The sequence below is a fragment of the Geotrypetes seraphini genome, chromosome 10 (genome assembly GCF_902459505.1).
Source record: "Geotrypetes seraphini chromosome 10, aGeoSer1.1, whole genome shotgun sequence".
Classification (NCBI taxonomy): Eukaryota; Metazoa; Chordata; class Amphibia; order Gymnophiona; family Dermophiidae; genus Geotrypetes; species Geotrypetes seraphini.
In genome coordinates this window covers 34964742-35253099 of record NC_047093.1, presented here as the reverse complement: position 1 = coordinate 35253099, position 288358 = coordinate 34964742, and the positions used below count along the sequence as shown (strand labels likewise).

Genomic DNA, 288358 nt, shown 5'->3' with positions numbered 1-288358 from the left:
TTCCTCCCTGATTGTCTCTCCGTGGCCTCCTATTCTGTCTCCCCCCCCAAGCAAAGCTATCTACCTCCCAGAACACCCCTCCCCCAAAGCAGGCCGCTTTCCCTCTCCCCCTCCAGTTCCTCCCTGACTATCTCTCCGTGGCCCCCCTTCTGTGTTCTTCCCCTAAGCAAAACGATCTGCCTCCCAGCACACCCCTCCCCCCGAAGCAGCCCCCTTTCCCTCTACCCCTCCAATTCCTCCCTGATTGTCTCTCCGTGGCCTCCTATTCTGTCTCCCCCCCCAAGCAAAGCTATCTACCTCCCAGAACACCCCTCCCCCAAAGCAGGCCGCTTTCTCTCTCCCCCTCCAGTTCCTCCCTGACTATCTCTCCGTGGCCCCCCTTTTGTGTTCTTCCCCTAAGCAAAACGATCTGCCTCCCAGCACACCCCTCCCCCCGAAGCAGCCCCCTTTCCCCTCCTGTGAGAATTATGACCTGCATGGGCCACCTGCAGCACCCTCCAGCCGTTCCTCTGAGCTGAAACTCTTTCACGCGCCTCCCACCTACAAACTGTTGAAGATGCGCGCCATCCCCGCGGTCTGGCCAGCTCCCCTAGTCCCTTGCCGCTGCCACCACCCCCTTCCCTTCCTGCGGTCGACAAACCTCCTGGCTCCAGCAGCGGGCGCAGCACTGTAAACACGCTGCTTCGTGGCCTCTACTGCCCTGATTTGCTCTTCCGTGTCCCTGATGACATCATCAGAGACACGGCAGAGCAAATCAGGGCAGTAGAGGCCGCGAAGCAGCATGTTTACAGTGCTGCGGCTGCTGCTGGAGCCAGGAGGTTTGTCGACCGCGGGAAGGGAAGGGGGTGGCGGTGGCGGCAAGGGACTAAGGGAGCCGGCCAGACAGTGAGAAGCGAAAGTCGGATGGGAGGGTCAGACCGTGGTGGGAGGCTCAACGGGGGTTCGGGTGGGGGGGGGTGAAGTTTAATTTTGAATGTGCCTTGGCGGCTCCCCTCACCGGCCAACCCTAGCGGAAACGAAGTAGTGAGAGAGGGCAGCCCGCAGTGGACAGAAGATGGCAAAGCAAGAAGGAGGCTTTGGCGGTGGTGGTTTTGGCGGTGAGTGAGGGTGGGAGGGAGGAGTCGCTGGCTGTGCTGTGCTTTCGCGATTTGTCTGGCCGCTGCATACGCACTCTGACCACGGACCTACGGATCACAGATCACGCAGGTCTGAGTGCGCATGCACGGCTAGCTTTTTATTATATAGGATGCAAAGAGAAGAAATTGTTTAATTATGTAGATGTTATAACATGGTTTGTTTTTATCTTATGTATGTTTTAATTGATTTAAGCCATTTAGATTTTTTTGTAAACAGTATTAAACAAAAGTTTTAAATAAATAAATATACACATTTTAGAAGAACCTCAGGTATTCACTGGAAGGACTTTGATTTTTCTACTTGTTATGCTAACAAGGACTGAGAACAGCTGTAAAAATGTCAGGTGTTCACAAGTGATTGTGTACAGGACGTGCATCTGTTGCAGCCATAAGAATAAGGCCTTCTGTGATGCTAATAAGAGCAACAAAAATAATGAACAAATCCACATTAAAACTGGAGAATCTGAAGACGAGAATAGCATGTTAGGCTATAATAGAAAACAGATGTTCCCCATTACATTTATTGTGCTAGTGAAGGTAGAACAGATGTGAGACCACGTTAAAATGTTAGCGAGGCTGTAAGGATTACTCGTAACTACTATACGGTGTAATTTATTTTACAGGCGTGGTTTCACGTAAAGATGTCACTTACGGAGCAATGATGCATGGGAGAGTTTTATAGACAATATCTTTGCAAAATGTTAACTTCGTACCTACATTAGTGCAAATGATTGTACAGTCCTTTGGTGCTCCAGGCTAGCCTTACTCTGCTTACACTTTCTATAACCACAAAACAGTCCAGACCAGGGGTGTCCAACCTTGTGGCTTCCCTGGGCCGCATTGGCCAAAAGAAATTTTATGGGGCCGCGCAAACGCTGCAGCAAGACGGAGGAGGGAGCAGGCAAGACGGTAAACACCCGGGGGCAGGAGAGGAAAACTCTGCATCGCCCTCGAACAGGGCCGCACAAAATACTTCACGGGGCCGCAGGCTGGACACCCCTGGTCCAGACCATGGAATACATCAGTGTCCAGCACCCTGCACTCAAGAGCCTCAACTCTTCCTTAATTAACCAATCTCAGACCCTGTGTTTCATCTGGCAAAACAGGTGTCTTTTGAGTCATTTCTTAAAATTCTGTATATTCTGCTGTTGACGAATATACTCAGGAAGGCTATTCCATTCTCTGGGACCGATACAATGGAAAACACTATCCCTGGATGACGATAGCCTCAGATCCCGCACAGATGGAATCAGCCCTTCTCCTTCTGCAGAGCACTACTACTACTATTACTACTACTAATTATTTCTATAGCGCTACCAGATGCACGCAGCACTGTACAGAGTCATAAAAAGTAAGAAAAACAGTCCCTGCTCGAAAGAGCTTACAATCTAAACAGGCAAGACAGACAAACAGGGTGTCATGGATACAGTTAAGGGAACAGTTAATCTGCTAGTTGGGTTGGAGGGAAGAGGAGAGTACAGGACAATCAAGCCATTGTGACATCACTGATGAGGTTGGCTTTTATTGGTGGAATAAGGCATTATAAGAACATAAGAACATAAGCAGTGCCTCCGCCGGGTCAGACCATAGGTCCATCCCGCCTAGCAGTCCGCTCCCGCGGTGGCCCGAACAGGTCACGGCCTGTCTGAGTCACCAGAAGGGGCCCCCTTGCCACCTTGGTTTCCCATTGAGTCCTATCTTCCCATCGAAGTCCTAACCCTCCGGTCTTGCACATGCACGACCTGGTTGGATTTCTATACTTATTACCTGGTTAGCTTTCTATACCTGTGTTACATCTCAGCACCTCTCTCAGTATCCCACGATCCCCCTATCCCTCAGGAATCTGTCCAATCCCTGTTTGAATCCTTGTACCGTACTCTGCCTGATCACTTCCTCCGGTAGCGCATTCCAAGTGTCCACGACCCTTTGGGTGAAAAAAAACTTCCTTGCATTTGTTCTGAACCTATCTCCCTTCAGTTTCTCCGAATGCCCCCTCGTGCCTGTTGACCCCTTCAGCCTGAAGAATCTGTCCCTATCCACCCTCTCTATGCCCCTCATGATCTTGAAGGTCTCTATCATATCTCCCCTGAGCCTCCTTTTTTCCAGAGAGAAGAGCCCCAGCCTATCCAACCTCTCGGCGTATGGGCAGTGTTCCAGCCCTCTTACCAGCTTCGTTGCTCTCCTTTGGACTCTCTCAAGTACCGCCATGTCCTTCTTGAGGTACGGCGACCAATATTGAACGCAGTATTCCAGATGTGGACGCACCATCGCTCGATACAATGGCATGATGACTTCCCGCGTCCTGGTTGTTATGCCCCTCTTTATGATGCCCAGCATTCTGTTGGCTTTTTTCGAGGCTGCTGCGCACTGTGCAGATGGCTTCAGTGATGCATCCACCAGCACACCCAAGTCTCTCTCAAGACTGCTGTCTCCCAACATTGCAATCTCTGCTCTGCTTCCCAAAGACAGAAACTCTTCACAGTACTACTACTATGAATTATTTCTATAGTGCAGGGGTAGGGAACTCTGGTCCTCGAGAGCCGTATTCCAGTCGGGTTTTCAGGATTTCCCCAACGAATATGCATGAGATCTATTTGCATGCACTGCTTTCAATGCATAGTCATTGGGGAAATCCTGAAAACCCGACTGGAATACAGCTCTCGAGGACCGAAGTTTCCTACCCCTGCTATAGTGCTACCAGATGCATGCAGCGCTGTACAGAGTCACAAAGAGTAAGAAAAACAGTCCCTGCTCTAAAGAGCTTACAATCTAAACAGGCAAGACAGACAAACAGGATGTCATGGATACACTTAAGGAGAACAAGTCAATAATATTGATGAGGAAGACTACTCTGAATGATTTCCTCCAGGCCACACAAAGCTTTAAGGCCAGACCTCTGTGGTGCCCCTTATTTCCCCTTTTCTCCTACACTGACCAGGAAGGGGTGTTATTTGAATGGGACCATTGCCAACCCAGTCCTCGGGGTCAGTGACATAGTAAGGGTGGGAGGCCCCCGGGGTGGTCACGCCCCCCATGCCCTCCCTGCTCCTTCCGGCCACCTACTCCATACTCACGCTCTCCCCTCCCCCCCACCTCAGCACCTCTAAATCTTTGCCAGCATGAGTGGCTTCTCCAGCATGCTCTTCACGCCAGCGTTGGATTTCCCTCTGATATCTCTCTGGTCCCATGACCTGGAAGTGATTCAGAAGGGACTCAGGCTGGCGTGAGCAACAGATAAGAGAAGTTGCTCACGCTAGTGAAGATCTACTGAGGAATGGGGTGGGGGAGGGATGGCACAAGTGTGGTGCGACAGGGCGGAGAGGTGCCGGCGCACCAACGACCCTGTGCCCAGGGTGGTCAACCCTTCCCCCACCCTCCTTTTACTACACCACTGCCTGGGGCATACCTAGTCCCATTGAGTTTCCAGGATGTCCACAATGAATATTCATGAGTTAGATTTACATGAAACGCAGGCAATGCATGCACATCTACCTCATGCATATGCATTGCGGATATCCTGGAAACCTAGGGTTACCATACGTCCGAGAAAACCCGGACGTAGCCTCTGTTTTAGAGGACTGTCCAGGCACCAGGAGGGATTTCCAAAACCCAGTTCTTCCGGGTTTTGGAAATCCTGAGCTCGGAGGCTGCGTCTGGAAGCCTTTGGGCATGCCTGGCCATCACCTTGACAATGTCGTACGCACACGCACATGGCATTGATGTCCACGCATGCGCGAAGGCTTTCACATGTGGCCTTTGAGCTCGGGGAGGTTCATGTGGGGATAGGGGCGGAGCTGGAGGTAGAACAGGGCAGGGCCAGGCGTCCTATTTTTTTCAAAGAGGAAATCTGGCAACCCTATGAAAATGGGACTAAGTGTTCCCTGAGGATTAGGATGGGAATGGCTGCCGTGTGTAAACTCCTAAGGGATGGACAGCCTGAAAATTTCATTGTGGATATCCTAAAAACCTGATTGGCAAGGGGGTAACTCCAGGACTGACTTGGGAAAACACTGTTCTGGAACAAATGTTATGAGTTTTCAGTTTTCATAAAGAGTGTGTGCTAGAAGGATGCTTGGGTACATAGGAAGAGGATTGTCCAGTAGGAAAAAGGAGGTATTGATGCCCCTGTATAAGACTTTGGTGAGACCTTATTTAGAATATTGTGTACAATTCTGGAGGCTGCACCTCCAAAAAGATATAAAAAGGATGGAGTGAGTCCAGGGGAAGGCTACTAAAATAGTGCATGGTCTTCATCATAAAGCATATGGGGACAAACTTAAATATCTCAATATGTATATTTTGGAGGAATTGTAGGAAAGGGGAGATTTCAGAATAGCAAGATTCTGGAACCCTAATGAAAGCAAACAGAATGTTAGGTATGATAAAGAAGGGGATCACGAGTAGATCGGCGGCCGTTATAATGCCGCTTTACAGAGCAATGGTCAGACCACACTTGGAATACTGTGTCCAACACTGGTCTCCATACCTAAAATAGGATATAACCCTGCTGGAAAGGGTGCAGAGGCGAGCCATGAAGCTAGTAAAAGGTATGGAAAATTTGAGCTACAAAGAACGCCTCGAAGGACTGGGACTGTTCACCCTCGGGAGGAGGAGACTGCGAGGAGATATGATTGAGACTTTTAAAATACTGAATGGATTCGATAAAATTGAGCAAGAAACATCGTTGTTCACATTGTCAAAAGTGACACAGACAAGAGGTCATGGACTGAGGCTGAGGGGCAGCAGGCTCAGGACAAATGTCAGGAAGTTCTATTTCACACAGCGAGTGGTGGACGCTTGGAATGCTTTCCCAGAGGAGGTGATGACGGAGACTACCATTCTGGGTTTCAAGCGAAAGTTGGATGCACACCTCCTTGCAAATCACATTGAGGTATATGGGTAATCAGGGTCTCCATCTGGGAGCACCTGGCTTGGCCTCTGCGTGTGCGGGGTCGCCGGAATAGATGGACCTAAAGTCTGATCCGGTGAAGGCGTTTCTAGTACAGTATTGGGGTTCAAGAAGGGATTGGGCAACTTTCTGAAGGAAAGGGGATAGAAGAGTACGGATAGAGGACTACTACACAGGTCCTGGACCTGATGGGCCTCCGCGTGTGCGGACTGCTGGGCATGATGGACCTCTGGTCTGACCCAGCGGAGGCACTGCTTATGTGCTTATTAACATTCCAGAGCTGAGATTGTGATGTCATAATGTATCATTCCACAGTGCCTCAGAGCCAACCTAATCAGTGATGTTACAATGGCTTAACTGTCCTATACTTGGCTCTCCTAAGAACATAAGAATAGCCATACTGAGTCAGATTAATTGCCATCCAGCCCAGTAGCCCGTCCTCACAGTGGCCAGTCCAGGTCACTAGTTCCTGGCAATAACCCAAAGAGTAGCAACAGTCCAGTATCTCAAAGAATAGCAAGATTCTGGAACCCCAATGAAAGCAACATTCCAGAGCTGAGATTGTGATGTCATAATGTCCCTATAGAAATGTTTAAATACTTATGTGGCATAAATATGCATGAGACGAGTCTCTTTCAATTGAAAGGAAGCTCCAGAATGAGAAGGCAAAGAATGAGGTTAAGAAGTGATTGGCTCAGAATTCCTATGCTGCCGGTCAACTTTAAACAACTTTTGTCTCCCTCCTGCCCCCTCCGTCTACCTGTTAAATCCCTGATGGTCCAGCAGCAAACTGCAGCAGGAATGCCCTTCCTTTGCTCCTGCCCGTGCAGAGCCACTAGCGCGATAACTTGCGGCAGCCAATCAGCGGCTCTACATGGGCAGAAAGCAACCTTCCTTGGCTCCTGCTCGCGCAGAGCCACTAGCTAATTGGCTGCCGGGAGTTCTCGAGGTCCCGCGAGAACTCACAGCAGCCAATTAGCTGGTGGCTCTGCACAGGTAGGAGCAAAGGAAGGTTGCTCCTGCTGTGATTCACCGCTGGACCACCAGGGACTTAACAGGTATGTGGAGGGAGGGAGCTAAAAGTTGTTTAAAGTTGACCGGCAGCATAGGAATTCAATGAGCGTCGGAGCTTTTACCGCCGCGGCCTGCGATAAAAAAAAAAAGCCTAACACGGCTTCTTAAAAGTATGTGTGTGTGGGGGAGGTAAATTTAAAAAAAAATGATTAAAAAAAATTCCCGTTGTGATCATAAAAATCAGTACAGCCAGTTTAGTGGCTTTTCCCACAGTGTGGTGCAGGTCATCCCTGCTCTGGAGGAATCTCTTCTAGGGAGCAGGAGGAGAATTGACATGCTATGGTCAAAGTAAGAGGCTGTCGGCGTGAATGTTTGCACAAAAACAACAGTGCTGCTTTGTGTACAATGCCACATAAGCAAATTGTCTCCACCTTATCTTTGACTCCAGTAGCTACTCCCTCGACAGCGGGTAGATCTCATGCATGCCGCCCTGCTAGCTGCAGTCAGACAATTAGCACACGGAGACGTTTCCCAGCGCCAAGCCCATTTCCCTTGGTAATGTGACGCTTGGCACAAGGCAATAAACCGACAAACAAACGACCTGACAAAATAAGAATAAAATTGATTTAGGGTAAAAAAGTACTGATTTGCATTGGAGGTGCATCTTGCGGTTTGACAAGGGGGGGGCGGGGGAGACTCTCTTGTATGAAGAACAGCTTGAAGTGAGCTTTGCAAATAAATAGAGCCTGGCAGCTAGTTGTTGGGGTTTTTTTTTTAAGAGCAAGAATAAGAAACCGAGAACAGTTGTGATGAGGATGAAGAAGGAGAAGCAGTCTTGAACGGTGATCCTGTTTGAGGTTCAAAATCTCAGCTCCACCAGAAAGAAAAGCTGGGTAGAGAAAAAGAACAATATCAAATTACAAGTAGCTCCTCATTCTTTAATATTAGGGGGTATTATTCAGTCCACAGCGGTGAACTATGAGCTGAACTAACCCGGAATATTTAGGGGCTTGCGGTATTGAATATATGGGTACGAGTGTGGAAACCTGGAAATTAACCAGGCACTGGGCACTATTCAGACCAGTGTCCAGTTATTTATTTATTTATTTAAAATGATTTATAACCCGTCTAGCCACAAATCTAGGCGAGGAACAAAATACGCTAAAAACAAACACATCAGCATTACAAACAGAAGAAAAAACAGAAGAATTCAAACATTCTCAAAGCTCGAACCCCAAAAACACTCACACAGCAGAGTCTTCACCCCTTTTCAAAAATGCAAAAGCAGATTAGTTTGGCGCAAAGATAAAGGAAGGGCATATTCCAAAGCATTGGGCCCTGGATTGAAAGCATTGATCTGCGATTACTCAAAAGTTGCACCAAGTGCTAATGACGGAACTTCCAAACAAATTTTGTCAGAGGATCGTAACTCACGTGAAGGACGATACCACTGAAACAAAGAGCAAACACTCAGTGGACAGTTAAACTGAAGCACTTTGAAGATCAAGCAGAGATCTTTTAAACTCAACCCGCATGCCGATTGGCAATCAATGAAGCTCACACCGTATTGGTGTGATGTGATCGTATTTGGAGGCATGAGCAATAAGACGTTGATTCTGCCGATAAAGGTGGGGCAGCCTTTCAGCTGACATAACTTTTTCCATGTGGAACAGAAGACAAGAAACGGACCATACGAAGAAAAGTGGTTTTTAAGGCTCCCAGGAGATTGTGCCTGACGTGGCTGCGTTTCGTCAACAAGGCTGTGTCAGGGGCATACAACCATAAGAACATAAGAATAGCCACGGTGGCCAATCCAGGTCACTAGTACCTGGCAAAAACCCAAAGAGTAGCAACATTCCAGCATTTCAAAGAATAGCAAGATTCTGGAACCCTAATGAAAGCAACATTCCAGAGCTGAGATTGTGATGTCATAACGTATCATTCAACAGTGCCTCAGAGCCAAGCTAATCAGTGATGTTACAATGGCTTAACTGTCCTATACTTGGCTCTCCTAAGAAGATAAGAATAGCCGTACTGAGTCAGATTAATTGTCCATCCGGCCCAGTAGCCCGTCCTCACGGTGGCCAGTCCAGGTCACTAGTTCCTGGCAATAACCCAAAGAGTAGCAACAGTCCAGCATCTCAAAGAATAGCAAGATTCTGGAACCCCAATGAAAGCAACATTCCAGAGCTGAGATTGTGATGTCATAATGTCTCATTCCCCATTAACTGGCTAAGTTTGCCCTGAGACCATTTCATATCTAACTAGTTAGGGAATAGCCAGTTAATGGGAATACTCAGTGCTACCCAGTTAAGTACCGCTGAATACAGATGGCCGGCCAGCTCAGTGGCCCTTTGAGTATTGACCCTCTTAATGCCTATACATAGGCACCATTTCCATGCTACGGTTAGAATAGTAACCATTGCATGTGTGAGTGCAGCATTCATGAAAACCAAAGAAAAGACTGCAGAGATGATGTTCAGGATGCAGGAACTTTTATTTAACGTCAATAAAACGTTGCTTTCTGATGGATGGTTCTCATTGGTTAGAAACCGGGATCTGACACGGTCCGTGTTTCGAAAAACACTTCTTCCTCAGTGGTCCTATAGTAAAACATAATGAAATGGACTGTAGGGGTGACTGAAAGAGAGTGTTCACCAGCTGCGGAATGTGTGTTGTGTATACTGATAATACTAGTGACTGGGAAGGTGTGTATGTGAGCTGGTGAAAGCGACCGATGGTGAATGTGCCAATAATGTGATATTCAGGAAGATCCATGAAGAATATGACGACAAACATTCATGTGCATTATAACAACATAAAAGCCAACTTATAGACCGCATAACTGTGAGGGTCTATGCAGTTTACAAAAGATTAACTTATAATTACATATAGCAAAATAAAGAAATTTAATTACCCAAAAATCTGTAAAATAGATGGGTCTTCAAATATGAAACAGGTACAAAGGATAGTTGCCTAAAAATCTGTGGGCTAGATTCACAAAGCAAACCGATCGGTTTGCGACCCCTTAGCAACCCCGGCCCGATTCATTTACCTGTCTTCCGACCATCCTCCGATCCGCGCATGCAAATGAGGGCAAGGCCATGCAAATGTAGGCAGGGACGTGATTCACTAAACTTTTTTCCTATCCGACTGTGCTCGCAAAAAGCGACTGCTCAGGACCAGTCGCTGAAGCCCTTTGCGACTGCCCTGCCTTCTGCAGCCCTGCTCTCTGCCCTGTCAGCCCCGATCTCTTGCTGCCACGAATGCCTCCTGCGGCCCTGAACGTGCCTGCCTGCCTGCTCCGAACACGCCTGCCTGCCTGCCCCAACTCTCTCACCCTTCCCCGCACTGCAAGCCTGTGGTTTTAACCTGCGGGCTTAAGCGGGTTAAAACCATGGGCTCCCAAAAGTTCCTCGATTGCCAAAAAAAAAAAAAAAATCTATTGCCGGCCCTGAGGTCCAGCAATAGCATTTTTGTAGGCTTTCTTGCGGCCCTGGCTGCGCTAAGAAGAAGATGAAAAAACTCAGATGGCACGCGCATGCGTGGGGATCGCTATAGCACGATCCGTGCCTGCAGATGGGGGCGTTCCTCCGACCACCTTCATCTGCATGTTAAAGTTTACTGAATTAGTCGGGCCTGCCCGGATCGGGCCCGAATCAGGATGCCGGAGAGTCATTGGATGTGGTATATCTAGACTTCAGTAAAGCTTTTGATAGCGTCCCACACAGAAGGTTATTGAACAAGCTGAAGTCGATAGGATTAGGGGACACTCTAACTACATGGATTGAGGATTGGCTGAGTGGTAGACTTCAGAGGGTGGTGGTAAACGGTACCCCGTCCAAAATGTCAGGCGTGATCAGTGGAGTGCCGCAGGGCCCGATTCTATTCAACCTATTCATAAGAGATATGACCCAAGGACTTAGAGGAAGGGTATCACTGTTCGCCGACGACGCCAAACTTTGCAACATAGTAGGTAAAAACACCATGCCTGATAATATGACACAGGATCTACTGCTGCTGGAACGGTGGTCAGCAACATGGCAGCTAGGCTTCAATGCTAAAAAGTGTAAGGTAATGCACCTGGGAAAGAAAAACCCGCACAGAACTTACATACTAAATGGTGAGACCTTGGCCAGGACCACGACGGAACGAGATCTAGGGGTGATCATTAGTGATAACATGAAGGTTGCAAATCAAGTGGAGAAAGCTACCTCCAAGGCAAGGCAAATGATGGGTTGTATTCGTAGAGGTTTTGTCAGCAGGAGACCTGAAGTTATGATGCCGCTGTACAGGACCATGGTGAGGCCTCACTTGGAGTACTGCGTTCAATTCTGGAGACCTCACTACCGGAAGGATGTGCAGAGAATCGAGTCGGTTCAGCGAATGGCCACAAAGATGGTCTGGGGGCTCAAAGATATCACGTATGAAGAAAGACTGAATAAACTGAGGCTGTACTCACTTGAGGAACGAAGAGAGAGGGGTGATATGATTGAAACGTTTAAGTACATCACGGGCCGTATCGAATCGGAAGAAGATATCTTCTACCTCATGGGACCCTCGAACACCAGGGGGCATCCGCTAAAAATCAGGGGAGGGAAGTTCCATAGCGACTCCAGAAAATACTTCTTCACTGAAAGAGTGGTGGATCATTGGAACAAACTCCCACTGCAGGTGATTGAGGCCAACAGCGTGTCGGACTTTAAGAGAAGGTGGGATATTCACAGGGGATCCCTAGGGGAGTGAAATCAGAGGGCGGGTATTTGGAGTGGGCAGACTTGGTGGGCTATAGCCCTTTTCTGCCGTCTTTTTCTATGTTTCTATGTTTCTATGTTTCTATGATCTGGCAGGTTAGTGAATCCTGCCCTTTGTCCCAAAGAGCAGCCTGATATGATTATGGGCTTATTTGTGCGCTAAGCGTTATTCTGTAAGTTAAGCATGTGGTATGCATAGGGTTTGATAAAGCAGGTATTAGGAAGATTTCATACTCTGCAGTTCTATAAAGGGTGCTCCAGGCTGAGTGCTCTTTATAAATTAGTGCTTAGCACAGCGATTCTGGGTGCGCCGCGTCGACGTCCGCACATGCTCGGAGGCACTTCAGACACAGACCCGAGCTCAGGGAAATGAACGAGATGAGGTTCATGCAATTCCTTTTGATTTTTCACTCCGGAATTGTGCATTTATTGTCTCCTGAAGAAGGATTTTTTTTTTTTCCCCCAAAACTTGGATCCTCGTTGGGTCCTGGACTGCTCTGCTCTTTTTTTGGATTGACTTTTGAATATGCAGAAGCTGACATTCCCTATTCCGTAGTGGATTTTATAAATGGCGCCTAACTGAAGATTGACAGGTGCTATGTGCTGAGTTAGGCTCCTATCAGCTAATTAATTTTTTAAAAAGTTGTTTTTATTTGGTTTTCAGTGGTGCTTTTTTTTTTATTTTTTTTTTTTAAACATTATTATTTGTACATAATAATAAAGAAAGGAATTTACAACAAAAAAAAAATTAAAGAGAATTATTTTAAAAACCAATGGTTATCATAAGATTCCTCAAGTCCACATAACTGAGAGATAGCAAACAAATATTACTTAAGTAACAAACTCAAAAATAAACATGATCTAAAGATCAACCATATTAGTGTTAATTATTTCAAAACTCCAAATATTAATTATATAGGGACAGATGAAATAATTTCATGATGTTGCAAAAATTGCTCCAATTGCATCAGTGGTGCTTTTGATTAGCAGCGCCAATGAAGACAATTGAAAAAATGAACCCTCCCCCTTTTATAAAACCACGCAAGAGGTTTTTCAGCGCCAGCTGGCACGCTGAATGCTCTGCGCTACTCTGACACTCATAGGAACTCTATGAGCGTCGGAGCAGCGCAGAACATTCAGCATGCTGGCCAGCGTTTAAAACCTCTTGTGCGGTTTTATAAAAGGGGGGAGGGTTAATTTTTTTAATTGTCTTCATTGGATGCCGCTAATCGAAAGCACCACTGAAAACCAAATAAAAACAAATATGGCGGGGGGGGGGGGGAGGTAAGTTTGGCATGCTGATTTAGGTGCCTAACTGTAGATGTCTTTTATAGAATCAGGGTCTTACTGCCTACAAAATAGGTAGCTATAGGGGCTCACAGGCTAATGACCATGCGTTAAATGGGAAAATTAGCATATGGCCATTAATTCAAAAAATAGAAAAAGAAACCATTTTACCCATGCAGTAAATATTTTATTTAAAAATCTGTGTCCCGCCACACCCAACAATTCTGAGCGGGAAACAACAAAACGTACATAATAAAATAAATAAATAAAAGAACTGACAAACATGGCTTTAGCTAGGGTTAACAGACGTCCGGATTTCCCCGGACATGTCTGGGGTTCTGGATGGCTTTTCAAATCCTGGCACTTTGTCCGGGTTTTGAAAAGCTTCCCGACATAATCATATCGGAGAGGGGCATCCCCGTGTGCGCAGATGCAACACAGTGATGTCACTGTGTGAGATCTGCGCATGTGCGGCCATCTGGGGGAGCGGGGCTGGGGGGGGCAGAACTTGGCGGGACAGAGGCGGAACTGGACGGTCCTGGGGGGGCGTGGTCATGGGTCTGGATTTTCCTGAAGGAAAATCTGGTAACCCTAGCCTTAGCGTACTGGGTTGGCTCAAGTAAGGGCATGCTACGGCCACTTTTTATTGCAGTTTGGTAAAAGTTCCTTTAAACTTCCTACTAGCTGAACTGGTGAACCCAGCGGAACCTATAGGACTGTAACATCCATTCATGCTGATAGATCGTGCACAATTTTTGTTGAATCCTCCTCTTTGTCTCCCTTCCTCACTATCTCCTCGCTGCCCACTGAGCCAGCATCCCATAATTTTATGAGGCAATAGAGATTTTCTACTTAGAAAATGTATTAGGGGGGAAAAAAAAAAAAAAAAAGCTCCACGGATAAAATCATTGCAGTCTTCAATTTTATTCTACTTTTTGTATTGCATGCCTGAGATTTACTACTCCCCCCCCCACCAAAGCAAGTAGAAAGGAGCTGTCAGTGACATAAAGGGGGCAATAGGTTGGGAGAGTCTGACAGCGCTCTGAAGTGATCCAACCAGCATGCAAACACAGGTCACCTCACAGCCTCGGCTGCTCTATTAATTCAGATCTGAAGGAGATGGTTGACTGGATTGTTTCTCTAGAACAGATGGCAGAATGTTTGTGCGGGAGGAGGGGTGGACAGGGAAGACTGAGACCAGTATTTGCTTTTTTTTTTTAGATGTTAAAAATAATAAAATTTATATATATAAAAAAAAATCCTTTCTATTGCTCTCTCAGCTGAATGTAGAGAGGCTGGTAGAAGGATGAACTGATTGGCAGGACTCCAACCGGGATCGCTGGGTGACTGATTAGATATCTCTCCAGCGCGCTGCAGGCAGGGTACAGCCATAGCAGCACCACTGCGCCTTTGGCGGTTACCATGGAAACAGAATCACTCAGCAAGGGCACTGCTGTCTTACTTTTTTTTTGTGGCATGACAAATGCACCTCCTTAAAAAAAAAAAAAAAATTGTATAAATAATATTTTTAAAAAAAATTGTTTTGTGTCCCTCTGTGTTTGAAAATGTGAATGCACTGGCTGGACATGTCCAGCTTTTAAAAATGGACAATCTTGTCTAAGTTTAAGAGGTTCTTTCTAAAATTCTTCAAAGCTCTTAACCTGGATAAAGAGGAGAGATGGTGATGCTGTTATACTAACCTGTGGTATGTTCCACGGGTTGGTGGCTTTTCTGCATGCTATTTTTTTCCGTGGATGCCATACGAAATTTGTAGAAAAAAAAAATGCATGTGAAAATTAGCTTGAGTGTCTGGCTCAAAAATTATAACCTACAGCTCTTGAGTTCTAGTTATGGGGTTTTTTTTTGGTGAAAAACAGGCCCATGATCGCATTTCTGCTGCTGGTTCTCAAAATAATTGTGTTGCAACCCACTCATTATCTAGAAATTGAAATTAAGTTCTACATACGGCAGACTCTCTGGGAACATTTTACTGGCATAGGGGACTGAACATTTGCACATATACCCCCTCCCCCTTTCACGAAGCCACGTTAAGCTTTTTTTATCATCGGCCGTATTAGCTCCGACGCTCATAGGAATTCTTTGAGCGTCGGAGCTAATACCGTTGAAGCCAGCAATAAAAAAAAGCCCAACACAACTGTGTAAAAAAAAGGGGGAGTGTTATTTTGTTAGTGGGGCTTAGACAATTTTGATAGGCAGTATATAAATACTTAAAATAAATACATAAAAATATGTAAAACCCCTAAGTTACTATTATCGCAAAATTAATTTCACAAATTAGTATATCGTGTCAAAAAAACAACATGGCAAATGGCTTATTTTCTTCAATGCTATCCTTGGAATGATCATCAATGATGTTAATATATTCATTTTCTGAGTAATAATTATACTGTTATTGATATGCACAGCAACTGCCTATGTAATGGATTTATCTTTTGAAAAACCCATTTCAAAATCTCTAAGGGCTCCTTTTACAAAGGTGCACTAAGCATTGGGCGCGTAACCGCGCGCTCAACGCTAATGTGTGCATGTTAGTCTATGGACACGTTAGGATGCGTGTATATTTAGCGTGCGCTAAAACGCATAGCGTGCCTTAGTGAAACAGGGGGGTAAGTCTCTTCACATGGATGCTTGTGGAACGGGTTGGCAACCTGCGGCTTAAGAGCCACATGTGACTCTTCAGGCCTCGACCCTTTAATCTTTCTCCCAATGTCATGATTCTCCCCTCCGCCCCCCCCCCACTGGCCTACCAAGGTACCTGGTGGTCCAGCGGTGGTCTTCAAGGCAGGAACACGGCTCTCTCGTTCCTGTCTCTACACGGCTGTCTTCTAAAATGGCTGCCATGACCTTTTGCAGCTGCTCGTGGCATTTCCCGTAGTTCCGCATACTGCTGCGACGAACTGACGTCACTTCCTCCCAGAAGTGACGTTGGAGAGAGCGCCAAAGCCCAGGTGGGCAGCAAATTCGTCGCTGCTTGTGTCAAAGTTAAAAAGGTACAGGGAAGGGGCGCAGGCCCGCATATATGCGCGCCAGCGGGAGGAGTGGGAAGGGGGTGGAGAAGAAGGGTACCAGTGCCCCACAGAATACTGCGCCAGGGCAGACCGCCCCCCTCGCACCCCCTTACTATGCCACTGATCACGCCCTTTCCCAAAAATATTTTTGAAAAATCAGTAATGCGTGGTATAGCGCAAGTAAATAGGACTAATACCGTATAATCCAGTAGAGTAGTGCATGCTATTACGTGGATGACATATTTGTATTTTATATTACATCTCACAATCTTATTTAGATATTGTTAGCACGTGGATTACTTCTCATCAATTAATATTGTGTTCAGAAAAAAAACCTAATTGCTTGAACCCATCTTATTCAATCATCCTATTAAAATGATAGTCATTCAAATATCTAGGTGTAGTCATTGAATATCAGCTATCCTTTTCTCTTCAGCTTCAGTCAATACATGTCCATTTTGATAATACTACAATTTATACTATGCTTCATGCATTCTTGATTTCTTATTTAAACTATTAAGAAACAGAAAAACATGATGGCAGGTAAAGGCCAAACAACCCATCCAGTCTGCCCATCTGCCGCATCCCTATTTCCTACTTTCCCTAAGAGATCCCATGAGCCAGTCCCATACTTTCTTGAACTCAAAGTCTTTGTCTCTACCACCTTTACTGAGAGACTATTCCATGTGTCTACCACCATTTCTGTAAAAAAAGTATTTTCTTAGATTACTCCTGAGCCTATCACCACTTAACTTCATTCTATGCCCTCTCATTCTGGAGCTTCCTTTCAAATGAATGAGACTTGCCTCATACACATTTATGACACCTAGGTATTTAAACGTCTCTATCATATCTCCCCTCTCCCGTCTTCCCTTCAATGTATACAAATTGAGATCTTTATGTCTGTCCCCATATGTTTTATGTTGAAGACCACTGACCATTTTAGTAGCCTTCCTCCGGACCCACTCCATCCTGTTTATATCTTTTTGAAGGTGCAGTCTCCAGAATTGCCCAAAATATTCTAAATGAGGTCTCACCACAGTCTTAAACAGAGGCATTAGCACCTCCTTTTTCCTACTGGCCGTACTGTGCACCCTAGCATCCTCCTAGCTTTCGCCATCTCCTTTTCAAACTTGCCACTTAAGATCATCACATACTATCACACCCAAGTCTCGCTCCTCTTTCGTGCACAAAAATTCTTCACCCCATAAACTATACCATCTCCTTGGGTTTTTGCAGCCCAAAGGCATGACCTTGCATTTCTTAGAATTAAATCTTAGCTGCCAAAATTCAGACTATTCTTTTCATGTTATTCACAATATCAGGGGTGTCTACTCTATTGAAGATTTTGGAATCATCCACAAAGAGACAAATCTTACCTGACAGCTCTTTAGCAATATTGCTTACAAAAATGTTAAAAAGAACTTGCCTAAGAACTAAACCTTGAGGTACACCACTGGTAACATCCCTTTCCTCAGAGCAATCTCCATTGACCACTACTGTCTTGTCACCTTCCAGTCAACTAGTTACTGACCCAGTCCGTCACTTTGGGGCCCATACTGATTGGGGCCCCTACCAATGGCACTCAGTTTATTTATTAGACACCTGTGTGGAACACTATCAAAGGCGTTGCTAAAATCTAAATACACCACATCTAGCGTACTCCCTATATCCAATTCTCTGGTCACCCAGTCAAAGATATTGATTGGATTTGTCTGATAAGACCTGTGTCCAGTACTGGTCGCCGTACCTCAAGAAGGACATGGTGGTACTTGAGAGAGTCCAGAGAAGAGCAACTAAGCTAATAAAGGGTATGGGGGACCTCTCATATACTGACAGACTGAAAAGGCTGGGGCTTTTCTCCCTGGAAAAGCGGAGACTTAGAGGGGACATGATAGAAACCTTCAAAATCATGAAGGGTGTAGAAAAAGTAGATAGGGACAGATTTTTCAAATTATGGGGAACTACAAGTACAAGGGGGCACTCGGAGAAATTGAAAGGGGATAGGTTTAGAACAAACGCCAGGAAGTTCTTTTTCACACAGAGGGTGGTGGATACATGGAATGCGCTACCAGAAGAAGTGATAAGCAGGAGCACGCTACAGGGCTTCAAAGAAGGTTTGGATAGGTACCTAGAGGACAAAGGGATTGAGGGGTACAGATAGGAGTAGAGGTAGGTTAAAAGGATAGGATTAGAGGATTAGAGGTAAGTTACAAAATTAGTCTGGGACCACTGTTCAGGTGATAGGCCTGATGGGACGCCGCGTGGGCGGACCGCTGGGCAGGATGGACCTCTGGTCTGTCCCAGCGGAGGCACCTTCTTATGTTCTTATGTATGGAGATGTAATGTTAATAATATTAATATAAGAGCTGGACTGCTTTATTTAGTGTAACACAATTTATGAAAGCATGTCTCAAGTAAATTTGAAAAGACTGCAGGCTTCAGAAAGCAGCAATTAATTTTTTTAATGTCAAGCAAACAATATGTCAAAATAGAGAAGGAATCAAAGTACAAAACACACAGAAGTCAAAAGAAAAACAGCACTTCAAGTCTCAGACAATCTTCCTTTCATTGATGGACCTGACACAGGCCTTGTTTCTGCATAACCGTCTGCATCAGGGGTCAATGAAGCTAATTTGCCGGATTGGTCGATAACCGGCTATGTTTCGTAACATAGCAGGACACTACCAATATTCATTGGCTGGCTAGCTAAGGTGCCCACACAAACGCTAAAGTGCTTCACCCACCGAACCATGTACCATCGCATTTTATATTGCCCATCATATAATGCTATAATGTATAGCCTCTACTGTGCAAGACCCCACTGTGCTATGCACTATATACCACGTCTGACAATGCCACATTTTGTCATACTTTCGCCTTTTCTCTCTCACTCTACTCTACTATTCGTCATATCTTTAACACTATATCTGCCATACTTTAGTCTACCATGCTACAAATTCTCATGCTATATCTACTAGGCGATGTTTGCCATCCCATGCCTACTGCACTAGGTGCTATCAATGTTACGTGTCATACTGTCATGTCATACTAGGGCAGCCATGCTTGTAAAACTAGGTTTACCATGCTATGTTTTGCCATACTATACCCATCATAAGATATGTTTTTGTCATAATAATAATAAATTTTTATTTATAACCCGCTATGCCTTGACAGTTCAGAGTGGTTTACATCAAGAGGATCTGCCAGACACAGATGAAGTACATACAGAAATATATTCATCAATTACCTAAAGTTTGTTAAACAAATTTATAATATAAATAAGTCTTCACAGATCTTCTAAACATTTGGCAGGAGATTGAATTCAGAAATGAACCACTTATAGTTATATTCCAAACACCAGTTTTGCCCAGAAATCTTTTTGAAATGCATCTTTTTAATGTTGGAAATGAGAATAAAGAGATTCCCTGTTTAGGACAAGAATATACAGGGAACACAAATGGCCTCTTTTACAAAGCCGTGCTAGCGGTTGTGCTGCGCTAACGGCCCCGAAGCCCATAGAGATTTAAAGGGCTTCGGGGCTGTTGCCACGCGGCTTTGTAAAAGAGGCCGAAAGTGATTCGACAGATAAATAGGAATAAGTCCAACCAACGTCATAACATAAACAGGCAAATTTAAATATAATTCTAGCCTCGACTGGCAACCAATGTAATTTCCTGTAATATGGAGCAACATGATCTGATTTTTTCAACCCAAATATCAAACATACAACGGTATTTTCAATGATTCTTGATCTCCTAATAGGTTTTTTTAAATACGGATCCTAAATAAATGATATTACGGTAATGTAATATGCTCAAAATGAGGGATTGAACCAGCAATCTGAAAGACCACAAATCAAAATATGATTTGAATAAGCGTAATTTCCAGAGAGCGTAATAACATTAGAAAGCTAATGCGTGCATGTTAGTCTATGGACACGTTAGCGTTTAACGTGCACCACTTTGATTAGCATGCGCTCATCCGTTAGCGCACCGTAGTAAAAGAGGGGGTAGTTAGGGGGGGGAGGTTTGGATTACTGAGGCTCTGTTAAGTCCCAGTTCTGCAGGTCCATGGGGCCCACTTAATACTGGAAAGTTCATTCTCTCAGGAGGTGCAGTTGCTGTTCCAGTGTTACATAAGCCACGTTAACATACACAATAATGAGATTGTTGCAATATTTTTTTTTATGATGATGCCCTCATTTGCATACATATCAATATTAATGTGTGGTCAATTAATAGTAACATACTGAGGGTGCTACTACCAGCACAATGCTTTAGTACAGTGTATCACAAACTGTGTGCCTCCTGAGATTTCAGGTGTGCCTCGGCACACCGGGGAGGAGGAGAGGCGCCAGCTTACTGCCTACAGAACGCAGATCTCATGGCGAGAGGCACATGCGGTTCAGCGGACGGCCACCAGGATGATCTCGGGGTTCAAGGGTCTCTCGTACGAAGAGAGACTGAACAAATTGCAGCTCTACACTCTCGAGGAACGTAGGGAGAGGGGAGACATGATCGAAACATTTAAGTACCTCACGGGACGTGTCGAAGTGGAAGATGATATTTTCTTTCTCAAGGGACCCTCGGCCACAAGAGGGCACCCGCTCAAACTCAGGGGCGGAAAATTTCATGGCGACACCAGAAAGTATTTCTTCATAGAGAGAGTGGTTGATCATTGGAACAAGCTTCCAGTGCAGGTGATCGAGGCAGACAGCGTGCCAGACTTTAAGAATAAATGGGATACCCATGTGAGATCCCTACGAGAGTCAAGATAAGGGAATTGAGTCATTAGGGCATAGACAGGGGGTGGGTAAGCAGAGTGGGCAGACTTGATGGGCTGTAGCCCTTTTCTGCCGTCATCTTCTCTGTTTCTATGTTTCTATGCTGTAGACATTGAGCCGACGCTGGTGCTTCTCCTTCTCTCCGGCCCTCTTCCCTGCCAGCACCTCCCCCCCCCACTGGCGTCTCAAGGGCCCGCCTGAAGGTCCTTTGTACACGTGCGGACATCGATGTGATGATGCCGCGCGTGCCCATGATGTCATCACGGCGACGCCCACGCATTTCCGGGCGCCTCGAGCTGCGGCCACTACCTTTCGTGTGCCGCAGCTTGAGAAAGTTTGTGGGGACACTGCTTTAGTAGACGGGCGTTCTAGCCTGGTTTTCAATGTGCATTAGCGGAAAAACCTGTTAGTATATATACCCTGAAATGGGCATTCACGCTAGCAATTTTGGTGGAGAGATATTTTAATATGCCCTTAGACACCCTGCAACAGCAGGATAAGCAGCCACATGAAAACCTTCTGAATTTCTATCACAGGTTGGGGAAAAGAAATGGTGACCTTTTATCTTTTAAACAAATTCCATTGTTAAGTCTATTAAAACAGTACATTAAAGGCACATCAAGTTATCAGTAATGAACACCTGTGGTATGCAGTTCTATTGCTACCTGTTCAGACAATCCAGTAGATTAAATACTGATGCGTGTATTGGCCTAGACGAAGCTCGAGCCCCCAAGTAATACAATCAAAGTAATAATGAGTTCATTTTCTACTTGATTACTCACTCGTTGAAAATGTTAGTACATTGGGAAAGCATGATAGCCTCAACTGTAAGCCAAGCTAATCAATTCATAGTGGAATATGCAGAAGGCTGCAGATGCCATAGAAAGAATACATCCATGTAGACTAACTATAGAAAAGCTGCGAGGCACTGCCAGAAAGGCATCACCTGGCCAGGCCTGGCCAGCTATGAAAATATATCTCATGCATATTTATTACCATTCCCACTAGAAGTAATAATAATAACTTTATTTTTATATACCGCCATACCACAAACAGTTCTAAGCGGTTTACAAGGGAAGAGACTGTATACAGACAGCGACATTATAGAGAACTTTCGAAATTACATTGGCATGTTAAGTTTAGTCAGGTTTATCTGTGAGTGTTTTGGAAGTAAATCAGGTTGAGGTACATCAGGTTGAAGTGTTCGTAAAATCTGGATCCCTAGACCCACCGCCCAGGCCTGCCCACGCCCACCCTGTTATGCTCCAGTTACATTACATTACATTACTGACTTCTATTCCGCCCGTACCTTGCAGTTCTGGGCAGATTACAAAAGAGACATCTGGACATTTCCAGGAGAATTACAAGAAGATTGGTGAATTACAGCTGAGGGAATTACAGTTGAGGGAATTACACAGAGGGGAATCCAGGGTTACAATTTGGACATCTGGATAAATTTTTTGAATAGTTGGGTTTTGATTTCTTTACGAAAAGATTTGAAGTCGTTTGGATCACTTTTTTGTGGTCAACGTTTATGGCTATACCACGATGTAACTAGAATAACCCAGGAAAGACGGAAAATGTTTTTGGGCATGAGAGAAGAGACAAGGAAGCTAGGTGCTACTTTTTTGTTAGCTTATCCATGCAAATGTGTTATTAAGTTTAGGGGTCTGAAATATGTGTTCTTTACACCAGATCATCTACGTTCATTTTTAGATCTCAAGGGTTTATCTAGTGGAGGGAGTGTAGCTTAAAGGAAATGCCGGGTTGTTAGCATTTAAATCTTTACCTTTTTTGTTGTATTATTGTAATATTACTCCCTATAATATCTTTGTTTTTCTTTTTTCCTCCTCCTAATTGAGGTCTAAGGAAGAGTTACGTTTCATATATATATTTATTTTAAATATTTTTCTTTTGGAACATGATTCTGTATTTCTAAACCAAGTAGTTATACTTGTAAAGTATGTTAAATTCAATAAAAATTAAAGTTTAAAAAAAAAAAAAGATTTGAAGTCGTTTGTTGTTATCAGCAGGTTGGAGATGGTATGGTCCAGTTTCGCTGCTTGCGTCGCTAGTAGACTGTCAAACATCTTCTTGCGCTGGGTGCCTTTGAGTGTGGGGTAGGTAAATGGAGTCTGCCCCTATTCCCGCCCTAGCCCTGCCCCGCTGCTTGCTCTGATCGGGCAGGAGGGCATCTGCGCATACGATGCAATGACGTCATGCCCGCGCATAACATCATTGCGTGGCATCCGTACCTGCGTGGATGCCCTCTTGCCCGACACAATTTGGGGGGAGGCTTTTCAAAACCCGGACGGACCCCCAGACATGTCCTCAAAAGGAGGACATGTCCGGAGAAATCCGGATGTCAGGTAACCCTAAGTACACTTGAAAATCACCGCTTGTGGGTAAAAACATGTCACCCAAAAAACACAAGTTCACGTTGAAATAAGTCAGCCCCATCATTCAAAAATAATATTTTGAAAAAATAATTTAAAAAAAAATTTAAAAATGATGTGCTCAGACCCATCACCAAAATGCCGCAGGATAAGCAAGGGTTACCGCGGTACCGTCATAGCCGCATCAATTTGAAGTAACACTTGGCTGATGAAAAGTGAAAGGCGGATTGAGTGTAAAGTCAGTGGGCGTTCCCTCCTGAAGAAGCCAAAATCAGTGAAACTCAAGTCTGGGTGTGGGGAGAAGTCCTTGAGTCTGTGTACTGAGAGTCGAGTCGGTTCAGTGTATGGCCACCAGGATGGTCTCGGGGCTCAAGGATCTCTCATACGATGAGAGGCTGAATAAATTGCGGCTGTACTCTCTCGAGGAACGTAGGGAGAGGGGAGACATGATTGAGACATTTAAGTATATCACCAGTCGTATCGAGGAGGAAGATGATATTTTCTTTCTTAAAGGACCCTCGGCCACAAAGGGGCATCCACTAAAAATCAGGGGCGGGAAATTTCATGGCGACTTCAGGAAGTATTTCTTCACCGAAAGAGTGGTTGATCATTGGAATAGACTTCCTGCGCAGGTTGTCAAGGCCAGCAGCGTGCCAGATTTTAAGAATAAATGGGATGCGCATGTGGGATCTCTAAGAGGGTAATAGTGGAGGGAGAGTCATCGGGATAGGCAGACTTGATGAGATATAGGATATCTGGAGAATAAATTTAGGGAAGGGGATCTTTAGTGTGGGCAGACTAGATGGGCTATGGCCCTTTTATGCCGTCATGTTTCTATGTTTCTATGTGTGTTGCATGTCAAATAGGTTGTTAATGACCAGGTGGCAAGGCATGCCATGAAATGGAAGAACCGCCAGTCACACTATAGTTTTATTCGACTTTGATAAATTGCTTATTTAGTTTTACTAAGCGAGATACAAAAATTAGTAAAATATAAACTAAACTAAACTAAACCTTAAGTTTATGTACCGCATCCTCTCCACGGAAGTGGAGCTCGGCATGGTTTACAAGAACTTAAAATAGAAGAGAAAGGAAAAGGTTTACATGAGCTTATATATAGAATGGAAGAGTAAGGGGGGAAAATAGAAAAATTGCATGTTAGAGAAGAGCCAAGATTTCAGTTGCTTGCGGAATAGTTGGAGAGAGCCCAGGTTTCGCAGCAGGATAGTAAGGTCGTTCCAGAGACCTGTGATTTTGAAGAGAAGAGATTTTCCCAGTTTATAAACATATATTTTTCACGCAATTTAAAATTTAAAATAATGGGGTAGACAATTGGACATACAGACCAACTAATACATAAGGGGAGAGGGGATAGATATATATAGATAAGTACACTGGCTATATATAAGAGATGATTATATAAATATTGTACAAGTGTGACAAGGCATGGGCGATTGAGATATTGATGTGGCTATGATGGTCCCGTGGCAACCTTTGCGTATCCTGTGACATTTTGGTTGAATGAGGATTTGATATTTCAAAATGAACTTTTGGGGTGGAATGCATATTTATTAGGGGCATTGCAACTTTCAAGTCTACAAAATCCTGAGTGGAGTAGAACGGGTACAAGTGGATCGATTTTTCACTCCGTCAGAAAAATTACAAAGGCTAGGGGACACTCGATGAAACTGCAGTGAAATACTTTTAAAACCAATAGAAGGAAATATTTTTCCACTCAGAGAATAGTTAAGCTCTGGAACGCATTGCTAGAGGTTGTGGTAAAAGTGGATAGTGTACCTGGTTTTATGAAAGGTTTTGACAAATTCCTGGAGGAAAAGTCCATGGTCTGTTATTAAGATATGGGGGGAAGCTTCTGCTTGCCCTGGATCGGTAGCATGTTGCTACTCTTTGGGTTTTAGCCAGTTACTAGTGACCTGGATTGGCCACCCTGAGAACGGGCTACTGGGCTTAATGGACCATTGGTCTGCCCAGTAAGGCTTTTCTTATGTTCACCCTGTCATAACAGTTTTTTCATTCACAGTGCAGAGTGCTTGCTTTTTAGGAACAGGCTGTAAACAAGAAAGACTAGGATTCAAATCAATACTGACTCTTCTTGTGGGTTCGTGCAAGTTACCTAGCCCTGCGTCACTTCAGGTGCAAACTTAGCCCCTTCCCCCCTTTATGAAACTGTGTTAGGCATTCTTTTTTTTTCTTGCTGGCCACAGTGGTATTGGCTCCAGTGCTCATAGGGGAAGGTGTGGCTCGCTGGTCTCTGCACTCAAATCCCAGTGCTGCTCCTTGTGATCTTGGGCAATCTCTTAAATCTCCAGTGTCCACCACTTTGAATGTAAGTTTTGACATGCCAAAGCCACAAAAAGGCAGTATACAAGTCCCTCTTCCCTTCCCGTTATTGTCTCTCTATTCTATAGGCTTTGTAGATCTACCCCTCTACCCTAGTGTCCCAGTATGTCATATTGTTCGTGTCCCCTAGATTTTACTTTTTCATGTAAATTTACTTGTACTCCGCTTAGAAAATCAATAAGCGGAATATCACATTTTTAATAAAACGTGAAAACTTAATAATTTTTAATTCCCCTTTTATTTATTGAGATATAGGGTGGAGGGAGGGGGGGTTCATTTTTTTTAAATTTTATGAAATTATTAAGTTATAATGAAGGGAGGGAGGATTTATATATTATATTTCAATATATGTGGGATAAAAAGTGATATTAAAGTTTGTATGATTGTATTGTATTATGAAACACTTGTTGAAAGCATAAAAATGAATAAAGATTTAAAAAAAACAAAAAACGTGAAAACTTGAAACTAGATTGTGAACCCTCCAGGGATAGGGAAATGCCTACTGTATTTTTATTGTAAACTACTCTGTTAGTCCCTAAGGAAGAGTGGTATATAAATAGAATTAAATCATAAACCATACTATACCTGAACGTAACTCACCTTGAACTACCACTGGCAAGGTGCTAATGCAAATAAAAGTCAAATCTCCGTATTTGCAAGTTCAAGGCTTTTTTATCTTTTTTTTTTTTTTCTGCCACAATAAAATTCTATTGGGCCAGCCCAATAGCTCAGTGGAAAACCCAACCTAGATTCCTGAAACTGGCTTGTGCATCTTGGACGGGCAGGGGCTCAGGATGCAGTTTTGATCCTTCCAGTGACAATATGTCCTAGTGATTGCTGAACGGTAAAATCTATTGGTTGATTTAAGAAGGCGGGGTTCTGAAGAGAGCCACGGATTGGGTCTCTGAGCCATCCAGTGGAGAGAGGGGGAGAGAAAATGAAAATACACAAAAGCACAGAGTCATATATCCCTGGCCTGAACTGGTTCTGGTTTAGCTGGAAATTACCTCAGATGAGCAGGAGGAAGTCCTAGAGCAGTGTATCGCAAACTGTGTGCCTCCTAAAATTTCAAGTGTGCCGCGGTACACTGGGGAAGAGGAGAGATGCCGGCGCCAGCTGACTGTCTACAGGACGCGCTTTTCACAAAGAGAGGCATGTCCTATAAGCAATCTCCCAACACCGGCACCTCTTCTCTCTGCCGGCCCTTCTCTCCTCTCGGAGCAAGGCCCGTGTGAAGGGCCTTTGCGCAGGCGCTGACGTCAGCGCACGCCGACGCCAGCGCACTTCCGGGTGTCTCGTGCCGGGGGACACTAGATTTAGTGCGCCCCGGTTTGAAAAAGTTTACGAGACGCTCTCCTAGAGCAGTGTTTTCAACCTTTTTACACCTATGGACCGGCAGAAATAAAAGAATTATTCTGTGGACCGGCATCGGTCCATGGACCGGTGGTTGAAGAACACTGGGCTAAGTCATGGGCCAGACCCCGCCCATCTCTACCCAATCTCCACCCCAGACCCCGCCCCCATAATAGTACTAATTGCACCTTGTATGTCCCGTGCCTCATCTGGAAGCCTTCCCTCTGATGTTGCAACGTCAGAGAGAAGGCTTCCGGTTCAGGCGCAGGATGCCCGTAGGAGCCGCTGCCCGTGGCTTTGTGCACTGAATCAGTTAGGAAGAGGGAGCTGACTCGAAGATAACGCCGCATTGATCGCACTGTGGACCGGCGGTTGAAGAACACTGTTTTGGGCCTGATGCACGTGCTGGCCCTGTGGACCGGCAGGAATTTTCTGTGGACTGGCACTGGTCCATGGACCGGTGGCTGAAGAACACTGTCCTAGAGGAACTGAAAGAAGTCACATAGAGAGATCTGTGTGACAGACTGCTTTGGAAGTTGTTTTGAAATAAATATGTCTGTATTGAAAACCATCTAAAAAACTGCTCTGTATTGTAACACCTTTACAGAAGCTCATGGAAACAGCTCTGAATTGACGCCCCAGTCATTAGTAGTGGTATAGAAGCTTTCAATAAACACTGTGTGCTACTGTTAAGATAGATTATTTTATCACAAGTTGTGCTATTTTAACACAATAATAATAATAATAACTTTATTTTTCTATACCGCCATAGTCAGGCGACTTCTAGGTGGTTTACATTATAAGAAGGCTGGACATTCAGCGAATAACAAAAGGTCTTAATACAATACAATAAGTCTACATACAATACAATACAATGAGTCTAAATACAATACAGTACAATACAATACAGTGAGTCTAAATACAATACAATACAATAAGACTAAATACAATACCATACAATGAGTCTAAATACAATATAATAGTCTAAATGGGAAACTTACGTACTAATTGGAGTTCTATGGGTAATGAATACCTGAATATTTTAGAACTTACATATGAATTGGAGTTCTATGGGTAGAGGATACCTGAATAGATGAGGAGTTTCTTGAGAGAAAGAAAAGGCACTTACGGGGAGGGGAGTCCTAGTGAGGGAGGGGACAGTTTTAGTCAATGAATTTTGCGAATAGAGCGGTTTTGATCGATTTGCGGAATGCACTGTAAGACAGATTGGGTTCGGTTATGTAGTTTTATCCAATTTATCCCATTTTATCCAATGAAATCTTGTGCTGAAATAACCCATCTTAAGAGTAGCATGCATTGATAAATTCCCCCCTAAATGTTGTTTCATGGACCATTTCCAGCAACAATCATTTTATCCAAGGGGTTTTAGTGCAAAAGAAAGAATATTTATGATGATATTCCCCCCTATAGATAGGCGAGTGCCAGCCTGATGTACATGTATTCATCCTCTGGCTATCCACTTATTCCAGCGCAACTTGCCTTGTTATCATTTCTCTTTTCACTGTATTTGTACGTTAAAACCAATAAAAAAAAATTTTTGAACTAAAAACAAACAAACAAGAATATCACCAACACGTGCCACAGAAAAACGGAAGCACCAAACAGCGAACAAAGCTGTGGAACCGATTCTCTTGATGTAAAAGTTTAATTTAAAAAAGGCTTCACAATAGAAACAATGCAATGCAATAAAAGCCTTCACAAGTACAAAAAAAGATGCAAATCAGTTTCTAATCCCGTATAACACACAGCAATGAGTGTGGCGTGAGCGTCGATTCCACAGCTTTGTTCGCTGGGTTTGGTTCGAGGGGTTTGGGCATTTTTAGGTTACAGGAGCAATGCCATTATGGGTTCATGCTCTTTTGGGAGGGAATGGGACAATTCAGCACAGTCCTTTCAGAGCAGTCCTTTCTGCACAATACAGTTCATCAGAGCCGTTTCATCATGGCCCTCTCAGTGCGGGCTGTTTCATCTTTTAAGATGCCCTCTCAAACTCAATCTTTGGACAACTTTCTGTTCCAATATAAAGAGAATCCTTAATGATGCATCTGATTGATCTGTGATGATGACTCCCACTCCTCTTTCATACTTTGAAGTCACCAAATGATGTGGAGGTAGGAGAAAAAGACCACAGGTGGGTGAAAGTACCAGTGTGTGTGGAGGGGGGATAGGGGGGCTATACCCCACCCTCTTTCAAACATTAAGAGCATAAGAACATAAGAATAGCCTAACTGGGTCAGACCAATGGTCCATCAAGCCCAGTAGCCCGTTCTCATGGTGGCCAATCCAGGTCACTAGTACCTGGCCAAAACCCAAGGAGTACCAATATCGAATGCTACCGATACAGGGCAAGCAGTGGTTTCCCCTGTGTCTTTCTCAATAACAGACTATGGACTTTTCTTCCAGGAACTTGTCCAAACCTTTTTTAAAACCAGCTAGACTATCCGCTCTTACCTCACCCTCTGGCAATGCGCTCCAGAGCTTAACTATTCTCTGAGTGAAAAAAAATTTCCTCCAATTGGTTTTAAAAATATTTCCCTGTAACTTCATCGAGTGTCCCCTAGTCTTTGTAATTTTTGACGGAGTGAAAAATCGATCCACTTGTACCCGTTCTATTCCACTCAGGATTTTCTAGACTTCAATCATATCTCCGCTCAGCTGCCTCTTTTCCAAGCTGAAGAGCCCTAACCGTTTTAGTCTTTCCTCATATGAGAGGAGTTCCATCCCCTTTACCATTTTGGTCGCTCTTCTTTGAACCTTTTCTAGCGCCACTATATCTTTCTTGAGATAAAGAGACCAGAATTGAACACAATACTCCAGATGAGGTCACACCATGGAGTCAACAGATGATGCGGAAGCAGGAGAAGAAGACCGTGGGTGGGTGAAGTGAAAGCAAAGAAGCACCAGCGTGTGTGTGTGTGGGGGGGAGCTATGCCCCCCTCTTTCAAACCATGAAGTTACCAGATGATGCGGAAGCAGGAGAAGACAACCAAGGGTGGATGAAGGGAAAGGAAGGCAGCACAGGTAGGATGAGGGGGCTATTTCCCTCCTCTCTTTCAAACTTTGCAGCTTCAGCATGATGAACCTTGTCATTACAACAGCCGTGATGGAATAGCCATGGTTAAACAGCCATGCTGAACTGGGCTGGCTGAAACAGCCGTGCTGAAGTGTCCATGTTGAGCTGGTCGCGCTGAATCATCCTAGGCCCCTTTCGGGAAGAGCATGCATTCTTCTGAAAAATTATGCAGTCTTTCAAAAGAGCATGAAATTTTCCTGATGTTTTATTTGGAAAACGATACGCAATAATGTGGGGAATGTCATTGGCTAAAGTTAGAACAGAAAAAAAGGCACTATAACTGTCCAAATAACAGTTTAAGCAAGGCAAAGAGAGCTTCTAAAATCACCAGACTGAGCCACATTTTTTCGACAAGTAACAAATAAATCAGAATTAATTGGAATAGACCAGAACTATCCAGAACATCTTTATATTTCATGCCCTAAGGGTCAGAGCCCCTCCAGATTTTCCTAGATCTGAATGAAATCTGCGGTTCACATTTTTTTTTGCCCTAGAGTTTGGGTTTTGATTTTTTTTTTCCCCCCATGGATAAATTTCATTTTGTTTTTGTGTTGTACCAGGACACCTACGGTGATTTTAGTAGACCTCATACTGTGATTTTTTTTCACCCATGGCTGATAGAGTGGTTGGCAGATGGATCTATCTTTTCATGTAGAAGGTCTCCAGAGAGAAATATCATGTGTGAAGGTTGTACGAAGGGAGAATAAAGGACTCTGGAATATCATTCTATGCACCATGTTCCAATACGGAATCTTTGCAGGAGCTTTCTCTGTTGGTTTGGTAGCGCAGTACAAATTAAGAATGTCCTGAGAGTCTGCTAAGGGGCCACTAATTAATAGAAATAGGAAGCAGATTGCTCAGCTATAAGGAAACTCCATTCCGTTCCTGAGAAGCAGTGAATTTCTAGTGTCAGGGTGCCATGAGGAATGCCTTGACAGGTATTTTGAGATGGTGTGAAAATTTGTTGCATTTTAGACAAGTATTAAAAACCTGTCTCTTTGCACAAGCTTTTTGTTTTTTTTAGCCGTACACTTCCTCCCCCCCCTCCCTCTGTATTCGCAGAGATAGGGGATTGGCATGGCCACGAATACAGAAAAACCGCAAAAAACTTTTCGTATGTTATTTGCCGTTTTTCTGTAAAAAGCCCCCCCCCTAAAAAGACACAAAACTGCGAATAACCTTACCTGTTCCTGTGAAGAAAGTGCCGCGATTGTCTCTGTACAACGCTGGGAAGATCGATTTTCTTGGTGGTTGCCGTAAATTTGGGGGCGGAACCTGCACACGATAAACCGCGAATAACCGAAACCGCAGACAATGAAACCGCAAATACGGAGGAGGAAGTGTACATTATACTGAGTTATAGAGATGTATCTTTTCTCTTTCATGGTTATGATGCGATGTGCCCTCGCTTTGATTTATGCTTTGATTTTAGTTTTGTTGTCTAGAATTTTGTAGACATGTCATGTCTTTTTAGCTATGCATGTTAATTGTGAGCCGCTTTGGCTGGGAAATGGGTGGGAGGGCAGGCACCAACCAGCAACTGCCAATTTTGGGGGAGACCATGGCTCCTGTGGCTTTGCCACACACTAATTGATTAGTGCAGGGTTAGCACGTGGACCCAGACTGCCTATAAAATAGGTGTCGGTAAGGGCTCACATGTTAACTCTTTTTAATGGCCACACATAGTGACGTAGTAAGGGGGGATGATGGGGCAGAACGCCCCGGGCACCCTCATGTTTAGGGCACCGGCACCATTCCTTTTCTCTGCCCAACTCCTAACCCTGCTGCACGCGCACCCTTAAGAACATAAGAATTTGCCTCCGCTGGGTCAGACCAGAGGTCCATCGCGCCCAGCGGTCCGCTCCCGTGGCGGCCCATCAGGTCCATGACCTGTAAAGTGATCTTTTGCCTAGAACCTGTTCTTCGCTGATCCTTTATATCCTTCAAACCCCTTTTCTTTTTATCTATACTCTTTCTTTCTCCTTTATCTGTAACCTTCAATCCCCTTATCCTTCAGGAATTTATCCAGTCCCTCTTTGAAACCCCATAATGTAGTCTGGCCTATTACACCCTCCGGAAGCGCATTCCAGGTATCCACCACCCTCTGTGTGAAGAAGAATTTCCTAGCATTGGTTCTAAACCTGTCCCCTCTCAGTTTCTCCAGATGTCCTCTTGTTCTTGTAGTTCCCAGTACGCTGAAGAACCTCCACCCTCTCTATGCCTTTCATAATCTTGTACGTCTCTATCATGTCTCCTCTGAGTCTCCATTTCTCTAGGGAAAAGAGCCCAAGCTTCTCTAACCTCTCAGCGTATGAAAGGTTTTCCATACCCTTTAACATTCGTGTGGCTCTTCTCTGGACCCTCTCAAGTATCGCCATGTCCTTCTTAAGGTACGGTGACCAATATTGGACACAGCACTCCAGATGCGGGCGCACCATCGCGCGATACAGCGGCAGGATAACTTCCTTCGTTCTGGATGTAATACCCTTCTTGATAATACCCAACATTCCTTTTACACTTTGGCGCGAGAAGCCACCAACTTGCTGCCCACGTCGCCTTCGGCGCTCTCTCTGACATCACTTCCGGGACCCGCATCTAGAAAGTGATGTCAGAGAGAGTGCAAAAGCCAATGCAGGCGGTAAGTTGGTGGCTGCTCGTGCCAAAGTTAAAATGGTACGGGCAAGGGGCATGAGAGTGCGGCGGGGGGGGGGGAAGGGGGTAGGGCGCCACCGCCCCAGACACCGCTCACCTTCGCTACGCCACTGGCCACACACCAATGGTAAAATTAGCGTGAGGCCATTAATTAGGAACGTGGGAAAGTTGGCCATTTTCCTGCACAGCACAAGGACCCCTTTATCTCTCAAGCATTTCCCGATGTGACATTTTTCCAGTCAATATTGGGATAATTGAAATCATTAAAAAAAAAAAAAAAAAAGACAACAGCACTTAAATCACAAGGTATTAAAAAATAATACTGCTAAACTCAATTTATATCATTATTGGGCACAATCTTGTATTAAAAAATTATACAGAAAAGAACATAAGGATTGCCGCTGCTGGGTCAGACCAGTGGTCCATTGTGCCCAGCAGTCCGCTCCCGCAGCGGCCCCTAGGTCAAAGACCAGTGCCCTAATTGAGACTAGCCTTACCTGCATACGTTCTGGTTCAGCAGGAACTCGTCTAACTTTGTCTTGAATCCCTGGAGGGTGTTTTCCCCTATAACAGCCTCCGGAAGAGCGTTCCAGTTTTCTACCACTCTCTGGGCGAAGAAGAACTTCCTTATGTTTGTACGGAATCTATCCCCTTTTAACTTTAGAGAGTGCCCTCTCGTTCTCCCTACCTTGGAGAGGGTGAACAATCTGTCTTTATCTGCTAAGTCGATTCCCTTCAGTATTTTGAATATTTCGATCATGTCCCCTCAGAAACACAGTGCTGCCATTGCAATAAACATAAAGCAAGTTGTGGCTAGGCATTATTCAATTGTAGGTTAAAAGGGGAAAAAAAATCTCCACAGTAATCACAAAAAAGAAAACCAATTGTACCTTAACATATAAATCTTCCAATAATGCAAAAATGAAGTACAGCGGAATCACAAATGACTAATCAGTCACAAAGGCACTTTGCTCAACCCCCCCCCCCCCCCATCCACTGCAAAAACAGGCAACTCATCTGTAGTCTCTATAGTGCGGAGAGGCATTTTCAAAAGCCGCCACACTCACATTACCCCTCTCCTCAAGTGACTTCACTGACTCCCCATCCATTTCCGAATACAATTCGAAGTCCTCTTACCGACCTATAAGTTCACTCACTCTGCAGCCCTTCAATATCTCTCCACACTTCTCTGCTCCTTTGCTCCCACCTGTGAACTCCATTCATTGGGCAAGTCCCTCTTATAGAATTGTTCACTCCAGTAGAATGTGGGCGGGGGTTTGGAGCGCACGCGTACAGCTGAAGCAGGAAGGTAATAGAATTGTTTACATCCCTGCTTCCGCCTTTATAGAAACATGATGGCAGATAAAGGCCCAATGGCCCATCTAGTCTGCCCATCTGCAATAACCATTATCTCCTCCTCTCCCTATTGGCTAAGACTCTTAACATTTGCATCTCCTCTTCCTATAGGCTAAGGCTCTGTGCACCTGCATTGTGAGGTCATAGAGCTGCCCATCCGCAGTAACCATTATCTCTTTCTCTCTCTGAGAGATCCCATGTGCCTATCTCAGGCTCTTTTAAATTCAGACACAGTCTCTATCTCCACCACCTCTTCCGGGAGCTTCATCGCATTCCCCCCAAGTTCTAGTACTTTTGGAAAGAGTAAACGATTCACATCTACCCTTTCCACTCCACGCAGTATTTTATAGACCTCTAAAATATCATACAAGAGAAACTGCCAGTTATTGGCACCACTCACATGAATAAGTGCTACTATTCCATAAACTAGGTAACACTAGAGGTGCCCAAGTTTAGGTGCTAGCTTATAATATTTAGGGTTACCAGACGTCCAGATTTACCTGGACGTGACCTCGTTTTAGAGGACCGTCCAGGCGTCTGGACAGCTTTTCAAAACCTGGCACTTTGTCTGGGTTTTGAGACGCGTTGAGATTGGGGCAGCGTCTGGAGGTCATCTGCGCATGCATGGATGCGACGTGGTGATGTCACACGCACGCACACATGCATGTGATGTCACCGTGTCACGTCTGCACATGCACAGATGCCCTTCAGATGCGGCCCCAAAGAGACAAAGTTTGTGTGGGGTTAGGGGGCAGAACAAGGCAGGGCTAAGGATGGAATGGGGTGGGGTCAAAATGGGGTGGGCCTGGGGGGTGGAATGGGGCAAAAATCTGGTAACCCCTAATAATATTGCTTTAAAAGATCCATGCAAGACTTCCATCCCCTACGGCTGCAGAACGAGACTTAGGAGTGATCATTAGTGAAGACATGAAAACTGCCAATCAAGTGGACAAAGCTTCATCCTAGGCTAGACAAATGATGGGTTGTATCCGTAGAAGTTTCGTCGGCCGGAAGCCTGAAGTCATAATGCCGTTGTACAGATCCATGGTGAGACCTCATCTGGAATATTGTGTACAATTCTGGAGGCCACCAAAAAGATGTGCTGAGAGCTGAATTGGTTCAGCGAATGGCCACCAGGATGGTCTCAGGACTCAAGGATCTCCCGTATGAGGAACGGCTGAGTAAATTGCAGCTATACTCACTCGAGGAACGCAGAGAGAGGGGAGACAGGATTGAGACGTTCAAATATATCACGGGTCGTATTGAGGTGGAAGATGATATCTTTTTTTCTTAAAGGACCCACGGCCACAAGAGGGCATCCGCTGAAAATCAGGGGCGGGAAATTTCATGGCGACACCAGGAAGTATTTCTTCACCGAAAGGGTGGTTGATCATTGGAATGATCTTCCACTGCAGGTAATTGAGGCCAGCAGCATGCCAGATTTTAAGAAAAAATGGGATGGGCATGTGGGATCTCTTAGTGGAATAAGTTAGGGGGGTGGGTCATTAGAGTGGGCAGACTTGATGGGCCGTGGCCCTTTTCTGCCGTCATTTTCTATGTTTCTATGTTTCTATAACCTTGGGTCAGGCAATCTGTCTTCCTGTGCTCCACTATCTACAATTGTGAAGGGGTAATAATGATAAACATCTTTATTGTAAATTGTTTGAGATAAAAATGGCGCACTTATATTGCATAGTTACTCAGCTCGTGCCTGATGTTCAATAAATAATTGTGATGTCCTCTATCCATTCAGTACTTCTGTAGACTTTAACATCTAAGTCTAGACCTTGACCAAACATAGCTGACCCTGGCTTTAATTAATTGCCCGCCTCCTATAAGAATACAGTGATCAAAGCCATAATAACCGCCATCAAAAAATGGCCATTGAGGCCTTTCAGGTTTTTACCCTCTGGAGTTGGAAGATAAATCAGAGTGCTCCTACAAGGGCAGCTGAGGGTGAAACCAAAAGGATCAGGGGAAGGGTCTTTTGTCAGCCTGTATTTACTGCGGCATGTAATACGCTTCATAGACTGCAGGAGAGAGGAATTCACATCTTCCACGCTTTCTGTGCAGTGAGGGCACGGCGAGGGGATTAATTTGCTGGATTCCAGATAGCCATCAAGCGCGTAGTAGCTCTGGTAATCAATGCACGCAGGCATTCATCACAAAGTGAGAAATAAGAAAGTAGGGAGCAGGTGTCTGACCTGAATTGAAAAACATACGGGGGAGGAAGGGGGGAGGAGGAGAGGGGGAAGAAGGTAAGATATATTTTTTTTACAGCACAATTTTTCTCTATTTAATGCTCCCATAAATTATTGGAAGCAGTCACTCAGTGTGCAGGCTTTGAAGCTTTACGGCATCATTGTGAGTTACTGTTAGTTAAAAAAAACAACAACAACCTAATATGTAAAGTTTTGACTCTCTGTAATATGCGATATTAAAATCTTCTGGGTGGGAGAAAAACATGGGACTCGGTTGCATATGTACTTTTCTGAGTTTTGGAATTAACAAAGCAGTGTCGTGTGTTTCCAACATAGCCTATTAAGGCGTCATTTGATAAAGGAATATTTGCTTTTGAAACACATAACGGCTTTTTTTCATTCACTGAAATGGGCTTTTATAAAAGTACCCCAACAGTTCAACACATGAAAGTATGCGTCGTGTTGAGTCAACGAGGTGCGCACTTTTCCATAGCCTATGGGTATGTAAGCTCAGGTGGAGTTTGGGCAGGGCACAGATGGAGTTGCAGTTTACATATGTTTGCACATTAAACATTTTGGGGCCGATATTCGTACTGGGGGAGGCAGCCTGGCTACCTACTTCAGTCTGTGGTAAACCTGGAAATTCGGTGCTCGGGCTGTATCCGGTCATTAGCGTTGAATTTCTGGTTTAAGTGCAGGCACCGTAGACATATTCATTTATTTATTTAAAATATTTATATCCCGCAAATCCAGCAATGCTAAGCGGGTTCCAAAGTTATATACATAATCAAATAAAATACAAAACATACATTAACAAACCATCACCAGACAGAAATCTGGCAAAAGCCAGAAAAAGAGAGAAACCCCCCCCCCCCAAAAAAAAACCCATGCTCACTAACACATAAATTTAAAACATCATAAAAACTACATAACAAGAAAAGCAGGTCATACAGTTTTCAAAGAAAGGTATTCAATAAGTCCCATCTCAAACCAATTTATAACCTCATAAATTGATGTGCAGATAAGACTGTTTTCAAACCTTTCTTAAACTGAATCAAAGGAGGGGCCTGCCTTAGCTCCAAAGGAAGAGCATTCCAGAAAACCGTACCCTGCACGGAAAACATAGGGGTCCTTTTATTAAGGATTAGCGCGGGCTAAATGCTAAGGTGCCCATAGAATATAACGGATGCCTTAGCATTTAGCGCATGCTAATCTTTAGTGCGCGCTAAATCGGTTTAGCGCGCCTTAATAAAAGGACCCCAGAGTTTTGTGCGTTGCAGATAGCGTCACAAAGGTCAAACTCACCCCGTCCAAGGAACGTGACGTGCGTGATGGTTGATAGGCTTGTAGAGCAAAGCACAACACTGTCAGGCAGCCTAAAAATTGTACATAAGACCTTAAATTCGATTCTAAGGATGATCGGCAACCAATGTAGTTCACGCAAAATCGGCAAGATATGATCGATTTTAGAGGCCCGTACAATTATGCGAACAGCGGCATTCTGTGCCATTTGCATGGCCTGCAACACATATTTGAGCAACCCCAAACAGACAGCGTTGCAGTAATCAAATAACGGGGTAATCATCAATACAGTGACCTTCGCAACAAATGCAATTTAAAGAATACACAAAAGATTACTGCTCTAACTTACGGTTTAAAACGATAATGAGAAGTTCATTAGCACCCCCATCAGCTGACTAGCTAAGTCATAGCACACCATAGTTACCTCCTAATGGCGGGACCTTAGGCACCTGGGCCAATCAGACCCTAGGCCTCTCCCCGGTGCATCCCACGATACACCGGGAAGGAGCAGGCCCGCCATTCAGAGGAAGGCGGGCCTGCTGGCCAGCTGAAATGAAGGAGGACCCTTCTGTCTGGCCATCATGAAAAGGTTAGAGAGGTGACCGGGGGTGGGGGTGGAGGGGGGTCCGGGGATGCACTAGGCGATCCAGCAGGGTTTCGGGGGGTTATCTGGCAGGAAGGATTGGGCATCCCTCCTGCCGGTAAAGAGAACGATCGATCACGTAGGGGTTCAGAGGGGGAGTTGTCCGGCAGGAGGGATTGGGCATTCCTCCTGCCGGTAAAGAGCACGATCGATCACTTAGGGGTTCAGAGGGGGAGTTGTCCGGCAGGAGGGATTGGGCATCCCTCCTACCGGTAAAGAGCACTATTGTGTGGGGGTTTCACGGGGGGTATCCAGCAGGAGGGATTGGACATCCCAACTGCCGGGAAACATTCGGGGAGGGTTCAGGGGATCGCAGCAGGAGAGATTGGGCATCTCTCCTGCCACGATCGTTACGGTTGCAGGCGGACGGGTTTGCCTGGGCTGGTGAGCTCACTGCAGCAGCCACGATCAACTCAGCGGCCCGATTCAGACCATATACCTGTTTTCACTTGGTCTAAGTCCAAGCGTATAAGTTCCGTCTGGCAACCTGTCAAACTTTTTTGATTATGGCTGCCAGACGACGAAGTCTAGGTCGGTCCACCTCCTGCCCTAGCCACACCTCCAAAAACGCCCCTTTTCGCTCTGGGCGTACAGAAGCAGTGAAAAGGCCTAAGCTGGTTTTAGATACATCTAAAACCAGTTTTGATTATTGGTACTTGGACGATCTGTCTTTTTGATCGTCGAAGTACCAACTTAGGCCGGTTTTTGGACGTTTTAAAAAATTTTATTATGAGCCTCTTAGCGTAGAATTCTGGTTTTTTTGTAGCCGGGTTAGAATTTTAAGTGTGGCTTTGTAAAGTCTGAAGAATGGAGTTTTGTGTAATGAATGTGAGCCGCTTAGTTTATTAAGCAGATTAGAAATATTTTAAATAAAAATAAATAAACTGAATTTTCTTCAGTTTTTAAAGGAAGAGCATGGTATAGAAAATTACAGTAATCAGTTCTAGAGGTAACTAATGCCAGCAATAGCATACAGATTAGGTTAGAAGGGAGGAATAGTTTGATAGCACAAATACAGTGCCTCATGACAAGAAAGATAAGCAGATGAGATTATCGATATGAGAGACAAAGGCAAGAAGAGTGTCAAGCTGTACTCCCAGAATACATATGATAAAAGATGAAGATGTCTTCAAGAACTAAAGGGGAGGGACGGACTTCCCCAGGGTTTGGAAAGCGAATGGCTTCTCACTTTGCAGAGTTTAAGAAAAGATAGTTAGGGAGATTGCATTCAAACATTGATTGAAGGAGGCGATACCATGCAATGGAGATAGGAGGCGAAAAGAATCTGGATGTCATCTGTAAATTGTAAATTTGTGTGGAAAGAAGGGGGGGGGGGGTCATATTGCTGGTTATCTATAATAATAAAACCCTAGAGCGCATATGCACTCTTGAAACTTCGTGATTCCTGGTGCCGTGAGGTGTGCTTCTGTGCCAGTCCTCATGGCGTCTACGCTAGCTGGAGGCGCATGACTGTGGAGCTCTTTCAACGGCGCCCGGCGACAAACACCTTACAGTCGAGCCTACGGGCTGCCGACCCTGCGGTACCGCACCTGGTCGCTGGCTGAGGTGGCGGCGCGGGGCAATGCCCGGCCTGCTGGACGCTTCACGCGTTCCGCAGGACAGGGGCGGGAATGTGGAGATCGGGTCCGGGGAAGAGGAAGGTTTGTTGTGCGCTGAAAGGGTAAGGGAGCCGGCCAGAAACAAACATGCTGCTGCACAGAGAAGTGGGGTGGGGGGGAGGGGAGGGAAATGCTGCTGCATGGGGATATGGAAGGGAGAGGGAAATGGAAGGAGGAGGGAAATGCTGTGGCTACACAGGGAAGGGTGGGAGGGAAATGCTGCTGCTGCACAGGGTAATGGGGTGGGGGGAGCGGAGGGAAATGCTGCTGCTGCACAGGGAAGGGAGCAATCTTGGTTTGCTTTGGGAGGGAGACAGAAGGGGACCACGGAGAAAGACAGACAGACAAAGGGGGCCAGGGAGAGAGACAGACAGACAAAGGGGGCCAGGGAGAGCCACAGACAGAACGAATGACAGACAGACAGACAGACAGCGTCCAAAGAGAGAGAGAGAGAGAGACAAAGAAAACAAAACAGACAGACAGACATCTGCTCTAGCACCTGTTAATGTAACGGGCTTAAAGACTAGTTTTATAATATTGACTTACTTCTTTATATCTCTTGAATTATATCCCTTGCACCCCATCAACCACCTTCTTACTCTCCATATAAGCGACATGTATAGATTCCTCCCTTTTCTGTCCTGTGTGTCTGTCATAATTAGTTTGTAAGCTCTTGTGAGCAGGGACCGTCACTTGTGTATTTAATGTACAGCACTATGTGCACTTGGTAGCACTATAGAAATAATAAAAAGTAGTAGTATGTAGTTCACAGTTTTTAGTTTTTATTTGTATAAAGTGGGTTCCAAAGACACATCACTAATAATAAAACCCTCAGTGGGCATGCGCACTCCTACATGCGTGATCCCTGCCTCCATGACGAGTAGCTCCTTGGCTGGCAGAGAAATGATAGTGCGGGTTTGGCGCGGGCACATTTGGCGGTTTACGAGTGCGCGATTGGCGGTTTACTATGTGCCGGTTGCCAGTGATAAAAAAGGTAGGTGGGAGATAAACAGACACACACACACTGAAAGACAGGTAGGTGGGAGTGAAAGACACACACAGAAGGGCTACTGCTGGACAGGGGGAGCAGGGAAGGGGTGCTGCTGGACAGTGAAGAGGTAAAAGGAAGGGAGAAGGGCTACTGCTGGACAGGGGGAGCAGGGAAGGGGTGCTGCTGGCCAGTGGAGAGGTAAAAGAAGGGAGAAGGGCTGCTGCTGGACAGGGTGAGCAGGGAAGGGATGCTGCTGGACAGTGGAGAAGTAAAAGGAAGGGAGAAGGGCTGCTGCTGGACAGGGGGAGCAGGGTGGTGGAGGGGTGCTGGTGTACAGCCGAGGAGAGAGAAAGAATGAAAGACAGACAGACAGCGGACAAGGAGAGAAAGAGACAGAAAGACAGACAGACAGACAGACAGACAGAAAGCAGCCAAGGAGAGAGAGAGAAAGAAAGAAAGACACACTTACACATCTATTCTAGCACCTGTTAATGTAATGGGCTTAAAGACTAGTACATAATAAAATACACAGAGACATACACAAAAATACATAACCATACAAATACAATACCATCTTAATAAATGCAAACACATATAAAATAAGCATCAAAAATTGAATCATCGCATCATCGTATAAATTGATAACTCCATTGCACTTTTTTCCACCACAACCTCTTTATACTAAACTATTACCAACACGGGTAAGCATCTCTCATTTTCATTCTTCTCAACACCTATCTTTCATTTGGCAAAACAAGTGGCGTTTTAGCAAACGTTTAAACACGCTCAAACTCCCTCGTTGCCGTATTTTACCCGGGAGTGTGTTCCATTCTGCTGGACCCGCACAGGAGAAGGCCACAGCCCTCACGGTTTGCATCCTCAGCTCTTTTCTGGATAAATCTCCGTTTCCAGTAGAACATAACTTTGGGAGCGAAACGTGGAATGAAATTGCCTCTGACGTGTATCGTGCTGAATAAGTCAATAACAGCAATTTGTACCCCACTCTATGTTCCGCTTTGAGCCAGTACAACTTGATGTAAAACTCTGATATATAATCACATCTCGGCAGTTTGAACAATATATGGATAATGGAGTTCTGTCTTTTTGAGTATGGTGGCGGTTATAAATGTTACATTAATTACACTCAATTTAAAATCTGCTCCTGCATATTCACAGGATATGGTGACTGCAAATCTAGGTGCTCTTGGCACCTTTAGTCTGAAAAAAGGAGAGTGTACCACCAGTGGCGTAGCGAGGGTAAGAGGTGCCCGGGGCACTGTTGCCCCTCCGCTGCTCTCATCTCCGCCCCTGATCCCGCCTGCTGCGTGTGCCTCCCTCTCTTCCCCCTTGCTAGTTGAAGTTGTTGCTCATGGCGGTCAATGACATGCTCCTTGTGACTCCACTGGCTCTCCCTCTGACGTCACTTCCTATGCATGGCACCTGGAACTGATGTCAGCAGGAAAGCCAACGGGGTCACGAAGAGCACGTTGATGACCGCCTTGAACAACAACTTCAACCAGACATATGGGGGAGGGGGCCGCGTGCGTGGAGGGGAGGAATGGAAAGAGACGGTTGGGGAGCGGAGAGGGGGAGGTGTGCCAGCACTCTCACCGACATGGTGCCTGGGGCGGACCGCCCCCCTCGCCCTCCCCCCTTATGACGCCACTGTTTGCCACCACAGAAAGCTCCCTTCCCACTCCTCAACTGAGAGGAAACTTTAGAGTCGTATGTATCCAACCTTCCCATGCTGAGTATATCGAGGTGCTAAATTATCCAAATGTTTCCGACAATGCTGCTTTCCATGCGAACATCTTTGATGAAAAAAAATAAAAATGTTTACAAAATAACAGGCATACATTAGTCAGACAAGTATCAAGATTTAGGCCCCCTTTTACAAAGGTGCACTAAGTATTTTAGTGCACGCTAAATCGACGCGTGCGCTAACCGCTAACGCAGTCATAGGGTAACATGTAACATGTTAGCATTTAGTGCGTGTTTAGCGCGCATTAAAAAGCAAAGCGCACCTTTGTAAAGGAGAAGGTTAATTCGCATCGTTTAAAATTTTTTTTTATTATTATTTATATTCTTTGACAGCCTTTTTTCACACTTCTATTTTTTTTTGTTTACTTTTTCCCCACCTGGTTGTTCTTACCCTATATGTTCCTTTCTTCACTATTACTTTTGTACCTGCCTATTTTCAAAAATGTAAATTTCCGCCTCCCCCTACCGCCAACTCCCACTGTACTTCCCTTTTAATTTTTGCAAACCGTGTCGAGCTCTAGGGGGTCCTTTTATCAAGCCGCGCTAGCGGGTTTAACGCGGCAGACATTTCAACATGCGCTAACCCCTGCGGCCGGCTAAAAAACTAATGTCTGCTCAATGCAGGTGTTAGCGGCTAGCGCGAGAGGCGGTTTAACGTGCGTGAAACCCCTACCGCAGCTTGATAAAAGGACCCCAATATTTATAGAGAAAATGCAGTATATAAGCTTAAGGTTTAGTTTCTTCTCCTCTCCCATTTCGTACCAGTCCAGTTTCATACATCTGTTTGAATTTGTCCATGTATGTTATTGTGCCTCCCCTCCCCCCCCCATTTTAGAATTGTAATCACTTAGAAATATTTGATAAGCGTGTAAATCAAATTTGAAATAAAACTTGAAACTTGAACATGTTTATTATGATAATACACAATTGTGACTAGGTCTGTGGTCCAGAGATGGCAGTGTTATTTAACATCTTTCTCTGTTTTGTTTTTTAAAGCTTTCGGTTATTAGTTTTCACAGTTCTGGGCTAGATGGACCATTGCTCTGACCCAGTAAGGCTTTTCTTGTGTTCTGTAGTTGTGTGTCTTTTGCAGTGAAAACCCACTGCTGAGCTTGGAGCCTTTTTAAAGCATTCACATTCTAAAATGGGAAAGCACTGCACTTAGTCATAAAAGCACTGCTATTTTCCACCAGAGAAGAGAGGGAATTAGCCCACCAGAGACGCATTTATCGGAGAACTTGGTTTGCATGTAATGCATTCACTGCAAACAACAGAAAAAAATATCTATAATTCTGCAAGCCTTTCAAACCAGCAGGCATATTTTATTTTGGCCTGTCAGTGTTTCGGTGATGCTTTGGGCTTCTAGCTCATTCTGACTTGTTCTGTACTAAGTGTGGCGCTTTGAGCCTTCACCCACAACTGCCCAAGGTCATCACCTACTGTTATGCTCATGCTTAGCCCAGTCATTCCAATAGCAGTCTTTGACCAGGGGCAGAAGGGTACGGTCTTTGGAAAATTTTCCAATGCAATTGCCTCTCAATTGACACAAACTTTTGAATAAAATTATCCCAGAAAAGCTTACTCCGTGCTAGTTTTATGTAATCTGGTATGCTATTCGATCCATGTAGTTTTTTTTAAAAATCCTCACTGTATTAATTTCTCACACTGAGGCTAATGCATAGGGTTACCATATTTTTCTAGGTGAAATCCTGGACGCCTGGCCCCGCCCCATTCTGCCCCAAGCCCCGCCCCCTAAAAGCCTCATCTCATTACTCTTGACTTCCGGGCCATGGTCCGGGGGCCTCGAGCATGCGACATCATCGGCGCATGCTCAAAGGCCCTCCACACACGGGTCAGAGCTTTCCCAAAACCCAGACAACTTCTGGGTTTTGGAAAGTCCGTCTGGGCACCCAGACAGTCCTCTAAAAGGAGGACATGTCTGGGTTTTCACGGACGTCTGTAATTCTACTAATGCAGCAACCTCACAATTGAGGTATTTGTTACAACTCAGTACAGAGCTTCTTAATGCAATCATAAAGGAAAATGTTGCTCCCTAATGCAGTAAGGCCCTAATTCTACTGTATATATGTTGCCTAAAAAATCTGTACGACTAGTGCAGTAGTAAGCTCAGTTCTATAAAAGTTAGATATACTGTATAGAATCTAACTTAGCACTACCTGTGGAGGAGTGGTCTAGTGGTTAGAGCAGCTGCCTCAGTACCCTGAGGTTGTGAGTTTGATTCCCACTGTAGCTCCTTGTGATTCTGGGCAAGTCACCTAACACTTTACTGCTTCATATAAGCCACTTTGATTGTGTAACGCACACAAAAAAAAGCAGTGACGTGTCAAAACCGCATGGGCCATTACCGTGCCGACAATCACGCGCAGGATTTCTGGCGCCGCCTAAAAAATGTTACTGTTAGCACTCAGAGGGGGTGGGGGGACCCCCCCCCCACACACACACACACTAAACTGGCAAGTATTCACGCTCACATTGGGGGGGGGGTGTGTGGGAGGGAACTCTCCTTCCCCCCTACACTGAAAACTGCTGATTATCCGAAAACAGCAGTTTACAATATAATGGGGGGTTCCCTCCCCCCCCCCAATGTGAGCACGAACACTTGTCAGTTACTGCCCCCCAACCCCCACTCACAGCGGTAACAGGAACAGTTTTTAGGCGGTGCACAGAAGTCCTGCGCAGGATTGTCAGTGCGCGATTGTCAGCGTGCCGATTTCCCATGCGCTTTCGTTACAGAACCGTAAAAGCAGTATATCAAGTCCTATCCCCTCTCTGCTTTACCCAATTGGCCATAGGCATCCTAACACTGGAGGACCTAACCAGACTAGCAGAAAACCAATTTCTTTTTAGATCTGTTATTCTTCAAGTCGCTAGGGCTCGAACACGAGTCGATCGCACCTAACTTTCAATGCTATATTGCTTTTGTAAAATTAAGGTGATTTTGTGACCAGTGATTATGTTATGAACTCCAGTTAGTAGAAACAATTTGCTTCAACATGGCGGTCTATAGAGCCTTTTATAAACTTTATTGTGTCTTTGGTTTCAAAACATCAAATCACACATATCTTGTTGCTTTCTACATGTGTGTATAGTATATATTCTCTAGGGGCTAGATACTAAGGACATCAATCGTGTCCTGACCACTTTGCGACCCCGACCCGGTTCACTAACCTTACTCCCGATCTGATCTGCGCCTGATCCAATCTGCACATGCAAATGAGGGGAAACGGCATGCAAATATAGGCAGGCAGCAATTCACTCAAAAATTTCAGGAACACCGACTGGGCTGGCCAAACAAAAAATAAGCGACTGCTGAGGACCAGTCGCTCACGTCCTGGCCAACTGCCCTGCTTTCTGCCCTGACTCTCCTCTTGCCACCCTGCTCTCTCTCCCGACTCGCTGCCCTGCTTTCTGCCCTGACTCTCCGCTTGCCACCCTGCTCTCTGCCCTGACTCTCCTGCCCTTCTCCACAGTGCGAGCTCGTGGTTTTAACTTGCGGGTTTAAAACGGGTTAAAATCACGGGCTCGTGAAGTACAAAAGTTTTATTTTTTAAAAAGTTTGAAGCTCTGTAAGCATGCGCAGACAATCTACAGCAAAGAAGATGGTCGGCGCTTGCGCTGGGATCGCTCTTCAGTGATCCGTGCGGTTGTTTGGGGGCGTGATTCCGATCGCCCCCATTTGCATGAGGACACGTTGTGAATCGGGCGGCTGGCAACTTCACGGATTGGATCACTAACGGAGCAGATCGGATCCGTGAGGTTAGTGAATCTAGCCCTAAGTACTTGGTTTGTTTTGGTCTACCCCCGAAAAGCCACTGATGGGATGAGAAAGGGATTAGAGGCATAGCGTCAACCCTAGAGAATGCCGCAAAGGATCTGGGAAATGATTAGAAGCTTAGAGAGAAACAAGCAGGTCCTTGCACAGGCACAGAGAGCATAAGGCCTTAAAGGTTTTTCCCACAGGCACAGAAAGGCAGGAATGCCTTTACAAGTCAGAAAAATATGTCAGAGATTAGAGAAACTGTTGAGCCACGATAACCTTTTGCTCCTAAAAAAAATAAAAAGGGAAACTGGTATCACCATCCATGCTAAGAGAAATTCAATTAGGTAAAAACAGAACGGGCTTAAATTATTGTTTAGTCTTGAAGACCTTAAGAGAGATTTTGAAAGATACAGTTCTGAAAAGGAAGATAACGGCAAGAATTAATGAATGTAGAAAAACGGTACGGCAAAATAATATCTGATTTATGTACTTCTAACACATAGATGTTACTCAGCTTGAGCTCAGGTTTGGCTCATATGCATGTAATTGAATCTAAGCTCCAGTTGGAGTGTAGTCACGTCATACAAGCACAACTAGCAACTCTCTGGGTTTGACTCAGGGGTGCTGGAAGGGTGAAGGCACAAGTGGCCATGGCTAAGAGATCTCATTTGTGCAATATCTGAAGTTTAGGTGAGAACATAAAACGGATCTCTCTCACACACGTGTACGGCTTCTCCCCAACTCACTGGTGAAAACAATTTAGAAGAAGGTCCAAAAATGGTATGGGGCTTGCACCCAAAGACTTATGTGAAAAGCCTTGAGGACCTGAATTTGTATCGCCTAGAGCAGCAGTTCCCAATCCTGTCCTGGAGGACCACCAGCCAGTCGGGTTTTCGGGATAGACCTCATGAATATGCATGAGAGAGGTTCTCTCAGGGTTTCCGCAGCTGGCATTGTGCTTGTTGCAGGTTTCCCGGTCTCACTGCGTCTTTGTCAGGTAGAAACCGACATTTCAGCCATCATGCTGTGGCTTTCTTCAAGGTATGCTCTGAAGTCTGCAAATAAAGCACTCTGAGGTTGTGGGTTCAAACCCCATGCTGCTCCCTGTGACCCTGAGCAAGGGAATTTTTTTATTGAGTATTTATATATTGCCTGTTAAGGTTGTCTCAGCGGGGGTTTTTTGGTCAGGTACTTAAGCATTTTTCCTATCCATCCCAGTGGGCTCACAATTATCTAATGTACCTGAGGCAATGAGGTAGAGGGGATGGATAGATGGTGCATGGAGAGAGAGAGAAATGGACATAAGGGTGGAGGGGAGAAGAAATGGTGCATGGGGAGAGAGGGAGAAATGTTAGACATGATGGTGGAAGGGAGGAAGGGAGAGATGCTGCAAAGAGGGGGGAGAAATGTTTGACCAAAGGCACAAGGGAGGGGGGCGGGGAATGGTGGACTGTAGGAGAGAGGCAAAAATGGTGGACATGGCAGTGAAAGGGAGAGAATGCTGCAGGGGGAAAGGGAAAGAGAGATGGACCTAGGATGCAAGGGAGGGAGAGTGAGAGAGAGGAAAAGAGAGAAGTTGGACATGGGGGTGTATGTGAGGGAGGGAGAAATAAACTGAAAGGTATGATGGGATATAAATAAAACTATTATTATTATTAAACAGCAGGTGGAGATGGGAGAAAGAGGGAGATGTATCCAGGAGCAGAAGGGAGTGATAGAGAAATGCCAGACAATGGGAATGATGGATGAGAGAGGGAGAAATGCTGGACCATGGGGGAGAAAGCAGGAAGGAAAGGACAGGGAGATGTCAGGCTTCAAGGGTGGGGAAGGGAAGAAGAGAGAGCAGATGCTGAGCTAGAAGGATGGAGCGAGGAAGATGCTGGGAATGGTGGCACCCTACTGTAAAGGCCAGAAGGGATGGCAAGAAAATGAATGAGAGGATAGTGATTACAGAGGGTAGAAATACGGTAATGGGGATGAAAGGGTTGAGGAAGGAGTGAGATGGGGAATGGGAGAGTTAGTGAGTGAAAGGTAGCTGAAAAATAAAAAGGAGGAGAAAGAGGCAGAAAAGAGCTAAAAAGGAATGGTCAGCATGCCATAAGCAATTGTAGTGAAGGAATAGACATTAGAGAGGAGAAAAGACAATTGGATTGCAGCCACATGAAGAAGAATTAGCAGACAACAGACAGGACAGCAGAAAAGAGAAACTGGAACCGACATGATGGAAATATAAAATGTCCAGACAACAAAGGTAGAAACTAAACATTTTATTTTGATTGTTGTACATTCCAGGGGATGTGGTAACAGAGGTTAGCGTAGCTGGATTCAAAACAAGATTTGGACAAGTTCCTGGAGGAAAAGTTTGCTATTGAGACAGACATGGAGAAAGTCATTGCTTGCCATGGGATTGGCAGCATGGAATGTTGCTACTCTTTGGGTTTCTGTCAGGTGGATTGACCACTATGGAAACAAGATACTTTACGTATACCAGTGTTTTCAAGACCTATATGTGTACATCTAAGTTAGGTGCCTACATGCAAAACATGCCCACAATCTGCCCCCTAGCCAGGCCTACTTTATGATAGGTGCCATGGACTAGGCACCTATCTCAAAGTGGTAGGCATCTACCAACTTAGGCACCTAACACTCAATTACATGCCATTATGTCAATTATGAGGTGCTAATTGTCAATTGGTGCCAATTAAGTGTATTAAACAATTAAATTAGGCACCTACAACGGCTAAATGCGCCATTGTAGGTGCCTAACTTTAGGCGGACTTTATAGAATTCCCCAGTTAGTGTGTACTAATTCTGTCATCATGTCCTAAGCTTTAGTAAAAGGGTCCTTAAGTTTGTAACTGAGGCAATTAAGGGTTAAATCCCTTATGCTATAATAAGTTTCCTAAATTTAAGCACCTTTTGCATGCTTAAATTTATATAATGTTGCATGTAGGTTAACGCACCCTTAATCATGTAAATGGCAGTTGAGTATGTCAGCATTGCATTAGTGTGCTGGCTGTCAGCATCAGTGTGCTGGCCTATCCAGAGTGGCAGCAAAGGCCTCTGGGATATTATATTAAAAGCCTGATTCCTGTGACTGCAAGCAGACTAGATGTCTCCTACCTCTCTGACCAGTACTTAAAACCAGCAAAATACCTTTTTGCTTAATACTTGAGACAGACAAAAGGAACCCAGACAGCCTGACTCTGAGAACCAGCTCTTCAAAGAGTCATCCCTCCTTGGTAATTAGGAGACATTAGATCAAAAGGAATGCCAATAGGTGATACAGCAAATACTGGAAAAGAGAGAAAAGATATAAATACTAGACTCAACCAGGACAATAATGCATATCCTCTGTTCTCACTCATACACGCGCGCACACACACACTCCCCTCTGCAGGCACCTGCATAATATACAGTGCATGTTCTCTATTTTCTGCTCTGCTGTCTCTCACATATAACCCTCCTTAGACATCCACAGAAGGACTAAAATTTTACACAAAACAAAGAAGCAACCTCTCTTCCAAGCTCTATACCAGGGATCTCAAAGTCCCTGCTCAAGGGCCGCCATCCAGTCGGATTTTCAGGATTTCCCCAATGAATATGCATTGAAAGCAGTACATGCACATAGATCTCATGCGTATTCATTGGGGAAATCCTGAAAACCCGACTGGATTCTGGCCCTCGCGGACCGGAGTTGCTCACATCCTGCGTCTAGTCCAGGAATCTCAAAGTCCCTCCTTGAGGGCCGCCATCCAGTCGGGTTTTCAGGATTTCCCCAATGAATATGCATTGAAAGCAGTACATGCACATAGATCTCATGCGTATTCATTGGGGAAATCCTGAAAACCCGACTGGATTCTGGCCCTCGCGGACCGGAGTTGCTCACCCCCTGCGTCTAGTCCAGGAATCTCAAAGTCCCTCCTTGAGGGCCGCAATCCAGTCGGGTTTTCAGGATTTCCCCAATGAATATGCATTGAAAGCAGTACATGCACATAGATCTCATGCGTATTCATTGGGGAAATCCTGAAAACCCGACTGGATTGCGGCCCTCGAGGATGGACTTTGAGACCCCTGCTCTATACCTTTGTAATAATAAGCTTATTTCTATATTATTTAACTTTTTCTGCACCATCTGGCCATTGTCTTATTATTCTGCAATCCCACTGCCTCTCTGAGGGCTGGACTCGGGACTCAAAAAGACTAGGGCCCTCTTTTACTAAGGTGCGCTAACCGATTAGCGCGCACTAATTGATTTAGTGTGCGCTAAACGCTAATGCATGCATGTTAGTCTACGGACGCATTAGCGTTTAGTGCGCGCTAATTTGATTAGCGTGTGCTAATCGGTTAGCGCACCTTAGTAAAAGAGGGGGTAGGTAAAGACAAAAGATTACAGAGCACTAAAGTGCACTTCTGTAATTATGTACTAAAATGGCTTAGCACATCATTTTTAGAGGGGCATTCACAGGAGAGGGGCATGGGTGGGTCCTTTATGCACACTACTTAAAGAATACTGTAATTCAAGAATGTAAATGGTGCATGTGGCATCATAGACCGGGTATAAATGTTCATGCCTAAATTTTTGCGCACTGACATGGATTTGTGCTAGTATTTTCTAAGAACATTAAAAATTTGCAAGTATTTCTATAGAACAGGCTCACTACCCCCAGGAACACGACACCTACCTATCGGTGCCTTGTTATAGAATTGCTTCCTAAGGTGCACTAACAGCGCACTCTAAGGGCCTAAGTCTAAAAACTGTGCTCTAAGTTAGGTGGTGGTAGGTGTCCTACTGCCGCCTAACTTAATTGGTTTAATTGGCACACTAATTGGCTATGCCAATTAAAAACCAATTAAAATATCTTGTAAAAAAATAGAGGTGCCTAAGGGTGCCATTATCATGTCTGTGGAAGCATCTTATGACGCCTAATGCCACTGTAGGCATGTTTAGGCCTCGTAAGGCACCTCCATGGATGCAATTCTCGTGAAAGTTAGGCACCGGAAATATAAGCCTTGAAAACCCTGGCCATTTCCGGAGCCTACCTTTCACGTAGCCGCGATTCTGGAAACGGCACCGTTGTGTGATTGACACTCGATCGGTGGCCATTTTTAAGTCAGCTGCCAATAAAGGTGCTGTGTGAAAAATCCAGGCCTAAATGCTAAGACCACCATAGGAATAAAATGGGCAGGGTTGCATTATTGTTACTGTACAACAATATTTGCTGATACTTTTTTCTTCTTTGCTTGTTTATGTTGATATTGTTGAACTGTGTACACTGTTCCTTGATATGACGTTCTCCTTCTGTTGTATTCTTTTATGAGATTTTATTGAAAATTTAAAAGTTCCAAAAATCAACATAAACAATCCACATAAAAGTAAAATAATCCACATAAAAACCTTAAGGACCTAGTCCGCTGAGAGCTTAGGACCCAACACGGTCCATGTTTCAACAAGATAGTCTTCTTCAGGGGTCCCTGATAGTCCTAAGGTAGTAGATATGTGGAATGAACAGTCCAAAAGAACAATTGCGTGGAAATTCGCAGAGAACGCACTGCATAAACCAAAAGCATTTTACTTTTATGTGGATTGTTTACGTTGATGTTTGGAACTTTTAAATTTTCAATAAAGTCCATTTCAGGAACATAGTCACTCCACAGTGTCTTTTGGTTTCTCTTGGATTTTCTTCTCTGTGGATCTCTCGGGGTCAGTTTCTTTGTTTTGGGTACTCTTTTATCATCAATAAAAATGTTTACACCTAAAATGGGCATCTTGGCATTTCGCACGCACTAATCATTAATGCACCTTAGTTAAAAAAAAAAAGCCCTCGTTAACTGATGCTAGGGTCCACCTTAGGAGACAGCACCCAAGAAAAAGATCTGTGTCATTGCAGAAACTGTACTGAAATCTTTTACCGAGTAAGCAGCTCTGGCAAAAAAAAAAAAAAAAAGCAAACAGGATGCTAGAAATTAATTAATTAGTTATTTAAATATTTATATACAGTGTTCCCCTGCGAATTCGCGGTTAACGAATCATGGACCCGGTCATTCGCGGAATGCTCCGACCGCCTCTTCCTATAGTAAAGTTGGGCTACACCAATCAGGAGCTGCGTGTCAAAGCACCCCTTGGCGCTCCAGCTGCCCTCTCCTGTCTCCCCTGCCTAAAAACTGCATTCGCGTTTTTTCAAAATTTGCGGGGGGGGGGGGGGGGGCCTGGAATGGAAACCCCGTGAATTATGGGGGAGTGCTGTACTGCATAAAAACTATGCGGTTTGATGCCCCTGTACAGGTCATTGGTAAGGCCCCACTTGGAGTATTGTGTTCAGTTTTGGTGACCGTATCTGCCGAAGGATGTAAGAAGACTTGAAACGGTCCAGAGGAGGGCGACGAAAATGATAGGAGGCTTGCGCCAGAAGACGTATGAGGAGAGACTGGAAGCTCTGAATATGTATACCCTAGAGGAAAGGAGGGACAGGGGAGATATGATTCAGACGTTCAAATACTTGAAGGGTATTAATGTAGAACAAAATCTTTTCTAGAGAAAGAAAAATGGTAAAACCAGAGGACATAATTTGAGGTTGAGGGGTGGTAGATTCAAGGGCAATGTTAGGAAATTCTATTTTACGGAGAGGGTGGTAGATGCCTGGAATGCGCTCCCGAAAGAGGTGGTGGAGAATAAAACTGTGACTGAGTTCAAAGAAGCGTGGGATGAACACAGAGGATTTAGAATCAGAAAATAATATTAAATATTGAACAAGGCCAGTACTGGGCAGACTTGCACGGTCTGTGTCTGTATATGGCCGTTTGGTGGAGGATGGGCTGGGGAGGGCTTCAATGGCTGGGAGAGTGTAGATGGGCTGGAGTAGGTTTTAACAGAGATTTCGGCAGTTGGAACCCAAGCACAGTACCGGGTAGAGCTTTGGATTCTTGCCCAGAAATAGCTAAGAAGAAAAAAAATAATAATAATAAATTTAAATTGAATCAGGTTGGGCAGACTGGATGGACCATTCGGGTCTTTATCTGCCATCATCTACTATGTTACTATGTATACATATTTAAGAAATGCTAAACATGTTTCAAATTATTAGGAAAGAGATAGTAAATAAGACTGAGAATATTATAATGCTTCTGCATTCTCATCTTGCACAGTTCTGGCTGCCGTATCTAAAAAAAAGATAGAGTGGAACTAGTAAAGGTTCAAAGAAGAGTGGCCAAAATTATAAAGGGGATGGAGCTCCTCTCGTATGAAGAAAGACTACAGAAGGTGGGTCTCTTCAGCTTGGAAAAGAGGCAGTTGACGATGGATGTAATTGAGGCCTACAAAATCCTGAGTGGTGAATTGATTTTTTACCCTTTCCAAAAAATACAAAAAACAGGGAGCATTCAATGAAATTACATGGGAATACTTTTAAAACAAATAGAAGGAAATTTTTTTTTTATATACTCAAAGAATAGTCAAGCTCTGAAACTTGTTGCCAGAGGAGGTGGTTACAACATTTAGCATAGCAAGGTTTAAGAAAGGTTTTGAATAAGTTCTTGGAAGAAAAGTCCTTAGTCTGCTATTAAGATAGACATGTAGAAGCCACTGCTTGCCTTGGAATCAGTTGCATGGAGTGTTGCTACTGTTTGAGTTCCTGCCAGGTACTGTGACCTGGATTGACCACTGTTGGAAGATGATTGGTCTTGTTCTTATGTTCTTAAGTGACTTTCTCAAGATCACAAAAAACCACAGTGGGATCTGAATCAGATATTTCTGGTGCTCTGACCATTAGATTACTCCTCCACTTGTAGGAAAACACAGTTAAACTAAGATCTTAAGAGTTGTACCATAGGAAAGAGTCTTGTTTGGGGCCAGAAATGTAGCAACAAATCAGAACTAAGATAAAAAGAACCAATTACAAATAAATGGTTAAATTAAGAACACAGTATAAAGATTGCAAATTGGACCAAGGAGTGCCCCCACCAAGCATCTTGGGAGGAAAAAACAAGACAAAGCATCAGAGACGCTGAGCCCACCCCTAAACTTCACCCAACAGAAATCCACTCTACAACCTTGCAACAAACTAACACTTTTGAATTAATGAATAACCTTGACTTGGCATCTATTTTCATGTATATACCTGTATGTATATATATATATATTTTATTTTATTTTTAATGAGCTGTAGTAGTTCAAAGAAGCCCCCTGAGTTATCTCAGCTCTCACTGTGCGTTTGCTACCCAGGGAAAGGGGAACTTTATCTCTAAATTTGGACAGGCTTAAAGAAGTGGCATCAAATTTGAAGGGCACCCAATCAATCTGTTGTCCCAGCTGCATGAAATTGTATTCCGTGTCACTTCCTATCTTATTTGCAGCAGCTGTGCTGGAAGCCGGCGGTGATAACATTCTTTATTATGCAGTCATGTTTATGAACTGTGCCTGTGAAGAGATGGTAGAAATTTAAAGCGATATGCAAAAAAGGGGGAAGGGAAGCTAGTTGCTAGGGCAACCATGGGGCTATTTTGGGTATCAAATTTTGCAGATGAAAATCATTTTCATGTTATGGTTACCTCTCCAGAAAGGGAAGAATAAATTGAGAAGATAATATTCCGGAAGACACTTTTTTTTAAGCTTCAGCTGCTCAGAATACATTAGAATCAAAGGAAGTTGATATACTTGTTAGTGGGGAGATTTTTCATCTTTTTATTTTTCCACATAATAGAAAAAGATGACATACTAGTAATTTATTATACCCTGAACTTATCATTTCACCTAACAGATTGGATCTAATAAGTCTAGCATATGCTAGATGCAGGATTGTGCAATCTGAGAGGGCTGTAGCACTGCAGCTTGGGCTTCACTGGTCTCACCTCCACTAATAGTGACCAGTTCTCATGGATCCTACAGATCTGGTTGCATTAATCATCTCTGTAATCACTATCTTCTCATTCATTTCTTTGCCATCCCTCCTGGCCTCTCCAATATGGTTCCACCATTCCTAGCATCTTCCTCCCTCCATCCATCTATCCCAGCATCTGCTCCCTCTTCCTCCCCTCTCTACCCTTATAGCCAGACATCTCCCTGTCCCTTCTCTCTTTCCTCCTGTCCATTTTGGTCTCTGAATCCTATGTCCTCCTGAATCCTTCACCAGCAAAGGTGTTAGGATATAATTCATGCAGTGATTTCAATAATGGGCTTTATTCTGCATGTCTGCTGAGTCTTTTAGGTGGGCTCCATTGCTATTACTATATCTGTCTGTCCATTTGTACATGTGTGTCAGGGGTTCTTATTACGGCTTCATTTAGATGACATTTTGTTGGAGAAGTGTTAACGTTGCTGTCCAATTTCTGTCCAGTCTGCCCAGACGAAGGACCCCCCCCCCCCCTCCACCAATAAGTGTACTAGGAAAATTGGCGTGGCGGAACCTTTGTCTAAAACACAGACGAGTTGATATTCAAAGTGTGCACTGATGATAGCATGAGCTGTATAAGTGTGTGCCTGTGTGTGTGTGTGGGGGGGGGGGGGGCGGCGGCGGGGGAGCTGTATAAGAAAGAAAGATTGATTCCAGGGGTTGAAGAAAACTCTGGACATATATAACCAAAATCATAGGTGGGTGGGAATTGAAGCATTCCGTGAGCGATAAGATGAGTTAGGTTGAGGGGGAAGGAGTGATGACTGTTGAGTGCTGGCCACAGAGGTGTTCGATGGCCTGCTCTGCTTTATCTGGCATAATGATGTCTGCCATTGAGGCATCTTGTATGCTCTATGTGATTTTATATTTTGATGTATGTTAGGTTTTCGCCAGTTTTTGCCTTAAATGATATTCCTCGTTGCGACATGTATGTCATATGCAATTTGATTTTATATGTAAGTATGTAATTTGTTATAGTGTGTTTTTGTATTGATTTGTACGACAAATATTAATGTTTTATTTTGTGTGTTCATATGTAACTCGCTCTGGATAAGGGCAGGAGAGAAATAAACAAACAAACATCTAACTTAAAAATCTAAGGAACAATATACAGCCACTAAGGAGTACCAACATTTAGGGGAGGAATTATCAAAATGCAGTAAAAGATGAGCTTTTACTGCGCCTTGATTTATTGCAGGGGTATAACAGTCCTGCAGGTTGCTGACTAGTGTAGTAAAGGAATTATGCTCCTTGCAAGCCACCCTGTAGTCAGAGCATCTGGCCGCCAAGCTGCGGGTCAGTGTTCCCACCTATGATTTCCAGGTCAGGACTCTCTCCCAATCTGCCACCCACCCCCATCACCTCTCTCCCACATGATCAATAGCCCCACCCTGATCTGGGACCCCATGAAAGGCTCTTCCCTAATCAGAAGTCCTCCCACCTGCACCTACCACTAGGGGTCATGTTTACTTAAATGACTTTTGACTGGAAGCCACAGATGGGAGCATAGGACTGCAGATTGGTGGCCTGATACTCCCAGGTGGTAAAATAATCCCAGTTGACATTTGCAGAGTATAAGAAACAATATGGTTATTGAAAAGTCCATACCAAGTTAGGTGCACCGAGGCCATATTCTATAACTAAGGTGACCATTTATTTTTTTCATCAAAAGGGGACATCTATTAATTCTCAGTCCCACTCCCAATCCCGCCCTAGCCCCGCCCCAATCCCGCCCCAACCCTGCCCTAGCCCCGCCCCCAATTTCACCCCCAACGGGACGGTCGGTCCGAAACGGGACTGTCCCATTGAAACGGGATGTATGGTTACCTTATCTATAACTAAGCGCCGTTATGATCGGCACAAATTTTTTTAGGCATTGTTTATAGAATCAGGCTCTTGGAGTGTCATTTGAAACCAATATAGCAGTTAAGCCTCCACATGCCAGAGTGACTTACTGAGGTTCTCATTTTGTTCCAGATCGTATGTTTGGAGTTTCCCTCTATGAGCTTATCCATGAAAGCAAACTGTGTCTGTCCGAAATCATTTTTAGGCTGTCTTATGGAGATCAGTTATTTTACAGCAACTTGCATTCATTAAATTCATTTGCAGTTGCTGGACAAAATAACACCCCGTTTAAGGGTTGCTTTGATGTCCCTCCCTCCCTCCCCCCCCCATTTTGAGGGGGAGGGGGTTTTCATGTGCTTGCAGAGTGACTCAAAATTGCTTCATGGCAATTCTATTGACTGATAAACACCAAAAAAAGGGCTGAGGTCCTTCTATCCTCTGAAAATGTGAGATACATTCAGTCAGCATATTTTTTTGACTATGGGCTCCTTTTACTAAGGTGTGCTACGCTTCTAGAACTAACGGCAGCTCAATGCTGGCGTTAAGGTCTAGCGCGCGGGGCAATGTAGCGCTCGCTATTCCACGCGTTAAAGCCCTAAAGCAGTTTAGTAAAAGGAGCCCTATGAGTATAAAGGTGATGAAATTATGAATTTTTGAGATTTTAAGGAAGGATGATATATCTGCTCCACTTTTTGGGTGTTTATCTTTTGATGACATTTGGGTGGAGTCAGGGCAGGATTAATTTGTCGAGGGCCCCTAGGCACACAAGTACACTGGGCCCCTGCCTCGCCCCACCCCACCATGCGCCCAGGCGGAAACAGGAAGCTGCGTCAGAGGGAAGCTTTGGGCCAGCAGCACCACTTGCAAAATTACAGTTCCCGTTGCCTTTCTTACCTGCGTTGCTTGCTTGTCTTACTTTCCGTCGATGGGGGGGCCGCGTTGCTGCTCAGGGGGGCCCGCATTGCCAATCGATGCTGGAGGGGCCCATCACCGTTTGGAAAAAACAATGCTGATGCCCTCCTTCATCGGGCCCCCCTGACCATTTCGGGCCCTAGGCACGTGCCTACTGGGCCTATTGGCTAATCCTGCCCTGGGTGGAGTATTTTAGCTGCTTTGCTTGCCCCCACCCCTTGTGACAGCCTAAGAATTTGGTTGTTAAATTCATGATATGTTTCAACTGGGGATTTTAAAACGAGATTTCTTGTATATTTCAGGAGATGGATGCAACTGCTTGTGACTTTAAAATCAAACAAAATCAAGATATTTTGGAGAAAATACAGGTATTAATTAAATACACATATATACAGTTCTTTCACAGTTTGCAGTCCAAATTTTAAAATTCATTTTTGGTCGGGTTACATACAGGGCTCCTTTTACTAAGGCGCGCTAGTGCGTCTTAGCGTGCGCTAACGTGTCCATTATATCCTATGGATTCGTTAGAATTTAGCGCACGCTAAGACATACTAGCGCTCCTTAGTAAAAGGACCGGTTCATAGACAGCAACGCGGAAGACAAAGGTGCGCGCTGACAACTGAGCGCAAGACGGAGGCGCGCGCCAAAGAAAATTACTGATTTTAGGGGCTCCGACGGGGGGTTTTGTTGGGGAGCACCCCCAGTTTACTTACTACAAATCGCGCCGGCGTTGTAGGGGGTTTGGGGGGTTGTAACCTCCCACATTTTACTGTAAACTTAACTTTTTCCCTAAAAACAGGGAAAAAGTGAAGTTTTTAGTAAAATTTGGGGGGTTACAACCCCCCAACGCCCCCACAACGCGGCGCAATTTGTATTAAGTAAAGTGGGGGTGCTCCCCAACAAAACCCCCCGTCGGAGCCCTAAAAACAGTAATTTTCTTCGGTGCGCGCCTCCGCGCTGCGCTCAATTGTCTGCTCGCGCCTTTGTCCCGGCGCGCTTTTGACCTGACACCAAAAGGACCACATAGTGCGTACTACAGATATTTCTTGTACTATGCAATTCCCTGTATGTTTCACATGTTGATTTTTTTTTCCTCTAACTAAGGAACAGGATGCGGTGCCATGTCCATTACATTACATTGTGCTTGTTAACCGCGTAACCACAAGTTCAACGCGGTTTACAAAAGACTTTTAACAATAAGCATAGTACAAAATGAGTTAATCAGATACTTGGAAGAAAGATAGTGCTTCAGCTGTGTTCTAAAATGTTTATAAGACTAGGCTGTGAGCAATAACACTCAGAATTCTTTATCATGAGAAGCTGCTTGGTACGCTAGCGTATGATCAAAACATTGTTTTACTTCTTACAGCCTTGGACAGAAGGAAAGTTATACAAGGGATGAGTTTTTCTACTGTGTTTGTTTGAAGCTAAGGAGGAGCTGATCCATAGAATGAAGCTTGGTTTTTCATAGGCCACCTAAGCAGGAAAAGGGACGCCCTCGCCAAGGACGTTCATACTCTCCTTCGTATTTTAGTAAACGCTGTGCTGAAAGCAAAGCCTTTTGTAGAATACATATATACGAGTGCATACTATTTTTCTATGGCTTTCTGCTCTTGACCTTTTTCCTTACCTTACTCATGCTTTGGATCAGCCTTTCTTCTTTGACTTCTTAGCTTATATCCTTAATTGTTTGGGCAGAATATCACGGTGACTTCCCTTCCCTTTTGTTCCTCTCCTTTCCTTCCCCACCCATTTTGTTTTTATTGTAACCTCCCCTTTCTTTTTCCCCCTTCTACCCGTTTTTGCTTGTATGTGAGTTGAACTTAGGTTTTTGCTTATTGCCTCCCTTGTTATGTCTTTTTAATTTTTGTTTTAATTTTCTTTTAATAATATATTATTATTGTAAACCACTTAGACTAACTGTGGTTGTATTTGCGGTATATCAGATTAATTGAAACTTGATAGAGGGGCATGCAGGAGTACACGTCAGTACTGGCACATCCAGTGGGAACAGCCATTTTAATAAGGCAGATATCCCCCCAAAATAGCGGAGCTTTTACTCATCTAATCCCCTCCTTTGCAAAGGTGCGCTAAGCTTTGGTCCTAAATGCTAACACGTGCATGTTATCCTATGGACGCGTTAGCGGTTAGCGCACACGTTGATTTAGCGCGCACGCTAAATCCGCACAAAAACGCAGGTCATAGCTCGATCATCGGTCAAAATCCCAGTGTATTAGTGGTAATAATTTTTTAGATTTCTTTTATATAAAAATTTTTTTTAAGTGTATAATCATTAAGATGCAAAAATCAATTAAATTCGCTCTCAATAGAAAAGATAACGTCACATTTAAAGAGCACTTATCTTTGATTATTGATGATATATTTTTTTTTTTATGGACAGGGTCATCTTCCCAACTTAAAAGTTTCTTGGTATGGGCCAATTCGTGTGACAATAATATCCAGTTCACACTTAAGGCTCCTTTTACTAAGGTGTGCTATGTTTTTAGCGCATACTAACCACGTGCTAAACGCTAACCCATGCATGTTAGTCTATAGACGCATTAGTGGTTAGCACATGCTAAATGCGACTAAAATGCTTAGCGCACCTTAGCAAAACAGGGGGTTAATTCTTCAGAAGACTAGATTCCATTTTTAGATGTTCTGGTGTCTTAGTCTAATGGGAGTTTTGTTGCTCCTCTTTCGAAAAACCCCACAGCAAAGAATACATTTTTGGAATTCACGAGCTGTCACCCGTACCATCTTAAAAGAAGCTTGCCATTTTCCCAAATGATACGAATTTGTCGCAACTGTTCCACAACTAAGGACTTTTAAACACCGATTGTAATTTCTTAATAATTTTCCCTCTTGTTTTGACATTGTTTGTATAAGTTATTATATTTAACAGACTTAAATTTTGTCCAGGAATGTTTGTATCTATCGATCTAACTTGTCTAGATTCATGTTTGTGAGATATGTTTCCCATAATTTTGTATCTTTATCTAGTGTTACATCGCCTAGAATTTGGAATAGGCGATTAATCAAATTTTATAATAAACTTGAAACTTGACTTTAAAATACAAGTGAATCAGTTAAAGCAGAAATTAAAAGAGACTATTGGGGTGGTAGACAGGTGGGTATAGTGAGTTTGGGGGATGTTTTGGGGGGCTTACCATAATCTATATGGGAGTTCTGGTGAGATTTCTATCTGGCACCCTTTATGTGACGTTCACAGCAGTGCCCTCTTAAGGTGCCCCAATGCTCTGTTGCCATGTGGCCAGAAATACCTAGACAATTGACCCGCTCTCCCTCTCCCTCCCCCCTCCCTATTCCACCTGAACTTACAGCACTGTTATAAATATAATCTGTTATCTTCATCTTATCGTAACTTTACGTTGCTATTTATCCCCAACAGGTCCTGTCGGACATTACCTACTAAAATGTACATATTACCGTATTTTCACGCAAATAACGCGCACCCGTATAAAACGCGCACACGGGTATAGCGCGCAGAAATCACGATGATATGTACAAAAACTTTGGTATACCGCGCTCACGGGTATACCGCGCATGCTGCCCGACGCTCCTTTCGCCCGCCCTGACTTTCCGTGCGCTGTCCCGACTCTCCGTTCACCCCCCCTGACTTCCGTGCACTGTCCCCCCTTGAAGGTCTGTCCCCATCCTGAAAGCCTGATCCCCCCCCCCCGACGTCCGATACATCCCTCCCCCCCCCCGAAGGACCGCCGATTCCCCAACAATATCGGGCCAGGAGGGAGCCCAAATCCTCCTGGCCACGGCGACCCCCTAACCCCACCCCGCACTACATTACGGGCAGGAGGGATCCCAGGCCCTCCTGCCCTCGACGCAAACCCCCCTCCCCCCAACGACCGCCACCCCCAAGAACCTCCGACCGCCCCCCCCAGCCGACCCGCGACCCCCCTGGCGACCCCCACGACCCCCCCACCCCCCTTCCCCGTACCTTTGGTAGTTGGGCCAGAAGGGAGCCCAAACCCTCCTGGCCACGGCGACCCCCTAACCCCACCCCGCACTACATTACGGGCAGGAGGGATCCCAGGCCCTCCTGCCCTCGACGCAAACCCCCCTCCCCCCCCAACGACCGCCCCCCCCAAGAACCTCCGACCGCCCCCCCAGCCGACCCGCGACCCCCCTGGCGATCCCCACGACCCCCCCACCCCCCTTCCCCGTACCTTTGGTAGTTGGCCGGACAGACGGGAGCCAAACCCGCCTGTCCGGCAGGCAGCCAACGAAGGAATGATGCCGGATTGGCCCATCCGTCCTAAAGCTCCGCCTACTGGTGGGGCCTAAGGCGCGTGGGCCAATCAGAATAGGCCCTGGAGCCTTAGGTCCCACCTGGGGGCGCGGCCTGAGGCACATGGTCGGGTTGGGCCCATGTGCCTCAGGCCGCGCCCCCAGGTGGGACCTAAGGCTCCAGGGCCTATTCTGATTGGCCCACGTGCCTTAGGCCCCACCAGTAGGCGGAGCTTTAGGATGGATGGGCCAATCCGGCCTCATTCCTTCGTTGGCTGCCTGCCGGACAGGCGGGTTTGGCTCCCGTCTGTCCGGCCAACTACCAAAGGTACGGGGAAGGGGGGTGGGGGGGTCGTGGGGGTCGCCAGGGGGGTCGCGGGTCGGCTGGGGGGGCGGTCGGAGGTTCTTGGGGGGGGCGGTCGTTGGGGGGAGGGGGGTTTGCGTCGAGGGCAGGAGGGCCTGGGATCCCTCCTGCCCGTAATGTAGTGCGGGGTGGGGTTAGGGGGTCGCCGTGGCCAGGAGGGTTTGGGCTCCCTTCTGGCCCGATATTGTCGGGAAGTCGGCGGTCCTTCGGGGTGGGGGTGCGAGTGGTCCTGCGGGGGGGGGGTTGTATCGGACGTCGGGGAGTCGGCCGGGCAAGAGGGCTTGGGCTCCCTCTTGCTCCGATCGTGGATGCGGGTGCGGGTGGGTGCGCGTGCGAGCGGTCGTTCGGGGTGGGGGTGCGAGTGGTCCTGCCGGGGGGGGGGGATGTATCGGACGTCGGGGAGTCGGCCGGGCAAGAGGGCTTGGGCTCCCTCTTGCTCCGATCGTGGATGCGGGTGCGGGTGGGAGCGCGTGCGAGCGGTCGTTCGGGGTGGGGGTGCGAGTGGTCCTGCCGGGGGGGGGGATGTATCGGACGTCGGGGAGTCGGCCGGGCAAGAGGGCTTGGGCTCCCTCTTGCTCCGATCGTGGATGCGGGTGCGGGTGGGAGCGCGTGCGAGTGGTCGTTCGGGGTGGGGGTGCGAGTGGTCCTGCTGGGGGGGTGAATCGGGCGTCGGGCGGGGTGGGAACTATGTTTTAAAACTTTTGTATACCGCGCTCACGCATATAACGCGCGAGGGGTATGCGCGGTAGGTAAAAACGCGTATAACGCGCGCGTTATATGCGTGAAAATACGGTACATTTTCGCTCAGCAAATTGTATTTCTATACTATTGCCTCCTGAGGTCTCTGATCTCTGTATTTCCTCTGAATATCTACTTATTGTATTTCGCTAAATGTCCAGCATTCTTGATTATAAACCGCCTAGAAGTCGCAAGATTGTGGCGGTATAGAAGAATAAAGTTATTATTATTATTATTACAGGACTGGCCCCTCCCATGTCCAAATGGTCTTGTTCTGGGCATATGGGACATGAACAAAAGTTTGGGTGAAAATGTGGTATAAAGATAGACGTCCTGGCGATCTGGGCGTCCCAATGGCCTGGATGTCCGGATAGAGGATTTTAAAAAAAATTTATTTGTAGACATATGGTGGTTTGCTTTTCGAAAATAGGCATTTTCTTACTGCCGACTTTAGATGTCTAGCGCCATACCTCCAAATCGGACTTAGACATATGTTTTGAAAATGCCCCTCAATGGCTATAGAGGCTGAATTGTCAGAAAAAGGTGGAAAACTATATAAAGTTTAGATTTAATGCTTTTATTATGCCAGCTTTGAATGTGTGATAAATCCCTTATACTGGTCACTAATAATTATGACTGGCTATTTAAATCTAAATGTTCACACTTTTCAACCAGATTTTAATTTTCAAATCTTATATAAATAAGACATTATTGCATCCTTTATAAATTATGTTTTAAAGTTAAAATTTTTTTTTTGAAGAGCCCTCAGAAGTGGTACTCAAACATAAAGATTTCTCCATTTGAGTATACACCGCTTGGCTTCTTCATCGGCTCAATTTTTTTGTGATTTTTGTTGAATTCTTTATATAATTTTGTTACTCATCTCATATTGATAACTTCGCCAAACTTCATAATATAAAACTTCATCAATTTATAAACAAATGCCGCTTATCTTATAGATGATCTTCTTTCCAGTATAACCGCCGCCGCCGCCATGCATGCTTTGTCTACAGCTTCAGGGTGTGGTATGAAGCATTTATTTCACTTGCTATTTTGTCTACAACATGGCTGCTCGGCATTCCACATAGTTCCCATGCAAGACGATGCATTTGTTGAATCATTCAACTAGCGTCTGCATTCCTGCGACACTGGAAGAGTGGGCCAAAAAGTGGCAAATGAGCTTTAACATAGGGAAATGCAAGGTCATGCATATAGGGAAAAAGAACCCAATGTTCAGCTACAAAATGGGGGGATCACTGCTAGGGGTAAGTAACCTTGAAAGAGACCTGGGAGTGATGGTAGACACAACATTGAAGGCATCGGCACAGTGCGCCACAGCCTCAAGGAAAGCAAACCAAATGTTGTGTATCATTAAGAAGGGTATCACGACCAGGACGAAGGAAGTCATCCTGCCACTGTATCGTGCAATGGTGCGCCCGCATCTGGAATACTGTGTCCAGTACTGGTCGCCGTACCTCAAGAGGGACATGGCAGTACTTGAGGGAGTCCAGAGAAGAGCAACTAAACTGATAAAGGGTATGGAAAACCTCTCATATACTGACAGACTGAAAAAGCTGGGGCTGTTCTCCCTGGAAAAGCAGAGACTTAGAGGAGACATGATAGAAACCTTCAAGATCCTGAAGGGTATAGAAAAGGTAGACAGGGGCAGATTTTTCAGATTATGGAGAACCACAAGTACAAGGGGGCACTCGGAGAAATTAAAAGGGGACAGGTTTAGAACCAACGCTAGGAAGTTCTTTTTCACCCAGAGGGTGGTGGATACATGTAACGCGCTTCCGGAGGCTGTGATAGGCCGGAGCACATTACAGGGCTTCAAAGAAGGTTTGGATAGGTTCCTAGAGGATAAAGGAATTGAGGGGTACAGATAGGAGTAGAGGTAGGTCATAGGGATAGTCAGGGACCACTGCTCAGGCAATAGGCCTGATGGGCCGCCGCGGGAGCGGACCACTGGGCGAGATGGACCTCTGGTCTGCCTCAGCGGAGGCAACTTCTTATGTTCTTAAGTTTTTTGGCTGCAAGATCATTTAATTTATTTCTGTCCTTGTATTGATGCCTTTTGGAAATCAATTTGGCCCCAAATTAATTTGCTATTAGAAAACTTTGTTGACTTGTCATATGACACAATTTTATTTGGTACTTCAATGAGGTTTAAAAGTCAAATTTCAATATCTAACAATAAATTATTATTAATATTGACAGGAGTTGCCATTCAACACATCACTAGAAATTGGAAAGACTATACAAGACTTAACTATACCTTTTGGTGGAATTCAGTATGTTATACATATAAAATGGAAAGAGTTCTTGCTTTACAGAATGGGAATTATGATAGGTTTAAAAAGATATGGGGGCCATTGATTGAATATTCGGTGACGGGACTAAATCGCGCGAAACAATGGCGCGCCGACAACTGAGGGCAGACAACTGAGCGCAAGGTTGACGGCGCGCCGAAGAAAAGCACTATTTTAAAGGGCTCCGACGGGGTGTGTGGGGGGGAACCCCCCCCACTTTACTTAACAGACATTGCACTGCCGTTGTGGGGGGCTTGGGGGTTGTAACCCCCCACATTATACTTAAAACTGAACTTTTTCCCTAAAAAACAGGCAAAAAGTTCAGTTTCAAGTATAATGAGGGGGGTTACAACCCCCCACAACGCCAGCGCGATGTCTGTTCAGTAAAATAGGGGGGTTCCCCACCAACACCCCCCGTCGGAACCCTTTAAAATAGTGCTTTTCTTCGGCGCGCCGTCAACCTTGCGCTCAGTTGTCTGTGCTCAGTTGTCGGCGCGCCGTTGTCTCGTGCGATTTTGTCTATGAATCGAATATTCAAATGATTAGACACCTTTAAATGTTTGAAATTTTATAATAAGAAGGGATATAATACATATATGAATGAATTTTATTGATATAGGAAGGGCTGGGAGGATGGGATGGGGGGGTAATTTAAAGTATTTAAGATTTATGGTTAAGAATGTACAAGTGATTTTGTATATTATAAGATATCATATTGTATACTTGTTAATTGAAGTGAAAATGAATAAAGAATTTAAAGAAGTTTTTCGGCTGCTCCTGAAGCCAGGTGAGCACCGCTTCCTTTCTTTCATCATCAGATGTGAATTTGTGACCTCGCAACATCTCCTTCAGTGGACCTAAGATGTGGAACCAGATCTGGGCTGTAAGGGAGACGTGGAAGGCCTTCGAACCGAAGCTTTTGCACTGTCTCTTCTGTCATTGCTGCTGCATGAGGACGTACATTGTCATGGTGCAGCAAGACTATTTTGGACATTTTTCTTCTTTTGCTGAAAATTACAGGTTTAATTGCAGCAATGCCCAGTAATTTTCACTGTTCACTATTTGCCCGTGCACTTGGAAATGTGCCAGAAAAGGCCCCTTCATGTCTCAAAAGAAGGTTAACATGATTTTCTTGGAGGAGGGCGCTAGAGCACGTTGTTTTTCGATGGTGCAATCTTGCAATGAAGCATCCATGTTTCTGACCTCGTGGTTGCCACACAACTAAAGACCGTGTGCGGATGCACTATCCAACAGGCAATGCACGAGTACATGTGTTGCTTTTCGCTAGCTCTGTTCTGGTTATCATATAATTTAACAATTGCCTTTAATTTTTCATTCACCTTTGTACAGTACTCCCCCGATATTCACGGGGGTTCCATTCCAGGAACCCCCGCGAATCTTGAAAAACCGCAGATACAGTTTTTCATGGGGGAGACTGGAAAGGGCAGCGGAAGAGGCAGGAGAGAGCAGCCGGAGCACCGGCAAGTGCAGGAAATCACTCGCTGTAGGCTCCGACCGCCTCTTCCTGCACTAAGTCGGGCCTTATCAATCAGGAGCTGCGTGTCAAAGCAGCTCCTGATTGGATAAGGCCCGACTTAGTGCAGGAAGAGGCGGTCGGAGCATACAGCGAGTGATTTCCTGCACACGCTGGCGCACCGGCTGCTCTCTCCTGCCTCTCCTGCTGCCCTCTCCTTGTCGGCGGTTCGTGGTCGGAAAATACCGCGAATGACTGGGACCGCGAACTGCCAACCACAAACGACCGGGGGAACACTGTATATTTATCTTTGGAATTGAACATTATATAAAGAGAAAGGAAAAAAAAAAAGACTTGTTCTGTCATATTTAGACGTTGTCTGCTTGTGGCCAAAGCTATTTAAAATGCCAGAGACTGCTGATTTAGTCAACTTCAAGCAGCTCAGTGGCCGGCACTCTTCACAGAACAACAGATAATTTACATCGTATGAGAGGTTTCGATAAGTGTGTACTGGAAGCTCATCAGAAACGGGTGTCAAAATGTTCTGCTTTATTATCTGCATGAATTTGTGGTAGCAACCGTGATTGGGCAGGTGACCAGTCAATAAATTCTGACATCTCTCCCTATTATTTACTTCCTGCTGCTTGCTGGGGTCAACAGCAGGTGGCCATTTGTCAGCTCTAAAGTCAATCACTAGGGTTTGCCTCATGAATATTAATTAGACTTCTTCTGGGAACAGAGTTGGGAAGCTTGCGATTTCTCTCTCGTTCCATTTCTCGCCTTAAGCTTGATAAAAGTAAAGGTGTATTGAAGGGGGGTGCACACTTGCAGTGCGGCTATCAAGGTAAACGGTTTGCTAGTACCACGGAAAGCGCAATTTAAGACATAAAGAAAACTATAGAAAACTTGGCAAAGTCATATAAACCAAAGGAAAAACAAGTGCAGGAGAGGCTTGAAAAATGGACTGAGACAGTATCCAAAGGGGTTTAACAGCAGCCCGGGCTGCCCGCCAACTTTGCCCTCTGCTCCCTCCATCCCCTACTCCAAAAGTCCTTCCTGGGTCTACCTTCTAAAAGCCCTAGTAATCTCTAGTGGCCTCTTTGGGACAGGAACATCCTGAGTCACTCTCTGCCCCCACTGGCTGTGTTGTCATAACCTCAGCAAGTCATGTCAAACCCTGCCCCGCCCCCTACTGTATTCCAGCTGGCGCTAAGGTAGATGCTCAAAACCCATCACTATAGTGCATAATGCAAAAGCCCATAATGCAGATGAATGCAGAAACATAGTGAAGCCATTAACTAGTGATAAATTGATGCCAACAATCAACTATTTGCAGTTAATTTGCACGCACACCTAAATCCCCTTATGTGCAGCTCAAAGGAGGCATGGCCAGGGGCATGATAAGGAGATTCCAAAAATTTACACATGGTGTTATAAATGCAGCCATTCCTGTACCCTTACAAAATATAGTGGGAGAAAAAGACCTCAGATGGGCTTCATAGGTCAAAAAAAAACCCCTCCCAATGTCCATTTCTTCTAATCCGCTGCCTTGTATCAATCTCAATGATTAGTTTATATATTGTCCATAGATGTTCTCTAATTGTGTCCATAAAGCGGATAGGTGTCAGCTCTCAAACCCACTGCACACATAGCAATTAAATTAATACTTAGCTTGCTATCCCAGATCTCTCTGGTCGCCACCTTGAATTTACTAACCGTTGTAATCCGCTCCTTGGTTTGTGCATTCAAAAGGATACTGCTCGCTGTAACACATCCCACCAACAATCACTCTCAACGGTGAACAGGTCCAACAGGGTTTCCCCATTTCGCCTCCCTCCAGCTGCATCAGAAATCTTCCACTGTAGTTAAAGGAATAACGGCTCATTGGCTTTTAGAATACTTCTATGAGTGACGCCAAATGCCGCTGATACTCCAAAAGACAAAAGAAATACTTCCTGCGTCGGAAGTGGAGATCCAAGATGGCGTCAGGCTAGACATGCTGAAAAACCGTTTGGAGGATTGTCTCTTCAATTACTCCTTTTCTTGAATATTCATCCACTTACCTGATGCCTAAACGGAGGGGTCGAAGTGCCGCTGGTGCCTCGCGGCACACCGCTACCCCCGCAGCCGGCAACATTGAGGAGCTTCTCAGACGGATGCAAGGAGCATTTTCAGCATCGTAAAAAAGCCAGCAGAGGACTAACGGAATGAGCGAGACCGCGGTAGTTCCTCAGGGACTGGAAACAACTTTGAGTCCCGATGTTAGGGCACCGCCCCCGCAGCCTCAGACAAGCAGTTCTCCAAGGGGCATGGAAACCCTGGAAGTCGGGGCTTTACCTTTCCCAGAGTTCATACTGATATGAGCCCCTTTAAAGAATCTGAGAGGAATTCAACTAAAGAGAGGCGAGTAAGTCTTCAGGGACAGCGACAAGAAATTCAACTGGATGGTGAGCACTATGACACTACTATTTCCTTGGAAAAGTACTACAATTTTTTTTGGAAAAGCCTTCAGAGGTAACTCTGGACTCATTATGGGATCTTATGGCCAGCCTAGTGAAGACCATAAGCCCAAAACTTCAGCTATATTGAGGGGAAATTGCTTCAACACACAACTGAACTTAAAGAATTGAAAAATGAAATGACTGCCTCTAATTCTTCTGTTCAGAAGCTTGAACAGGAAATAAAATCATCTAGACAACTACAGGAAATTTTAATGAAAGATAACATCAGTCTTAGGAGAAAGATGGAAAACCTGGAAAATATCTCCAGATACAATAACTTAAGGTTAATTAATTTTCCTAGGTTAACATTGGTATCACCTAGAGAAATGTTTAAGAGATATTTTCTTGAAGTTCTGGGGGCCTCAGAAGATTCGATACCCCCTTTATCACGAGTTTATTACCTACCTAACAAGAATCAATCATCAAAAAGGTCTTCGGACCAAGGATTATTGAATGTATTGGAGTTACTGGAGAAATCTGATAAAGAGGCAGCAGAACCAAGTACTTTGATTATATCAGTAGCTCTTTCTATTGATAAAGTTTGGCTGTTAAAATTATTCTTTAAAAATAGGCAGAAAGAATTCATGGGCTTTAAAATACAGATATTTCCTGATTTATCACGGGAGACCCAAAAGCGTCGCCGTGAATTTCTTATGTTGAAGCCAGGTGTTATATCTTTAGGTGCTACTTTTTACTTGTGATATCCTTGTAAGTGTATAGTCCATCACCGTACAGTTAAATATGTTTTCTTTGAGCCTAGTCAGTTGACTTCCTTTCTAGCGCTTTCCCGTTTGGAGGCAGAAAAATCATAAGCCCTAAGATTATAGATTAATCCCTGCAATCAGCCGTATAGCCATTTCTATGCATAAGAATGTACATTATGTTAAATTCTTTTCTTTTGTACTCGCTAAGAAAATCTTGGATTCTATAATTTGAGGACTTGAGCATATTAGTTATAATTATTTCAGTGCTACTGAATTATTCTCTTGCTTTATGTAGAATTACTAATTTTGCTTTCTGTACAAGTTATTCTTGGCTGAAAATCAATAAATATACTAAACATACTTCCTGCGTCGACAAGCCCCTCCCTTCCGCTTCGGTATCCAATCAATCTTTGTTCTTCACACCAATCACTAACCAAGTCTCCTCATTCAATCAAAAAAATGCTGCCCATTCAATGTGTGCATTCAGTCCTTTGGTATTTACAGAATCCATCTCAAAAATCCAACCCTGCTCTTTTTGTAGCAATTTCTGCCGCCAATCATCACACCGCTGAGATTTCACCACATGCTCCAGCACAACACAACGCAATGAACTGAAATCATGCCAGCATGCGTATGTTTAGGCATGAATGATGTTCTAACAATCACATTTTCAGCTTAAGGGAGGTCTGTCCCACATATAGAAAAGAACAAGGGCACCATATCAAATAAATGACCCCCCTCCATCAAACATGTGGTGTGATGTCTCAACTTATATACTTTTCCAGTTTTCGGATAATGCATGTATCTGTTTCTTCCATAGTCCCACATATTATGCATTGTCCACATGCAAAATGTCCTTGTATAATATCTAAATGTACATCACTCATTTGTACCACATTAGGTCTCAATATGTCATATAAACTTTGATTACATTGAAATGAGAAAATAATCTTAGTATCTCTCAAGCTTGGATGTATTTTTAATAAAGCCAAGTGTGGATGCATAGCCTGCTGGATTTGGGCTGAAAGTCTGGAGAATCATGAAACAAAAGGAATTATTTTTCTATTTGTCTCTGTGCTCATTATATTGCAATAAATTCTCCCTTGGGTTAAAAAAAAGCTTTTACATGCCTTTCTTACAATGGTTTCAGGGTATCCTCAATGAACAAGTTTATCAAATAATACCATTGATTTTTCTTTAAATTCTGAATCTGTACTACAGATTCTGCAGTAACGCAGAAATTATGCAAACGATATATTCGCTTTTAAACAAAAGGGTTGCATGCTAGAAAAAGATAGGATTGTATTTCTATTCATGGGTTTCAAGAACACTGAAGTCTTAAAACTTTCTTCCCCCTTAGTTATACATACATCCAAAAGTGAAATGGTTCTATTATTCCATTGTGTGAATTTGGAAGATGTACTAAGCCAAATTGACAAGTTAAAAAGTGATAAATCACCTGGACCGGATGGTATACATCCCCGGATACTATAAGAACTCAAACATGAAATTGCTGACCTGCTGTTAGTGATCAGTAACCTGTCTCTAAAATCATCTGTAGTACCTGAAGCTTGTAGGGTGGCCAATGATACACCAATTTTTTAAAAGGGTTCCAGGGGAGATTCAGGAAATTACAAACTGGTAAGCCTGACTTCAGTGCCAGGCAAAATGGTGGAAACAATAATAAAAAATAAAATTGTGGAACATGTAGACATGATTTAATGAGACAGAGTTAGCATGAGTTCAGCCGAGGGAGATCTTGCCTCACCAATTTGCTTGACTTCTTTGAAGGTGTGAATAAGCATGTGGATAAAGGTGAGCAGGTTGAAGTAGTGTATCTAGATTTTCAGAAAGCTTTTGATAAAGTTCCTCTTGAGAGGCTCCTGAGAAAATTAAAGAGTCATGGGATAGGTGGCAAAGTTCAGTTGTGGATTAGAAATTGGTTATCGAATAGAAAACAGAGGGTAGGGTTAAATGGTCATTTTTCTGAATGGATGAGAGTAAACAGTGGAGTGCCACAGGAGTCTGTACTAGGACCAGTGCTATTTAACTTATTTATAAATGATCTGGAAATTGGAATGATGAGTGAGATGATTAAATTTGCAGATGACACAAAACTGTTCAAAGTTGTTAAAACGCATGTGATTGTGAAAAATTGCAGGTAGACGTTAGGAAATTGGAAGACTGGGCGTCCAAGTGGCAGATGAAATTTAATGTGGACAAATGCAACGTGATGCACATTGGGAAGAATAACCCAAATCACAATTACTAGATACTAGGGTCTACCTTGGGGGTTAGCATCCATGAAAAGGATCTGGGTGTCATCGTAGACAATACAATGAAACCTTCCGCCCAATGTGCGGTGGTGGCCAAGAATACAAACAAGATGCTAGAAATTATTAAAAAAGGGATGGTTAACAAGACTAAGAATGTTGTAATGCCCCTGTATTGCTCCATGGTGCAACCTCACCTTGAGTATTGCGATCAATTCTGGTCTCCTGAACATTATTGGTAAAAAGTGTTCTCAAATAAAAATAATTTGGGGTCATTGCTATTCTACTTAGGGTCACCCAAAATTCCGAAGGAACTAAATGTGGTCGTTCCCGTCGATCTAATGATCCTTGTATACCTCCAATGCCTGTTCTTGTGGTATGGATGTGTATAATGGTATGGATTTATATAATGAAGAAACATCCAGGGTTCCAATGTACTTGTTCAAGCCTTTTTGAATTCAAATACAGTTTTTGCTTTCACCACTTCCACTGGTAGGCTATTGCAAGCATTCACCATACTTTCCGTGAAAAAGTATTTTCTGAAGTGACTTCTGAGTCTATCCCCTTTCACCTTTATCATATACCCCTTAATTCCAGAGTCTCCTTTCAATTTAAAGAGACTCGCTTCATGCATTTGTACTAAGTAGCTATTTAAATATTACTGCCATACTGTATCTCTCCTCTGTCATCTTTCTTCCAAAGAATATATATTGAGATCTTGCATTCTGTTCCCATATGCTTTATGGCGAAGACCACTGACCTGGACAATGGTATTTATTCAGAGAGCAGGTGCTCTATCCTACATCCATTTTCACAAACTTTTAAAGACCAGCTCGTTCAACAATGTTTTAATTACTATTTTTATAAATTTGAATATGCACTTTGTATTGACTGATTGTTTTTCCTGAAACCTGCTTTAACACCTGGTATAAAGCAGTATATTAAACCCAATCCAATCCAAGTGCTTTTAAATATTGACAATGGGGTCCTTTTACTAAGACGCGCTAGCCATTTTAACGGGCGCTAAATATTAGCACGCGATAAACGCTAACGCAACCATAGACTATAGTAAACGCGTTAGTGTTTAACGCACGCTAAAAAGGCTAGCATGCCTTAGTAAAAGGACCCCAATATTATTATCAATGATAAAACGTTTATCTGTTGCCTATCTTTAAACTTCTAGGCAAGTTCTAAGACTAAGTGCATTATTTGCAGATGACGCTAAACTGTGCAACGTAGTGGGCAAGGGCACCATACCCGACACTATGACGCAGGACCTACTTTTACTGGAACAATGGTCCACAATTTGGCAACTGAGTTTTAATGCCAAAACGTGTAAGGTTAGGCACCTTGGCAGTGGAAACCCATGCAGAACTTACACCCTGAATGGAGAGACCTTAACAAGAACTGTGGCAGAACGGGACCTAGGAGTAATCATTAGTGAAGATATGAAGACTGCCAATCAGGTGGAGAAAGCCTCATCCAAGGCTAGACAAATGCTGGGTTGCATCCGAAGAAGTTTTGTCACCCGAAAGCCCGAAGTTGTAATGCCGTTGTACAGGTCCATGGTGAGACCTCATCTGGAATATTATGTTCAATTTTGGAGGCCACATTATCAAAAGGATGTGCTGAGAATGGAGTCGGTTCAGCGAATGGCCACTAGGATGGTTTCGGGACTCAGGTATCTCCCATATGAAGAACGTCTAAGTAAGTTGCCGCTATACTCTCTCGAGGAACGCACAGAGAGGGGAGACATGATAGAGACGTTCAAATATGTTACTGGCCGTATTGAGGTGGAAGAAGATATCTTTTTCCTTACGGGACTTACAGCAACAAGAGGGCATCCGTTAAAAATCAAGGGTGGGAGATTTCACGGTGACATTAGGAAATATTTCTTCACCGAAAGGGTGGTTGATTGTTGGAATGATCTTCCACTTCAGGTAGTTGTGGCCAGCAACGTGCTCGATTTTAAGAAAAAATAGGATAAACATGTGGGTTCACTTCGAGGAAGTACTTAGGGGGGGAGGGTTCTTCGAGGGGGCAGACTTGTTGGGCCGATGGCCCTTTTCTGCCGTCATATTCTGTGTTTCTGTATCATAAAATAATGCAAAACCAAGCCGGCTTAGTATGAAAAAAGAATTCTCAGATGAGAGTTACACAACACAGTCTGAAAAACAGTGCCATAGCCAGAAATCTGTTGACATTTTTGTGTTTTAGTCTAAACCAAGATTGCATTGACCTCTTTATTCTTGTATTTAATAAGGGCCAATAAATCTTGATACTGATCTTAGTAGAAGTCAATATTTGCTTATAATAAATCAAAGGGAGAGATAAAAAGTGCATTTTGATTAGTGGAGGAGAGGGCAAAATAACCTCTAGGAATATACATATATTACAGTGCATTTATATGCAGTGCTGCATGTCTAAAATCACATTTTGCGATTATGCAGAAAATCTTCATTGGTTATAGCTAAAGGTAACAGGCTTTACTACTAGAATATAAATACATCCTTTAATTTTTGAAAATAGTTTGCATAAAACACTGTGCTCCTCGGAATTGAATAAAAAATTGTAATCATACCCAATCATCTGTCCTTTTGTTTCTGATGGTCATGTCACATCTTTTGTCTTGCATTTCTTTGATTATTTTTAAAGAAATTAATCCCGCCCCCTCAATTTTATTGTAAACTACTTAGACTAAACTTCTATTTATATTTTGCGGTATAGCATATAAAAAAATTGAACTTGAACTTCTTGGATAGGTGGAATAATGGTCAACACACCAAAAGGTTTCAACTTTTACCAACAATACCCCTAGATATTTCACCTCATTAGATAAAATTGATTTACTGGATACCAGTATCCAGTAAATCAATTTTATCGGCAAAATCATTTTCAACTGATCGAACAAAACATATTACCTTATTTTTCTTTACTCTTAATTTTAGTCTGTTACAATTCATCCAACCTATAATCTCTTTCATCATGCCCTGTAGCCACTCTATTGCCTTTCCAAAATCTCCATCAATAGGGAGAATAAACTGAACATCGTTCATGTAGAGCCAATATGAGACCTATGCGGACCGTAGCAGTCTACAGAGGGGGATGAGACAGAGATTAAATAAAGCCACTGACAGAGCAGACCCCTGCGGAGCACCTGTTGTGACTTTCTGTCGATGTGACGATGTGTTGTCTATTAAAACCTCCTGCTGCTTTTTACTTAAGAAAGAGGAAAACCATTTAAAAACTACTCCACCAATACCACAACTTTTCAATCTATCAAGCAAAATATCGTGCTCCAGTGAGTCAAAGGTAGCTGACACATCAAGAAACACTGTGACAAATTATTTTCTACTGTCTAGGCCTCCTCGGACTTCATCCAGCAGTAAGGCCAACAAGGTCTCAGTGCTATGATTCTTCCGAAAAGCAAACTGATAATCATCAATGATTCCATGGTCCTGGACATACCTGTCCAACTTTACATAGACAAGTCTCTCCAGCACCTTTGCCAAAAATGGTAACGAAGATACAGGATGGAAATTACTGATTTCTTTATTTCCTATTTTCTTGTCCATTACTAGTGGTTTTATTGCTGTGAATTTCAATACATCAGGTACTTCACCTTCTTGTAACATCAAATTCATCATTAATGTCATGCTCGGCACAATTCTATTTCCCAAATTTTTCAAAACTTTTTCAGGACAAATGTCTCCACTCTTGGCCAAAAAAGCCTACTTCCTGCTAGCAAAGCCCAACCCCTAGGCCTTTCAGCCCCCGTCATCATTTAGGCAACAGTGATCCTCCTTCACTGCCACCCAGGTTGACAATTCCTCCAAAATGGTGCCTGTACCATACGGGTTCTTCCATGGTATTCCTACTATAGGGGTCATCCAACTTTCTAAGGCACTATTTTGGAGGAGAGCACTGATGTGGGTGGAAGTGGAGAAGGATCACTACCACCAAACCACAGCTTAAACAGTGACCAGAGCCATCTCTTGAGTTCAATAGCACTATCATGAAAATACCAGTGAACATCATCTAGCACTATACAGATGGCACTGGGGAGGTACAGGCACAGAGCATAGGGTGGAAGGCAAAACTTATAGGGTTGGCAGCAATTTTCAAGCTGCGAACTGGATAACAGATTTGCATTTGTACCTTTATTTGATTCACTGATTATGCAGTTTGGTCGGCCTTCAGTTCCACTTTCTTGGGCTGCATTTGAAACGTGGACATTGACACAGTACCACCACTTTAGATTTTTAATTTGCAGATTGTGTTTCATAACATAAAGTGATTAATTCCCAGCGTGCTCTTAATTCATCTACCAATGCTTACAGTGGCAATGTTACTTTTGTCAGGGCCATTTTTTCCCAAGATGATAGATCATGTTTTGTTCTTTCAGCACTTGTTCTGGATAAAGTACACCCCTTTGCACTCAGATTTACTCAGTAAAGATGAAATAGCAAAGATATTCTATCAGTGCAAAGAAGGAATGACTTCTCTATGCGGCCATCTTGCGCAATGACTCTTTAGCGCCCCCGCCCCTGAACAGCAGTTTGAACATGCCAATACAGTCTATTCTATCTGAATATTCAGCACTTATCACTATCCAGACACCAGCTCTTTCATTTTACTTAAAAGCTGCCACTGGTGTTCTTTTTAATTACTAAACCTTGGTGTTCAAGTATTGACCTGTTAATTTCTAGACTGTTGCCTTCTAAATAAAGAAGAACCTGCCTTTAAGCCCAAGGGAATTATTCAACTTTTGAACAAAATCAGATGTAATTATTGGAGTGAGGCCTTTGTGAAAAATAAACTTTGTTTAATCCAGGATGCATGCAAAGATGGCAATAAAAAAAAAGGAAGATATGGTTTTGACAAAATGAAGTATGCTCACTACAAATTAGGGAAAGGTCTGCTGTTTGCAACAACACGGAAAACATCAACGATGTCCCATTTCGTTGCATGTTAACAAATGAAAATGAGCAAGAAAAGCAGAGCGTGCCTGGTCTTCAAACCCTCTTTATTAATAGCAAATAAAACAGTCTAAAACAGTCCCATCGAAGTGCAGCTAAAACATGGACGACACAGACCGTGTTTCGGCTATGGAGCCTGCATCAGGAGTCCTATAACATAGCATAGCATAAAATGCCACGTGGCATAAATAACATTAATAATAATAAAAGCATCAAAAATTGCTATGATTAATGGTATATACCCAAATGATAACCACAAACCAATAATGAATGATGAAATCCAATTGTTGGCAAAGCTATAAGAGAATGATGTATATTGTTCATAAGGACACTTTTATTATTATTTATGTTATTTATGTCATGTGGCATTTTATGTTATAGGACTCCTGATGCAGGCTCCATGGCCGAAACACGGTCCATGTTTTAGCTGCACTTCGATGGGACTGTTTTAGACTGTTTTATTTGCTATTAATAAAGAGGGTTTCCTTCTCTTGGAATTTGATTCTTTTTGTGCAGAGTTGACTGTCTCCTTTGTGGTTGTTAATGAGCAGAAAAATACATGTCCCCCTAAGTCTATATAGAGCACTCAACATTTGCCCATATTAAGTGTGTAATTTAATTGCTCAACAAACCATTTAGAACCAATAATTGGACTACAGCAATCAATTATTGGCGATAATTCAGAATACTGTATATACTCGAATATAAGTTGAGACCAAATTTTTCCCCCAAAAAGGAGGAAAAATCATGCGCCTGCTCATGCTACTCAGTGGCCAAGGACACTCATGGCAGCCAGTTAACAGCAGGACAGGAACTTGGAAAGCTTGCTCCTGCCCGCTGCACCTCCACCGATGATCCGCAGTAGAGGTATGAGACTAGGACAGGGAGGTCGGCAGGGTGCAGAGCCTGGCGGTGACGGCCTGCAATAATTTTGGAAGGGGGTGTATTGGTTCAAATATAAACCGGGACCCCCATTTTTGGGCCAATTTATTGGATCCAAAATCCCGTTTTATATTCAAGTATATATGGTAATTGGGAATTTACACATATATCTTTATAGTTGCTATTCTAGAAAGACGTCACACGAATGTTTCTGTGTGGATCCAAAAAGGGGTGTAGCCATGAGCAGGTCAGGGCATTTCTAGGATTTGCACACAATGTTCTAAAATTCGGGGATCCGGTGACGACGTAAGGGAGGCGGACTGCCCTGGGTGCCATCTTGGTGGGGGCACCGGCACATCTCCACCTCACCATGCTACACTCACACCCTCCCTTCCCCCTGTACCTCGTTAACTCTTCACCAGTGTGAGCAACTTCTCCGGCCTGCTGCTTGCACTGGCCTGGCTCCCCTCTGAAATCACTTTCTTGTCGCAGGGCCAGGAAGTGACATCAGAGGGAAAGCCAATGCTGGCGCGACCATCAGACCAAAAAAGCTGCTCGCACGAATGAAGTTTTAAAGAGGTTCAGGGGAATGGAGGGTGCGAGTGTGGTGTGGGAGTGGAGAAGGAGCAGGGGGCAGAGAGGAGAGCACGGGTTAGCACCCCCCCAGGGGGGTCTCCTAACCTCGCTACACTACTTATTTAGACAAAGGGATTTGCATCATGGTTCGTTGGTGTAAATACTTGCGTCCAAAATTAGGCATGGATCCTGGCGCTAAGTGCAGTTCTATAAATGGTGCCCATCTCAGAGCACTGTGTATAGAATAGTGTTTAGCATCCATTTTTTTGGCACTCGAAGTTGGGCGCCATTAAGAGAATCGAGTCCTTCATGATTTTTCATTTGCCAATAATAGTGCGCGACGTTTGGAAAGATATTTCAGAAAGAGCATGCGACATTAGCAGAGAGTTCGTACTTTTTTTTTCCAACAGTGACACGTGTGTGTATGTACAATGGTTCATGCATGTGTGATGTTTGTGCATGCATACTTCATCGGAAAAAAAAACCCTGCATTCTTTGATCCTTTTTTTTTAGGAAAAGTGCGTATTCTTGATGACATTCATTCTGGAATGAAAAAAAGAAAAATGAACAAAATTTCTATAAATGACAGAGGAAATAACATGCCTCCTGCTGCCTATCCCTACTATAACTACTATTACATCTCAGTTAGCGGTCAAGAGTCACACAGAGAACCCAGAGTGGCTCTCTGGGTAGGGCTTTCCTTGAGGTGGGGAAGAATCCAGGATGACTGCTGGGTATGGAGGGCCTTGTGATGCAGTGGCAGCCGTACCTCTATTAGCATGTGGTCAGAGCTGTTCATGTTAGTGGTACGGTTCCCTATTATGGCTAATTTGCTCTGGGCTTGCATCCCTAAAGTCTCAATCCTGCAAATTGCTTATAAATAGACATTTTTCTGCCTATAAATATTCATCCATTTGTCAATTGAAGTAAATAAGTATTCTATGGAGACTGTAATCCAGTGTGCAATGTGTCATTTGTAATAACATATGGAGTTAACATATGCATATGGTTTTTTTTTTCCCCATTGAAAGGCCTTGGAGATCCTTCTACAGACCAGAATCTCTGTATAAGCGGAGTCAGGATTATCACTAGATAAATTATTTTCTGTACTACTATAGCTCATGTTTTTTTCTTTAAATATTTTTTTAAGTTCTGCATGAAGTATTTGTATTTAAGAATACTGTGGTGAAAATGTATATCAAAACATACGGATCAAACAATTGGACATTCTAAAATGGTGCTCCGCAGCAATATGTCCACTCCTGAGAGGAAAAATGGCACATAACAAGGGAATGAGTGTATTCAACTTCAGAAGGAATGCTGTGCAAACAGCAAACATCTTATTACTTTTCCAAAAGTAATTTCTGATACTTTTTTTTAATAGGGAAGGGATGAGAGATTAGAGAAACTGGGCCTCTTCTCCTGAGAGGGGACATGATTGAAACATTAAAAATACTGAAGGGAATAGACTTAATAGATAAAGACAGGTTGTTCACCCTCTCCAAGGTAGAGAGAACGAGAGGGCACTCTCTAAAGTTAAAAGGGGATAGATTAGATTCCTTAACGGAAGTTCTTCTTCACCTAGAAATCTGGAACGCTCCTCTGGAGGCTGTTATAGGGGAAAACACCCTCCAGGGATTCAAGCCAAAGTTAGACAAGTTCCTGCTGAACCAGAATGTACGCAGGTAAGGCTAGTCTCAGTTAGGGCACTGGTCTTTGACCTAAGGGCTGCCGCCTGAGCGGACTGCTGGGCACGATGGACCACTGGTCTGACCCAGCAGCGGCAATTCTTATGTTCTTATAAGATTTTGCATTTATAGTAGATGAGGCCTTTCTCAGTAGTTCAAGATATTACGTGTGGGCACAATAGGTATTTTCCTGTCCCCAGCGTGCTTACAATTTACTGACCCCTCTACTAAATTGTGTTAGATGCTAAAGTGTACCTAACACAACTTAAAATGGTGTATGTTGAGATGCATTTAGTCCTGTGGTAACTACGCATATCCTTTTTTTTTTTTTTAATTTTTTTTTTTTTTTTTTTTCTTTCATTTCAATACATCCAAGTACATAGATATAAAAGGAAATACAAAAGTATAACATCACTTAGCTATACAAACTAAGCACCAAGAAATAGAACAATGTAATAGTTATCATATGCGGTCCACAATCTGATTGGAAGAGGCAAGATTAAGGAAAACCCCTCAGGAAAAGGGGGATTCATATAATATGAAATAAAGAAAAGAAAAAAAGGGAGCAGCACTAGTTGTTAACCTACTCTTTAAATAATCACCGCACTAACTACGCACATCCTAGTGGTAGGCGGTGGTAGGCATCCTACCACTACCTCTCAGCTAATTGGGATGCACATTTTTTAAAAATGGGGGGAAGGATGCCTAGGCGTGTGTAACGTTCTACAGAGATGCTTAGAGATGTCCCAAAGGGGCGCTAAAGCATACCCAAGTGGGGTGTGTGCGTGGTTTCACCCAGAAGTGGCCTTGGGCATGCTTAAGCACGCCTATGCGTTTCCATAGGCGTGAGACAGATGCCTTAAATGTAGGCCTGCAAAATGCTGGCCTACATTTAAGGCGTCTGTCCAGCGAAGCAAACGCGATTCTCTTCAGGACACCGATGCCTGATTGACACGCCATCAGTGGATGCCTTTTAGGCATCTGCCGAGACGGTGTCCTAAAGAGAATCAGGCCTTTAGGGCCTGAGCCTATAAATGGCGCCTAAGTTAGGTGTCTAGATTGGGGATGCCTAGCTGAGTTCCATGTGGAACTCAAAATTGTTTAATGAACTTAATTGATATGGTAATTGACCACAACATTATAAGCTCACTAAAAAAATGGTTAATTAAGAGTTCCATGCAGAACTCAGCAGGGCGACTACTGACGCCTAAGTCAAAGCACCTGGTGGCACCTACCTGCAAAGTAGGTGTGGTCCTGTTATCTATAAATTGTAGAATGTAAGCTGCATATGCCTATCAGAGCTATAGAAATGTTAAATAGTAGTAGTAGTAGTAGTTAGATGTGGAGAATAGGCATGGTATGACTTAGGCATCAGTAGGCGTCTGTGTTAGGTGCCGGTAAATTAGACCAGGCCTAATAGACCGGCATCTAACTTTAGGATGCCCCCTGGCGCCTAAGTCGAGTTTATAAATGATGCTTAATGTTTGATTGTCAACTGTGCCAAATGTCACCTAGGAGTTAGGGGTGGGCAACAAAGGCCGCAATCCAGTCGGGTTTTTAGGATTTCCCCAGTGAATGTGCAGGAGATCCATTTGCATACAATGGAGGCAGTGCATGCAAACAGATCTCATGGCTGGACACAGTCTGAATTGGAGTGAGAAGGCATTAGAACAGCTTTGTCTAAGAATCAATATATGCTGGTTGGAACATTGGAGAATACTGGAGAAATGAAATAATACACACAGACTATGATGTGGAACAGCTTGATTTTCATCAGAAAAGGCTTGGGAATGGACTGAGTACAAGCTCCAGGTTTTCTTCCACTGTACGTGGGATAATACAGATTTTAGTAACTGGAAGTGCAATATGGATTCATTTATGTTTAATGTATAATATAGTATTAAGATTTGTGTTATTTAATAAAAATACAGTATATTTAAATAAAAAAAACCACTCTAGTTATATTATATGTATTAAATGCATATTCATTGGTGATATCCTAAAAACCTGACTGGATTGCGGTCTTTGTTGCCCACCCCTGAGTTAGGCACTGCTAGGAGCCATTTATAGAATATGGTCCTTACTGCTTACAAAATGGGTGATGGTAAGTGCTCAAAAGGGAAATTTCTTTCATGGCTGTGCACTTATGGCAACATTAGCACATGGAAGGGGCAGACTGACGGTATTCTGGCTCTACTACTATTTAACATTTCTATAGCGCTGAAAGATGTACTCAGTGTTGTACATTTGACATGTAATTGACAGTGCCTGCTATGAAGAGCTTACAATCTAATTTGGATAGACAGACGGAACATATAGGGATAGGGGAGTTCCTTGCAGAGAATAATAAGAAGGACATGGGTAATTTTATGGTGAGTGGGAGTTAGGAGCTGAAAGCAGCCTCGAACAAGTGGGATTTGAATACTGCAAGAGATTTGGATTTTAATACTGCAAGAGATGGAGCCTGATGTAATGACTCAGGTAGTCTGTTCCATGCATATGCACAGCAAGATAGAAGGGACGGAGTCTGGAGATGGTAGTGGAGGAGAAGGGTTCGGATAGGAGGGACTTGCCCGATGAACTACAGATGAGAGCATAGGGGGAAATAAGTGAGGAGAGATATTGAGGGGCTGCGGAGTGAGTGCACTTGTAGGTCAGTAAGAGAAGTTTGAATTTTATTCGGTAATGGACGGGGAGTCAGCGAAGTGACTTGGGGAGAGGGGTAATGTGAGTGTAGTGGCTTTTGCGGAATATTGCACGGATTGGAGGAGAGAGAGATGATTGAGTGAAAGACCTGAGCGAAGCAAGCTGAAGTAATCTATGCAAGAGGTGATGAGAGTGTGGATAAGAGTTTTGGTAGTTTGCTCAGAAAGGCCCTCAGGCAATAAAAGCTATGGTCCCCTAACCACCTATCAAAAGTGATTAAATAAGATGGACGCCAGGGAGATTGGGACCCTTCTTCCTTTGGCCCTTGGAAACTGTCCTATTGTCCCAATGGTCAGTCTATCCCTGGAGCATGGCCATTGATGCAAGAAATACAAAAAGGCCATTTTTATGACTGCAATAAAAATAGACTTATTGTACAGGAAAAACCCATGTATGAACACACTAAAACCACTTTTTACCGCAAAGTGCCCTTTAATTTGTACTTGAGGTAATGTAGGACTGAGCAGCTTGCCCAAGATCACAGAAGCAATAGTGGGATTTGAACCTGACCTCCCTCCTTCTCAGCCTACTGTTCTGTTAGGCTACCCCTCCACTTCAAAAGCACAGAAATGGGTTTTATTTCATTTTTTTTTTTTTTTTTAAGATTCAGCTCATACCTTCTCGGTAGCAGCACAAGGACTAAAAAAGGACGATTCTCTAATATCACCGGAAAAATCCAACAGTCCACTGTCGCGGCCGTTATTATAACCCTTTCAAAAAGACGAGTCGTTTTAAAAAAATAAACAATGCGCATGCAAATGAGGGTCACTAAATTTACATGTGATGACTCACTGGTGACAGCGATCGGCACATATGCAGAAATACGCCAAGAGAAGAGATTTAAATGTGCGCATGCGCTGGGAAAAGCAAGGCCATCATCATTATCGGCTTCGCCCATAGCTGCACCCATGGATGGCATGGGTGGGTAGGAGGGGCGGTGTGTCAATCATAGGTGTGCCAGCGCTACGGGATTAAGGGGAAGGGAGATGCAACAAGCTTTCAATAAGTGTGCATAAGATACGATTTTAATACACAAGCTCAAGTGGTTATGACTCCCCCCCCCCAAAAAAAAAAAATACCAAAATTTATGTGAATCTTGTAATTTTTTTATTATTATTTTTTTAATTGTAATTCTTTATTTATATTTCAATCATATTCAGAAGACACCACATATTCAAAGACACCACAATTCAAGTGAAAGGATCTACTTTCCCCCTCGAACAAACCTTAAAAATACTGGGAGTCACACTAGATAAACATTTATCCCTGGAGAAACACACAGACATCACAGTTAGGAAATGAATCGCGGTGCTATGGAAACTCCGCACCATTAAAAAATACTTTGACGAGACCTCATTCCGCCTGCTAGTACAATCCTCCATCCTTAGCATACTAGATTACTGCAATATTATTTACTTGAGCTCCACGAAGAAAACCATTAGAAAACTCAAAATGATCCAGAACACTGCGGTCCGCCTCATATTCGGCCTGAAAAAATGGGAACATGTCACCCCTTTCTACCACAAACTTCACTGGCTACCCTTTGAATCCAGAGTCCTATTCAAATTTGCCTGCTTCTGCTATAAAACAGTATTTGGCCTATCCCCAAGCTACTTAAACCCTCACTTCTATCTGAATCACATAAACAAGCACTCCCGCAGAATTCAACTCTTCGCCTTCCCCTCCCTAAAACTATGTCACTACAAAAGATTCCTTGATAAAACTTTTGCCTTCCAGGCTGCCAAACTGAACCCATGGCTAGCCCAAATTGTCCTTGAGGCCCCCACCTACCTTGGGTTTAGAAAATCTCTCAAAACTCACCTATTCCATGGACAAGACACCTAACACCCCTCTCCAATGAACAACAATCTCCTCCTGCCCCCTTCCACCTCTCTTTTCCCAACCTACCCACCCCCCACCCCCCCCTAACCTACCCCCCTCTCTCTCCTAACTTCATTCTACCTCCTTGCTCCTAATATTGTTCAATTGTTTTTAAACCACTTGTAATTTTTTGTTAATCTAATGTAAACCGCCTAGAACTCCTTGGGTATGGCGGTATACAAAAATAAAGTTATTATTATTATTATTATTACTTCTTGCTACAGAAACATGGTAGGAATAGTGTTACCTCACATTACTTTAAACAAAACAGAAAATTTTTTTTATATCTTAAATTAGGCCACAATAAGAAGGGGGAGATAAGGCAGGTATAATATGAGAAGCAATAAACAATGAAGAAAACAAAATTAGTACAAAACAGGCTTAACACAATTTTTTCTGCCATTTCCTTCAAAGCCCTGAGTTTGGAGCAATTCTTTTCAGCTCAAGAAAAGCCTTCAAGTGTTCGGGGAGAAGAAAATACATGTTTTAGTTGCATATATTTTACCACACACTTGCAGGCGTAAGTAAGTTAAAAAGATGCCCCCTAGAGATTTATAGTCGCTTGTCTTAACTCCAGGAATTACTTTCTATGTTCTTGGGTATTCTTTGTGACATCCTGGTAGACCCATATCTGTTTACCATTAAAAAAAAACATTTTTTGAAACTCTGAAATACTGTTTCATAAATGCTTCTATATTTTGCTGGAAAACAAAAGATGCTGTGTTTTTCCTGTTATGGGTTATGAACATAAGAAGTTGCCTTCGCTGAGGCAGACCAGAGGTCCATCTTGCCCAGCGGTCCGCTCCCGCGGCGGACCATCAGGCCCAATTGCCTGAACAGTGTCCCTGACTAATTTTGTAACTGCCTCTAATCCTCTAATCTTATCCCTATAACCTACCTCTACTCCTGTCTGTACCCCTCAATCCCTTTGTCTTCCAGGTACCTATCCAAACCTTCTTTGAAGCCCTGTAGCGTGCTCCTGCTTATTACATCCAGGAAATCTGATAAGTTTTGCAAATCAAGTTGAGTAGTTTGAAATTCCTCTCCTTTCAAGGCCCCTCGAGGTTGTTTAACATTTGAAAGAAGATAATAAATTATATTTAATGGTAGAATACTTTAAGTGGTATATTTTAATATTTCCAAAAGATATTTCTTAAACATGTCATAAAGGGGTATCCCCGGGATCTTGTGGAAGTTTAGAATTCTCACGTTCAACCTTCTATTAAAATTTTTGATATTTTAAATTTTTTAATGTATTGTCAAAATGTCCTTAATCACGGTATTCTTAAATTCTTGTAGAGATTTTGGCCCTCTTTTACAAAGGTGTGCTAAGCGTTTTAGCGCACAATCAGCGCATGCTAAATCAACGCATACGCTAACCGCTAACACTTCCATAGGATAACATGCACGCATTAGCATTTAGCACGTGTTTAGCACGCGCTAATATTTACCATGTGCTAAAAAGCATAGCGCACCTTAGTAAAAGAGGAGGTTTATTTCAGAATCCATTTTTGTCAAGGCATTTTTTGTTTCAAGATTTGTTTGTTCCAAAGTTTTAGATATGTCGTCAAGTTCCCCCCCCCCCCCCCAAAAAAAAAAACAAAACCCTGTACCTCTTTAGATATTTTCTGGGTAACTATATCCAGCCTCTTGAGCATTCCCCAAATTGCTTCCAAAATCACCTCTACGGTGGGGGCCAATTCCAAAAGATATTCTCCTTCGGTAGAAGCTCAGCTACCGTTTCCACCTCCTCGGCAGGTTTACATGCTGCACTGTCGGCAGCTTTGCTTCCCACTTCCGCGGTAGCTGCTTCAGCCGGGCAGGGAGGCACAACTGGAGATAGGGGTGAGAGTCAGATCTCGTGCCCCTGTGTGATTGGACCTTCTCTGCCCTCTCGCACCACGGGGCTTCTGTCGCCCGTTTGTGGGCAGAGCACAGGTAGGAATTGCTCAATCTGGAGGTCCGCCATCTTGGCCACTCCTCCAATCTTGTAATTTTTTTATGTCAAATTTTATCATGAGCCACAGCTTAAAGCACATGAGACACGCCTATAATGCACGTGCTCAAGAAGCACGCTTTTGTTTACACCCCCCCAAAAAAACAATAAACCTACAGAGACAAAACATTAGGATTTTAGGATTAATATTTGACAATAAATTATCATACCACGATCATATAAGCCAAGTGGTTAAATCTACTTTTTACAGACTGCGCCAAATTCGTTCTGTCGCCAAATTTTAATATGCAAAATCCCTGAATATTCTAATACATTCTCTAGTCATCTCCAAAATCGATTATTGTAACGCCTTATTTAAAGGCTTGCCACAAAAAGAAATTAGACGTCTTCAAATTATTCAGAACGCCTCTATTAAAATAATTCACAAAGCTAAAAAATTTGATCATGTCTCACCATTACTCAAGGAGGCACACTGGCTACCTGTTGCACATCGCATTTTATTTAAGTTATGTTTACTTATTTTTAAAACATTAATATTTCAAACTCCCGCTTTTATTTTTAGACTTTTAATTCCTTATACCACTTCTAGAACACTGAGATCACAGGATCAACATTTATTGGCCATTCCCTCACTGAGAGTTGTTAATACGAGGCGTCATACTATTTTTTCAGTGACTGCTCCTCAGTCTTGGAATGATCTCCCACTCTATATAAGAGAGGAAAAGAATTTAGACAAATTCAAGACCAAACTTAAAAGTTTCCTTTTTAATGATGCTTTTAGTGAATAAATGATTCTTCAATATATCTTTATCTTATATTTCTTTTTTTCATGTTTGTCTTCCCTCCTAATGTTTTTACCTTTATATATTGAATTTAATACAGATTGTAACCATTAAATAATTTCCCTGTTATTTTGATATTGTATTTACATTTTCTTTTTATTTATTTATTTTTTTTGTTTCATAATTTAATATGATATACTGTATGTCTATGTAATATGTTACCCATGATTTTATATATTTTTAACCATCTTGTACATCGCTTAGAATGTAGAATAGGCGATTAATCAAACTATATAATAAACTTGGATACTTAGAGGACTTCAGATCCTAATGAGGAATAAGACACCTAACAGAAAATAGGTGTCTATTGTTGCTGGGAACACTGCAAAATGGCTGATGTTCTAGAAGCTGTTACTAGCAATGCTCCCCTACCACTCCCCCATCTCTGCCCTACTCTTTCCTCCTCCCTTCCCTTTCTCCCCCCCTCCCCTTCTCTCTCTATGTCCCCTCACCTGCCTCTTCTTCGAATGCCTATAATTTTTTTGTCCTGTAACTTTACTGTGAATTTCAATTGTAACCCATTCTGAGCTCCCGGGAGAACGGGATAGAAATCTAAATAAATAATTAAAATAAAATAGGCTGAGAGAAATGAGGAGCAGCTGAATTCGGTTCATAGACAACCCCGCGAAAGACAAAGGCGCGCGCCGACAACTGAGCGCAAGAAGGAGGCGCGCGCTGATGAAAATTACAGTTTTTAGGGGCTCTGACGGGGGTTTTTGTTGGGGAGCCCCCCAGTTTAATTAATAGAGATCGTGCCGGCGTTGTGGGGGGTTTGGGGGGTTGTAACTCTCCACATTTTACTGTAAACTTAACTTTTTCCCTAAAAACAGGGAAAAAGTGAAGTTTTCAGTAAAATGTGGGGGGTTACAACCCCCCACACCCCCCCCACTACGCCCCCACAACACGGCGCAATCTCTATTAAGTAAAGTGGGGGGTTCCCCCCACGCCCCCCCCCCCCCCGTCAGAGCCGTAAAAACTGTAATTTTCTGCAGCGCACGCCTCTGCGCTGCGCTCAATTGTCTGCGCGTGCCTTTGTCCCGGCGCGCTTTTGACCTGACACCGCTGAATTCAGCCCAAGAAATACCAAACTGTCAGGAGCTAAAGCTGAAGACTAGAAATGTAGACAATAACGAAGTTGAAATGTGGCAATAACGAAGTTGAATAAGAAGGAAATGTAAGGTCATTTGAGCTGCGTTCGGTCGTGAACCCTCCAAAGCTCCCACAGTGCAAGAGCGCTTCAGCAGCTGTCTGCACCGGGCCTCCGCGGACAACATCACCCACATGTGAGAACATGCTGCCTGCTTGTCCTGAGATAAGCATCGATGTGAACTCTAAGGCCCTCTTTTACTAAGGTGCGCTAAGCGTTTTAGCGTGTGCTAAATCAACACGTGCGCTAACCGCTAACATGTCCATAGGATAACATGCACGCATTAGCATTTAGCGTGTGATTAGCGCACGCTAATATTTATCGGGCGCTAGAAAGCATAGCGCTCCTTAGTAAAAGAAGGGGTAACTGAAGTGGATTGGAGACTTGAATTGGATAAATGTAGACGATAGTCCAACACTGAAGAGACAGAGGTGGATGGAGCCTCATAAGAACATAAGAAGTTGCCTCCGCTGGGTCAGACCAGAAGTCCATCGCGCCCAGCAGTCCGCTCCCGCGGTGGCCCATCAAGTCCATGACCTGTAAGGTGACTGGCGTCTAAGTCCTTTTAACCCCCTTAGCCTTATCTCTATCTCTATCTGTATTCCTCAACCCCCGTGTCCTTCAGGAAATTATCCAATCCTTCCTTCCCTTTTCTTTGGAATATTTACTTTCAAAAACCACCAAAATTGCTACTTTGGGAGGGGGGGGGTACATTTCCTTAATCTTTATCACAGTTGATAAGAACATAGGAATAGCTATACTGGGTCAGACCAATAGTCCTTCTAGCACAGTATCTTGCTCCAACATTGGAATTATAGAGTTGCATAGGGACAGAAATTTCACCCATCCCCACCTTTCCCTAATGGAATCGAACACATCCCTATCTGTATTCTCTAAGATCCAGTTGAATCCCACCCATCCCCACAATTAATCTCCATCCCCACCTATATCCGCAAACACTGGCACTAATATTTTCTTGTTCACAGCCCTCTGTTTCCTCCTAACTCTAACAGCCTCCTGTGGGGGGTTTTTTTTTTTTTAGCTGGTATTCACTATTCAACTAATGAATGTTCCAGGCCTCAGTCTAGCATTCTAGCTGCCTCTCTGGGTACTCCAACCCTCATTCTGTTGTTCCTACTAGAGAGTTGCATGGGGACAGAAATCTCACCCATCCCCGCCAGGATCCTCTCCGTCCCCACCCGTCCCCGCCAGGATCCTCTCCGTCCCCACCTGTCTCTGTCAGGATCCTCTCCGTCCCCACCCATCCCCGCAAGGAATTACCTCCATCCCCGCCTGTCCCCATAAAAAGCAGAAATTACTTCTGACAGGATCATTAATTCCACAGTTTCTTTTGTGTTTTCATGATGATGAAGAACACACCAGGCGGAAAACCGTGTCCATTTCTGCTGGTAACACTGCTGCGTGGACGGTTTTCTAGCCACACCTACCAGAAATCGAGCCGGTAGTCCTTTTAAACCCATATTCTCTTGCGGTGGCGGATTTTGACTTGGCTGAGGCAGTTTTCCCTCCCTGGTTCTGCTCCTTCGTGCGCATCCTGAAAGCGCATCCTAAAAGTTCATCTCTTGGATAAAATGTGATCACTTTGGATTCTCCTCTTGCTTTTCCCCACTGTTTCGTGTGAATCTTGTCGTGTCTTTTTAATGCCAAATTTTATCATGAGCCACAGCCAGAAACACGTGCCTGAGATGTCATTTTCACAGTACCGGCATCCCCGGAGTAGTCGGTGATTTTGGGTTGCCAACAGCTGGCACCGCGCTCGGGGAATCACATGGCGATGATAGAGACTTAAAATATTTGTGTCTGGTGTTGGGAAGGTGAATCTAATTTCCAAAAGCTAGTTCTCCCATGTATTAGTTTAATGCAGCAAGAACATCTAGCCTCTCACGTGTTGGCTGACCCTTATTGCAATACCTGAGAGATAGTGTCTTTGAGATTTTTTATTGTATTTCTAGTAACAGAGAAGGGGAAGTGGTGCCTTATCCCCTTCCTTTCTTCCAAGTGCCAGAGCTCGTGCCCATAGAGATTACTCGACTTCCTACTCTCTGTTTCCTGATGATTAGAATATTAAACAATGAAATTACTTTGATGCTAAGGGAATCCAGAAGATAAACTTCTGTTTTAATTCTTTCAAGCTTTTTGACCTCCTTGCGGGTCAGATGTGTTATCCCCTCACAAGCAACAAATTATGCAGAGGCATACAATCACTCGCTTCTTTTCTTCTATTCCAGCGCAGCTAGGGAGAAGCCCCCCTCTCTCAGCATCTCAAAGTGCACTCATAAGATGCATTCCCGATATTAAAAACAGTGAGGCGTCCATTTTTTTTTTTTTTTAATTCAATTAAGCCTTTCCCTACTGTGACTCTTTATTCATTGCAAATTGTCTCTGTAAATAATCTTCATCAGAAGTCAGAACCAATCCCCATTAGCTGTTTAGATTAATTAATGTATCCCTTTGGAGACACCCAAATGAATTCAATTTAAACATCAACAACTTGGCGATAGAGTTTCCCAGGTTGGCATTAAGATAATATTAGGTCTACAATAAGTCATATTTAAAATGTTAATTCAGAGAAGTTTCCCATTTAGATCATTTAATTAAATCCTTAAATAAACTGCATGGGCTTACTACCAGATGGTTATATATTTTCATTGTATCTCAGAGCCTTGTAGTCATCGAGCAAAGTAATATTGGAAGCGCAAGTGAAGATAACCAGGATATATAGAGAGTAATAAAATCTAATCTTGTTTCCAGCAGGGAAATTCAGTGTATGTACATAGCCCATCCTAAAATTGTAAGTTAATTACATTAACCCCAGTGTACTCTGATATCTCAGCTACTGGAGATAAAATTACTTTTGCTCTCGTCATCTCATGAAATTCTTATAAACTTCACTATATTAATTTTTATCCCAAATACTTACTTATAAGAAAGACAGGGAGTTAATGTAACCAAGGGGAAAGGGAATGAAGTCTTAATATTCTACAGGGATGATAAAACCCAGGTGAATATTCTCAGGAAATAGTTTGCATGGATTCCAATTAGGAGGGGGGTGGAGGGGGGGGGGAAGGTATTATGCTGAGGTGATATGTTCCAGCACTAAAAATGTGTGAAAAGGAACTTAAAACCGCTCAGTAAGGGGTCCTTTTACTAAGGCGCACTCAACACTAACGCGTCCATAGACTATAATGGACACGTTAGCGTTTAGCTTGCGCTAAAACGGCTCGTATGCCTTAGTAAAAGGACCTCTACGTGAGCTGGCATACCAAAACTGGTCTTTATGCTTGTGCCTCTCGACACAGCAGGATGGTAGGAGCCAGCATCAGTCTTTGCTGTTAGATTTTTACAAGCGAGTCCAGGGTCTTTGCTGAATTTCCAAAGCCAAAATATGTGCTTACACTCATGGGCATAGCCAGCAGGGTGTAGGGGAATGCAGTTACACCCCCCCCCCCCCCTTAACCGACTGAAAACGAATGCAATGATAAATGTTTATGGTCAGCCCCACCAAGGGCTTTCCTCTGCTGTGTCACTTCTGATGTGGCAGAAGAAAGGCCCTAGCGGAGCTGGCCGCAAGCTGCTACTTTGGGAGGGCCAATAGGTAAGAAATACAGGCTCTACATGGGGAGAGGGGTCGACTGGATGCCGGACCCACACAGGGGAGGGAGGGGTTGTTGGAACAAGAGCAGGAGAACAGGGAGGTGCCATGGGGGGGGAGGGTTGGAGAGTGAGCGAGGGCAAACCTTCAGAAGGAGGAAGGGAGGGGAAGGGGACAGATGGTGAAACGCAATTGGGGGAGAGGAGGGGTCAAGGAAGGTGGATCCACAGGGTGGAGGGGAGGGCACAGAGATGAATGCTGGACCCATAAGTGGGAGAGTAAGAAAGTGACCCAGACCAGAAAAGAAGGTGGAAAGAGAGGAAGAGATGTGAGCGAGAGAGGTGGTGGGGTTGGGCGGGGTAAGAGGACCTACAAGACAGGTTGTCCAACTGCCGATAATCAAAACGGGTTTTTAGATGTGTCCAGAGACCTGTTAGGCCTACTTGCTCCCATTGTTTATCAGATATTGCCATTTTTACTTCATGGGCCCACGTAGACTCAGTCCCCATAGGTCTGTGGAATTTGTTGTCATGCAAAACTTTATACCAAGTTGATGCAGCACCTTTCTTAAAAGATATTTTATTTATATAATCTAGTAAACTTGGTGTCTTACTAGTAAGCTGTGAAGTTTTGACAAAGGACCTCATACAGGGCAGGATTAATTCATCGAGGGCCCCTAGGCACACAAGTACACTGGGCCCCTGCCCCGCCCCGCCCCACCATGCGCCCAGGCGGAAACAGGAAGCTACGTCAGAGGAAAGCTTTGGGCAAGCAGCACTGCTTGCAAAATTACAGTTCCGCATTCTTGCTTGTCTTATTTTCTGTCAATGGGGGGGGGGGGGCCACGTTGCTGATCGGGGGAGGGCCTGCATTGCCGATCGGGGGGCCCGTGTTACCGATTGGGGGGGGGGCATGTTGCCGATCGATGCTGGAGGGGCCCATTGCCATTTGGAAAAAACAATGTTGATGTTCTCCTTCAATGGGCCCCCCTGACCATTTCGGGCCCTAGGCACGTGCCTACTGGGCCTATTGGTTAATTCTGCCCTGACCTCATACAGTGTTGGAGTTGTGCTGATTTAAAAAATTGATTATATGGTACTTGATATTTATCTTGCATTTCGGAAAAAGTCATCCCTTCGTTATCAGATTTTAATTGCTGAATAGTCCAGATATTAGCCTCTTGCCAAACTTTCCAATTGATTATTTTATCTTCAATTTTAAACCTGACATTGTTCCAAATAGACATATGTGTTGTAGTAGACCAAGCCACAGGAAATGCAGTCTATTGCTTTAACTGCAATTGAGACACTACTTAATACACCGCATGAGCATCTGCTGGGCAAGATGGACCTCTGGTCTGACCCAGCAGAGGCACTGCTTATGTTCTTATGTTCTTATCCGACTTCCAGTCGGGATCCAGGAATTTCCATAGTACTTAAACCATCCTCAACAACATCGACGATTGCTGGAAACTCAGGGACAAGGGTAATGATGTCCTTCTGGTGCTACTGGATCTCAGCGCGGCCTTCGACACTATTGACCATCCTCTACTCATTGAATGGCTCTCTGAAATCGGAATCCGAGATATTGCGCTATGATGGTTCTCCTCTTTTCTGAATAACAGATCCCAAAGTGTTTTGTGCAATGAAGTGCTATCGAAACCGAAACCGATCAAATGCAGTGTTCCGCAGAGGGCTCTGCTATTCCCCCTATTATTCATAGCCCGCAAACATTAAATACAGATTCACTCCTTTGCGGATGACATCCAACTGTCTCTAACGCTTGGAGAAGCCTGTGACACCCAAATTCTGAAACTCTTCACCTGTCTCTCAGAAATAAAAAAAAGTAGAGGTCCGTCAACAAATTACAACTAAATGCCTCCAGGACGGAACTCCTTTGGATCCACAAAGAATGCTGCAGCCTCAACCATCCCTCGCTGCACTGGGACTCGACTACTATAATTGTGAAGGACCAAGTGCGCAGCCTAGGAATACTCCTTGACTGCAACCTGTTGCTTTCTGACCATATCTCTCAGGTGGTATCCTCCTCATTTTACTACCTGCAACAACTACTTTTACTTACCTCAGTGTTCCAGTCCACGACAGCTTCCTCAACAGGCCTCTGAAGAGATTCTCTAGGTTGATTGCATCATTGATGTATACTATTTTATGTTGGGGTTGCTTCTTGGTTGGCGGTTGTTTTGTTGTGCAGCTGTGGTTGAATGTGATTAAATGCTGATCAGACCAGGGTACCGGTTTGGTGGTAAAGGCTGGGGTTTGGGTGGTGGGCGAAGTGTCTTTTTGAATAAAGATTAGGTGTAGGATGCGATCCACAGAGTGAGTCAGTGAGGGGACCATTTGTTGGAAGCCTAGGTCCAATAGTGAAGTGATAAAGTCTGCCGGGGCTCCGGTCTCATGTGGGTAGTTTGTGAATTTGAAGTCTCCAAGTATGACGATTTGGTTGTATGCGATGACCAGTTTGCTAAGGGCAGATAGTAGGTCATCTAAGATGGTCATTGGAGAGTGCGGTGCTCTTTATGTCAAGGCGAAGGTTAGGTCTCTGTTGTGACCCACTGAGAAGGTGAAGCACCCTAATGCGTCTAGTGTGAGTTGAGGTTGGACTTAATGATGGTGGCCACACTTCCCCTTCTTGTGTCGGTGCGTGAGCAAGCTATTGCTTGGTATCCTGGAGGGCAAAGCATACCCAGGGTAGTTCCATCATTGTCTTTAAGCCATGGTTTCAGTAATTAGGAAGATGTTCCAGTTATTGTCGGTGAGGAGGTCATTTAGTATAGTATCTTTGTTGTTTTTCAGACCTTGCATTTGCCAGTAAGGGCTCCCATGGACAATTTTTGTAACGCAACATAATTGTATAAACCTTATCTGCATTTCAATCTCTTAATTATTCATTTATTATCAACAGCTTGTTTCCCTACATCATTTATATTAATAAGCACTCATGTTTATGTATAACCGTTACCCCCTTCCTTTCTGCACTCTCTTCTCCATTCTTCTTAACTTGCACTTAAGTTGCTGTATAGTCTGAATGTATTCCACTGCGAGTGTTTGCTTGTAACCCATTCTGAGCTACTGGGAGGACTGAATAGAAATCAAAATACATAAATAAAGGCCCTCTTTTACTAAGGTGCGTTAACCGATTAGCACGCGCTAAACGCTAACGTGTGCATGTGCTATGGATGTGTTAGCGTTTAGCATGCACTAATTCGATTAGTGCACGCTAATCAGTTAGCGTACCTTAGTAAAAGAGGGGGAAAGTGTATATGTTATTACACTGCTTTTGTAATAATTTTAAAACCCAATAAAATATATTGGGAAAAAATTAAAAAAGGAAGAAGAATATCAACCAGGAGGGTTTATATTCAAGTGCCCTGCCTTGCACCCAGCCCTCCTTTCCTGTCTCCTTCCTTCTCAGCTTCGATCCCCACTACAGGCCCGCATGAAGCTCTGGTGGTCCAGCGGTGAGCCGGGACAGGAGCAATCCTTCCTGCGTTCTGTCCTGGGCCAACTCTAAAACACTTTGCCTTCCTCCCTCCTCCCTGACCCCGGTGAGGTTGCAACAGGAATTTGCGGCAGGCATTTTTGATCTCGGCTCTCACAGGGCAGGAGCGTAGGAAGATCGTTCCTGCCCCCCACTTCACTGCTAGACCACCAGAGCTTTAAAGGTAAGGTCTTCAGAGGTGAGGGAGGCGGCTTGGTTTAGAATCAGCTGGGACAGGACAGGACGCAGGAAAGATTGCTCCTGTCCCAGCTCACCACTGGACCCCCCAGGACTTCAGGCAGGCCCACAGGAGACCTACAACAGGTCTGGGCAGGGGCGTAGGGTGGGCACAGACCGGAGGGTGTGAATATAAACCGGGACTTCCAATTTTGGGTATTTTTGGGTTTGTATTCAAGTATATATGGTATATATCACATATCCTTGTGGTGAGTGCAAACGTGTATAGTGTCTGTATAATATTTTTTCTCCACCTGCCATCCTACATTTTACAGTTCTGCTCACAAGCTGTTTATTATATATACTGTGTCCCTATAGCTTCTCATCTCCTTCCACACCCATGAGTCCAAGCTTCCCAGCTCCTCTCTCCTCCCCTTCCCTCCCATCCTATCTCATTAGACTAACTAAGATTTACTAATCTTGATAATAGCATGCCAGGCCTTCACCCTGTCAGTCCAGTTTACAAATGCCAACCCTCTAGTTCCTGAACTCTCCCTGCCATTTTTAAAAGGCAACATTACACGCAAGGGTGGGCTGTTTAAATGGGAAATGAAAAGAGGTATTTTCTTGCATTTCAGGATTTTTTTTTTTCCATTGACTAATGTCTTAGCTGAGCCGAAAGCCTTGTTAGACGAGCCTTGTGTCACATAGAACATTTCCATTAATGTTCCTGTTTCTATCATATCTTTGATGTACTGTTACACTACCTTGGATATTTTTTCAGGGAGAATGAATTATAACGATAATCTGATTTGCATAAACAAACTCACAGTCTGTACAGGATTAATTAATGGGTATTACCATAATACTGCCTGGATAATAATATACACCTCGTGAGCAGGAATGTAATTATACCGCGGCTGCAACCACAGTTAATATTTTATAAAGCTGGTGCTACCACCCACTCCCAGGTTCCTAGAAACACTGGGCAAAACCATAGGAAAAATAATTTAACAATAGGCTCAAAAAGGGTCAAAAGTTCTTTTTAGATCTTGCATTTCTTTAAGAGTGAGGAATAAATAGTGTGTTTGTCTTAAAGCTCTTACTGGTTTCAGCAAAATCTCCACTGGCAGCACCACAATTTCATGGTTCTGTTGAGTCCCCTTAATTATTATTCCTACGTTCCCTTTTCTTTATACATTATGCGTATTGAATTTTTAGGCCTTTTTATTCTGGAATATTGTGGAGGTTTATTTTAGAAACATCTACATGTATAAACAGAGATTTCAGAAAGCTGCCTTTTACACTGTAAGGGCCTGATTCTAAAAACGGCATCCTGATTGTAGGTGGTGGTAGGCTTTCTATCGCCGTCTAATGGAACAATCGAGATGCATGTTTTTTAAAAAAATCAATGGGGTGAAGGTTGCCTATGATGTGGGCATTTCGTTTAGGCATGCCTACAGATGCCTGAGGCCTGCATAGGTATGGTTTATGCCGGAAGTGGCCTTAGGTGTCTGTAGGTGTGCCTGGGTGCTTCTCATAGGTGTGAGTCAGAAGCCTTAATTGTAGGCCTGAAAAATGTTAGCCTACATTTAAGGTGTCTGTAAAAGACAACAGACGCGATTCTGGGCTCGGTGCCTACCTGTGATTGACCCGCGGTAGGCACCCATTTCGCAGGTGCCAACCACAGCAGGCGCCGTTTTCAGAATCATGCCCTAAATGGTTAAGATGCCTGAAGGCACATTTTAGAATATTTAGATCAGAATTTACTAAAAGGTATTAAGCCTTAATGAACGTTTAGCACATGAAAAAAGGTTTCAAGTTTCAATTTTATTAGGTTTTGACAGACCGCCTAAAAAAAAATCTAGGCGGTGTAGAGTAAAATATTTTAAAAATAATTTAACAGTACAAATGAACATATTATATTCATAGAAAGACTTATTATGGAAACAAAAGGGGAAGAGGTAGGGTTACCAGACATCTGGACGGCTTTTCAAAACCCAGCACTTTGTCTGGATTTTGAAAAGCTTTCCTTCACGCACTAGAGCATCTGCGCAGATATGACGTGATGATGTCGCGTGCGTGTGACATCATCACGAGACATCCGCGCTTGCGCGGATGTCCTGCCTGACAAGAGCAGGCAGCAGGAGCAGGGCGGGGCTGGGGGGGTGGGACCAGAGTGGGATTGGGGGCGGGACCAGGGCGTGACAGGGCAGGGATGGGTGGAACTGGACAGCCCTGGGGGCAGGTCTTTGGGTTCGGATTTTCCAGACAGAAAATCTGGTAACCCTAGAAATACAATCTATGGAAAGGAAAGCTGGGGAGGAGAAAAGAACAGAAGGAGGGGGGGGAAAGAAAGAATACTGCAAATCAAAGTCCTAACTGTAAACGTCTTTAAATAGAAAAGTTTTTAATTCCAATCTAAATTTTGAAAGAGAATCTTGCTGTCTGAGGTGAATAGGCTGAGCATTCCATAGCGCTGGAGCAGCAACAGAGAGTACGGCGAACACTAATTTGGTGGTTTGCACACACTGACTGGCAGATTCTATAAAAGGCGCCTAAAGTTAGGCACCTAGATCGGCACACCTAGCCGATCAAAGCGCATAAATTACCCCCCTCTTTTAAGTACGCCTAGCATGGGTTTTAGCACCGGCAGCGGGGGGTAACTGCTCCGACGCTCTGATAACAAGCAATTAGCACCTCATAACTGGCTTAAATTAAAATTTATTGGGGAGGAGGTGCCTGCTGCTTTCAGGTAGGCTCCTAGTCCAAGGCGCCTACCAGGAAGTAGGCATGGTTATGGGCGGATCATGGTGGATTATGGGTAAATTTTGCGTGTAGGTGCCTGTTTTGGACGTAGGCGTCAATAGGTGCCTAACTTAGGCACTGGTATTTAGGCCAAGAAAACCCAATGTCATAGTAAGGGGGGGCAATCTGCTGGAACCCCCCTCCCCCACATAGATCGCAACAGGAGGGATGCCCAATCCCTCCTGCCCGGAACCCCCTGATAGATCACGCTGCTCTGGGGGGTCCGGAGGGGTGGGGGTGGAGGGCAGCGTGATCTATGGGGGGGGGGGGTTCTGGCAGGAGGGATTGGGCAATCCTCTTGTCACGATCTATGGGGGCTGGGGGTCTCCAGCAAGAGGGATTGGGCATCCCTCCTGCCGGCGGTCATTTGGGTGGGACGAGTGACCACTACTGCAGCCGCTAAACTTATTGCACCAGGAAGAACCCTTGCCACGATAAGCTCAGTGGCTGCGTCTACTACAATGTAGGCTAGCATTTGGCTGGCCCAGAACATCCTCTCCGACGTCAGACGGCTATAGTTTGGTCGGCCCGCGGGAAAAGAAGCAGGGCGAATTCGGAGGGAGGGAGAACTAGCGCCGGCTTCTTTCAGATGATTGCAATGGCAGCCTTTCCCCGGTGGCAGGCCAGCAGTGCACCCCCTTGGGCCCGTGCACCTGGGGTTGACTGCCCCCCCCTTCCCCCCCTAGGTACGCCACTGCTGGCTCCTCCCACCAAATTATATCAGCTTGCATAGAGAAATCGCTGATTCCCAGCACTTTCTTCACCATGTTTTGCCTCTCCTTCAGGAACAGGCCACGTCTCCCACCATGTTATTCGCAGTTTCACCATATTCACAATGGTTTTTAATAGAAAACAGCGAATAACATGAAAAAGTTATTCGCGGTTTTTCTGTATTTGCGGGTCTGTTAATCCCCTATCACAGCGAATATGGAGGGAGAAGTGTATGTTATGCTCCTCCCTCATACCTATATTTGGCCTCAGTGAGGGAGAGCAGTTTTCAGACAGGCGGGATGGGAAATGGCTGTGAAAACTAACTTCCCATTCCCCGCCTCCCCCCCCCCAGCATCTATAAGAAAAATATGTAAACCCTCCTTTTAGAAAACCGCAAAAGTGGTTTTTAGTGCTGAATGCTCTGCGCTGCTCCCGACACTCATAGGAACTCTATGAGTGACATTGGAGCGTGGAGCATTCAAGGGCAAATTCCACAAGAAGCGCACAAAAGTTAGGCGCCGTAATAGACACTGTTCAGCGCGATTCAAGTAAAATTGGGTGATGTTTAATGAATCACGCTGAGCGGCACCTGTTTGGGAGGCGTCCATGAAATAGGCCAGCTCTAGGCACAACTGTATACCCTAGAGGAAAGGAGAGACAGGGGAGATATGATTCAGACGTTCAAATACTTGAAGGGTATTAACGTAAAACAAAATCTTTTCCAGAGAAAGGAAAATGGTAAAACCAGAGGACATAATTTGAGGTTGAGGGGTGGTAGATTCAGGGGCAATGTTAGGAAATTCTACTTTACGGAGAGGGTGGTGGATGCCTGGAATGCGCTCCCGAGAGAGGTGGTAGAGAGGAAAACGGTGACTGAGTTCAAAGAAGCGTGGGATGAACACAGAAGATTTAGAATCAGAAAATAATATTAAATATTGAACTAAGGCCAGTTACTGGGCAGACTTGCACGGTCTGTGTCTGTGTATGGCCATTTGGTGGAGGATGGACTGGAGAGGGCTTCAATGGCTGGGAGGGTATAAATGGGCTGGAGTAGGTTTTAACGGAGATTTCGGCAGTTGGAACCCAAGTACAGTACCGGGTAAAGCTTTGGATTCTTGCCCAGAAATAGCTAAGAAGAAAAAAATAAAAAAATTTAAATTGAATCAGGTTGGGCAGACTGGATGGACCATTCGGGTCTTTATCTGCCGTCATCTACTATGTTACTATGTGAGCAGCGATTCTGCAACAAGGCGCCACATCCACGTGCATAGCGCCTATTTTTTTTAAGGCTGTCTAAATTTTTAGAGGCGCCTTATTGCAGAATCACTTTTTCTTGATAGGCGCCTACGTTTCAATTATGGCGGATTAAAAAGCTAACATTAGGCGCCGGTTGCAGAATTTGGGCCTCAGTGCGCCAACTGGTGCTAAAAACTGCTTTTGCGGTTTTGTAAAATGGAGGGGTGTGTGTGAGGGGGGGGGGGGTTAGTACGTGCAACCTCCTGTCTGAATTCTAGGTTCCAAACATAAAACTTATCACTGCATGTTTGCCAACATCTCATAGAAACATAGAAACATAGAAGATGACGGCAGAAAAGGGCTACAGCCCATCAAGTCTGCTCACTCTGCTTACCCACCCCCTGTCTATGCCCTAATGACCCAATTTCCTTATCTTGACCCTCGTAGGGATCCCACATGGGTATCCCATTTATTCTTAAAGTCTGGCACGCTGTCTGCCTCGATCACCTGCACTGGAAGCTTGTTCCAATGATCAACCACTCTCTCTGTGAAGAAATACTTTCTGGTGTCGCCATGAAATTTTCCGCCCCTGAGTTTGAGCGGGTACCCTCTTGTGGCCGAGGGTCCCTTGAGAAAGAAAATATCATCTTCCACTTCGACACGTCCCGTGAGGTACTTAAATGTTTCGATCATGTCTCCCCTCTCCCTACGTTCCTCGAGAGTGTAGAGCTGCAATTTGTTCAGTCTCTCTTCGTACGAGAGACCCTTGAGCCCCAAGATCATCCTGGTGGCCGTCCGCTGAACCGATTCAATTCTTCGCACATCTTTACTGTAATGTGGCCTCCAGAATTGCACACAGTACTCCAGATGAGGTCTCATCATGGCCCTGTACAACGGCAGGACTAGGGTAATATGAATGCAGGACTAGGGTAATATTTTCTGTGAATGTGCCTAGATGATCAATGATCTTTTTCTTCTCCCAGTTCTATTCTTCAGGGAATGGGAAAATAGTAGGGAGCGATTCCTTTTCCCGCATTGTGGTCTTAGGTCTTCGCTGTCGGATCTCTTCACCCCCCACCTTTGACTAATTGCTGACCTGGTATGTTTCTAATAGTGACCTTGTTTTAGCTACTGGTAATTCAAATATCTCTCAGTGTCAGAAATAATAAGTGCCACAGTGAGATGAACAAGAGGAGCTTAAGTTGAGCACAGATTAATGGGGTTTTAATATTCCTAATTTAATCACTCTTTTCTGTCGGAGTGTGTGCAACATGATGTAACGGCTAATTATTTTTTTTTTCTGCTGTGATGGGGATCTTTCCTAATCATTTTTATATTTAGCATGAATGAAGGGAGGGCAGTGATTAATGAGGGAATAAATCTTAAGAAATGGGATTGAGTGCATTTTCATTTAAAAATATGTCGGTCTGATTTTTTTTTTTTTTCCTCCAGAAAGTACTTTAACAGCTGTCTGTCTTCAAATGAAAAGCAGTTTTCTGACTATAGAGAGAGACATTAATGTAAAAAAAAACTTGAAATGCCAGTCCAAATTTTTTAAATTGTCTTTTGCCCTCTATTTTTGGTTCACTTTGCATATTTTATTATTTTTATGTTCATTATGGGTTTTTTTTTTTTTAAATTTATTTTGGTTTTCATTTAGGAAATTCTATCTTGTTACTAGACAAGCTTGTACTTAGTCAATCAGTGGTGTGCAGTCAAGGTCTTCAAGGGATTTGGTGAATCTTCTGCCCTGCTGTGGCATGGTAGATTTTTTTTTCCCCCCCTTCTATTTGTGTTTGTGGGTTTTTGTAAAAAAAAAAAAAAAAGGTTTGCAGCAGCATAGCTCTCTCTCTTATTTCTCCTGCCCTCTTTCCTCCAGTTCCCTCCCCCCCCCACACACACATACACAGATGCAACTTTTTCTTTCTGCCCCCTCCCTCACACTGGCACTGCATATAGCACACCACAGGGAGGAAATATATCTTTTTGTCTTTTTTGAGTATTGGGCAAAATGCAAGTTTCAGTCTAATTTCTGTCTACATATTTCTATTGTGTGGTCAGTTATTCTATATATGGTATCTGTGTTCTCTTTCTGTAACAGAGACCAGGTATTCTGTTTCTGTTAGCAAGAATTTCCTGTTAAGTGATATGCAGTAATTTGGTTTCTTCAGATTTCTTGATAGATATATTAATGTCCCATGGCGTTGGGGCTACTGAGCCGCTTTTGTTGTTTTTCTGAGAGTGAGAGGTGCTACGTTGATGTCGTTAAGCCCTCTTGTTGTCTGGCATACTTACAAGTCTCCTGTTGTAAATGTCACCGCACACCACACTCTATCACCCTATGACTGGTAGAGACGTGACCTTATACGCAGGGGGTGGGGGGAGGCGGTAGCAGGATCCCCGAGAGAATTCCAGGGGCTTCTCCATGACAAAGAGAGTACTTTCCTGGGAGGGAGAATACAGATGTGCCATACTGGATTGAAACAAAGGTTCATTGGACAGTAAGGAGATACTGTGGCGTGGCCATGCGTCCGGGATTTTACAACGATAAATATGGTAATCCTAGGCTTTGTATTCTCCATTCCTTTATGAATAGCTCCCCACAATCTATTTGCCTTTTTGCCCACTGCTGTGTAGTGAGCTGAGGATTTCAAAGCATTGTTTATAATGACCTTAAAATCTTTTCCCTAGCTGGTGACTCCTAATATGGGACCCAGCAATGCACACCTTTGGTTTGGATTATTTGCCCCTATACGCATCATTTTGTACTTGCCTCCATTAAATCTGATCTGACATTAAGATGCTCGGTTTCCCAGCCTTGCAAGGTCCTCCTGTAGCTCTTTACAATTTGTGTGGGAATAATTTTGTTATTATCTGAAAATGCAATCATCCTGCTCATTGCCCTCTTTCTCCAGATCAGTTATAAGTACAGACACACACATACATACACACACACACACACATACATACATATACACATACATACATACACACACACACAAACACATACATACATACACACATATACACATACATACACACACACACATACACATACATACATATACACATACATACATACATATACAGTACACACATACATACACACACACAAACCCTGGTCAGACACATACACTCATACACACACTCCGCTCCTAGGCCTCTGTTGATCAGACACAGGCACATTCCACTACCAGTCCTCTGCTGCACATACAAATAGGAACTGCATAAAACCCATTAAGTATTAATTCTGACACATTTTGGGCCTGCACTTTCTTCCAGCAGATTTGCCTCAGCAAGCACTCTGTCCTCTTAGGCTCTCGATTCTCACAGCATCTTAAATGGGGGAGGAATGGTAGTGGCATTTCTTATCTCATTTTCCAGTATTTCAGTGGGTGCCATAATCTATTTACCACACAATTTGTGTCCCTTTGATAAGCGGCTGCTTCAAGACTGCATTTATTAAAATCAAGTGCAAGGACAGCTTTTGAAGTCTCTCAAGTGCTGTAATAAATGTTTGAAATTAGTCATTACTGTGTTTGCCATGGTTCATATCATACACTGTATCTAAATGATAAATGATCATATCCTTTAAACCAGTTTTGGATGATGAGGGCGATTAAAGGTATTTTCGGCAGCCAGCAAAAAGAGAGAGAGAGAGAGAACGTTTATGCGAACAGTGGGCTGCAGCGTCTTCAGAGGGATCATTGCAGATCTTCACTTGGATCTTCAGAAACAGCTGTACAATTTAGTTTAAAATAGAATTTGTATTTGGCTTCCATCAGTGATCCCCCTCATTCCCCTCATCTTCCTCCCCCCCCCACCCAGTCATCCAGACTTACTTTTGGCGGTTTCTTCCTGAAAGTCTTGACAGACTTTTATTTGGGGGGGGGGGGGGGGGTTCTATATAGTTGCCCAAAGTTAGGCACCAGAAATGGAGAACAACAGTTGAGTGCCAAAACATGGGTAACATGGCAGTTCTGCACGGAAGTGCACTTAGGCCCCATTTTATAAATCTGCAAAGGAGACGTTCCCATGGGAGGAGCATGGGTCGGTCAGGGGCATGACCAGGCATTGAGCGTGAATATTATAGAACACTATAAAGTGTGCGACAAAATGCTTATATGTAGGCACAAGCTAGCTTTTGGCTGACATGAGCCTAGAATTGAATGCACTATTTAAGCTAGTATTTTATAACTGCCGTTATTGAATTGACACTTAGGCCCAGATTCTATTAAGGGCGACTAACTTACCTCTCCTTTTACTAAACCGTGATAGCGGCTATTGGCGCAGAGCCACACTGAATGCTCCGCGCTACTCCCGACACTCATAGGAACTCAATGAGCATCGGGAGCAGCGCGGCTCCCTGCGCTAATAACCGCTATTGCGGTTTAGTAAAAGAGGGGGGGGGTTAGTTATTTAAAAAGCTTAGTTGGTGCCAATAGCAAGCAATTAGCACTTCATAAGTGACTTAAATTAAAATGATTGTTTTTTGAAAGCTTCTATACCGCTACTAATGACTGGGGAATCATTTCAGAGAGCTTTACATGAGCTTCTGTAATGGTGCTACAATATTGAGTTAGCGTTTTCTGGGAAGGTTTTCAATACAGACAATTAAACCATAATCGATGCATGAGCTTCTGTACAGATGTTACAATACAGAGATAGCATTTTCTGAGATGATTTTCAATACAGACAATTAATTGGTTAGTAGGTGTGTACTACTTTCAGATAGGTACCTAGTCCAAGGTACCTACCAGAAAGTGTGCATGGTTAGGGGCAGATCCTGGGAGTGTTTTCAGTGTAGGCGCCTAAAGTGGACTTAGGTGCTGGTATTTAGGCCAAGAAAATCCTGGCATAAATAGGGAGCGCCAAAGGTTAGGGCACCTACCAGTGCCTAGGCCCATTATAGGTGCCACTAGGTGTGATTCTATAAAGAGCACGTAACTTATAATGCCCTTGTATCGCTCCATGGTGCAATCTCATCTGGAGTACTGCATTCAATTCTGGTCTCATCTCAAGAAAGATATAGTGGCGCTAGAAAAGGTACAACGAAAAGCGACCAAGATGGTAAAGGGGATGAACTCCTCTCATAGGAGGAAAGACTAAAACGGTTAGGGCTCTTCAGCTTGGAAAAGAGACGGCTGAGGGGAGATAGGATTGAAGTCTACAAAATCCTGAGTGGAGTAGAACGGGTACAAGTGGATCAATTTTTCGTTCCGTCAAAAAATGACAAAGACTAGGGGACACTCAATGAAGTTGTAGGGAAATACTTTTAAAACCAATAGGAGGAAATTTTTTTTCAGAGAATAGATACGCGTTGCCAGAGGATGTGGTAAGAGCAGATAGCGTAGCTGGTTTTAAGAAAGGTTTGGACAAGTTCCTGGAAGTAAAGTCCATAGTATGTTATTGAGAAAGACACGGGGGAAGCAACTGCTTGCCCTGTATTGGTTGCCTGGAATATTGCTACTCCTTGGGTTTAGGCTAGGTACTAGTGACCTGGATTGGCCACCATGAGAACGGGCTACTGGGCTTGATGGACCATTGGTCTGACCCAGTAAGGCTATTCTTATGTTCTTATGTGAAGTCAGTCAAGCAAGCCATTGTGACATCACTGATGAGGTTGGCTCTGAGGCACTGTAGAATGAGGCATTATGACATCACAGTCTCAGCTCTGGAATGTTGCTCTCATTGGGGGTTCCAGAATCTTGCTATTCTTTGAGATGCTGGAATGTTGCTACTCCTTGGGTTTTGGCCAGGTACTAGTGACCTGGACTGGCCACCGTGAGAACGGGCTACTGGGCTTGATGGACCATTAGTCTGACCCAGTAAGGCTATTCTTATGTTCATAAGATTAACATGCATTATGCACCAGTTTCCTTGGTGCCTATTTTTTAGGAACTGTTTATATAATCGGGGCCTTACTTCATACTATCCTGACACCTAGCTTTGGAAGCTCTATCTAGTATTCCCCTGTACATGATAGCTTCATTTCATGATCGCCCTTAAGAGAAATCCACAGTGAACACTCAGTCTCAAGTAAGATTCTTATGGCCATTTGACATTGTCCTCACTTAGAGCTATTGATAAGGGTTCTTGGAATGAATAATAACAGAATGCCGACTGTTCACAGCCTGACTTAAACATGAGGTAAGACTAGGCAGTTGCCTAGGGCAGTAAGATCTTGGAATACAGCAAAGAAACCCTTACAGCCAAAGCAAATATGGATGGGATGGGAAGGGGTGTGTGCATGCGGCGGGGGGGGGGGAGGTTGGGAAGGAGTTGGAGGGGCGGAGAAGAGAGTGGGGGAGGTGTGCCGCCGCCCCAGGTGCCAATCACTCTTGCTATGCCACTGAGTTCAGTTAGCAGATTTGGTTGAGGAGGGTGGGCTAGGGGGTCTGAAAGTTACTGAGGGGGGGGGGTTCTTGATGCTCAAGGTCCATCTAGGGCAGGGATGCTCAATATCAGTCCTCGAGGGCTGCAATCCAGTCAGGTTTTTAACCCACTCCTCAGGGCACCCCATCGATCTCATGCATATTCATTGTGAATATCTTGAAAACTGGCTGGATGGGGGTGCCCAAGACCTGGGTTAAGAAACCCTGCTCTGTTGTATGCAAATAGATCTCATATATATTCATTGGGAAAATCATGAAAACCTGACTGGGTTTCAGTCCTCAAGGACCAACATTTCCTCTGTTTAGCTAAGTATACTGAAGATGGGCTTTCAAGTGATCTGTCTGACAGATGATGCAACAGAAAATACTGTAGTCCAGGGCTGCTCAATTCCGGTCCTCGAGATATACTGGCAGGCCAGGTTTTCAGGATATCCACAATGAACATGCATGAGATAGATTTGCATACCAAAAAGGCAATGCGGGCAAATCATTCACATGCATATTCATTGTAGATATCCTGAAAACCTGATCTGCCAGTAGAGCTCGAGAACCAGAATTGGGCAGCCCTGTTGTAGTCTCTTGTCTATCAAATTCTCCTAAAAAATTGGAAATCGGCTTCTCTTCTGGACTTTACTTCCTGGTGGAACTCGTTGTGCCTCTTTCATAGACACGAACAATATGCCACTGAGAAACTTCATATCTCCTGGATTTCTTGCTCCTCTTCTCCTGACTCTCTCAAAAAACTCCCATGGACCTATTTTGATAGATTTATACATTCAGACTCTCCTACCTGACCACTCCATTCCTACCCATTCTTTCTTCCAGTCTTTATCCTCCCTCCCCCCCCCCTCTTTCTTTATCTTCTCCCTTCTCTTATCTGTGCTATGCTACCTAACTCTGCTGAGATATTGTTACTAGTGTTGTATTCAAGATTGGTGTTATATTTCATATTTGCCTATGTATTTTTCTCTGTATGTCTCTGTATTATTTTGCAAAAGATAATAAAAATTTTGAACTTAAAAAAAAAAAAAATTCTCACAGTCAATCCTGTCTATGGAAAAACTCGGATATTTCTCCATACAATCCTCAAGCAAGCCTCAAACTCTGACCCCCAACCTAATCCTGCTGGTGCTCTTTGCCCCGTGCCCTGATCATTTGAGGTCTTCGTGCCACCGTTGGTGCAGCTGTGCCCCATGCCAGGATCATAGATTCTCTTGTTCCTTTAAAAGTGCCTCAGGAAGAGAAACCTGGCTTTTTCTCAAGGACTGATGACTTTAGTGCCTTCAAGTGTTTCTGTTTTGCCCTGGTCCCAATTCTTTGGGGTGTTCTTACTAGGGATGTTTCATTTTTTAGGACTTTTTGTTTTGGTTTGTTTAAATGTTCATTGGTGAGTGGGGGGAGGGGGCCAATGTTGCTAACAGTGCACACATACTTTGCAGGGCACAGTAAACATCTGAAATTTTGTTTTATTCTGCTAAAAATAGAATGACAAAAGTTGCCTGACACTTTCCGTGCACATCTCTAGTTCTTATCACTGTTGGTGTTGCTTCTGCCCTCTCCTTGTACCTTACAGCCTTGGCTTTCAATCCCAGTCCTCAAGGGCCACCAACAGGTTATTCAGGATATCCCTAATGAATATGCATCACTCACATTCTTAAAACCAGCTATTAAATATTTAATACAAACAAGTATTATCTGAATCAAATCAATTTTAATCTTATTTTATGCATGAAAGAGATTTGCACACAATGGAGGTGGTAGCATGCAGACCTTTCTTGTACATATTCATTGGGGATAATCCAAAAACCTGATCCGTTGGCAGCCATCAAGGGAGAAGTCCAGAGATGCCAAATTACTCAGTTCCAGTTCCAGGCATTTTGGCCAGTGCAAGTTTTAAACTTACACCCCAAAGCAGTGCAGGATTTGTAATGCCTCATCCTGCCCATTGAAATCAGTGCTGCGAGTCCCTTAATGCAGCAAGATGGGGTGGTCAGAAATCCAGGACTATCACAAAATCTCCAGCCTGGAACTGGGTAACTTGACATCTCTACAAGTCTTTGGGGTCTTGGTATCACTGTTGAGGCTGCCTTGTTCCTCTCCAATGCTTTGAAGTCTTCACGTCTCTTGGCGCTACTTCACCCCATCCCTAGAACACGTTTACTATCAGGACTTTGGAATATCCTGTTTGTTCTTCAGTTAAAATATTGGGAGTTACTTTGGATAAGAATTTGACTATGCAGAAACAAGTCGACATGATAGTTCGCAAGGCTTTACACATTTTATGGAAATTGTGGACTGTCAGAGCTTATTTTGATATCACTGCATTGAAGCCACTGGTTCAATCACTTGAATTGGGACATCTAGACCAGGGGTCCCTAAAGTTCCTCCTTGAGGGCCGAATCCAGTCGGGTTTTCAGGATTTCCTCAATGAATATGCATGAGATCTAAGTGCATACACTGCTTTCAATGCATATTCATTGGGGAAATCCTGAAAACCCCACTGGATTCGACCCTCAAGGAGGGACTTTGGGGACCCCTGATCTAGACTATTGCAATATAGTCTATCTAGCAGGGGTAAAGAAGATTATTTCCATACTATGACTCATACAGAACGCAGCAGTGAGACTAATCTATGGTTTGAAAAAATATGATTGCATATCTCCCTTTTATCGCAAATTGCATTGGATACCCATGGAAGCCCGTATCATTTTCAGGTTTGGTTGTATTGATTATAGAATCATAACAGGTCAGGCACCCTCTTATCTGTTAGATGTATTTACAATCCCTAATCCAAAATATTCTCGTATAGCTCAACTCTTTTCATTTACCTGTCAGTGAAGGGTTACAAATTTAAAAGATATCACAAATATACATTGTCATATTAGGCCACTCTTTGGGATAAAGATTTTAGACAACTATTCTTTGTATTTATGTTATACTTGGAGTTCAGAAGGCATTTGAAGACATTTATTTTCTAGATTTTGGGGTAATTAATTTTCTATGTTGTTCTATTTGTGAACCACATAGATCTTCACGGTTATGCAGTCTATAAGTTGATTTTATGTTATGTTATGTTATGTTACTTGGTCCTCTCGTATCTCAGGAAGAGATACCTGACTTTTCTCAATGGCTTAAATCCTCAGTGCCTTGAGGTGGTCCTGTATTGCTACTCTCCCAATAAATACAAGCTACATGGATGTTGTACATATGAATGCCTAAGAAGGGCATGTTTGTTGAGTATAAGGTTATTACTATGTACATATCATGTGCCTTTGGTTTTGTATCATTAGTTCTACTTTGTTGTATCAATGACGGCAATACTAATGAATTGCTATAAAAAGTCAGTGGAAAACCGCTCATATTTCAGGTCTTCTGTGGCTCAACTAACAGTCTGAAAAACATTAATTCTGTTATAATACTGTAAAACTGGATAGTTTACATTATTGTAGTTCTTGCTTGGCGAATACTGACTTGCTATTCATAAAAATTATTAATATTCTGTTTGAGAAAGCATTAAGCAGTGCCCCTACATATAAACTGGGTGGAGGCAAGAAATCATTTTATTATTTACTCTCCGCTGGTACACCTTAGACTGTAAAATTATTTTCATGCAAATGAGTGCATTCTGTGAAATGCTGCTGCTCTAGAGACCCTCCCATTCTTTCCAGCTGTTTTACATTGAGGTGACCTCAAACATCGTCCCTAATTTCCTACAGCAGCCGAAGTATAGGCTGTGCTGTAAGAGTTAGAAAATTCTGCACCATACCCGTGCATTATTTTATTTTTTGCAAATTAAACAAATGTACATTTACAATATTTTGCATAATAAAAATGAAGGGTCTAATATTCTGTGGGATTTGTACAGGAGGTACAGCTGTATAAGTCCCGCTCACCAGGTCATATACCCAGATATTCAGTAGCAAAAATACAGTCTGACTTCATCCATCTTCAACAGAAAACAATTCCAGCTCTTGGTCCAGTCCCTAGTCCTAGGTCTCCTTTACTACTGCAACATCCTCTATCTCCCCTGTCCCGCAACAATCATAAAACAACTACAAACAATACAAAATACAGCCCTGAGACTAATCTATTCACTAAGAAAACATGACCACATCATCGAGGCATATCTTGACTCACACTGGCTTCCAATTCAAGCAAGAATACTATTTAAATTCTACTGTCTATTATTTAAATCCATAAATGGCGACAGCCCAGCCTACTTGAACAACCGCCTAATCCAAACTACCACAACCAGACACAGGAGAACCCAGACACCATTCACATACCCTCCAATCAGAGACATCAAATGGAAAAAACTGTACGATGGCCTTCTAGCCACATAGGCAGCAAAAGTAGACAACCAACTCTCCAATCTACTAATCGCGACCTCAGACTACAAAACTTTCAGAAAAGAAATAAAAACCCTGCTATTCAAGAAATCCATGAAGACTAACTTAACACTGTATGAAACATTTCAATCCTCTGAAGCAACCCGCTCTACTCTGTAACACCTCTGGACATGTCCAGAAATCCTCTTCTGTAATCCACCTTGAACCGCAGGGTAATGGCGGAATAAAAATCACTAATGTAATGTAGTTATCCACTAATGTGAATGTAGTGTACTGGTCTGAATATCATTGGTACCTGAATAAGTACTGTCACCCTCATTATAGCAGGTATTCATCACCGGGTACAGTATGGTGCTAAAAACCCCTGGTATAAAAGTAAATAGTAAAATACGAAGGCTGTTCAAAAAGTATCAGACCTTAGTTTTTCTTGCGTAAACAAATAAAGCTAGAGAGACATGGTGTGGCGCACGTATGTAGGCGACCCTAATGTGCATGCTTTAATTTTTCCTGCTTACAGAAGCTGTCAGTCACCGACAGACCACCAATAAGTGAGGAAGTGTAAGTGAGTGCCGTCCGATTTTCATTTTTGGCAAAATGACAGAAAAAGTTGAACAACGCTACTGCATTAAATTTTGTGTAAAGCTTGGCGATTCCCAAGTGGAAACGATCCGCAAGATTCAACAGGCCTTCGGGGATGACTCAGTGGGCACCACACAGATAAAGGAGTGGTCCAACTGCTTCAGAGATGGCCGCACATCAGTGGAGAGTGAAGCACGTTCTGGTAGGCCCTCAACATCCAGAAATGAGATCGTCACTGACCAAGTTAAGGACCCTGGTGATGCAGGATCGTCGAATCATGATCAGAGAACTTGCTGAGAAGGCGAGCATCAGCGTTGGATCCTTTCATTCCATTTTAACTGAGGATTTGGGCTTCAGGAGAATTTCTGTAAAGTTCTTGCCAAAGCTGCTAATGCTGCGTTAGATCACAAAGGACATGTTGGAGACTGTGAACAGTGATCCCAACTTCCTCAGCACAGTGATCACTGGCGATGAGTCCTGTGTTTATGGGTATGACCCAGAAACCAAGTTGATGTCATCACAATGGAACATAAGAACATAAGAATTGCTGCTGCTGGGTCAGACCAGCGGGCCATCATGCCCAGCAGTCTGCTCACACGTCGGCCCTCTGGTCAAAGACCAGTGCCCTAACTGAGACTAGCCCTACCAGCGCACGTTCTTGTTCAGCAGGAACTTGTCTAACTTTGTCTTGAATCCCTGGAGGGTGTATTCCCCTATGACAGACTCCAGAAGAGCGTTCCAGTTATTCACCACTCTCTGGGTGAAGAAGAACTTCCTTATGTTCGTACAGAATCTATCCCCTTTCAATTTTAGAGAGTGAACATAAGAACATAAGAACATAAGCAATGCCTCTGCTGGGTCAGACCTGAGGTCCATCTTGCCCAGCAGTCCGCTCACGCGACGGCCCAACAGGTCCAGGACCTGAGCAGTAATCCTCTATTTATATCCTTCTATTCCCTTTTCCAGCAGAAAAATGTCCAATCCTCTCTTAAATGCCCTCTCGTTCTCCCTACTTTGGAGAGGGTGAACAACCAGTCCTTATCTACTAAGTCTATCCCCTTCAGTACCTTGAATGTTTCGATCATGTCCCCCTCAATCTCCTCTGTACAAGGGAGAAGAGGCCCAGTTTCTCTAATCTTTCGCTGTACGGCAGCTCCTCCAACCCCTTAACCATCTTAGCTGCTCTTCTCTGGACCCTTTCAAGTAGTACCGTGTCCTTCTTCATGTGCGGCGACCAGTGCTGTACGCAGTACTCCAGGTGAGGGTGCACCATGGCCCGGTACAGCGGCATGATAACCTTCTCCAATCTGATCGTGATCCCCTTCTTTATCATTCCTAGCATTCTATTTGCCCTTTTCGCCGCCGCCACACATTGCATGGACGGCTTCATCAACTTGTCGATCAGAACTCCCAAGTCCCTTTCCTGGGAGGTCTCTCCAAGTACCACCCCGGACATCCTGTATTCATGCATGAGATTTTTTTTACTGACATGCATCACTTTACACATCATCCCCAAGGCCAAAAAAGGCAAGGCAGGTCCGCAGCAATGTCAAAGCCATGCAGTCATGTTTAGCAGTACTAATGAGTTTGATACCACAGAAGAATATAATTTATCTGATCTGATACAAAATTTGCACTGGAATCGAAATGCATAACCCTACTAGGACCTATGGATTTTGACTCCAAAACTCCAATGCATTTTAACCTCTGAAAATCCTAATTCCTGCTTACCTAGTTGGTACCTTATAGTTTATTTAAACACCCCGTTTGCTAAACCTTGCATTGTGTAATGAGAGATTCAAATGTTGAAAACAAGGACCAGACTATAATAATGCATTAGGAAAAAAAAACCAGAAGAAAAAAAAATGCCTTTATTGCTAGATTGTAAAAAAGAAAAGAAGAAAGAAAATGCCTTTATTGCTAGATTGTAGATAAAAGTTACCGGTATAAGATCATAAAATATTAATGTGACAATAGCTACATGAAACCCTAAAGTAGAAAAGGCTTTGGGTGTGGAATGCAGAGAATGATTCTGACTGATTATAATTAGATCTGCTTTTTGCAGAGAATTGATGGCATTCAGAGCTGAGGAATACCTGGGTCATCTGTAGGAAGAAAGACTTGTGGGGGAAAGGGGAGAGAGTAAAAATGCAGAGCGCGGTTGGAAAGAAATCTTCTCCAGGAAATTCAAGCAGATGCTATTTAAACATGCAGATATGCGCGGCTGTTTTGCATGAATGTTTGACCTTGGGCAGAGCTGTTCGATACACGATGGATGTGTTGTGCCTGCATTTAATCATTTGAAGCAGAGATGAATTCTCAGGGAGGGGAAAAAAAAACCCACCCACCTCATAGTCTTATTCCCAATTACCACACTGCAGAAGGCAATGAACTTCAGTGAAATAGCTAATCAATAAATTGAACAAAAGGCTCTGCCCGCTAAGCCCACTCTGTCAGGGGCTTAATTACAATTACAGAAATAAATTGGAGGTGGGAGCCTTGCTCAGAAATAATTAACCCTTTATTCTACTGATGAGAGAGAGCCACGGTACTGGAGGGGGGGTTTAGAAGATGGCACTACCTTTACCTACCTCTGTTGCATTGGTCAGAGGAGGGCGCACTTTTTACAGCTGCGTTAATGAAAGTTACGAGTTTAAAAAGAACCCTGCACACGCCGCCGCCATCTTACTTTAAAAATCTATATATATATAAGTCGGATGACAGCGGCAGTGGTGAGATACTAAATTTAGAATATTTAGTCCTTAAATTCCCATATAGAATGATGGGTTTTAATACTATTGTGAGATATATTGCTTTATGTTGTAGAGCGGATCCCTGACGAAGCTATTGTGAAACATCTCGGGTCCAGCCGCATGAACTGCTTAAATCTCTAAAAAAGATCTACAATCTACAATCATTCAGATAACTGAAATCTTAAAAAGCAAATACAAAAAGATTATTTAAATGCTCGAACCTATGAGGATTCAACACCGGAAATTCCCCGCCAACAAAAATAGATATTGGGTGGTGGAGTGGTGTATCTGAGGTTGTTGATGCATGACGCTGAAAAAATGAACCAAGTGATTGAATCGTTTTACAGTACTGGCACCCCCGGTCCAGGCACTGATCTTTGGCCACCAAAAGCTGATGCTGCGCTTGGAGAATCACTCAGTGATGTTGAAGAATCCACCGGAGTGCTTGTTTAAATATTAATAATCTCATTTGCATGCTAGGAAGCTCAGAAAAGACCGCGGCAAGCTATTTTGATAATCCACCGCTAAAATGCATGCACGCTAAACCGGCTGGAGCCAGTTTAGCGACCGCATTAAAGACAACCTTAAATTTTGAGAACCTTGCCTTAAGTCTCATTCCATTAAATAGGACGTGCTAAAATTGCACATCTTAATAGTAGCTCATGTTGATAACTCCCCCTCCGCCCCTTAATGTGAAGAATTTCATTCTTTGGTATCCAGAGCTGATATTGTGATGTCATAATGCCTCATTAGTGATGTCACAATTAGAGAATGACACAGGGACAAATTTTTCCCCGTCCCCGCCCCCCTCTGGAACTCATTTTCCCATCCCATCCCCGCGAGTTATTTTCCTGTCCCTGCCCCATTCCTGTAAACCCTGTTCTCATCTGCACAAGCCTCAAACACTTTAGAATCATAAGTAGCAACATTCTAGAGCTCAGGTTGTGATGTCATAATGCCTCATTCCACCAATGCCTAAGCTCCGTCCTCATCTGCACAAGTCTCAAACACTTTAAAATCATAAGTAGCAACATTCTAGAGCTCAGGTTGTGATGTCATAATGCCTCATTCCACCAATGCCTAAGCTCCGTCCTCATCTGCACAAGTCTCAAACACTTTAAAATCATAAGTAGCAACATTCTAGAGCTCAGACTGTGATGTCATAATACCTCATTCCACCAATCCCTAAACTCCGTCCTCATCTGCACAAGCCTCAGACACTTTAAAATCATAAGTGTTCGAGGCTTGTGTGGTTAAGGCTGAGCTGACAGGAATAGGGCACGGAAAGGGACAGTGACAAAACTCAGATGGAAAAATTGAGTTCCTATGGGGACAAATTTGGCCCCGTATCATTCTCTTGTCACAATGCCTTGATTGCCTTATCCTTGGCTCACTGTTACATATAGTAGAGATGTTGATTTCTAGAGACATTTCTTTTTTCATTAATTAAGGGTGCAGGTTATCAACATGGGCTGTGTTATTTTACTGTTAAACCCTCTCATTGCATAAAATAGGGCCTATGTTAAAAGATAACCAGTTAGTGGTAAAATAAAACATCTGAACTGTAGCTCATGTTCATAACTAACCCCAAAATGAAAGAACATGAACTAAAATGCTTTATTTCATCTTAGTGCACATTAAAGCAAAAATACAGATTGGATCTTTAAACGTGCTATTTGATTTTTTCCAAATCTGAGCTCAAGGTGAATTGCAAGCAGGTGCACAAGTTATTTCCCTGCCCAAACGGGCTCACAATATAAACTGTACCTGAGGTAATGAAGGGTGAAGTGATTTGCCCATGGTCACAAAGATTATATCAGTGCGAAGAGCACTTTAATCACTGAGCCATTTCTGCAAACTGAAATCAAACTGCATGAAATGGAGCAGAGGCATGGCCTCGCGCTTAGAACAGCAAGCTGAAAATCATGGAAGCCAGCGTTTAAATCCTGCAACTCCCACTGATGCTGCGTTGGATCTTCAGCAAATGACTTTCACCTTCCACTGCTCAGGAGCAAAAACTGCATTATTCACAACAGACGTCGTGTACCTGGACTTCGGTAAAGCTTTTGACCATGTCCCACACCGCAGGCTGCTAAGCAAGATGGAATCGATGGGGTTAGGAGAGACACTAACTGCATGGGTCAATGATTGGCTGAGTGGCAGACTTCAGAGGGTGGTGGTTAATGGTACCCTCTCTAAAACATCGGAGGTGACCAGTGGAGTGCCGCAGGGCTCGGTCCTGGGTCCACTTCTTTTCAACCTATTCATAGGGGATCTGACTCAAGGGTAGGATCGTGGGGGAGGGGGAGTTACGCGAGCGGGGGGGGGGGGGGGGATGCCGGTTCGCAGTGGGGATGCCGGATCGGATTGAAAAAAAAAAGTTGTAAAATGCGGGTAAGCGAGCGGGGAGGAGGATGCCGGTTCGGAGTAGGCGGGAGGAGGTTTTAGCATGCGCGGTATACGCGTGTGCACGCTATATTAAATTTTTTTTACATAAATTTGTGTTCCCCACGCACTATACCCGTGTGCGCGTTTTACACGGGTGCGCGGTATATGGGTGAAAATACGATAGATTTCTCCTTCAGAGTTTTGGGCATTATATTGGACTCCTCCCTTACTTTTAATGATCAGATAAATTCCATAGCAAAGAAATGTTTTTTCAGTTTTTTCCAGTTTGCGTATGTTGAGAAAAGTTAGGTTATTATTCTATCAGGAACTCTACACATTATTGGTACAGTCCACTGTGCTTGCTCAGCTGGATTATTGTAATTCAGTATATTTGGGTATTAAACAGGCCAGCCTAGATCGACTGCAGCTAATACAGAATAAAGCGGCCAAACTTATCTTTGGAAAGAGAAAGTACGATCATGTGTCCCCGTTGTTGAGAAAGCTTCATTGGCTCCCAGTTTGTTATAGGATACAGTTTAAGTGTGCATGTGTCGTTTTTAAATTCCTTTATGGAATATTTGATCCTTCAATCCCTCTATGCTGGAATGCTATCAGATCCTGTCATTCAAGGATTACAACAATTTATAAATTATCATATCCATCTTCTAGAGCAGGGGTAGGGAACTCTGGTCCTCGAGAGCCGTATTCCAGTCGGGTTTTCAGGATTTCTCCAATGAATATGCATTAAAAGCAGTGCATGCAAATAGATCTCATGCATATTCAGTATCATAGCAAACCCCCTCCCCCCTCTTCCCCGGATATGTATGTTTTCCTCAATTAGATAAATAAGTCATTCCTTACAATATTTAGTTAATGGTTCCCAAACTTTCATAAATTTTTTGTAACTTCCCTTCTGTATGGCCATGAATCTTTCCATTTTAAAGACATAACATAGGGATTCCCACCAGAATTAATAATTTAATCTGTCCCAATTTTTCCAATTTTTTAAGATAAGCTGCATGGCAACCCCTGTCATTCTAAACAAAAGTTTGTTATTTTTTACCGAAATTTGACTTTTTCCCTCATAGATGTACCAAATAAAATGGTATCATATGAGAGTGCCACTGGATTCTCTAATAGATTATTAACTTGATCCCAAATAGATCTCCAGAATTTCAGTATCAAGGACAATAGTATATTAAATGATCCAAAGTCCCAGCTTCAAGATGACAATGCCAGCATCTATTAGACTTGGTACTATCTACTTTATGTAAACGAACTGGGGTCCAAAAAACTCTATGCAGCAAAAAAAACCAAAACATGTTTCTTATTAATTATTTCTTGATTAAATTATTGGATGAGATGGGAGGGGAGGGATATTTTTTCTTTTGCATTGTTATTGATGGAATTTGAGTGCTTATGTTGATTATTCATGTCGGTACAATTCTTGGCACTATGTATTCGTTTTGAAAATTAATAAAGATTTAAAAAAAAAATAAAATTGTAAACCGAATCGAGTTCCATTAGGAAATGATGCGGTATATAAATTGAAGACTAGATTAGATTAGATATTGACATGCCAGCCCCAGAGAGTACACAATAAAATTGGAAAAATCATAAAAGGAGGTTCTGACTGTAAGATCACACTAGGAAAAACTTCACTTACTCCACACTTTAAAATCAAGTCCAGTCAGTGGCGTAGCAAGGGTGAGCAGCGCCAGGATGTCCCTACCATGCCCTTTTCCACACCCTTCCTGCTATGGGTGCACACCCCTTTCCCGTACCTATGAACATAAGAATTGCCGCTGCTGGGTCAGACCAGTGGTCCATCGTGCCCAGCAGTCCGCTCACGCGACGACCCTTAGGTCAAAGACCAGTGCCCTGAGACTAGCCTTACCTGTGTATGTTCCAGTTCAGCAGGAACTTATCTAACTTTGTCTTGAATCCCTGGAGGGTGTTTTCCCCTACAACAGACTCCGGAAGAGCGTTCCAGTTTTCTACCACTCTCTGGGTGAAGAACTTCCTTACGTTTGTACGGAATCTATCCCCTTTTAACTTTAGAGAGTGCCTTCTCATTCTCTCTACCTTGGAGAGGGTGAACAATCTGTCTTTATCTGCTAAGTCTATTTCCTTCATTATCTTGAACGTTTCGATCATGTCCCCTCTCAGTCTCCTCTTTTCAAGGGAGAAGAGGCCCAGTTTCTCTAGCCTCTCACTGTACGGCAACTCCTCCAGCCCCTTAACCATTTTAGTCACTCTTCTCTGGACCCTTTTATAACTTCGGCATTAGCAGCTACCACCTTTATGCCCCCGTTGACTTCGGCACTCTCTCTGACATCACTTCCCAGGCGCGGGTCCCAGAAGTGACGTCAGAGAGCGTCAAAGCCAACGCAGGCAGCAAATTGGTAGCTGCTCACGCTGAAGTTAAAAAGGTACGGGGGAATGGGCACACACGTAGCAGGGGGTGGAGTTGGGGGGGGGGCAGAGAGGAGGAGGGGTGCTGGCGCCCCGAGCACGAAGGCACTCGGGGAGGCCCTTCCCCCTCGCCCCACCATACTATGCCACTGAGTCAAGTCCAGGAATATATTCTTAAAAGCAGCTTTATGAGATGTATCTCCCAAAATCAGGTGTTTACAAAGTAGTACCATAAAGAAAAAATTAAATCAGGAAACTCATACAATTAAAAGTCAAATGAAGTTGTACCACAAAGAAAGAAAGTACTGTAAGCACATTGAGGCTGGTTTCTCTATGAATCCATTAGGTCTTCCTTCCGCTTTATATGTTTCCAGGAGGGCAGGCAGACCGCTTTGTCACACAGGCTTCTTTCTCCCTTCGGGTGACCACTCCTCTTTCAACTCTAGGAAACAAATCTCAAAATATCATAAATCCCAGTTAATGCTTGTGTTAAATACAGAACATAAGAAATGCCCTACTGGGACAGACCGAAGGTCCATCAAGCCCAGCATCCTGTTTCCAACAGTGTCTTAACCTAGGAGTAAGCAGTGGATTTTCCCAAGCCCTCTCAATAAAGGCCCTTGGACTTCTCTTTTAGAAAATTATCCAAACCAGAACAATGGTGTAAATCCTGGTATGGAGCCACACTGTTCTGTAATATTGCGTGCATTCAGTGGCATAGAAAGGAGGGCATGGGGGCGGTCTACCTCGGGTGCATATTGGTGGTTATGTCAGCACCCCCTTCACTTTCCCCGTACCTCTCGTTGTTCACCGCCGCGAGCAACAACTTTAACGTGCTCCTCGCAACCGTATCATCTCTCCCGCTGACGTTACTTCCGGATGCCGCACATAGGAAGTGATATCAGCGGGAAAGATGATGGGGGGTCGCAAGGAGCACATTGACGTTCATGTTGCTTGCGGCGGTGAACAACTAAAGGCACAGGGGGAAGGGAAGGGGGATGTGCAGGTGGCATGGGGGGGGTCAGGGAAGGAGCAGTAGGCAGAGATGAGGGTGGAGGAGGGGTGCCACCAGCCCTGGTGCCTCTCACCCTTGCTACGCCACTGTGCGCATGTTATGGGAATGCCCCTGACCTGACTGTGTCCCCTCCCCCCATCATTACGTACCCTTTGCAGATCCACACAGAAACATTTATGTGCTATTATATAAATGGGTGTATAAGTGTGTTTATGCGTGTATCTGGCGTTTCTGGCCTGTTTCGGTGCCTTGTGTCCATTAGATCACTTTTCCATGCTAAAAACTGAACGAAACTGCACCTTTCATCAAGCACTATATATGGAATCCAGGGGACAATGTACACTTCTCCCTCGGTATTCGCAGGGGATAGGGGCAGAGCCGGACCGCGAATGGAGAAAAAACGCGAATATCTGCTCGTCTGGCTTTGACCCACCCCCGCCTCCCTCTCGCCTCCCCCTGGCATCCCGGCCTTACTTGCTGATCTAGCAGGCTTTCGGGGCAGGAGCAATCTTCCTACGCTCCTGCCCCGTGCAGATAGCCAATAGGAAATGACTGCCGTGAGTTCCCGTAGTCTCTCGAGACTTAATAAAGAGACTTAATTTAAACATCAGGAAAAAAAACCAAAAAGGAAATGGCTTAACGGGAACAGCTCCTTAATTCATAATCACACCCTTTAAAGACTGGAGATCTTCTTCATGTCCAGAAAACTCCAGAGATGTTCTGGAACAAAAAAAAAATGTATATTTTGTCCCCAAATATTTAATGAGGCATTTGCAAGGATATGCCAGTTGAAATGTCGCTCCTAAATCTTTGGTCTCTTGCCTCATTGTCAAAAATATTTTTCTCCTTTCTTGGGTTGTTTTATTAACGTCGGGGTATAACCAAATACGTTGACCAAGAAACGGAGTTTGCAAATTACAAAAGTAGAATTTTAAAACAGCGTTGAGGTCTTGTTGAAACACAAATGAAACAAGTAAGGTAGCTCTGCATATCAGTACGCATTAATGAGGTAGGGTTTTTGTTTTTTTTTTTTTCAAATTGCTTCAAGAGGGGGCATGCTAGGGGTAGGGAATGACCGCATCCCAAAATGCATTAAGCCCGTCTGCTTCAGACCTGACATTTTTTTTCATCTTTTGTTTTCTTTGTGTTTGCTCTTTCTCCCTTTCTCTGTCTTTTACCAGATAACATGTCTACCTCGTCTCCTTCCCATATACAGACTGTTGCCTAGATGCTACCCTCCTCCCCTCCAATTCCCTGTGAAATGATGGGAAGGAGACCAAGCAGAGCACGCTCAAAATATCGCCTCAGTGTGCTACTTCCACAAATCTCCCTGATGCTCTTTGTGACCTTGGCCAAGTCATTTCACCCTTCATTGCCTCAGGTACAAACTTAGAAATATATTTACCAAATCATGCTGTTTCTCCATTAACTCATGTTAACGGCAATTTTTAAAGCAGATTAATAGAGAAATATACATGCTATGGCGTAAAATGAAATAGGAGTGTAGAAGGAATTGAGTATGACAATAACACACGTTAATACATGCTACCGCAGTGTGGGAGCAGTTGATGACAACTCTGAAGGTGTATTTAAATTTTCCTCAGTGAAATCAAATGATAGCAATAATGTCCATTATTGTCATAAGCGTTAATGCTAGGGGCCATTAGCATTTTTGGATGCTCCTTTTCTCACTGCTTTGTTGCATTTATATAAAATTCTACATTAGTAATTTATTGTGGTTTTTAATGCACATTGTTTATTTAAAATATTTCTAACCCGCTCAAACCTAAGCAGTTTACATAACACAAGCATAATTATTATATAAAACGTACAAAACAAATTCATCTAAAATGTGCATAATTAGCATCTGGCAATTGTAATGCATGTTGTCGAATTTTAGATTGCAAACAATTTTTATTGACTGAAAAAAAGGCGGGATCAAAAGAAAACAGCAAACCATAAAATACAACAAACAGTGGCGGGAAATCCGCAAGAACAAGGCAAAACAATACAAAGGCACGTGTCAGTTATATCCACCCATGTTTTCCCCCCAAAACCCCCATACCCCCCAGTACCCCCCCTTGTCCCCCGCCTAGTCTGGAGGGGGGGGTTAGCAAAGCTGTTACGAGGACACATGAGAGTCCAGGGACCCCCGAAGAAGGGAAAGCCCAAGACAGGACCAGTCAACCAGTCCTAATATAAAAGGAAAAGAAAAAGAATCAGGTTCCCCCTAGGGTCTGGGCTCAGATGACCCCAGGGCACACACCAAGTCTGGGCATCCCTGCCAAAAAACATGTTGTCAAATTTTAATACCAAAACATGAAAAGTACTAATTAATGAAACTGAAACCTTATCACACTTTATATAGAGCTATATGTTCACCGCTTAGCATATAGCGGCCACATATGTAATAAATTTTTTTATGGACCTTCAGAGTGCAGCCAGGAATTTCATACTACTGGCTGCAAGGGTTTTTGTCAGTCCAAACTTTTATTGAATCTTTTTCTTTAATAGCTTCCTAGATTCAATTTTTTCTTCTTTATTTTCTTATTTTTTAAAACTTATTTTCTTACTTTATTTATAATAGAATCAAAACAACCATTTTAATACCATGTTACTATCTTAGACTTAGTTAAGTACCATATCCCAACACCCTGGGAACCCTTTTTGCAGATGGTTCTTTAATTTAAAAAATGCACAAAGACATTCAAACCTTTCAGCTTACCTTTCTAAAGCTTAACACCGCTGTAACCGACCACTGAATAGTTAATTCAAAATGGCCGCGGCTTGTTCCTGTCTCACTTAAATACACTCACCTAGCCTGGACTGCTGCTGATGACGTCATCATAGGGGCGGCAATCATAGGCATGCCAGCGCTATTGGATGGAGGGGGATGCAATCATTGGCTTTCAGTAAGCGTGTATAAGAGACGCCTTTAATACATGCATTTGAGACACATGCTTTTGAGATTTTTTCCCATCACTATATTACTATAATTTATGTAAATAGTGTTTAAAAAAAATTTATCATGAGCTACAGCCAGGTACATGCCCCTGAGATGCGCTTTTCACAGTACTGGCTCTTCGTTTGGAGAATCACCCGGTGATGATAGAAAATCACCGAGTGGTCATTTAAATATTAATGAGCTTGTTATACTACCATTTTAATAGTAATGACTTCATTGTACTACATTTGCATGGCAGAGTCGTAGGCTGCTAGGAAGCTCGGAAAAGACCACAGTGAGCCGTTCTGAGAATTGGGCGGTAAAATACTGGCATGATAAATCGGCTGGAACTGGTTTAGCGGGCCATTATTAATGGCACGGTAAGTTTTGAGAATCCGGCCCTAAGTGCTATCCTGGAAAGGCACATGTATGTGGCACAGCAAATCAATGCAAGGGGGATGTTCATATGAGTGGAGCATGGGAGCAGCAAGGACAGGTCTGCAATTATGTTACTTATAGAATACTGTATGTTGCACACACCCTTTCTGCATTTAGGCTTTTGAGCCATTTAGGGCCTTCGGCCCCTCCCACTGCATCCCAAGATGCAGTGGGAGGATGAAGCCCCAGTCATTATAGCACGCAGCCCTGTACGCAGGAGGAAGTAAGCTTCCCTCTTGCCATGTGTTCTTCCAAAGGTATGGGGAGGGGGGTGTTCTGGGGATGTGGAAGGGGGGGCCCAGGAATATTGGTAAGGGATATCAGGGGGATGTCGGGATATCAGGGGGGATGGGGGGGATGTCAGGGGATGTAGGTCTCCGTGGCTCAGCTAATCCTGACAGGGGGATGGCTAAGTGCCAACTTAGGCTGGTTTTTGGACGTTTTAAACGTTTGATTATGAGCCCCATAACATCTACCACTAAAAATAGTATATGTCATTCAGAACTTGTAGATTTTAAGATGCTTGCTGCTTCCCTCTGCTCCCAGCTAATAAAAGGGCCAACTGTCCCTAGCAGTGTTCCCCCTAAGGTACAGCATGCACAACCACACACTGTTCTTAATGAGGCCATACATCATTCCTGAATCTGCTGCAGGAGAAGTGTAGGAGTTTATGCCACTGCCGCAACCACGTTCATAAGTACGAGTCGAGCTTAAGTCAGGCGTCTGTAACTCGGGGACTGCCTGTATTCCAAATGGAATCTGCAGTAGGTATCCACATGGTCTTTGTGGAAAAAGCTGTCACTGAGCAGCGTTGGGGCTCCCACTTGTAGAACTGATCCCAAACCATGCAGAAGAGTCAGAAAAAAGTACCAGGAGGAGCTCACAAGGGTAGGTGAATGTCAAATCTTTAATGTAGGACCCGACGTGAGCCTCTCATTTGCTTGTGTGATGACTCTTGATAGTATCTCACCCAAGATGTATTACTGAAGCTTAGCCCTGACACAGGCACTAGGCCGAAACACGGCCCGGGTTGGGTCCTACATTAAAGATTTGACGTTCGCCCATGCTTGGAGGCCCCTGGTGCTTTTTCTGGCTCTTTCGTTTTCTTGCTCTTTGGATTCCCTCTTTGGTTGTTGTCTTCCCATATCATGCACACATATGTTTACACTTTTGAAGCAGGTGTAAGTGTGTGTGTGTTGACATTTGTGTGCCTCCAAGGCCAGATCTGGGACCCTATTTGATAAATTAACATACCGCACTCTCTAACTTACCTCCCCTTTTACAAAACCACGTAAGAGGATTTTAAGTGTAAATCTTTTATTGAGCAATGACATCAGCAGGTATAACCATAGCTGAAAACAAGGTTTACAATAACAACCAACTACCGCGGAGGACTGGACTCTGATGTCCTCCACGATCCAGATCAATATCCCAACCCCCCCCCAGACAGAACCCCACCCTCCCCCCTTCCCCCCCACCCCTCCAAGAAAAATATACCCCAACACCCAAACAGGGGGAGGAGAAACGTCAAATAGAGATATGCCATTGCATCTGGAGTCTATTCAGGATAGAGCTACGACTTGCAGGGGACAAAATGTTCAAGTATGGAGTCCAAGTGTTGACAAAGTCTCTGCTCCGGCGACGAGAAGAACATGCCAAACGGGCCTCCCAGCCCATAAGTTCATGAAGTCGATTCCGCCAAAGCCAAAAGGAAGGATGCCGTCCGGCACGCTAAATGCTCTGCGCTGCTCTGACGGTCATAGAGTTCCTATGAGTGTCAGCGTACTGCCCGGCGCTAAAAACCTCTTGCGCGGTTTTGTATAAAGAGGGAGGGGCTTAATTTTTTTGCAGACTTTCAGAAGGTGGGTGCGTACGGACGCACACTTTTTTCCAATTCCTCTTCACCTAGTGGTTGTAGCTGCTGCCTCCGCACCCTGAGGTTGCGCGCTCAGTCCCAGCGCTGCTCCTGGTGACCCTGGGCAAGTCACTTAACCCTCGATTGCCCCAGATACATAGTTAGATTGTGAGCCCGCCAGGACAGATAGGGAAAATAGAGGACCTGAATAGAGAGAAATGTCAGCCACATTGATCCATACGTGGGAAGATTCGATATATCAAGCACTAATAAACCATAAACCAAATGGGCTTCTCCATATAGTCAACTAGTCAACCTGTTATAAGATTACCTACTTTATTTTTAAAGTGCATTCATCTCCAGTTATTTGATTTTCCTTGACATAAACGATGTCCAAAAGAGATGTACAATAGGGGTCCCAGTACCAGACCGGGCACTGATGCTGACATATATTGTCCAGCGGGAACCTTTGCTAATATAACATGAAATATTAACCATGCTAATGTGCTCCTGTCACTGATAATGGATCACAACATACATTCTGACTACGTGAGCAAGGAAAATCACTTTCTCTGCATTTAGACAGGTTCAAAGTGTCTCATAACAATTCTGTCTGAAATTCTACGATGGGGGTGGGGGAGGGGATCTGTTTTAATAGCATCGAAACATTCCTTAATAGCAAATTACCTTCAGTAATGAAAATGTAATATTGCCACCTGCCCAGAATAACCTCCTGCTAAAGTTTGGAAGATGGACAGGGATTTCCAGGGCTAGATTCAAGTCCCCTTTTGGTAATTCCCTTGGAGCCACACTAGACAAGTAGGCAGGCATGGTGCTGCTCTGCTCTCTCTAGCTGGAAAGGGTAGACAGTTTGCTAATAAAGTGGATATGTCTCCTGCCTCCTGCAGGGAGACTGCTGTGAGTGAGATGCTGCATCTCTGTGGGCTATTTGCTTTTGAATCAGGATTCTGAAGCAGATAAATCTCCTTCTCAATGAGGTAGTACCATTTGAGCGCAGCCCTGGGAATGTCAGACTCTGCCGGGTACACGGTGTTTACTGCACAGATAAAATATTTACAGCTCTGGCTCTGGTGTGAAATGCAACTCTTTCCAGCCGATCTGAAGGTCACTAGAAAGTCGCTGGGATTTATTGGTATCTTATCGCACTTTTGTGACAAGAAATCAAGGTTAAGGTAGAGGAAAATATCCCCACAGAAATACTGCACCTGCAGAGAGAGCTGGAAGGCGAGAGAAAAGAATCTATTACACTGCATTACATACAGGGAGTCTCTTAGAGTTAAGATCTATTTTTAGCAAAAAGCGTTCTCTGTAGTAAAGGAGGAAATCTGCCACTGGAGAAGGATGTTTCTTCTTCAGTTTTGTCCATAAACAATGACAAAAATGCCATGTCTGATTCATTATATCCAAAAGAAACACACCGCCGTCATGGTTAAACATATACCAGATTTTCAGCGCCAGTATATGGATACCGAGTGGCGCTGAATATCGGATAATCAGCACTGACCGGCCTTAGTATCTGATTAGTGGCAACATTTAAACCACTAACAGGCTAGGTTGGTGGTGATAGTCGTGGTGTCAGGTCAAAAGCACGCCGGGACAAAGGCACGCGCAGACAATTGAGCGCAGCGCGGAGGCGCGCGCCGCACAAAATTAATGTTTTTACGGCTCTGAAGGGGAGTGTGTGTGTGGGGGGATCCCCCCCACTTAATAGAGATCGCGCCGCGTTGTGGGGGCGTTATGGGGGGTGTGGGGGGTTGTAACCCCCACATTTTACTGAAAACTTCACTTTTTCCCTGTTTTTAGGGAAAAAGTTAAGTTTACAGTAAAATGTGGAGGGTTACAACCCCCCAAACCCCCCACAACGCCGGCGCGATCTCTATTAAGTAAACTGGGGGGGCTCCCCAACAAACCCCCCCGTCGGAGCCCCTAAAAACTGTAATTTTTTTCGGCGCACGCCTCCGTCTTGCGCTCAGTTGTCGGCGCGCGCCTTTGTCTTTCGCCGATTTGTCTATGAACCGATATTCGTTCATATCACTAACCAGATAGCTAACAGACATTTTTCTGTTCTAATTTTGGCTGGTGAGTTACCTGGTTAGGAGTTTGAATATTTTTGCTAATCTGCCCAAGCTCCACCTAAGAACTGCCCTGGAACTGTTGAGATAGCGCCAAGAGGGTCAAAGAGATTAATCAGCAGCACAATACAGTCGGTGCAGATGAATTTCCCACTCGCTGATACACATCTGGTTAGTGGCACTCGCCAAACGAAATTATTGTAAGGGCGACAGACTTTTTTGTAAGGCAAGGAAGTAAAAGTAAGAGGAAAAGAAGGCCGCTTTGGTTCTCAAAAGTAATCGCTGAGAAGGTAAGGAATAAGAGGTTAGCTTTCATAAACTGCAAAAGATCGAAGAAAGAGGAAGACAGGCAAAAATATCTGGAAAAGTTAAGAGAGGCTGGTCGAGTAGTCAGGAAAGCAAAGATACAATTGGAAGAAAAATAGCTGATACAGTAAAACGGGGAGACAAAACATTTTTTAAATATATCAGTGATAGGAAGAAGTGCAAAAGTGGCATTGTGAGACTCAAAAGTGAAGGGGAGAAATATGTAGAAGCTGATAAAGCAAAGGCTGAATTGTGTAACAAATATTTCTGTTTGGTTTTTTTTTTTTTAATTCTTTATAAGTTTTAACAATTGACAATGATTACCAGTCAATAAAGGAAAAAAAATACAATGTAAACTAAAAAATAAAATTAGCATTCCAAATTACTTAAAGGATATCACCTTATACAACGTATAGTTAGTCCACAATATTCGGAGACCTAGCTGAAGAAAAAAACTGAAATAAGGCATCAAAGAAAATTAGTATCAGGAAAACTAAAGAGGCAATCTGACTGCTCATGATCATTTCTTTTCAGAGCTAACGAGAACAGAGAATATCATGTAGACTCTCTATCTGAGATAAACTTAGATAACTGCTGTGGTTCATAGAACACATATCTATTACCTCTATATGTCATAACACACTTACAACATAGTAACATAGTAGATGACGGCAGAAAAAGACCCGAATGGTCCATCCAGTCTGCCCAACCTGATTCAATTTAAAATTTATTTATTTATTTTTTTTTCTTCTTAGCTATTTCTGGGCAAGAATCCAAAGCTTTACCCGGTACTATGCTTGGGTTCCACCTGCCGAAATCTCTGTTAAGACTTGCTCCAGCCCATCTACACCCTCCCAGCCATTGAAGCCCTCTCCTGCCCATCCTCCACCAAACGGCCATACACAGACACAGACCGTGCAAGTCTGTCCAGTAACTGGCCTAGTTCAATATTTAATATTATTTTCTGATTCTAAATCTTCTGTGTTCATCCCATGCTTCTTTGAACTCAGTCACAGCTTTACTCTCCACCACCTCTCTCGGGAGCGCATTCCAGGCATCCACTACCCTCTCCGTAAAGTAGAATTTCCTAACATTGCCCCTGAATCTACCACCCCTCAACCTCAAATTATGTCCTCTGGTTTTACCATTTTCCTTTCTTTGGAAAAGATTTTGTTCTACGTTAATACCCTTTAAGTATTTGAACGTCTGAATCATATCTCCTCTGTCTCTCCTTTCCTCTAGGGTATACATATTCAGGGCTTCCAGTCTCTCCTCATACGTCTTCTGGCGCAAGCCTCTTATCATTTTCGTCGCTCTCCTCTGGACCGCCTCAAGTCTTCTTACGTCTTTCGCCAGATACGGTCTCCAAAACTGAACACAATACTCCAAGTGGGGCCTCACCAATGACCTGTACAGGGGCATCAACACCTTCTTCCTTCTACTAACTACGCCTCTCTTTATACAGCCCAGCATCCTTCTGGCAGCAGCCACTGCCTTGTCACACTGTTTTTTCGCCTTTAGATCTTCGGACACTATCACCCCAAGGTCCCTCTCCCCGTCCGTGCATATCAGCTTCTCTCCTCCCAGCATATACGGTTCCTTCCTATTATTAATCCCCAAATGCATTACTCTGCATTTCTTTGCATTGAATTTTAGTTGCCAGGCATTAGACCATTCCTCTAACTTTTGCAGATCCTTTTTCATATTTTCCACTCCCTCTTCGGTGTCTACTCTGTTACAAATCTTGGTATCATCTGCAAAAAGGCACACTTTTCCTTCTAACCCTTCAGCAATGTCACTCACATACATATTGAACAGGATTGGCCCCAGCACCGAACCCTGAGGGACTCCACTAGTCACCTTTCCTTCCTTCGAGCGACTTCCATTAACCACCACCCTCTGGCGTCTGTCCGACAGCCAGTTTCTGACCCAGTTCACCCAGTCAAGAAGGGACCATCTTTATGCTTAAAAAACATCTTAAGCATCCAATCCCTATCCGAACCAATTGCAAACTGTACTGTTAATGTAGCAGGGACCTGAACCTCAATATCGGACCTTTCTAGAAACTGTCAAATCCAAACTATCTTATAAACCAAAACAGACTGACTTTGTAACAGTATCACAACCCCGGAGGAGGACCCGTTGTACAAAAATTTAGCTCAGAGATATAAAACTCTGAAGAGGGAGAGGTAACCCCCTCTTAAGGAAAGAGTTTATCTTCCAATCATTGCTTCATACTTTGTAACAAACGAGTCCAACTCAGAGGTATAAAAGTTTCAGCTGTATATATATCTCCATAAAGATGCAATATGCACTCCAAAAAGTTTCAAAAATCAGGTAAATTTTTTGCATTCAGGTAAGCACTGGAATATTCAGCATTCGTATGATTAAATCTCAAAAATACTTATCAGGGTCCCGACGCGGCCCCGTTTACTTCAGGAGACCCCGTCTGACTAATTGAATTCTGCCATAGGTTAATAACTATAAGAAATTCAAATACAGGTTCTGAAATGCAAAAACAAAAATTCAGAATGCAGTAGATATGGGCTAATACATTCAAATAGCCACAAACTCATGCAAAATGTAATAAGGTTTCCAGCTAGCTTAAAGGACAGGAGCATAAAGGTGTACATACCATTCTGCAAATGAAAAATCTCCGTGCTACACAAGGCGCCCACCCCCACTGCGGAATTTAAACCGGAGAAAGGCGGGAAACCGAACGTAGCAAGCGTGATGACGTCACTGTAGCGTTGAAAAGTCAATACAGAGCAATATATTCTGCTGATTAGGATTTTGAGATTTAACTCTCGCTGGAAGGTAATATATTTTTGAGAGAGGTGGATGCGAGGCTTCCAGTACTTTCAAAATTTCATTCAAATATCTTTTAATCATAGCTAAGGTAGTTTTAGGTTGGACTTTCGGAAAATTAATAATCCAGAGATTACATCTCCTAACAGAATTTTCCATCGTTTCCTGTTAAAAGTGCAAACTAGCACTGTCCTTGACCCAAGTCAGAGCTTGTACTTCCAACGTTTTTATTTTAGTCTCAAAGTCACACGTTTTATTCTCCAGACTTGATACTTTCTTTTTAAGTTCCAAATTTTCTGAAAGCACAAGGATACAGCGCAAGGATAGTTGTTGAATTTGATTCCCCAGTGAAGTATGCATATTTGATATGGCCTCCCATATGGATTCCATGGTAATTACCTTAGGCCTTTGTAAGGGAACAATCTCAGTTAAGAACATAAGAATTGCCGCTGCTGGGTCATACCAGTGGTCCATCGTGCCCAGCAGTCCAATCCCGCAGCGGCCCTGAGGTCAAAGATCAGTGCCCTAACTACGTTCCGGTTCAGCAGGATCTCTGGAGGGTGTTTTCCCTTATAACAGCCTCTGGAAGAGCGTTCCAGTTTTCCACCACTCTCTGGGTGAAGAAGAACTTCCTTACGTTTCTATGGAATCTATCCCCTTTTAACTTTAGATAGTGCCCTCTCGTTCTCCCTACCTTGGAGAGGGTGAACAGCCTGTCTTTATCTACTAAGTCTATTCCCTTCAGTATCTTGATTGTTTTGATCATGTCTCCTCTCAGTCTCCTCTTTTCAAGGGAAAAGAGGCCCAGTTTCTCTAATCTCTCGCTGTACAGCAACTTCTCCAGCCCCTTAACCATTTTAGTCGCTCTTCTCTGGACCCTTTCGAGTAGTACTGTGTCCTTCTTCATGTACGGCGACCAGTGCTGGATGCAGTATTCCAGGTGAGGACGTACCATGGCCCGGTCCAGTGGCATGATAACCTTCTCCAATCTGTTCGTGATCCCTTTCTTAATCATTCCTAGCATTCTGTTTGCCCTATTTGCTGCCACCGTGCATTGCGCAGACGGCTTCATCGACTTGTTGACCAGTACTCCCAAGTTTCTTTCCTGGGAGGTCTCTCCAAGTACCGTCCCGGACATCCTGTATTCGTGTATAATATTTTTGTTACCAACATGCATCACCTTACACTTATCCACATTGAACCTCATTTGCCATGTTGAGGCCCATTTCTCGAGCGTGTTTATGTCACATTGCAGATCTTCGCAATCCTCCTGCATCTTTACTACTCTGAATAACTTAGTATTGTCTACAAAATTCCCTGTAGCTCCCAAGATACCTGTAACCACCTCAGTAATCAAGGAAACTTCTTGGGCTCCCAAAATACCTGTAGCCTCCTTAGTACTTGAAGAAGCTGCTTGAGCTTACTGTGACCTCACCACCGACTGCTGCGTTCTTGAGAGCTCCTCCTTCCCCCTTCCAGGGTCAGCCCTCCCACACAGAGAGGCCAGCAAGAGGGCATCTCGAGCCGGCACGTCCTGAAACGACTCCTCTGTTACAACGGGGCAGCTAGGCGGACTCTGCTCATTTGGAGATAGGGTGGCAACCTCGAAGGAGAAGTCCCGTGCCTCAACTTGCGCGTTCTCTCCAGCCGTGGAAACCTCCGGTTGTGGGGTTCGTGAGCCATGATCCACGAAGACATCCAGCCGCTGCTTCAACAGGAAACACCCGTATTTTCGACTTTCTTTTACCATACCATAAAAGGAAACACTCCACCTCGAGCACGACAGCGTTCCCACAGATACATCAGACTGCCATCTTGGGTAAGCTCCGCCTCTCAATATTTCTGTGTTCTGTGTTCATTGCTGAAGTGGGACCACAGAAGACAAACACGAATAGGGATAGAGTAGTGATAGACCCTGATCAATTTTCAGAGGTTTGTGTTTGTGAGAAGCTAGCTAAATTAAAGGTAGACAAAGTGATGGGGCCGGATAGTGTACATCCAAGGGTGCTGAAGGAATATAGGGAAGTTCTGGTGGCTCCACTGACTGACCTTTTCAATGCTTCTCTAGAATCGGGAGTGGTACCGAAGGATTGGAGAAGGGCAGATGTGATCCCTCTACACAAAATTGGAAGTAAGGAAGAAGTAGGGAATTACAGGCCAGTATGTCTGACTTCTGTGGTAATCAAATTAATGGAAACACTTTTAAAACAGAGAATGGTGAAATTTCTGGAATCCGGTAGATTACAAGACCATAGGCAACATGGATTCATTAGAGGTAGGTCATGTCAGACAAATCTGATCAATTTCATTGACTGGGTGACCAGAGAATTGGATAGAGGATGTGCACTAGATGTGATGTATTTAGATTTTAGGAAAGCCTTTGACAGTGTTCCACATAGATGTCTAATAAATAAACTGAGTTCCCTCGGGATGGGCCCCAAAGTGATGAACTGGGTCAGAAACTGGTTTAGTGGAAGACAACAGAGGGTAGTGGTTAATGGAGATTGCTCTGAGGAAAGGGATGTTACCAGTGGTGTCCCTCAAGGTTCTGTTCTTGGGCCTGTTCTTTTTAACATTTTTATAAACAATATTGCTGAAGGGCTGTCAGGTAAGATTTGCCTCTTTGCAGATGATTCCAAAATCTGCAATAGAGTAGACATCCCAGATGGTGTGAATAACATGAAGAAAGACCTAACGAAGCTTGAAGAATGGTCTGAAATTTGGCAGCTAAAATTTAATGCTAAGAAATGCAAAGTCATGCATTCGGGCTGCAAAAACTCAAAGGAACAGTACAGTTTAGGGGGTGAAGAACTTATGTGCATGACCGAAGAGCGGGATTTGGGTGTGATTGTATGTGATAGTCTTAAGGTGGTCAAACAGGTTGAAAACGTGATGGCATAAGCTAGAAGGATGCTAGGATGCATGGGGAGAGGTATGGCCAGTAGGAAAAATGAACTATTGAAGCCGCTGTGTAAGACTTTGGTGAGACCTCATTTAGAATATTGTGTATAATTCTGGAGGCCGTACCTTCAAAAAGATATAAAAAGGAGGGAGTCGGTCCAGAGGAAAGCTACTAAAATGGTGTGTAGTCTTCGTCATAAGGCATATGGGGAGAGACTTAAAGATCTCAATCTATATACTTTGGAGAAAAGATGAGAGAGGGGAGATATGATAGAGACACTTAAATACCTACGTGGCATAAATGAGCATGAGTCAAGTCTCTTTCATTTGAAAGGAAGCTCTGGAATGAGAGGGCATAGGATGAAGTTAAGAGCTGATAGGCTCCGGAGTAATCCGAGGAAATACTTTTTTACAGAAAGGGTGGTAGAGATCAGTCTCCTGGAAAAGGTGGTAGAGACAAAGACTGTGTCTGAATTCAAGAAAGCATGGGATAGGCACGTGGGAACTCTTAGAGAGAGGAAGAGATAATGTTTATTGTGGATGGGCAAACTGCATGGGCCACTTGGCCTTTATCTGCCATCATGTTTCTATGTCTCTGTATAAAGTTCTATGACATCACAATGCAGGTGTAAAGGTCCCTAGCCAATAGGGATAGGAAGAGATAATGGTTACTGCAGATGGGCAGACTGCATGGGCTATTTGGCCTTTATCTGTCATCATGTTTCTATGTTTCTAATATTGGCTAGTAAATCTAGTTCTGCATTTGTGTATTACACAAGCACTTATCTAGATTGTTACATAAGAAAATAAGAGTTGCTATACTGAGATAGGCTGAAGGTCCATCAAGCCCAGCATCCTGTTTCCAACAGTAGTCAACCCAGGTCCCATGTACCTGGCAAGGTTCCAAGAAGAAAACCAGATTTGTATGCTGTTTATCCAAGGAATAAGCAGTGGATTTTCCCAAGCCATCTTAATAATGGTTTATGGATTTTTCTTTTAGGAAATTGCCCACACCTTTTTTAAACTCTGCTAAGCTAACTGCTTTCACCACATTCTCTGGCAACAAATTCCAAAGTGTAATTACACACTGAGTGGATAAATATTTTCTCCAGTTTGTTTTAAATCTATTACCTAGTAACTTCATCACATACACCTAATCCTAGTATTTTTTGAAAGAGTAAAGCGATTCACATCTACCTGTTCCACTCCACTCAGTATTATGTTGACTTCTATCATATCTACCCTGAGCCGTCTCTTCTCCAGCCGCTTTAGCCTTTCCTCATAGGAAAATCATCCCATTCCTTTTATCATTTTCATTGCCCTTCTTTTTAACTTTTCTAATTCCGCTATATCTTTTTTGAGATGGGGGTGACCAGAATTGTACACAGTATTCAAGGATCAGCTGCACCATAGAGCGATACAAAGGCATTACACCATTTTCATCTTTGTTTTCCATTCTTTTCCTGATAATTCCTAACATTCTATTTGCTTTCTTAGCCGCTGCCAAACACTAAGCTGAGGATTTCAGTGTATCCTCAATGATGACCCCTAGACCCTCAATGATGACCCCTAGACCCTATTCCGGGGCGGTGACCTCTAATGTGGAGCCCTGCATCACATTACTATAGATCGGGTTCCTCTTTCCCACATGCATCACTTTGCACTTGCTCACATTAAATGTCATCTGCCATTTTGATGCCTAATCTCCCAGCCTCACAAGGTCCTCCTGCAATTTTTCACATTCCTCTTGTGATTTAACTACTTTGAACAACTTTGTGTCATCCTGGTGTCACTGGTACTGATGTGCATTGAAACCAACTGTTTAGTAAAATAATCTGAGCTAGCCTAGACAGGTATATGGTCCATGGACATTGGGGAGGCCATTACTGTCTCACACTTTCAGGGCTGCTTCATGCAAGCTACTTGCAGCTCCAGGAATGCAATTTAGAATCCTACACAGGGCCTATTTGACTAGATGTCAGGGAGCCAGTTGCAAGAGGTCTTAAGCTGGGGGTGGGGGGTGGGGCATGCACTAGGCACTCTTCTATAAAGCAGCACCTCAAGTTCTATAATGTGTAAGACCAGAGTGGGCCTAAATATGGGAGGAGCATGGGTGAACCATGGATAAGATGCCAAATAATGTATATAACTTATAGAATACTGTCAGCAATGTGCATCACTTGACACATTGCGGCATAACCATTTTGTGACCAGACAGGCTCTGCGCCTGCCAGCGTCCCAGTTAAGCCAGAAAGTAAAATAAAGGGCAAACCCAGGAAGGGAGTTTACAAGATCCGTCCTGGCCCTGATGATGATAATTTCCCCGGCAACCACCAGGGGGAGCCTGATCTTACTGAGAATCCAGTAGGTAGGGAGTATTTGGGTCACCACCGGAGGAGCCCAAGAGCTACCTGGTTCCCTGCTGACTCAGCCAGGTTAGGGCGTGTCCCTAGGATAGAAAAGCCAGCAGTGGGGAACAAACAGGCAGGCAAGCTAGGGAGAAGGTTTAGGCCTTTTCTCCCTGAGGATCTCCCTGGGCCAAACAGGAGCGACCAAGCCACACCTGGAGGTACAGGAAGCTGGAGATGCCCTGAATGAATCTTTGGTTGACATAGAGCTTCCAATGGAGATACAAGAATTCTTGCCTGAACAATTGGAGCCTTCTGTTGAAGCCATGGAGGTTGGTTTATCCACCAGCCAAGAGTAGTAAACCTCAAACAGTGAGTTTTGTTTTGTAATTGTTTGGTTTTGGGATTGTTTTGTTGGAGCTTTACTGTTTTGGTTTTTCCTTTGTGAAGCAGGGAGTGTCTCTGGGGAGAGGTTTGCTGTCACCCAGGGCAGGAATTTCGAAAGCCTTTGAAAAAACTTTTTTAGCAAACCTAAGACATTCTCCTAATCCTAGCAGAGCTACAAATTGCTGCTAGAGGCTTTATTTTGAGAAACTGTGAACTGTTTGAGAATAACACTTATGACTGGAATTTGATTTTGCACCTGTTTTGGAATACAGGCTGTGCTGGCTCTAAGGCAGTGGTTCCCAACCCTGTCCTGGAGGACCACCAGGCCAATCGGGTTTTCAGGCTAGCCCTAATGAATATGCATGAGAGAAATTTGCATATACTGGAAGTGGCAGGCATGCAAATCTGCTCCATGCATATTCATTAGGGCTAGCCTGAAAACCCGATTGGCCTGGTGGTCCTCCAGGACAGGGTTGGGAACCACTGCTCTAAGGAGAGCCTTAGCTCAAACATTACGGGCTGAGTTTAAGAAGAGAAAAAAGTTGGAACTTTTTCTGCTTTGTTTATTTGCCTTCTTTTGAGTTTTTGCTTTGTGCATTATTAGTGACATCCTGACATATTTTTATTTACTAAGTAAAAGTGAAGTATTTTCCATTTATCCTTTCTTGGTGTTTGATTTTTGATTATTGTGAGTTCCATTGGTGTGTCAATCCATTCCTGCAGGGTGCCTCCAGGCCGGGTCACACGCTGCTGTACTTATTAGGTTTAGCCACTAGAGGTGCCGTTGAGTCCCGTTCCGGGACAGTGGCTTGGCTACAATTTGCACCTGAGTGCCATTATACAACTGGCGCTAAGCAGGCCCCTTTGAATCAGTGAAATCAAGTTGCCAAGTTACAAAATTGCCTTTATTTCTTTTCTTTTTTAACCTAAAGAACTTGTTTTGACAGTTGCCATCGCCATTTTTTATTAGTATAAACTGCTTAAGATATTTAGCCAGTAAAAAGAACATCTGGGAACGAAGGCAGTTTGGTAGAGACAGCAAATAGTCGATCTGCAAATAAGCTTTGTAATGTGTCTGCGAAATCTGCCTAATAATTCCACCTTTAATATCAGTAATGCACACTAATAGATGTATTTTTACAACTAATTTATGGCAATTGAAGTACTCAAGAATGTAAAGTAAAATAAATCGGAAATACATAGTCTAGGTTAATAGGAGCTCTCTGTCCATCACATCCCAAGATTTACTGTCACTAAGGCACTATAAGTTATCAGATTCAAGGATAGGTACATTTATGGTCTGATAAATTGATAGTGGCTCTGAGGTCCAACTGTCCCCAAGGACGTCCTGTTGCTGATAAATTGTGCGTTTCTTATTTATGTTATACAAGTCGGTCAGAAGCTTCATCACTGCTCTTCAGACCTACTTTGATTATGAATTAGGACGAGCCAAGCAGCCTGATTGGTTAGGAGAGGACCCATTCCAGTGTGAATTACAGAAATTTTTTAAGTGTTAGAAAGTTTGTTTAACGAAACACCGGAAACTCAACTTTGTTTCAAAAATATAAAACTATACCTTCCCAATAAACTCATGGGGACAATATCTGGGTCAGATCTCAGTGGTACTTTTACTCATGGTGTTTGTACCGAAGATCATAACTAACCTAATACTATTATTTACTGATTCCTTTTTTATTCAGAGTTTTTGAAATTAAAATTTTATAGTGATAGGAACATAAATAATAATTTAAAAAGAAATAAAAGCTTATTACAAATCTCTTTATTCCTTTAGTCCCCAAATCAAGGTGGACCGCAGAAAACTAGGAGGAAAACACAAAATAAAATTTACACCACTCCGTAAAAGAAAAGGATACTGAACAAATTTATTATTATAGCCCATAAGGGACTACTATGCCCATAAGTGACTATTACTACAGTACTACCCCATGACTAATATTCCAGTACTAGCCCTTGACTACTAAGAACATAGGAATAGCCTTACTGGGCAAGCAGTGGCTTCCCCCATGTCTTTTTCAATAACAGACTATGGACTTTTCCTCCAGGAATTTGTCCAAACCTTTCTTAAAACCAGCTACGCTATCCGCTCTTACCACATCCTCTGGCAACACGTTCCAGAGTTTAACTATTCTCAGAGTGAAAAAAAATTTCCTCCTATTGGTTTTAAAAGTATTTCCCTGTAACTTCATCGAGTGTCCCCCCTAGTCTTTGTAATTTTTAATGGAGTGAAAAATCGATCCACATGTACCCGTTCTACTCCACTCAGGATTTTGTAGACTTCAATCATATCTTCCCTCAGCCTTCTCTTTTCCAAGCTGAAGAGCCCTAACCATTTTAGTCTTTCCTCATATGAGAGGTGTTCCATCCCCTTTACCATCTTGGTCGCTCTTATTATTGCAAAAATTCTGTATAAATAAAAAGTTAAAAAAGAGAAATTGATAGGAAAGGCAAAACAGAAAGAATAATATTTTATCACATCATTCCAGCAAGCCCATATCAAGGGGAAAACTGGTGAATATAAAACCAAAGAAATATAATCATATAGAAATCTGGATCAGGAAACATCAACCCATATTACAGTGCTGAAACAAAAATATCTTCCTATATTAAGCAAACGGAACATTTAACCATTATCTTTTAAAACTTTCTGCAGCTGACAAAATTGAAATTCTGAAATGCAAATAAACATTTGCACAGAAATTTTTTTTAAAGAAAAAAAAAGGTGGAGCCAAGAGCCAGCATTCAGGGCTTCAGAGAAACACCATTTCTTCTAAACAGCATAGCCCTATGTCCAGACACACTAAGATTTTTGTGCCACAAAATAAAACCTTTTTTTTTTTTTTCGTATCATACTTATCTTTCCAAACTATCAATTTATCTTTTTCATGAAAAAGTTATCAGTAAACAGTTTGGTTTTCTAGATTTTCATGATGACTGCACAAGCTACATCTATAAACTCGTACATTGGAGATTCAATATATGAAAAGCAATTTGATACATATTCATAATGACTAATCAACAAAACCAGACTAGTTGGGAAACAATACAATGAAAGCATTCTCACAGGTCTCACTTGCAGAAGAAAAGAGTTTTATTTCTCATCCTTAGAACACTTTTCAAAGATAAAATTACCCACAGTGAAAGCAGGTACAAATCTCAGCAGGTACTTTTTGTTTTGGGGGGGGGGTGTCTCTCAGTACATGATTTCTTCAAGAGCTATCCTTCTGCAGGTGTGCCTCAAGGACTGAGGTGAGACACTTGGTTCAGTAGAGAATCTCAGTTTTGGTCCTTGAAGGCCACAACAGAACTGGCTCGTAAATGTTCATCAGAAGGGACTTATCAAATACCTTTCTTTGAAAGCTGTATGACCGTTTCACCAATTAAACTCCTTAGCATAACCAGAACAGCAATTTTCTCTGTTACAGCCCCTACATTGTGGAACGCAACGCCTACTGAACTAGGGAAGAAACAGTACTAGAACGTTTCAAAGGCAAATTTAAAACATTTTTATTTAAAGACACCTTTAACCTCTAAACTTTGTCTTTGATCTCCGCTTACAGAAAGGATCCCTTCCTCCCGTTCATTCCCTAAATGGCTTCCTATCCGAATTGTATTTCCCACCCTCCATACCTATCGTTACCGTATGTTAGTTTGTTGTATTGTCTGTCACCCAAATTTATAATTATAAATGTATACACCGCTCAGTAATCTCTTGAGTGGTATATCAAATTTTAATAACACTTGAAACTTGTTAGATGGGAAGCAAAGAGGATCATATATTTATTTCATTTGGTCACAGAGGAGAGGCGTATCAAAACTTTTGCCTAGCTTCAGCAGGAATATGATGTCCCTTCTACTAATAGATTTGCATATTTACAGATTCATCATTATCTTACTTCCTTAGGGAAATTGAATCTTGACTCTCGCCGTCAAGAGTTATTATCTACTGCTTACACATTTGGCTCCCAGCTGAATGTTCCTCTCAAATTTCATCACAGATACTTAAAAGATGAGTTCCCCCTTGTTTGACCATGGTAGACTGCAGGACTCTTGGTCTCGTGATCTGCAGCTAGAATTGCCGGACGACGTGGTGTTGCAGGCTATCAAAAAGCTGCCCGCATTCCGCAAATATATGTCCTTTTGGGAACAACATTATAAACTGGTACTGCAACTTTACATTTCACCTAAGAGAGCACACCTTTCTAGGTTTTGTGCAGAATAACATAGTAACATAGTAGATGACGGCAGATAAAGACCCGAATGATCCATCCAGTCTGCCCAACCTGATTCAATTTAAATTTTTTCTTCTTAGCTATTTCTGGGCAAGAATCCAAAGCTCTACCCGGTACGGTGCTTGGGTTTCAACTGCCGAAATCTCCGTCAAAACCTACTCCAGCACATCTACACCCTCCCAACCATTGAAGCCCTCCCCAGCCCATCCTTAACCAAAAGGCCATATACAGACACATACCGTGCAAGTCTGCCCAGTACTGACCTTAGTTCAATATTTACTCTTATTTTCTGATTCTAGATCCTCTGCGTTCATCCCATGCTTCTTTGAACTCAGTCACCTTTTTCCTCTCCACCACCTCTCGGGAGCGTATTCCAGGCATCCACCACCCTCTCCGTAAAGTGTTCAAGGTGTGGTAATCCAGAGGCGAGTTTAGGCCATATGGTCTGGTTGTGCCCTTGCGTTATGGCCTTTTGGGACAACATCTTCACTTTTGTAGTGACTATTTGGAAGATAACTATTCGAGGCTCTCCTCTGCTTCTCTTTGGTGGTATACCTAGTCATCATCCTCGCCAGTGGGGATGAGCACTTTTCTTAAATGGATGCTGGTTATTACACTGAAATGCATCTTGCTTAAGTGGATGGATGTTGATGCTCCTGACATCTCACTTTGGAGGACTCGGTGAATTACCCTTGTTATATGGGAGCGTAGAGACACTGCGGACTTTTCCTCTGTCTGAGGGATGCGCTTCCAGCTGGCGTGGGAGCCCTTTTGAGCCACCATGACTCCCCCGGCCCGGAGTCGTCTCCTAAATTGTTGATGCAGCTTTAGCACCTTCTCTTTCATGCCTATGGTTTCCCCTTTGGGTTTGTGTTGCTGCTTAATGGATTGAAGACTGGGATGGGGGATTAGAGGGGGGGGGTTTGACTGTTGGGGATTCTTTTTGAAATTGGAGCTTCACATTGTCAGTTTGTGTCTTCTGTACCTTTGCTGTGCTAAGTTCAATAAACATTATTTGATAATAAAACTTGATCTGCTTTTCTAATTATGTAGTTTTTATGATGTTTTAAATTTATGTGTTACTGTGTGTGTGTGGTTCTTTTTTTTTTTTTTCCTTTTTCTGGCTTTTGCCAGAAAGGTTCTGTTTGGGGATGGTTTGTTAATGTATGGTTTGTATTTTATTGTATTTTATTTGATTATGTATGCAACTTTGAAACCTGCTTAGCATTGTTGGATATGGGGGATATAAATATTTTAAATAAATAGATATGGTCTCTGTGCTGGGTTAATTTTCATATTTTGGTTACTTTGCAAAGCTTGACACTCCTCAAGTTATACTGGCCTCACTAGTCGAGCACATTTTTGAAATAAACATTTTTCTTCAGACTTTCGGGTTGAAGACAAAAATATTTCATGATTGACATGATATTTATAGGATTGTCAACTAGATCCATTTTTTTACAGGACAGTTGGATCCAGTTCCTAGCCCCATTAAATGCATGGACCAGTCATTCAGATTTGCCTCAAAAAAGTGAATTTACAGGTCTATGCAAGCAGTGGGCGTTAACCAAGCATGAGTCAGCATCTCCTGAAGTGAGACTGCAACCCTTTGGCAGATGTGAACCAAACTGAGATGAGAGTTTACACAATTAGTTGGTTTCTTTTAACACTGAGGTAATCAGCAATGAATTGGGAGTAATGTGTTCTCCCCATCTATATTGTTTCCTTAGGTGGAACAATAAAGATGGCTGTAATTTGAGAAATGATAGCAGTATCAAACAGAAATAAAACACTGGAGCATTCCAGACTAGGACGCATCCAATAAGTTCTCTTAATAGTTCCTCCAGGCAACTATTATCGGGTGGCCTTGAGCATGCTTTGCGTTATACCTAACTAGTCATTTGAACTATTAAATTTTACTGTGCCACCACTGCGAGGATTGAAACCGAGCCTGCAATGCAGAATCCCTACGTAGAGAGATGCAATCGGAGATGACAAATTTGTGGCAGAAAGATAAGGAAATTTTTCCAGCTGTTTTTTGTGCTCGGTCAAGCTTGTGGCCAGCAACAAGAAAAAGCCGGAAGCTGTTACTCATCTTGATGTTAGCTGCAAACTTCTGATAGGAGAAAATCTGTATATGGGAAGAGACAATAAGGCAGCATGGAAAACTATGTAAACATTACAACATTATCCCCCTACACAGAATGCTTACACACGTTGCAGTATCCTTAAGCAATTCTCTCGTGAGTGGGAAAAAGATTTCACGCGCTCACCGGTACTGCACATCAGATTGAGCTAGTGCCGTCCCTTTAAAAAACAACCACGTTATGTTTGAGTTATGGGTTTGAGAGAACGTTTTCTGATCAAAAGGGTAACAATAAATTATTTAAATTGACATGGGGTCCATTGACTAATTTTATTAATAATACTTCCCTAGACTTTTGTTCATTCCTTACACATCCAGAGAGGGGGGTGTGGGAAAGGGTAGAAGAAAGTGTATTGGGATTCTTGTAAAAGATGGATGTAATATTGTTTGATTACTTGATTATATTGAAATAAGGGGGGAGGGGGGTGAAAATAATTTTTATGGTATTTATTGAAAGTTGTAAGTGTGGTCTTTAAGACATTTTGTAATGTACTCCTGTATAACACTGTTTAAGTTTGAAAATTAATTTTTTAAAAATGAATTTAAAAAAACAACCCCAAATTGCTTACTTTTTACTCATTTAAATTTACTTTTTTTCTTTATCTATTTAATTGTTTACAATGTGGTATGTAACTCTTGCACTTATGTTAAAGTAATGCACTTAGCTTAAATTGAAGACTTTTTATTTTGTGTTTTTCTTCTAGTTTTCTGGGGTCCGCCTTGATTGGGGACTAAAGGAATAATGAGATTAGTGGAGGAATGTGTGGCACAGTGGTTGGATCTACAGCCTCAGCACCCTGGGGTTGTGGGTTCAAACCCCGCGCTGCTTCTTGTGACCCTGGGCAAGTCACTCAGTCCTCCATAGACCCAGGTGCGTTAGATCGATTGTGAGCCCCCCGGCACAGATAGGGAAAATGCTTGAGTACCTGATTGTAAAAACCGCTTAGATAACCTTGATAGGCGGTATATAAAATCCTAATAAACTTGGTTCTATTTTTGTAATAAGTTTTTATTTCTTTTCTTTTTTTAAAAATTTACCTTCCTATCAATTTGAAATTGTAATTTCAAAAATTCTGAATAAAAAATAATCAGTGAGTAATAGTATTAGGTTAGTTATGACTTTCAGTACACACCCCATGAGAAAAAGTAAGCAATTCGGGGTTTTGTTTTGTTTTTAAGACTAATGATAGCTCACATTTAAGGACGGCACTAGTTCAATCTGATGTGCAGTCCCGGTGAGCCCCTGAAGTCTTTTCCCCACCCACGAGAGAATTGCTTTAGGATACTGCAACGTGTGTAAGCAAACTGTGTAGGGGGGATAATCTTTTCGGACCATTGTTTATAGAGGAGTTTGAGCATTACAACATTGGCATTCCAGTAAAGCACTGGGAACATAACCCAACATAACTGTGGAGAACGAAGAGGTCTTTGTGATCACTTGGAACATTCTTTTCCTAATTGATAGAAAGCTTGATGCAAGAACCCGGCAGTGGTGGTGGAGAAAAACAGGAGAACAGCATTGATAAGTGTCAGTACAAAGTGATTATTCATTATCTGGAAAGACACAAGATTTTCAAATACACTTATCCCTCCGTATTCGCTGTGATAGGGGATTAACAGAACCGCAAATGCAGAAAAACCGTGAATAACTTTTTCATATGATGTTCGTTGTTTTCTATTAAAAACCATCGTGAATATAGTAAAATCGTAAATAACATAGTGGGAGACCTGGCCTGTTCCTGAAGGAGAGGCAAAACATGGTGAAAAAGTGCTGAGAATCAGCGATTTTCTCTGTAAATACTTGGAATCAGCGATTTCTCTATGCAAGCTGATGTAATTTGGTGGGAAGAGCCAGCAAGCTCAAAACCGTGAATAATCGAAACCGCGAATGCTGAAACCGCGAATACGGAAGGAGAAGTGTACCTAGAAAAGCAGTCAAGAGAATAAGGGGAGTGTGGTGTACTGGTTACAGCTGCAGCAGTGTCTCGCAATCTTTATGAGCCGGCAGCACACTAAATTGGGGGGGCCACGGCTCGAGGACATCTGGAAGTGAGCGGACGTCGGCACAATGACATCACGCACATGTGTGACATTGTAGCGTGAACATCCGCCTATGCGCAGAGGTCCTCCAGATGGGGCCCAGAGATGACGGGAGGGGGGGGGTTGCTGAAAAAGAAAAGAAGCGGAGAGGAGGAAAGACATCAGGGATGAGGAGAGGTGCTGGCTCCGGCTGACTGCCTACAGGATGTGCCTCTTGCATACAAGTCTTCTAATACTGAGTTCCAAGTTCTGTTATTCTAATCTTTTTTTCACCTTGTTTATCACCATGCATAGAAATAATTATTTCCTGCCGCAGACCTCGGAAAACATCCTCCTCTGTACCCTAATGGTGTATTCTCTTGACAGGGAGAATCATGTGTATGTCGGGTCCAACCGCTTAATCGCACAATAAGATAAGTACAACTTATAGAGTTCATAAGAGTAACGCAAATATAAAGTCTATAAAAAAGCATAAAGTTTATAAAATTAATTAGAAAATGAGCCTTGACCGATGAGGAGGATACACGTGATTCTCCCCGTCAAGAGAATACACCATTAGGGGACGGAGGAGGGTGTTTTCTGAGGTCTGCGGCAGGAAATAATTATTTCTATGCACGGTGATAAGCAAGGTGAAAGAAGATTAGAATAACAGAACTTGGAACTCGGTATATAGAAGATCGGTGAATTTATAGTTCCAAGACACTCATTTTTGCCTTCAAATTGTGTCTTGCATACAAGTGGCATGGACAGGACTAATTTGAGTGGCCTAGTGGTAGAGCTGTTGTCTCAGCACACTGAGGTTGTGGGATCAAATCCCGGTGCTGCTCCTTGTGATCTTGGGCATGTTACTTAATCCTTTGTTGCCCCGGGACAAAATAAGTACTGTGCCTGCGTGTATGTAAACCACTATGAATGTATAACCACAAAAATGTGGCACATGGTTCCCTTTTCCTAATTTTGGGGTGGGCCTGAAGGCAGTGCAGATGTTGGCAACCTTCAAGTTCTCTCATTGGCCTCTACTGCTGACGTTGACTGGATAGTCTTGACTCCAAAATGGAGGGACCACAGCCCACCCATGGCAAGAAGTTTGTATTCTCAACAGAAAAATGAACTCCGGGATCCAGTCATGCTAGAAAAGCACCTCAGAAAAATATCTCGAGGTATGAGAGGGGTAGTTGATGCCTTGAAATGCTTACCCTTGGATGAAGAAGGCTGAAAAAGACTCTAAGAAAATGGTCATTTTAATAATACTTCCGGTCAATCAGATATGAGTGAGGATGAACATACTGAATTACTTACCAGCCAAGGCAGCAATTAGTAACGCAGTGGCAGAATTTAAACAAGACTGGTACAGACGCAGAAGGCAATTGTTAGAACAAAGAAGGGATATGATATAGTCCAAGTAGATAGACAGGGTGGGTCTTATCTGTCGACAAATCATTCTTGTTGTTCACCCAGCTTTAGAATTTCCAAAAATGTCAAATGCCTCGTCCTTCCTAATTCACAAGCGTCCTTCTTTCCAACCTAAACAATGCTTGCTGTTCATAAAAGCACCTGGTGTAGGATGGCAAGAAGAACGCACAAAAACGTGCAAGTGATGCATGGCTATAATTATAACCTGGCATTCAGACGGTGAAATAAGAAGCCCAGATTCACACAATAGCTGCCTCCAGCATCAGATCCCCAGGGAGCCCAGGTTGCTGCCTGCCAACAAGCTTACCGCAGCCTCTTATTCATAGCACTGTACATAAGCTCAGATCAGCTGTTTGAAAGTTGTTTCCTGGGAATTGAGATTTTGAGTTAGCAATCTACTTGCGGGCAGTAACAGGATTAATTCAAAAGAGAATAACATAAGTTCTTTTTAAGTGCACAACACAACTTGCATAGGTACACCTCGCAAATCTGGATTGGTCTTAGTTTACATAACAGGGAAGCCATAATAACAGTACATACGTGTAATAGAAACATGATGACAGATAAAAGCCAAATGGCCCATCCAGTCTGCCCATCTGCAATGACCATTCTCTCTAAGAGATCCCACGTGACTACCCCACACTTTCTTGAATTCAGAAATAGTCTCTGTCTCCACCACCTCTTCTGGGAGACTGTTCCAGTATATTTGGCATAACTGGCTTACAAGATTTCTGACAGCTGGTCAACAACCACCTGTCTCCAGCACTACATGTGAATCTCCAATCTACCTATGTCTCTTGCTTCCTCCTACCTCCAGTCTTTCCTGCTGTGAATTTCAAAAGTACAATGGAACAACAGGAAGTAAGCACATGCCATGTAGATGTTGTGAGTGTTTGGCACTTTAGAAGCATGATGGTAGATAAAGGCCAAATGGCCCATCCACGGTAACCATTATCTCTTCCTCTCTCTAAGAGATCCCACATGCCTATCCCAGGCCCTCTTGAATTCAGACACAGTCTCTGTTTCCACCACCTCTTCCGGGAGACTGTAACACGCATCTACCACCCTTTCTGTAAAAAGTATTTCCTTAGATTACTCTGCAGTCTATCACCTCTTAACTTCATCCTGTGCCCTCTCATTCCAGAGCTTCCTTTCAATTGAAAGAGACTCGACTCATGCGCATTTACACCACGTAGTTATTTAAACATCTCTATCATATCTCCCCCTTTCCCACCTTTTCTCCAAAGTATACAGATTGATATCTTTAAGTCTGTCCCCATACACTTTATGACGAAGACCACACACCATTTTAGTAGCCTTCATCTGGACCAACTCCAGCCTTTTTATATCTTTTGAAGTGTAGTCTACAGAATTGTACACAATATTCTGAATGAGGTCTCACCAAGATATACAGAGGCATCAATACCTCCTTTTTCCTACTGGTCATACCTCTCCCTATACACTGTTACATAGCTGAGCAGGCTGGATTCAGGGAGAAGCCAGCAGTTATGTAGTAGACCAGTGCCCTGCAAACCTTTCGGTGCCACGGCACACTAAACCCGATGCCCCGGCCAGAAGGCATCCGGAAGTGCACAGATGTCAACGTGATGGCGTCATACGCATATATGATGTCATCACGTTGATGTCCACGCATGAACGGAGGCCAGTTTTTATGCCCAACCTTTCTGACCCTTTAACTGTCTCCTCCATGGATAGAGTAAAGGTTCCCTGGGTCCTGAGCGGTACCCTGGCCATGGATACCTTCTGTTCCCATTACCTTAATTATCTTGGGAGCCAGGTTACTGCCCTCTATACCTCTTGCACCTCATCGGTCGCTCAATCCTTATATTTGTCCCTGTGACTTTAGAGACATTTTCCTATTTGCTTCTGACATATGAAGGAATTTTAAAATTTGGGCTCAGCTTAGCTGATCATTGTTTAAAATGGCCCGAACAATAAGACCAAATTCAACTTCACATTGAACTCTCCGATGAAAGGCACTTCGGCAAACAGAAAATCCATTGTGGCTGTAATACTGTTGCACAGTCACTGTGTGCTTGCCTCTTCATTAATAATATACTGGATTTCAGCAGCAGATTAAATTCTATAAAGTAGTAAATTGCAGAGCAAAGTGAAGGAAATTCCAAGATGCGGAAGGCCTAAATACATTATTGTGAGTCTTTTATTAGATAGAAGCCCCTGGCATCAGGCAGAAAGCTTCTACCTTCTGAAATAGAAAGGCACACACGCACATATATGAGAATAAAAACGGTTCCATCAATCAACTTATCAAAATCATTTATATGGAATTGTTCTCAATCCAAGTGCGGAATGCAATAAGACTTAAATGTTACATTGGATGTATATTAACTGTTACAGAGAGACTGTGACATGGTTATTACAATTCCTAGCATTTCAGTTAGCGACGTGGATTTGTAAAGCTCTCTGTTGCGGCTTTGCTCTTTCTAATCATCACGGTGATTTCATCTCTGCACCTTTCATCTGATTAGATTTAATCTAAAATACTGTTTGGTTTTCACTCTTCGACAATGCCCATGCCACCGTATCTGGAGTGGACATCTGAGCTAACTAGTTTGATATCAGTTGTGACAGACAGCCACTATAGGGTGAGGGGAAAATATGGTAAGACAGCTACCATTACTGAGCATGAGTTAAGTCTACAAAATCCTGAGTGGAGTAGAACGGGTACAAGGGGATCGATTTTTCACTCGGAGAATAGCTAAGCTCTGGAATGCGTTGCCAGAGGTTGTGGTAAAAACAGATAGCGTCGCTGGTTTTAAGAAAGGTTTGGACAAATTCCTGGCGGAAAAGTCCATAGTCTTAAATTGAGAAAGACATGGGGGAAGCCTCTGCTTGCCCTGGGTCGGTAGCATGGAATGTTGCTACTCCTTGGGATTCTAGAATCTTGCTACTCTTTGTGGATTCTGCATGGAATGTTGCTACTATTTGGGGTTCCGGAATCTTGCTTACTCTGAGATAATGGAATGTTGCTACTCCTTGGGTTTTGGCCAGGTACTAGTGACCTGGATTGGCCACCGTGAGAACGGACTACTGGGCTTAATGGACCATTGGTCTGACCCAGTAAGGCTGTTCTTATGTTCTTATAAATGGCCTTCATGCTTTAAAACAGGGTATAGGGTTGCAACCTGTTTAGAGCGGCAGGTACAACTCTGGTCACGCTGTTTGGATGGATCATCAGGTCTTTCTCTGTCATCATTTACTATGACTATAAGGCTGATTTTTTTTTTTTTTTAAACTGCAATCATTTACATAGCATTAGTTTACTGAATCTGGGATAATGATTTCAGGCAACATGTGCATTAGAGCGGTGGTTCCCAACCCTGTCCTGGAGGACCACCAGGCCAATCGGGTTTTCAGGCTAGCCCTAATGAATATACGTGAGAGAGTTTTGCATATAATGGAAGTGACAGGCATGCAAATCTGCTCCATGCATATTCATTAGGGCTATCCTGAAAACCCGATTGGCCTGGTGGTCCTCCAGGACAGGGTTGGGAACCACTGCGTTAGAGTACTATGCGCCGAATTTCAGTACACGGTTCTGTCACACAATATATTACCCCAGTCTCTCAGTCAGTTCTTTCTCTCTTTGTTTATACCCCTACCGGAGAGCTACATCTTTCCTCAAACCCAGTCATCCAGTGCTAAGGGCTGTCATGTAAAGATATACAAGTGAATAAGCATTAAAAGAAGGAAATTTTGTAGTTAATTGGACCTCTGCATTAATCACAGCATAGCTGCTGAAGTGCGTTCCTCATTAGATTTAATTTTGTAATAATTACAGGCAGAATAAAGCTGTTTTAGCGTCCTGAGCCTTTTTCTCCTGTACTTGGCAATTAGAAGAATTCTCAATTAAGGTTATTGCCGAAAACTATAATCTCGTTGTGGATTATGCATTAACGTGCTTTCAGCCAGGTTACCAAATATAAATGAATCTGTTCAGACTGAATGCTGCTATTTTTTTCTTCATTAATAAGGGGTGGAACGGTCGCTGCTTGGTCATAAAGATACATTTGGTCATTCCTGGTTGGGCAAATCTTTTTTCCAAAGTGCTATAGCGATCTCCGAAAACAGGAGTTGTACGATGCAGTCTAAGATCATACAGGTCACTATTTGAACACTGTGGTCGGCGTTTCTTTTAGCTTGAAACAATTTTTATGGATGACAACAGCATAGCCCAAACAATCCAATATACAAGATATCAAAATGCAAAAATAATCCAGCAAAGTAAGCATATACTTCAAGTCACCAAAATATTTCCTGTGTAGTAACAGAGAAAATCGAAGCAAAACAGCAAGTCCCATTGACAGCTATAAGCTACAGCTCAGCCTCATGTATTCCTGTCCAGTACAGGAATGACATAGTAAGGAGGAACAGAAACAAGGGGAAGAGAAGTCCAACCTTGTCTGCAGTGAAAAAACCAATCAGGAACAAACAAACCAAAACTGCAGATATGTACAACGACGTAGGCTAATTTTATTGTGACAATCAAAATATATATTAAAACCTTTTTACCAAACAGGGGCCCCAACACGGTCCGTGTTTCGGACAACCTTCATCAGGGGTCCATGGTGAAAAAAGGAAAAAATGTATGTCACAAAAAAATGTAGGAAAATACAATAGAAACAAACACATGATATGTCACGCCGAGAGTCACTAGATGTAGTAAAAGTCACTCTCGGCGTGACATATCATTTGTTTGTTTCTATTGTATTTTCCTACATTTTTTTGTGACATACATTTTTTCCTTTTTTCACCATGGACCCCTGATGAAGGTTGTCCGAAACACGGACCGTGTTGGGGCCCCTGTTTGGTAAAAAGGTATTAATATATATTTTGATTGTCACAATAAAATTAGCCTACGTCGTTGTACATATCTGCAGTTTTGATAGTAAGGAGGAAGCAATATATGATAATCACAGAACACATCCCCTCCCCCCCCCAAAAAAAAGGAAAACAAACAGTACCAACCGCACACAACTAGCAGCATGAAGACCCTTCCCACCCATCTGAACACCTCTCCCCCCCAAAGTGTATTAAAAAAAAACAAAAGTAAAGAAGAGAATAAAAGAGAAAAAAAGAACGGGGGGGAAGGAATAAAGGCATGCCTGAGCTCCCAAAAGGGGGAAACCCCAAGGGTCTGCGCAAAATCAGAAGGAATTCAGAATCTCACTACGTGGATAAGGTGGCAAGACCTGTATATAGGAGTTCCAGATCTGGAGGAAGCGCTTCTTGCTCTTAGGGCTAGCCCTTGCCGAGTGACGCTCCAAGAGCATCAAAGATTGTAAGCGATTCCTCCAGTAGGAGGGTGCAACCCCTGTCGTCGAAACAGACAGAATCTCCTTCCGCCCTAACACACCCAACTGGCGCTTGAACTGTCGGGAACCCCGTGCAGGAAGACGAAACACCTCATATTTATGGTGTTTCTTTTAAGCACCGGCCACAGCATCTAACATATACCCAGATATTCACCACTGGACGCTATAGCCAAGCCCAGGTTCCCGGCATTGAATATTCAGGCTAATATTTATACAGTTTAAGAGCAAGCAGTACTTATCTGCATAAGGTGAACCGCATAAAGGGCTAGATTCACTGAGCGAACCGATTGTGTACCGATCGGTTTGCAACCCCTTTGCGACCTGATTCACTTACCTCTCCTCTGAACCGATTCCGATAAGTGCATGCAAATGAGGGAAACGGCATGCAAAGTAGGCAGGGACATGATTCACTACAGAAATCTTGCAAACTGACTGGGCTGGCCGATCAACACAAGAAGCGACTGCTGAGGTCCTTTCCGACTGCCCTGCCTTCTGCCGCCCTGCTCTCTGCCCTGCTTCTCTGCTCCAATCTGCTGTCCTGTCTCAGCCCCGATCTCCTGCCTGCCCCGATCTCGTGCTCTACCCCGAATCTCTCCTGCCTGCTGCCCCGACTCGCCGCCCTGCTCTTGCCCCGAATCTCTCCCGCCACCCCAACTCTCCTGTCCTTCCCTGCAGTGCAAGGCCATAGTTTTAACACGCGGGTTTAAAGCGGGATAAAACCACGGGCTCGCTGGACTAGTAAAAGTTTTTTTAAAAGTCGTGGCTCTAGACGGCTCTTAGACGCATGCGTCAGGATCGCACACTAGCAATCCGTGCGGTCATAGGGGGGGCGTTCCTCCGATCGCCCTCATTTAAATTTTTTTGTTTTGTAAATTCGTTGGGCCTGCACAGATTGGCCACAAATCGGGAACCCTAATGGAGCTTAGTGAATCTAGCCCAAAGATAGGATGGCATTCAGATGGTTGGGATACAGGTGGGTGAGGAGAAGGCTGGGTTGATTGGCGGGAGGGGGGAAATGTAAAAAATCGATGCCTATTTGTTTGGATTAGTTTATTGTGTTTTATACTGTAGTCTCTGCCTTGTTGATTTTAGAAAGGATTAATAAAACATGTTTGTTTTTTTTAAGTGGGATTGCGTTTTATGTGGGCCTGTTTATGCAGTTAAGCACTGAATATCGGCACTTAACCTCATAAGTGCTAACTCTGTCCCCTGGACTGCCCACAGATTAGTCAGTTTAGGCTTAAGTGCTAACCATGGGTATTCAGAGGCACTACCAGGGCAAGTGCCACTGACTATCCATGGTTAGCCCCAGACGAGTAACTTAAATCAGTTTGAACATTGACCCCCTAAGGGAATAATTTTCTACAGATCGAGTGCAGGAGTGACCTAGTGGTTAGAGCAGCTGCCTCGGCACACTGAGGTTGTAAGCTTAATTCCAAATGCAGCTCCTTCTGACTCTGGGCAAGTCGCTCAACAGTTCATTGCCTCAGGTACAAAATAAGTACCTGTCTAAAATATGTAAACTGCTTTGATTGTAGCCACACAGAAAAAGCAATATACAACCTTGACCCTCCCAGGTCCATGCCCTCTTGCAGTTGCGCATTATGCACTTTGCATGCTCAATTTCTAAAATACTGTCTGAGAGCAGTTAAGCATGTAACTGCAACTTAGCACCGATTATTGGTTGTTAATTAGCATCTATTTTTCCAATTCCAAGTTTAATTTACATTTGATATACTGCATTGGTAATAACGTAAGGAAGTTCTTCTTCACCCAGAGAGTGGTAGAAAACTGGAACGCTCTTCCGGAGTCTGTTATAGGAGAAAACACCCTTCAGAGATTCAAGACAAAGTTGGACAAGTTCCTGGAACGTACGCAGCTGAGACCGGTTCACGGGGGGGGGGGGGGGGGGGAGGGCACTCGCAAATCGAAGCACGCTCAGTTTCCGAGGCGCCGATTTTGCGAATGTTTTGCTCGTCTTGCAAAACACTCGCAAACCGGTGCACTCGTAAACCGAGGTACCACTGTATATGGTCCTAAATGCTGCAATCCTGCTCCAAAGCTCATAGAACTCCTATGAGCGTTGGAGCAGTGTCGGATCATTTAGCAGCCTGGGCCACAGGAGAAACTTCTATTGCGGTTTAGTAAAAGAGGGCCTGAATGAAGTTAGGTGAGTATAAAGACTGTCCTAACTCTCTCTGGTTAGCAATCCTGTTAGTGGTCTGTCTATCACTACTAACCAGATAAGCTCCATGGCTGTATGACCAATGGACATTTTAATTGTGTTTTGAAGAATCTGCGATGTCTTGCGTGATATATGTATCTTTGGATATTTTATGTGACTAGGACTTTTGTTAACAATTGTGGGATTTTGTAAGACACCTAGGACGGTGGACAGTGCGGGTTATAAATTGTGGAAATAAATAATAAGTAGCCTGGCATTATCCGGATACTATTGAAGTTACAGGGAAATACTTTTAAAACCAATAGGAGGAAATATTTTTTCACTCAGAGAATAGTTACGCTCTGGAATGCGTTGCCAGAGGATGTGGTACAAGCGGTAGCGTAGCTGGTTTTAAGAAAGGTTTGGACAAGTTCCTGGAGGAAAAGTCCATAGTCTGTTATTGAGAAAGACACGGGGGAAGCCACTTCTTGCCCAGTATCGGTAGCATGGAATGTTGCTACACCTTGGGTTTTGGCCAGGTACTAGGGACTTGGATTGGCCACTGTGAGAATGGGCTACTGGGCTTGATGGACCATTGGTCTGACCCAGTAAGGCTGTTCTTATGGTCAGCCAGCCTGAGTCTGAACATTCAGTGCCAGGCAACTGTTGGATACAGACAAGGGGTATCTGAGTTTATCTTTCATCATGTTGGCCAGCGTTTAAAAAAAAAAAAAAGTGGGGGAGATTTTAATAAGTTATTTTAATCTGTTTAATTTATATTGAATGTATGTTTTGTGTGCGTTCTTTAAATATGTTGTGAAAGGGGTTTTTTTTGTGATTAAATTTCACAAACAGAATGCCAATTTAATAACAATGAAACTCTAAAGATTAAGAACCAGGTTAATTTGTACATTCGAGTCACACTACAAACCGATGTTTAAAATTGATTTGCAACCTGTCCTGTTTTGACCCTGCTTGCTGAGCACAGTTTTGCCACTTCTCCACTTCCTGGGTTTGGGTCGGGGTCATAGCCAGTTCACGTTGATTTTACCACCTCCGCGTAGACTTTTAGTCATCTGCCAGTAGGCTCGTGTTGCCTCTGGTTACAAGTATTTCCATCACCTATATTCCCCCCCCCCCCCAGCCAGTGCAGACTGGATAGGCTGCATGGTCTTTATCTGCCGTCATGTTCTCTGTTTCCATTTTCAATTAGATAATTTTAATTATCTCATTTTGTCAGGCATCTGGAGTCTATGAAACTCTGTTATTGCAGTAATTTTCAGCACAATGTGCTGACAGTTCCTTGTTGTCGCAGGGAAAATATATAAGTTATGGTTTAAGTGCAGTTAACTGTGTAGACTAATTGCCAGCCTTAAATCTTGTTCAATCACAATTTTACTGCTCCTTTCACTCAGCCAACCTCTTACCACATAAATCAGGGGTATCCAATGTATGGCCCGTGGGCCAAGTGCACACCCTGTTTGACCTCAAGATGTGACCCAGTTGAGATTTTTTTGTAAAAAAATCAAAAATCATTCTTAACCTAATTAGCTAGCGCACGTGAAGTATTGCGAGGTTATTTAGTGGATATAAAATCACAATTTCAGAAGAGATTCATAGATAGTGAGTATTAATCATGCTATAGCAGGCTAAAATATTTATGTGTGTAAAATATTTAAATGTGTGATTCTGATCATGTACCCCGCTATACAAAATTCATGTGCCTGTGACACCCCCCCCCCCCCCGCCCTTCCACCCCCCTAGCGTAACCTGCATTATTGCTTACCACAGTTTAATAAAAGGGCTTCTATGTTTGGCCGATCAAATGAAAGCCAAAGAACATAAGAACATATGAATAGCCTTATTGGGTCAGAACAATGGTCCATCTAGCCCAGTTTCCCATCTTCGTGGAGGCAAATCCAAGTCACAAGTACCTGTCAAAACCCCAGGTACTTGCAGGTAAGCTAATGTAATAGCAGCATTCCATGCTACCATCCCATGTCTGTCTCTACAGCAGACTATGGACTTTTAAGGGAACATAAGAACATAATAATAATAATAATAATAACTTTATTCTTGTATACCGCATTACCATGGAAGTTCTATGCGGTTAACAGATGAAGAGACTGTACATTTACAGCAAAGTTACAATTTCGTTAATGTTACATTTACAATTTTAGACGATACATATTCGGTCAGGTTACTTTTGCATTCTAGACAATAAATATACGGTGAAGTTATTTTGGCAGCTAGGTTATATGTTCAGAGTAGTTACATTTGCTATAAGCTCGATACAGTGGCGTTATAGATGGCGGTGTTACATGAGGCGGTAAGGGTCTAGGGTAAGGGTATGGGGGGAGAGGTCAGAAGAGAAGGGAGGAGGGGGGAGGAGGGAGGTTAAATCAGAGGAATTTATCAAAAAGGTAGGTTTTAGTTAACTTCCTGAATGTTTGATAGTGTGGGGAATTGGAGATGAGAGTAGAGAGGCATTTGTTCCATTTGCCCGCTTGGAATGCTAGTGATCGGTCAAGGAATTTTTTGTAGAGGCAGCCTTTCAGGGAGGGGAAGGAGAACAGATAGGTATTTCGAGTACGAGAGGGGCCAGTAATTTCAAGGTGCTAAGATAGGTAGATTGGTGAAGAACCTGCTAAGGTTTTGAAGCAGAGGCAAGCGAATTTAAAGGTTATTCTTGCCTCCACCGGCAGCCAGTGGAGTTTGGCGTAATAGGGGCTAACGTGGTCGTATTTTTTGAGGCCGAAGATGAGGCGGACGGCGGCATTTTGTACTATTCTTAGACGTTTGATGGTGTTTTTATAGGCTCCTAGGTATATGATATTACAGTAGTCCAGTATGCTTAAGATTAATGATTGGACCAGTAAACGGAAGGAGAGGTGGTCAAAGTGGCGTTTGATGGTGCGAAGTTTCCAGAGGGTGCAGAAGATTTGTCGTTGCTGGGTCAGACCAGTGGTCCATCATGCACAGCAGCCCGCTCACACGGCGGCCCATAGGTCAAAGACCAGTGCCCTATTTGAATCTAGCCTTACTTGCGTATGTTCTGTTCCAGTAGGAACTCATCCAACCTTGTCTTGAATCCCTGGAGGGTGTTTTCCCTTATAACAACCTCCAGAAGAGTTTTTTCAGATTTCTACCATTCTCTGGGTGAAGAAGAACTTCCTTACGTTTTGTGACAGGGAAGCTCCTGTCACGGTGAAAACTACTACTGAAACTCCCCAGAATGCAGCACAAGGCTGGATAAAACCAGGCATGGAGTCAGGACAGCTGGGTCAGGCAAAAGAAGGCAAGCCCAGGCAGGTTCCAGCACAGCTGAAGAGCCAATTAAGAAAGGCTCTGCAGACCACTGATTTCCCCTATCACTCCTTTCCTGAAGTCAGGGAGAAACCTGAGGCTAATTTAGAAGGGGGTGGAGTCAGACCCCGGGGTTGGCCTTATAGGAAAGATCAATTTACTGGAGAGGGGAGAAGGGAGGAAACGAGAGAAGGAACGAGAGTGAGGAGAGAGGAGAACCAGAAGGAGTGGTTGAGAAGCCAAACTACTCACGTGGGTTCCAGGTCACAGAGGGTGCCTCAAGCCCAGCAGGAACGGAGGGCAAGAAGCCCACACCTAGGGAAAGGTGTTACTGCCCTGGAGAGGTATTGTGACTGGCAACTCAAGCCCCAAAGAGCAGGGCTGGGAAAGCCTCCCCAGAGAAAAGCTGCAGATAGCTTTGCAGACGTACAGAGAGGGGGAGGGGAAGCACAAACAGAAAGAAGTGAAGAAACTTCAAGCCAGAGTTCCCGGGAGTGTGAATGGGAAATGGACAGCGTGCTAAGTAATGAGATAAGTGAAGAGGGCATGGACCTGGGAGACTATGATGTTTGCATGTCCTAAGTTAAACTCCTGAAGAACGGTCTCCTATTGTTTGTATACCCGACAGCATGAGCAGTGCGGGCCAAGTTAACAAGGTGCTAATAAAGTGTTAAACAAATGCAGAGAGCTGAGAAGGAAAGGCTGGACGCAAGCCGTGCTCAGCTAGCTAGGCTCGTAAAAGGTGAAGTCCAGAGTGAGAGCAATCCAGCCCGGCAGGGGCTACGAGCCAAGGAAAGCATTAACTGACTTATACGTTTGCTGGGATTTTACTTGTGATAAGGAAGTACAATCTTGCTCCTTAATAGCACCTGGACTGTAAGAGTATAATGTGGGAGAAGCACTTGAAGCACTGTAACCAACTGAAGTGAATGTTTTATGTTTTTCCTTCTGCTGTTTTATTTTCTTTGAACTTTGGGTTAGTAATAAACCTGATACTATATTCTAAAGAATCCGGTATCCGGGTCTTCCTTCCACTGCCCTATAAAAGGCGTATCAAAAATCTTACTTGTGGTCCGGGCCGCCGTTTCCCACTTACTCAGGGACGGGCCCGGCCACAGTTTGTACGGAATCTTTGCCCTTCTAACACTTCCCAACCTGCCCATGTCCTTCCCATAAGCACACTCCCTTTGCATATCCCCACAGAAATACTTAGGCGCTATTCTATAAGCGGGCACATAAGTGTATTTTCCCGCAGAACTGATATTTCTGCCCTGTATAGGTGCCTTGCATCCGTCAGAAAACTTTTGTGTGCCGAAGTAGCACCTAATGTTCAGTGCCATATACAGAATTTCTCCAAATGTGTCTAGTGCTTTTTTTCTGTCCAAAATATTATCTTCAGGACATTAGGAACCTACAGGGACACTTCTTATGTTCTCAGACCATGTCCTCCTTCATTCATCTGCTACATTTACTGCTCTCACCACATTTTCTGGCAACGCGTTCCAGAACTTAGCTATTCTCTGAGTGAAAAAAATATTTCCTGATATTGGTTTAAAAAGTATTACTCTATAACTTCATTCGGTGTCTCCTAGTCTTTGTAAACCTTGATGCAGTAAAAACTCGATCCACTTGTATCCATTCCACACTACTCAGGATTTTGTACACTTTAATCACATCTTCCCTTAGCTGTCTCTTTTCCAAGCTAAAGAGCCCTAACCTTTTTAGTCTTTCCTCATATGAGAGGTGTTCCATCCCCTTTATCATCTTGGTCACTCTTCTTTGAATTTTTTCTAGTTTGAACTTTTTTGATGGGTGAACTAGGATTGAAGTAAATGAATCTTTAATTTGGTCGATTAAAGATGAAACAAACAAACTCCTAAGCCTTCCTCAACCCTGTGGAATTTCTTTCCAATAGTAGCAGTGCTTTTTGTATATGTATGGTCACTGATTGTTTGATGTAATCCGCCTTGAACCGCAAGGCATTGGCGGAATAGAAATCACTAATGTAATGTAATGATTGTGACATCATTGACTGCTGCATCACAGGGTCCCTGTGGAAGGCTTATGAGCCAAAACATGGCCCCTTGTCAAGTCTATCTAGGGTTGCCAGATTTTCCAATCGGAAAATCCAGACCCCTAGCTAGTGTAATAAACCTGAAATTGAACCCTCTTTCTTGTTGTATACTACCTTAGTTGAATTTTCTCAAACAGGATGTAAATAAATCTTCATTTATTTTATTATTTATTTATTTATTTCTAAAATTTCTTAACCACCTATAACTAAGCAGTTTACAGCGTAAAACATTCACAATGATTCAAAGAACAACATATAACGATACTTTCCTGAACGCACATTTAACCCACTAAAAATACCAGGGACCTATAGTAGGATTACATATCATCAATCGTTAATTACTCAAGAGCATTGTTCATAGTTCAGATTCCTCTGTAAACATCTCCCTTCCACATAGCATCATAGGAAGGCATCTACATACAATTGAGTTTTTAATGTTTGCTTAAACTGTAATCGATCCAAACAGGTCTTCAGGATGCCAGGGAGAAGATTCCATTGTTTTACTCCTGCCACGGACATCAGTGCTATTCTTGTTTTTTCATACCGGAAAGGATTCTCCTTCCTTGAAATTAATCTCGCTGTGTCTTCAGACCTTAAGCATCTCCCATAGAGTTGGTTGAGGATGGGCTGGGGAGGGTTTCAATGACTGGGAGGGTGTAGATGGGCTGGAGTGAGTTTTAATGGAGATTTCGGCAGTTGGAACCCAACCACAGTACCGGGTAGAGCTTTGGATTCTTGCATAGAAATAGCTAAGAAGAAAAAAATAATAAAAAAATTTCATTGAATCAGATTGAGCAGACTGGATGGACCATTCGGGCCTTTATCTGCCACCAACTATTATGTTGCTATGAGTTTGTAAATTCAGAGGAACAACATCATACAAACTCTGATGCACCACTGATAGAACCTTGAAGCAGATCCTTTGTGCTACTGGGAGCCAGTGCAGCTGCTTCAACGTAGGAGTAATATGCTCTCTACGTGGGATTCCCGAAATCAACCTTGCCACAGCGTTCATCAATTACCACAGAGTTCATCAATTGCTGACTGCTCCAGCACTTTCTGGATAGTACAGTACAGTCCATGGATGGAGTTCTGCCACAGTCAGAAGTTATGTAGTGCCAACATATTCAGCGTTAGTGCCCAGAAAACTTTCTGGACAAGTTAGGACACCTGTCAACCTGACATCAAGTTTTGCAAGTTTGCCTCAAGGATTCATGGTATTGAAATGGCTCCACTTTCTTACTGCTTTAAAAGACATAGAAACATAGAAGATGACGACAGAAAAGGGCTACAGCCCATCAAGTCTGCCCACTCTGCTTACCCACCCCCTGTCTATGCCCTAATGACCTGCTTGAAACCTGATGTTAAGTTGTCATAAAATTATTGTAGTTGTAGAGATTTGTTGAGAGGCTCCCAACCTGAGAGAATTTGTTGCACTGGGAGAAAGAATTGCCCAAGATAAATATTTTTTGCAGTGCCTACTTTTGATTTCGTAATTGCTAAGGACTTTTTGACTTGCACCGTCCATGAAAACTTAATATAAAACGTACAGATGGGCATGGTGGACTGATGAATGAAATAAGGAACATTTTTCTACAACTGGTAGATTTGGACATTATTGTTCCAGTTTCATATGGTCTCCTTCACTGTCCTTTTGGGGTTTTGATTAAGAGTTTATAAAAAAAAAAAAAAAGAATATACGAGGCCTAACAATTAAGTTCACAAACTTGCCTCCGTGCTCTTACATTGGCAGCACAAGTAAGGCTTCATAACCTTGGTATATCAGTGCCTCAAAGCTGTGTTCATGTTGATATGTGGCGGTGTCTTGCTGAGTGGTGTTCATTATTGTTGTTGCGTGCGTTTGTGTGCCATTGTGAGAATGTCGGAGCTTGAATTAGAGCAATGAACGAACATTAAATTTCTTGTTAAACTGGCAAGAGAGGAAGTGAAATCAGGGACATGTTAGTCCAAGTTTATCGGGATAATGCCATGAAGAAAACGGCAGTGTACAAATGGATTAAACATTTTTCTGAGGGGAGAGAAAGCGTTACTGATGAAGAAAGGTCAGGACAGCCAGTAACGAGAGAACTGACAAAAACATTGCAAATTTTCATCAAACTGTGTGTCATAACCATCGACTGATTGTGAGAAACTTAGCAAACCAAGTAAACATCGAAAGAGAATCTGAAAAATCTTAATTGAAAATCTTGGTATGAAAAAGTTGTGTGCAAAAATGGTCCCGAAAAAGCTCATTAATGAACAAAAGCAAAGGAGAATCAAAGTTTCTCAAGACCTTTTGGAGAGGCAAAATAATGTTTTGGGCCGTGTTATCACTGGTGATGAAACATACTATGTTTCTCCAAAACTAATACATTACATTAGTGATTTTTTTATTCCGCTTGTACCTTGCGGTTCAAAGCGGATTACATAAGAAGAGAACTGGACATTTCCAGGAGGGTACATGACAATAGAGATTACAGATTGAGGATATAGACTTAATAACAGAATGATGGTAAAGACTTAATAACATCGGAAGATGTTTTGAACAGCAGTGTTTTGGTTTCTTGGGGGATGGGGTGAGGGAGATTAAGTAGATTGTATATACTTTTTGAACAGCAGTGTTTTGATTTCTTTACGGAATGTCTTGAGGTCGGATGTTGTGGTTAACAATCTGGTGATGGAAGGTTCGAGTTTTGCTACATGTGTTGCCAGGAGGCTATCATAAAGCTTTTTGCGATGAGTACCCTTGAGTGGTGGGTATGAGAATGATGTCAGTGTTCTTCTTGTTCTGGTTGGAAGGTTACGGTTTAGGCGGTCATTTAGATAGGTAGGTGCAGTACCGTTAATTACTTTGAAGAGTAGACAGTATAGTTTGAATTGAATTCTGGCTCGAATCGGTAGCCAATGAGAGTCTAGGTAGGCATTTGTGATGTGGTCAAATTTTCCGAGTGAGTAAATTAGTCTAAGGGCTGTGTTCTGAACGGTTTGAAGTTTTTTGATCATGTTTGTGGGGCATGGTAGATATAGGATATTGCAGTAGTCCACGAGACCTAGTACCAGGGATTGTACAATGATCCTGTAGTGTTCTTTGTCAAAGAATTTCCTTATTTTTCTTAAGTTGCGCATTGTGAAGAATGCTTTTTGGGTAGTTTTGTTGATTTGGGTCTGCATAGTGCAGCATCTGTCTATCAGCACTCCCAAGATTCTGAGTGAGGTCTGAATTGGGTATTTGGTTGCTTTAATTTCTAGGTCTGTTATGGATGGGTTTTTGTCCGTTTCAAGCATTAGGAATTTGGTTTTGTCCGAGTTTAGTTTCAGTTTGTGGTTTGTCATCCATTTTTCTACTTCATCCAGAATTATTTCCAGGTGTCCTGTTGAGGTGTGGTCTTGGATTTCGAAGGGGAGGAGAATAGTTATGTGTCTCATATTAATATGTGTCTCATATTAATTTGGGGTCTAAAAAATGCACTAGGGCTTACTTTTGGGGATGTCTTATTTTTTTCAGGTACAACAATTATCTCTCCCATCCTCTCCTCCACCCCAATTCTTCCTCTTCCTCTTTCCTTTCTCTCCCCTCCCCCCATGTGCAGCATCTTTCTACCCCTCCTTCCCATCCCCCTGTGCAGCAGAACCCCACTGACCTTCCCACTGTGAGACTGATATACGTCCGCTCCGAGGCCTCCTATAGCAGCAGGGGTGGGGGTTGCTGAATCGACGAATCCAATTTTTTCAGCAAATCAGACAGTACTAGTGGCAGGGATGGAGCCAGGGAGTGTGGGGGACATTGGGGGGGAGGGGGGGCTTTGGCGGTCGATCTTAACTAGGGCTTATATTGGGGGTAGGGCTTATATTAGGAGCATCTTTAAAAATCATGCTAGGGCTTATTTTCGGGATAGGTTTTATTTTCAGGAAAACAGGGTAGGTGTACCAATATGACCCTGAAACAAAGTGTCAAATCGCGCAATAGAAGTCATCCAATTCTCCACAACCAAAAAAGTTCCTTCAGTTCAAATCAAGAGTCAAAAACAATGTTGCTAACTTTTTTTTTTTTTTTTAAATATCAGAGGGATTGTTCATTATGAATTTGTACCAATTGGACAAACAGTTAACCAAGTTTATTATTTGGAAGTGCTGAAAAGGCTGCGTAAAAAAGTTAGATGAAAACGACCTGAACTTTTCGCCAACAACTCATGGCTCTTGCATCACGACAATGCACCAGCTCACACGGTACTATCTGCGAGGGAGTTTTTAGCCAGAAAACAAATAACTGTATTGGAACACCTTCCCTACTCAACTGATTTGGACCCCAATGATTTTTTTCTTTACCTGAAGATAAAGGGAATATTGAAAGGAAGACATTTTGATAACATCCAGGACATCAAAGGTAATACAATGACAGCTTTAATGGACATTCCAGAAAAAGAATTCCAAAATTGCTTTGAAGGGTGGGCTAGGCACTGGTGCATAACTTCCCAATAATAATAATAAATAATAATAATAACTTTATTCTTATATACCGCCATACCCATCGAGTTCTAGGCGGTTTACAACAATTAACAAATGATCTGCATTGACAAGCTTGTTTACAACATGTTACAAACAGATTTACAAACAAATTACCAGCAGAATTACAGTAGATTACAACAATTTTCAATTTACAACAGTCAGCAATGAAGTTACCACAATTTACAGTAGTCTGCAATGAAAGGAAGATGTACAACAGTTTAACTGAAAATTGCGGCTTAGATCAAACTAGACAAGGGAAGTAGAGAGAGGGTCAAGGGGGAATCAGGTGTGGGAGGAAGGGGTTGGGGGTGGGGCCGGGGTTATGTGAGGTGAAGGGATTAAATAGGAGTTGTGTTTGTTGAATAGGTAAGTTTTTAGTAGTTTTCTGAAGGCAAGGTAAGTGGGGGCCTCGAGGATCATCTGGGCTAGCCATGGGTTCAACTTGGCTGCTTGGAAGGCGAAAGTTCTTTCGAGGGATCTTCTGAGAAGGCAGTGTTTTGGCGAGGGGAAGGCGAACAGTTGAATTCTGCGTGCTGTCCTGTTGTTGCAGTAAAGGTTGAAGTGGGTATTTATGTAACTTGGGGAAGAACCGTTAACCGATTTGTAACAAAAGCATGCAAATTTAAAGAGAACTCTAGATTCTAATGGCAGCCAGTGCAGTTGGTGGTAGAAAGGGGTGACATGTTCCCATTTCTTTAGGCCAAAAATGAGGCGCACTGCGGTATTTTGGACTATTTTTAATCTCCTGGTAGTTTTCTTTGTTGCGTTAAGGAAGATGATGTTGCAGTAGTCGAGAATGCTGAGGATGGAGGATTGTACGAGTAGGCGGAATGCAGTGTCATTGAAGTATTTTTTTATGGTGCGAAGTTTCCAGAGTGCCGAGAAGCTTTTTCTAGCGATGATGTCGGTATGGTTTTCTAGGGTTAGGTTTTTGTCCAGCGTGACTCCCAGAATTTTTATGGTCGGATCGAGGGGGAGGGTCTTTCCTTTTAGTTGAATTGTGGTTTCCTTGAGTACTTTGACCAAAAAATATGTTATACATGAAGACAATACATTTTTTCTGTCATGGCCTCCCCAATTGTGGAATTCCTTGCCAATCTACCTAAGGGAGGAAAGAAACATTGGTAGATTTAAGAGTCAATTAAAATGTTTTATTTTTAAAGATGCATTTGACTTCTAGACATCATAAAAATACCAAAACCAAAGCAAAATCCATCCTTTTTTTAAAAAAAACAAAACAAAACTCCTTCCTCTTGTAATTTTTCTTGATTGTCTCATCTGGCTTTAATTATTGTATTTCTATTCTATTTACCCTACTGGTCTCGTCTGTTTTGAAAGTCATGTATTTGTTATATGAACTTTTTGTTCCCCTGTGTATTGTTATAAAATATTTTTAGAATTGTACATCGCCCTGAATATATGATAGGGCGATTAAACAAATTTTAAATAAACTTGAAACTTGAACCATGACCACAGTGATATTCAGCAATGAGGTATGTAGCGCATTTTCTAGGATGAGTTTGCAAACTTAATTGTCAGACCTTGTATACTGTATGTGTGTAACTTTAAGAAGAGGTATTCTTGGATGGGCTTGTGGCATACTTTAAACACATGAACAAATTACAGATACATTCTCCCGAGGTGATTTTCAAAGGAAATAAAAAACCCTTTCCTTTCAAAGATCATTGTAACATCTACAGATAAAAACAATCCGCAGCCTAGCAATTGACCCTCTTATAGGGAGGCTCTTTCCAAGCTTCTTGTTGAAGTACTGCCTTCTAACATCTCCTATTGTTTACAGAAATAAATATGTTCCTCCCAACTCAGAATGATTTATGAGCTATAAAGTAGCTGCATACCACAGAGCAAATAAACCAAGTTGGAAAAATACATGCAGCTGTATCATCTTACCCTCTAGGGTAATTATCTACCCAGTATGCTGACTGTGAAGCCTTGTGATTTGGTTCTCATTGCATTCCCCTTGGGCCACCCCATTGTTCTTAGCTCAGAAAACAAGAGCATATATATAAAATAAGTCATTCCATGTACTCAAAAATTTGATCATATTTCTAGCCATAGCCAGACCTAGTAGGCAAACTAAGTATGGCTGCATAGGGTGTCAAGACAAAAAAAAAAAAAAAAAGCAACTTGAGAGAGGAGTCTGGCATTAAAACAACAGAGTACAGGAGAAATGGACATGTACATCCAAAGTGGTATGTTTGTGAGTAACAGGAGGACGGGACTCGGGAGACTCATCTTCTACCAATCTCGCTATGCTCGTGTCACCCCTCTCCTTAAGTCACTTCACTGGCTCCCTATCTGCCATCATATACAGTTCAAGGATCTTATTGCTGACCTACAAGGGTGTTCATTCTGCTGTCCCTCAATATCTCTACTCGCTTCTCTCTCCTTATACACCTCCCGGAGAACTCCGTTCCTCAGATAAGTCACTCTTAAAATTACCCTTCTCCTCTACTACCAATTCCAGACTTTGTTCCTTTCATCTAGCTGCCCCCTATACCTGGAATAAATCGCCCGAGTTTGTCCTTCCCTTCCCTTGTTTAAAAGCAGACTGAAAACCCATCTTTTTGATATAGCTTTCAATATTTAACCCTTCTCTGCCCTCCAACCCTGCCCGCTGATTAACCGTTCCCCTTAACTCCTGTTTGTCTGTCTTGGCTGTATAGATTGTAAGCTCTTTTGAGCAGGGACTGTTTCTTCTTCTTTGTGACTCTGTGCAGTGCTGCGTGCATCTGGTAGCGCTATAGAAATAATTAATAGTAGTAGTAGTAATAGTACTTTTAAAATCTGGCGCGCTGGTTGCCTGAATCACCTGCAGTGGAAGTTCATTCCAATGATCAACCACCCTTTTGGTGAAGAAATACTTCCTGGTGTAGCCATGAAATTTTCCTCCTCTGATTTTCAGCGGATGCCCTCTTGTAGCCGATGGTCCTTTAAGAAAGAATATATCATCTTCCACCTCGATACGGCCTGTGATATATTTAAACGTCTCAATCATGTCTCCTCTCTCTCTACGTTCCTCGAGCGAGTACAGCTGCAATTTATTCAGCCTTTCCTCATACAGGAGATCCCTAAGCCCCGAGACCATCCCGGTGGCCATTCTTTGAACCGACTCAACTCTCAGCACATCTTTTTGGTAATGCGGCCTCTAGAATTGAACACAATATTCCAGGTGAGGTCTCACCATGGATCTGTACAACGGCATGATGACTTCGGGCTTCCGGCTAACAAAGCTTCTGCGGATGCAACCCATCATTTGTCTAGTCTTGGATGAAGCCTTCTCTACCTGATTGGCAATTTTCATATCTTCACTGATTATCACTCCTAAATCCCATTCCGCTACAGTCTTGGCTAAGGCCTCGCCATTTAGTGTGTAAGTTCTGCACGGATTTCTGCTGCCAAGGTGCATGACCTTACATTTTTTTGCATTGAAGCCAAGCTGCCAAGTCGAGGACCAATGTTCCAGTAGAAGTAGGTCTTGCGTCATACTGTCGGGCAAAGTGCTTTTACCTACTATGTTGCAGAGTTTGGTGTCATCGGCGAACAATGTTATTCTACCTTTAAGCCCCTGAGTCAGATCACTTACAAATATGTTGAATAGGATCGCCAAAGTTTTGGAGAGGGTACTGTTTACTATCACCCTCTGAAGTCTACCGCTTAGCCAATCGTTGACCCATGCAGTTAGAGTTTCTCCCAGTCCCATTGATTTCATCTTGCTCAGTAACCTGCGGTGTGGGACGCTATCAAAAGCTTTACTGAAGTCCAAGTACACAACGTCTAGGGACTCCCCGGCATCCAGCTTCCTTGTTACCCAGTCAAAGAAGCTAATTAGATTAGATTGACAGGACCTACCCTTAGTGAATCCATGTTGGTGGGGATCCCGTAGATTCTCCTCGTCCAGGACTGTATCTAGTTTACGTTTAATTAGTGTTTCCATGAGTTTACTCACTATGGATGTGAGACTCACCGGTCTGTAATTAGCAGCCTCCGCCCTGCAGCCCTTTTTGTGAAGTGGGATGACGTTAGCTGTTTTCCAGTCCAAGGGGACTCTTCCTGTACTCAGGGAAAGATTTAAGAGTATGGATAACGGCTCTGCCATGACATCACATAACTCTCTAAGCACCCTGGGGTGTAGATTGTCCGGTCCCATGGCTTTGTTCACTTTGAGTCTTGATAGTTCGCAGTAGACGCTGCTGGGTATAAATTTGAAGTTCCAAAATGGGTCTTCCATGCATTGCCTTGCTTGCAACTGTGGACCGGACCCTGGTGCCTCGCAGGTAAAGACCGAGCAGAAGTATTCATTTAACAGTTCGGCTTTGTCGGAATCCGATTCTACATAATTCCCTTCTGGTGTCCTGAGGCGTACTATCCCATCCATGTTTCTTCTTCTATCACTAATATATCTGAAAAAGGATTTATCCCCCTTCTTAATGTTCTTTGCTAGATTCTCTTCTATTCGAAGCTTGGCCGCTCTGACTGCCATTTTGACAGCCTTGGACCTGGCCAGATAGTCTTTTCTAGCCTCCCCATTTCCTGATTGTTTGTAGGAAATAAATGCCTTTTTCTTTTTCTTAACGAGGTCCGAGATCTCCACAGTGAACCACTGGGGTCTATTGTTTCTCCGTTGTGTGCTTACTGTTTTTATATAGCGGTTTGTCGCTTCGTGCAAGGTAGATTTCAGGGTTGACCACATAGTTTCCACATTGTCGGTCTCAACTTGGTCTTGTAGTGCTCGATGGACGAATTCACCCATACGCTTGAAGTCAGTGCCCCGAAAGTTGAGGACCTTTGTTGTCGTGCTCGATCTAGTGAACCCTTACCTCAGGTAGAACCATACCATGTTGTGATCGCTGGAGGCTAGCGTTTCACCCACTGAAACTTTCGAGACGCTTTCCCCATTGGTGAGTACCAGGTCCAGTATAGCCTGGTCCCTAGTGGGCTCCGCTATCAATTGTTTGAGCCGTGCTCCCTTTATGGAGGTTAATAGTCTTCTGCTGCCGCTGGTTGATGCGGAAAGTGTGTTCCAATCTGCATCGGGCATACTGAAATCCCCTAACAGAACTGTGTCCCCACGCAAAGTGATGTTCTCTATGTCTTCGGTTAATTCTATATCCTTGTCTTCTTGTTGTCTTGGAGGTCTGTATACCACACCAAGATACAGGCATTTTTCGTTTCCTCTGGCCAGGTTCACTCAGAGGAATTCCCCGGTGTACCTGACGTCTGTGATTCTGGTAATTTTGATGTCTTCTTTAGTGTATAGTGCTACCCCTCCTCCTAATTTGCCCTCTCTTTAAGTTGTAACCTGGTATAACCATGTCCCACCCATGTGAGTCCGTGAACCAAGTTTCGGATATGGCCACCACGTCTAGATCAGCGTTCATTATCTCCGTCTCCAATTCCAATATCTTATTGCCCAAACTGTGTGCATTAACATACATAGCCCTCCATACCTTGTGTTTGCTAAGTCCCTCAGGGGGGTCCCCCATCTGAGTTAGTGGAACTCCTAGAGCAGTGATTCCCAACCCTGTCCTGGAGGAACACCAGGCCAATTGGGTTTTCAGGCTAGCCCTAATGAATATGCATGAGATAGATTTGCATATGATGGAAGTGATAGGCATGCAAATTTGCTTCATGCATATTCATTAGGGCTAGCCTGAAAACCCAATTGGCCTGGTGTTCCTCCAGGACAGGGTTGGGAACCACTGTCCTAGAGTATAGTTATCAGTATTGTAATTGTTATCAGCGTATGCACTTACCTCTGACTCAGAAGTGGAGTTGCGACTCTCCTCCAAAGGGTAGTTCCTTACTGTGCTGATATCTGAGTGGGTACCCTCCCCCAACTTACCTAGTTTAAAGCCCTACGAAGTAGGCGGGCTAGTCGGTGTCTGAAGACGTTCTTTCCTCTTTTGGTTAGGTGTAGTCCATCTGGTCCCTGAAGTCTCCATCCATTTCCTGTATCCCAATCGTCGGTTTTAAAGCTGAAGGTTTGGGTGTCTCAGGGATGGACCTCTCATGTGCCTGCTCGGTGATTTGGGACAGCTCATGGACGACTCCGTCGATGAAGTCCTCATCCTTTCTGATACTCCTCAAGCGCTTCACCTCCTCCCTTTAAGTTCCTCAGTTCTTGTAAGACGTCTCCGTCTAGCTGGTCCAAATCCTCCATCTGTGTAGAGACCGTAGTGTACTGCTGGGGGAAGGCCTCGGTCTGCACAGAGACCTCTGCCCACCGTCCTGGGTCATCCTCAGTCTGTGCGTAGGCCGTGGCCATCCCCAGGGTCTCTCCGGTGACTGGAATGCTGGTCTTGATTGTAATCTTGGTATTCCTTGTTCTCCCTGCCATTTGCAAGCTGTTAATTAAGTAATTAATTAAGTCTGCCTGCTTGTTAGCTAATTGGGTAGTTTGCTAGTTAGTTGGAAAGACTGCTAGTTTGAGAGTTGGAAAGAAAGAAAGAAAGAGTCTGGCTGTGTGAGAGTTTGAAAGAAAAGTCTGCCTGTTGGTTAGCTTGAGAGTTGGAAGGTCTGAAGGGCTAGGGTGCCTGTTAGTTAGTTTGAGAGAAGGTTTGAAAGATTAGGGTGTCTGGGAAGGTTTGAAAGGTTAGGGTGTCTGAGAAGGTTTGTCTGCTAAATAGTTTGAGAGGATTACCTGCTAGTTAGTGAGCTAGAAGGGTCTAACAGGTTACTGGAGCTCTCAAAGGCCCTCTAGGCCCTTTGCAAAGGTGTTCTCGCTAAGGTGAGCGCCTTTGCCGCTCGCCTTCGCCGTACGCCGAACGGCTGCGCGCCGTTGGCTCGTCCCCTTAAATGGCTAGTGCTGCTGGTGACGTCGGGGGGTAGGCAGAGTTATCTCTCGCCTCCTCTGATCTCACTGCTCACCGCTCCTGTGTCTCTTTCTCCCTCTGCCTCCTCCAATCTTGCTATTCTGCTCTCCGCTCCTCTGTCTCACTCTCTCTGCCTCCTCCGATTGTGCTGTTCTGCTCTCCGCTCCTCTGTCTCTCTCCCCTGTAGCTTCCTCCGCTCCTCTGAGCTACCACGTGCTTGGGATCGCTAGGCTCAGCTCTGCCTAACTTCTGCCACTGGCCCAAATGCTGTTTTCAGGATCAGTAACATACAAGCTACAGCAGGGGTGTCCAACCTTTTGGCTTCCCTGGGCCGCTTGGCTGAAAAAAATGTTTCTGGGGCTGTACAAACGTGCAAACGCTGCAGCAAGACACAGGAGGGAGCTGGCAAGACAGTAAACACCCAGGGGCAGCAGAGTAAAACACTGCATCGCCCTCGACCAGGGCCGCACAAAACACTTCAATGGGCAGCATGCAGCCCTTGGGCCGCAGGTTGGACACCCCTGAGCTACAGGATCAATAACGCGCTACAGGAATAGTACACACGTGTTACAGAAAATTGAGACAATTTTTTTTAATATGACACACATGCTATGGGGAGTTGAGAACACCTATGCTTTAGTTAAACTAAAAGAATACAAACTATAGAGAGTCTCAGAATGGATTCGGCTTGGCTGAATGGTATATGGAACATAACATTAGCATTTCACATTTCGTCATCTTCAGTCAACCCTTAAGACATTTACTCTAATAAATCACAGGCACTCTTTTACTGGAAAATGTTTGGCCGCAGCTTTTATTTAGAACCCCCAACTAACATTTCAACAATTAATTCTTATATTGGTAACATTTCACGACAGTAAACTCGGCTGTACCAGAAACTCCTCTTTCCCCCCCCTCCCCCATGAGCCATTCGGTGACGAAACTAGCTTATCCCCTCAGGCAACTCCTTGCCACTTTACCCCATAGCATGACCCACGGTTTCGTCAGGTCACACACACCCCAACTCATGGCGGTGACGCCCATGAGTAATTCTTTTATTTCCCCCATCACATGTATTCAATTCCCCTTTCAGCCACATCAAACAATATCCCCCATGTTTTATGCACATTTCCCTTTTTCCAGCTGCAACCACCCCACCCCCCACCACATCACTCCCTCCCCACCCCTTTACCCTATCCAAAATCAGCAGCTAACCCAGACCATCACAGGGAGAGAGGGCGGGAAACACTCCTTCCACCCCTCCTCCCTCACATCCACCCTCTCCTACCAAAACCCGAAAATGAATTAACCACCAAAACCCTTTTTCCTCAAGATTCCAATCTCTACCCCTGTTAACCAATCCCTATGCTTCATTCCACTATCTCCCTTTCCTAACAACTATTTCCACCAATCCCACACCTCGCCTCTTTCCTATTAGTTCACCATCCCCCCTCCTCCCCCCCCCCTAACCATACTCTTTCCTTCTCTTCCTCAGTTCCTCAGCTAATGTTATGACCCTGCCAGCTAAATCTGGCAGGGTACTCATAAACCTTGCTGAGGATTAACAAGAATGACTGAGGGCCAAATTCTTTAATATCACTGGTAAAATCCGACCGGTTGCTGTAGCGGCTGCAAATCTAATGATTCAAAAAAGACAAGTCATTTCCAAAGAACTGCACATGCAAACGAGGTTCGTGGAGGGTCAAATTTACATGAGATCAGTGGCTGGTGACAGTGATCGGCACATGTGCAGAACAGTCTACAGAAAGAGGCATGGGTGGATAGGAGGGACGGAGAACTACCAACAATTGTGACAGCGCTATTGGATGGAAAGGAAGGGAGGGGAGATGCAATATAGGGTTCCTTTTACAAAGGCACGCTAGATGCTACCACCTCCTCTTGAGCAGGCAGTAGTTTTTTGGGTGGCGCACGCTAATCTGGTGCGTGCACTAAAAACGCTAGCGCACCTTTGTAAAAGGAGCCCATAGTGATGGTAAAACAAATTTCAAAATTAAAAGTGAGTTTTATATGCGCTTGATAAAAGCTGCCTTTATACATGTTCTCGAGAATGTGTGCTTTTGAGATTTTTTTTCCCCATCGCTATATTATTATAATTTATGTGACTAGTGTATTTTCTTCAGAAAAGGAGAGTATGAAGCATATAGGACCCTGCTCCACATGGAAGTGGTAAATTACTGAAGTCTGCTAGCAGCAGCTGGAAATCTGCATATTCCACGATCTCCATAATCTGTCTCTGATGAAGCAATGAATGTGTGAAACGGTTGAGCCGCCGTTGGACTTCAATAAGGACTACATAGCAGACTCCCAAAGGATCTCTGTGGGCCTTTGGCCCTGAACTACTCTATGTTAAGTTCTTTTTTGGTTTTCCATGAATATGTGGATACAGTTTTAAATCTTGGTGATAAAATTCACTTGATCTTTGCAATTAATAAATGAATAAAATAATTAAAAATTAAAATTAACAAGGTTTTTTGGACTCTCATTTGGAGGGTGAGGTTTGGGTGTTTGAGGTCCTTTTCCTTGGTTTTTTTTGGTAAACGTAAAACACCATAAGTATATGAACTTTGTCTCACTTTTTTGGGTACATTTTTGTTTAATTGAGTAAGTCATTTTTTCTCTCCTCTTGGTGTTGTCTTTCTAATATATAGGTGTCTACCTCTAGGATGCCTAGCAATGCCTAAGCATGCCTAGGTGCACCTATGTGGGATTCTATAATCAGCGTCTCGTGGTTGATTGACAACTGTGCTGAGTGGCACCTACAATATATGCGTGCTTAGGTGATGTTTATAGAATCTGGTACCACAACAGGTTGATAATAATAGAATTCATGCCTAGATGGAGGAAAAGATCTCAGATTTACCACTTAGGGAACATGTCTATTTTCTCCCTATAGTAATGTGGCGTTGGGTTTCTTTCATCGATCAAAAAACCTCCATCCTATCTTAATAGCTTATCATTAATTATCCTTTTTTTTTTTTTGGAAAAATTTTTTAAAGCTTATTTTAAATTAATGATAGCATCCTATTAAATCTTTGAATGAATTTACTAACAATAGTCACTAAATTATAATCAATCACTTCATAACAATCTAAATGCAGAGAAGACAAGTAACTTATCTGCAGTTGAAGCAGATTAAAGTGCTTCAGTGCTCCGATATAAAGTGCTGAGTGCCCTGTCCTTATTCAGAGGTAAAGTGCTGAGTATAATATTGCACAAGATTCTTCTTACATCGAGATAAAGTGCTGTAGATTATATTGCACAATGCTCGTTCAACAGGTCCCGTTTCACCCTTAAAATGGGCTTCATCAGGATCTATCCCACATAAGTGCTCGTTTCCTGGTGCATGTTCCCTAAGTGGTGAATCTGAGATCTTTTCCTCCATCTAGGCATTAATTCTATTATTATCAACCTGTTGTGGTACTAGTTTTAGTTTTGTTGATATGCATCTTTCACGATTCAGTTTGGTTTATAGAATCTGGCCTTGAGTGACACTAAGGAGAAAGCTTAGGCCCAATTTTACTGAGGTGCGCTAATCGATTTAATGCACGCTAAACGCTAACACGTGCATGTTAGTCTATGGATGCGATAGCGTTTAACGCGTGCTAATCGGTTAGCGCACCTTAGTAAAAGAGGGGGGGTTAGTCTCCTGCTTTTCAACCGCTGAAGATCAAATGGAACCAACCAGCAACAAGTCACACCTTTGTTCGCAAAAAAAAGGGACAAAACGTGACTACATTTTTGTTATATGCCTGCGTATATTCTTAAAGGCACAGTCTGGCCCAGAGTGGCACTAAGGCGCGCTAACCGATTTAGCGCACACCAATCAATTTAGCACGTGCTAACGATTAGCGCACGCTAAATGCTAACGCGTCCATAGAATATAATGGGCGCATTAAGCGTTAAGCGCCCGCTAATCGTTAGCGTACGCTAAATTGTTTTGCGCGCCTTAGTAAAAGGACCCCTAAGGAGAAAGGTTAGGCTCCTGTTTTTCAACCGCTCAAGAACAAATGGAAACAACCAGCAATAAGTCACACCTTTATTCACAAAAAGGGACAAAAAAAAAAGTGACTACGATTTTGTCATATGCGTATATTCTTAAAGGCAAGGTCATAATGTTTGATATTATAAGGGTGAGTCTCAGTTAAGCCAATTTATACCTAATGTCACAATGCCCCAGAGATCTACTATTTACAATAAATAGGGTCAATGTTCAAGATCATTTGAGCAGGCTTTGGTTGTACCCCAGAAAGGCAGTATCTCAAATCCATGACTCTTTACCCTTTAGAAAAAAAATAGGTAAATTGCACCACAGGTATTATCTGAGAGTTCTGCAGGTGTCGCATCAGTGACGGACAGACTAGATGGCATTGGTGGTCCTACAACTCCTGCAATCTTTTATTTTCTATGATAGAACTGCTTTAATCTGTTCATTAGAATTTCATCAATTTGAAAGGCTGCCCCAAGGGATCTCAAGAGCACCAGCGCCAGCACCATTCCCTAGATTGATGGAGGAAACGGTAGGAGATATGAAGTTATAAGCGTTTTGGTATGTTAATAAATGAATACATTTACAGTAGTAATTTAATTTCAGTATATATACTACTGGAGTACTTGGGTTTTTCCTCATTATTAGTCCTGATTGAACCTAAAACTTGACCAACCTGCCATGAATACTTGAAATAATCTCCATTCAAACTGAAATGCCCTTTAAAAAAATTTTTTATAATAGCTTTTTTTTTTTTAGCACCTGTCACTGTTTGTATCATTAATGAAGCCAATCTACAGAGGCAAACGATGAGAGAATAGACTGACTAGCTTCATAACACGGGCCAACCCTGATGCAAAGTTGACCTATCAGTGTGTTCAGGTCTCTTTGTCACAGTTTTCTACACAAACTTTCAGGGTGAGCTCATCAGTTTAGGTTATAAGTTCAGGATAGTGTACATTAAGAACTGCTTGCACAATTCCTGTTAATGGTGACTGTGTTCCTGCACTGAGTTATTTGTGTCATGGCCATAGCTTGTTGCTATGGATACTTGTCCTCCAGTTTCTAACCTTAGTGATCTGATCTCGTTAAAAAAAACAGTTTCTTAACTTTTATTGTTGATGTCACACTCGCAAAAAGTTATTTTGATTTGACTGTGGGCCATGATCCTGTCTTTGAGTAACAGGGACAGGTAAGGAGCCAAATTTTTGTTTTCTTCATAAGGTCTCTATCTTTAGTCCTCCTGTGGTTCTCATGATGGATTTTCTGTTTTCTCTTATACAGCATATAGATAATTCAGCCTGTTTACACATGATATGGGTGCATAAGTGGGTGTATCTAAATGTACCGGTAACCATGTAGATATCAATTTGTGCTAGCTTTCTATAAAGTAATTTTGGTGCCAAGATGCTGTTGAATTGGTGCTTAATGCACCACATAGATGCACCTAATTTGTGGTACCCAATTATAAAATTGAGCCTAAGTGGGTTACAACTAGAGAATGACACGGGAACAAAGTTTATCCTCATCTGCACTGGCTCTGTCTCCATCCCTGCCCTGTCCCTACAGACTACCATCCCCGTCCTTGCAGACTCCACCCCCATCTCTGCCCTGTCCCTACGGACTCTGTTCTCATTTGCAGAAGCTTCAAACACTTATGATTTCATATTTAAATCTTTTAGAAAAGTACATATAAAAGGGATAATATTCTGTACAACTGTTTATACATCACAAATAGAGCCTTCCATTTCAACCTGGTTTTGGTACAATCTTCCCAAAGGTTCAGCTGCCTATGTTTTTACATCATCTGGGAAGGTAATTGGATTGTCTTTCAGACAATAGGTGTAGAAGAGAACCTAAACTATGTAGTGGATGAACAAGAAAATAAGTGTCTATTAAATGTTGGAAATGTTCCTTGATGCCAGCAACAATGGATGAATCAATTGCAGTAACAGTAAGATGCTTGAGCAGCTGGGCACATGATTGAAGGGCATTGCAGATGGTTGGATTCTGATCCAAAGACAAGACTCTTGTTGCCACATTAAAGGCAGACAAGATACAAATGATATCATTTAACAGAAGTCCATTTAAATCCAAAAGCAGCTTCTGCAGTTTTTTAATCATTGAATTCAGTTGTCAATTGTCTAAGATATGTTAAGTTTTTTGCATAGTCTCGAGTTTTTCCATAGTGTCGAGTTTTTTAAAGTGACTGACACGGGGACAAAGTTTGGCCTTGTCCCCATAGGCTCTGTCCCTTTCCTAGTCCCTACCCTTATTCCTGCAAGCTCTGTCCCCATCTCCACCCCACGGTTAACTGCAGGTACCGATCCCCATGTCAATCTCTTGTTAGATGCCATCAACTCGTGCTCAAGTCCTAGTGACTTGATGATGATATCAAGTTTTCGTAGCAAAATACAGTAGTAGATTGCCAGGCCTTTCTTCTGCATTCTTTAGTTACAACTAAACATTTTTTTCCTGTCATTTTAGAAAAAAAAAAAGAATACTACACAAAACAATATAGAAAATGTTTCAAATGTATGCTCATCCCTATAAAATAGGCTTAAAATAGGCACTTATTTGGTCTTCACACCTAAGCAACATGTTATAAAATTACTCTCAACATGTACCGTATGTAACCTCGATCTAACTCTGACTCCCAAAATACCCTTTCTCTCCAGAGGTAAATGTAACTCTTGGCAAAATAGCTTAAGGACCTACTGTAGACAAGATCTTCAAGAACAAAGATGTATCTTTGCATACAAAGATTCGATTGTCCAAACCAGGGCATTTTCTATAATATCATATGATTGTGAAAGTTAGAGAGTGAAGAAGCATGGCAGGAAGAAAGTCAGTGCCTTCAAATTGTGATGTTGATGAAGAGTACTGCTTATACTGTGGACTAAACAAAGAACAAATCAATTGGTATTGGAGGAGATCAAGCCTAAGCTTTCCTTAGAAACATAGAAACATAGAAGATGACGGCAGAAAAGGGCTACAGCCCATCAAGTCTGCCCACTCTGCTTACCCACCCCCTGTCTATGCCCTAATGACCCAATTTCCTTATCTTGACCCTCGTAGGGATCCCACATGGGTATCCCATTAATTCTTAAAGTCTGGCACGCTGTCTGCCTCGATCACCTGCACTGGAAGCTTGTTCCAATGATCAACCACTCTCTCTGTGAAGAAATACTTTCTGGTGTCGCCATGAAATTTTCCGACCCTGAGTTTGAGCGGGTGCCCTCTTGTGGCCGAGGGTCCCTTGAGAAAGAAAATATCATCTTCCACTTCGACACGTCCCGTGAGGTACTTAAATGTTTCGATCATGTCTCCCCTCTCCCTACGATCCTCGAGAGCTGCAATTTGTTCAGTCTCTCTTCGTACGAGAGACCCTTGAGCCCCGAGATCATCCTGGTGGCCGTCCGTTGAACCGATTCAATTCTGCGCACATCTTTACTGTAATGTGGCCTCCAGAATTGCACACAGTACTCCAGATGAGGTCTCACCATGGCCCTGTACAACGGCATTATGACTTCAGGCTTTCGGCTGACGAAACTTCTATTGATACAACCCAATATCTGCCTTGCCTTAGATGAAGCCTTCTCCACTTGATTGGCAGTTTTCATGTCTGCAATGATGATTACTCCTAAATCTCGTTCTGCTGAAGTCCTAGTTAAAGTTTCTCCGTTCAACAAGTACGTCCTGCATGGATTTCCACTTCCGAGGTGCATGACCTTACATTTCTTAGCATTGAAGCCTAGCTGCCAGGTTGAGGACCAACTTTCCAATGTAAGCAGGTCCTGCGCCATATAATTCTGTAAACTGCATTCACTTACTATATTACATAGTTTGGCGTCATCGGCGAATAGTGTTATTTTACCTTGAAGCCCTTGAGTCAGATCCCCTAGGAATATGTTGAAAAGGAGTGGACCCAGGACCGAGCCCTGCGGCACTCCACTGGTCACCTCCGATGTTTTAGAGAGGGTACCATTAACCACCACCCTCTGAAGTCTGCCACTCAGCCAATCATTGACCCATGCAGTTAGTGTCTCTCCTAACCCCATCGATTCCATCTTGCTTAGCAGCCTACGGTGTGGGACACTGTCAAAAGCTTTACTGAAGTCCAGGTACACGACGTCCAAAGACTCTCCCAAGTCCAACTTTCTTGTTACCCAGTCAAAGAAGCTAATGAGATTGGATTGGCAGGACCTACCCTTGGTGAATCCATGCTGACTGGAATCCGGAAGATTCCCTTCATTCAAGATCGTGTCCAATTTGCTTTTAATTAGTGTTTCCATGAGTTTGCACACTATTGATGTGAGACTCACCGGTCTATAATTCGCAGCCTCTGCCCTGCAACCCTTTTTATGCAGAGGAACGACATTAGCTAATTTCCAGTCCAGGGGAACTTTCCCCTTACTTAGGGAGAGATTGAATAGCTCAGCCAACGGTTTTGCCAGAACATTGCTCAATTCTCTGAGCACTCTTGGGTGCAAATTGTCTGGTCCCATGGCTTTGTTCACCTTGAGTCTTGCCAGTTCACTGTAAACTTCACCTGGTGTGAACTCAAAATTCTGAAACGGGTCTTCTGTGCTTTGTGTTGCCTTCAACTGCGGACCGTGTCCCGGTGCCTCACAGGTGAAGACTGAGCAGAAGTATTCATTCAGTAGTTCGGCTTTATCGGAATCTGCTTCCACGTAACTTCCGTCCGGTCTTCTAAGGCGTACTATCCCGCCTGTGTTCCTTTTTCTGTCACTAATATACCTGAAGAAGGATTTGTCCCCCTTTTTAATGTTTTTTGCCAGAATTTCTTCCACTCGAAGTTTTGCCTCTCTAACTGCCATTTTGACCGCTGTAGACCTGGTCCTATATTCTACTTTTGCCTCTCTTTTCTCCGTGCGCTTGTAGGAGAGAAACGCTTTTTTCTTCTCCTTAATGAGGTGTGAGATCTCCGCGGTGAACCATTGGGGTTTATTGTTTCTTTGTCGTTTATTTACTGATTTTATGAAGCGGCTAGTTGCTTCATGTATGGTTGATTTCAGTGTTAACCACTTAGCTTCTACATCATCGGTCTCCGCTTGGTCCTGCAGCGTCTGATGGACGAAATCTCCCATGCGTGCGAAGACTGTGTCCCGGAAATTGAGTACCTTTGTTTTCGTGTTTGATCTAGGGAAGCTTGGGTCCAGAGCATCGGGCTGACACCTGCACCCGCTGTGCTACGTTTAAAAAGCGCACTCTGAAAAATAGGCAGATCCAACAAAATATTTTGTTCGGTACCGGATCTGCCATGGAATCTGCTGCGATGTCGACGGCACCCCAAAAGTCGGCACCGACGACGTCGACACCACCGGACCCTTCCTCGGGATCGTTGGGCCCAGGTAAGCCGGCCAAGAAGCCTTCCACTTCCCTCGAGCGCCCTCCTGCCATGGTTGCGACACCGGCCCTTCCGGCACCGCACCGACCCCGCAAACGCTCCGCTCCGATCTCGGTGAGTGCCTCATCATCGGCTTCCTCATCGCCGGAGCGTGGAGCGGCACCTTTGGTACCGAAGAAGAAAAAAGCGGTACCGGTGCCTCCCCTGGATGACCGCATCACGGCCATACTGCAAACACAGTTACAGGAGCAGCTGCAGCAACAACTCCAACAACTGTTGCCGGCGTTGCTGGCGCCGCACCTTCCGGTACAGGACCGGTCCGAGCCTCGCACTGTTCCATCGGTGTCGACCCCCTCGGTACCGATTAATACCTCCATGCCGGTGCTCTTGGCTGAAACACCTACAGCGCATACCCGTGCTGCTGCCGACCCTGCCCGGTCCCGGGAACGACATCGGTCTTCCTCACCCGGTACCGCCTCGGTGCGCTCAGGCAAATCTCTCTCAAAGACCCGCCAGGCCGAGCCCTCTACACCAATGTCCAAAAGTGCACACCCCGACGTTAGAGACCCAGACTTGTGGGAAGATTCCCCGCACGGTACCGAAGAGGACGCTTCGTCCACCGACGAAGAACCCTCCATAACCGACACCGTCTCCAAACCAGATCAATCCTCTCTCTCTAAATTCCTTAAGGAGATGTCAGCAGCTCTTTCCATCACCTTAGAGTCTGACTCTAAAACGTCTCAGGCTTTTCTTGAGCAACCTCCCAAAGAATTTCTAAAGTTGCCCGTCCACGACATCTTATGGGAAACTTTCTATAAAAACTGGGAGACTCCCCTCACTGTTCCCGGGGCCCCTCGCAAATTGGATAGCTTGTTCCGGGTTATTCCAATCCCAGGGTTTGACAAACCTCAATTGCCCCACGAATCCCTACTGGTGGAATCTACTTTGAAAAAATCTCAGGGTTCCAGTATATATGCCTCCACCCCTCCTGGCAGAGAGGGAAAAACTATGGATAAATTTGGTAAGCGCCTTTTCCAAAATGCCATGCTAGCCAATAGAGCCAACAACTACACCTTCCACTTCTCCTTCTATATGAAGCATCTGGTGCAACAGCTCTCCTCCTTACAGAAATATCTTCCTGAACGTAAGGTCCCTCTCTTCCAGCAACAAATTTCCAGCCTCCTCCAACTCAGGAAATTCATGGTTCGCTCCATCTACAACTCGTTTGAGCTGACCTCTCGCGCATCTGCCATGGTGGTGGCTATGCGCCATTTGGCATGGCTGAGAGTCTCTGACCTAGACATTAACCACCAGGACCGCCTGGCTAATGCACCTTGTCTGGGTGATGAACTCTTCGGTGAATCCCTGGACTCCCAGAAGCTCTCAGCACACGAGACCAGGTGGGACACTCTGATCAAACCTAAAAAGAAGACTCCACCTGCTCGCCCCTACAGGCAACAGTCTTCTTACCAACGCAGGTTCTCGGCCAGACCTCTCAACCCGCCTCCACAACAGTCTCGCCGTCCTCGCCACCAGCATCAGCCTCAGGCTCGCCCACAGACTCAACCTGCCAAGCCTCTTCCTTCATCAAAACCGTCTCAACCCTTTTGACTCTTTTCTCCAGAGCATAGCCAGTCTCCCACCTTCATTGCCTCTTCCTCAGCCGATCGGAGGATGCCTTCAGCTCTTCCTCAGCCGTTGGGAGGTCATCACATCAGACCAATGGGTCCTCAACATCATTCGCCACGGCTACTCTCTCAATTTCCAGACTCTTCCACCAGACCATCCTCCCGTAGAGTCTGCTTCTCACTCCTCCCAAACCCCCCTCCTCCTGAGGGAGGCCCAATCCCTCCTTCTTCTCAATGCCATCGAAGAGGTGCCTCCGGACCAAAGGGGTCAGGGATTCTACTCCCGCTACTTCCTGGTTCCCAAGAAAACAGGAGACCTTCGTCCCATCCTCGATCTCCAGAACCTCAACAAGTGTCTGGTCAAAGAGAAGTTCAGAATGCTCTCCCTGGCCACGCTTTACCCTCTTCTCTCTCACCACGACTGGCTATGCTCCCTGGACCTCAAGGAGGCCTACACTCACCCAGAGTGTTCACCAAATGCCTTATTGTGGTGGCGGCCTTCCTCAGGTCTCACGACCTTCAGGTGTTCCCCTACTTTGACGATTGGCTGGTGAAAGCACCTACGTCTCCGCTTGTGCTACAAGCCACTCATCACACCATCTCGTTCCTCCATCTACTGGGTTTCGAGATCAACTACCCCAAGTCGCATCTGCTTCCCACACAGCGACTTCAGTTCATTGGAGCAGTCCTCGACACCAATCTAATGAGGGCATTTCTCCCCTCCGACCGCCATCGAACTCTGCTCCACCTCTGCCATCAGGTGCTCCTTCATCACTCCATTCCAGCTCGGCAGATGATGATCCTCCTGGGCCACATGGCCTCGACGGTCCATGTACTTCCTCTGGCGCGACTCCACCTCAGGACACCTCAGTGGACTCTAGCCAACCAATGGTCACAGACCACTGATCCTCTTTCTCATCCCATCTCTGTGACATCGTCTCTTCAGCACTCTCTTCAATGGTGGTTGAACTCCTCCAATCTTTCCAGGGGTCTACTCTTTCATCTACCCCCTCACTCCATGATCATAACCACAGATGCCTCCCCTTATGCGTGGGGAGCTCACCTGGGAGATCTTCGCACCCAGGGACTCTGGACCCCTCAGGAGCGTCAACATCACATCAATTTCCTGGAACTCAGAGCCATGTTCTATGCTCTCAAAGCCTTCCAGCACCTTCTCTACCCTCAGGTCCTTCTCCTGTGCACAGACAACCAAGTCGCCATGTACTACATAAACAAGCAAGGCGGCACCGGATCTCCCCTCCTCTGTCAGGAAGCCATCCGCATCTGGACCTGGGCCACGGCCCACGGTCTCTTCCTCAAGGCTGTCTATATCCAGGGCGAACAGAACTCCCTGGCCGACAATCTCAGCTGCATCCTTCAACCTCACGAGTGGACTCTGGATCCTCCCACGCTCCGCTCCATCTTTGCTCGCTGGGGCACTCCGCAGGTGGACCTCTTTGCAGCTCCTCACAACCATCAGCTGCCCCAGTTCTGTTCCAGACTCTTCTCTCCTCACCGTCTGGCCCCGGATGCATTTCTGCTCGACTGGACGGATTGGTTCCTCTATGCCTTTCCTCCACTACCTCTGATGTTGCGGACATTATCCAAACTCCGCAGGGACAGAGCCACCATGATTCTCATCGCTCCTCGGTGGCCTCACCAACACTGGCTCTCCCTCCTGCTCCAGCTCAGCTCCAGGGAGCCCATTCCTCTTCCTGTATTTCCTACTCTACTTACACAGCAGCATCAGTCTCTACTACATCCCAATCTGTCCTCGCTCCACCTGACAGCTTGGTTTCTCTCGGGCTGACCTCTCCAGAGAATCTGTCTCAGCCTGTCCGTCGTATTTTGAATGCCTCCAGGAAACCGGCCACCCTCCAATGTTACCATCAGAAGTGGACCCGGTTCTCCTCTTGGTGCCTACTTCATCATCACGATCCCACCTCATTGGCGGTGGAAACTGTACTGGACTATTTGCTTTCTCTCTCCGACGCTGGCCTCAAGTCGACCTCAATCAGAGTCCACCTCAGTGCCATCACTGCGTTTCATGAGCCTATCCTCGGAAAACCTCTTACGGCTCATCCCCTGGTTTCCCGGTTCATGAGAGGCCTCTTCAACGTCAATCCACCTCTGAGGCCTCCTCCAGTCGTCTGGGACCTGAATGTGGTTTTATCTGCCCTCATGAAACTTCCGTTTGAGCCTCTTGCCACAACTTCACTCAAATTTCTTACATGGAAGGTCCTTTTCCTCATTGCCATCACCTCTGCCAGGAGGGTTAGTGAGCTGCATGCACTGGTTGCCGACCCACCTTTCACTGTTTTTCACCATGACAAGGTGGTTCTGCGTACCCATCCTAAATTCCTTCCCAAGGTGGTCTCGGAATTTCACCTCAACCAGTCCATTGTGTTGCCTGTCTTTTTCCCTAAGCCCCATTCTCATCCTGGGGAACAGGCGTTGCACACGCTGGACTGTAAGCGTGCCCTTGCATACTACCTTGACCGTACCAGGGCTCACCGCTCGTCCTCTCAGCTCCTTTTGTCCTTCGACCCTAACCGTTTAGGTCGTCCTGTCTCTAAACGGACGCTTTCCAACTGGCTTGCTGCCTGCATTGCGTTCTGTTATGCTCGGGCCGGTCTTTCACTGGAAGGTGCTGTCACGGCCCATAGAGTCAGAGCTATGGCTGCTTCTGTGGCTTTCCAACGTTCCACGCCCATCGAGGAAATCTGCAAGGCTGCCACTTGGTCCTCAGTTCACACATTCACTACTCACTACTGTCTGGATACCTTCTCCAGACGGGATGGGCACTTTGGCCAATCTGTGTTACACAATCTATTTTCCTAACGGCCAACCATCCCTCCTCCCTCTCTGTTAGCTTGGAGGTCACCCATGCGTTAAGAATATGCTGCCTGCTTGTCCTGGGATAAAGCACAGTTACTTACCGTAACAGGTGTTATCCAGGGACAGCAGGCAGATATTCTAATCTAATCTAATCTAATCTAAATCTTGGGTTTATATACCGCATCATCTCCACAGGTGGAGCTCGACACGGTTTACATGGATAGGAAGCAACGGAACTCCAGTGGGTTTATAAAAGTAAGTAAGAGAGAGGTTAGGTGTGATAATAATAGGGAGGGGACGGGTTACGTTTTGGAGAAGAGCCAAGTCTTCAGAAGCTTACGGAATGGTAGAAGGGGGCTCAAGTTGCGGAGAGGGGAAGGGAGACTATTCCAGAGCTGAGCGATTCTGAAGTGGAGGGAGGACCCACCTCCCCGGGTTGGCTTCTTAGCTGGCTTATCTTAACTGGGGACCACGCACTCCTCCGTCGGGCGGGAAGGCACTCGCGCATGTGCGGTGCGGCCAACTAGAACTTTCTAGTAAAAAGTGTCTGTGCCGGGGCTCCGTCGGTGACGTCACCCATACGTTAAGAATATCTGCCTGCTGTCCCTGGATAACACCTGTTACGGTAAGTAACTGTGCTTTATAGGTATCTGACAGCAGTGAGGAGGAGTTAAGAGTTGAAAGCAGTTTTAAAAAAGTGGGCCTTTAGCTTGTATTTGAACACTGCCAGGGACGGAGCATGATATATTGATTCAGGCAGCCTGTTCCATGCATACGGCGCCGCAAGAAAGAAGGGACTGAGTCTGGAGTTGGCAGTGGAAGAGAAGGGTACAGATAAGAGGGGCTTGCCCAACGAGCAGAGATCATGGGTGGGAGCATAGGGGGAGATGAGCGAGGAAAGATATCGGGGGGCCTCAGAGCGAACGCACTTGTAGGTCAGCAAGAGGAGTTTAAACTGTATTCGGAAATGGACAGAGCCAATGAAGTGACTTGAGGAGAGGGGTAATGTGAGAATAGCGGCTCTCATAGAATACGAGTCACGCAGCAGCATTTTGAATGGATTGAAGAGGCGAAAGACAGGTAAGGTGTTTAGAGACAACTTCATACCACCTTGTTAGAAGCTTCAGCAAGTTTAGCCTTAATAACACAGTGGTTTTATTAGAATCTGTCTACAGTTTTCATATTATAGTATCAGGCTCATCACCGCAAATTTGCATAATATTATATAATCATAGGTGTCTGCTGTTTTGCAAGGGGGGTTTCATTTCTTTCTTCACACGGCGGTGATTAAGAAACGACGCAGGTCTTAAAGCTGAAACCCTTTTGCTCCTGAAAAATTATGTGTGACACTTTACATAAGGATTACATAATTAATGTGTGCCCTGATTTTCCTCACCGTAGCATTAAAAAGGGTGACAACGGCACTGTAATTCCAGATAATTAAAGAGTGATCGAGTTAGTTACCAGGGCTTAGGGAGTGAAGGAACCCATAGTCATTAATGTGCCGGAGCCTTCCTTTCCTTTCACACCTCGGTGCAAACTCATTCCCCCAGAGACCATATAGGCTGCTTGAGCGTGGTGTTGCTTTCACGTTGCTCTGACTTAACACTTGTGTAAGCTGTCCTCTCTTACTCAGAAAGACAAGACTTTATGTTGCCCTTCCTTTGATATGTTATCTGTAAGGCTCAATACCTGCAAATATCTGATCTGAATGTCACTGGCTAATGCACTATTTGGGATTTCCACATAACTACCTTTATCCATTTCATCAAAAATAGAAATTCTTATTGGTTTTACAAGTGCATAAAAAGCGAATGACATGGTGACAGAATTCATCCCCAACCCCGTCCCCACGGTTAACCACAGGAAACCATCCCTGTGTCATTCTTTAAGGAGAGAGGGAGGAATCAGAGCACGAATGTGCCCAGCCACTGGCTCTAAAGCCTTGCATTGAAGAATGCTGGTGTAGAAGGACTGAGGTTGAGATAGACACTAAAGAATGATAGTCTCTGGAATCCAGAGCAGATATTGTGATGTCATAATGCCTCATTCCACCAGTGCCTAAGAGCCAACCTCAGCAGTGATGTCACAATGGCTTCATTATCCTATACTTGGCTCACATAAGAATCAGTGTATGAATGGGCACAGCCACTGACCCTTAAGCCTTGCATTGAAGAATGCTGGTGTAGAAGAACTGAGGTTGAGATAGACATTAAAGAATGACACCGAATGGTTAGAACAAAAGACCATAAGCCAGGGGTGCCCATAGATCCCAAAGGCAACGCGAGTCAATCATGTTGCCTGTGCGATCTTTTTCTCCCTGCTGCTTCCCCAAGCCAAGCCTGGCGTGTACAAGCGCCGGACATACAAAACTTCACTTCTGACATCAATTCTGATGTCGGAGAGGAAGTTCTGGGCTAACCAATCGCTGCCTGGCTGGCCTGGAACTTCCTCCCCGACGTTAGAATTGACGTCGGAAGTGAAGTCTTGTGGGCCCGGTGCTTGTATGTGCCAGGCCTGGCTTGGGGAAGTAGCAAGGAGAAATCACGTTGGTGGCTGGGGTTGGGGGTAGGGAAAGAATCGAGGAAGTGGAGAAATCGGCACGATGGCTTGGGGGGGCAGGGGGAGAGAGAAAAAAAGGCATAAATAAAGGGAGGGGCAGGGGGAGAAAGAAAGAAAGAGGGGGGCCAGGGGGAGAGAGAAAGAAAGGCAGAAAGAAAGGGGGGGGGGGGGCAGGGAGAGAGAGAAAGAAAGGCAGAAAGAAAGAAATATTGGCTTTATAGAAGAAGGAAATGCAACCAGAGATTCATGAAATCACCAGACAAAAAGGTAGGAAAAATGATTTTTTTCAATTTAGTGATCAAAATGTGTCCGTTTTGAGAATTTATATCTGCTGTCTATATTTTGCACTATGGCCCCCTTTTACTAAACCGCAATAGCGGTTTTTAGCACAGGGAGCCTAAGAGCATCGAGAGCAGTGCAGGGCATTCAGCACAGCTTCCTGCGCTAAAAACCGCTATCGTGGTTTAGTAAAAGAGGAGGGGGTATATTTGTCTATTTTTGTATAGTTGTTACTGAGGTGACGGTGCATATTTTAAAGTCATCTGCCTTGACCTCTGATAAAAACCCTGAATACAAATGATAATTAACATTTTCTCTGCGTACAGTGTGCTTTGTGTTTTTTAAAATTTTATTGTTGGTAGATCATTTTGACTTGGTCATTTTAAAAGTAGCTCTCAAGCCAAGCATTGCTATACTGGGACAGACTGAAGGTCCATCAAGCCCAGTATCCTGTTTCCAACAGTGGTCAATTCAGTTCACAAGTCCTTGCCAGAAATCCAAAGAGCAGCAACATTCCAGAGCTGAGATTGTGATGTCATAATGCCTCATTCCACCAATGCCTAAGAGCCATCCTCATCAATGATGTCACAATGGCTTCATTATCCTAGCCACTGACCCTCAAGCCTTACACTGAAGAATGCTGGTGTAGAAGGACTGAGTTTGAGATAGACACTAAAGAATGACACTGGATGGTTCCCTTGGTTATCCGCAGGAAATGAATGCCATGACTTTTACATGTGCGGGAGTCAAGTTGTGGAATTGCCTTGTTGGTCAAATTTGAAAATGTAGAGATAAGAACGCATTTAGGAAAATGTTAAAAAAAACAACTATTTGCAGATGCATTTCTTTGAGCAATTGACCTTATGTAAAGATTGAATCTTTCTGTTTTGTTTCAACCTTGTTTTGATTTTTATGATATTTTATGTATGTAACATTTTGTAAACTGTTTTGGAAAAACACGGTATAGAAATTTTTTTTAAAAAAAAAAAACAAAAACAAAATAGTACAGGCAGGGACCACTCATGGACTAGTAGGCTAGCGCCATCTATCTGTGGTGTAGAAGAGTGAGATTAGAAGGTTTCCTTTCATCTAATTCCCTGGGTAAGAAGAACATAGGCCTAGATTCTCAAAAAACCATGTAAAAAAAAGAACGACGGGCTGCTTTCGCAGCTGTTCTGGTAGCGGTTTTAAAAAAGAGAGTCGTTCTCCAAAAAACGCTCATGCAAATTTGCATGTGCCCATTGCTGATCATAGCAATGGACACATGCGCAGAATAAATGCAAAAAGAAAAACACAACAACAGCGGGAGAGATACCCACTCTCTCCCGCTGCAAACAACACCCTACCTGCAGTGGGAGAGATGCCCACTCTTTCCCACTGCCAAGCAATTCCCCCCCAGCAGCAGGAGAGATGCTGAATCTCCCTCGCTGCCATGCAACACCTCCCTCCCCCCCCTATGGCACAGAAGGCCACAAAGCAGTCTGTTTAGAGTGCTGCCAACGCTGCAGTTTGGAGGGAGGTATTTTGGTCTTGCGGTGAGAGGGTCGGTGTGGTTTTGCTGCATGGGGCGATGGGAGGGAGGGATAGAAAAAGATGCTGTGCAAGGGTTCTGCTGCATGGGGGGATGGGAGGGATGGATAGAAAGATGCTGCAAAGGGAAGGCATAAGGGGATGAGTGAGAGGGGAAGAAAGATGCTGCACATGTGGGGGAGAGAAAGGAAAGAGGAATAATTGGGTGGGAGGAGAGGAAGGGAGAGATCATTGTACATTAAAAAAAAAATAAGACATCACTCGAAAATAAACCCTAGTGTGTTTTTTGGAACCAAAATTAATATAAGACTGTCTTATTTTCGAGGAAACATGATAGTGCCTGATGTATTTATACTTTAGGGTATTTAAATGTCCTATTCACTTTCTTGAGTCTCATCTCTTACAGTTTTTGGTGCAGGAGATGCACCATTTTGGGAGCCTTTTTTTTTTTTACTGTCTCCTACCTGTCTGTCCTTTCAAACGACTGGGCACACTATTCTAGGTGAAGTGCCACCAATGACCCATAGAGAGGCGTGTCTCCCGTCTGTGCATCCTTGCATTCATCTGACTCTGAAAATTAAGCTTATCACAGTCTCATTACCTGGAGATTATCAGACATGATGAAGGTTACCATACGGCTCCAGAAAAAGAAGGACGGATTAAGACAAATGCAAAGTGATGCACATGGAGAAGAATAACCCAAATCATAGTTACCAGATGCTAGGGTTCACCTTAGGGGGTCAGCGCCCAAAAAAACGTTCCAGGTGTCATTGTAGACAATATGCTGAAACCTTCCGCCCAATGGGCAGTGACATCCCCAAAAAAGTAAAGATGCTAGGAATTATTAGAAAAGGGATAATAAATACAACTAAGAATGCTTTCAATGGAAGTAAAACCCAGATGTCTCAATCCGTCCTCCTTTTTCTGGAGCCATATGGTAACTCTAGACTAGGGTTGCCAGATTTTACAATTCATGCATGCGTGGATTGCCTCCTGCCTGACGCAATTGAGAGGAAGCTGGGTTTTGAAAAGCCGTGCGGACCCCTGGACATGTCCTCAAAAGCAGGACATGTCCTGGGAAATCCAGATGTCTGGTAACCCTACTCTAGACATGATCATCCTAGAACCTATTTCTTGGTTTATACATATCTCCCTATGCGCTCCCCCTTTTCCTATACTGGTCCCTAGGCTTGTACAACCCAAATACATAGTTCTTTTCATTTTTTTATTGTGTCTTATCTGAACCACACCCTTTGATTTCCTAGGTCCCACGCGGTGTCCAATCTATTGTAGATCTTAGTAGCCTAGTAGATAACCTTTGGCATCAACTACTGCAATGCAACTCTCCTAGGTTTACCAAAATACATGATCAAACAGATCCACACAGTACAAAACCCTGCAGCTAGGTTTCTACGAGGTAAAACGAGACAGACGAGCTCCCGATTGAGAGTAGGATGAAATTAAAAATCCTATTGCTGACGCACAAAACTGTTCATCTCTCGGAACCGCAATACCTAGCGGCCATACTAAATAACCATACGCCCCCGGCGTGTTCTGTGCTCGAGCCAAGAGTCCTTCCTACAAATACCTTCCTTCAAAGACATCAAATACAAAAGCACCAGGGCAAGAATGTTCTCGGTAATGGCCCCGACGTGGTGGAATGCCCTACCGAAGGAATTAAAGCTAGAAAAGAACACCGGAAAATTCAAGAAAGGGATAAAGACTATCCTTTTCTCAAACTAGTTCACCTGAAATTATGAAGTTGACAGAGAAAAGAAACTAGAAGTTTCAGGGATGCATGTAAATAGATTATATTTAGTTAAAATGGCCAACCTTCTTAGGAGGAGAGTAAAAAAATAAATAAAAAAAATTAGTGGATAGAGTATTTAGCTGCAATAGTAAACCTAGTATTACATGTGTATATACTGTACATAGGACAACTGATTTGGAATATACATGTGCATGTAAGTAGGATGATGGATTATGGCTTAACCATGCCTGTATTAATAACTCTGTAACACCACCACAGAGCTCCGTGTATTTCAGTATAGAGCCCATGTATTGTAACACCTCACAATTCCTTATGGTAACATCTCTACAGAAACTCGTGTATCATAACATCTTTACAGAAGCTCATGTATTATAGCGCCTTTGCAGAGGCTCATGAACTAACTCATTTCGTAACATTCAGAACCATAACTTTCTTAGACAGTACATCTAGTGTACAAAAAAATGTTATAAGGATGGGTAATTCCTGCGAAATCAGGTAGAGCCAAAACGCGCAGTGCTATGAACCATTTAGCTGTTTGGAAGATATATGAGAGCCAACAAATCTTTATTTGTAATAAAATATAACACCGGCTACCATTTTTCAAATATAAATAAACCTAAGGAACCCTAGAAATAAATGCCGATTCTTATGGCCGGTAGACATCTATGAAGCACTGTGTGCCGAGGTAGGGGCAGAAGGTTTATAGCAGTTCTGAAGCGGGTGTAATTGGTATGTGTGTACACAAGACAAACTACGAGACTTACAAAGGCCATCCATTCTTGCCGAATCATTCAATCACACTGGAGACTAAGCTCTCCCTAGATTGCTCTTGATGGAAAATACCAGCGGCTGGAAGTTTTCCTTGCTAAGAGAGAACCTGCAGTTTTCATTGACCTCTTTTGGATAACACAGTAGCCGCTAATTGTAGACTGATGATAGAGCTGTCAGATCTCTCTGGTTCTCACTGCAAATCTGTCACACTGCTTGATGGATAGAGTACTGGGCCCTTCTGCAGAACTGTCAGAGAGAGGCCAAAGAGTTTCTTGAAACGATCCAAATACAAACTTCTTTCTCTGAAGGGGTATTTCTTTTAGAAATAGACAAATAGAAGTCCATTTTATTTTTCATTTTCGTTATGTATGAATGATCTGTAACGAAAAAAAGAGAACAATTTTCAAAGCCATGTTCAAAATGCATTTGAGGACATGCAGGAGTGTATGTGTATTTACCAGAGCACACAGTGAGAGGCAGTCGTTTTACAAATGTGCACTTGGGAAAAATGAGGTGCAAGAATAAACACTAACATGGAAGCAGTGATTGTGCAATGGCCACATAGAAACATGAACATAAGGGTTGCCATATTGGGACAGACTGAAGGTCCTTCAAGCTCATTATCCTGTTTCTAACAATGGCCTATCCTAGTCAGAAGTACCTGGCAAGAACCCAAAAGAGTAAAACAAATTTTATGCTGCTTAGTCTAGAAATAAGCAGTCCATCTTAATAATGGTTTATGGATTTTTCTTGTAGTAAATTATCCAACTTTTTAAAAAAATTTTTACCCTGCTAAGCTAATTGCTTTTACCACATTCTCTTGCAACAGATTCTAGATTTAATTGCATGTTGAATGACTAAATATTTTCTTTGGTTTGTTTTAATTGTACTACTTAATAGCTTCAATGCATGCCTCCTAATCCTAGTATTTTTGGAAAGAGTAAACAAGCATTTTGGGGCAAATTCTGTAAAGGACGCCTAAAGTTAGGCGTCCACAATGTGGATGGCCAGCAACTTAGGCATCTAAATAAATTTGATAAACCCAATTAACGACTTTAACAAGCAATAATTGAAAGTTAGACGTCCAAAGGCTTTGTGAAATTCACAAAATAGACATCCAAAATATCATAGATGCCCATCAGAAAAAAGCTGCACCTAACAAGATAGGCGTGGGCATGGCTTTTATATGGACATCCATTTACGGAATCGCACGCCGCTCACCTAAAATGTAGGCGTTGCAAAACCAGGTCTACTTTTGGGTGTTAGTTGAGCGTGAGTTAGATAGATGCAATTTAGGCATTACTTAGGTGTGCCGGAGGCATCCACATGTTTAATAATGCATTACTTATGCAATAAATGTTATCATGTGCTTTGCTTGAGTAATGCATTATTAAACTTCATTTTCCATTATTATTAAAGAGGAGTACTCTTTACACCAAAAAATAGAAGGTTTAGTATGCTATATATATATATGCTATATATATATGCTATATATATATATATATATATATATATATATATATATATATATCACGTTTATAAAGCATATATAAAGTATATATAAAGCACGTTTATATATATATATATATATATATAAACGTGCTTTGATTGAGGAACACAGAGGCCAAAAGAGGAACTGGACAAGTGTTGAAAGTACATGTTTGATATTTATTCTAGAGAAATGACTGCTTATGAATCAAAAGGATATAAGCTTGGCTTTTGAATTGACATGTGGTTTAATATTTGAATGTGTGTGGTGCATTGGCTAGAGCTACAGCCTCAGTACCCTGAGGTTGTGGGTTCAAACCCTTAAGAACATAAGAGTTGCCGCTGCTGGGTCAGACCGGTGGTCCATCTTGCTCAGCAGTCCGCTCATGCGGCGGCCTCCAGGTCAAAGACCAGTGCTCTAAATGAGTCCAGCCTCACCTTTGTACGTCCCAGTTTAGCAGGAACTTGTCCAGCTTAGTCTTGAAACCCTGGAGGGTGTTTTCCCCTACAACAGACTCCGGAAGAGCATTTCAGCTCTCCACCACTCTCTGGGTGAAGAACTTCCTTATGTTTGTACGGAATCTATCCCCTTTCAACTTTAGAGAGTGCCCTCTCGTTCTCCCTACCTTGGAAAGGGTGAACAGTCGGCCTTTATCTACTAAGTCTATTCCCTTCAGTATTTTGAATGTTTCAGTCATGTCTCCTCTTTTCAAGGGAGAAGAGGCCCAGTTTCTCCAATCTCTCACTGTACGGCAACTCCTCCAGCCCCTTAACCATTTTAGTCGCTCTTCTCTGGACCCTTTCGAGTAGTACCGTGTCCTTCTTCATGTACGGCGACCAGTGCTCCTTGTGACCTTGGGCAAGTCACTTAATCCCCTTGACTCAAGAAGAGAAATATGATAAAGTAGCCAAATACAAATAAATAAAATATAATAGTGCTGCTTCTGCAAAATTGTACTGCCTTCTTTATGCCATTTTACTGCATACAATTTTAATGTAAAAACAGCATTAAATTTCTGTTCTAATGACATCACAACGCTAAAACGCGATAACGTTACAAAAATGAAAGGAGGTTTGCGCCAAAAGATGTATGAGGAGAGATTGGAAGCCCTGACTATATATACCTTGGAGGAAAGAAGGGACAGGGGAGATATGATTCAGACGTTCAAATACTTGAAAGGTATTAACGTAGAACAAAATCTTTTCCAGATAAAGGAAAATGATAAAAACCAGAGGACATAATTTGAGGTTGAGGAGTGGGAGACTCAAGAGCAATGTAAGGAAATTCTTCTTTACGGAGAGGATGGTGGATGCCTGGAAAGCGTTCCCGAGAGAGGTGGTGGAGATGAAAACGGTGACGGAGTAAAAAAAAAGTGTGGGATGAACACACAGGATCTAGAATCGGAAAATAATAGTAAATATTGAAGAACTAAGGCCAGTGCCAGGCAGACTTGCATGGTCCATTTCTGTATATGACCGTTGGTGGAGAATGGGCTGGGGAGGGCTTTAATGGCTGGGAGGGTGTAGATGGACTGGAGTGAGCTTTGACGCAGACTTCAGTAGTTGGAACCTAAGAACAGTACCAGGCAGAGCTTTGGATTCTTGCCCAGAAATAGATAAGAAACCCCCCCCCCCCAACAAATTTTTAGATTGAATCAGGTTGGGCAGACTAGATGGACCATTCGGATCTTTATCTGCCGTCATCTACTATGTTACTATGTCTATGCGATGCTAAAAGGCAATTTTATAAAGCACGCCTAACTATATAGACACGCTTAAATTCGCTGAGTGCGATTCTCTGTTGTGCGTCTATGCTTAATAGAATCGCAGTCAGCATTGTGCTGCTGGATGTCTAAACGATGCCTAACTTTTAGACGTCCTGTACATAACTGGCCCCAACATGTCTACTCATTCCACTCCACTCTATCATCTCCCCAACACCATCTCTTCTCCAAGCTGAAGAGCCCTAGCTGCTTTAGCCTTTCCTCATAGGGAAGTCAGTCCCAAACACTTTATCCTTTTCCTTGCCCTTCTCCGTACCTTTTCTAATTCTTCTAAATCTTTTTTGAGATGTGGTGACCAGAATTTCACAAGGTATTCGAGCTGCGTTTGTACCATGGAGCAAAACAAAGGCATTATAACATTCTCATTTTTATTTTCCATTCCTTTCCTGATAATTCCTAACATTCTATTTGCATGCTGTGCCGCAGCTGCACACTGAGCAGAGGATTTCAACGTATCATTAACGATGCCACCTAGATCATTTTCTTAGGCAGCGACTTCTAATGTGGAACCCTGCATCACATAGCTATAACTCGGGCTCCTCTTTCCCATGTGCATCATTTTTCATTTGTTTATATTAAATGTCATCTGCCATTTTGATGCCCATTCACCCAGTCTTTCAACGTCTTCTTGTAATTTTTCACAATCCTTTTTGAGTTTTAATACCTTTGTGACATCAGCAAATTTAATTACCTCACTAATCATTCCCATCTTTAGATCATTGATAAATATGTTTTTAAAAAAAAAAACAGCAGTCCCAGTACAGACCCTTGGCAGATCCCAATATCTACACTTCTCCATTCAGAATACTAGCCATTCAGACCTACTCTCTAATTTGTATCTTTTAACCCATGACTTTCTAATTTCCTCAGGAGACATTCATGGAAACAGGATATTAGGCTTGATGTTCTTATGTACTTTGTCAAATGTCTTTTGAAAATCTACAGATGACATATTATTTTTTATATTTGTTGTGTTTTTGATCTCTGCCTATCAGAAGTTGTAATTTCTTCTCTTTATATATATATATATTTTTTTAATGTAAACCTCTCAGATGTCACTGTCGATGTATATCAAATGGAAAATAAACTTGGAAGCGGGCAGGCCCATTCACGCAGGATGGAGAGAGAGAAAGGAGCATTTATCTACCCTTCGACCTTCAAAACATTTATGTAAAATTGTACTGCCTTCTGAAGAATGCCAGACAGTTGGCAACCATAACCTCCTGAGTACACATCACAGGGCCAGGGCCCCTCTAAATTTGTGAATATAAAGTATCTGCAAAGTTTGCCAATGGCTTAATTTAGCTTTCTCCACAGCGTGTAGGAGCAGTTTGAAGAGGGCTAGTTTAGGGAGTGGTGGGGCAGTTGCAGGTAGGATCATTTTGGGGAGCTGGCTAGCTCGCGTGATCATGGTTCATCTGCAAGGGATTACTTTGTGGAGGTAAGTGCAGTTTGTGGGATGGTGGAATAATTGGAGGGGGTAGTTATGGGGGTTGGGGCAATTTACAGGGTGGTGTAATATTGCTTATTTAGTTATGACTAAGCAAAATGTTACCAGATTACAATTGATCCAGAAGACTGATTTATGGTCTAAAGAAATATGATCGTGTAACTTCTTTTTACCGTGAGTTGCACTGGCTCCCCGTGGAGGCACGCATTATCTTTAAACTGGGTTGCATATGTTACGAAGTCATCTATGGCCAAGCCCTACTTTATTTAGCTGACAGATTTTCAATTGCATCCCATAAGAATATTAGAAAATCACATGCTCTGTTTGTATTTCCCTTTGTTAAAGACTGCAAAGGCAAGAAATGCAACGATCATCTGCTTACATTTCGAGCAGCTTTTCATGACAAAGACTTTCATTCACTGTTACTTACTTCTCACTCTTATGAACACTTTAGGAAACACTTGAAGTCTTATCTGTTCCCTAAGTACTTGTCCGAGTAGTTACCTGTGGCCCTTTTTTGTAGATTATGTAATTTTTGTAAACCGCATTGAACTTATGGTTAGGTGGTATAGAAATACGATGTTATGTTATGTTATGGTGTGACAGTCGGGGGGATTAGTTATTTAGGGTGGGGTATTTTTCAGAGAATATATTTAGGGGATGGGGCAGTTTGGTGGCAGTTTGACATTTGCCGGAGATATTTTTTGGGTGTGGAGACAGTATATGAGGTGGTGTGGCACTTTCAGGGGGTAGGTTTTGGATGTGGGCCAGTTGCATGGGGTAATTATTAGGGATAGCACAGTTTGCTGGTTTGTTGGGCAGTTGTAGGGAGAATTCCACCTTTTGTCCTGTTCTCAAAAGTCCTTGTATCAGGAGTTACACAAACCACTTATTGCTCATAAAAATGGTAACATCTGCTGGACTAGGGTTACCAGATGTATCCTCTTTTTAGAGGACTGTCTGGCCGTCCAGACAGCTTTTCAAAACCCGGCACTTTGTATGGGTTTTGAACAGCTGTTGAGACTCAGCCCGAAGAAATGAAGTTTGCGTGGGGGCTGGGGTGGGGATAGGGAGCAGAATGGGGTGAGGCCTGGGGCAGAACGGAGTGGGGCCACGTGTCCTCTTTTTCTAGAGGCATAATTTGGTAACCCTATACCAGACCCAACAAGGTCCGTGGTTTAGCGTCTTTGCCTTCATCAGGGGTCCTGATTATTTGTGAGATTCCAAGCTAATATAACACATTGATACTAAGGAGTGGAACTTGTGATGAAAATAATGAACAACCAAGTCAAGGTGTGGGTAGCAACTCTTCTGATGGTCCTGAGATGCTAAGAGCGAAAAAGAGGCGAAAGGTGAAACCGCGATGATCAAGGTGCAACTAGCTGGTGCACGATGATGACATCAGAGCAAAAACTCCCGGCACTGAAAAATGATGGCGTGAGCAATCTCTATGAACGTATTATTTATCTATTGGTTCAGGAGGCCTTTCTGAGGACAGAGAATCCCCTGACACATGTACCTTTGGGGCTGAAGTTGAGGTAAAAATTTGTATGCTACGGTAGCCCTGGTTGTAGAGACCTATTGAAAGGATATATTTTCCATTCATAAATCCAGAAGGTTCCAGTGTAACTATGTACTTATTATAAAGATGAACTTTCCCCATGCGCAATGATCAAGTATCAGAAAAAGCGAATGTTAAAACCGATCTGTTAAAAGCTGCAACGCATTTTCTTAACAGAAGACAAAGGAATGCATCAGTTAAGGGAATGCTTTCCTGTGCCACGTTCTTTAACATAGCAAGTGCATAACTAAAGAATGATAAGTCTCCACAGCAACCTAAGCACTACGCACACATATCTTCTTGCATGGCACCTTTAATTCCTTACCGGAGAAACAATAGGCAGTTTTCATTTGCTCTAATGCAGTGCATACTTTCTGCTTTTAACTTCGTGCAATCGCCTGGTCTTTTCCTCTTTTTCTAGATGCCAGTCAAGGCTAAGCTGATACATCAGCTCCTCTCCTTGGCCGAAGGAGTTAATTGGGTATATTACACACCTACATTGCCCAGAACGCCTTACCATAGCGCAGCTGTGGCATACACCTCCTAATTACATTCACTTGTAGAAATGAGAAGGAGGGGGAAACACTTGAGAAAAGGTCACATTAATAATACAGGTGGAAAAAGAGAGAGCCCCAAGGATAAGTATTTTTCGTTTGATGAGGGGGGGGGGGGAAGAAGCTAACAAATTTTTTTTCTAGATTTTGAAAACCCTCTCCAAGTCCACTGGTGTAAAAACTCCGTGCGTCATGTACGAACACTGACCCCCCCACACTGAGCTCTTTAGTGAGAAAGCTACTGCACCCCATGCAGGAACACCAGCTCCTGGCGGGAATTTGCATCTAAAGAGCCATGGAGGATGCAGCACCCTCCCGACGGACTATACGTTCCCTCCAACTGAATGAAAAACAGCACTCTGAATTTGTTTTATAATCATTTATGACATGGATTCTTCAGCTTCAAAAAGAAAGGCTGGGTGTGGGGGGGGAAATGATAATAGAAACACGTGTATGCCAGGGGAATAACTAGGGAACTGTTATTTGCTGTGGCCGGGATTTTCAAAAACCCGCATTAAAAAGCGACGGTCTGCCACCGCAGCCGTTTTGATACCGAATCTAAAAACCCGAGGCATTCTTTAAAAAATCGCGCAGGCAGTTAAGATCGGTGGACAGCAGCGAAGATTTCCGACTTTTGCGCATGCCCGTCGCTGATGGGAACGTGTGCAGAAAAATGCCATAAAAAAACAAACATACAAAAACCACACTCTCCTGCTGCACTATTGGACGAATGGAAGGGAGAGGAGGGGAGAAGCAACGCCGACTTTTTTTCAATCGCACATAAAACATGCCTTTCTCTCCAAAAACTACTATAATTCAGGTAAATCTTGTAATTTGTTTTTTTATGTAAAATTTAATCAAGACCCACAGCCAGAAACATGCACTCAAGAAGAAACGTTGGCTTTTAACAAGCGCGCATGAAACATGCCTGTCTCTCCCCAAAACTCAAAAGAAGTGTGATTAGAAATATACTGTATAGGTACACATTTGTTTTTCATTAGCCACATTCAAAACACAAGTCCTGGCACTGTAATGGCACCCCTGGACCATTCGCTGCTTTTTGTCACCAAAAGCAGACGCCGCTCTTCGAAAATGCCTTGGCGATTTTTAAGAATCCACCGGAGGGCTCATTTGAGCACATTTGCATGCCATTGTCAGAGACTGCTAGAAACCTCGCTAAAGACAAAGATAATCCGTTTTGATAAACCACCGCTAAAATGCGTGCAGGCTAAACTGCCGGAAAACAGTTTAGGGACGGGGCTATGGGTCTGGATTTTATTTAACTCAAATCGGGTAACCCTACTCTTGCAACTCAAATTATCAGCATAAGTATTTTGTAATTTTCTAATTAGAAAATGAAGGATGTAAATTAAAGAACTAAGGCTGGTATTGGACAGACTTGCACGGTCTGTGTCCCATATAGAAACATAGAAAGATGACGGCAGAAAAGAGCTATAGCCCCACTCTAATGACCCACCCCATTAAATCTGAGTGCTAGTGACCTAGTTCCTTAACTCGACCCTCGTAGGGATCCCACATGGATGTCCCATTTATTCTTAAAGTCAAGCATGCTGGTGGCCTTTATCACCTGCACTGGAAGCTTGTTCCAGTGATCTACTACCCTTTCTGTGAAGAAATACCTCCTGGTGTCACCATTAAATTTCCCTCCTGAGTTTGAGCGGGTGCTCCCTTGTGACCGAGGGTCCTTTGAGAAAGAAGATGTCGTCTTCCACCTCGACACGTCCTGTGATGTATTTAAATGTCTCAATCATGTCCCCCCCTTTCCCTGCGTTCCTCTAGAGTGTAGAGCCGCAATTTGTTTAGTCTTTCTTCGTACGAGAGACCCTTGAGCCTGGAGATCATCCTAGTGGCCATCCGCTGAACCGACTCAACTCTAAGCACGTCTTTACGGTAATATGGCCTCCAGAATTGCACACAGTATTCCAGATGTAGCGTGGGCTGGGGCGGGCATCAATGGGAACTCCACTAATATGGAACATGAGGATGTTACTGACCAGACTATACGGTAGATATCCTGCAAACAACGGGATGGTTGGATAGGCTAGAGTAAGCTCGGACGGCAACATCAGCATTTGGAACCTAGGACAATCCCAGACTTTACAGTCTACAGCCCAGAAGTATCAAAGAAAAGACAAGTTAATTTAATCATGTATTTTTTAATAGGTATAACTTATGGGCAGCCTGGATGGACCGTTCAGGTCTTTATCTGCCATCATTTACTATGTTACTATGTAATCTCCCAATAAGAATCTTATTTCTCCAGCAATACTAGCTGTGTCAGGAGAAATTGTAATTTATTCAGTGCCCAAACGGCTCACACTGCAGGCTCTGCATTAAGAAACGCCTTTAAATCTTCACCTTTTTTATTTTTGTAAGGTGCACGCTAGTGGGATGTTCTCTTGTGAGATATGAAAGGTATTTTATGAGTGGAGGGATTTTTTTTGCCCCTGATCGTAACATAGTAATGTGGAGGGGCATAATCGAAAGGAACGTCTAAGTCCATTTTCGTCTAAGCCGCAAATCGTCCAAAGTAAAAAACAGCCTAGGACACATTTTCAAAAAATACGTCCAAAATTTTTTTTGTTTCGAAAATCGTCTAACTACATATCCTGCCGATCTGATTGTCCAAGTCGCTAAATCGTCCATCTTTATACCACATTTTCGTCCAAGTCAAAAATGCCTAGAACAAGCCCTGTTGGACGTGGGAGGGGTCTGCAAAGTGATGGACTGATCTCCCAGACATGACACTAAATAGTGGGGCACCTGACAGGGCACTGCTGTGAACTTCATAAAAAGGGCGCCATGTCTTCTCCTCACTACAGCTCCCTTATAGATCATGTTGAGCCCCCCAAACCACCTCCAGAATCCCCTAGACCCACTTATCTACCACCCCATAGCCCTTATGGCTGCAGGAGCCACTTATATGCCAGTACAAAAGGGTTTTGGGGGTGTATAGGGGAGTGCACATGTTTAAGTATCAATGCAGTGATTATAGGGGCCTATGGGCATGGGTCCTCCTCTCCATGGGTCCCTAACCCACCCCCAAGACGGCTTAAGCCGCCTCTGTGCTGGACGACTAGGCTTTCCTATGCCAGGCTGCCAGGTGATGATGGTCTGGAGGCTGAATTTTAATGGTATGATTACGATTTTTATGGAGTGGGGGGGTCGGTGATCACTGGGGTAGTGTGTGAGGGTATGTATTATGTGTTTGCAATGCTTATCTGGTGACTTTAGGTGGGTTTTTGTGACTTAGACCATGTTTTAAATGGTCTAAGTCGCAACGTCCAAGTTCCGTCGATCCTGGGCTGTATAACTTTCGGTTATACATGCTGTATGACTAAGTCTAAGCCAGCCCAGATCCCTCCCAATTCCCGCCCTGAAACACCCCATTTAGCTTTGGTCATTCAGCGGCACTATGAAGGCCTACGTCGTTTAGAAATACGTCCAAAACCCGTTTTCATTATCGGCACTTGGATGTATTTTGACAATGTTCGTCCAAGTGCCGACTTAGGCCAGTTTTTGGACGTTTTTCTCTTTCGATTATGAGCCCCATAGTAACATAGTAGATGACGGCAGATAAAGACCCAAATAATCCATCCAGTCTGCCCAACCTGATTCCATTTAAATTTTTTAAATTTTTTCTTCTTAGCTATTTCTGGGCAAGAATCCAAAGCTGTACCCGGTACTGTGCTTGGGTTCCAACTGCCGAAATCTCCGTCAAAACCTACTCCAGCCCAGATTTTGACGGAGATTTCAGCAGTTGGAACTCAAGCACAGTACCAGGTAGAGCTTAACCTTCCCAAAAAAATGATGCAGTTTTTGAATCAAATACTCGCTTAGAGCCAAAATTTTGATCGCAGTCTTATAATTAACACTCCAAACAAACATCCACTTTTTCTTCTTTTTTTTTAGTTTAATCATCTTTATTGAAAATTTTTTGAAATTTTCTTAATTGAGCCTCAGCCCCACCACTCCACCGCATCAGATAACTTTCATAGCGGTGAGCTTTATGTGGAAATATCGTCACTGGCTCACTGTTAAGTTAATATTCTATTTAACCAGTTTACTCTGATAAATTAAGTGGGGTGGATGATACCAGCGATTGCGGGAGGACTCTTGAAAAAGCGATATGCGAAACATGTCGGGTCCAACCCCCCCCGAACCGAGTTTAAAAACAATGAATGATTGTTGAGTTTATTCTAAAAAGAAAATTTTCTACCAAAGCTAAGTTTATTTTATTTATCAACTTATTTATTCGAATATGAAATTCAGTATAGTGTGAATAAGCACTAAAAGAGGTTCTGAGATATGTAGCACAAAGCACGGTGCACTTTAAAAAAAAACAACTGGTTAAATAGAATATTAACAGTGAGCCAGTGACGATATTTCCACATAAAGCTCACCGCTATGAAAGTTATTTGATGCGGTGAAGTGGTGGGGCTGAGGCTCAATAAAGAAGACTTCAAAAGTGGATGTTCGCTTGGAGTGTTAATTATAAGACTCTGATCATCACGATGTTAGTGAAGTGTGCTGCACGGTATTTTTGAGGCTTTTTCTCCACTGTTGTTGAAGATATCACATACAGTAGAACCTCTGGTCACGAACGCTTCGAAACACGAACAAATCGGTTCCCGACCAAACAATTCACTAAAATTTTGCACCTGGTCACAACAACACAATTGGGTGCCGAACAAAACTGGAACCACCCATTTTCTGTTGTTTGCATATACAGCATTTACCTAACTAAGGGCATTAGTTCTAGCCAAGTAGCTCAGGTTTAGCACGCGCTAAAATTCTACGTGCGCTAAAAACGCGATCGCAGCTTTGTAAAAGGAGCCCTCAGATGCGGTTCATAGACAAAACCGCGGAAGACAAAGACGCGCGCCGACAACTGAGCGCAAGACGGAGGCGCGCGCCGAAGAAAATGACAGTTTTTAGGGGCTCCGACGGGGGTTTTTGTTGGGGAGCCCCCCCCCACTTTACTTAATACAGATCGCGGTGGCGTTGTGGGTGGTTTGGGGGGGTTGTAACCCCCCTCATTATACTGTAAACTTCACTTTTTCCCTATTTTTAGGGAAAAAGTGAAGTTTTCAGTAAAATGTGGGGGGTTACAACCCCACAACGTGGCGCGATCTGTATAAAGTAAAGTGGGGGGGGTTCCCTCCACACACCCCTGTCGGAGCCCCTGAAAACAGTTATTTTCTTTGGCGCGCACCTCCGCGCTGCGCTCAGTTGACGGCGTGCGCCTTTGTCTTCCGCGGTTTTGACCTGACACCCTCAGATGCACGTGGATCGATCCTTCCCATTCAGGCTGTAACTTGGAATCTGCAATCATTTCACTTATTTCCCATAGGAAAATTAGGTTCGAGTGACGACCCAAATCGGGTCATGACCAGAGTTTCGGAACAAATTATGGTCGTGACCAGAGGTTCCCCTGTACTCCTCAGTGTTCTCCCACTTTTGGCATAGCAACTTTCAGAATACTTTTGCAATAGAATTACTTGGTGATATGCCGTAAGGATTTGCCCACATGTATGCCTCACTGGCAGTTCTGCACTAATCTACTTACATATGCCAGTTCCAGAGGAGCATCTGGCATTTAATAATAATAATAATAATAATAATAACTTTATTCTTATATACCGCCAACAATCTTGCGACTTCTAGGCGGTTTACAGCAAAGAATATTGCAATGTACATCTGATAGTAACAGCATTAATGATAATAACAACAGTTATGTATTGTAGGGTCGTGAAGTACCTTGCGGTTTGCACAGGGTTGGAAGTTAGTGATTGGGGTTAACAGTTTACCAGAACAGATTTGGGGAGTGATTACGAGGGGGGTTATAGTCCTTGTTTGTTGCCTAGGTATTTTGTGAACAGGTATGTTTTCAGGTGTTTCCTGAATTCTCCATAGTTGTTTGTGTGTGTAATTAGTTTATCTAAGTCTTTGCCCCATAAGGCTGCTTGATAGGATAGAAGTTGTTGATGGTATCTCTTATATTTGCATCCTCTGGCTGGTGGGGAGACAAATTTCGGGTGTAATCTTCTCTCATGTTTGTTGGTTGGGTATGAGAAGAGGTCTGTTATGTATTTAGGGGCTAGACCTGATAGTACTTTGAAGCATAGACATCCCAGCTTGAACTTCGTGCGTGCCTCCATTGGTAGCCAGTGCAGGAGTCGGTAGGAAGGGGTTATATGATCAGACTTCTTCAGCCCGAAAATCAGCCTGACTGCTGCATTTACATGCACAAATTCCAGTTATGATGCCAATGATGCAAGTGAGTGCTCGACGTCTGTAATACAAGTGCGCCATTGGCACCCAAATATGGGCACCAGCTTAAAGAATTGCTTTTCACATATTTCCGGAAATTAGCAAACATTTTCTTCTGCAGAATTTTTCATCAGCTGCCACTGAAAATTAGGGGATGCACTGCATTTTCAGGATTCCTTTTCAGATATGCAGACTAACCCCCTCTTTTACTAAGGTGCGCTAGCCGATTTAGCATAACATATAACATGACATAACTTTATTCCGCCATAATCAAACAATTTCTAGACGGTTTATACAGAAGAAGGCTGGACAATCAGCGAAATACAGATAGTTAAAATACGACAAGTTTCTTAAATACGTTCAATGTAAAATTTTTGTTAACAGTAACATCCACATTTAGGAAATGAATTTATCAAACAACGCTGACTTAATTACTTTTCGAAATGCAATATAAGACAGCATAACTCCACCAATACAATTACCCCACCAGGTGCTTGAAATGCAAGAGTCCTAAATCGTCTAGCACGCCTTAGTAAAAGGACCCTTAAGAGCCTCGCTTTATATAGAATGAAGAAAGGATTTGGGACGCCCAGGTCAAGACATGCTCAGTTCTATCCATATTTTAGCAAAGGCTCTGCCTTTTGTAAACTACATATACAGTAAAAAGGCACAAGAATGCATGTCCATGTGCAGCAGGATCAGCTATTTTAAAATGCCTTACATGGGGGGGGGGGGAAGGTGTCTTATGTTCCCAAATGTGCAACAGCATTTTCCAATCACTGCTCTTGAAAGCTTTGACCCCCCCCACATGCCCCTCTCAATTACTAGGGTTGCCAGATTTTCCTTTCGGAAAATCTGGACCCCCCTAGCCCCACCCCCAGGCCCGCCTAGTTACACCCACCCCACCATAATCCTGCCCTCAAGTCCGCCCTATTCCCCCCCCCCCCGCTGCTTGCACTTGTCGGGCAGGGAGGAAGACCACACATGCGTGGATGATACGTGATGATGTCACGCGTACACGTGACGGTCGCACATGCGCTGACTTCCTCCCCTGCTCAACACAGCTTTTCAAAACCCAGACAAAGTGCTGGGTTTTGATAAGCCGCCTGGACCCCCGGACATGTCCTCAAAAGAAAGACATGTCCGGGGAAATCTGGACACCTGGTAACCCTATCAATTACCCTCCAATAGCAAAAAAAACAGCCCAACGGCCTGACCACCTGATTGCTCCTCAGTGGTGTAGTGAGAGGAGGAGGCACCAGGGGTGGCGGCATACTCCTCCACTCATGCCCTCCCTTCCCCCTCCTCCCCCGTACTTCTTTAAGTCTTCACCAGCACGAGCAGTTTCTCCGGCCTGCTGCTCTCACCGGCGTCGGCTTTCCTTCTGGTGTAGTTCTTTGCCAGGACAGGACGCTGGTAAGAGCAGAAAAGCAAGCAACACAACAAATGTGGGGAAGCGGCATTTGATAAAACCCTGAAGAAACGGTTATACGCCGTGAAACGTTGGCTAATATGTTGCATCATATACATCTTCACAATTCAAAAAAGGCAGCTAATGATCTTAGTCCTGCAAAAATAGAGTAGGAACCGATATTATTATGAATAAAACAATCCGTAGCCCTTTCAGGACCAAGGGACATATTTGTCCCATAACTTTAAAATCCTATTAATTTTGATTGGGATAGTCTACAGTTCTAAATTTGATATGTACGGATTCCATATGATACTGCCTTTATGTAAACAAACTGGTTCAGACATTCATTCATTAGCGTCGTTGCCAGATTGACGAGAAGATTCACTTGCCACACTGTCCATAAGCCAGAAGTTTGATTTTTTTTATAAAAAATAATGATATTTCACCAAAAAAAAATCAATTTTTTGGCATCTGCAAGCCCTTTTTACCATAAAAATGTCGTCAAAACCACAAAAATTGGCCTACGATCCTTATGGTCCTGAAAGGGTTAAAGCAGTTACAAAAGTGAAAATACTGGGAGTTATGTTAGATCAAAAATTGAATTACCATGAACACATTAGCACACTAGTAAGAGCCTGTTTTTATAGGCTAAGAATGATTAGATCACTATCAGCTTTTCTCGATGAATCAGCGCTAAATATTTTAATACATTCACTGGTAATATCAAAAATTGATTATTGTAATGCCCTATATAAAGGAGCCTCTTTAAAAGAAATACGTAGAATCCAGATCATTCAAAATACCGCAATAAAAATAATTATGAAAAAGAAAAAATTTGATCACGTTAACACCACTTTTAAAGGAAAAACACTGGCTACCAGTAATCCATAGAATCACTTATAAGATAGCTCTACTTACTCATGAAATACTCATAAATAAAGCCCCGACACTTTTAGAAAGATATTTAATACCATACTCCCCATTAAAATCTTTAAGATCAGAAGACAAAGCCCTATTAACAGTCCCTTATATACTCTAGGAGAGACATGATTTTTTCTGTTTCGGCCCCTCACATCTGGAACTTACTTCCACTTAATCTAAGAGAAGAAAAACTATTGAACAGATTTAAAAGTCTTCTAAAGAGCTGGCTTTTTAAAGACACTTTTTTACTAGATCAGTCTTACTATATTTTAGGATAGGACAAGGAGGTTCACTGTAATATGAGGGTATTTGTCTCCCATCCTGTGTGTGCTAAACCTATGCCCGATTTTATTTTTGGTTTTATTTTTTTAATATTGTAATTTAAGCAGCCCTCTTCCCTAATGTTTTAATGTTAATTAGCAGTATATGTGATATATATGGATTTTATTATTTTATATTTTTATCTGATGAAAATCGCATTGAAATGAGATTTTGCGATCTAATCAAAGAATTTATTAAACTTGAAACTTGAAACTAGTGGTAATAGCACATTTTCTCTGGAAGTTTTTTTGCCAATAATGTGGGTGGAGGAGGTTTGAGCATTTCTTGCTCTGCCGTGATAATACCTGAGGCTTTTTCTTCCATTGGAGATAGTGCTCTTACATTAAATAAGTGGAGTAGTCTTATGTATTGTTCTTTGCCATATGTCATTAGTTCTGCAACTACTATCTCAGTGCTGTGATTTTTCCTGAATTCTGATTGTGAAAGGTGGAGGATATTGGAACGTTGTAATTAGCATTCGAGATGTTCTGTGACATATCCCGCCATCATTTTGATGAATAGGGGATGGAAGCTAATTAGTCACATCAGAGGGACTGAGTTTTGGGTTCTTAGGAACGAGCATTAAGATAATTCCTCCTCCTGATTTGGGGAAAAGGCCAGTTTTTAGGTGCTAGTTGAGCCATTGGGTTATTTTTCCTATGGTTGTCGGCAGTGGCGTACCAAGGGGGGTGGGGGGCGGTCCTTCAAGATCATGAGGGGCATAGAGAGGGTGGATAGGGACAGATTCTTCAGACTGAAGGGGACAACAAGTTTGAGGGGGCATTCGGAAAAACTGAAGGGAGATAGGTTCAAAACAAATGCAAGGAAGTTTTTTTTCACCCAAAGGGTCGTGGACACTTGGAATGTGCTACCGGAGGAAGTGATCAGGCAGAGTACGGTACAGGGATTCAAACAGGGATTGGACGGATTCCTGAGGGATAAAGGGATCGTGGGATACTGAGGGAGGAGCTGGGATATAACACAAGTATAGAAAGCTAACCAGGTAATAAGTATAGAAACCCAACCAGGTCGTGTATGTGCAAGACCGGAGGGTTAGGACTTCGATGGGAAGATAGGACTTCAATGAGAAACCAAGGTGGCAAGGGAGCCCCTTCTGGTGATTCAGACAGGTCGTGACCTGTTTGGGCCGCCGCGGGAGCGGACTGCCGGGCAGGATGGACCTATGGTCTGACCCGGCGGAGGCACTGCTTATGTTCTTATGTTCTTAAGCCCTGAGGGGGTGTTCCTGGCCTTGAAGCCATTGGCGTCTGTTTTCTCCCCCGACGTCCGGTTCTCCCCCCTGGCGTCTGGCGTCCGGATTCCCCCCCGGTCCCCTCCCTCACCGTTTGCAGTCTCTTTGGCTGCTGTATGTGGGTTTGTTTGTTTTTTCTGTGTCTCCTATTATTAACTAGCAATCCCTCCCCCTCCATTTCCCTCACCCCACACTACTTCCCTGTGCAGCAGCAGCATTTCCCCTACCCCCCTTTCCCTTCCCACGGTCTGGCCGGCTCCTTTAGTCCCTTTCCGCCCCCCCCCCCTTCCCTTCCCGCAGTCCTGACAAACCTGCGACTGCAGCACTGTACACACGCTGCTTCAGGGCCTTCTACTGCCCTGATTTGCTCTGCCGCATCTCTGATGATGTCATCAGGGACGAGCCAGAGTAAATCAGGGCAGTAGAAGGCCCCGAAGCAGCATGTGTACAGTGCTGCAGGCTGCTAGAGTCGACAGGTTTGGAGTCGGGACCGCAGGAAGAGAAGGGGGGGCGGGAAGGGACTAAGTGAGCTGGTCGGATCGCGGGAAGGGAAGGGGGGGCAGCAAGGGAGTAAGTGAGCCGGTCGGATTGCAGAAAGGAAGAGGGGGTTGGCAAGGGATTAAGTGAGCCTGAAGCCGCGAGTGTGGGGCCGTTTCTGCAGCCGTGCGAGGTGGAGAGGTGAAGAGCAGGGAGGCTTTTCTGGCACGCATGTGCACTCCTACCGCCACAGCCCAACGGATCAGGGATCAGTGAAGCACGCGGTAAGAGTGCACGTGCGCGCTTAGCATTTTATTATTATAGATGTTCTCATCTGTAGGGGCCTTTGTTTTCACTTCTTATTTTAATGTATTTTTTTTCTGGGAACTTATCAGTGTTTTTTATAATTGGAACAAAAATGGAAGAGAATTAATGTGTGTGGAATGGGGAATAACTAATTTCTTCAGCTAAATAATTCAATCCATCTCAACCAGACATAGGAGAACTCACGCACCATTCACACACCGTCCAACCAAAAACGTCAAAAGAAAAAAATAGTTCGACAACCTCCTAGCCATTCAAGCTGCAACACTCAACCCCCAACTCTACAACCTATTGACCTCGACCACAGACTACAAAACCTTAAAAAAAGAAATAAAAACCCTTCTATTCAAAAAACACATAAAACCGAATTAACACAATCAGAACTGTTCCAAGCATCACCTGCAACTACTCCATATGTACTTCTGATGTCATGACAATTCAGACATAATTTATGTTATGTTTGTTATGTTATGTTTGGAATAATAGTTACATATATGAGGTTCAATAAAAGAAAATTTTCACTGCCTGTTTCTATTCTGACCATTTATTCCATTTCATGGTTATTACAAAAAATATTTTATTACATGGGGGGTGTCAACAAATGATGGGCCCCGGGTGCCACATACCCTAGGTACGCCACTGGTTGTCAGAGTGGCTGCTCTGATCAGGTAAGACGGGCAGGTGTCGAGGCTGCAGTATGCATTGGAGTATTTTAGGAGAAGTTGTTTTGTGTCTCTGATTGTAAACTCTTCAAACATAAGGCGATTTTCGGAAAAAAAAAAAAAAAATTTATTTGGACGTCCCATTCGAAAATGGACGTTTCTCTGCCTCCAATTTTGGACGTGTGGCGATAAACATCCAAATTTGGATTTAGGCATCCTATCGAAAATGGCTCTCCGCATAATTTCTAGTGATCTCAGGGCTTGATTACTGGAACTGTCTTTGGTTAGGTTATCCTATGAAAAGTCTTTGTGGTTTGCAGTTGTTGGAAGATTCTACAGTCCGTTAGATCTCACAGAATTCTTTTATCATATTGTTAGATGTTGTCTACTTACTTTTATGTTAGGGTTTGGGTGGGGTTGCATTTTATGTGTTCTTAATTTTTTTGGGCATCACTTCAATCTTTGTCTTGGTGACTAATAAATCTAAACATACAGTATAAATAAGCTAGCTCTGGATGGTGGACATTATTCTTGAGAGAAGGATTGGTTACTTGGTATTGCCACACTATAATTCAAGGAGAATATTTAAATGGCTCTGAATTCAGTTGTACTGCTTAGACATTCATCTAAATCTACTTTCCTCAACCTTTGATTTCTAGCCAGGATTATTTGCCCACATGGATAAGTAACATATGCCACTCTCAGTGGTTATAATGCATTAATTCTGGCAGTAATTGATAATGTGATCAGTCCTCTGGTGCATTTACATTACGGGGGTCTAATCTATTTATCAGACGTTTCTGTGTTTAGATCCAATTCATTTATTGTTTCTGGCTGAATTGCCTCCTGATTTTCTCAGAAACACGCTGAACATCATTTTCCTGCCACAATCAAGATAGCGCAAAAATACATACTGTAGAGCAGGGGGTAGGGAACTCCTGTCCTCGAGAGCTGTATTCCAGTCGGGTTTTCAGGATTTCCCCAATGAATATGCATTGAAAGCAGTGCATGCAAATAGATCTCATACATATTCATTAGGGAAATCCTGAAAACCCGACTGGAATACGGCTCTCGAGGACCGGAGTTCCCTACCCCCTGCTCTACAGTATGTATTTTTGCGCTATCCCTGCTGTAGAGAAATGTGCTGGGAAACCCTCCCCACATATAAAAAAAAAAAAGTTGAAAAGAAAATTTGTGATAAAAATAAATAAACAAAAGATGAGAGATGCCATAATAAGCATGACTTACTTAGGCAGAGCTAGATTGGGTCTGAATTTGATATATAGTACATATTGGGGTCGCTATTCAGCCAGTGATGGTGAGCGTTTTTTCTTTTTTTTAGCCACTGTGAAGTTATTCCCAGATGTACATTGTTGGGCCATGTCCAGTTATCTCTTGTGTGGTTAAGCGTAATATTCAGCACTTGAGAACAAACAAAAACTGCAGACAATGTACACGATGCAGGCAAAAATTTATTATCCCAAAATAAAATGCAGCAATATAAAAACCTTATTACCAACCAAGGGACCCAACACGGTCCGTGTTTCGGACAAACACCTTCATCAGGGGTCCATGGTAAATAAGGTATAAAGTATACCGCAAAAAATGAAGATAACAACAATTGCCTCTATATTAAATCTGCCGAAAGTGCTGCCAAAAATGAAGTCACTCAACAGTGACTTCATTTTTGGCTTCGCTGTTTATTCTGCAGATCTGGTTGGATTTCTTTTTAATATTCAGCACTTACCACATAAAGATAGGACTGACTTTTATGCAGTCTAATTTGGCTGCTTAACTTAGGCAGTAAGGGCCATATTCTATAAACAGCACCCTAAGTTAGGTGGTGAAAGGTGCCCTATCGCCACCTAACTTACTCTCCCTTTTATCAAGCTGCGCTAGAGGTTTATAGCGCGGCCCGGTGAGGACAAGTGCACCCGAGCATTTTTTTTTTAAAGTTTTAAGTTTTATTAGGATTTTATATGCCGCCTATCAAGGTTATCTAAGCGGTTTTTACAATCAGGTACTCAAGCATTTTCCCTCTCTGTCCCGGTGGGCTCACAATCTAGCTAACGTACCTGGGGCTATGGAGGACTGAGTGACTTGCCCAGGTCACAAGGAGCAGCGCGGGGTTTGAACCCACAACCCCAGGGTGCTGAGGCTGTAGATCCAACCACTGCGCCACACACTCCACTTAAGTGTTTATTTTAGAATATATATATATCATACATACAAATAGCATGTACAAGAACCATTATGAATTAAGAAAACCTAAACAAAAAAAAAAGAGGTGAATTCCTATTACCAACATGTTAGTTAACATGGGGAAAAGGGAAAAAAAAAACCCAACCCTCAATGAATTTAGATAATCCTTTAATGAGATCCATTGCAAATGAAATTGATGATACCTGCCAGGTTTTTTAAATTTAGCTATATATGCTTCAAATCTATAGGTTAAAGCCCTGCTGCCCTAGGCCTTTATGATGGGGTGGGGGGTGGGGGTCCCTCTTAAGCAGCCCTGGCTGGACTAGGGGACCTCAACCGGAGTTTGCCCATGGCCCTATAAGTGGTTAATGTGGGCCTGGATAGCAGCTTAATATCACTGATATCTAGATAATTTCTCTCCCTTCTAATATGGATAGTATTGGGCTCTTCATTCATGGATAGTCAGTGGATTTATAACATCACTACCAGTGAACTTAAAACTTTGTCAGACAGTAAATTTGTAACTGAGGCAATGGAGGGTAAAATGACTTGCCCGAGGTCACCCAGAGAATCAGTGGGAGAAGTAGAATATGAACTCTGGCTTTCCTGGTTCCCAACCTGTTGCTCTAACCAATAGGTTGCCCCACCACACAATCCATTTATTTATATCCATCCAGTAGACAGACAGATAAAAATAGATTGCTCTAAGGAAGCTGGCTAATATCAAAGAGATTCCAAGGACATTTATATCTAGTAGGCTGCAAGTACGGAAATAACTGGAAGATCTAGCCAAGTCCATAGATGCCAACATTTCCAAAATGATTAAAGGTGCTGAGTGCACCTGGAGGGCACAAACATTAGCGCATGCTCCAGGCCCTCCAGACCCGGCCGGAGCTTGTCAGCGAAGAAGAGAGGAGGTTTGTGTGGGCGGGGTGGGGGCAGATCTCAAGGCGGAACTGGGCAGGGCCGGGGAGGGGCTGGAGGAAGAACAGGGCGGGGCCATGGGTCTGGGGTTTTGTGGCCCGAAAAATGGTAACCCTACCTTCCTGGGCACAATGAAGGGTGAAGGGGGATGGGACTTGTATATTGCTTTTCCTGTGTGGTTTACATATTGTAGACAGGTACTTATTTTGTAGCTGGGACAATGACGTGTTAAGTGACTTGCCCAGAGTCCAATGGAGCTGCAGCGGGTATCAAACTTGCTGAGGCAGCTGCTCTAACCACTAAGTCACTTCTTCACTCAAGAAAACTTACAAGTACAAGAACTTACTCAGTACAAGAACTTACAAGTACTTACAAGTAAGTAAGTACTTTCTAAGTAAGTAAAAGAACTTGTAAGTAAGTACAAGTACTTGTACTTGTTAGTAAGTAAGCCAGTACTTGTAAATAAGTACTTGTAAGTACTTACAAGTACTTGTACCTAACAAGTACAAGAACTTACTCAGTACAAGAACTTACTCAGTACTTACAAGTGCTTACAAGTATGTAAGTACTTTCTAAGTAAGTACAAGTACTTGTAAGTAAGTAAAAGAATTTCTAAGTAAGCCAGTACTTGTAAGTAAGTACTTGTAAGTACTTACAAGTACTTGTACCTAACAAGTACAAGAACTTTGAACCTCACGGTATAGCGGTATATAAGAAATAAAATCAATCAATCAATCAATCAAAACTAGATAACCATATCTCCAATCTACTGATAATAACCCCAGACTACAAGATGTTCAGAAAGGAAATAAAGACCATACTCTTCAAAAAAATCCCTGAAAAAGTCTTAACACCACAAATACCTTCCTTCTTCCCAACTCACCGATACTACCTGATCTACTCTTTACCTTCACTAGAAATGACCAGTGATCTTCTTTTGTAACCCACTTTCTATAACTCTTTTGTAATCCACCTTGAACCGCAAGGTAATGGCGGAATAGAAATTTCTAATGTAATGTAATGTATTAGAAGGGCTCAGCCCTCCTTGGAAGTACAGAGCTGGTTCCTATGGCCCAGTCTGTCAGGCAAACTATGTGCTCCTCATTTCAATCAGGTGAGTGAAGCAAAGCTGTGATGGTGGTGAGATATCATTTGAGAGGCCACAAAGATCTATGAAGCTGGATGTTTAGAACTGGTAACCATTCACATTAGTGCAAAGCTTTGTAGTTAGACTGGAAGGAAGAGGTGCTGGGGATGAGCTAAACAGAGTATCCTGCATGCTGCTAGGTCCAAGAGAGTAGAATGTAAAAGAGGAAGGGGACAAAAACTGTACAAGATAAAGAGTGATATCCTACAAGTATTTAAACTTCATGATTGGCAGATAGAAGTAGGGCTGCCAAATTTTACATATGTAAAATGCAGATCCATAGGCCCACCCCCAGGCCTGCCCAGTTCCACCCATCCCCGCCCCGTTATACCTACGCCATGCCCCAGCCTCACCCCTAGGCCCACCCCCTCAGCCTGCTCGTCTCGGCTGGGAGGGCATCCGCACATGCACGGATGCCCCTCCCGACGTGATTTGATTTTCAAAACCCTGGCAAAAAAAGAGGACATGTCCAGGTAATTCTGGATGTCTGGTAACGGTAGCTGGAAGCATACAGAGATTTTTCTATAGTTTCCCTCCGTTTTGTAAACATGAATTATCTTCATTTTCAAGTGCTCAGACTGCTGCATAAAAGAGCCCATGGTTGCTACAAATAGGCAGATCAATAATCACAACTTGAGAGGGTATAAGGTGCCCTCTAGATGCGGCCAGAGCTCGTTGAGGCTTTCTAAAACCCGGACAAATGCCGGATTTGGGGAAATCTGTCCAGGATCCTTTAAAAAGAGAACATGTCCGGGTTTTCCTGGACATCTGATAACCCTAGTTAAGTGATTTGGGAACTGATCCTGGCCCCCCGCCCCCTGGTTGTCAGGTCACTGCACTAACCATTAGGCCTCTCCTCTCCTCTGTGTGCCAGCTCTGTGAGTTTGTAATAATGATGGTCATATATTCAAAATCGAAAGAGCAATAGCAATACAAAGAGGGACATATACTAAATTTATAAAAATATGGGGCCCATTGACAAAATATTGTAGTGAATAATCATCAGTTTTTCTCTTCTTCTTTTCTTTTTCTTCTTTATGGCACATCAGAAGGGGTGGGTAATGGAAATAATATTACATAATATGTTATAATCTATATATATAAAATCGGAGGTATGTATGTGTGTATGTATGTGTGTGTGTATGTGCCCCGATCACGCAAAAACGGCTTGACCGATTTGAACGAAACTTGGTATGCTGATCCCTCACTACCTGGGGTGATATGTTCTGGGGGTCTCGCGGCCCACCTGCACACGTGGGCGGAGCTACAAACAGAAAATCAGATTTCACCCATTCATGTCAATGGAAAAAATGTAAAAAGCTGCCAACGCAAAAACGGCTTGCCCGATTTGAACGAAACTTGGTATGCTGATCCCTCACTACCTGGGGTGATATGTTCTGGGGGTCTCGCGGCCCACCTGCACACGTGGGCGGAGCTACACACAGAAAATCAGATTTCACCCATTCATGTCAATGGAAAAAATGTAAAAAGCTGCCAACGCAAAAACGGCTTGCCCGATTTGAACAAAACTTGGTATGCAGATCCCTCACTACCTGGGGTGATATGTTCTGGGGGTCTCGCAGCCCACCTGCACATATGGGCGGAGCTAAAAACTGAAAATCTGATTTCACCCATTCATGTCAATGACAAAAATGTAAAAAGCTGCCAACGCAAAAACGGCTTGCCCGATTTGAACGAAACTTGGTATGCAGATCCCTCACTACCTGGGGTGATATGTTCTGGGGGTCTCGCGGCCCACCTGCATACGTGGGCGGAGCTACAAACAGAAAATCAGATTTCACCCATTCATGTCAATGGCAAAAATGTAAAAAGCTGCCAACGCAAAAAACGGCTTGCCCGATTTGAACTAAACTTGGTATGCAGATCCCTCACTACCTGGGGTGATATGTTCTGGGGGTCTCGCGGCCCACCTGCATACGTGGGCGGAGCTACAAACAGAAAATCAGATTTCACCCATTCATGTCAATGGAAAAATTGTACAAAGCTGCCAACGCAAAAACGGCTTGCCCGATTTGAAAGAAACTTGCAACACATCTTCCTTTTCAGTTTAAGAGATTGCAAATTCCAGTGATACTTGCATTCTCTATCACAATCAACAAATCACAGGGATAGACTATTACATACTGTGGAGTGGATTTAAGATCCCCCTGTTTTTCCCATGGTCAACTCTATGTTGCTTGCTCAAGGGTGGGTTCACCCAAGAATTTATATGTTCTTGCTCCTGGAGGTGAAACTAAAAATGTTGTTTATTATCAAGTTTTGTGTTAGTTGTATTGTATTCATTTTGTCAAATATTTCACATTATAATTTGAATATTGTACTTTTATAAAGCTGTAAAAAAATAATTTCATTCACCACTATAAAGTATCTTTATTTGAATCCATTTACAGTGTTATTGCTATAATTAAATACCCCTGCAACGCTGGGGCATCAGCTAGTATGTTATATAATGTGTATATGGTGATTGGAAAGCAGTTGAAGGGTAGGTGGTGGGGGAGGGGGTAAAAATATTATTAGAATTTTATGTAGTAGATATAAAAGTGATATTGTGTAATAATTTGTTGTAATTTAATATTTTGTGCACTTGATGTAAAATATGAAAATTAATAAAGAATATAAAAAAAAATAAAAATTAAGCGGAACTGTCTTGAATATAAGAGGAGTGCAAAAGAGGAGAATAAGAACATAAGAATAACCTTACTGGGTCAGACCAATGGTCCATCAAGCCCAGTAGCCCGTTCTCACGGTGGCCAATCCATGTCACTAGTACCTGGCCAAAACCCAAGGAGTAGCAACATTTCATGCTACTGATCCAGGGCAAGCAGTGGCTTCCCCCATGTCTTTCTCAATAACAGACTATGGACTTTTCCTCCAGGAAATTGTCCAAACCTTTCTTAGAACCAGCTACGCTATCTGCTCTTACCACATTGTGGGAGGGAAAGGGAAAAGAGGTCCTCTTAGACTCAAGGGAGTTTTTTTAAAAAACTGGAAATAAAGAGTGAAGGACAAAAGAAGACTGAATAAGAGCAGATAAGATAAGGAGGGGGGCCAGACCACAATGCATTTGTAAATGAAGACAAGTTTAAGTCTCGAAGTTTATAAATATACTGATCCATTGAATAGATGCATGCATTGAATTTGTCTCATCCATCCCCTCAGCATCCTCTGCGTTTTTCCATTAGGGTATTTTTTACCTGTAGTTCCAAATCATAGCTTGCAGCACTGCTTGAAGCATTTCAAGTGTTTTCTTCTTTCTTATATGGCTGGCCTTTCAGCGTTTGATACGGAATGTAGGGGGCCTGAGCTGATTAGCATGCCTTCTCTTTCCACCCTCCAACCCGCTTTGTCTCCATAGGAACCGCTACCAAATGACCTGAGAATAACAGAGGGCTCTTTGGAGCTCTAAGCAGGCTGCATGGAGCTGACATTAGAGATTTAAAATAAATAAATAACCCAAGAATACAACTATTGTGTACAAATGCCGGGCACCAGATCTGGATGGCTGCCGTGCTGGTAGGTTTGACCTTAATTCCTTGACAGAGTCCTTCCAAAGGAATAAAAAGCAATTTGAAATCTGTAATAAGCAGTAAATATGTTTCAACAGTACTGTCACTTTACCTGTTTTCATTATGTGTAAAATGATGCCAGCTGTGTTAAGGGCCAGTAATTTGGTTGTTATTTTTACTGATTGATTGATTTGGCATGTCGCCATGCAATCATCTTCCAAGAAGTAGACATTTGAAGACTTTCATATCATTTTAGTATTAGCCAGAAAGCAGGACTGTTTTAACCTATGGGAAAGGGAGCAACTGCACTGGACCATATGGCTCCAGAAAAAGGAGGACAGATTAAGACATCCGGGTTTTACTTCCGTTGCTTTCAATAGAAGTAAAACCCATCTGTCCTCCTTACTTCCATTACTTTAAATGGAAGTAAAACCCGGATATCTCAATCCATCTTCCTTTTTCTGGAGTCATATGTAAAAATGGCTCAGAACTACTTCCCCTCCCTCAGTCCAGCTGCAGCTTTGCGGAGGGGGGGAAAGGCAGCATAAAGAGGTGGAGCCCCCTGTCGGTCTGCACTGCTGATGACTCTGCCAGCCCCGCCCCTTTTGGTGTGCTTTCCAGTTTCCGAGGGACAGGCAAAGTCGTCAATGTCACAGAAGGACTGTGGCAATGCACCTTCATGCCATCCCCCCGGAAGCGACTTAGCTGGTAGGATGCTATGTTGTGCTGTTGGACAGTAGGGGGTAGGGGTGGGGGGTGGAGGAAATCCACAAAAGTTTGCTCAAGACCCCATTGGTGGTTAATGCAGCTCTGCCAACAAAGCCCTTTCTGTAGCTGCAGGCATATGGTGTAAGATAGAATGCAGGAAAGACTCCTATAGTCTTACTTTCATTCATCCCTGACATGCGAGGTCTGACAATTAAGTTTGTGAACTCATCCTAGAAAAAGTGCTACATACCTCATTGCTGAATATCACTATAGTCACCTTCGAAGTACTCCCCTTGGGAAGCTATGCACCGACACAAGCGCCTAGTCCACTCTTCAAAGCAATTTTGGAACTCTTTTTATTTATTTATTTATTTATATATTTAACGAATTGGTTTTCTATCCCATTCTCCCCTATGAGCTCAGAACAAGTTACAGCAGTGTTCTTCAACCTTTTTACACCTATGGACCGGCAGAAATAAAATAATTATTTTGTGGACCGGCATCGGTCTGCAGACCAGCGGTTGAAGAACACTGAGCTAAGTCGTGGGCCATCTGTAAGCCTTCCCTCTGATGTTGCGACATCAGAGAGAAGGCTTCTAGTTCAGGCGCAGGATGTGCGTAGGAGCCGCTGCCCGTGGCTTTGTGCACTGAGTCAGTGAGGAAGAGGGAGCCAGCCAGAAGATAATGCCGCATCAATCGCACTGCGAACCGGCGGTTGAAGAACACTGTTTTGGGCCTGATGCAGGAAATTTCTGTGGACCGGCACTGGTCCGTGGACCGGTGGTTGAAGAACACTGGGTTACAGGATAACATACATAAAAGATACAGTCAAACAGTTTACATTTTGCCATATTTATAATACAAAGTGTTTATCCTAACTACTCTGTACAGAGAATCTTTTTCCGATAGGTAATAGGCAGGGGGACCAGGTAAAGAGGTAAGTTTGAATTGCTTTCCTAAAGTTTAGGAGTCCTTCAAGGGATCTGATCTGTGGGTGTAGTTGATTCCAGTAGCTTGGCAAGAAATGTGAGTAGGATGGACGTCTGATGGTCTGTAGTTGGAGGGCACGACCAGGGGAAATGCCCATCAGAGCTGTCGTCATATTACCATTCATGTCCTGAATGTCATCAAAATGTCTTCCTTTCAATATTTCCTTTATCTTCAGGTAAAGAAAAAAAAAATCATTGGGGGCCATCTCAAGTGAGTAGGGAGGATGTTCCAATACAGTTATTTGTTTTCTAGCTAAAAATTTCCCTCATAGACTGTGCCGTGTGAGCTGATGCATTGTTGTTAGCTAAAAGTTCGGGTCGTTTTCATCTAACTTTTTCACACAGCCTTTTCAGCACTTTGAAATAGTGAACTTGGTTAACTGTTTGTCCAGTTGGTACAAAACCATAATAATAATAATAATTTTATTTTTATATACCGTCATACCACAAACAGTTCTAAGCGGTTTACAAGGGAAGAGACTGTATACAGACAGCGACATTACAGAGAACTTTAAAAACTACTTTTGCATGCTAAGTTTAGTCAGGTTTATCTGGAAGTGTTTTTAAAGTACATCAGGTTGAAGTGGGGTCAGAGAAATTTGTCAAAGAGATAAGTTTTTATTGACTTCTTAAAGGTTTGGTACGAAAGTGCATTAGAGATGAAGTTGGTTAAACATTTCCTCCATTTGCCTGCTTGGAAGGTTAGCAACATCGTTTTAACTCTTCATTTGGACTGGCGGAACTTTTGGGGTCATGGAAAATTGGCTGACTCTCATTGGGCACTTTGACGCTTTGTTTCGGGGTTGTATTAATTAGTGCACCCATGTTTCATCACCGGTGATAACATGGCCCATCTTGCCTCTCTAAAGGGTCTTGGCAAACTTCGACTCTCCTTTGTTTTTGTTCATCGGTGAGCTCCTTCGGGAACGTTTTTGCACATGCTTTTCTCATGCCAAGATTTTCAGTTAAAATTTTCCTGTTTCTCTATCAGTGTTCGCTTGGTCTGCTATGCTTTTCACATTTTGCCGAGGATTTTGATGCACAATTTGATAAATATTTGCAATATTTTCATCAGTTCTGCTCATTACTGGCCGCCTTGACCTCTCTTCATCAGTGCCGCTTTCTCTCCCCTCAGAAAAACATTTATTCCATTTGTACACTGCCATTTTCTTCATGGCATAATACCCATAAACTTGGACTAACATGCCCCTGATTTCACTTCCTCTCTTTAATGTTTGTTTGTTGCTATAATTCAAGCTCTGACATTCTCACGATGGTACACAAAAACGCGCAACAATGAACGCTACTCAACAAGACACCGCCATACGCTGACATGAACACAGCTGTGAGACACTGATATACCAAGGTTATGAAACCTTCCTGAGTTGTTTGTACATTGCTGTGAATATATGTGCATGAAGGCAAGTTCTTGAACTTAATTGTCAGACCCCGTAGTTTTGGATTTATGGGTTTAGCTTTCTATAAGAAAGGAAGTTATATAGATTTCACACTGTTTTATAATGAACATTAAAAGAATATCTAGGACTGTAATATCTACAGTAGTAAGTTGAAGCCCTGCTGTTATCCAATTGTTATAAATAAATTTAATTTTCCAACCCACCCACAACCATTCCTTGAATATCCTAGACAAATCACTCACAGAGCTCCCAACAAAAGAGGTAATAAGAAACAGAATGGTAACTCTGGAAGTTAATGAAAGCATTACTAAACAACAGAGAAATGGAATGTTTAAGTCCAGAAAATTTATCTGAGGCAGCATGGTTGTTACCGGAAGGAGGTCATGTCAACAATATGAATTACAGTAGTTTTTTTGACTGATTGACTAGGGAATTAGACCAGGAGAAAACACTCAAGGGCAGATTCTCTAATATCGCTGGTAAAATCCGATGGGCTGTTGATGCAGCCGTCAATGTAACGATTTCAAAAAGCTGAGTGATTCTCAAAAAACCACACATGCAAATGAGGTTCGCGGAGGGTCACTGAATTTGCATGCGATAAGTCGCTGCTGATAGTGATCAGCACATGCGCAGATTAGATCACATAAAGAGGCGTAAATGGGTGAATGTGCCAGGAAAAGCTACGTTATAGTGTCAATCATAGGCATGCCAACACTATTGGATGGAAGGGGAGGGAAGGTGTGAGTATTAGCTTTCAACACACACACAAAAGACACACCTTTAATATACATGCTAGAGAAGCATACTTTTGAGATCTTTTTTTCACCAGAACTACTAAAATTTATGTGAATGGTGAATTTAAAAAAAAAAATTCTATCATGAGTTACAGCCAAAAATGCAGGCCTGAGATGAGCTTTGCAAAGTACCGGCAAGCCCTCCCTCCCCCCCTCCCCCCCTCCCCGATCAGCTGTTAACTTTTGGTCATCAAAACTACTATAATTTATATGAATTGTATCTTGTTTTTTAAATTCTATCATGAGCCACAGCCAGAAATGCATGTCTGAGATGCGCTTTGCATAATACTGGCACCCCCTGACCAGCCGGTAATCTTTGGTCATCAAAAGCCAGTGTCACGTTTGGAGAATCACCCGGTGATGATAATCACCTGGAGTGCTCATTTAAATATTGATGAGCTCATTTTACTACCACTGTAATATTAATGGCCTTATGGTAATACATTTGCATGGCAGAGTCGGAGTCTGCCAGGAAACTCGGAAAAGATCATGGTGAACTGTTTTAAAAATTAGTTGGTAAAATACTGCCATGCTAAACCAAATGGAGCCGATTTAATGACCATTGTTAAAGGTACGGTAAGTTTTGAGAATCTTTTTCTGAATAGTAATGTTTCTATCTCTCGTTATATGCTGGCTTTACATACAAAATGGCATTTTTAGTTCATATGGGCTTTTTCCCGATTTTTGGACTTTTTTTTGGTCATTTGTTTTAATTTTAAAACATTTGTACATATCATAACATTTTAAGATACACATCAGTTTCGCACATGTTAATTCAAATTGATGCAATGTGCATTAAGCCAGCAAAATTTGCACCTCAATTTAGACACCCTAATACCGTGCGCTCTGCACAAAATGTATAATGGCATCTTGGTGCTAAGATTTCATTCTAGAATACTGATATAAGTTGGCATTGATGTGCCCATGTTTAAACACGCCTTCTTATGCTATGTCAGTGATAGGGGTAAATTGTCATCATGTGACACGTATAATTTATAGTAATCTATAAACTATATACACACCTGGGAGACACAACCATGTTCCGCCCATGCTCCGCCTACATCTACTCTCCCTAAGGGACTTAGGTGCTACCTTATAGAAGAGCACCTACTGTACATAGGCGCCTACTTGGCGTCTACCTCTAGCCATCACTTGTTAAAAATTGTTACCTATATTTTAAAGTGCACTAATGAACTAAGTGCTCCTTTTACTAAGCTGCGATTGCGGTTTTAGTGCACGCTTAACACGCGCAGAATTTCCACGTGTGCTAGACGCTAATGCCAGCGTTGAGCTGGCGTTAGTTCTAGCCACGTAGCGCAGGTTTAGCACGCGCTAAAATTCATCGCGCGCTAAAAACGCTATCACAGCTTAATAAAAGGGGCCCTAAATGTGTGCTTAGTAGCCTAATAGTTAGCGTAGTGGCCTGGGAGCTGGGTTCAAATCCCACTGAAGCTCCTTGTGATTCTGGACAAGTTACTTAAACCTCCATTGCTCCAGGTTACAAAATAAGTGCCTGTGTATAATATGTGAACTGCTTTCATTGTAACCACAGAAAGGCGATATATCAAATCCTATCTCCTTTTCCTTTCCCTATCACGTTCCTATCAACTACGATACAAACCTCCACTATGATTTGAGGTTGAGGGGTGGTAGATTCAAGAGCAATGTTAGGAAATTCTTCTTTACGGAGAGGGTGGTGGAGAGGAAAACGGTGACAGAGTACAAAGAAGTGTGGGATGAACATAGAAGATCTAGAATCAGAAAATAATGGTAAATATTGAACTACGGCCAATACTGGGCAGACTTGCACGGTATGTAATGTAATGTAATTTTATTTCTTATATACCGTATGTGTCTGTATATGGCCTTTTGGTTGAGGATGGGCTGGGGAGGGCTTCAATGGCTGGGACTGAGGTTTGACGGAGACTTTGACAGTTGGAACCCAAACACAGTACCGGGTAGATCTTTGGATTTTTACCCAGAAATAGCTAAGAAGAAAAAAAAAAATGTAATTGAATCAGGTTGGGCAGACTGGATGGACCATTCGGGTCTTTATCTGCCGTCATCTACAAAGTTACTATGGTACGATGAATTGATTCCTATTGCTGCAGATCAGGTAAGAAACTAGAAGTAATAAGCAGTAAAAAGATATTGAGAATCAGAAAGGAAAAAAAAGAGGGCTGGGACACTTTATAATGGTGCTTTGTGAAGTTTAGATAGACACCACTAATCCTCATTTACAGGCCCGTCCAGTTGGGGGTCAAGAACAATTCATTGCGGCTGTTTCAGTGCTTGATTGTCCCATGAAATGTCCCGTGATGAATCAAACAACCCACCACCACCAAATAAGCTGCCCTCTCTCCAGTTGGGGTATATGTGTGTGCCACCTCTAGCAAGCACCACTGAGCAAAATCAAATAGTAGTCCAATTCTGGGCAGCATAAGTATTCGGCTGTGCTCAGCAACCTCCCCCTTTCTGTTCCATTAATTAACATATCCATATCAATCTGGCTGTCCTAGCTGATGAATGCACAGCTCTGCTTATAAGCTGCATGCAGACCTGAAACTGACACAGCTCACTCCCTCCCCCCCCCCCCCCCCCACCTTTTTTTTCCATTCCTTTTCCACTGTCTCCTTTGTTGATGTTAGCTTAGTTATCCTGCACAGAATGAGCCTCATCTCGTGCCTCTGCCTCGCTCAGCTTAGGAATTTGCATATTCGTTAACTGCGCTGAGGAATTGCTGAGGAGGGCGGGAGGGTGTCAATGACACCCCACCGGCAGCTGGAGGGAGCATGGATGACTACCTTTGCCTTAGTGGGCTGTGTGCCCTCTGCCACAGGGGAGGGCCAGCAGCCTCACAGTTGGCAATGAACAGAAACCATGGCATGGGGCTAATTGCAGTCATTCACCAGCACTTGAGTTTAATTAAGGAAGCAAACTGATGCCTTCAGAAATAAATCCTTTACTGTCTTTAATGACAGATGCAATCTCCGATGATGCAAAGTGAGGGTTGCAGGATACCAGCAAACAAAGGATAGAGAAAATTATATTTCAAAGTTTATCTGACTTGAGCAGAGGTGTTTCCTTGGGAGGGGTTAGTGTTTATGCACATTCATTTCAAAATAAGTTTATATGCATATAACCTGTGAAATTTTAATGAAAGATTATTTATGCATGAAAAACACTGTTTTACTCAACTGAACTGCTTATGCCTGTAATCAGTTAAGTCGGCGGTCTTCATTAATTTTTAAGCTGGATCCACTTTGGGTTCTAATGAGTTGCAGGAGAGCTGCCAAATATCTTCCCATGTGGAACCATGACATCCATCCCACAGGCAACCTTCAAATTTTATTGGGGTGTACCCTCAATGTTTGTGAGCATTTCCAAATGCATTCTCGCTTGTCTATTGAGAAATGGCTTGTCCTTCACGTAGTCCCAGGAAAACAGGAGATGCTAACTTCCCAAAAGCTCAGAAAGTAGGAAACAAACAGTGAAGGAGACTCTGGTGCCCAATCACTGAGCACAATTGTCAATCATCACTAGGTGCTGTTTATAGAATCGTGTCTAGTGGTGCCCAAGCAGTCTTAGGCGTTAGTAGGCGTTGAGACCCATATATGCCAGCGGACTCCCATATATGCCAGTGTTTTCTTGGTCTAAATGAGTGCATCTAAGTCAAACCATGCCCAATATCCACCCAGAATTAGAGGTCTGCACGGGAATGGGGATTGCGGGAATCCCCCCCATAACCCACGGGACTCCCACGGGGACGCCCTTCTGGCCCATGGGACCCCCTTCTGGCCCACGGGACTCCCACGGGGATGGAAGGCTTTGGAAGAAGGGTTCGTCCATATAATATAATTGACACATCAGCCTTAGTAAAAGAGGGGGTTTATAAGTTAATTACCTGAACAGAAAACAAAAAAAGGGTTCCACCAAAGAGATTCCACAAGGAAAACAGTAGCGCAAACACAAAAGAAACTGTGGAATTGATGATCCTCTCAGAAGTAATTGCTGCTTTTTATAGGGACGGGTGGGGATGGAGGTAATTCCTTGCGGGGACGGGTGGGGACGGAGAGGATCCTGGTGGGGACGGAGAGGATCCTGATGGGGACGGGTGGGGATGGGTTAGATTTCTGTCCCCGCGCAACTCTCTACCCAGAATCCATCACTAACTACACCTACTTTCTGGAAGGTGCCTCAAAGTAGACACCTAAGTGCAAATCAAGGAATCAAGGGTCTTTTTTTTAATTGGTGATTTTTTTGTGGTGGGGTATGAGCTGTCAAGTTTTACTTTCCTGTCAGTACCTTTAAGGGCCAATGTAAGAGCCCTGTGGCCCCCAAGCCCTTAGGGCACTCGCATACCTGAGCCAATCAATGCTCAGGAACTGACCGGAAAGTAAGGCTATGATATGACAGCTCAGACCCTGCTGGAAAATTTTGCCCACAAATGTAGTACAACATTCACCTGGAAAGTTTAGAGAATCGACTTGAGTGTTTGTTTTAATATTACTGGAAATGATCTCGGTGTACTACCTTTGCATTTGCGTAGGCCGCTAGGAAACACGGAAAAGAGCATGGCGAGCTGAGAATCAGCCGGTAAAATACTTGGATGTTAAACTGTCTAGGACTTGTTTAGCGGCCATCATTAAATGCGCAGTGAGTTTCAAGAATCTGGCCCATAGACCTTGGGTCTACTTTTTGAAAGGGGAAGTACGCGAAAACGTACATTCTCTTTGAAAATTGCTTTATGCACTAGCTCTGTCTGCTTCTAAAATCTCAAAGTAATGTCATATGTTTGGATTTGAAAATTCAATATAAACATAATATTTTCTGACCCTGCCCACAGCACATTCCTGCTTTGCAAACTTTTAGTTACATGATGGGGGGGAGGGGCTAAAAAAGCAGTTTTTAGACAGCCAGTTTACTGGAGGTAAATAGCTTAGAATTTGCTTTCTGTATATGAAATCTTATTATTCTTTTTGCTCTGTATTGATCAGAAAAGCCCACATTTATATATATAGCCAGATCAATATAAGTTGCTTTAATGATATTTAAGATGAGATATATGCTATGGCTCCTTATTTTATTAATGAATAATTTAATTTGCACAAAACACATGAAAGTAATCAATATGATGAATGTGGTTAATTTTCTCCCAGGACCTGCCGTGTACTTAGAAATGCACTGGCATTGTGTAATTCTGCAATTTTATTATTCATTAGCCCAGGATTAAAAGATAGATCCCATTACCTCCCAAGAAGGATTTATACATGTGCAGCCTTTAATTTTAAAATGGTATCTGTGAGCTAGCCCATGCATTGCCTGACACGGAAATCTTCGGTTGATCGCATACAGGTTGGATAGCTAATGATCCCTATGCAGATCAATAGGTTTATATTAAGGCAGTGAGGCGTGACATGGATTGGGTTCCAATGGTATCTGGTTAATTGTACTCTTGGGGGCTTAGAGTTTGGTTATGTCTGCCGAGGATAAATTGCTTGAAAGGTATTGTAATAAGACACCCCTTTTGTATCTTACTGTGCTCTAATGCAGAGTTGCCAACAGATTCCTTTTTGTTTGTTAGTTTTTGAAGACTACTACTTATCACTTATATAGCGCGCTGTACATTTTGACATCTATAGACTATCCCTGCTCGGAAGAGCTTACAATCTAACTTGGACAGACAGACATGACATATAGGGTTGGACAACAAAACCACAAACAAAAATATGCAAAAGACAGAATGGAATTGTCCAAATCAAAATGATGTGCACCAATAAAAGTGTCCTCTAACTCGTCTGATAGCATAAGAATCTTTATTCATCCAATGACACCATGATACATCCAACGACTCAATGACACGACATGTACATGTTTCGGTCAAACAGGCCTGCCTCGGGAGTCTTAAGAGCCTCCAAAATTAATATCAATTAGCGTTTGGAAAGTGCTTCCACTCTAAAAGGTGTTGCCGAACTCCAAAAAAACCCAATGAAAGATCTAATCTAATCTAATCTAAACCTTAAGTTTATATACCGCATTATCTCCATGAGAATGGAGCTCGACACGATTTACAAGAACTTAAAATAGTGGGTAGAGAAGAAGAAAAAGGATTACATGAACTTATGTGTAGAAGGGGGGAGAGAAAGGGGGGGAAGGATAGAGCTACAATTTGCTGAAAAGCCAGGTTTTCAGTTGTTTGCGGAATAACTGAAGGGAGCTCAGGTTCCGCAGTGGGGTGGTGAGGTCGTTCCAAAGACCTGTGATTTTGAAGAGAAGGGATTTTCCCAGTTTGCCTGAATAGTGGATGCCAGAAATGCTTCGAAAAAGTGGAGAGCATCCTGCTGCTAAACGCTCGCCACATTACCTGATGTTAAGCACTCGTTTTCCAAACATTTCTGCATGACATCTCTCATTGGGTTTTTTGGGGTGTTCGGCAACACCTTTTAGAGTGGAAGCACTTTCCAAACATTACATTACATTACATTACATTAGTGATTTTTATTCCGCTTGTGCCTTGCGGTTCTAAGCGGATTACAAATTAGTAGTCTGGACATATCCAGGATCGTTACAATACAAAGAATCATGTATATAGCAAGTTACAATTGGTAGTCTGGACATTTCCAGGAGAATGACAAAGCAAAGAGTGAGTTTATAATAGGTTACTGTGATGAGTAATAATACATTCGGGGTACAGTAATGAGTTGTACAATGTTGAAGGTGTTGCTGGTGGTGGTGGTATTCATGAGAGTATTTTCTAGTGTTATAGTGAGGTTAGAATGTTGGGAAGTGTTTTTTGAAAAGATGAGTTTTGATTTCTTTTCGGAATACTTTAATGTCTGTTGATTTGATCAGTAGATTGGAGATGGTAGGGTCAATCTTCGCTGCCTGTGTTGCCAAAAGGTTGTCGTATAGTTTCTTGCGTCGGGTACCATTGAGAGGGGGGCAGATGAATAGGCTCTGAGTTCTCCTTATTCTGGGTGAGAGGTTACGGTATAGTCGGTTGTTTAGGTAGCTGGGTGCAGTTCCATGGGTTACTTTATATAGTAGACAGTAGAATTTGAATTGGGATCTTGCTTTTATCGGTAGCCAGTGTGAGTCTAGGTATGCATTGGTGATGTGGTCATATTTGCCGAGGGAGTAGATGAGTCTGAGGGCTGTGTTCTGAACGGTCTGTAGTTGTTTTATCATGTAGTTTGGGCATGGTAGGTAGAGGCTGTTGCAGTAGTCTACAATACTTAGTACAAGGGATTGTACTAAGATCTTGTATTGATCTTTGTTGAAGAATTTTCTTATTTTTCTTAGGTTTATTGTTGGAGGCTCTTAAGACTCCTGAGGCAGGCCTGTTTGGCTGAAACATGTACATGTTGTGTCATTGAGTCGTCGGATGTATCATTGTGTCATTGGATGAATAAAGATTCTTACACTATCAGATGAGTTGTAGTGCACTTTTATTGATGCACATCATTCTGATTTGGACAGTTCCATTCTGTCTTTTGCATATAGGGTTGGGCATGCAGAACCCAAGGTGAGAGTAGTTAGGAATCAAAAGCACTCTTGAAGAGGTGGGCTTTTAACTGCGCCTTGAACACTGCCAGAGACTGAGCCCATCGTAGGGATTCGGGCAGCTTGTTCCAAGCATATGGCGCAGCAAGGTAGAAGAGCACAAATAGGAGGGACTTACAAGCTGATCGGAACTCACGGGGGGGGGAGGGAAATGGGTGGGGGGGAGGGAAACAGGGGGAGATAAGCAAAGAGAGATAGTGAGATGCAGCTGAATAAGTGCATTTGTAAGTCAGTAAGAGGAGTTTGAATTGTATTTGGAAATGGATGGGAAGCCCTTGAAGTGACTTTAGGAGAAGGACAACATGAGCATGAGTCGTGCAGCTGAATTCTGGACGGATTGGAGGGGAGCGAGATGGCTAAGTGGAAGGCCTGAGTGTAGCGAGTTGCAGTAGTCTAAGCATGAGGTGATGAGAGTGTGGATAAGAGTTTAGGTAGTGTGCTCAGAGAGGAAGGATCGGATTTTGGTAATATGAGAGAGACAGAAACGGCAGGTTTTAGCGATATGTTGTATCTGGTCAGTGAAGGATAGAGAGGAGTCAAAGATGACCCCCGAGATTATGAGCAGACAAGCCAGATTTTCCTAAAAGAAAAATATCAGCTTTCCTGTCACTCCTATGGATCTCCCTTATACTGTAATTGTTACAGCAATTTAGATGACTCGTCTCTCATCAGATTAGGATGGTACAAGTCCTTGGATTGTTCTAATCACTCTCAGAACAGTTTCATGAACCAGCACCTAGACTCGCATATGTCTGGACAGTGCTGCTGAAAAACTGAGGAGATCACCAAAGCATTATCCGGTTAGTGGCAGGGTGATTTGGGGTCAGTATCTAGGTGGACAAGGGATTTACATAGTTAGCAGCAATTTTCAGACTGCTAATTGGGTAAGGGCCCAGATAAAGTTAAGGCTTGCATCTGAATACTGACTGCCGGATTATCAGGAAAGGTTTTGAGGGTGGAGGAGGAGGAGCTTATCTAAGCTGGCGGTATGAGGTCTTTAGGGAGACACCGTCGTGGGTAATTTGAAAAGTTTTCCTACTTACCTGATGGAAAAAGAAAATCATATATCCAGGTTTTCCCGGATGAAACCATGTCGTAAACCGGCCCAATGAACATCTTTGTGGAACGCAGCTCGTGAACAACAGAACCGGAGGAATCCTTGGCTGGAATGCAGGAGTTCTCGTTTGAGGGCGCCACCTTATCCCCGGAAGAGCGCAGCCCGTCAATTCACCCTGAGGCAATAACAGAGTCGATGGGAGGGGGGCGGCCCGGGATGTTCTCTTTCCAGCACAGCAGAACGGGAGGACCGATTCTGGATGGCGGCAGGAGGAGTTTTCAACTTACCAGCTCAGCAATCGACGGACAGGGCACAGCAAGCTCAAAAAATGTCTTCGGCAACCACTGTGTCTAGAGGTACTGTTTTTGCTACAGGGATTTCGAGAATTGAGTTTATTCCCCCACAGAGACCTGAGGTCTTCAACTTGGAATCAATCTTGAATGCTATTTCCAATTTACAAGTCTCACTGGGGAACCAAATGCAGCAACTTTCCTTGCAGTGCGCTAAGGGCTCCTTTTACGAAGGCGCGTTAGGGCCTTAACGCGCAGAATAGCGTGTACTAAAATGGCGCACACGCTAGCCACATCCGCCTCCTCATGAGCAGGCGGTAGTTTTTCAGCTAGCGCACGCTATAGCATGCACTAATCCGGTGCATGCGCTAAAAACGCTAGTGGACCTTCGTAAATTTTTTTTTTTTAATTTATTCAATTTTCTAAACCACTCTCCCAGGGGAATTCAGAACGGTTTACATGAATTTATTCAGGTACTGAAGCATTTTTCCCTGTCTGTCCTGGCGGGCTCACACTCTACCTAATGTACCTGGGGCAATGGGGGGATTAAGTGACTTGCCCAGGGTCACAAGGAGCAGCGTGGGTTTGAACCCACAACCCCAGGGTACTGAGGCTGTAGCTTTAACCACTGCGCCACACACTCCCTTAGGAGCCCTAAGGTATGCTCAGAAAATCTGGAACTTAAAAATAAAGTATCTAACCTGGAAAATAAATCTGATGTTATTAAAGCCTGGATAAAAACTCTGGAAGTATAAGCTGTAACCTGGGTTAAGGACAGTGCTAGTTTAGATAGATGATAATAAATCTAATAGATGCTGGCATTGTCATCTTCAAGTAGGGACACTGGATCATTTATCATTTTATTGTCTTTGATAATGGAATTTTGGAGATCTATATGGGATCAAGTTAATGAATTATTAGAAAATCCAGTGGCTGTAACATATGATACTATCTTATTTGGAACACTTATGAGAGCAAAAAGTCAAATTTCAGTAAATAATAACAAACTTTTGCTTATAATGACGGGGGTTGCCATGCAGCTAATTTTAAAGAATTGGAGAAATTGGGATAGATTAAATTATTCATTCTGGTGGGAATCCCTATGTTATGTCTTTAAAATGGAAAGGTACATTGCCATTCAGAAGGGTTATTATAAAAAATGTATGGATGTTTGGGAACCATTAACCAAATATTGTAAAGACTAGTCTTATAGCCCGTTACATTAACGGGTGCTAGAATATATGTGTGTGTCTCTCTTTATTTCTTTCTCTCTCTCTCTCTCTCAGCCGCTTTCTTTCTTTCTGTCTTTCTTTTTCCTTGGCTGTCCATCACCACCCCTTGCCTGCTCCCCCTGTCCATTCTCCCTTCCTTTTACCTCCCCTGTGTCCACCACCACTCCTTCACAGGTCTTCTTATGCAGCAGCAGCCCTTCTCCCTTTGTTTTACCTCCCCCCTGTCCAGCAGCACCTTCCTTCTCCCCCTGTCCAACATTAGGCCTCCGTTCTTTTTTCTTCACCCCCCCGTCCATCAGCACCTCTTTCCTTCTCCCCCTGTCCAGCAGTAGGCGTCCCTTCCTTTTTGACCCCCCCCTCCTCCTTCTTATCCCTATGATACACTTACCTTGCTCTGCCCGTGATCAGAGACTCCTGACAGCCGCCCAGTTGCACCCATTGGAAAAGTTCCCTCTGCGGCATCCCGCACCCCTCCTGACGTGACTCCCGCTGTCCCGCACCTGCCCCTGTGTCTTTCTTCTTATCTTTCTGTGTCCCTTCCTCCCTCTGTCTGTCTGTCCAAAGCAGCATTCCCTCCCCCCACACCAGTTCCCTGTGCACCTGCCCCTGTGTCTTTCTTCTTGTCTTTCTGTGTCCCTTCCTCCCTCTGTCTGTCTGTGCAAAGTTGCATTCCCTCCCCCCACACCAGTTCCCTGTGCCTGCATTAGTGTTTCCTCTACCCTCTTTCCCTTCCCACAGTCGCGACTACAAACGCGGGCCCGAGTCCTTTGCCGCCCCCCCTTTCCCTTCCCTTCCCGCGGGCCCGACTACACATGGTGATTCAAGCAGCGTGTGCAGCACTCTTCACACGCTGCTTTGGGCTCTTCTACTGCCCTGATTTGCTCCGGACGTGCAAGAGTAAATCAGGGCAGTAGAAGGGCCCGAAGCAGCGTGTGAAGAGTGCTGACACGCTGCTTAAATCGCCAGTCGGGCCCGCGGTAAGGGAAGAGGGGGGGGGGGGGGCGGCAAATGAGTCGGGTCCCGGACAGCGGAAAGTTGCTGGGCTCCTCGGTGTGGCCGCGATCCCTCTCCTCCCAGCCCCCCCCCCCCCAGAGGAACGGAGATCGATTTGCCGCCATTTTGAAGATCGTTCTGCCCTGCTCCTTACCTTAGTATATTTTTAAGTTGAAAGACACGGCGGCGGCGGCGGCTCCTCTCAAGATCCCCGACTGCATTGGACTTCCGACGCAGGTGGGGATCCTGAGAGGAGCCGCTGCCTGGTCTTTCAACTTAAAAATATAGTAAGGCAAGGAGCAGGGCAGAGCGAAGAACATTGATTCCCATAAGATCATCCGCCTCGGGGGAGACAGACCCGCGTCCGACATCAGCCTCGGGGGAGGAGAGTGGACTTCAGGCAAGGAGCAGGGCAGATCAAAAAACAGCACGGGCCGACAGCTGCCGTGTCCGACATCCGTCTCGGGGGAGGAGAGAGAGTGTTTCGGGCGCATGCCATTCCTATCTGAGATGCTGTACATCTCACAGAAAACGGACGCACGCGATGGAACTGCGCATGTGCGGCCTAGCGTTTTATTATATTAGATTGATTATTTTTATATTGATAAGGAAATATACACATCCTGGGGAGGGGGGAGGGGATATGATATGGGACTGATTAAAGCTTGTTGAACTGTTTATAAATATTTTAAAGATTTTGTTGATTAACTGGTTGAGGGAAAATAAGTTTTCTTATCTTTAAAAGTGTATTGTGCTATAAAATTATTCTTCTATGTAACTATATCATTTTTTGTGCACAATTGTAGTTTTAAAAATGAATAAAGAAGTTTTTTTTAAAAAATCTCACTGAAACTAATATATTATAAATATCCTTAAAAAAAAAAAAAAAAAAAGAAATGTTGGAAAACTCCATTATGAGGTGTAATCTGAGGATGATCAATTTTCCAAAAGTTTTTCCCAATACTGCTCTAGCTATGTTTAAAACATATATGAACGAAATTCTGAAAGTACCGGAAACCTCATATCCGCCTCCTTCAGAAATCTATTATCTTCCTAAGAGAGTTAAGTCTCAAAATCCAAACCAGCAGAATTTATCTGCTGATAGTTTGGATTTGGATCTAATTTCCTTGAGGTCAGAAGCTGTGGTTCAGGTTTCTGCCACATTGTTAGTACACTTTGCTATTGATCCTGATAGGGAACCGATGTTAAAATTGTATTTCAAATATAAACTAAACTAAGCTAAACCTTAAGTTTATATACCGCATCCTCTCCATAATTATAGAGCTTGGCACGGTTTACAAGAGCTTAAATATAGGAAGTAAAAGGATAAAGGGGTTGAGGTTGAGTACAGGGGGGAAGAGAGCATTACATTTTTGTGAAAAGCCAAGTTTTCAGGTGCTTACGGAATAATTGGAAGGAGCCCAGATTCCATAGTGGGACAGTAAGAAAATTCCAAAGCCCTGTGATTCTGAAGAGGAGAGATTTTCCCAATTTTCCCACATAGAGAATACCTTGTAGAGAGGGATAGGATAGTTTATGTTTTTGGGTGGGCCTGGTGGAGTCAGGACTCGAGGAGTTATAAGATAGTGGAATTAGGGGAGGGAGGATGCCATGAAGGATCTTAAAAGCTAGGCAGGTGCATTTGAAATGAACTCTGGAAATTACTGGGAGCCAGTGAAGTTTGGCCAGAAGTGGGGAGACGTGATCAAATTTGCGTTTTGCGAAGATCAACTTGGCCGTAGTGTTCTGGATTAGCTCAAGTCTTTGAAGATGTTCCATTTTTGACTAATACTATTAGAATGTTTCCCGACGTGTCCCGTCCTACCCAGAAGAAACGTAAACAGTTTCTTATCTTGAGACCTCAGGTCATTCAGTTGGGGGCAACCTTTGTTCTACGATACTCCTGTAAATGTGTTTTGGTATATAAAGAAAACAGGTATGTTTTCTACGAGCCACAGCAGCTGTCTAAATTTATTTCTGCTAAGAGTAATGTTGATTTATTATGAATATTGCTGGCTCTTAGATAGCTCAAACAGAATATGTTCAAAAGCAATCAGACCACTTTCTGTTTTTTCCTTTTTCTTATTTAGTTAAACAATTATTCAGCATATTTTCAGATCCTCTTTCATATAGATGGTGGACTAACTATACTTTGTAATATGTGGTTTATTTCCTGAAAGTGAATTGTATGTTTTATTGAGATTACATTGTATTTTTTTCCTGTTTTTGATGATAAGAATTGTCAAAATTTGAAAATTATAAATAAAGAATTATTTTTAAAAAAGACTACTGACCCACATGCTGAATATTCATTTGAATATCTTTAAATATTTAGAGCACTGTATCGCAAACTGTAATATGCTGTGAGACGCCGGCAAGAAAGAGAGGCACCGGCGCCAGCTGACTGCTTACAGGACGCGCCTCTCGCAGCAAAAAGCACATCCTGTAGGTTGTCAGCCAGCGCCGGCAGCTCTCCTCCTTGCCGGCAGCTCTCCTCCTGTCCCTGCACATCTCCTCCGTCAGTAACCCCTACCTGCACAGAAATAGGCTCAGGGCCGCAGCTGGAGAGCCACCGCACAAGCGCGGACGTCATCGTGATGTACCGCATTCTCTCTTCTCCAATCCCACGGAACGTCTCACGTTTCCAGGGATTCACTGAACAAATCTGAGCTCCCTCAATATCCTAGGATGGATCCCGTCCGGTCCCATGGCTTTGTCCACCTTCAATTTTTCAAGTTGTTCATAAACACTTCCTTCCGTGAACAGCGTGGTGTCCACTCCCTTCTCACGTGCAACTTTGTCAGCCAACTGCAGTCCTTCCCCAGGGTTTTCTTCCAAGAAAATAGAACAGAAGCATTTGTTTGGTTCATAGACAACGGCGCGAAAGACAAAGGCGCGCCCAGACAATTGAGCGCAGCACGGAGGCGCGCGACGCTCAAAATTACCGTTTTTAGGGGCTCCGACGGGGGGTTTGTTGGGGAACCCCCCCCCCACTTTACTTAATAGACATCGCTCTGGAGTTATGGGGGGTTTAGGGGGTTGTAACCCTCCACATTTTACTGTAAACTTAACTTTTTCCCTAAAAACCCCCCACAACGCGGCGCGATGTCTATTAAGTAAAGTGGAGGGGGGTTCCCCAACAAACCCCCCATCGGAGCCCCTAAAAACAGTAATTTTGAGCGGCGCGCACCTCCGCGCTGCGCTCAATTGTCTGGGTGCACCTTTGTCCCGGCGCGCTTTTGACCTGACACCATTTGTTTAGCACCTCATCACTCTCCACGTAGCAGTTCATAGCTTCTTTCAGTCTTGCAATTCCATTGTTCGTCTTTCTTCTTTCACTAATATACTTGAAAAAATGTTGTCTCCCTTTTTTATATTTCTAACCATTTGCTCTTCTGCTTGCACTTTCATCAGATGTATCTCTCTCTTGGCTTCTTTCATTTAAAAAAAAAATTTTTTTATTTATAAGTTTCAACTTAAATATCAAGCATTCCTGGATGTGCCCTCCGATTGCCCAATCCCACTTTTACCTTAAATTTAGGAAATTATTGTAAACTTACCTATTTGATAAGCAAGAATGTTAACTTTTTCAATAGCATATCAACGATGGTCTATTTTATCTAGGAATTTGTATTTTAATTGATTTGTTTTTTACTGATGTTGTATTTAAAGTACTAATATGTTTTCTGTATTGTATTTTTTCACTGAAATGTCTCAGTTTCTCTTGCTGTGAACCGCCCAGAACTACTGGCAGGGGGGTATACAAGAAAATAAATGATTATTATTTAACTTGTACAGAAAGAAATTAAACCTAGAACATTCGCCAACATTCCACTAAAATTGGCTGTTTAACAATCAGAAACAATAAGAAATTCAACTACACAGGTTTAATTTTACTCAAGTCCTCAAATTGGATCCCAGATTTAAACACTTGGCGAGAAACATAAGAAAATACAATAAAGAATCAAGGCTTGAAGCTGAGAGCAAAATGTATAACAATCTAATGAGTTTAAGATTTTTTTTTTTTTAATCCATCCGGGAGAGTAACAAGAAGGTAGTTAATTGAAAGGGTTCAAAAAAGACATACTTATAAAAGTTTTAGGGGTGACTTTTGACACCAAACTTAATTTTCATAATCACATCAGTACTATTGTTAAAACCACTTTTTATAGATTACGTAAGATTCGAGCAATTTCAAAATTTTTATGTCCAAAATCATTAAATATTCTTATCCATTCACTGGTGATTTCTAAACTGGACTACTGCAACACACTCTTTAAAGAAATATCATTGAATGAAATCAAACGTCTTCAAATTATTCAAAATGTTTCTATTAAACTTATAACTAATTCTAGAAAGTTTGATCATGTTACTCCTCTTTTAAAAGACGCACATTGGCTCCCAGTCACTCATCAAATAACATATAAACTCTGTTTGCTTATTTTTAAGTCTCTTCTCAATAAAATTCCAGCCTTTATATATAAACTATTAATCCCCTACAATCCAAGTAGAACTTTAAGATCTAATGAGCAAAATTTACTAACCATTCCCTCGCTTAAGATCATCAATACAAGACGGCAGTTTATCTTTTCAGTTACTGCTCCACAGATCTGGAACGCCCTTCCTATTTTTCTACGAAATGAGCATGATCTGGGAAAATTTAAAAGTAATCTAAAAACATTCCTTTTTAAAGATGCCTTTGGTATTTAATCCATTAATCCTTAGACCGATGTTCTAATTATTATATTATACTGTTATTTGTCTTCCTCATGTTTTTTCCCTTTTTGTTCTACTTTTCTATCATGAATTGTATTTCACACCCTTTTTTTTACCTTATGTTACGAATATGTTAAACCATTTTTAATATTATGTTATTATTTAAAGTTTGTATTGTATTGTTTCCCCACTGAATGTATTTTAAATTGTACATCACTTTGAATTATGATTAAGCGATTAATCAAAAGAACCATTAAACTTGAAACTTGAAACTTGATTGGTGATACACAGTACACTTGCAGGGGTGTCGCAAGTAAAAAGTAGCCCCCAAAGCTAAAACTCCTGGCTTAAGTAGAAGAAACTCATGCCTACGCTTCTGCATCTCACCTGATATATATCGGGAAACATCTGTATTTTGTAGCCAAGAAATTCTTTCTGCTTATTCTCAAAATCCATGCCTTATCTGGTTGAAGAGCTACAGATATTATGTTGCTGGAGTCGCAATTTCTTTATCTGATGTCTCAAGAAGAGCTGAGACATCCATTTCTTTTTGATTACTAGACCTTTGATATTGAACTTGATTACTAGAAGGTAAGTAATAAACCTGGGAGAATGGAGGTAAAAGTTCCTCTGAAATTCCCAAGACTTCCTGAAAATATCTTTTAATCATTTTTCTAGGAGTCACCAAAGTGACCCTAGGAAAATTAATCAACCTTAGGTTATTGCTCCGTGAAGTATTCTCCAAAAATTCAACTTTGATATCGTCTTTAATTATAATCTCTTGGATCTATTTAAAGGAAATTAAGTCCTGTTCAGCTTTCTGAATGCTGGATTTAATAATAATAATTTTATTTCTTATATACCACTATACCATAAGTTCAAAGCGGTTTACAATGAGAATCGTGCAGTGAAAGAATGCAGTGATTACAGCAAGAGACATATGTTTACAACAAGATACATATGTTTGGAACAGGGTACATCTGATTAGGGTAGCTTGCAAGAAGATACATGCAATGAGAATACAGGATGTTTGCAACATGAAGCAAAATGTTTTGGGTCAGGTTACAGTACGAAATGGTTCAGAACATGGTACAAGAGATCAAAGCTGTTTATAGGAGGATATTTATAATGTGAATAAGAGAGGGTTACAGCAATATACGTCGAAAGGGGAAGGGTAATGGCAGAGAAAGGGCTTTCGGGGAGGAAAATTGGCAGAGGGGGATAACTCAGGAAGCGTTAACGAGACGGGTCTTCAGTGATTTTTTGATTTAGAGCCAATCAGTTCCGTTTTTATTTCTTTCAGTTCTCTTGTAATGATCAATCAGTTTCCCTTCTATATAATGAAAATGGGGATTTATGGTTTTACCAAAATTAGCCACAAGATCCCAGAGTGCCTCTAGAGTAACTTCGGAGGGTTTATTAATAAAAGTTTGTTCCTGACCAGTGAAAAAGTGCTCACCACTTGAAGAAACCTCTTTCCTCTCTTCCGACTGGGCTTTTCTTAAACCCACTGATGAAACTGCCTCCGGTTCCTTGGCTGGGCTTTCCCGATGAAGTGCACCTCCTTCCAAGCTCTCCACTTCTGGTAAACTTGCCTCAGGGGATGAAAACAACCCTACCTCCGGGGTTTCCTCACTCCTTGGAGAGCTCGTAACCCAGGGCTGCCGGGGTGGAGCTCGAACACTGGGGCTGAAAGTCGTATCTGGCCCAAGGAAAGCTGCAGCGGTCTCGCCCATTCGCTGCGCCTCCTGCGGGCTGCCCACCAAAGTATCTGGCACATTTTGAATCCGCCTTAGAAGATCTTTTTTTGTGCCAATAGGGACTCTTCCGGTGTGCCGCGAGGCAGCAGCGGTGCTCCGGCCACGTCGCTTTGGCATTTCAGGTAGGAAAAGGGAGATATTCACTACCATGAAAAATTTTCTTAGTGGGAACTAGCAAACTCCCAAGGTGTGCTGCTCAGCCGATCAAGCCTGCGGCCATCTTGGATCGCCATGCGGCTTCTTTCATTTTCATCCAGTATTCCTTTCTGTGCTCCTCTTCTTGAGCATTTTTATATTTCACGAACGCCAACTCTTTTGCTTTTTTCTCCATCCCTAGTTTGGAGAACCATATCTGTTTCCTTTTTCTATTGTTTTTATTTATTTTCCTCAAATAAAGGTCGGTAGCTATTTTTATTGCTCCTTTCAGCTTGGACCACTGTTTTTCCACTTCTCTTATGTCCTCCCATCCTATTAGCTCTTTCTTCAGATACTCTTGCATTTCATTAAAGTCCACAAATCTTAAGTTTTGTGTAGCTGCCCTTCACTTTAGTTGTTATATCAAACCAAAAAGTTTGATGATCACTACCACCCAGGTGGTAGGGTTACCAGATGTCTGGATTTCCAGGGGTCCAGATGGCTTTTCAAAAACCCAGGAGGGCATCCGCACTGGGACTGGGCAGGCCTGGGAGCAGGTCTATGGGGTCTGGATTTTCCAGATGGAAAATCTGGTAACCCTACCCAGGTGGGCCCCCACTCGGACATTAGAGACACTTTCCCCGTTTGTGAACACCAGGTCTAGTATCACTTTTTCCCCATATTGATTCCGCCACCATTTCTCTGAGCAGAGCCTCTTGAAGGCCATCTACTATTTTAGTGTATCGCAAACTGTGTGCCCCAACCCGCTAGTATGTCCCGGCGGATTCCAGCTGTGCCGCAAGATGCTGGCAAGGAGGAGAGGCGCTATCACTATCTGACTGCTTACAGGACATGCTTCTTGCAGCGAAAGGAACATCCTGTAGTAAGTCAGCCGGCATCTACACCTCTCCTCCTTGCGCCTTCTCACCTCTCCTTTTTCAGCAGCACCCCCCCCCCCCCTCCACCACTGGTGGTAATAAGAGGCTGGAGGACCTCAGTGCATGTGTGAACGTCAACATGATGAAGTCACGAATGCAAGTGACATCATCAGGTTGACGTCAATGTATTTCCAGGTGCCCTCCAGCTGCAGTCCCCAGATTAGTGGGGAAAAAACCCCTGCAGCTCTCTCTACTTCTTTCCAATTCCACAGATGAACTTTCTAATCCACATCCGGCAGGTTGAAATCACCCAGCAACTGCACCTTTCTTTCCCAACCTTTGGATATCTGCAACAAAATCTTTATCAGTTTGCTGTGATTGAGTCGGAGGTCTATAGACAACACCCACGTAGACAGAAGTTCCAGCTTCTCTTTTCAAAGTGATCCATATCGCTTCTTCCTTTTCAGTCACTTGGATATCGGTCGTTACATAGAGAGCTACTCCTTCACCTAATTTTAGGCGTACAAAACCATGGCATAATTATGGTGTGCCAAGCGTGATTCTATGATGGGCATCTTTTTTTTTTTAATCAGTGCCGATATTGATGCCTAACATTAACTGGACTTTATAGAATCAGGGCCTAGGTGCCTAACTATTTCAGAATCACGCCTACCAAGTTAGGCACCTACCGTTCAATTAAGCCTAATTAGTGCCAATTAAAAGGTGTTGAGGGCAATTATTGGCACAGATGTAGCCTATTATTTAATTAAGTTAGGCCAATGCAAGCACCTAACTTTAGGCACACTTCATAGAATTTGGGGGTAAGTGCACCGTATTTATTTTATTTTGGGGGGAGGGAGCAGGTCATAGGAATGGAAGTATGCTAACTGGATAATGGTGACTTAACACAGGTGCACTTAGGGCTCTTTTTACGAAGCCGCGTTAGCGGTTTTAGCACATGCAGCTTTTTAGCGCGTGCTAAACCCATGCTACGCGGTTAGAACTAACACCAGCTCAATGCTGGCATTAGCATCTAGCGCGGCCGGCAATTTAGCACGCACTATTACGGTCATTAAACCGCTAACACGGCTTTGTAAAAGGAGCCCTTAGTGTTTCCTCAATAGGGGTTGGTAAGTGCTTCTGTATTAATATTTTTGCGGGTCCTGCATGCTAATTAAAAATTAGCCGTGGACCTGCTAAAAGAAAAAAGCCCTGTCGTAGGCATGTACTAGAAATGGGCTTAGCATGCAGGAAAAACCCATGTTTAAATGTGCAAAGCCCATTTCTTAGTGCATCTTATTAAAAAGGCCTCTAAATGCTTAACACTGATGTCCAATTACTGCATAGCATGAGTGCGTTTTTATATTATATTTATATATTTCTATCTCAGTGCTGGTCACTCGGAGTATATATAACACTGAAGTCCAATTATTGCATAGAATAAATGCCTCTTTAAAGAATTTGACTCAGCTCAAGGGATACTCATGACTGCCTCTGGCTTCCCCAGAGCAATAATGTTATACACCTTCCCTATTCATTAAATTAAACCAATCATGGGCTGGTCATGGGGCTGCTGGAAGTCCCTGCCTGAAATTCCAAGTCTCAACCCTCTTTGTAAGCTGTTATGCTGTAATTGGTGTAGAAATAATGAGTGAATTATTTAAAAACGAAAGAAGAAAGCCATCCGAGATACAGAATAATGTGTGCAGAGTAGCCTATGGAGCACACAGTGCATCCCTCTGTTCTGAAACACAATTGTGGCTTGAACTTTGCCAGAGAAAAAGTCCGCTAATAATTTCCTTAGTGTTATTTCACCCTTGAGGAATAATTACATTTTAATCAACTGTAAATGTTTCTTCCCTCTCATCAATATTTTATGTCAGAAGGCTTTGAAAAGAAGATCTTCAAATTAACTTTATTGTGCCTTTTCCCTACCAGGGTCCAGTTCATTACTTTAATGAAAGTCTTTCAGGTATCTTTGCTTATGGGGTGGGGAGGGGGGTTGCCTTGTTGTCCGGACGAAAGCACCCTCAATTGTTCCCCTCGACCCTGAAGAAAGCTGTGTTTGAAACATGCATGTCAGGAGAGGTGGCTTTGATGAGATTTGATAAAGAACAGAGTGATAAAAAGAAAAAGAGAAAAAACAACACCTAGAGCTAACTGATTCAAATTGATTCAAATGGATTTTTATATGAGTGATTGCACCATTATGAAGAATTAATAAATGAATATATATACAAATGAAGATATACATGAAGAAGAAATAAATATAATAGCCAGATATTTTCAATAAAAAGTGGACTGATGAAGTGGTTAGCAGTGGGAAGGATTCAGTACCCAACTGCAGCCTGAAGGTCCATACAAAAATTTCTTACATATGTAGCTATGTTATATTTGGTAGTCTACATATAGCTATATAATATTGAATAAGCAGGATATTTAGTACTTCTAGTGATGTTATAGATGATTGAGTACTAATTAAGTGGCGTAATAATACAGCAGTCAGAAAAAACAAAAACCCCATACATAATGTCACCTTTACATATTTGAAGATATAAGGAAAGTCTAAAGGCTCCTTTTACTAAGGTGTGCTAATGGATTTAGTGCATGCTGACAGCGCACTCTAAATGCTAAAAGCCTATTTTATTCCTATGGGTTTGTTAGGATTTTGTTCTTGCTAATCATTAGTGTTTGCTAAATCTGTCATCACACCTTAGTAAAAGGAGCTCTAAGGGCTCCTTTTACTAATGTACGCTAATGCTTTTAGCGCACGCACCAGATTAGCGCGTGCTATAGCATGCACTAGCCGAAAAATTACCGCCTGCTTAAAAGGAGGCGGTAGTGGCTAGCGCGTGTGGCATTTTAGCGCTTGCTATTCTGTGCGTTAAGGCCCTAACGCACCTTTGTAAAAGGAGCCCTAAATGATCTGTCCTGTAGGTGACATACTTTGAAAATGTATTTATTTATTTAAAAATTTATATACCGCATACAACTGTGCAGTTTCCATATCACAAAGTAGTGCAAAAAATCTCCACTTAAAGGTAGCTGAGAGTCTGTGAAATGGCATTTTAAGAGACTGCTTTAAACACTCACAGTGGTTTCAGTTGCAAAATATGTCAGTCCTCAATCATTTTAAACCTCAACAGCGAGTTGTCACTCTATGGAAGATTTTTAGCCAATGATGTGGAGGTGGTGGTTTGAGCTTGAGCTCTGCCAATAAAACCTGAGGCTTTTTCTTCCATTTGCGCAGACTCTCAGCTACCTTTAAGTAGAGTTTTTTTTTTTGCACTACTTTATTTATATTTCCCCACTTCACCTTTTGCAATATTGTAGTTTCCATATCACATACATAAAATCTTGTTTCCCTACGATTATCACATATCACATAGACATGTCTAAACAACATCATTAATCATCCCTGTTATAAACAGGGATAGAGCGCAAATTGAAACCTCCTTTTTGTTCAGGTACTTTATCCAAGTAAAATAGTGTGCTGAAAGTGTACCGTAGATCTTATATGACATGGCTGAATATAATATGGGATTGAATAACACTTTCACACACACAATGCATTATAGAAGATCAAAGCTAAAGCACAAGGCAGAAATAAACCCAAATGGGAGGAAAAAGCCTCAGAAGTTCCAGAGATTCAGAGTTGGCCATATCTGGGTACTGAAACTGAATATCTGAATCTTCAGTGGTTCCCAGAAGTTATTGAAATGCCACCGATACCACTGGCGAACACTCATTTTGGTGCCTCAAATGTTAGACCTGTTTCTAGGTATATTTGACTTGCTGATTCCAGAGATGGCACCAGTTTTCTCCTATCAGCTCTAGGTTTTGACATACAGAACATGTGCCATATACCACAAACTGCTCACCCATTAAAAAATCAGGATGTTTTTAATGTAGTGTTTAAATTAATATCTTTTAAGCATGAAGGAAACATATTAAAAATTAAAAGAAAAGTGTACAACTTGAAAACTTACTTATTTCATACTAAAAGAACAAGTTTATGATACAAACTTTCCAGTCATTCGACACACAAGATGCTCCCTTTGTAAGACTTCCGAGAGTGGGATCTTCCAGGACAATCCCGCATAAATCTGCCATCATGTGTGCATCCCATCTTCCTCGTTATCTGGCTTCCATCTTTCACCTTGCTCTTCACTTAAGTCATCAAGGTTCTCTGGAAAGCGATCTAAGTGACTGTGCAGATAATGGACTTTAACACTCATGTTACAGCCAAGCCTGTGGAAATGAAACAGCCTATCCTCTACTAATTGTGTGTAGTTGTCTGCCTTCTTATTGCCATGAAAGTTTTTCACCACAAGACCAGGCACATGATTCGATTTCATTCATTGATGCTATGAAATGTGGGTCATTTATAAGTTGCCTGATCTGTGGACCATCGAAAACTCCTGCCTTCAGTTTTACTATAGTAAGTCCAGGTAACATATGCACATGGAGGGGCATAATCAAAACATCCGTCTAAGTCCAATTTGGTTGTATGGCGGGAGAATTCGTGGGAGCCAATTAGCAGTAAGCAGCAGTGCCAAAGCGTGCTCCTGCTTGGTACTGCTCAGCTGCTGAAGCCGGAACTCAAGGCAACGACCAACTGGGGCAGGAGCGCGGAAAGCTCACTCTTGCCCGCTACACTTCAAGACCACCAGGGATTCCAGTGGCAGAGGAAGTATGACAGGGAAGGGTGGAGGGACAGGGGGCAGAGCCTGGCGGCCCAGCGGAGGCCTGCATTAAGTCTGGGAGGGTGGGCCCTGGGCGCTGGCCTTAATATAAACCAGGACCACCATTTTTGGGCCTATTTTTTGGGCCCCCCAAATCCCGGTTTATATTCGAGTATATACGGTAATTGGTTGTTGGCACCCAATTATTGATATTTCCAGCTCGTTAGCCAATTTATTTGTACATGCATCTACAGTGCACACACCAAGTTGGATGTGGAAATTTGGGCATGATGTAAAGAATCTGGGGGTTAGATTATATCATATTGTAATCTCTGCATGTAATTTTGTGCCCTCCCTATATTCACACTCCACCCATGTGAATGCCCACCTGCAAAGTATGCAGCATCGTAGATTGGTATGTGCCTACAAAAGCATGTAGCTGGAAGAACATTACGCACATATGTATTCAACATACATGCTGTAAGTGCATATATGACTAAGATGCCAGCAATTAAAATGCATTTTTTGCAACCTAAATCTTGGTAGTTCCTTATAGAACTATTCCTTGATGACTTCAAGGTGAACTTCTTGTAATCAAAAACAGGTCAACTACGGTACAAGGCCAAATTCCCTTGGCAGGGGCTGGTCCCTTGATGCTTTGATTTATCTATTGGAAACAATTAGAATGGGGAAAAAAATACATCAATTGGATAAAACACACATCAGCTATCCAGACAAAAAGAATTTAACATGACTCTCACCCTTACCGATGTGCGCTGCTAAAAAAATTATTTGTTAAGAACTGATCATTCCATGACTGCCAGCGCCTGGTCTATTTCCTCTTTGATTTCCTTTCTGCCACTATCAAATCTAGTTGTAATACTAATTATAATAATACAGAATTGTTCCCTTTCTCCTATCCCTCACTGTGACAATCAGAGAGGGAATACATTCTGAAATCAGTGGGAGCCTTCCACCCCAGAGGTAATGAATTTCTGAAGTATACTATCATTATGAAGCGCAATGTGATACTGGATGGAAGAAATATGTTAGACTAATGCCTTGCTGAGCGAATTACGTTTGGAGACCGATCTCTTAACTTTACAAAACAAGGTGAAAAGTATCCTTTGTACACCAGAATCTGCAGCGATAGTTTAAAGTGGCTTTTGTCTACTTGGAGACTTGGGGGGAGGGTTTTTTTTTTTTACTAAGCTATGGTAAATACTAATGCATGTGACATCTTTTTCGTTTCTAATATATTGTTGGCAGAGAGTTCCACCATTGAGGGCCCATCACAGAGAACATATCTGATCTTCTTATTCCTATAATTTTCAAAGAAGGAACAGAGAGGAGATTTTGGCCAGATGAACGAAGTGTGCGTTGAGTACTGTGTGGTATTAATAATCTAGATATAAATTGGGGTTCATTGAATGCTAGGGTTTTAAATATAAGCAACCTTATTTTAAAAATGATCCTATGGCCAATTGGAAGCTAATGGGCATCTATCAATGGTGGAACTCTCTGCCACAATATATTAAAAACGAAAAAGATGTCACAATGTTCAAAAAATCTTTAAAATCTTATTTGTTTAAAGATGCTTTTAATATTTAAACTTCTTAAATGAGGTTTTAAATGTGCTATAGTATAACCACCCCCCACCCCCTTGTTTTTTCCATTTTTCTTCCAAAATGAAAATTGTAACTTTTGCATTTTCCCTCCCTACTCATGTTTGTATTTAATGAAAGAATATTGTCAACATGTTAGTTTCTTTGTATTATACTCTATTTTTACTATTGTTCATCGCTTAGTAATTTTAATAAGCGATTCATCAAACATATTAATAAACGTGAAACTTGAAACTTGAATGCATGCATACTGCAGCCAAAAATAGGCTTACTGTGGGGTACGCTGTGCCATCCCATGGTAATTTTTAGATGTACGTGTATTTGTAGCACGTGTTTACCACATAAGCCGTTATCACTAATGGGAAAGTTAGCATGTGACCATTGAGAGGGAAAATAGAAATATTGGCCATTTTATCCTGGCAGTAAAAAACGGCCTTAGCCCTTGGGAATGACCCACATAAGGACATGCTAAGGCCACTTTTTACCACAGGGCCCCTTAGGGAGCAATATTTAGCCCATGGTGGTCAGCTGCTGATAGCCATGGGCTGATTAGGCCAAGACACTCAGGCCCCAATTCTTTAAATAGCACCTAAAACATAGGTGCTGAGAAAGACACACCAATTTTAACCCACCCACCCCCATTTTACAAAGCCGCGCTAGGCTTTTTTATCGCCGGCTGCGGTGGTATTAACTCCTACGCTCATAGGAATTGTGGTATTAGCTCCGACGCTCATAGAACCATGATGAAACATAGAAACATGATGGCAGATAAAGGCCAAATGGCCCATCTAGTCTGCCCTTCCACAGTAACCATTATCTCTTTCTCTCTCTGAGAGATCTCACGTGCCTATCCCAGGCCCTCTTGAATTCAGACACAGCATAGGAATTCTATGAGCATCGGAGGTAATATCGCCGCAGCCGGTGGTAAAAAAAGCCTAGCGCAGCTTTGTAAAAGGAGCCGTAAGTTAGACGCTACAACAGAAGAGCCATCCAGTATGGGAGTTCTCCATCCTCTGTGAACTATGCGTGTGAATGCGTCGGCGTCTCTCCATCCAAAAAGAAGCGCCAGTTCACAGAGCTTTGCAAGGTCATTCTTCTATGGTGGACAAGATTCATTGTACGAAATTGTCCCCTGAGGAAGATGATGGTATTGCCGAAACTCAAATCCTAGTTGGGAGATCTCAATGTTTGTTTTTGGAACTTTACTTGTTATGAAACTTTGTTACAAACTGTAAATAAAGGCGTGGAGGGTCAAAATCGAAAGGAACGTCTAAGTCCGTTTTCATCTAAGTCACAAGTTGTCCAAAGTAAAAAATAGCCCCTTAGGACACATTTTCGAAAAATATGTCCAAAATTTTTTTGGTTTTGAAAATTGTCTATTAATACGTCCTGCCAATCTGATCGTCCAAGTCGCTAAATCGTCCATCTTTATACCACATTTTCATCCAACTTTTCATCCAAGTCAAAAACACCTAGAACAAGCCCTATTGGACGTGGGAGGGGTGGACTGAACACCCAGACATGGCACCTAAATAGTGGGGTACCTTACAGGGCACTGCTGTGAAATTCACAAAAAGGGTGCCATGTCTTCTCCTCACTACAGCTCCCTTATAGGTCATGGTGAGCCCCCCAAACCACCTCCAGAATCCCCTAGGCCAGGGGTGTCCAACCTGTGGCCCGAGGGCCGCATGAGGCCCAGTGAAGTATTTTGTGCGGTCCTCGTTGAGGTCGATGCAGTGTTTTACTCTACTGCCTCTGGATGTTTACCGTCTTGCCAGCTCCCTCCTTTGTCTTGCTGCAGCGTTTGCGCGGCCCCAGAAACATTTTTTTCGGCCGATGCAGCCCAGGGAAGCCAAAAGGTTGGACACCCTTACCCTAGACCCACTTATCTATCACCCCAATAGCCCCTAGTTTTGTTTGGGAGGGCCCAGGGGTTCCGCCCTAGGTCCCAGCGGAGTCCTGTGGTAGGACCTCTCACCAGCTCTCGATTCCCCCACCCATCTCCTCCCGGCGCTGTACTTTTAAATCTTCAGGCAGCCGCCACTCAGCATCAATGAGCAGGCCTGCCCCCGTAAGTAGAATGAAGGGTTCCGGGGCAGGCCTGCCTGTTGACGCTGTGTGGCAGCTGCCCGATGATTTAAAAGTACAGCATCGGGAGGAGGTGGGTGGGGAAGTAGAGCCATAACTGACTGGCAACTGCCAATCTGGGGGGAGGCCATGGCCCCTGTGGCCTCCCCGTTCCGACACCCAATGCCCCCCGACATTTATAGAATACTAGCACAGAACTCAATTCACGCTTAACTTTAGGTACCGGATTTACACTTGGTTCTATCTCAGAACTAGGTGAGGACAGACAATATTCTATAGCAGAGCACATGGCTTTTGGGAACATCCATGACCCACTAGGCCCCTCCCATGGTCACACCCCTTTTGGGTTGCACACAGGAAAAGTTAGGTGCCATGTACTAGAATAGCATGCAGAGAAGATACACATACACTTCCAGTTAAGGGCTAGATTCACTAAGCAAACCGATCGGTTTGCGAGCCATTTGCGATCCGAGTTCCCTCAGGCCCGACTCTCCTACCTGTGGCCCGATCATTCTCCGATCCACACATGCAAATCAGGGGGAATGGCATTCAAAAACCCTGCAACACTGACTGGGCTGGCCGATCACAAACAAGTGACTGCTGAGGACCAGTTGCTCAGGTCTTTTCCGACAAACCTGCCTTCTGCCGCCCTGCTCTCTGCCCTGTTTTTCTGCTTCTGCCCCAAACTCCTGATTTCAGCCCCGAACTCCTGCAGCCACAACTCTCCCGCCTGCCCGGAACTCCTGCAGCCCCAATCTCTTGCTTGCCCTGAACTCCTGCAGCTTCGACTCTCCTGCCTGCCCTGAACTCCTGCAGCCCCGACCCTCGCACCTGTCCTGATCTCCTGCCTGCCCCGAACTCCTGCAGCCCCGATCTCTTGCTTGCCCTGAACTCCTGCAGCCTCGACTCTCCTGCCTGCCCTGAACTCCTGCAGCCCCGACCCTGGCACCTGTCCTGATCTCCTGCCTACCCCGAACTCCTGCAGCCCGATCTCTTGCTTGCCCTGAACTCCTGCAGCCTCGACTCGCCTATCTGCCCTGAACTCCTGCAGCTCCGACCCTCACACCTGTCCTGATCTCCTGCCTGCCCCGAACTCCTGCAGCCCCAATCTCTTGCTTGCCCTGAACTCCTGCAGCCTCGACTCTCCCGCCTGCTCTGAACTCCTGCAGCCCCGACCCTCGCACCTGTCCTGATCTCCTGCCTGCCCCGAACTCCTGCAGCCCCGATCTCTTGCTTGCCCTGAACTCCTGCATCCTCGACTCTCCTGCCTGCCCCGATCTCCTGCAGCCCCGACTATCATGCCTGCCTCGATCTTCTGCCTGCCCTGAACTCCTGCAGCCTCGATCTGCCTGCCCTGAACTCCTGTAGCCTCGACCCTCGTACCTGTCCTGATCTCCTGCCTGCCCCGAACTCCTGCAGCCCCGATCTCTTGCTTGCCCTGAACTCCTGCAGCCTCGACTCTCCCACCTGCCCCGAACTCCTGCAGCCCCGACTATCATGCCTGCCTCGATCTTCTGCCTTCCCTGAACTCCTGCCTGCCCTGATCTCCTGCCTGCCCTGAACTCCTGCAGCCCCGACTCTCCCACCTGTCCCGATCTCCTTCAGCTTCAACTCTCCCGCCTGCCCCGATCTCCTGCCTTCCCTGAACTCCTGCAGCCCTGATCTCCTGCCTGGCCTGAACTCCTGCAGCCCCGATTCTCCTGCCTTCCCTGAACTCCTGCAGCCCCGTTCTCCTGTCTGCCTGGAACTCCTGCAGCACCGACTATCCCACCCTTCCCCACAGGTTAAACTGGGTTAAAAACCACAGGCTCGCAAAAAAAGTTAAAAACAGTAAAAAAATAATAATAATTCTCTGCCGGGCTTGGAGGGCCGGCGCATGCGCAGACCTTCTACAGATGGTCTGCACATGCGTTGGGATCGCTATAGAGCGATCCGGACAGGTGTTTGGGGCGTGATTCCGATCGCCCTCATTTGCATGAAGGGATTCGTGAATCAGCCTCCCGGACACGGATCGGATCCCTCACGGATCGGATCGGATCCGATCCGTGCCCATAGTGAATCTATCCCTAAGTGACTACGGGTGGAATTCATCAACGGGCGCTACTGCATTAGCGCATGCTAACCGCATTAGCATTTACTAGCAATTAGCATGCACTAAATGCTAAAAACACCCGTAGGAATATAATGGGTGCCTTGAATGTTTAGCACGCGCTAACGCGGTTAGTGCCTATAGGTGAATTCCTCGCTAATTGGTGTTTGTTATCACTCATTAATCAATTGGGCTGCACATAGATCTTGGATCGGCACGAAGAATCCAGCGCCCAGCTTTGGGCAAATTCTCTAGAATCCAGAGGCATATGACAGTCCTATCCATAATTAGCCAAATAACGACAAAAACAGAATAGTCAGGCAATCACGCTGCTTGAGAGCTTGTTATAGCATAATGGCTCTACCTTGGGGTGTTGCAGCATCTCACTCAGGGGGTTAAGTAGGGTTAAGTAGGAAGAGGTTATATCAGCATTGGTGCATTAAGAGTAAAGCAACAACTCATGCAATAATGAAAAACTTAATTAGGCACTGAAATGTATGTACAAAGTCAACAGAAGTAATTTTGAGTGCACTTATATTTCTGCTCTGACTGTTCTGCTCAGGTCTCTAGCTCCTTTTAGCATCAATTAAGAGCATAATAGCTATGTGAAATGGTACATTTTTTTGGAACAGAAATATAAGCCAAAAGTAATAATATTTATGTATGAGGTAGTGTATCTCCTGCTGCTTCTGTGTGACTTCCCATGCATCTGTTAATGAATAGTAACCCAAGGGTCAGGTTATTATGTAAATAGCCATAGTTAGGGTTAAAGGTGAAGGACCCAGTAATGAGTTGCCTTCTCATTCAGAAATCCCTAATGAATACAGGATATTTGTCATTTGTGGGGGGTTTACCCTCGTTCCACTATGGAAAAGAAGAAGGTACATTTACAATTATGCTAAATTAGCTTTGAACTACCAGTGAGAGGTTTTTTGTTTTTTTTTTACAAATCCATTGAAGTTAATTGCATTGAACGTGATGCGATTTGGTTTTGGCATTCAGCGCATGGCATTCTTTTCTTCCTGCGCCAATTGCAATCAATTGTTTCTTTAAAGTGGGGCAGCCATGGATGGGCTCTCATGGAAAAGGCGGCATTGTCAAGGAAGGATACTTTGGAGTCTTCCTTTGAAAACGTGCTGAGGTATGGCTTTTATCTGTAGTACTTTGCACAGCTTATGGGGCAAAGGATGCAGTTTTCAAAAGCACATTCTTACACAGATATGCATTTTCCCATGTCCAAACCTTTGAGTATCGCTCCCCATAAACGAGAAGGTATTGAACAGTCAGTTACTGGTTGTAAGTGGTGCTCCATAGCAAATTGAACTTCTACAGCTTTGGGGTGTCATTTGGGCAGAGCCCAGGGGTTTTGAAATACGAGGGTCATTTCATAAATAATGCACACTATTTTTTTAAATTTTTTTTTAATTTACATGTTTTATTATTTTTTTTCAAGTATTTCTTTATTTCTTTTTTTAATTCTTTATTTAAATTTTCAAAAATACAATTCCAAGCATAATCATCTTGAACAGAAAGTTTGATAAGATATATAGATTTAAACATAGTTTGAATCAGAATTTACACCAATACAAAAAAAAAAAAAACACAAAACAGGAAAATAATGAACAATTCTCTTTCAATCTCAAGTCCTCAATTAATCTAATCCAAGAATCAACTTGAGTGATTTTTTTTTAAACATAAAGAACCAAAATACTGAGGACAAAATTGCAGCCTGTACTGGGTAGCGAGTTAATCTAAACATTAGAGGCTGTTATAATTTTTTCTTTATCAAGGAGTTTTAGAGACAAAAATCCTGTCAACTGGGATGGATCATAGAAGACATATTTAAAGGATTTATATCTGATTATGCATTTGCACGGATATTGCAAGAAAAAAACCTCCTCCTATTGAGGTTACTGCAGGTCTCATCAGCAAAAATTGACGCCTTCTTTTTTGGGTATCTTTAGAAACATCAGGAAATATCAATATTTTCTGGGCCAAAAATTCTTTAGATTTATTTTTCAAGAATATCCTCATTATCCATTCCTTATCAGGAGCAAACGTCACTGTTACCAATAATGTTGCTGGTTTTACAAGTACTTCATCAGAGGTTTCCCAAAAATTGGAAACATCAAGGGGCTTCTCCTGCTAGCATTGAGCTTGATTCGATTGTTCCTGGATTTTCTTATTTAATGGAAGATAGTACACCCTGACAAAGGGTGGTAGTGATTGCTCAGGTACATTCAGAACTTCCAGGAAATATCTCTTTAACATATCTCGAGGAGTTATCATGGGAATTTTGGGAAAGTTTAGAAAACGTAAATTATTAGCCCGATTACTGTTTTCAAGAGATTCTAATTTCCTCCGTATAATGTTACTATCTTTAATTTGCTCCTCTTGAGCGTTCTTAATTACTTTAATGCCAGTAATCAAACTTTGAGTTTCGCTTTTACATACAAACATTTTTTGTTTCAATAAAGATATTTCTTCTTTCTGTGCGTTCAGTTTTTTCTCTTATTTCTTTTACTTGAGGAGAAAGTGTTTTCCCCAAATTCACTACTAGGAACACTCTCTTTTAACGTGATGTGCTTTTCAGCCTTTCTGGATAGGGCAGTTTCCAGATAGGTCAGTTTACCGGGGTATATTGCTATTTACCCACATAAGATGATTTTGAAAATTGATCTCAGAAATACTACTGTCAGAGTGTTACATAGAAACATAGAAGATGACGGCAGAAAAGGGCTATAGCCCATCAAGTCTGCCCACCCTACTGACCCATCCTCTTAAGTCTATACCTAGCGACCGATATTCCAGTTCGACCCTCGTAGGGATCCCACATAGGTATCCCATTTATTCTTAAAGTCCAGCACGCTGCTGGCCTCGATCACCTGCGCTGGAAGCTCATTCCAACGGTCAACCACTCTTTCTGTGAAGAAATACTTCCTGATGTCGCTATGAAATTTCCCGCCTCTGAGTTTGAGCGCATGTCCTCTAGTGGCAGAGGGTCCCCTGAGAAAGAAGATATCATCTTCCACCTCGATACGTCCCGTGATGTATTTAAATGTCTCAATCATGTCTCCTCTCTCCCTACGTTCTTCTAGAGTGTAGAGCTGCAGTTTGTTTAGTCTCTCCTCGTACGAGAGACCCTTTAGCCCCGAGATCCTCCTGGTGGCCATCCATTGAACCGATTCGATTCTAAGCACATCTTTACGGTAATGTGGCCTCCAGAATTGTACACAGTGTTGATCTCAGTTCTCAACGTGCAAGCAGCCTGACACTAGGTTCTCTCCTTGAGTGATAGCAGATCAGAGGACGAGAATAGAGACTGTCCTGTATGATTGGTGACACTCGGTTGATGTCTTTATACATACTCCTGATACACCAGCTAATTGCTGTAGCCATTGTTGTCTTCCATATAATGCCAGCTGCATCAAATAATAATAAAGGGACTGTTTGGGACTAGGTCACCCAATCTGGGGGGGGGGAGGGGGCGGTGGCAGACAGTAGGGCACATATGTCTATGAGATTGACTTCCACAGTCCCTATGGAGCCTTTCCTCTTTCTCTCCCTCTCTTCTCTTGATTTTTTTTTTTTTTTTTTTAATGAAATGGTTTAACTCTTTACTGCCTTTTAGTATTTTGGAGATTTTAAGAACATAAGAATTGCCATACTAGGACAGACTGAAGGTTCATCAAGCCCAGTATCCTGTTTCCATCAGTGGCCAACCCAGGTCCCAAGTACCTAGCTAGATCCCAAGTAGTAAAACAGATTTTATGCTGCTTATCCTAGGAATAAGCAGTGGATTTCCCCGTCCATCTCAATAATGGCCTCTTTTAGGAAAGTATCCAAATCTTTTTTTAAACCCCGCTAAGCTAACTGATTTTCACCACATTCTCCAGCAATGAATTCCAGAGTTTAATTACACTTTGTGTGAAGAAATGTTTTCTCTGGATTGTTTTAAATCTACTACTTAGTAGCTTCATCGCATGCCCCCTAGGCATAGTATTTTTGGAAAGAGTGAACAAGCGATTCACATCTTCCCTTGCCACGCCTCTCATTCTGTTGTTCTTCCTTTTTACTGTCAGTCATTACTCTTTTCTTACCTTTTGTGAGTCCAATCTAGATCTGTCTTCCAATTCCTGTTCTCTCACAGCAGAAGCAGAAAACTGCAGAGCCCGAACTTCCCTAAGAGATCTGCTCTGTAATGGAAGGAGGAGGTGGGGATAATCATGCTTCTTGCCCAGAAAAAGGCCAAGATACATTGAGCATGTTGTAGTTGTTAGGTGCCATCGACTCGTGTTCGAGTCCTAGTGACTTGATGAATTGCGGATCTAAAAAAAAAAATGGTTTTGAGCAGAGCCAGGAAAAATATTACTTTTATCTAAGAAGTTGATATTAAGCCAGTGGCGCCATCATTATTTCCGGATATTCAATATTGGGCTCTGTCTAGGCTTCAGCGTTGAATATCCAGTTTTGTGGAGCTGGCACTTAACCAGTCAAGTGCTTACTCCATCCCTGGATTGCCCCCCCCCCCCCGAAACGGCCAGATTGCGTTTTGGCGCTAACCATTTAAGTAGGGTTATCAGATTATCCGTCTGGAAAATCCGGACCCCTGACCTACACCCACCCCCAAGCCTGCCCCGTCCCACCCATCCTCTCCCCACCATGCCCTAGTTCCACCCTGTCACACCCTCAAGCCCCGCCCCAGCCCCATCCCCCACTGCCTTCTCTCGTCGGGCAGGACATCCGCGCATGTGTGGATGCGAAGCAATGATGCGTAACATCATCGTGCCATATCTGCGGATGCCCTCCTACACGAAGGAAAGCTTTTCAAAACCCGGACAAAGTGCTGGGTTTTAAGAAGCCGTCCGGACCCCCAGACATGTCCTCAAAAGGAGGACGTGTCCAAGGAAATCCGGACATCTGATAACTCTACATTTAAGCATCACTTAAAATGACCACTTAGCCACAAACAGGCAATTTAACAAATTCCTGTTATTTCTCACCATTTAAATCGATGAGGCCTCTCCAGGGTTGAACAAAGCAATTTTTAAGAAGGAGTTGGGAAAGAAGACAGATCTTCGCATCAAGAATGCTGAAATGCCAGCACCAAGCATTGTCAGACTAGTGTCAAAAGGGAAAGGATCATAGAAAGGGGAGAGTATGGCACAGTGGCTAGAACCACACTGCCTCCTGTGGTTCAAAGTAACCCACACTGCCTCCTGTGAACCTGGGCAAGTCACTCAATCCCCCTCCCCTCCCCCCCCCCCCCCCCCCCCCCCATTGCCTCAGGTACAGATTGTGAGCCCACCAGGACAGACAGGGAAAAATGCTTGAGCACCTGAATAAATTAATGTAAAACATTTTGAGCTCTCTTGGGAGAACGGTACAGAAAATTGAATAAATAAATTTGATAAACTGCCTTTCTGTGGTTCAAACAAAGCAGCTCACATTTATTATATGCAGGTACTTTCTCTGTCTCTAGTTGGTTCACAATTTAAGTTTTTTGTAGCTGAGGCAATGGGGCAATACATAAGAGTTGCTATATGGGACGGACCAAAGGTCCATCAAGCCCAGCATCCTGTTCCCAATAGTGGCCAACCCAGGTCAGAAGTACCTGGCAAGATCCAAGGAGTGAAACAGATTTTATTTTGCTGTTTATCCTAGGAATTAGCGGCAGTGGCGAAAAGGGCGAACAGAATGCTAGGAATGATTAAGAAGGGGATCACAAACAGATCGGAGAAGATTATCATGCCGCTGTACCGGGCCATGGTATGCCCCCACCTGGAATACTGCATCCAGCACTAGTCGCTGTACAAGAAGAAGGACACAGTACTACTCGAAAGGGTCCAGAGAAGAGCAACTAAAACGGTTAAGGGGCTGGAGGAGTTGCTGTACAGTGAGAGATTAGAGAAACTGGGCCTCTTCTCCCTTGAAAAGAGGAGACTGAGAGGGGACATGATCGAAACATTCAAGATAATGAAGGGAATAGACTTAGTAGATAAAGACAAGTTGTTCACCCTCTCCATGGTAGAGAGAACGAGAGGGCACTCTCTAAAGTTAAAAGGGGATAGATTCCGTACAAATGTAAGGAAGTTCTTCTTCACCCAGAGTAGAAAACTGGAATGCTCTTCCGGAGGCAGTTATAGGGGAAAACACCCTTCATGGATTCAAGACAAAGTTAGATAAGTTCCTGCTGAACCAGAACGTATGCAGATAAGGCTAGTCTCAGTTAGGGCACTGGTCTTTTACCTAAGGGCCGCCGCGTGAGCGGACTGCTGGGCATGATGGACCACTGGTCTGACCCAGCAGCAGCAATTCTTATGTTAATAAAATTTTATGGCCTTATGTTTTAGGAAATAATCCAAAACCTTTTTTTTAAACCCTGCTAAGCTAACTACTTTCCCCACATTCTTTGATAATGAATTCCCTAATAATTACATGGTGAGTGAAGAAATATTTTCTCTAGTTTGTTTTAAATCTACTACTTAGTAGCTTCATTGCATGCCCCCTAGTCCTTGTAGGTTCCACAGTGAGAATCAAACCCGGCTCCTGCAGTTTTCAACCCACCAACTCCTGGTTTGCAGGTAACTTATAGAGTAATATAAATTAGGCATGCCCTCGCTTCATTTAGGCACGCAGAATTATGCCAAGTCTATGGCTGGTATAACTGTAGGCATACTAATAGCTGCTTGTTGTTGTTAGGTGCCATCAGCTTGTGCTTGAGTCCTAGTGACTTGATGAATTGCGTATCTAAAAAGAAATCATTTTTGTGCTAGTCCAGAAAGGTCCTCCTGTGTCATCCCCAGGGTTGTTTTCAACGTGTCCAGCCATCTGATTGCAGGTCGCCCTCTTCACCTGGTTCCTTTGATCTTCCCAAACATGATGTCCTTCTCCAGTGATCTCTCTCTTCTGATGGTGTGATCAAAATAAGTCAGTCGTAACTTCACCATTTGGGCTTCTAATGACATAGCCAGTTTGATCTCTTCCAGAATCGATTTGCTATTTCTTCTGGCGGCCCACGGCACGCCTAAAATCCTTCTCCATCACCAAAGCTCAAAAGAGTCAATCTTCTTTCTGTCTTGTTTCCGTAGTGTCCAGCTTTCACATCCATAACTGACCACTGAGAAAATGAGTGCGTGGACAAGTCTGATCTTCGTTTGGAGTGTTACCTCCTTGCCTTTGAATACTTTGTCAAGAGTCTTCATTGAAGAACGACCAAGTGCTATTCTGAGGCATATTTCCTCCCTACTAGTTGCTTCTTTGTTTACAAAAGAGCCCAGGAGATTGAAATCCTTTACAACTTCTATTCTATCGCCTTGAAGCTCAAAATCTTCATAATTTTCCCTGTCCATTATCTTTGTCTTGTTTATGTTCCGTTCTAATCCCATGTTATGACTTTCGTCTTTGACTTTTCTCAGTAGATACAGCATGTCTTCTTTGGTGCTGGTGATGAGCGTTGCATCATCTCCATGGCACGGGTTGTTTATATTTCGGCCACCAACTTTCAAACCGACACACTCTTCTTCCAAATGTGCTTTTCTGAAGATGGTTTCACCGTACAGGTTGAACAGGTAAGGTGACAAGATGCATCCTTGCCTGACGCCACGTTTTATTGGAAACCAATCAGTTTTGCCATATTAGGTCCACACTGCAACTTCTTGATTTTCATATAGGCTCTCTATCAGTTGAGTTATGTGTTTAATAGCTGGCTACACTCATATTATATAATGGAATCTGGATGCCCAGATGCCATTATAGAATAGATTATCTCCATGCCAATTTGGCTTGCACAAATGGAGATGTCCACTTATAGAATTGCCACCATGGTCTGTGTCTTGTCTGTATATAATACTCAGTAAAGCACACTCCAAATGACTCATGATATATCACCAATTAACACATAATCAAGCCAAGATAAAGGCTACATACCTGAAAGAAATAATGTATGATGTGTAATCAACTATAATAAAATGCTAAGCGCGCACTCTTACCGCGTGTTCCCTGATCCCTGATCTGTCAGGCTGTGACCGGCAAGAGTGCGCATGCGCGCTTACCACGCATCTCTCTCTCTCGCTCTGGAACACTTGAAATTACCCAACAAAGTTCATTTTTTAGCTCAAAGCTGCCGCGGCGGCTCCTCTCTCGAACTGCAGAAGCGTCGGAGAAGACTTCTGACTCAGGCGGGGATCAAGAGAGAAGCTGCGACGGCGGCTTTGAACTAAAAAATAAAATTCTCAAAATCACTAAGGGAGCTGTTAGCCTCTTTCAGCGGAACTTGCGGATCTGTACTGCACGAGCTACACCAGCCATGCTGTCATCCTAGGCATGACCCCTTAGCGCAAGCCAGCCCTTGCACCTGCAGCTCAGGCACCAAACAAGCCGTGGCGGGGGCGACGTAATCCTACTGAGCGTGAAAGTGCGCAACTCAGTCCCTGTGCCTGCCTACCCCTCCCCCCCACAACACAGCGCTCGAGCCGGTCCCCGGCTCTTGCCAACTCGTCGGATTTGCGGACACCACGGCAACGGCGTGGGGAGGAGAGACAACACTGAGCCGTGACAACAACAATAGATATGGCCTCGCTCATTGGGCCTTCCGCCTCCGCAGCTCCAATTAATAATAATTTAAAAAAAAAGTTTCAGATGGTGCAGTGCTAGAGAGAGAGGACAACCCAAATTAAAGGTGAGTGCTTTTTACATCTCTTGAGCGGGCTGTGGTATTTTTACCTGTCACAGGATTCACCATGTGTAAATAAAAAACCCAAAACCAAAACCTAAGCAAGAACACCTGGGCAGGAGGGAGGAATACATGACCTAGGATCCCCAGATTCTAAAACCCAAACAACATAAGAACATAAGAATTACCAATTCTGAGTCAGACCAGTGGTCCATCATGCTCAGCAGTACGCTCGGTCCTGGGTCCACTCCTTTTCAACATATTCATAGGGGATCTGACTCAAGGGCTTCAAGGTAAAATAACACTATTCGCCGATGACGTCAAACTGTGTAATATATTAAGTGAATGCAGTTTACAGAATTATATGGCGCAGGACCTGCTTACATTGGAAAGTTGGTCCTCAACCTGGCAGCTAGGCTTCAATGCTAAGAAATGTAAGGTCATGCACCTCGGAAGCGGAAATCCATGCAGGACGTACTTGTTGAACGGAGAAACTTTAACTAGGACTTCAGCAGAACGAGATTTAGGAGTAATCATCAGTGCAGACATGAAAACTGCCAATCAAGTGGAGAAGGCTTCATCTAAGGCAAGGCAGATATTGGGTTGTATCAATAGAAGTTTCGTCAGCCGAAAGCCTGAAGTCATAATGCCGTTGTACAGGGCCATGGTGAGACCTCATCTGGAGTACTGTGTGCAATTCTGGAGGCCACATTACAGTAAAGATGTGCGCAGAATTGAATCGGTTCAACGGACGGCCACCAGGATGATCTCGGGGCTCAAGGGTCTCTCGTACGAAGAGAGACTGAACAAATTGCAGCTCTCGAGGATCGTAGGGAGAGGGGAGACATGATCGAAACATTTAAGTACCTCACGGGACGTGTCGAAGTGGTAGATGATATTTTCTTTCTCAAGGGACCTTCGGCCACAAGAGGGCACCCGCTCAAACTCAGGGGCGGAAAATTTCATGGCGACACCAGAAAGTATTTCTTCACAGAGAGAGTGGTTGATCATTGGAACAAGCTTCCAGTGCAGGAGATCGAGGCAGATAGCGTGCCAGACTTTAAGAATAAATGGGATACCCATGTGGGATCCCTACGAGGGTCAAGATAAGGAAATTGGGTCATTAGGGCATAGACAGGGGGTGGGTAAGCAGAGTGGGCAGACTTGATGGGCTGTAGCCCTTTTCTGCCGTCATCTTCTATGTTTCTATGTTTCTATGATTGAAACGTCCGGGTTTTACTTTCACCGAAAGCAATGGATGTAAGGAGAACAGATAGAGACATCCGGGCTTTGCTTTCATTGAAAGCAATGGAAGTAAAGCCCAGATGTCTCAATCTGCCCTCCTTTTTCTGGAGTCGTATGGCAACGCTGTCCCTTACCATATTAAATTGTTTCATATTAGTTTTTCAAGTTCATTTAAAATTTGATTATATTGCATTGTCAAAAATTTCAAAGCGATGTGCAATTTAGAATAAAAGGGAGGATAAACAACTAAGCATAGTGTACAATGGGCATGAACATCGACAACGGATAAATAGCAACCTTGAACAGAAGGAGGAGCTACAATTGTTATTGGAAAGAAGAACATTAACGGAAACGACACCATAACGCATGTACAGCATATGCCTTTCCTGCCTAATTAATCCACACCTGTCTCTGTACAGGCACTGCATCTCGGATGTGCTATGCAAATGATGATGATGATAATAATAATGCTTGATTGCACTGTCTAGGATGCGGTTGCCTACCTCCAAGTAACAGAGAATAGAAAATCAGTCCTGTGACTAGATATTCCAGGAGTTCTTCGACACAAAAAGCTTTGAAACAGAAGGTGAAAATACCAAGCCTGAATCATCTCTATTAATATTATTGTATTTGTTTATATACTTTACTTCATTCAACTTGATATTCTGCCTATGGCTCACACTAAGCCCTGAGGCGAATCACACAGTTATAGACGGTGTCAGGTCAAAAGCGCGCCGGGACAAAGGCGCGCCCAGACAATTGAGCGCAGTGCGGAGGCGTGCGCCGCTCAAAATTACTGTTTTTAGGGCTCCGACGGGGGGGCGTGTGGGGGAACCCCCCCCACTTTACTTAATAGACATCGCGCCGCATTGTGGGGGGCGTTATGGGGGGTTTGGGGGGTTGTAACCCTCCACATTTTACTGAAAACTTCACTTTTTCCCTGTTTTTAGGGAAAAAGTTAAGTTTACAGTACAATGTGGAGGGTTACAACCCCCCAAACCCCCCATAACGCCGGCACGATGTCTATTAAGTAAAGTGGGGGGGTTCCCCAACAAAACCCCCCGTCGGAGCCCCTTAAAACAGTAATTTTGAGCGGCGCATGCCTCCACGCTGCGCTCAATTGTCCGGGCGCGCCTTTGTCTTTCGCGCCGTTGTCTATGAACCGTTATAGAAAATACTCAATTCTCTATTAGAAAGAGAGGAAAGAGCAGCGAACCTGAAGATTTGCTTCAGGTAAGAGAGGGGCAGCGTTTGGTGCCGAGCACCAGAAAAACAAGCGGAGGGAAGAGGAGACAGGGCTCGGGGAAGCGGCGAGAGTTCGCTCCGCCCCCCCCCCACGCGTCAGAGCCAGCGCCGGACTCCCCCTTGAAAGGGGAGGAGCCAACGCGGCACACGCGGTGCTTTGAGAGAGGAAAGAGCAGCGAACCTGAAGATTTGCTTCAGGTAAGAGAGGGGCAGCGTTTGGTGCCGAGCACCAGAAAAACAAGCGGAGGGAAGAGGAGACAGGGCTCGGGGAAGCGGCGAGAGTTCGCTCCGCCCCCCCCAACGCGTCAGAGCCAGCGCCGGACTCCCCCTTGAAAGGGGAGGAGCCAACGGCGCCTAGCCGTTCGGCGCCAGGCAAAGGCGTGCGGCAAAGGCGCTCGCCTTAGCAAGAGCGCCTTTGCAAAGGAGCCTGCAGAAGGAGCCAGGAAGCAGGGCCGACTAACAGGGAGCCCCAATGCGTAAGTAACATCCAGTTATTGTTCTACTGATCTTTTGTTTGTTGTTTATTATTACCTAGTCACACAACACACCGAGAGACAAGCACTCTCAAACAGCTCAACAGCACCAACACAACCAAGACCAGCGATCAATAAGAGGACTGCTATCAAGAGGGCAGGACACACACAACTGAGAAGGAGAGCAAGACATGAGCGCCCACGGAAGCCAGAAGATGAGCTTTCCAGTATTCTGCACCGGCTGCAGTATGTATGACTACCTCCCCTCGGGGACTAGGGCATACATTTGCAGCCGATGTGAGGAGCTGGACAGCCTGAAACTGCAAGTTCGGCTGCTGGAGGGAACTGTGATGGAACTCGAAGAACTCCTTGCCAGGAAGGAGGAAAACTGCATACAGGAGAAGTTGCTAGGGGAGCCCGACACCGGCGAAGGGATCGTGGAACTGGAAAGATTCATCGAGGAAGCCCATCAGCAACACGTAGAAATCCCAGGTCTGGAAAGCTGTACCCTGGATACCCAGAAAGACGGACTGGAAGAGAGGAGAGAAGACACACATGCAAATCCAGAAAAAACCGAAGATGAGGTAGGAGACATCCACACACAAGAAGGAAGAGAGAAAACACAGGGAGAGGTCCCCCCATCTGAAGAGACGAAAACAAATTCAAGAGTAGCTCCGGAAGAAGAAGACTGGCCCTATACCGTAGACGTGGACTTACGACCCCCAAGGAACCCTCGAATAAAGAAGATGGGGATCATCGTAGGTGACTCCATTATACGTCACGTGGACAGCCACACCGCAGGAGGAAGAGAGGACAGAATCGTCACCTGTCTGCCTGGAGCAAGAGTCAAGGATGTGGCCAACAGGATCTCCAGAATCATAGACAGCGCAGGGGGAGAGGATACTGCTGTGCTCATCCACGTGGGAACAAATGATGTGAGCGGACGGAAGTATGACAGGGAAGAGATGAAGGGCCAGCTCCGCTCACTTGGAAGATTGCTGAAGATCAGGGAGGTGAGGGTGGCCTTCTCCGAGATCCACCCAGTACCAAGAGCGGATGGAAAGAGACAAGGGGAATTGCAAGCTATTAACGCCTGGATGAGACGATGGTGCGAAGAAGAAGGCTTTAACTTCGTGCGCAACTGGACGGCGTTCTGGGGAAAAAGCAAGTACTACAGAAAGGACGGACTACACCTCAACAAGGAAGGAGCAAGAGTATTGGCGAGCAACTTGAAGAGGGCCATCGAGAAGGCTTTAAACTAATAAATAGGGGAAAGCCGACAGTCGACCACCAGTCGATGGTACGGACAACAGGATGCCCCGATGAAGGATCAATGGGCTACTACTCATACACAGGAGAGGACGAACTCACAGCAAATAAGGAAGACAAGGCAGGAAGGGACAACTCAGACACAGGAGGGGATGACCGCACAGCAAATAAGGGAGACAACACTGGAGCGGTTAAGGAGACCGTGAAAGAAACAGTAGGGACAGCAAAGAGCAGAAAGTCCAAAAAAGTAACTCGAAGAGAACTCAAATGTATGTATACCAATGCTAGAAGTCTAGGAAACAAAATGGGGGAACTAGAGACAATAGCAAGAAATGATAAGTTGGAAATCATTGGCATAACAGAAACATGGTGGAATGAAGAAAACAAATGGGACACAGTACTTCAGGGATACAAACTATATAGAAGAGATCGAGTAGGGCAGAAAGGTGGAGGTATTGCCCTATATGTTCAGGAAGGAGTAGAATCTGTTGAAGTGGCTACGACGGAAACGAAAGAGAAGCTAGAGTCCCTCTGGGTCAAGATTCCTGGCCAAAACAGTGCAGACACGAAAATTGGCCTTTTCTATCGTCCCCCGGGACAGGCGGATGAAACTGACTCTGAAATGATAGAGGAAATCAAACGAGAATGCAAGACGGGCAATGTAATAATATTGGGAGACTTCAATTTCCCGAGGATAGACTGGAAACTAGGAACCTCCAACTGCGGCAATGAGGTCAAGTTCCTGGAGGCGCTAGGGGATTGCTTCCTGGAACAAATGGTAAAAGAGCCGACAAGAGGCAACGCCACCCTGGACTTGGTGCTAAATGGCCTCACGGGACCGACAAAAGAAGTAGAAGTTACGGCACCGCTGGGGACGAGCGATCACAATGTGATCATCTTTAAGCTTGACATCGGGAATAGAAAAAGTGCCAAAACCTTAACCAAAACCTTTAACTTTAAAAAGGGCAAATACGATTGCATGAGAGCCATGGTGAAACAACGACTCAAAAAAAAGGTGGATAAACTTGAAACAGTAGAGCAGGCATGGTCCCTACTGAAAACAACTATCACAGAAGCACAAAACCTATACATTCCGAGGATCTCCAAAGAAAGGAGAACAAAGGGTAAGGGAGAACCAGCATGGCTTACCAGACAGGTGAGGGAAACCATACAAGAAAAGAAGGACTCTTTCAAAAAATGGAAACACATGAAAACAACCGAAGCATGGAACAAACATAAAGACGATCAGAAGAAATGTCACAGGGCGGTGAGGGATGCCAAAAAGGACTATGAAGAAAAAATAGCGCAAGAGGCCAAAAACTTCAAGCCCTTCTTTAGATATGTGAAAGGGAAAAAACCCGCAAAAGAGGCGGTGGGACCCCTGGACGATCAGGGAAGAAAAGGGTACATTAAGGAAGATAAACAAATTGCGGACAAACTAAATTCCTTCTTTGCGTCCGTCTTTACGGAGGAGGATACCGCAAAAATACCAGAAACTGTGAAAGTGTTTAGTGGAGTAATAGAAGACATCCTCACCACAGTTGAAGTAGATTTGGACCAGATATACTACCAGATCGACAAACTTAAAAGTGACAAATCCCCTGGACCGGATGGAATTCACCCGAGAGTCTTAAAGGAATTGAAGGTTGAAATCGGAGAGTTATTGCAAAAACTCGCCAATCTGACAATCAGAACTGGACAGATACCAGATGACTGGAAGATAGCGAACGTCACGCCAATTTTCAAAAAGGGATCAAGAGGAGAACCGGGCAACTACAGACCTGTGAGCCTTACGTCTGTCCCTGGAAAGATGGTTGAAGCACTGATCAAGGATAGCATAGTCCGGCACTTAGATATACACGAATTGCTGAAACCCAGTCAACATGGGTTCAGGAAAGGGAAATCATGTTTAACGAATTTGCTTCAATTTTTTGAGACCGTGAACAAGCAAATTGATAGTGGAATGCCGGTGGACATAATATATTTGGACTTCCAGAAGGCATTCGACAAAGTTCCGCATGAAAGACTTCTCAGGAAACTACAATGCCATGGAATAGAGGGAGATATACACAGGTGGATAGGCAAATGGCTGGAAAACAGGAAGCAGAGAGTGGGCATAAATGGGAAGTTCTCAGACTGGGAGAAAGTGACTAGTGGTGTGCCCCAGGGCTCGGTACTTGGGCCGATCCTATTTAACATTTATATCAATGACCTTGAAGACGGAATATCCAGTGAGATCATTAAGTTTGCAGACGACACAAAGCTATGCCGGACAATCAGAACGCAGAAAGATAGCGAAGAACTCCAGAGCGACTTGTATCAGTTAGAGAAATGGGCAGAGCAATGGCAGATGAAGTTCAACGTGGAGAAATGCAAAGTAATGCATTTAGGCAGTAAGAATAAGGAACACGAGTATAGAATGTCAGGAGCAACTCTGGGTAAGAGCGAACAAGAAAGGGACCTGGGTGTACTGATAGATAGGACCCTGAAGCCGTCGGCACAATGTGCGGCAGCGGCAAAGAAAGCGAACAGAATGTTAGGAATGATAAAGAAAGGAATCACGAGCAGATCGGAGAAAGTCATAATGCCGCTTTATAGAGCAATGGTCAGACCACACTTGGAATACTGTGTCCAACATTGGTCTCCCAAACTAAAGAGGGATATAAAACTGCTGGAGAGGGTGCAGAGACGAGCAACGAAGCTAATAAGAGGTATGGAGAACTTGGAATATGAGGAACGACTCAAGAAACTAGGACTGTTCTCCCTTGAGAAGAGGAGGCTGCGAGGGGACATGATAGAGACGTTCAAAATACTGAAAGACATCGATAAAATAGAGCAGAAAAACAAATTATTTACACTGTCCAACGTGACACGGACAAGAGGACATGGTTTAAAGCTAAGGGGGGACAAGTCCAGGACAAATGTCAGGAGGTTCTGCTTTACGCAGCGAGTGGTGAACGCCTGGAATGCTCTTCCACAGGAGGTTATTAAGGAATCCACTGTGCTAGGATTCAAAGGCAAATTAGATGCACATCTCCTTATGAGAGGCATAGAGGGATATGGGTGGTAAAACTACATCAGGTGTATACCTGACTGGGCCTCCGCGTGTGCGGATCGCCGGACTCGATGGACCATGGGTCTGATCCGGAGATGGCAGTTCTTATGTTCTTATGTTCTAAATCATTTCCCTATTGAAAAAAAAAAAAACCCAAATCAACCTAACAACAAGAGAACCTTCTCTACTCTCCAATACAATCTAACGCCACAAGAACCACCTCAACTTTCTGTATCGACCTTTTCTACTCTCTAATTCCTCTGGAAATGGCCAGATTTCTCCTTCTGTAATCCGCCTTGAACCGCAAGGTAACGGCGGAATAGAAATCACTAAATGTAATCACCAGATACAGCATTATCATCAGATGCATATCGAGGACACTTCTGTAAGGAGCCACCTAATTTCAGGCAGCAGGAAGACACGTGAACGGCAGTGTTCTAGTCCACAAATGGCCACCTAAGGAAAAGCGCATGCCGTGATTTGATAGTTCACACTTGGCTAGTGGGTGACTTTGGGTGGAGTGTGGGCGGAATGCACAAGTACATCTGTAAATCTGGACTTTCCTCTCTGAACACGCAGCCAAGGCCCTCACCCACGCTCTCGTCAACTCTCGCCTGGATCACTGCAACTTGCTTCTCGCAGGCCGCCAGCTTTGAAACCGACACGCTCTTCTCCAAATATGCTTTTCTGAGGATGGTTTCACCGTACAGGTTGAACAGGTAAGGTGATAAGATGCATCCTTGCCTGACGGCACGTTTTATTGGAAACCAATCAGTGGGGTTTTTTTTGTTTTTTGTTTTTTAATTCTTTATTCATTTTGAAAACTTACAGCAAGCGTAAAGGAATATATCATTAGTAACAACAAGGTGACAAGGGAGCCCCTTCTGGTGATTCAGACAGGTCGTGACCTGTTTGGGCCGCCGCGGGAGCGGACTGCCGGGCAGGATGGACCTATGGTCTGACCCGGCAGAGGCACTGCTTATGTTCTTATGTACTTGTAATTCTCATATAATTCTAAAAACATAAAAATTATATCCCATCCCACCCACCTTCTTTCAAATATTATAATCAATTATAAATATAATATAAACAATATAATATAAATATAATATAATATAAATATAATATAAACAATATAATATAAATCAATTATAAATATAATATAAACATATAATTTAGTGAAATTTCCAGAAAAACTCCCCCCCAACCCCCCTATGTGTACATATATTAATCCAAGGAAAATGATGTTTACTCATTACAATATCGTTCCAATGGCCCCCAGATCTTTATAAAATTATTATAGTTCCCTTTCTGTATTGCAATTTATAATACAAATACTTAGTTTAAACATGTTTAAAACTGGAGTTATGTGATTTGAAATCATTTGGTCATCAATATTTTCCTATTTCATTTCAGAAATTACTGACTTTGTCAGTTTAAAACATCCTCTACTTACTTTCTTATAAAAAAAAAAAAAAAGCAATTTAATTTCTTCATAGTGGAAATCAATCAGTGTTGCCGTATTCAGTTCTCGCTGCAACTTCTTGATTTTCATTTAGGCTCTCTATCAGTTAAGTGTTTAATAGCTGGTTACACTCATATTATATAACGGAATCTGGATGCCCAGATGCCATTATAGAATAGGTTACCTCCATGCCAATTTGGCATGCACAAATGGAGAAATCAGTTCAGAATTTTGCTGCATGGCTCATATTCTGCCAGAGTCATTATGCTCACGTTACCCCTCTACTTAAGTCATTTCACAGGCTCCCTGTCCATTTCCGCTAGGGTTACCAGATGTCTGGATTTCCACGGGCATGTCCTCCTTTTGAGAACATGTCCGGGGGTCTGGACGGCTTTTCAAAACCTGGCACTTTGTCTGGGTTTTGAAAAGCCTCCTCAAATCACGTCGGGCAGGGAGGAAGTCCTCCCTGCTCGACAAGAGCAGACAGTGGGGGGTGGGGCTAGGGCGGGACTAGGGGTGGGACTAGGGTGTTACAGGGCGGGGATGGGCACAACTGGGCAGGCCTGGGGGCAGGTCTAGGGGTCCGGATTTTCTGATTGGATAATCTGGCAATGCTAGTTTCCACATACTGTTCAAACTCCTCTTACTGACCTACAAGTATTAGAGAATGATACGGTGACAAAATTCATCACCGTTCCCGTCCCCGCGGATAACAGCAGGAAATAATCCCATGTCATTCTCTAGTGTCTGTTTCAACCTCAGTCCTTCTACACCAGCATTCTTCAAAACAAAGCTTATGGGTCAGTGGTTGTGGCCATTCATACTCTCATTCTTATGTGAGCCAAGGATAATGAAGCCATTGTGACATCACTGATGTGATTGGCTCTTAGGCACTGGTGGAATGAGGCATTATGACATCACAATATCTGCTCTGGATACCAGAGACTGTCATTCTGTAGTGTCTGTTTCAACCTCAGTCCTTCTACACCAGCATTCTTCAAAGCAAAGCTTGAGGGTCAGTGGTTGTAGCCATTCATGCTCTGATTCTTCTGTCTCTCCTTAAAGAATGACATGAAGATGGTTTCCCGCGGTTATCCACGGGGACGGGAATGGTGATGAATTTTGTCACCGTGTCATTCTCTAACAAGTATATCTACTCTGCAGCTCCTCAGTATCTCACCCTATATTCTGCCCGAAGGAACTCCAGTCATTGGGTAAGTTTCTCTTGTCTGTTCCCTTCTCCTCTATTGCCAACTACCAACTCCATCCCTTCTGCCATGCCTGGAACAACCTGCCTGACTTGGTACGTCAAGCTCTGTCTCTGGCGGTATGCAAATCCAGGCTTAAATCTACATTTAAGTCTATGCACAGCTACGTTTAAGTCCTAACCTACCCAACTTGCAAAGCATAAAAATCTGTTTGCCATAACCTCTTTAATCCCTTACCCTCTCTACCTCACCATTCCCTCTGTAATTCCATACCTAAACGTCCCATTTGTCCTGTAAGTCTGTCATAATTAGATTGTAAGCAGGAACCGTCTCTTGCGTGTTTAATGTACAGCTTTGTGCGTCAGCACTATAGAAATAATAAATAGTTGCCAGAGTATGTGATAAGAGCGGATAGCCTAGCTGGTTTTAAGAAAGGTTTGGACAAGTTCCTGGAGGAAAAGTCCATAGTCTGTTATCGAGAAAGACATGGGGGAAGCCACTGCTTGCCCTGTATTGGTAGCATGGAATGTTGCTACTCCTTGGGATTCTAGAATCTTGCTACTCTTTTTGGATTCTGCATGGAATGTTACTACTCCTTGGGATTCTAGAATCTTGCTACTCTTTTTGGATTCTGCATGGAATGTTGCTACTCCTTGGGATTCTAGAATCTTGCTACTCTTTTTGGATTCTGCATGAAATGTTGATACTCCTTGGGATTCTAGAATCTTGCTACTCTTTTTGGATTCTGCATGGAATGTTGCTACTCCTTGGGATTCTAGAATCTTGCTACTCTTTTTGGATTCTGCATGAAATGTTGATACTCCTTGGGTTTTGAAATTTAACAAATTAATAGGGTTACCGGATTTTTAATAAACTAATTTATTCATAATGCGCTCCATTTTCTCCTTCTCAGCATTAGGAGTGGGAAGATCTTGCGTGTTACAACATCCAGATGGAGGCATTCACACCAGCCATAGGACTGGTGTAAGTGATTATGCTATCATGTGTGCACATCTTCAGCCATTTGCACTAGTTTTCTGTACAGGAAAGCAATCGCCCACTTTTTTCCACAGAATAGGCGTGGATCATGAAATATGAAAGTTGAAACTTAAAGTGGCCGCCATAACCAGGGCCTACAGGGGTCAATTCTATAAATGGGCTCCTCCTTTTTAAGCACCCCGATGCTGTGCAGTGGGAAGACTACACTAGGAGAGTGTAATGTAGTGGTTAGAGCTATAGCCTCAGCACCCTGAAGTTGTGGGTTCAAATCGCATATGCTCCTTGCCACCCTGGGTAAGTCACTTAATCCTCCACTGCTCCAGGTGCATTAGAGCCCACTGGGACAGATAGGGAAAATGCTTGAAGTACCTATCTGTAAACCATTTTGAGTGTAGCTGTAAAACTACAAAAAGGCCATCTACAACAGTGTTCTTCAACCTTTTCACACCTATGGACCGGCAGAAATAAAAGAATTATTTTGTGGACTGGCATCGGTCCGCAGACCAGCAGTTGAAGAAACTGGGCTAAGTCTTGGGCCAGACCCTGCCCCCATAGTCCTAATTGTAACACTATTTTTTCCATTCATTTTTCATATATACACACACAATATAATCTTACTAACAACGCATCGATCGCACCGTGGACCGGCAGTTGAAGAACACAGTTTTGGGCCCAATGCACATGCCGGCCCTGTGGACCGGCAGGAAATTTCTGTGGACCGGCACCAGTCCATGGACTGGTGGTTGAAGAACACTGGTCTACAAGTACCTATCAAGTCCAAAACTCCACCTCACACCGTTAGAGAAAGAGATGTATGGCTGAATCTATCGATTTAGAGCAGCCACCGCCAATACATTGTACATTCAAGGTTCAGGTAAACAGTCCTCTTCAAATCATATCAGAAGTAAGACAAACCAAATATATAGGATAATTCAATCCATTTATTTTTCTTCCATACAGCAGAGATACTAGCATGCCCCCGAAGGGACCCGTTTCGCCCAGACAGGGCTTTTTCAAGGGTTCACAGTGGGTGCTCTTTCTTCAGCGTCCTCACTTCTTGACTGCTAGATCTGCCGGGAGTACCTATCCCCTAAATCCCTATAAAGGCAAGAAACAGAATTCTTCTTTTGGAGTCTATACTATGGTAAAATAGATCCATTTGGTCTTAGGCATCATCCCAGCAGAAAACAGAGAGAAATCCATCACATTGCCGGGGTTTCTTTCATGTTTTCTGGTCTCTGGCATTAGACCATTTGCTAATCTGCATATGAACCTGAACCTGTGTGGCAGCCTACAGATTATTCACCCTGGAAACTGCTCTTCAGCAAATGCAGAATTAGTCCCAGCTAAGTAATCTTGTTAGTGTGATTCAGTGTTAAATGGATCTTGATTAAATGGGGCTTTGCCTGGTCCCAGCTGGAGGTGATAAACCTCCACCAGGAAGTGGCAAGGGACTGGGGGAAATTCTTTCACTTCAGGCTGGAACCATAAAGCAAAAAAACTTTCATTTCCCAGCCCAGTGCTCCGAGGCCCCTTGCTTAGCCCTAACAGCAGCTCCTCTCTCAAAACCTACATCATGCCAAGGATTTAAAAAGAGGTCATGACCCCTCAAACTTCGATCTATCCATCTGATCAAAGAAGGCATACATATGAATAAGCTGAGAAACGAGTACACTTTCCCCTCGCGGGGGTTAGGGGCAGAGCCAGCCCACGAATATTAAAAAACCGCGAATAATATTCGGGCCGGTTCTGCCCCTAACCCCTGCATCTCCCGGCTATTTTAAGCCCTGAAAGCCCCCCCCCTTTAAGCCTTACCTGGTGGTCTAGCGGGTTTTCAGGCAGGAGTGATCTTCCCACACTCCTGCCCCGTGCAGATCTTTCACAGGAAATGGCTCGAGAGACTACGGGAGCTCAAGGCAGCCATTTCCTGTGAGCGATCTGCACGGGGCAGGAGTGTGGGAAGATCGCTCCTGCCCCGAAAACCCGCTAGACCACCAGGTAAGGCTTAAGAGGGGGTGGGGCTTACAGGGCTTAAAATAGCCCAAAAAAAGAAAAAGGAATTTTTGGTTTAAAATCGCGAATAATCGAATCCGTAGATACGGAATTCGCAAATACAAAGGGGGAAGTGTACTTCCATTTTGCTCCGTTTTTGGAAGGCAATGGGGACACCTCATCCTCTTGATTTGCATTGATGATGGGGAAACAAGGGAATAGCCCCATTTGAAATGAGTAGACATTCTGGGAGAAGATATGGCATAGCTAAGGATGCTGCCAGGCTACAATGGCTCCAGCCTAGGCTCTGCTTTTTATGAGAAGTCTCATTAGTTACAGTATAGTTGAGCTAAGTAGTAAGGTAATCAGTTACATACATTAGCTACTCTATGGGCCCTATAACTAAGGAGGTTCTCTATAAGCACAGGCTGGGAGGAAACCTGAACGAATAACACCAGCGATAATTGAGTTACGGGCGCTGCTAATCAGTTTCTGAGCAATGATAAGCAAGGGGAGAAGAAAAAGTGTGTAGGGAGCAGAGCTCTGGAAAGCTAGTCACAGATGTATTGAGTTAGTCCAATATAAAGACGTAACCTACAGCTTTCTTGTTATAGGGTTGTGCACTGAACGTTTTGCTGCACTTTGGTTTTGAGGAGAGGGGATTAAAAACCAAAACAAAAGAAATAATGAAAAGACAAAGATGTCTGGCCTCCCCGAGTTATAAAAACATAGCGGCCCACCACTACCACATTCCTGTATAGAGTTACCCTATGGCTCCAAAGAAAGGAGAATGGATTGAGACGTCCGGGTTTTATTTTCATTGAAGGCAACGGAAGTAAGGAGGACGGACTGAGACATCAGAGTTTTACTTCCACCCAGATGTCTCAATCTGTCCTCCCTTTTATGGAGCCATATGGTAACCCTATTCCTGTACCTCCAGGCTCTGTTCTTACCCCAGTCATCTAATGGCATTCTACTGTTCAACAAAATTGTGCTCACCTTGAGTAGACAGCTGCCATCTTTAGAAGCAGCGGCTGAGCAGGAGAGGTAGGGAATCACTCCATTCCTTAGAAGGTGGCACATGGGGGTTGGAGAGGGTCTGAGCATGATATGGGGACAAAGAGAGGTTTGGGCGGGAGGTTGAAATAACTTAGTGTTTTAAATCTGCTACTTAGTAGCTTCATCTCATGCCCCCTACTCCTAATATGTTTAGAAAGAGTAAACAAAAATAAATGTAAACAAGAAGGGATGTCAAATAAATCAATATCAAAGAAAACACCCCCTCAATGTGCTCAGGATTACCTATCTGATCTTCTCTAAAAAGGGAGAAAAGACCTCAGTGTCTAATAGGGGCTCTCAAAACAGCTACCCACATAGACAAGCTGGTTTCAAATATAACTTGAGACCAGCAGACACATCCTGGGTCAAAAAACTCCCAAAAAAGTGACGACACAATTCCAAAATCACTTTCAAAAAAACCACAGACAGTTCAATTTCAATTTCAATCTTTTCAATAAAGTCACTCATCTGAAAAATGCTGTCTTCTCAATATCTTCTCAATAGACTTAGACGTAATCCTGGGGCTTGAAAGCAGGAGAAAACCGGCTCCAAAGGGGATAAGCTCAGAGCATAGCAGCTACTCAAAATACGACCGCTAGCACGCTTCCACAGAATCCAACAGGGCTCCCTGTTACGCTGTCACGCTTTCCACTCCACTCAGTATTTTATAGACCTCTGTCATATCACCCCTGATCTGTCTTTTCTCCAAGCTGAAGAGCCCTAATCGCTTTAGCCTTTCCTCATAAGAAAGTCATCCCATCTCTTTTATCATTTTCATCCCCCTTCTCTAATTCTGCTACATCTTTTTTTTAAGATCGGCAACCACCATCCCCATCTATAAATTTTCCCCAAATGCTATAACCATGATATATCATGTGATGTGGTTTGGGGGTTTTTTCAGGAACAAAATGAAACGAGTTTTAAACAGCAACATATCACTATGTATTAACCCTTATTTCTACATACTGAAGTGACTAATGTGACAACCAATACCATACCATGTAGTTTCTTATATCCCACAATTTTCAACAAGGAATTATTGCAGTTTACAATAAGATTTCAGATCAGTTGTTACATTAACAATTAGATTCTAGAGAGCATATTGGATAGAGATTTCATCAATCATTATAAGGCAGTGTGCCTACTGAGATTTCTGGTGTGCCGCGACACACTGGCGAGGAGGAGAGTCATCCATGCTGGCTGCCTGCCTACAGGACGTGCCTCTCGCGGCGAGAGGCATGTCTTATAGGAATTCAGCCGGCGTGGACGACTCTCCTCCAGGCTGGCATCTCTCCTCTACTCCCTGCACCTCCTGGATTCCTGTAACAGTGGGGTCGCGGCAAGTCGGGCCTCCACACAGGCGCAGATGTTGACGCAATGATGTCGCACATGCATGTGATGTCATCGCATCGACTTCTGGGTGCTTTCCGGCCGGGGCACTGTGGTATTGCGGTATACAAAAAATGAAGTTATTATTATTATTTAGTGTGCCGTCGGCTGGAAAAGTTTGCGGGACGCCTGTTATAAGGAGAAAAAATAAGTCTTTAACATTCTCTTGATGTAAGCAACACTTTGCTCTAGAGAGAGCAGTTACCATGTGGCTCTAGAAAAAGGAAGATGGATTAAGACATCCGGGTTTTACTTTCAATGAAAGCAATGGAAGTAATAAGTAGGACAGATTGAGACATCTGGGTTTTATTTCTGTTGAAAGCAATGGAAGTAAAAGCCGGATGACTCAATCTGTCATCCTTTTTCTGGAGCCATATGGTAACCCTAAAGGCATTGATGATAGGTCGTCACCAATATATTTTACTGTATTGGAGCCACCGTACCTTGTAATCTGTATGCTTTAAAGCAGTGGTTCCCAACCCTGTCCTGGAGGACCACCAGGCCAGTCGGATTTTCAGGATAGCCCTAATGAATATGCATGAGAGAGATCTGCATATAATGGAGGTGCCAGGCATGCAAATCCACTCCATGCATATTCATTAGAGCTATCCTGGAAACCCGACTGGCCTGGTGGTCCTCCAGGACAGGGTTGGGAACCACTGCTTTAACGAATGTGGATATTTTATTTTGTTTAATATGGACAAATTACCCGGCAAAGGCTGTTCTTTATGCCCTGGGTCGAGAGGCTAACTAGGCCTTTGATTTTAACATCCATTAAATCATACAAACAGTAATCGCATTAAATAAACGCAACAGCCTTCAGGTACGGCAGAAACAATTATGTTAAAGGCACAAGATTCTTTAAAAAAAAAATCTCTAATGCAGCTAATCATGGCATTAAATATTTAAGCAACTGTCAAATTTGTCACAAACACTGTTTAAGAATGAATATCACTGTGCTGCAAATCTGGTAATTATGTTCTAAGGAAACTGTGTCCCTCTGTGACTGATATAATCGTTTAAGAGTGACCTGTTGGTTAGAGCTACAAGCTACAGCTGAAAGAGGCTAGGGTTCAAAGCCCGCTTCCCCTGCTGTATGAATTTGAGCATTAATTGTTTGCTTCCTCAAATTGTAAGATTGGTTCACCTGTACATAAATATGTATAAAGCTGTTTGGTTTAGGATGCTATATAAATGCAGAAACATATACAAATGTATGATCAGGGCCGGATTTAGATGAAAAGAGGCCCTAGGCCATTCCACTTATGAGGCCCTTTCACCTCCCATTTTTAAGTTTGTAAATTACATGAGAGATAACAAAATACATCATTACTGTGATATATATCAATATGTTAAATGAAACATGTTGTTATTGGTACTAACTTTTATAAAAAATGTGACACGGATAATAAATAAAAAAAAGTCGAGAACACTTATTTGGACATTTATTCTCAGCACCATATATAGTATTTGTAACAATAACTAATCAAACATAACACACAACATTGCCCCTTCCTATGTCCATAGTGCCCCCAGTGCGTCCTTCCTCACTTCACCCCCCTCCGATGCCCGCCTGCCTCCCATCCCCCTTCCATTGAACACCCCCCATGCCATCCTGCCTGCCTGCCTTCCATTAAACCCCCCACCCCTCCTCTGATGCCAGCCTGCCTGCCTCCCATCCCCCTTCCACTGAAACACCCCCCCCCCCCCGATGCCAGTCTGGGCCACTCTGTCCTGACGGATCCACGTTTTGCCTCTCTCCCCGCGGGGCTGGGCTTTGCCCAGCTGTTTCCGGACTGATGTCTTTCCCTCCCCGTTCCTCCTCCCAGGGTGAGAAAAAGAAAGGGAGAAGCCGAGTCGGCGCCCCGTTGCGGCCGGAGCCGGTTCCTATCCCGAAGCGTAGAATTTCTCCTTATTTTTGGTTCAGTGTTTTAGTATTCACTGTTTTTAGAATAGTGTAATTTTAATTTTGCTAACAATTTGAATGTAGGCCTCTCTTGATCTTGAGGCCCTAGGCTGAAGCCTATAGGAAAATCCGGCCCTGTGTATGATGTTTCTAAGGCTGAAGGAATGGTCTAGCGCCGGTAAATGGAATAGACCAACAGACTGAGGAACCAGGGTTCAGATCCCAATGCTGGAGCAAGTAGTAAAAGCAGTTAATATAGCCAGATTTAACAAAGGTTTGGACATAACCTGTTATTAAAGTAGATCTGGGGGAAGCAACTGCTTAGCCAAGAGGTTAACTAGCATAAAATCTTGGTTGCTACTTTTGGGGATTCTGCCAGGTCCTTGTGATCTGGAATGACCACTGGGCTAGATGGGCCCTTGGTTTAACCATGTTATGCAACCCTTGTATTCATGTGACCCCCATGAACATAAGGGTTGCATAACATACGAGACCTACTCTTTATCAGAACAAACCCAAATGGACGAAGATCGCCTGGAAGCATTAGATGATGTTGTATCTCATGGAAAATTGCTTGAGTTTTCACAATTGCAACAGTCTTTTGATATCTCTAAGACTCAAATTTATAAATGGTTGCAGTTGAAGCAAGCCAATCAGAAAGGGTTCCCTGAATGGCGAAATTTCAAAAATTACTTTAGCTTGCAGATCCCACGCTTTCAGACGGATTCCCTAGGGCAGTGGTTCCCAACCCTGTCCTGGAGGAACACCAGGCCAATCGGGTTTTCAGGCTAGCCCTAATGAATATGCATGAAGCAAATTTGCATGCCTATCACTTCCATCATATGCAAATCTCTCTCATGCATATTCATTAGGGCTAGCCTGAAAACCCGATTGGCCTGGTGTTCCTCCAGGACAGGGTTGGGAATCGCTGCCCTAGGGCATCAGGCCACCCCGGTGGTATATGTTAATATCTGACTTATTGAATAAAAAAACAAAGACGAGTCGAAAAGACATTTGGAGCATTGAGATTAAGCAGTATATTTCTGCAGCTCAATGGCCACGAATTTGGACTTGGAGGATGAAATGTACAATGTCGGCATCTATGAGACAAACTTGTTTTTTTCTGTTACATAGAAGTTTCTGGACCCCTGTGCGTTTACAAAAAAATAGATAGTTCTAGATCTAATAGATGCTGGCATTTTGTCATATAGTTTATAGAAAAATCACAAAACTCAAAAATAACTGGGAGGTAAAGAAATCACAAGAAAAGCAAAAACCTCCCAGACCCCAAGAAGTAGAACCAGATAAGGGGGAGAGACAAGAGCAGGAATGGTCAAGCTACACAACACAATCTGCAAATGATTTTTATATATACACGGGAGAGCCCTCAGTCACACAGCCACCCACTGGAAACTCCCAGCGATACAGGCTGTCACTTGGCTTACACCCAGAAGAGTGTTAACTGTGAAACATCCCCGGGCTCTATTCCGTGTTTTTTAGTGATAAAGTGCACCCAACAGTGCTAAGTGTGAAAAAAGATATAGATAAATCAAAAAAACACACTCTACCAAGTGACAGCCTGTACCGCTGGGAGTTTCCAGTGGGTGGCTGTGTGACTGAGGGCTCTCCCGTGTATATATAAAAATCATTTGCAGATTGTGTTGTGTAGCTTGACCATTCCTGCTCTTGTCTCTCCCCCTTATCTGGTTCTACTTCTTGGGGTCTGGGAGGTTTTTGCTTTTCTTGGCATTGTCATATAGACATTGGATCACCTGCTGTTTTTTTGTCCTCTGATACTCGGCTTCTGGAAGTCGATAAGGGGACAGATCAATGAAATACTTGATTCAACATTTCCACTGACAAATGAGATGGTCATATGTGGTACCTTATTGCATGTTAACCACCCATTAGATCGTTATAAAGGCGGCTTTTCATGATCATTTGGATAGCCTCCAAATGATAACAAGAAATTGGAAGAGTTCTAATTGTCTTAACTTCCCTTTCTGGTGGGCAAACTTATGTTCGATTTACAAATATGAAAAAATGAATGCAGAATTATTAGGGAATAATAAGGTATTTAAATTAGTGTGGGTCCCGTTAGCAGCTTTTGTTGCATCTATTTAATTTATATCTCTCTTAAATTAGGTTTGGTTCCCATTCACATCTGGGGGAGAGGAGGGTATTTCATAGCAATATATTGGAATATGTTTACATCTCTGATTTGTAAAGGCTTGGAAGGAAAATAATGACTTTAAAATTCTGTAGTTCAAAGGTGCTTCTTTATGTTTTGATGTTCTTTATATGTATTTATTTATATTGCACTGTTCATATTGGAAAATAATAAAGATTTAAAAAAAACAAACAAAAAACCCAAATGAGCTCATTTTCCAAAAACTGCTTTCAATAAGGCCCAATGTAACTTAAACAGAAGCCACCTGTGTCTAGTAGTCAGAATAACTGAGTGGATCAGAATACTCCTGGATGTAGAATAAAGCTGTTTCTGTTGTGTGAATTGATTTTGAAGCAAAGGTCTAAACATGCTGAACACATTGAAAGAACTCTGTGACAAGCTTCTTTAAAGGCAGACACTGGGGGAAGGCTTTAAGAAAATGTCAATATGTTTGAGCATCCATTAGGGCACCACCAAGACACTGCCTCTCAAATGTAAGTTAAGGCAAGACACTATGGGCTAGATTCACTAAGCAAACTGATCGTGTACCGATCGGTTTGCGAGCCCTTTGTGACCCAATTTCCCTCTGACCCGATTCACTAATCTGTGTACCGATCTGATTCTGATCTGTGCATGCAAATGAGGGGAAACGGCATGCAAAGTAGGCAGGGACGTGATTCACTAAACAAATCTGGGACAGCGACTGGGCTGGCCGATCAACAGAAGAAGCGACTGGTGGGGACCAGTCGCTCATGACCTTTCCTGCTTTCTGCCAACTTTTCCTGCACTTTTCAGCCCTGACTCTCCTCGGCCTGTCCTGCCCTTTATAGCCGGACTTCTCCTGCCCTTTTCAGCCCGACTCTCCTGCCCTTCCCACGCAGTGCGAGCCTGTGGTTTTAACCTATGGGTTTAAAGCAGGTTAAAACCACGGGCTCGTGAAGTAGTAGTAAAAAAAAAAAAAAAAAGCAGCTTGAAGCTCCGTAAGCACGCGCATACCATCTACAGATGGTCTGCGCATGCTTCAGGATCGCTCACTAGTGATCCGTGTGGTCGGTGGGGGACATTCCTCCGATCACCCCCATTTGCAAGCTGAGCCTTGGTGAATTGGTCGGCCTGCCGCGGATCGGCCACAGATCGGGCATGGAGAGACAGGTTAGTGAATTTAGCCCTTTGATGCCTAGGGCCGAAACTGGTTCAGCATTTGGACTAGCACAGCAATCACAAATCTCTCCTCGAGATGAATACATAAATATAGCCTGTATGAAGAAAAGTCATATATGCTAAATGTGGAAGAATGTTTTGTAGTCTGATGTGACTAGGGTTACCAGAAGCCGGGAAAATCCGGACATGTCCTCTTTTTTAGAGGACTGTCTGGGTGCCCAGACGGACTTTTCAAAACCCGGTAATTTGTCCAGGTTTGGGGCTTACTGAGTTTTTGATATTTTGAGTTTTTTGGAAGTGACACTTTTGCACAATGGAAGTGGAATGGTTAATAGAATGCGCTGTTAGTGGCACCACTGTTCCAAGCCACCATGAATGAGAAGTGGGAGTACAGAGTTTTGGGATATGTACGTTCCTGAAACAGCCAAGGTTTTGACAAAACAAGGACTCTTGTCGGGTTGAACAGAGGACTTTGCATTGGTTGAGCTAAAGATGACAAGCAATGGAACATAAGAACATAAGAAAAGCCTTACTGGGTCAGACCAATGGTCCATCAAGTCCAGTAGCTTGTCCTCATGGTGGCCAATCCAGGTCCCTAGTACCTGACTAAAACCCAAAGAGTAGCAACATTCCATACAGAATTCTGGAATCTCAGAGAGTAATAAGATTCTAGAACCCCAAAGAGTAGAAACATTCCATACAGAATTCTGGAATCCCAGAGAGTAACAAGATTCTAGAACCCCAAAGAGTAGAAACATTCCATACAGAATTCTGGAATCCCAGAGAGTAACAAGATTCTAGAACCCCAAAGAGTAGAAACATTCCATACAGAATTCTGGAATCCCAGAGAGTAACAAGATTCTAGAACCCCAAAGAGTAGAAACATTCCATACAGAATTCTGGAATCCCAGAGAGTAACAAGATTCTAGAACCCCAAAGAGTAGAAACATTCCATACAGAATTCTGGAATCCCAGAGAGTAATAAGATTCTAGAACCCCAAAGAGTAGCAACATTCCATGCTACCGATGCAGGACAAGCAGAGGCTTCCCCCATGTCTGTCTCAATAACAAACTATGGACTTTTCCTCCGGGAAATTATACAAGCCTTTCTTAATGCTAGCTACGCTATCCACTGGTGAGGCGAGTAGCCCTTTGCTACTTGTGCTTTACAATTGATATTGCCTGATTTTAGGAAGAGAGTCGAGGTGCCCCTGTGAATAACGCAACATGGTGCTTCAGACCTCTGGCGACACATGGGACAGGTGGATTATGAGCACAGAGTAAATACTGTTTGGAACTGGATTTCGGTTATCAAGATAATCTTTGACGTACATGGACGGCTTTGTTTCATTTTGAGACTCAGTTAAGAAAGATGTGAAGTGGAGCTTTTTATGCCGATGAGACTATGAGACAGCCTAGTGATACTGTGTGCATGGAGCTGTCATAATTGATTTTGAGGCCTTTTTTTTCTCCACTTTTGTTTTAAAATATCACTGAGCCTCTAATGAGCTGCCTTCCATTTTACATTTAAATAGCAATAGTTTTATAAAAGAAAAATTGGGGAACTAGCTGATTTTCATTGCTTCTCTTGTGTGGTTTCTTGAAATTATAGTGCCACAAAAAAATTGGCACCGAGTATTATTTCATAAACAATGCTTCGGGTTGAGCACTCTTTATTGAATAGCGCTTAGAGACCATTTCCACACCAAAAACCGGGTGCCAGTATTTACGCCACCTGAAACCTGATGTACTACAAGCCAATGCCCAACTCTGGGTATTTTGGCTTGTAAATGGGGCTATTCTATAACCCTGTGCCCATCTTTAAAGAACACCCCTGCCATTCCCCTGGCTACACCCCCTTTTGAGTTGCACAAGAGGGGATATAGGCATGCGGGGTTATAGAATAAGGCATAGGGAGATGTGTGCACACATTTCAAATGTTCTCAATTAGCTGCAATAATTGATGGCCAACAAATTGCAATTAATTGGATCATAAGCTAATTAATTTGCATGTGGATCTTTGATTGGTGTGCAAATTTCAGCGCCAAAATCTCAGCACCATATACAGAATCTAAGGACAAGTGAGTGACATAGTAGATGACGGCAGATAAAGACCTGAATGGTCCATCCAGTCTGCCCAACCTGATTCAATTTAAATTTTTTAATTTTTTTCTTCTTAGCTATTTCTGGGCAAGAATCCAAAGCTCTAGCCGGTACTATGCTTGTGTTCCAACTGCCGAAATCTCCGTTAAAACCTACTCCAGCCCATCTACATCCTCCCAGCCATTGAAGCCCTCCCCAGCCCATCCCCCACCAAACGGCCATACACAGACACAGACCATGCAAGTCTGCCCAGTACTGGCCTTAGTTCAATTTTTAATATTATTTTCTGATTCTAGATCCTCTGTGTTCATCCCACGCTTCTTTGAACTCCGTCACTGTTTTCCTCTCCACCACCTCTCTCGGGAGCGCATTCCAGGCATCCACTGCCCTCTCCGTAAAGTAGAATTTCCTAACATTGCCCCTGAATCTACCACCCCTCAACCTCAAATTATGTCCTCTGGTTTTACCATTTTCCTTTCTCTGGAAAATATTTTGTTCTACGTTAATACCCTTCAAGTATTTGAACGTCTGAATCATATCTCCCCTGTCCCTCCTTTCCTCTAGAGTATACATATTCAGGGCTTACTAAAGTGGATTACTAAAGTTCTAGAATAGTGCCCAAAGAGCCTTTACGTACAGACAGGACTGTCCCAAGCCAGAAACGTGACCTGTGGAACAAGTAGCCTAGATCTCCTATCCCACCCTCTGCGTCACAGCCAAACAGGGGAGGCAAGATAGGAGGAGCCCCCCACCTCCCTTGCACTGCATACATAGCTCACTATGGCCCTCCGTACATAACTGTAGCAGTCTTGCATGTACGAGTATTCGTATTTTCAAAGCTGCATACACAATTTAGGCAACCTGTTAAAAGAATGAGGGAGTCCAAGTTGACATTTGTAGACATTTGTTGGTGGCTACAAGTTGGTGACTACTAATTTGTTTTATCCCCCGTCTTTACCCCTCAATAACTTTTCTGTGCATTTGTTGAAACGCCCCTTTTCTAGGTGATTCCATTCTTGAGATATTCATGAAAAAAGTCCTCTCTTGCTGCTGGAGAAGCGCACCACTGAAGATGACAAGCCTATTGTTTCAGATTAAAGCAAGAGAAATTCTGATAAACAGAGACAGTAATTATACAAATTTTTCCCTACATAAAAAAAAATAAAAAAAACCACGTCAGAGGATGAATTCATTTACATTCTTATGAAATTTCCCCGGTACAGTGAAGACGAAGCATGTTAACAAGGGACATGAGTTTTCATTTATCAGAGGCGATGCATAGTCTAGTGAGCAGCGCTTTCAATATTCAGACAATCAAGGTCTTTATCAGGCCCTTTGAAAAGAGGCGGAAATGCTAAGATAAACGGGCGCTGGCGGTAATTAATGAACTTGTCATCACCGCTCATCAACACAGACGTGGCAAATAAAAGGCAAATGGGAGGGGGGGATGTCCTTCTGAAGTGTGGCGCAGCCGGGGTTGTGATGGGGTATTCTCCCAGCCCTGAGTGTGTCGGCACACTGTCACAAGCACCATTCTGCTCAGCTTTCCCTGCCAGAGACGTCACTTTGCTGTGCATAGAATAACCAGTGGTTTGCATAATAAGAATGATAAATCATCCTGGAGATCTTAAGGCCAAGGAAAATGAATTTTAAACGAATGCTACAAAAGAAGCCACTGCAAGGTGAGGGCTGGAAGGACTAGAAGAAAGAGCCCTTCACAGATATGACAGAAATACAGTGGTGCCTCACACAACGAACTTAATCCGTTCCAGGAGCAAGTTTGTTATGTGAAACGTTCGTTGTGTGAAACGCGTTTTCCCATAAGAATACATGTAAAACAAAATAATTCGTTCTGCAGCCCTACATTTCCCTCCCTCCACCTCACCTTATATGCAGAGTTTGCCAGCTTTCTTTTTCACCCAGCCGCACGCTTTCAAAAAGCTGTGCACGCGCAGCTGCTGAAGTTGATCAATGTTCTCCTCTCCTGCAACTTTCGGTTTCCGGTTGCGTCAGAGGAGAAGATTGAACAACAGAGCATGCGCGCATGTGCTGCTCTTTGAAAGTGTGTGGCTGGCCGAAAAAGAAAGCCGGAAAACTCGACATCTAAGGTAAGGTGGAGGGAGATGACGGAACACTGCATTCAGACAGGAGGGTGCTGCTGTTCCCGGCTCACATTAGGAAGCGGCGAGAGTAGTTCCGCCCCCCCCCCCCCCCGGGCCCCTCGGGCGACTTCGTTGTGTGAAACGAAGTTCGTTATAGGGAGCAAGACAAAAAGTTCGTTATGCGCAGCGTTCGCTGTGCGAGGCGTCCGTTATGCGAGGCACCACTGTAATAAAAAAAAGAGGCCGATCCTCAATGAATAAAACAAAAATGAAGCTAGTAATGCATGCCTGGGTATCTCAAGTCTGTTTTCATGGTACTTAGTTAGAGAGAGCAGGAGGGCAACTTTCAAAAGTGTTTTGCTCACAGAAATGTCTTCTTTGAAAATCACCCTCCATCAATACAGGTGAAAGTACGAGGGTGAATCAAAAACTAAAGGCAATTGTTAAATTATGCAAAACTGGAACAGAGCTAAGTAATAGGCCTTTAATCGTTTGGCAGCCATGAGGTCAGAAACGGGGACGCTCCATTGCAAGATTGCACCATCGAAAAACAACGCGCAGTAGTGCGCTTTTTGGGGGGCAGAGGGAGTGAAAGCTGTGGAAATTCACCGTCAGATATCAACATAGCATCATGAATGTCACCCATTAACATTGCGCACACAAGAGCACATTGACAGGGCGGATGCCTGATTAGAGAAGACCAACGGATAACGGTGTCTCATTGGAACTGCATTTGCCATAATGCATGATGACTTGAGATACAAGAAAGTCTACAGTACACATGATGGGTTCTCAAGCAGGCTACTGATCTGCACAAGCAACAGTGTGTGGAAGTTGCGACCCAGTTCCTGAGACAGTAATAAAGATGCAAGTATTCTGGAGAGAATTATCACTGGCAACGAGGCATGGGTGCATCACTGCAACCTGGCGAGCAAAAGACAAAGCATGATGAAGTAAAGGAAGCAGTGCTCACCTGGCTTTGGGAGCAGCCAAAAAACTTCTTCTCTGCAGGAACACAGAAGCTAGTTGAACCATACAACAAATGCGTCGTCTTGCATGGGGACTACGTGGAAAAGTGATATGTTCAATTGCTCACAGTTACTTCTGTTAAAGCCATTAAATGTATTTTGCCTTTAATTTTAGATTTACCCTCATACATATATTGTTCCAAACACTTTAAAAAGAACCAGAGAGGGAAGGACGAGATGTCAATCCAGGTGTACAATAAGAATAGTCTTACTGGTTCATACCAACGGTCCATCAAGCCCAGTAGCCCGTTCTCATGGTGGCCAATCTAAAGTCGTCTTTTTAAAAAAGGCTTTATTGAAAAATAAATTCTATTAGAAAGTCCCAACAAGGATCTAAGTTTCGGCAACAGGGCTTGCCTTCCTCAGGATATAATCAATCAAGCATCTAGTGATGTGAGAAAGATGTATGATCAGTTTAAATGAATCATGTCGATAAATACGATCAGTTGCTCTGTGGTATTTAAACAGAGATTCGCGTCACGAAACGCTATACCAAAGCACTTTAGCAATATGGTCCATCTTAATACACTAACATCATGCAAGACCAGGCTCTTGCTATTCTACAAGAAATTTTCAAGGCTCATACACCTACCCCCAGAATTTCCACTGAATTTTTGATGGAGTTAGCCACACTGGTCATCATTCGTAATTATTTTTTGTTTGAAGATAGATTTTATCATCAAGTCCATAGAGTAGCCATGGGTGCTACAGCTGAACCAAGTGTTATAAATTTATACATGGCAAGATTCAAAAAAGATTTATATATAAGGATCCTTGGTTTCGATATGTTAAATTATGGAAATGATTTTTGGATGACATTCTGTTCATTTGGACTGGAACGGAGAAGCAATTATTACAGTTTTCAGTATGGATCAATACTCTTGATGTTAATTTGACATTCACTATGACATACCATACTACAGTTATTGATTTTTTTTGGATATATGGATCTCATGATCACCTGGACATTTCAAAACTACATCGTATTGTAAAGAGATGGATCAGAACAACTTCTTAAGATTTCACAGATTTCATCCTTATAGTTTAAGGAAGAGTTTACCAGTAATGCCAGTTCCTGCATATCGCAGGATCTGTTCAACAGATCAGAAATTCTATGTTCAGGCTCAATTATTGTTCCAGCAGTTTTTAGATAGGGACTACCCACAGAGAATTGTCCACAAAGCCTTTTTGCGAGCACGGTATGCACAGCGAAGTTGGCTGTTACATTATCTGAGGCCTACAGATGATAATAGATTGGTGTGTACTATACCATATTCAGTTTTATCCACTTGGATTAGTCCAATTTTATCCACTTGGATTAGTTTTATAACTGCATGAGTGTTTTAATGAAAACCCTATTATGGCGTATGCGACAGGAAGAAATATAGAGAAATTAGTTAATCAAATAAAGTGGATCTTAGAGAAGAAGGAGCCACTTAGGTGGTATGTGGCTCATGCCAATGGTGTGCAACAGCTATTCCAGGAGAAATTTGGAATGATTCAAATAATGAATATACAGTGTGCATCAATATAAATGTGGAGTAACACAAAGAATATAGTATAAGCCATCCGCTGCCCATGCGGACTTACATATATGGGAAGAAGCAGTAGATCTTTTAAAGTTAGACTTACTGAACATAAGGTAAAATCGGTACTAAAACTGAAGAAGCCCCATTGGTACCACATTGGATAAAGCATGTTCACGGTATTCATGAGCTTAAATCACATATTTTAGAAGTTGAGAACAGTGGTAGGTTGGGTGGTGATGTCTCAAAAAGATTAAATTTTAGAGAACAGTACTGGATTTTCAGATTGGGAACGGTGGAGCCTGGCAAACTCAATAAAGAAATCAAGTGGATGAATCTTGTCTGATCCAATTGGATGAATGAAAGAGTTGATGACATGACCATGATGTCGAGTACATTTAAATAGACGCCATGGCCATGTTTGTGCTAGAAACCAGAACAAGGTTGGGAGAATGAACAAAAAGGTGTGAATTAGATTACTAAAAAATTTTCAAACCTTCAAATAAATGTAAAATGCAAAAGATTTCATTAAAAAGAGGTCTGAGAGACATTTGGAGCATTGAGATTAAGCGTCAAATTAATGCATCTCAATGGCCACAAATTTGGTCCTGGAGGATGAAATGTACAGTCTCGGCATCTATGAGACAAACTTGTTTTTTTCTGTTACATAGAGCATTATGGACCCCTGTTCAGTTACAAAAATTGGATAGCTCTAAGTCTAATAAATGTTGGCACTGTCATC

General features: G+C 43.5%; 1 long non-coding RNA gene across 1 annotated transcript; it reads left to right on the top strand.

Annotated features, from left to right (window-relative positions):
- Positions 1-46284: 46284 nt before the first annotated feature.
- LOC117367389 lies at positions 46285-173883 on the top strand. Its single transcript, XR_004540757.1, has 3 exons — positions 46285-46421; positions 58373-58438; positions 173611-173883. It is a non-coding gene; the product is annotated as an uncharacterized LOC117367389 (long non-coding RNA).
- The last annotated feature ends 114475 nt before the right edge of the window (positions 173884-288358 follow it).